The sequence below is a fragment of the Calonectris borealis genome, chromosome Z, assembly GCF_964195595.1.
Source record: "Calonectris borealis chromosome Z, bCalBor7.hap1.2, whole genome shotgun sequence".
Taxonomy (NCBI): domain Eukaryota; kingdom Metazoa; phylum Chordata; class Aves; order Procellariiformes; family Procellariidae; genus Calonectris; species Calonectris borealis.
In genome coordinates this window covers 61,330,274-61,558,757 of record NC_134352.1, presented here as the reverse complement: position 1 = coordinate 61,558,757, position 228,484 = coordinate 61,330,274, and the positions used below count along the sequence as shown (strand labels likewise).

At 39.3% G+C, this 228,484-nt stretch overlaps 3 protein-coding genes across 3 annotated transcripts; 2 read left to right on the top strand and 1 right to left on the bottom strand.

Annotated features, from left to right (window-relative positions):
* Positions 1-1,142: 1,142 nt before the first annotated feature.
* LOC142076083 (betaine--homocysteine S-methyltransferase 1-like) lies at positions 1,143-18,395 on the bottom strand. Its single transcript, XM_075138468.1, has 8 exons — positions 18,297-18,395; positions 14,197-14,329; positions 9,913-10,031; positions 7,733-7,924; positions 6,994-7,141; positions 5,945-6,127; positions 2,625-2,853; positions 1,143-2,132 (listed from the first exon to the last, which is right to left on the bottom strand). The coding sequence occupies exons 1-8, from the start codon at positions 18,333-18,335 to the stop codon at positions 1,958-1,960; spliced, it is 1,218 nt and encodes a 405-aa protein (XP_074994569.1). The 5' UTR covers positions 18,336-18,395; the 3' UTR covers positions 1,143-1,957.
* Positions 18,396-18,737: 342 nt separating this feature from the next.
* Positions 18,738-70,097, top strand: DMGDH (dimethylglycine dehydrogenase). Its single transcript, XM_075138467.1, has 16 exons — positions 18,738-18,859; positions 20,655-20,820; positions 28,355-28,453; positions 29,716-29,880; positions 30,331-30,535; positions 40,121-40,369; positions 41,578-41,776; positions 46,444-46,613; positions 46,781-46,934; positions 47,835-48,000; positions 50,526-50,656; positions 52,112-52,329; positions 53,251-53,408; positions 54,482-54,541; positions 68,051-68,185; positions 68,872-70,097. The coding sequence occupies exons 1-16, from the start codon at positions 18,738-18,740 to the stop codon at positions 69,085-69,087; spliced, it is 2,613 nt and encodes an 870-aa protein (XP_074994568.1). The 3' UTR covers positions 69,088-70,097.
* A 4,453-nt stretch (positions 70,098-74,550) lies between these two features.
* On the top strand, positions 74,551-142,238 carry ARSB (arylsulfatase B). Its single transcript, XM_075136328.1, has 8 exons — positions 74,551-74,833; positions 77,665-77,851; positions 80,952-81,142; positions 81,706-81,913; positions 111,265-111,508; positions 117,991-118,061; positions 140,925-141,053; positions 141,596-142,238. The coding sequence occupies exons 1-8, from the start codon at positions 74,561-74,563 to the stop codon at positions 141,859-141,861; spliced, it is 1,569 nt and encodes a 522-aa protein (XP_074992429.1). The 5' UTR covers positions 74,551-74,560; the 3' UTR covers positions 141,862-142,238.
* Positions 142,239-228,484: the final 86,246 nt, after the last annotated feature.

Genomic DNA, 228,484 nt, shown 5'->3' with positions numbered 1-228,484 from the left:
TAAAAGTCATCCTTATTAAATTGGGTATCTAAAAATAAATGCTTAAAATCATACTTGATCATCTTCTTAAATACCATGGTTCTTCAATATTCTGTGTTGTGAAGTGAACTCATTCACTTCAGTACAAATTTTTGCACATTTGGACAGTTTCAAAATTATCAGTCCAGCTGCTTATATCAAGTATGATGGTCAAGCTGCATGCTTTGCCACAGGAAGTCCCTAAACTGATAGTGATTGTTCAAAACATTTCTTTATCAATTGTAGCTTGTATTTTAAGCCACTTTGCCATGCATAACTCTAATGCTGTGTGCATTTTGGTGGTGATCAAAGATCTGGCCTTTTTGTTTTACAGATTTTGCATTATTCCACTTTCTGCAGGGGGAACATCCAGAAGGGGTTACGAAGGAAAGGAATTTAACGTAGTGGATATATACTTACATGGATGCTTTCCAAATAATCTACATTTTAAAATATCCACTTTCTTGATTTGTCTACTTCTGGCTTTCAGGCAAAATTTCCAGCTAGTAACTCTTTCAATCTGTTATAAGCTTGGTGAAGGCAGATGGCTTTTTCTAAAATCTGTCTGCCAAAAACAGTCTGAAAAGGATACCTGAAGTTTCCCATTAAAGTGTTGCATATTTAAATGTTTCCTGAACTGCAGAACATCAACATGGACAGAAATAATTAAATAAGCTTATACATAAAAAGTAGTCCAAAAAAAGCTTTCAACACTAACGTTGAGAATTATATTTTCATAAAGGTAGTGGCTTTAATGTAGAATGAGTGGGAATGAGATTCTGGAAAGAAATCTAAGTTGTGTGGTATTTCACAAAAATAAACTATGGAAATGTGTCCTTTATAGGTTCCAAGTGTAGCGATACCCTTCCTAAGAAAACCCTTTTTAACAAATTCAGTATACAAATGTCCATGGATTTTCTTAACTTAGGTGATCTATTTCCTAACACGATTTTTCATGTCTTCATATAGCTACGATGCTAGAGTGAACCAGTGAGCTTAAAAAAAAATCATGGAATGTTCTACTACTCTTATAAACAGGAGTTACATTTTAGGAAGCTTCAGTTTTTAAGTGCTATTTTGAGATAATCAAGTATTTCCAATGAGATATCCAGAAATCAGCTGGATCATTTGAAAATTAGTTGTTTACTGGAGGTATGCGATGTTGTTTGAACTCTTATGATTTCAGGTGTGAAGATAATACAATACTATTCCATCATATTACTTTTAATTTATTTGATTTTTTTAAAATTTCAGAATAATCTCTTAAACCTTTTAATCTCCAGAGGAGTAATTCTTGTGTATGTGGTACCTTGAGACAAAAACAGTGAGTTATTTACCTTTCCTAAAAGTTCTCTGAACCTTTCTCCTGCATGATCTCATTCTCCTTATCTTTTGATTCCAATTATAAGACATATTTTCCAGTTTACTTTTATTCTCTTGAAGTCAAGAAAGCGACTGTAGATAATGATGTATCTGAAGCACTGGCAGCCTGTGTGTCCCTGAAGTAGCCCTCAACAAATCTTGAGGTCTGAGGAAGCTCCTACATAATCCCAAGCTGAAAACAGACTCAGGAGTGAAAGTCCATTGATACCACATTTATAGATGGCTTTTTCTCTTTTCACAGGTGAGTTGAGCCAATTATTACTTCCTATGTATTTCTGTGTCTATCAAATTAATGGTACCTAGCTAACAGAATCTCAGTTATTATAAGAATCCAACCCTCCTTCTGACTCTGTATTCTCTAAACTATTTGTCCAGAGAAAGATTTTATTATCAAAATTTGACATATTTAATCTGTAATTACATTCTTTCTGCATTTTGTCTCTTTCATTTCATGTTAACTGATAAATCAACAGGGTACTCATCTTCACAGATTTTCTCGTGAAGCATGAAATGGTCTCTAGATAAATCATTCTAACATTTACACAACTGCAGTGGATTAGAACTTCTGTTTCTGGAAGAGCTCCTTCAGTTGTTGTTCACTTGTTGCTTCTTTCTGTTGCATCAGCTCCCTGGCTCCTTTGGTCACTCCCCAGCCATCTGGCTTTGACATTGAAGGACAATATGGCCTGCCTGAAGCAGGCTTCAGATTCTCCCAGTATTCTTTTCTTGCCCTAAAGAAAGACAAGGAAATTTAGGGTTTTTTCCAGCACCTCACAATACTACAGGAAAAGTGCCTTAAATCACTGTTGCAAAGGGTGATCTAACTTGCACAGACTAACTTTATGTTAAGGTACAGAAGTATGAATGAAAGCATGCAATGAAATACTACATGCCATCTTTTCTCCTTGAAAGGAACACTGTAAGCCACCCACCATTAGGAGCTGTTTTACAGCAGTCTGTTAGTTTTTGATCTTAACTTTCATTAATTACTTTCACATTAATTCAAACTAAATCTTCATTTTAAAGAGGAATGAGAATTTCTGGAGCTCTCCTACTGCCCTCTCACCCTTTTCCCTGCTCCTTGCTTCTTCAAAATTATTAATACATAGAATGTTTACAGTGATGTTTAGACCTCCATATCAGTTAAGCCAGTCTGCTGCATGGACCAATGTAAGCCTTTGCAAGGACTATGTTGGTATGCTTTCCTGTTCAGATATACACACCTTGCTCTGACCCAGGGTTTGGTATGCATGCTCAGGCTATCGCCCCAGCTACCATGTTTCTCAGAAGCTTCTGGCAAAAACCCTCTTTCAGGAGCCAGCTCTTCAGCTATTGCTCGGACGTGATACGGCTCAAATCCACAGCAACCTCCAATGAAACGAATTCCTAAGTCATAGGCCTTTCTTGCATATCTTTGAATCTCCCATCTGGTTACAATTCTTGGCTCCAGACCTGCAAAGACATTCATATCTTAAGTTTCCACCATGCTCCATTTCAGCACATTTTTTGGTAAGAAATCACGTTGTTGAGATACTTGCACACTGTTTGCAAAACTGGTTGTAGATGTAGATGTACATGTTTGAACTGTCTGAGCTAGAATTAGTGATGCAAACTTTCAGAAGTCTAGCTTTTAGATTCTGCTATGGTCTGCCAAGCTATGCTTGCTGTAAGCTTTTTTGGCCTTGCAAAACAACACGTAATATCTTTTGAGACTGATCAAGCCCTAAGTCACACGCCTGCCATTCTGCCAGGGTTCTTAACTGGAGTATTGGAGTACTTTCAATGTTATGCCTGCATTTCCAAAGAGTTCCTAGTAAACAATCAATATCTGGGAAATTGCATTACAGTACTCTAATCTGTGAAAGGAGAAGGTATCAGTCTACCTGCAACAGGAATAAGCCTGCTCATTATTACTCAGGAATGCTTACTACGCTTTTTTCCATGATCAGCTAGTGGCAGCCAGTTGTTTCACTTACAGCTGGGATCTGCAGCTATTTCTTAGCCCATCCCTTAGTTAGTTATAATCCCAGCCATAAGCAGCTTGCTGCCTCAAACCACTTCGTTCCTTGTGGAAAGATCTGTGTGTAGATAAGTGAGGATGCAGTTTTTATTCTGAACCCTTCTCCCTGTTGCAGGTTGTGGTGAGCACAGCGAAGGGTTAACACCCTGAGAGAGTTGGGGTTGTTTAGCCTAGAGAAGAGAAGGCTCTGGGGAGACCTTACAGCAGCCTTCTGGTACTTCAAGGGGGCCTACAGGAAATATGGGGAGGGACCCTTTATCAGGAAGTGTAGTAATAGGATGAGGGGTGATGGTTTTAAACTGAAAGAGGGTAGATTTAGATTAGGTATTAGGAAGAAATTCTTTGCTGTGAGGGTGGTGAGACACTGGAACAGGTTGCCAAGTGTTCAAGGCCAGGTTGGATAAGGCTCTGAGCAACCTGATCTAGTGGAAGGTATGCCTGCCCATGGCAGAGGGGTTGGAACTAGATGATCTTTAAGGTACCTTCCAACCCAAACCATTCTATGAATCAGTCCTTTTGCTTCAGGAGTGTAAGGACAGCAACAACCTAAGCCCCCTGAAGAAACACGGATAGACCCCACCGTAAGAACCAGCCACACATGTGGTGAAACATGGTGATTGAAAACAAGCAGTATTCTATGAAAAGAAGCTGCCACATAGATCACATTTTGTGGGATTTTCCCCTTCCCAAAATTGACTAACATTCTATTTTCCATGCCTGTCAATGCATTTCTTTTCTTGGCTTTATTCAGAATTAAATATCTATAGCTTAACAGTTTATGTTAACATTTATAGTAAGAAGAGATTTAAATTTTCATCAATTTTTGATGAGAAGATTGTAACTTGCTCCTAGATTTAGCCCTTCTATATATCTACTCTTGAGATAATTGGGTATGCTTTGACTGACTGGGACATTTCTTTCTAAAACAGTGTCCTTGCTTAACTGGTGACATTTCAGAGCAATTGCAATAACACAGAAGGGAAAACACTGAAAACTGGAAAAAGTTCTACAGATAAATAAACACTGCTGGCATCTAGATGCTGGAGTTTGCCAATGCAACATAGCCAAAGCTTTTCTAGAAACTGAGATCTTGTTGGCCTGTATAGAGGTTATGTACCTACTTCAAATATCTAAATACCTCTTTGTGCATATTGCCTTCCACAAAAACCAGAGTTAACTGGGTCAGTTTAACAAAGATTTACCAAACTGCTTATCTGCTGTCAAGTGATCAGTTGCTTCTTCTGGGTATTGAAAACATTCACTGAAGCAGCCTTCTCCAATTGACTCATGAAATTTCTGAAAACTGAGATCTCATACAGATTGCTTACAACATACAAGCCAAGAACCATACCAAAACAAATAGTGAATCTTTCAATTCATTTGATTGCATCTGTTCTGTCTTTTGCTTGCAATCAGAGGAGTTATATGAAGGAATGAATATGATAAATGAGTTCCTAACACTTTTAAATATCCCAGAATATTTTCAGAACTCAGACATGTTATTATCATTTAATGAATGTCTCAGGCTCATGCTTTACTCTCTTTCCTTCGTTTATGTAAAGAAAGGAATTTAAAAAAAAAAATTTCCTGAAAATCACATCTATCTCTCAAATTTTTTGCTACAAATTCAAGTTTCAAATGTTTTAATACCTTATTTTATAGTCTGATCTTGAAAAGAAAAGTGTATAATACCTGAAAATTAAAGCATTTTTGTAATCAGTTTTAAAATATTTAGGCTGATTTTGTCCTCTTATCTTAAAGGGATGTGATCTTCTACATCCCAGGTGGAAATAAGCACTAAATACACAAGCCTTAGTACACATAAAGTGGCTGAATCTTTCAGTCTTCGTAGAATTTCTCCTCAGCATACATGTGATGAACCCATCTCCAAACTGCTAATCCATCTGTTAGCAACATCAAAGAACATATTCCCTCTTCTGGTTTCTCTCTAATCTTACTTATATTAGACAGTTACACTTGCAAGACTAAACCATTATGAATGCAGTGATCATGCACCTATATCCAATTCTGCATATGCATTGTACATTAAAACCCTATGCAGGTAAACATTATAGGGCTTGTGGGATAGATGTCACAAGTGAGAACGCTGGGGAGCTGCAATGCAAAAGCTTTTAAGTCTGGGGTTTTTTTTGGTGTATTTGCTCTTGTTTATTTCTTTGGACTCAGGACAGCTGTCCTGAACAAGGTTCTATAGCACAAGGAAGAACTACATTTTTTAAGTGAGTTTAGGTTGTGGCACTTTAACTGTTTTCATCATAATTTCACTTTCAGTTACATGCTGTGATACTACTGAAATACTCTTTCTATGTTGATGATCTTTAATCCAATATTACAGTGCAATCCCTCTATGGAAATCCCTCTATGGAAAATACCAAACAGGATAATTGGGACTGATCCTATTGTATACAAGGACACCTTGCAGCTTCAGCTTTACTAAAAGCTGGGGAAAAAAAGGAACAGACAATTAACAAAAAAAAAAAAAAAAAGATACCCTTGTCTTACCAAAGGGAAATTCTGGAAGATCAATAAAACCCTGCTTTCCACAATCGGGTGTATGGAAAGCAAGTGGTTGGGACATCAGGTGGGCTTTCAGTTTAGCAGCCTGCAAGCCCTCTTTCATCAGTTTCATGGTTTCCAGGGAAGTATCTGGATCAAAGTGGCAGTTGACTCCAACAATAGAAGCACCTAGGAGGAGAAAAATAACTTCAAGTCACATCTCCCGAGGAAGCGGGAGGTGAAAGTTCTTAGCCACACCATTCCAGAAGCAAAACAGTCCATTTTTACACCAGCATTATGAAAACAAGGCAGTTGGGTTAGAGCCAGCCTCAACTGTCCTGAGGTTGATCCTTCCATTTACATCTCAGTTGCACTCCTCTTTACGTCCCTAATGATGACTCACATCTCCCACGCTCATATAGTTGCTTTTCTTACCAGTGCTTAATCAATGAAGACTGATTATGTACAGCCACATATGCAAATAGCTAGCAGCTTCCTAACACAGGTTCTGCCTTTGGATTTCAACTCTAACTCTAAAGGAAAAGAGTAGTTCAAAACAGCTATAATAAACCCCTGTACCATCATTCATCATGCCCCTGGTGAATTTCTTCTGCCCTTCCCCTTGTCCTGCAGAAAACAGAGCCTGTGATAATTTTTTCATCCTCTTATTCTCTCATCCTGGATTTGAACTCTACTCCATATGTTTCTAAAAACATAAGCAGAGAACCAAAGGTGCTTTGGATTCTGCTTATGTTTCATAATTGTGAGCCCAAAATTTGAATAGGTTTAGGATTCTGCTCTATTCCTTATCAGCTGCCTGTGGCTATTGCTTCCAATATCACCCTGGTTAACGAGGATTTCATTGCTGCATTTTCGTATGTTTTTTTACACGTCTGCTCTAGTAAAGTACACATAAAAACATTTCTACAGGGTCAAAACTTTTATCAGATATAATTGGGAAGCTACCTTCTTGAGATACGCATCCATTTAGCTCAATACTTAAGGACTTGACTTTGTTCCATGCTTTTAAAGGGCATATTAAACCAGATTCTTACCAGCCTTTACCAGTTGGACAGCACATTGTCCAGGGGGCACGCCATGCATGTCTCCTTCTGGACCAATGCACATCGTAGCTGCAACTGGCTTTCCAGATTCTTTTAGAACTTCAACTGCCCAGACAGCCTCTTCAACATGTTCAAAATACTGAAAGAAATTAAAATTGGCCTTCTTTAGTTTCTTGGAGATGAAGCATAAACACATTAATCCAGACCCCAAATTCACCAACAATACAATGACTTGATTCTTTTCCGATTTACACTGACAGAATTCAATTGAGTTCACCGACCACACAGTTAAAAAAGGATTTTAAAAAGTCAGTAAGTAAAACTAAATAAAAAATAATGATACTCTTGTTTCAGGATAAGAATGCCCATACGGGAGGTTAATCAGGGATTTATCCCCAAAAACTATTTCCATCTAGAAAAGTCACCTTAAGTTGATTGCTTACGGTGTATGGGATGAAATAGAAACTAATAAAGATCTCATTAATCTATCCTCTTTGTACCAATACAGAATTTGACTTGACTGAGGAAGAAAGTTAAGTTTCATGGTCCTATTCTAGGACGCTTGCAGATGCTGCTGTGCATTTAGAAAAATACCTGATACTACTGGAATAAAAGCGTAAAAGAAAATTTTGAAGGAGGAAGCAATATATACTTGTACTCCCTAAAGTAGACTAGACATCTCAAAGCTAACACTGTGCCAGTTGAAGGCATGTACTTTTTTTACATTTACCTCTGCAATTAGGAAGTCCACATTCTTCTTCATAAAGACATCTAGTTGCTTTCGAAAGGCTGCTTTAACCTCTGCTTTATCCTTACAGCTTAAGTATGATGGTGTTTGACTGACTCCTCCGGCCACTAAAGCATCGCCTTCATTAGCCACTTCTCTTGCAATGTCACAAGCAGCTTCATTCACTTTCTGGCACTGTATGAATATAGATTATGTCAGTTTTACCTGGTCAGAGATACGCATGTAATTTCAGAACACAAAAAGGACAAAAAGAGTCAAAAGCCAAAATGACTTCTTCATATTCTTTTATAATTTAAATGGATTTTTTAATAATATTGATTAGGAAGATCAGCATCTTTCAAAAAAATAACAAACATTAGGAAACAAATTTCTTGCCACCTCTAAGTTATCATACTATCAAATATTACAAGAACATATTACCTTTAATACATCTTACACAAATAGTCTATAAAAAGCAAATATTTAGTGTGAATTTTACACTTAAGTGTAAGTTAGTTACACTTAAGTGTATGCTTTTATTCTGACATATTGTGGGTGGAAAACAAAATATGTAGGAATTTCAATTGATTTTTCTTTTTTAATGTATTTTAGTATTTTGATACTTTCCAAAATTTAAGAGATGGTATTCATATAGAGTTATTTAAGGCATTTAAAAAAAAAATCATTAATTGTCTGATGTTAAAGTTACCAATTAAGAATAGTAAAGGGAAACTTATGACTATATATGATTAATCACCTAGACTGAAAGATACACCCCCTCTAAATCCCTACCTAAATCAGGATGACTAGAACAGCTTGTGAAAAAGAGGTTAAGCTGGGAAAAAAAGATTTTGGGAAAAGAATCATTATTTGGAATAGATAACAAATACTGATTAGAGCAGGTTTCTCTGCAGCCCATGGACTACTTAGAATCTAAATAGTTTTCTTTCAGCTGAAGTTTTCCATGGCTGCCTCAAAAGACCCCGCTGATTTTTATGGCTATTGCTGACAGATTGTCTTCCATTTGCACTTGTGCTCAGGTACATGTTTGGGAACTCCAGGAGGTGGAGCCATAACCCAGTTAAAGCCTGGAGGAACCTGCTTCTAGAACTGGCAGCAAATCAATCTTGAAAACTTTGCTGCAATGCATTCCCAATACCAGGTGCTCTCCCAACCCTTCTTATAATTTTGCGTGGCAGCAAGAGTTGCAGCATGGCTTGTTCTAGAGGCACTGTGTTTCTGGGACTACCACTTCAGACATTCCAATGTTGCCGCTATTGAATGTAGAGGTACAGATTTCAGATAAATTTGGTCACATGGCATTTTGGTACGGCCTCTTAATTAAGCCTCAAGTGTTTTCCTAGTGTCCAGATTGTTCTAATTTCTGACTTAGGATATCTTCACAGATACGAAGATATTCCTTCCTCCCTGCCCCCCTGGAGAATTTTCTCTATTTTGCAGAGGTTGAAATAGACAATAGGACCAAAGGGGAAAGGATCGGAGAAAATACTCAATGGCAAACCTAGTCTCAAAGGAACTATCTAGAAATGTTTGTGCCAGAAGTCCCAGTGGAGCTGGGGCCTGCATCTAGTGAACACACCCAACATCCTGCAACTCCTTTGCGTAGGGGGTAAGAAAACACCAACATGGTACTTCTGTTGCTGTAACAGATTACCCTTACACATGAGAAGGGGAATATTGACCACAGTGTATACCCTGGATTTTTTAGTTGTTTCTTTATTGAAGACATGGTTCTAAAAAACATTCTGTTCTCATTAGCCACTCGTTATTCTCTAGGATTCTTCACCATTTATGGAGTTGATTTGTTTCTCTGGATGTTAAAGCATTTCTTTTTTTCAACTGATTTTGCTCTCTGTGCATTTAGTCCTCCCTATACTCTTTGTATCAAAACTCCAGTAAACTAATCTCCTCAGATGGGAAAAATACGATGTGGTCATCCTCTTTCCTCTCTTCATCCTTGCCCCATTTTGTTATTTTTTTGTCCTTTAACCTTGTCTTTCTTGCTATTCCAAACTCTGAAATGGCATAATCTCATTCTTTGGTCTTCAAATATAGCCAAAACTGTTCTGACAAACTGTGGAAGTACTCAATAATCTCTCTACTAAACCTTTTGAAATGAATCCATTTAATTCATATCTCCATCAAAACAGAGTTTTACTCACACTTAGTTTCTCTGCTACATAATTGCCCCTGTTCTCTAGTTTGTCCTCACTGGCATAAAAGGTGAATGTCTGCAGAACATTGGATCCAGCTCTGAGAAATTCCCGGTGAAGCTGACGAACTGCAAAGAATTAGAAGAGACAAAGAAGAGATGTTTGCTACAGTTATTACTGTTGTTATGCCAAAATTAAATGTTTATTGAAGTAATGTAACTGTAAAACAAGTAAACTGTGTTTACTAGAAGAGCCATTATGAGAGAGTAGAAGCAGTACTCCAGTCTGCGTAGAATTCCTTCTTCTCACTCTCAGAAGATTAGGTAGAAAACTTTCTCCTTAGTTACTCTCTGCTAAGAATGACGGAAGATTTCTATTTAGTTTATCAGTAGATTCAGTTTTGTATACCACCCTTGCCTATCTTCTACTTTCTGCAATCCTTCAGACCTCCAAATTTCACTTTATAGAACTGCATAGTGGTTTAAGAAGGGAAAGCAGACATCTGACAAAAGAACATGAAAGAATAACAAGGAATACCAGACAAAAAGATCATCAAATGAAAAAGCTGTATTTTCTTAGCTTCTAGACTATGAAGAAGAAAACAGAAGAAAGTATCGTGGCAACAAATTAGGTGACAAGACAATATTTGTATGGAAGAATACAGTGTTCCATTACATTCTCTATTTTGTATTTCCTAGTTTTCTCCCTCTACAAAACTCTAGCTGAGTCTCATCAGCCAAAACCAAAGCTCTATTTTGCTACAAACACCCTTAATTAAAAGATTATTTGTTGCTCCAGAAAAGTGACTTGCAACACAGACTTAATTCTTCTCATAAGTCAGCACATGATGATCTTACTACACAGCCAACACTTCTTTTGAAGGAAAGGTTGGCATTACTTTTAATGGGCAAATTTCCTGCATTAGGACTTCAGGAGCAGGCTCTGTAATGGTAGTTACGCCTTCATCGCTGTAAGCAGTACAGTGCAATTGCCACAGCAGGAACAGAACAGGAGCTGTCAATTGATTTTATATGTATACCCACAGAACAGTAATTATAATAATTTCTAGAACACTACTGATCATGTAAAACGGAGTTAAAATGCTCAACAGCTTATAGCAATACAGGAATAATTTATTCCCTAGATACTGTACACAGACACAAGAACACTGCAGTTTCTGTGGCAGATGCTTGGAAAAGTTTTCCTGAAGTCCTGGTTTATCATACCTCATTATCTGCAGACAATCTGTGTCATTAGGGAAATGTGTGAATGTGTCACGAGAATAAAATTACTCCCTTCAGCTGCACCAAACACAGCCTTCTATCCCAGAGAAGCTCAAACAGCAGTTTGAGTTGCTGAAGTCAATCTGCGTACATGCAAGCATGTCTGCTTTCAGTGAAGGAACAGTGTCGTGTCCCTTGCTTTTCTCTACTAGTACAGTATTTCATTTCTAATTACAGCCTTGGGTAACCACAGTGTGATTTAACACAATACTTCTTTTCCCAGCAGTCACAAAGACCTATCCAGGAATATAGATTACAGCAGAGCTACAGTTCAAAAAGTCCCTGGAATCTGCCTGAACTACCAGGATCAAATTTCAGTCTTCCAACCTTTACACAGAGTCAAAACATTCCTAGTGTAGGGAGTATTCTTTTTCCCACAATGTTAAAATAGGCTACTGATCCCAACTGAAAGGGCTGTCTCTGTACATTTCTAATGTTCTGTAGTTTGTTTTTCTGTTTTCCCCCATGAGAAATCATTGATGAAAAATAGTCAAGAAATGGGAAAAGGAAAAAAGAATCTACAAATATTTTCCATAAATGCTCTATGACATTTTCATAATAAACCAGATTTGTTTACCCCCATGGTTAATGCTCTTTAAATATGGTTCTTGCATTCCTAGAAGAATGCTTGGGATTTGTTGTGAGTAAGTATGGCCACATAGGTAGGCAAATGAAACATAATCTAACACATACAAATAAGGAACTTCATATCCCAAACTACCAGATATGTGAACAGGAGACTCTTGAATGGGTCTACATTTTGAGGGAAAGAATAGTGTAAGTATCAGTCTGAATCTCATTCAACCCCAGGCAAATCATTTTTACCGGTAGAATATACAGTTACTATTATCAAGCCCACAGCAATCTGCACTATCAAAAACCCAAACCACTCTAATTTACTTCTTGTGTGACTTCCAGCATGTTACTGAAACTGTGTTTTCCTCCACTAATTAAGAAACGGGGTAACAGCCACATACAAGGCTAAACAATTATTAACAATTTGATGCATTTTAGGAGTCAGATGTATAACACTGAGTTTTCATTTCAATCCACCATGAGTTGGACATTTCACAAAAGACACAGACTTAAGCGAACAGGAGATGGGGGCAGTAAGTGCCTATGCATATTGCTCACTACAGAGCAATACCTGACCTGGCTCAGAAGAAATATTTACATCCCATTTCTGAACTTGTCATTCTGGCAAAACTTCTCCTCTCTTGTAATGGAAATAGTGGCCTTGAACTCACTCTCCCCCCCGCCCTTCTCCATTCCTTGCTGCATTCTCAGAACCTCCCTCCTTTTTCCTCCTTCCTTACAAAGACAAGAAGGTCTGGTAGTTGTATGGTTTTTACACCAGCTGGCTCAGCCAGTTGCTCCTTCTGGTCTTTACACCTGCTTTCAAAGTAACATGACCCTTAAGCACGCAGGAGCAAAAAGCAGTAATGGAGGGGAGGCAGCACACTGCACTAAAAGAAATGAACACATTTCCAGTGAAGGGTATATTTATAAATAGCCTATAAGGGGCTTATAAAAATTGTATAACTATGTTACAGACGTGAGCAATACGTTCTAGCAAATCAGTAGCAATTCTTAGAAGGCTGGATTCTAACCTATCACTACAACCACTTATTTAAAGCAAATCTGTGTGCCAATTTAGCTAATTTAAGCCATCTGCAACTGCCTTTATGTAAGGCGATGTCTTGCATTCCCCATGGACTGAGACCTGCATTTCTTGAAAGGACATGTGGAGAAGGTCAAGGGCTTTTGAGGTGCCAAATAAGTAAACAAAGGGGAAATAAAAAGCATGGAATAAGTGCTATGATTTGTAAGATGTGTAGGTGTGTAGACAAAGATGTGTAGACAAAGGTAGAGGTGGAGAGAAACAGAGAGAGAGGTGATGAGATGTCTTTTGGGGAGATGAGAGTCAGCAGATTAGGTCATCACCCTTTAAACCTTTGCTGGAGCTCTGCATTATCTAAGGCTGTCCGTGACCCTAAGTTAGGCATGCTATACATGAAGTGACACTTGAAGGTTGAGAAGGATTAGGGTGAATAGATAGGTAAGGTGTACAAAGCAATGTAATCGAGAGGGCTAAGATCTCTCTCTTTCTTTTCCCTGTATAGAGGAAAAAAACTAATTTGGAAGGGCAAATCACTTAGAACAAAGAAATCTTTTTTTACCCAGGACATTCTGAATTGGCTTGTGAGATTAACTGCACATCATATTACTAGGGCAAATGCTTTCTTGTAATGAAGCATACATAAATAGAGAATAGCATCTGCTTTTGCACTATTTATGCTGAACACTATAATCTTTATGCTGGAAGGCATAGAATGATGGCTTGTTTTGTCTCCCTTCACTTTAAGAGTCTTGCTCCATTAAATGTTTATTGCAATTCTTAAGTTCTTATAAGGTTTATCATTCCCCATTTCACAGTGGAGCCAGATACATTAAATACTCCTCTTCCATTCCATTGTTTATTAAAAGCTGATATTTTCCTGAAAGTATTAATAAACAAACTATATTAATTTATAACCTTATAAAAGTCCTAGACTGGCTAAAACACAAAAAACCAGAGAGTTAACTGCAGAATTGGTTTTCACAAGATGTTTTAAATTATAAGCTTTATATCAGCTCAAGGACAAACTGGACAAATCCATGAGAGGGAAATCACTGAATGTTATTAAATACAAAGTTACCATATCTGGGTCAAAAAGTCCCTGGGCTGCAAATTATTGAAGACTGGGAGAGCATTCTGGAGAGGTATCACTATATGTTTGCACTACTCATATTCTTAGTCAGCCAACTGCTTTTGGCCAGTGTTAAGAGCAAGAAAAAGGGGTAACGTGAGCATTTGGTCTATAGATTCTTAGGCTATTCTTAACAGTGTAATTCTACAGTGCCAAGGAACACTTCTATTTAAAAACCTACCACAAGTTCCTATATATTTATTATTTATCCAACCATGTTTACATTCACTACAGGATTACCACTTCCCAATAAAACTGACCTGCTTCTGGGTGTTCTACCGTTGATTCAGGAGTCCAAGGCCCAGCTTTTACGTATCCCCTCTTTTCAAGAGCAAAGACAAATCCTCCATCTCCAATCACAATTTCTCCAGCATCTAAGCGCTCTAGAATACCCTGAAGAAAGCAGGAGGAAAGGTTAACAATTACAGTTCTTCAGTTTTATGAGCTTCCTTTGTCTTTGTTGCCATTTCCTGTATTTGCAAAGCAGATATAAATATTTGTGGGCTACCAGAAACATCTTTGCCATAATAATAAAAAGTAATCAATTTCCTTCTTGAAATTCTCTTTAAAAAATTTTTTGCAACATAAGGCTTTAATATGTGCACATATATTACATAAGACTTCTCATTAGTCATTTTAATTGCATTCCAGAGATAGAGTCCCCAGAACTAAAGTCAATGGTCCAATTCCATTCCTATGACAGTAAAACACTGTCTTAAATTCTTCTGTAAAATATAGGAGAAACTTCTTAAAATGAAACACTAGTATCACTGACGTCTTTATAGCTCATTTGCTCTTTAGCTACGAATGCTATCTTGACAGAGCCTTAGCACAAGTAGCTTGTGACACAAGATGGCACAACAGGCATCATAGAAAAGTAAGCTTGTGACATTTTCCTACCAAATAAGACACATCTCAAAATGCTGGCCTCCATTTTACTGGCCTGGGTTTGCTTACCTAGACTTAGAAAATGAAAGAAAATCCTGCTTGTTTTGCACAGCCCTGAAATGTTTTAAGATGCCAAATTCCAAACCTTACAGCACCCTGTAATTAACCTTGCTTCTGCCTCGAACTCCATGCTAATGCAAGGAAAGTGGTAATTATTTTTTTTGTAAAATTGAAAAACATGAGAACAACATATATTGGTTTCATCTAATATATATTATTTTTCGTATTCCTTTCATTGCTTCATTGGCTTGTTCAAATTTTCCAAAAAATACCTTGCTGTTACACTAAATAGTACTAATTTCTGCAATTGGACAACAACTATAATTCTATTTACTTTAAAAAGTGGATGAATGCAGACCCATTACATTAACAAAGGTAGTAGGTACAGGAAAAGAATTAATCAAAGGTGAGACTGAAATTTCCCTCTATACTTATCTTTTCTTGACGGCACACTAGCATTTCAGTAGATGAAATCTGAGGGAGTAGGAAAAAGAAAAGCCTTGTGGTCATAGAGTTGCGTGTGGTTTTCAGCTGAGAGGAAGGACTTTTTAACAACCCCCAGGCTTTAGTAGATTATCTTTCTTGATAACTTCTCCTTCATTAATTCAATTATCTCACACCATACATCCAGGAAAGTCAAACACTTGTGACATCTCAGCACCTTTCGGTGGGATGAGAGCATGCCTTTCCAACAAGAAAGAGCACTGTGCCAACTATGCCAGTTCCAGTACGAAGCATAGCAGTCTAAGACTACTTGGAGGCTACAAAGCCTGGCTCACAGGGTCGGCATTTTTGGCTCAGGCACTGACATGGCAGCAGTGTGGTGGAACTTCTCTGTACAGTGCTGCTGTGCAGATATATGAGCTTGGCCAAGTGTTGGCTTGCAAATCTCTGCATCACATTCCATTGCACATTGTGGACTTGCCAAAATACTGATCTGATTAACTTTAACTTTAATAAAGGGTGCAAGCTTTTATCTTTATTTCAGCAGGACCAGGGCAAAACTCAATCTGCAATACTCACTCTCTAAAACTCAGTAATTTTCAGTGAGTCTACCAGTCATGCCTGTCTACTAGGGCAATTCTGTTCTAAGTGTAAATGTCAGGAGCCTTTGTAAAGACTGTGTTTGCAATTAACTAATTTGCAACTGTAACACAATGCCTCAAATGGGGCCAGAGAAAGGCACCCAAGGGATCACTGGTTGAGTACCTTCTTCCTCTGTCTGCCAAGGAATCTTTTCTAGATGGGGCCTGCTTCAGAAGCTTAATATGCAAAGAACAGGAGTGGGGAGGAAAAAAAATCTTTAACATACGAGCAGTCTCAATAGTTGCTTGTTAACTGAACATTAAGTAATAGATACATGTTGACATAATATATAGATATTATATTTAAATGCACTACAACAAACAAGTTTTTTTTTCTTTAAACAAGTCACTTCTGGGATTTAACAGCAGTTTTCCTTCACAGTTCTAGCTTTTTTAAACTGCATTTTAAAATAATCTTCACTTTTGACACACAGAAGCAACATAAACCATGGCTGAATAGGCCATGGCATCTTAATACATACTATATTGTGATATATTAAACCTAGCATCAGGGCATCTAATAGCAGGTGACATAACTATAAAGCACAAAGTACTTAACACAAACTTATTTTGTCAGTCCAGATTGGCTTAAAAAGGAAATAACTTGTTTTGCAAAGCTTATTATAGGTCTGATATAATCTCTTCACACCATTTTTACTTTATCTATATTGAATAAAAATACCATTGGTTCAACCAGCATAAGCTAGCACAAATTCAGCATCAACATTGTTTTGTTCTGCCCTGGAGACCTACAGCTGTGTGCTCATGCCCAATCCAGATCAAAATTGTACTGTCAGGTGAGCTGGTAGGACACAGATCTGGATTAAATAACAAGAAATAGTATCTGTGAAAAGCTAACCAAGGCTCTTTTGAGCCATCTTTCCACTGCTTTACTTTTGCTACCATGAACAAAGTTGCACCACATAGTCCATACATCTGTCCATGGAAAGAGTGCAAATGTCTGGATGACGATACTCCCTCAAACACTTTTAGGAATGTAACTGAACCATGTAAGAGAAAAGCCTGCTTGGTCTACCTATATCCTACCTTTCCATCAGTGGAGAGAAAAAAGCATCTCAAAACAACTATTCAGATCTTAAGTGAGCCCTCAAGAGAAACTTATCTCTGTCCATTGCCAGTAGGGGGAACCTAGGGCAATTGCCTTCTGCCAGGTGTCTGAAATTAGGTGGCATAAGTATGTGCCAAAAATTAAAAAGCAGAGCAAATACCTCCCCACCTCCTTCCGTTATAACTGATCTACCTGAAAGGCCTAGAGCTCATTGACTTCTTCCCATATCTTTCTGTTCTCTTACTCTAGACTTACATGCTACACACAAAAATGACTAAAACCAGTTCTAAGTAAGAAGTGTCCCATTAATGATAATAGTGTCCTTCTGAACGGAAGAGAGACTACATGATCCCACTGACCTTCCCAAGCAGCAGTGCAGGGTAGCAGTACTGGTATATGTCAGAGAGTTTGATTTAGATATTGCTCATATGTTTGCCTTAATGGCCAGAATGACTGATGCCTGGATAACTTTTTATACTGGCTTATTTCTTTAGCTAAATGAGGGTGCAAAGGGCATGCATATATTGGAGACTGCGCTCATATTACAAACACTGTTGGTGTTCAGTCATATAAATCAAGGGAAGAGCAATTTGGAGCTTTTAAATAGAGTTGGCAGGATGCTGGAGACAGAAATCCCATCCAATGACAGTTTATGCTTAAAATATTTACAATTTTAAGGTGTTGCGAGTACAGCTTAGTTTGCATATCAAATAATACTAAGCAAAACGGTTTTGAACTTCAATGGCTCCAGTCTATGTGTTCAGAGAAATCAAAATTCTACGAGCTGTTACAGCATTAAGTTTAATCTAATCTATATATCTCGTAACCGTGTCCAAATGTCTGTAATGGCTCGATGCTAAATAGGCATAGTTGTTGTTATGGCTTTACTTTAGCTTTCCACAATACGACCTTACCTGCAGAAATACTGAGTACCTTAAGGGGAGGTTAAGAAGCGCGGCACGCGGGTTGTGCCAGCTCAGCAGCAGCTCCCTCGGAGAACCTGCGGGCAGGACCCCGAGGAGGCGGGAGAGGCGGCCGGGCGCAGCGGCCGAGCTCTGCCCTGTGCCGCCGCGAGGCTCCCGCGGCTCCCCGCAGCACCGGCGGGGGCTGCCTCTCCTCTACCGGCAGCGCGCCAGGCGGCGAAGGGACCGCAGCGGGGGCACCTCTCCCAGCGCCCGCCGCCGCCCCCACGCCGGGCAGCGGAGCGGGACGGGCCCACGGGGAGCAGGGGACCGGGGGAGGGAGATGGGGGAATTACCCTTTTGCCCTGTTTCGCGGTCTTCCTGATCGGCAGCATCTTCCTTGCCCAGGGACGCTGGCTGCCCGAGTCTGCCCCGACGGATCGGCGCGAAGCACACGATACCCTGGGCGCTCAGCCCGCGCTTTTATAGTCCGGGGAGGAGGCGGGCCGCGGTGGGCAGCGCTTCGGGAGACACCCCCGGCCAGGCCGGCCCCTGACCCCGCGGGGCGCCCTGGCACGGCCCGGGGCTGCCCCGCGCCCCCCCGCTGCCGCCCCCGCCTGGCTCGAGGTCGGGAGGTGCCCAGTTGCTCCTCCGGACTGTCCCCGCAGCCAAGGGGCGGGCCGGCACCCTCCTCCGTGAGGGCTGGCCTCGGCGGGAGCAGGGACGGGACAGGACGCCGTCGGGAGAGGCGCGGAACCAGCGCTCTCCATCCCTGCTGCCGGCGCGCTGTGTGCGGGATGAGCGCGGTGCTGCGGGGAGCCCTGCGGCGGCTGCGGCCCTTCCGCCGCGGCGGCCGGCCCGACCCCCTCGCCGCGGCTGCCCTGCGGCCCCTCGGCGGCGGTGCAGGCGCGCAGGGGCGGTGAGTGCGGGCCGGGCCGGGCCGGGCCGGGCTGTGCCAGGCGGGCGGGGGGCGGTGGGGAGGCGCGGGCAAAGGAGCCGCTAACGGTCGCGGCTGTAAGCGCGGCCTCCGCGCCGCCTCAAGGCGCGGCCCCCGAGGGTAAAGCTGCCCGGCGGGGGCTGCGAGGGGAAGGTGGTAAGGGGAACGGCTCTTTCTGCCGCCCAGCAATGCTCCACCAGGGTCGGGGTCACCGGGCTGCCAAGGCCTCTGCCTTCGGGCAGGAGGTGCCTCTTGCCCCTGCGCCTCGCATTTCTGCCTCAAAGACCAGACCCAGCCCGGGGTGAGTCGCTGACCGGGTATAGAGAGATCCCTCCTCTTGCCTCCTGGGCCATATCGATGGCCTGGTTTAACTGGCATGAGCAAACATCTGTGTGAACTGTGTAGTTCACAGGGAAGGTACCCCCCGGATTCTTACCAGCCTCCTGGGTTTGAAAGAAACGGTTTGAAAAGAGCTGAAAGTCAGGTGAGGAAGTCTCAAATTCATGGCATGAAAGAAGCATGAGAAAAGCCTCCATGCTTGACCTTGATTACCATGTGCCTTAAAATGCAGGAGGAGCTAGTAAGTATCTCACATCTGGCTGTTAAACAGCTTACTGTTAACTTGCAAAAATTAATCTGTAATCTCAAAAAAGAACACGTGCAAGTGTGTGGTGCACCAAACACAGAAAACCTGTGGTGTCCAGTGCTCCCATTTATTTTACTTTTCATTCATTGCCACATAATGCATGGTGCATATTCCTCCTGCATTTGTGCTTAAAATGCCATATTATTTTATAAGATCTTCACTCATAATACATACAACTAGTAGCTTTGGTTTCTGAGTGGAGCATGAGTGGAAGACTAGTTACACATTAGAAAGCCTTTTGCCACAGAAGCTGCAAAAGCACATGTACAAGGAGGGGGACAGATAAAATTGAGTATTGATTAACTGTCCTGAAGGGAGAGATACTGTGGTTTCACAGTAGTCTGTACTGCTACTGTAGGTCCTACCTTGTCTCGGTCTTGGAAAAAAAAGGCTTTTTTAAATTTGGATAGATTTCCTGGTCTGGCTTGCTGCTTCGCTCTCTGTGGATTGGGCAGTAAAGAGGAGGATCAGATGAGATGGAGGAGAACGGGGCTGCCTATCGCAGCAGTTCTGGTTTGTGCTGGCTTAAAGTGGCTGTGAAAATGCAGCGTGGTGTAGTAGCAGGTGGGAGCCATTGATAAAAACCTGTTTCTAGAATGTTTTCATTCTAGAAACTTCAGCAAAGTAGAAGGTGTCAAAATAGACAGAACATGAAAATAAACCTTAAGTTGCATTGTTCATGAACACAAACAGTGATGTAGTCTGCTGAGATTGGCTTTAGAAATTTATTAAGGAGCTTTACTTAGTAGACGTTTTTTAAAGACTTTCTCTTTGTATTGGGTATACTATAGCACTTTTGAAAAGTCAGATTCTGACACTCATTTCGGGGGTGCAGTTTCTCATTGAAAAACAGGGCCTGCATGTAAGGGTATATTGGACAAATAACAAAGATTTAAAATTGTGAGTGGAGGCAAACTTGCTTTGCTTTTTGCATTACTACTGTTTATGTGTATGACCCTTTAAGAGCATTTACTTTGAAAGAAGGTAACATGATCAGGTTAGGTTTTAAATCAGGTGTGTCATTTAGACTCCCAAGCAGGCACCAAGTTATATTGTGATTGGAGCTGTAAACAAGAGGTGGACAGAAGTGCAATTGTCTTTTTGTAACTGTCAGTGATTTTTTTTTCCCAGGAAAGAAACCCAGTCTCCTTCCTTGGGGAAAGATAAAGCAGATACAGTGATCATCGGAGGTGGTTGCGTTGGTGTGAGTCTAGCCTATCACTTGGCTAAGGCTGGCTTGAAGGATGTTGTTCTGCTAGAAAAATCTGAGCTCACTGCAGGATCTACTTGGCATGCAGTAAGAAATGTTTTGTTAATCTCTCAGATTAAAAGCAGTTTGTATATCTGACGGTGGTAGAAGTTTCATTACCTTTATATTCCCTAGCTTTCCAGAGATTAACTATCTTAGTTATTTTATAGATACAAACTTTAGCACTGAGTACTTTATAGATTTGCTGTATGAGTTTTGAAAAGTTGGTTCACCTATCCATAGTACACTTTTCTCATTTGTAAAAATTGGGACAAATACTGTATTTTGAAATTACTGGAAGGTAACTGTTAGTATTATTATACATTTTTGGCAGTTAACTGCCAAAGATTTAGACTTTAAACTTTAGTTTAACTTAGACTTTAAATTCAAGTTTTTATTTCAACGGTAATCTAATTTATACTGCTGACTTTATCATTGGAAGTGGTTGCACTGTCATGCATAAACCAGAAATGTGAAATTTGGCATTATTTTATGTGTAATTATTTTTTATATATGTGCCATCTTTGAAAAGAACTATTCAAGGAGCAACATCAGTGTCCAGTTCTCAAAGAATATCACTGTCCCAGAAACCGAATCTTGTTAGAGACAAGAGCATTCTTTCCTGCCAGTGCTGACATTACACAAAACCTTGGAGGATCAAAGCCAACAACTGTACACTGTGGGTTTTTTTAAGGCTTAATGTTTGTCTGTACTCTAAGAAAAGAATTAAGAATCAGAATCATAGAATCACTAAGGTTGGAAAAGACCTCTAAGATCATCGAGTCCACCTGTCCACCCAACACCACCATGCCCACTAAACCATGTCCCTAAGCGCCTCATCTACATGTCTTTTAAATACTTCCAGGGATGGTGACTCAACCACTTCCCTGGGTAGCCTGTTCCAAGGCCTGACCACTCTTTCAGTAACGAAATTTCTCCTAATGTCCAATCTAAACCTCCCTTGGTGCAACTTGAGGCCATTTCCTCTCGTCCTATCGCCAGTTACTTGGGAGAAGAGACCAACACCCACCTCACTACAACCTCCTTTCAGGTAGTTGTAGAGCGCGATGAGGTCTCCCCTCAGCCTCTTCTTCTCCAGACTAAACAACCCCAGTTCCCTCAGCCGCTCCTCATAAGACTTGTGCTCCAGGCCCTTCACCAGCTTCGTTGCCCTCCTCTGGACACGCTCCAGCACCTCCATGTCCTTCTTGTAGTGAGGGGCCCCAAACTGAACACAGTATTCAAAGACATACATGTAATAATGACAGGGTGGGGACACCTCCTGTAATAATGCTAATCACATGGACATGCTGGTGCACAACATGTATGTACGTAATTACATATTTTCTATGTCAATGTCTGGAGTAGGTAGTGTAACAAAATGAAATAAAGGTTGCCACAATAATAGATGCTTTTTCCATTCATTTCCAGCTACGCTCAGCTGAAACTGGGAGAATGTTATCTCTGTGTGTAAGGGAGTAAAAACCCAACAGTTTGTTGTCTCAAGAACTACTCTATTAATACAATAGAGCATTTATATAATACTTACAACTATAGTATTTGAGTGCCTTTCAGGAACAAATTGAGGAGCATGACTCGGATTATATTTGATTTGTATTCTCATACTTCTCACAGGGGTGGAAGTCTGAAGTTTGAAATACTTCATCTTAGTGCAGATGTTTTGTTTGTATAGGGCCTTAGGAGGGAACAATAGTAAAGAATTAATTAAAAAAAATCACTGCCTGAAATGTATGAGTAGGTTTATATTTCATTTTACTTGCTTTTCAACAAAAAAAGCAAAAGAAAACACACTGTATGAAGTTAGGAAAAACAAAATTCAGTAATTACGTCTCTTTTAGAAAGAATGATACCACAGGTGATGCAGTTCAGTTAACAGAGCAACACCACGTATAGTGTCAGATCATGCATCTTGTGTGTTGAATCGTAATCATGAAATGCTCAAAGAAATACTGTGGCTTAAGTATATGAGTGAGGCACAGACTGAATTCTGTTTATCCAATGCATATACAGAACAGTAAGTGTGTAAAAAAAAATAAAAATCCCCTCATTGAAGAAGAAACCAAAATCACTAGTGGGAGGTTGTTACTAAATGTTTCCTTTGTTCTTATTGTTATACTCGCTCACTTCTAGCTTATTACTCATAACTATGTAAAAGCAACCTCTCCTTCAGTATTTTTGCCCCCACTTCTTGGTGAATACAGCGATGGAGCACTGAATGAGGAACTGTTTCAAAAGTAGGGAAAGACCTGGAGCGCAGCACAGAAAATGCCTGCACTGGGCTGTTGAGAGGGCTGCTTTGTGGCACCTGCTGCGACAGAATTTGATGTGATTAACACAGCAAGACACCAAGTTATGGAACAGGTTAAAAATGGATAACTAGTAGGTAAACTACATGTATACTGTCTCTGTATTAGGCTGCTGTGTCTGGAGATTAAAAAGTTGATGTTGTTTCAGATGATGAGAAATATCAAAACTGTGGCTGTGAGTTCTTTGTTATGCTATGGACCGTCCATTTATCAGTGGTTTCCTCACAGTGATACAATACTACATACAGATGAAAATTACACATATAGTTAGCATGTGAAATGGCACATAGTATATTGCCTGCAGCCCCAAATGTTGAAAGTCTGATTCAGATTCCCTCTTCAACAGTCCATTAGGTCCTGCCAGAGCTCAGGATCATTTCATGTAGATCATATTCCTCCTAGTGTTGCTGCCAAAACTTTCTTCCACTTCTCAGGTCTGAGATAAATTTGGCTGGCTTTCATTTCATTTAAATTAAAACAGCACAGAAAGTGTGCACATATTTATATTATCAATAATAAGAAGATACAAATAATAGAGCAAGTGCTGCTCATTTTTATACCTATCTAATCATGACAAAGTAGTCATTATTATGTGTGTGTAAATTAGGCCAGGACTTGGGCTTTAAGAACTCTTGAAGTTGTACTGTTCTGCAGGTCAGATCTTTTGCAATCTCACTGAAGCCCTAGGGAGTGAACAAGGAATATATAACTCACTCAGCAAATAAGTTTTTTGTATTATTACTTTTTTAAAAGGTGTTTTCTAAGAAAATGTTTAACATATCATTCTGTTATGTGATACTCTTTTCTGCAACATGCAATTGATTTTGCTGCTGATAGTTAATAAAGCACAGCACAAGACAAATAAAAACTTGTAACAACTTGTTCAAACTTGCAAGAAGAGAGAGTATGGATGATAACAGTGTTAATGCCATTTTCCTCCAGAATGCTAATTTAATAAATGGAGTTAGTATAAAATCTGAAACAGACTGGAATAGAACAAAACTGATACATGAACATTTCAGCAAAGAAAAACTTCAACTATAAAAATGCCTTAAAATTGCTGTGTCAATTCTCATAGCAAAGTGGCCATTCTTAAAATTATTTTCCCAGATCATGTTCACCTACAGTAACAGAATCTCTGTTTTAGAAAAATAGAGCAAAACCTAGAGCAAATCTCTTTCAAATACAAGAAACATGTATTGGGAGGCCGGCTGGACCAGGCAGGGAGCTCGTGACTGAGTTCAGGAGAAAAACCGTGGTATATAGCAGGTGGAAGCAGGAGAAGGCTATGAAGGGGTAATTTAGAAAAATTGCCTGGGCATGTAAAGGGGATGTTAGGAACGCCGAAGCTCAACTAGAGTTAAGACTTGTAAGGAACATTAAAGGCAACAAGAAGAGCTTCTACTGCTGCATTAGTAGTAAAAGGCTGAACAAGGAAAATGTGGGACCGTTGCTGAATGAGGTGGGTAATTTAGTCACAGTGTACACTGATAAGGCTGAAGTACTCATTGCCTTCTTTGCCTGAGTTTTCACTGACAAGATTTCTCAGACCTCTGTGCTGTGAGCAGGGTTCAAGGAGAAGAGGAACTACCACCAGTGGATGAGGGTCATGACAAGGATTACTGGGAGAACTTGACTCATGCACATATATTGGACCAGATGGGCTGAATGCAAGAATGCTGCTGATGGCATTGCAAGGCTGGGGATGTATCGCCGCCTTTGAAAGACTGTGGAGATCAGGGGAGGTGCCCAACATTTGGAGAAGGGCATATGTATGCATCTTTAAAAAAAGCCAAAGGGACGAGCAAGGGAGCTAAAGGTCAGCTTGCCATACTTTGGTTCATGAGAAAATCATGGAGCGAGTCTCAGATCATATTGCTGGGCCCATAAAGGAGAAAAAAGGTGATTGGGAACAGTTGGCATAGATTTGCCAAGCATAAATCATGTCTGACCAAACCTGATTGCCTTCTATGATAAAATGACTGAATCTGTAGACAAGGAGAGAGCAGTTGGTGTCACCTGGATTTTAGCAAGACTTTAGACACTGTCTCCCATGATATTAATGTATTCAACCAAAGGTGTTATGTTCTGTATGGGTGGACAACTAGATAGTTAAAAGACTGTTTGGATATTTGGGCTCCAAGGGTAGTGATTAATTGGTCATTCTCTACCCAAAGGCTGGAAACAAGTGGAGCGTCGATTGTCCTGGGACCCATCCTGTTTAACCTCTTTATCAATGATGTGGAGTAGGTGACCAAGTACATGCTTGTCAAGTTTGCAGTTAACACCAAATTGGGGGGATCAGTCAATGCACTCAGGTCCATGGCTGCCGTGCTGAGGGACCTATACAGGCTGGAGGGATGCAATGACAGGAACTTTATCAACAAGGACAAATGCAAAGTCCTGTACTTGGCCAGAGAAGAAGTGCAGTCTCTGTCCTTGGACATTTTCAATACCAGGCTGGAGAAAATCTTGGGCAACCTGGACTGATCTCATAGCTGACCCTGCTTTGAGTGTGAGGTTGGATAGAGACCTCCTGAGGTCCCATTCAATCTGTTCATTTTATTATCATTGTTTTATGATTCTAAGATCTTGATTTTTATATAGTCCAGTCAGGTTATAGTTGTCTCCCAATTGCACTCCTGAAATCAGAAACATATGTTATATGAAGCCAAAAGGCATCAAATATGTTTAAAATTCTTTTATTCACTTAAAAAGGTCAGGGAGAGAAGTTTTGAGTTAATTCCTGCAATTAAATGCTCTTGAATGTATATGGGTTTATAGCTAACTTGCAAGTGATTTGTGGTTCATTTGATTCAAAATTACTTTACTGACAGTGACTGACAATTTCCCTACATCCAGAAAATATATTACTACATTTGGAAAAATAACAAAAGACCAGAAAATGTTTACAAAAATAAAAGAAGACAGTAAAAATAATATAAGGTGACACAATTTGCAGGTACAAGTAAATTAATTATCGTAGGTTATTGTAAATGTAAACATTTCAATGCCTAATTTATTTCTTTATTCTGTATACACAGAAAAAAGGCCCTTGTTTTGGACTTATTTTTTAAGAAACAAGCAAATTTTAATTACAAATTCTGCAGTGAAACAGCCCGGGGTTTTAGTCTGAGGTAATTAAAATAAATGTGTTCACAACAAGTAAAACCGCACGTATCAAATGAGATCAAAAACGCATTTAGTCAAATATGTAGTTTCCAGCAGTGTCCAGTATGATGGTGATCTGATATGATCACCAGAAGAAAAGGACAAGTAGTATTTTTCCAGATCATTAATCTAGCCCAGGGACCTCCTGAATTCGGCATGCTGCTTTGTGCTTAATGTGGCCCTTAGTAGATTTTTCTTCTTCCTACAGGTCTGTGTGATCACTTTTTAAACTCAGATTGTTGAGGTAATGAACAATACCAAACATACTTTGGGAACTAGAGCCAAATTTATGAACAAAATACAGGTGCAGCTGAAAAATACAATACTGGTAGATGATTAATTTTGCACATTTTTCCATGGGTTGATTTTGGCATTTCACTCGTAGTACACTATGATACCATATATAAACTTCAAGGTATCAGAAAGAGAAAATCATCACAAAGAAAGGTGATGAAGGGAAAAGCTTTTAACACCATGGCTAGCATAAAGACATATATTCAGTAATGCCAGACACTTGTCATACTCTTGCTCTGAAGATACTGAGTACCTGTCATCTCAGGCAGTGAATATGATTTATGTTTTTTGAGGGACATGGTACCTGAGTGTAAGCCATTTGCTAAAAGCAATTTGAAGCTAATTGTTTCTGAAGAAAAAGATCAGGTCTTAAATGTGAAGCTGCACCAAGAAAGATGGGTCAGAAGAGGCCATGGTTTCAAAAAATGAGGATGTGTCATCTAATTCATGCAATATATGTCAATGTTAATTATAGAGAAGTGTAACATTTAGGAGGTTCTTAGCATAATTAAATTAATTTGAATTAAAATATATCTTTAAAGACCACTAAATCTTGCTTTTGTTATTCATATGTATACAGTTATTCCACTAGCTTTAAAAGTTAAAGCCTTACAATATGTAGCACAGAACAGAGTTGACAGGCTAAAATCAAGAATAGTTAATGTATGTGCATAGTAGGCAACTTAGAAGGAAACTATCAAAACTCTACTATATGTGCTACTTTTACCTTTAGATTTCCTCTGTTTTTTTTTCTCAGAATGGCAGTGAACTCAAAGGTGGACTCTGGTGTCTGGCTCACTTAATTGAAGCAACCTTCATCTATGAATAAGCTCTAGTTAGCAAAATATGCACTATGTATATATATAAAGTATTTAAATCAATGTAGTTACTTAGCTTGAAAACCTAAGGTAATTTTGCATTTCTGTTGCCTCACTTGGAAGAAGGGCTTTAGTGAGATTAGTCAAATTCAAGAGATACAAAGACATATGCTTAACTTCAGTAACACTTTAACTCTGCTTTTTTTAAGTGCTAAATGTCTGCAGTTACGAATGTCATTAGATTGATGCAGCTGTCTCTTGTAGGCGTGTGGCCAGTTTCCTTAGATACAGAAGAGGCTGTAGTAACTTCTTGATTTTACCTTTGCATGAACCCAAGAGGGCTTGACAGCTTCCTAAAGTCAGACCTAGTAAAATGATGTGCAAAATACATATAGCAATTTCTTAAGCTACTTCTGAAATGCAGCAGTTGCTCTTCAACTGCCCCATGAGACAACTGTTGAGAATAGAAGAATATTGACTTCCACAGCCCCGCTGTTCACACCCCAGGAAAATAATAACTTCTGTTAAGATCTGGTCTTTGTGACAGTTTGGTTTCTCTCCCATCTCCATTTGCAAGAAGGAAAAGATCTTACTACAGGACATTTAGTAGGACAATCCGTTGATTTAGTTGATCAGGAACGGAGTTGTGTGTCTCTTCCAGAAGATTTGAAACTGACTACTGAATAATTTAAGGAAGAAAGGAAACCATAGGAGAGAACAACTGCAACAGTATTGTGGGTTGACAAAGTTGATCAGACAAGACAGGTGGAAAAACATGTGTGCAGAGAAAAAGAATGCCATAAGTAGGGAAAGGATTTTATTTTTATTTTTGTAGCAGTTGGCTCTATCCATGTGTTGCTTTTCTTTACAGTATCTTGACAGTTTCTTTTTGAATGACAGTTGGAAGGAGGGAAAGAAAACACTGCATTTCTAATCATATCTTTATGTTGTTGTTCCTATTTCTTATTTGAGGCTGGTTTAACTACTTATTTTCATCCTGGAATAAACCTGAAGAAAATCCATTCTTACAGCATCAAACTCTATGAAAAGCTGGAAGAAGAGACTGGACAGGTAATCTCCTTAACCTTTTAATTACTAATTCAGATCAATGTTAACCTTATGAAGAGTCTTACAAAAAAGTTTGGAGTTGACACTTTGATTATGTGTTCATGACTATCATAAAGCTCCCATTTTATTGAAATATATTCTCCTGCTTGCATATAGTCCGGTGCTTAGTCACTAAATATTTTAGATGTTTCCCAGGTCCCTCTAAAGTTTAAGAAAACGGTTTTCATCAAACATCTCAAAAGCTCAGCAGATTGAGAGTCTGCAACTTTAGCTTGGTATATAGTTAAAATAGCATCAAAGATCTGGAATGAACGGATTGATCATGATACATTCCTGCTTTAAACACGTCTACTTAAAAATTCATATGATATGATGCTGTCTGTACTTGAGAAGATTGCTGCAATTCTTCCCATGTCTTTCAGAGATGTGTTTTTATTTAGTGACTTAAGGAACGGGTATGCAGAGAAACACAGGGATTGTCTTTTTTATCTGGCATCATTCAGCCATATAAATTTCATTTACAAAACTCATGCTTGCTTCAGACAGCAGCAGAAATTTCATGATCCTCACTGTACTCGTCTACAAACTTGGTAATTGTAATAAAATGCTTTTTTCTTCATTCTACTGCTCAGCTAGATAAGATACTACAGCAGATTATAGTTGTGAGTTCTACTAAAAGACTTATTCAGCCATATTAATGTCCTGTGAGGTAACACAGAAAAGGTGAAGTAAATGGTGTATACCAGAAAGTAAGCATTCAGTGTCCAGCTATGTAAGGATTTCTACAGACAAAAAAAGGCAAGTGGTTATTCATTGTGTCAATAAAGATGCTTAGGCAGTTAAATTTGTTCTGCAGCATCTCAACAGAAAATTATGCAGGTGATAGACTTTAATATAAACTATTATATATTTATTTTTGAGGTGTATCTGATTCTATTTTTGAAAGATACTGTATGAGTGCATAAATTCAAATATTTAGCAAATCGTAATAAAAATATCATAACATTCAATAAAAGCTTTTTACAACTGTTTTGACGATAGTATATATTAACCTAAGAAATTAATTTGATAACTTTTTTTTGAATTTTATTTTCTGTAGGAGTTTACATCTAAGTCCTGTTCCTTCAAGGGCACCTAACTTATTTGAGTCTCTTTTCAGTGTTGTTAATGGCAAAATTCCTGTAGACTTCCCGTAGTATAAGAACAGGCATTTGTGGAGATAAGTAAAGGTTCTTTCAGTAATTCACTTTTGCTCTTTATTTTAGGCTGTGGGGTTTCATCAGCCTGGCAGCATCAGAATTGCTTCAACCCCCACTAGGGTGGATGAATTCAAATACCAAATGACTCGTGCTGGTTGGCACCCAACAGAGCAGTACCTAATCACGCCTGAGAAAGTACAAGAGCTATTTCCCTTATTGAACATGGATACGGTAAAGAACCTAATTTCATGAAAAATAACTTCCATTGCAATTAAATATTGGTTTATCAGATATGTAGACATAAGGTCTGTTTATACAAATTGTACAATAAATTCTTGTTTTTCAGTGAAAAAAAGATACATTATAAACTAAAATCAGACTCACATGCATTTTAGTGCATACTGTACGCCAGTATGCATACTATCAATTATAATATATATAATATTATAATACCAAAGCATTGCAGCCTTTGATTGCATGGGACAACTGAGCAATTTTTTTCCTTGCACCATTCTTAAGTTGGCTAGCTGAAGGCCTGATATTATTCTATATTTCGAAAATTTGTTTTGATTTGACTTCTTAAGGTTTACTACATTCAAAAAATAAAGTGGTTTTTAAAAAATTAGTTAAATTTGATGAGTTTTAATTTCTTTCATTTTGTGGGATTTTACCTCCACTCAGGTTTTAGCTGGCCTGTATAACCCTGGAGATGGTCATATTGATCCCTACTCTCTCACTATGGCCTTGGCTGCAGGAGCCAGAAAATACGGTGCCGAATTAAATTACCCTGTCCAAGTGACTAATCTTAACTCCCGATCAGATGGGACATGGGAAGTTGAAACTCCACTTGGAATGATTCGAGCAAGGAGAATTGTGAATACTGCAGGTAACATAAGCATTTGTATACTCTTCAGATTTACAAACTAGCTGACACGGAGCGTCCGTACTGAATTGTGTGGTTTACAGGGATAAGTAATATATGTTTTTGACTATTCACTTTGTTTGTGGTAAAACATACTTTGCGCATATTACTTCAAAGTATTGTGAAAATTTAGCTCTTACGTTAATTTTCCTTGACTAGGCATTAATAATATTTCTTTCTGGTTTGTCTCCAGCAGTTACTAGTCAGACTGTCTTGTTAGATTTTAGCAGCAGAAGAGACCTTTACTGCTCTACAGTAAGGTGTGTAGAAGAGACAGGCTACTGTCTATGCCTGTTGTCCTCTAAAATCTTATGAGAGCTACTTAGGAAGGGAAAAGGGATGTATAAATGAAGTAGAAATGTGTTCACTGTTTTTTCAAAGAGACTGGAGATTTGCATCAGGTAAGATAACCCTGCCTATTTCAATACTATCTCTAAGATTTAGCTCTATCCACATATCCTTGAAACAGAAGATTTTTGTTGCCCTTTGAGTAGTATTTTAAACATGCACTTGGCTTAACAATACATTTTTTCATGTAATAAAAATTTCCTAACTCAAAGGAGCTTGTATTTACATATGGAATTTTTATTCCTTATTGTGTTAAAGAAGCCAAACTGATGTTTCTGCTTCAAAGAGCTTTTGGGTAAGAGTCCTTTGGATTTGTGTTTGTTTTCCTAAACAAGTTGATAGGCCTAAAAACCTATATTCAATCTAAACTTCACATTTTTATGATGCTTTATACAAGTTATAGAAGAATATATTATTGGTGAAACTGTTGGCACCTCCTACGTGAAGCGTGCTTTCTACTTCCTAGTGGAAGTTTGAAAACATGCTGAATATTTACCATTTTTGCAGACTCTGTCTGTCTCAAACTGAATCATATCTGCATCCGATCTCAGTGAATAATCAGACTTCAGTAGGAAGCTGTGATGGCTCAGGAGGACTTTCTCTTCTTGCTCAGATGGGACAAGTGAACTGGGAGCAAGGATATGTCTTTATAATTCTTTTTTACATCCGTGCAGTGGAAAAGAAAAAAAGCATCTATTTCTAGTGCAAAGCAGATGAAATGAAGAAGTGAGACAGGGACTCTTCTTGCTGGTGGGTAGAATAACCATGGCTGACAATTGGAATTATGAGTGAGTTGTACTGGAAGGGAAATAGACTGGGAGAGTGAAATGCTTGGGAAAGGTTCCTGGAGGTGGTTTGAGCACTGGCAGCAAGTGGAACCCTTATCTGCTAGAGGACTTGCAGAATAAGGAAGCTCAAACTGGGAGGGACTGTGGGGATGGCAACAGTGAGGATGACACCATAGAGAGGGATAGAGGAAAAGGATCTGACATGTTTCATTACGGGAACTGGAGCTGGAGCTTTTCGGACAAAAAGATTAGGAAGGATACTTGAGGATTGGTTGTGTGTGAAACTGAGACTGGAAAACTGAGGCTACCTGAGCTGTCTGAGCATGAAAGACTCTGGAGTAGCAAGGGAGATGTAGGTGGGATTACATTGGAAGGAAGAGAAGGCGGGTGGGACCGGATATGACAAATGAGGGAGTCTGACTTGCACACGGAGACAAAATAGCTGAAGAAGGATGTAAGGACTGGAGTAAGAGCAGAGTATGAGACTGAGCAGAAAGGAAGAGCAGGTATGGGACAAGCAGGGATGGGGAAGAGAGAAGATTGGAAAAGAGGGAAATTTGGAGGGAATGGAACAAAAGGGCAGAAGTCTGAGAGGATGAGCTTTAGTGGGATGTAGACAGTGTCTGGGATGTGGACAGCCCCTTGTTAGATCATTCCAGGCTTTCAGTAAAGACTAACTGGGAAACCCATTGAAAAGTGGGCTTTCTCATCATATGCTTCCCATACATAGGTCATCACCTGCTATTGCTATAAGCCTAGCTAAAATAGCAGGGATCTGGAAAAGTTCACCTTGAGGTTCTAAGCATGCTCATGAACTGTCATGATGTTCATACAGTGCCACATAATGACATTTTGGAGAGAAAGAGGACTAGAAGAGTTCATATGCTTTTTAGAAAGCAAGGAACCACAGAAACAGGGAAACCAAATTGAAAGAATTATATTTAGACTGCAAAGTCAAGCACTTAGAAGATGAGAGGCATCAATATTTGATTGCCTTTGGGCTGTCAGTTCATGGCTTTCAGGCATGAATTATGGAACAGCATTCAGTTACAAAATCACAAGCTCTCTTACTAATAGGATCCTTATGTCATTTGTTACACAGTATGGATATATTGGTCTGGGAATGGTCCAAGATTATGGAATGGAAAGACAGCTCTTTTGGCAATCAGACTTCTTATTTAGGCCACAAACTTCTAGGCACTCATTATTCCTAACCATTGGCTCTGCATCGTAGGGATGAAGTATCACAGATGTAGTAATTTCATTATATTTTTGTGGTGTAGTTATCTTTTTTTAGCTTACGTATCAAGTTGACATTAGGCAGAGTTTTCTAGTAAATGCTTTTCAAAGTTTATTTGCAAAAATTAGAATGTACCCTTGTGAAATTTTCGTAGTCTTTTTTTTTTTTTGTTTAATAAGTTATTAAGCCAAGGATATATTTAGTTAATTCTCTTGTATAGTTAACTGTTCAGCCAAAATGAACATTTGAAGCACATATTGCTTAACATTCTGGCTAAGGATGTGAAATCAATACTGTATAACACATATCTCTTATAAATGTTATCTCAGCTAACATTCATTCTTCTTCTCAGCCTTGCCTCATTCCACTACAGATCATGACGGGTGTAATTCAGAGCTCATACTTTAAGCTCATGTTGCAATACGAGCAGAGAAAAATATATCAAGGCTCTCTATATTCTTTCTCCCCCCTCACCCCCCAACTGACATCTGCTGTGGAACTGGAACAAACTAGTTTCAACCGATCTTTAGTTGTTCCTTATGTGAGATTTCCATTTTGGAAGAAAGCAGATGCCTATTAAATAATCCCTGACATGAACTAATTGGTATTGAGCCTGCTGAAGTGATTTGCAGCCTATTTATAATGGAATGTTTGATTAAAGTCTGCAGAAACAGTGAATTTAGTTTATATATACAGTATGTGCGTGTGTATATAAGCACACATTTGCAGACGTGTACAGACTGTATATACAACCATTTATACATACGAAGTGATGGAAGAGTTTTTTAAAGACAAGAGATAGTCAGATTACATAGTGCAACAGAGATGCTAAGTACAACTACCACTAAATATTTCAGCATCAGATGTTTGCGATCTCTACAATTTAATCTTTACAAATGTCCTAGAGATATAATTTATGCCTTTGTTTATCTCTACTATGTGTGATAGGACTTGACATCTGCTTCCAATTGGAATTTTGTTTCCGAGAACATATTCTCCCTTTTGCCATTTTTGAGTTTGTAATAGCTTTTGCACATGGTTCAAAAACTTTAAATAAAGAAACTGTAATATTTTTCATTTAGTAAATGTCAGCTGTTGCTATTCTAAGGAATTAAATAAGCACTTATCATAAGTGTGACTTTTTTTAGAAGTACAATTTAAAATCTGATTTTGAGCAAACCTAAACTATTTGCCTTTAATTCAAAAGCAATTTAAAATCAGATGTGTTTGTAATGTACTTCTGCAAACTTAAGAAATTTAATATTGTTTTGAAAGAAACAAAGTTAAGTTTCAAAGACCTAAAATTAAGTCTACCATTTTTATTTTCTTTGAGGAGCTTGAATATGCCTGCTCTCTGTGTTTTCCCACTCATTATGTTTTAATGAGTAAGCAAAATAGTGAATTTATTAGAAGCACAGTCCCAGAGCATTATTTCTTTTCCAAATATCTCTTTAAGTCCAAGCAATTTTGGCAGGAAAACAGTGCATGACACTAGAGATGGAATTTTCTGCTCCTTCACCTTTCTTTCTCCTTTATGGATCATTAGCTGACCTTACCTTAAGTTTTCTTTGTAGATGACATGGAAATGCCCAAATCAAAATAAGTTCCCTAAAGATTGTTAGCCTCTACTTAGATTCACATTTGTGTTTGTCATGTGTACTGGAGGAAACCCTTGCAGATGTGCTAGAAATTCAAGTTGATTAGAATTTTTTTGGTTGTTTTTTTGTATAAGGGAGCATAAATCAGGTTTCAGTAGCCTTAAAGGATATTTTGAATCACTGTATGACTATGGCATGATCTTCCCTGAGCTAATTTATCTGACTTAACAAGTGTTCTGTCAGCAAGTCTCCTCCAAGTGGTGAGGATGCCATTAGGAAACAAAACTCTTACACATGATAAATGCAGAACAACAGATACTGGTTTTTAGTATTTACTGGGCAGGGGCTTTTAATTGAAGAGATCTTTCTATCATGATCCTGGATTTTCTGCTCCCTTGCTTTATCTGGCTGTCAGCAATTGTCAAGTGAGTCACCACAGAAAACGTTTTCCTTAGAAACTTTGCATTTTTAAAAACTGTGGGTGTTAGACCCTGAGGCTGGTTTGTAATATTAAATAAGAGATTGACAGCCTCCTGGCATGGGGGAATGGCACAAGGCCAGCACAGCCCAACTTAACTTTCCTAATTGCCCTGGCTTTAGGCCATGCCAGAGATGGGAGGATGTATTCCCAAATTAACGTCAGCAAGCAGCGCGGGCCGGCTGCTCCCCGCGGGGCAGGCAGCCAAGCGTGGTAACAAGGCTGGCAGGGCAGGGGCCGAGCCAGCAAGGGCTCCATCCTACAGGGCACGAGGGAAGGAGCAGGGCAGACCCAGGACCAGCAGCTGGGGTCAGCCCACAGTCCAAATATCCAGACAAGTTTGTGGAGATGAGGGACAGGCAGATCCATAGTGATGAAACAGACTGAGGCCAAGCCCAGAAGTCGATCCACAGGTCAGGAACAGGTCTGGTGATGTAACCAGGGTCAGATACTGCCCAGTGATCAACAGGCAGGACCATAGAGACGAGACTGGGCTAAGGTCAAGCTGGAAAGCAGTCCACGGATCAGGGTCTGGATCAATGAGGTCCATGGCCAGGCACGGGCATGGTTGTGACAGAGCTGTAAACAGGCACACCTGCAATCAATCCAGCTCAGACAGGTTCTCAAGGCCCTCAGCTGACCTGAAACGGGGCTCCTGCACCCATGAGTAGGAGTGTGGGTAGAAGTCCCGGGTGAGGCTGCTCAGGATCATTAATGACTGTTATTGCCCTCAGGGCCCTGAAAGCTAAATTTTGACCAGATCTTGCAGAGTGTGGAATTGAAGAGAGAGGTAGGATCATCTGCGTAAGACAAGTAAGCAGAAAAAAGGAAGAAAAGTTGTATGTTAAGCTGGGCATCATGAGTGTGAGTCCCAGGAGAAGAGGCAGCTGTGTTAGGTAGCGAATCTTGCTGGAGGTAGTTTTTCATAAACAGTTTGGAGTCAGCTGGTTACACAGGAACCAGGCTGACATGCCTTCTTTTCCTGGGTGCCATATAGCACACACCCTTTATTTGGAAGGCCCTGCTACCTCTTCCTCCTCTTCCATTTCGCCTTCCCCCAACCCGCACTCCTAGACTTCCCTGGAACTCCTACTTCATTGGATTTTCCCCCTTCATTCCCACTTCTGAGACCTCCACTCGTTGATCCAAAGAGTCAGGAGAGTGGGGCTGAAGGATATTCCAAGCTTCTTAGAGCAGCTGCCATCCCAGTCAATTGTATCTGTCTGATTCCTGGGTCTGTGTGAGCCATGATGCAGAGCCCAGACTAGTAAGTTTGGCAGTTAAGTGGCTCGACTCCTTGACTTTGACACAGGTGCCTCACTAAGTGAATGTGTCTTACCAGTTGGAAACAGCTAGTCTGGAGGGACCCTAACAGAATTAGGTCTTCTTTAACTTATGCTTAGTGGTATACATGAAGGGCCTTTATAGGCTTCAGGGGCAGGTAAATTGTTGCTTGCTTTTTCTGGTCATAGTCTGTATCAGAACTTTGAATTGTCAACTATGAAGAGCTGATGACTCACCAGTATGAACTCCATAATGAATTGATTGCTATGTAGGAGACATAATTAATAGGAGTCACATGATGCATGTGAAAGAGAAGAGAAGCTTAAATTTTGAGGTTAGCTGGCTGAATCATAGAATAATAGAATAGTTTGGGTTGGAAGGAACCTTTAAAGGTCACCTAATCCAACCCCCCTGCAATAAGCAGGGACATCTTCAACTAGGTCAGGTTGCTCAGAGCCCGTCCAACCTGACTTTGAATGTTTCCAGGGTTGGGGCATCTACCACCTCTCTGGGCAACCTGTTCCAGTGTTTCACCACCCTCATTGTAAAAAATTTCTTTCTTACATCTAGTCTAAATCTACCCTCTTTTAGTTTAAAACCATTCCCCCTTGTTCTGTTGCAACAGGCCCTGCTAAAAAGTTTGCCGCCATCTTTTTTATAAGCCCCCTTTAAGTACTGATAGGCCGCAATAAGGTCTTCCTGAAGCCTTCACTTCTCCACGCTGAATAACCCCAACTCTCTCAGCCTTTCTTCATAGGAGAGACGTTCCATCCCCCGATCATTTTTGTGGCCCTCCTTTGGACCCACTCCAACAGGTCCATGTCCTCCTTGTGCTGCGGGCTCCAGAGCTGGATGCAGTACTCCAGGTGGGGTCTCACCAGAGCAGAGTAGAGGGGTAGAATCACCTCCCTCGACCTGCTGGCCACACTTCTTTTGATACAGCCCAGGATATGGTTGGCCTTCTGGGCTGCGAGCGCACATTGCTAGTTCATGACTAGCTTTTCATCCACCAGTACCCCCAAGTCCTTCTCGGCAGGGCTGCTCTCAATCCCTTCATCCCCCAGCCTGTATCGATACTGAGGATTGCCCCAACCCAGATGCAGGACCTTGCGCTTGACCTTGTTGAACCTCATGAGGTTCACACAGGCCCACTTCTCGTGCTTGTCCAGGTCCCTCTGGATGGCATCCTGTCCCTCAGGTGTGTCAACCGCACCACTCAGCTTAGTGTCATCTGCAAACTTGTTGAGGGTGCACTCAATCCCACTATGTCGTTGATGAAGATATTAAACAGTACCGGTCCCAATATGGACCCCTGAGGGACACCACTCATCACCGACCTCCATCTGGACATTGAGCCATTGACCACGACCCTCTGGATATGTCCATCCAACCAATTTCTCACCCACCGGACAGTCCAGCATCAAATCCATACCTCTCCAGTTTAGAGAAAAGGATGTTGTGGAGGACCGTGTCATAGGCCTTGCAGAGGTCCAGAGAGACGACATCGGTAGCCCTTGCCATGTCCACTGATGTAGTCACTCCATCATAGAAGGCCATTAGGTTGGTCAGGCAGGACTTGCCCTTGGTGAAGCCATGCTGGCTGTCTCGAATCACCTCCCTGTCCTCCATGTGCCTTAGCATAGCTTCTAGGAGGATCTGTTCCATGATCTTCCCAGACACAGAGGTGAGACGGACTGGCCTGTAGTTCCTGGGTCTTCCTTATTTCCCATTTTAAAAATGGGGGTTATGTTTCCCCTTTTCCAGTCAGTGGGAACTTCACTGGACTGCCACGACTTCTCAAATACGATGAATAGTGGCTTAGCAGCTTCATCCGCCAGTTCCTTCAGGACCCGTGGATGGATCTCATCAGCTCCCATAGACTTGTGCACCTTCAGGTTCCTTAGATGGTCTTGAACCTGATCTTCTCCTACAGTGGGTGGCTCTTCATTCTCCCAGACCCCACCTTTGCCTTCTGTGGCTTGGGCAGTGAGGCTCGAGCACTTGCTGGTGAAGACCGAGGCAAAAAAGTCATTGACTACTTCCACCTTCTCCATATCCTGGGTAACCAGGTCTCCCATTGTGTTCTGGAGAGGGCCCACATTTTCCCTACACTTCCTTTTATCCCCGACGTACCTATAGAAGCTTTTCTGTTGCCCTTGATGACCCTGGCCAGATTTAATTCTATCAGGGCTTTAGCTTTCCTAACCTGATCCCTGGCCACTCGGACAATTTCTCTGTATTCCTCCCAGGCTACCTGTCCTTGCTTCCACCCTCTGTAGGCTTCCTTTTTGTGTTTGAGTGTGTTCAGGAGCTCTTTGTTCATCCATGCAGGCCTCCTGGCGTTTTTGCCTGACTTCCTCTTTGTTGGGATGCATCGCTCCTGAGCTTGGAGAAGATGATCGCTGAATATTAACCAGCTTTCTTGGGCCCCTCTTCCCTCCAAGGCTTTGTCCCATGGCACTCTACCAAGCAGATCCCTGAAGTCTGCTCTCCTGAAGTCCAGGGTAGTGAGCTTGCTGTGCTCCCTCCTTGGTGCCCTAAGGATCTTGAACTCCACCATTTCATGGTCAAGGCTGCCCTTGAGCTTCACATTCCCCACCAGTTCCTCCTTGTTGGTGAGAACAAGGTCCAACATAGCACCTCTCCTTGTTGGCTCCTCTACCACTTGGAGAAGGAAGTTATCATTGACGCATTCCAGAAACCTCCTGGATTGCTTACGCCCTGCTTTGTTGTCCCTCCAACGGATATTGAGGTGGTTGAAGTCCTTCATGAGGACCAGGGCTTGTGAATATGAGGCTGCTCCTATCTGTCTATAGAAAGCCTCATCCACTCGGTCTTCCTCATCAGGTGGCCTGTAGCAGGCCCCTGCATAATGTCATCTGTCCCTGCCCTCCCTTTAATCCTGACCCGCAAGCTCTCGGTCAGCTCCTCATCCATCCCCAGGCAGACTCCATGCACTCCAGCTGGTCATTGACATAGTGGGTGACACCCCTCCTCATCTCCCCTGCCTGTCCTTCCTAAAGGGTCTGTATCCCTCCATCCCAACACTCCAGTCATAGGAGCCATCCCACCACGTCTCCGTGATGCCAATAAGTTTGTAGCCCTGCAGGCGTGCGCATGTCTTTATCTCCTCTTGTTTCTTCCCCATGCTACGTGCATTTGCATAGGGACATTTAAGTTGGGCCCCCGATGAAGCTGTCTTACTGGCTGGGGTTCCTTTGTGCCGCTCTTCAGGTGCTCTCCTGCTGACCTGTGATCCTTCAGGCTCTGGGCATCTATTGCTGGCACTGGCATCAAACTGGTAGGAGTGGGATGGATTGAAAGTACTGTCTTGCTCTATCCAGGTGTTAGGACTTGACTACTGTCTTGGGAAAACATACTAGCTCGTTTGGTTGATAGTAAGAGGCTAGGTTAACACCTATGGTGTGAGCTAATTTATTCTGATTTTTAAGTGTCTCTGACTTTGCCATGACTGCATTGCAGACCTACTTTACAGAAATAAACCATGGGGTTTGTGGCACTGTTAATTAAACTCTCTTCTGAACTTTTAGAAGCCTAATTTATATTTTTCCAATTATATTTTTTTAATATCTGTATACTAGAATAATATATGGTACTATAATTAGGAACAAGGACATAGAATTATAGAGGGAAAATTATGCTGGATAATATGAAAAATAATTTGAAAATTAAAAGTATGGAAAAAAATGTCTTTGTCACATTCCATGTGCTTCCTGCAAATGTTTTACTGTTATTTTCTATTCATTGAAATTGGTCTTTGAATATTTCTATTTTGTTTTTTGTCTTCTCTAGGCTTCTGGGCCCGTGAAATAGGTAAGATGATTGGCCTGCAGCACCCTCTCATACCCGTTCATCATCAGTATGTTGTGACATCAACTATCCCTGAAGTGAAAGCCCTAAAAACAGAATTGCCTGTGATTCGTGACTTAGAAGGATCATATTATCTAAGGCAAGAAAGGGATGGTCTTTTATTTGGTCCATACGAAAGCGAGGAGAAGATGAAGCTGCAGGACTCATGGGTAACAAATGGAGTCCCACCAGGTAATTAAGAACATTAAATCTTTAAACTTGATACGCATTAGCACATGTTTTAATGCGTATAAATCCCAGCCTGTCATGCTGCCTTATGTTATGGAAAATAGAAAATATTTGCAATGCGCGATTGTAATGCAGAAACTTTTTTTCAAAGAATAGAACTCTAATGATAGGAGTGAATAGAAATAAAAATGTAACATAAAAAAAGCCTATTTGAAATAGGCACAAAATACACATCTACAACATAGTCTTACCCTACTCTCTGAACAGGTGCCTGTGTGTTGTGATTAGATGCAGTCACCAAATCTGTGTTATGTAGCCTTTTGCAACTGAATAGGGATTTTTCTAAGCTACACTTCTCTCCAGCATACTGACAGGGGCTTTGGATTTTTGCTATTCCCACAGAGATAATGTGGTTGTCAAATAGGAACACAGGTATAGCAAAGGAATGTCTTAGACAAAAGGCTGTGCTCGGATATAAGTGCAAGAGAGCTGTAGTTTTGTACAGAATTTTTGTACAAAAAATCCCAACAATGTCATACTGTTGCTTATTAAAAAAAAAAATTAAAATTACTGGCTTGTATCTAGGCTCCAGCTTTCTATTCACTTCTGGGCAGAAAGTTATATTAAGTCAATAGTGTTGCTGTTTTAAAAAAACCACGTGTTTCCTAAGAAAGAGCAATCAACGTTGTTGGGCTTTGGATTGCACTGTCATAGCTTCCTGAACTTACTGTCTCCAGTAGTGTCAGGTCCCTCTACAAAGTGATGTTCAATGATGCTTAGAGCCCAGACTGAAGGCTGAAATACATCCGGGAATTCACTAAATACCATGGAAATCATAAGCTGACACAGGCAGTATCTTTCTTCCCCTCCTCAAATTGTTGGCATATTGAGAAAAATAAGTGGGTCTTGTTAACATAGAAGGAAGTTTCTGTGTTTCTCTGCTTCTTTTCTATGTCATTGTTGAATTTGCGTGATCTTAGGGTTAAACAAATATGTATAAAGGACAGTGTAACTGCAGTAACAATAAACTTGATCCTGCAGGTAGCTAGGGATTCATGCGCACCGATTTCTCGTGTAGAATGGCAAAGGCTTGAACATACTCACCAATGAATTCCATATAACTTTTATATATGTAGATTGCATAACTGTATTTAAAATGTAAGTATTTTCAGTGTAATTAAGTATATAATAAGAGTCAAATATTTGTGCAGGTTTTGGAAAAGAACTTTTTGAGTCTGATTTAGACAGAATAATGGAGCATATTGAGGCTGCTATGGAAATGGTCCCAGTTCTGAAAAATGCAGACATCGTAAACACAATTGCGGGTCCTATCACCTATTCTCCCGACATTCTTCCTATGGTGGGACCACATCAGGGTGTCAGAAATTACTGGGTAGCTATTGGTTTCGGGTGAGTAAATTCTTCATGACAACTTCTGTCTGTCATATTGTTAAAATGGCAGTCAGCTCAAGCTTTGCGAATTTTTATGGGTTTGGGGATTGTTTTGCACGTATTTTATGTAAAATGTAATTGGAAATAGTCGTAATTACCACTACCTACGTAATCTCTCACTTCTTCTTCATAATTCTCACTATTTTTTCAATTTGTTTCCTCCTTTTATTCTGGAGGCCAATACCTGTGACACTTTATGAAGCAGCAAGAAATGGGTAGTACTTGGTACTGTCTGTGCAGCAAATTAAAGTCAGAAAAGTGCTGGGCTTTACAACACACTGCCCAGTTCATTTCATGTATTGCTTTGAATTACATTGTGGTCAACCATTGTTTGGCATATGCAGAAACTGGTGTCACTGAAGTTGTGGCAAGAATGATTGGTACAGGGAGAACTTCTAATATGAGGTATTAACTTTCGGGTGAAGAGTGGAAGGCATACCAAGCAGAAGGCACTGCCAGCGTACTGGCTACTCTAGGGGTAAGAACAGAGTAACGGTTCTGACTGTTGAAGGGTGACCTGAGAAATGATGTTGCTAGATGTTGGAGGAAAGCAAATGAGCGCAGTGTGACAACAGGAATGGGTGTTTTATTGGTGTCATTATTCTCTCCTGCCCATTACAATATTTTCTTTGAATGTGACTTACATCTTACATACTCTGGCCCCACTGAAGTCAGTGGTAAAACTCCTACTGACTTCTCTTTAATTGTCTTAGTTTGACCATTGATTCAAGATGGATAGAATGAACTGAATACAATTCCAGGCACATGTAATTGAACACATTCTGTTTACATTGTTTTTTGAATTGCCTAACTTGCTGTTCAAAATCCAACTCAGGTTTTTCCAGTTTTCTTTCAGTCCAAACCAAACAAACGCTCAGATCATAAGATAAAGCAGTACCACTAAACGTGCTTTCCGAGGTCCTCAAAATAAAAAGGTTTGGTAATTTTGCAATGATTCATTGTGAAAGGTATTCACCTTTGCTGCTTGGATTTAAAAAAAAAAATATTGTTATCTTTTAGTAACATTCGCAGAACTTATAGTTACAAAAGTGGTTTGCCTAGTCCTCGTTCACCAAACTGTTTAACTTCATTACTGTGCTGCCAGACTTTGGAGCCTGTTTTCCTTCATTGGTGTCAATGGGAGCAGAATCAAAGTTCCATATACGAATAACTGAAGACCAGTGTTACATGTTGAAGTTTCTTTAAACAACTTATTTCAGGAATTTGATTAATCTCTAAATGTTTAGACACAAGTCGCAATTATGTTGCTGTCATTGGATTGCTTTGTCTGCTTTTCAGGGACTTTTGACTCTCTGTTCTACGCTTCTGGGTCACAGCGGTGTTTCTACCAATGTTGTAATTTTTTGTGTGCATTAGCAAATCCTTATCTCATAGTCAACTAGCAGGGACATTGTGACAGAGGACTTAGTGCTGCTAGTTTAGAGGATTTTTATTATCTAAAATTAGCAGCTTGCTAGGCATTTTAATGTGCAAAGAAGTTAATAAGTATAGTTAGCAGAGCTTGTAGCACTGTTTATTATTAAGGTTGCTCAACACTTCCCCTTTAAGACTGTTTTCAGTTACTTATAGCTTTGAAAATATTTACAAGAGTAGGCTAGAATTTTAGTGAAAAAAGTTTAAGTCAAAGCAGTGTAACCATGCTGAAGAACGAGATTTTTGGAAGTTATGTTGTTTTGCTGTGTTAAGGTTTTTGGGGTGAAGTGTTTCTTTTGAAAAGCTCTGATTTCCCCTTTTTCTGAGAATGAACTTCACATTTGGCAGAACTGACCTTTCTCCTAAAGATACGCCTTTCTGCTGTTCTTCACAAAATCTATCTATGAGGCCCATTCACAAGCCTTTATAAATGTTACAGCTCAGCAACGCTTAATAGAGACTCACTAAACCTTGCACTAAGATTCCTGCATTCTATCTACCATAGCCAGAGACTGAACAGGAGTTTTCCTGCAGAAATGGGATAGAAAAATGGCTAAACCTGGGTCAAAGACACTAGAAAAGGGACCATGGTATGCAAGGAGTCAGATTTCCTAGGAGAAAGGAGCGGAATGAGATGAAAATTGGTGGGAAGCAAGGACTCATAAACAAGTAAGACACAAGAATAGGACAGGAACAATGGGGAAGACAATCTGGCAGGGATTGGAAGGAGAGAAGAAAAACGGAGAAGGGCAGTTCGTGTTCATTAAGGAAATTTTCTTTACATCCTCATGTGAAGACTGAGATTCCTAAACTGTACCACTCTTTACAGCTACTTGTAACATCCCATCCCGGCAAAGCAGGTGTTTCATTCTTGTGTAGCAGAACTGCAGTGGTATATTAATACAATCAGCTCCCCATTATCTGACGTAATGATGGATTTGGGCACCCTGCATAATTTAAAATCTCTGATAATGTAGGCCCAGCTAGGAGCACCAAAATCAACTGATTGCACAGAGTCAGTGCTGCAAAGTTCTGCAGGGTGCAGAGACCTGTCAGCCCACGTGCAGTGCTGTACCTGTAGTAGCAACTCCACATTGCAGGGCTGTCTTGCCCCCAGGGTTACCCTGCCATCAGCTCAGCAGTCTTCAGCTAAAGCTAAAAAACTTCATTGTATTTGGTCTGTTGCCACCCAGAGTCATGCAGTGGTCTCTGTGCTGTGTTCCCCTGTGCTTTTGGCTGCAGTGAATGGTGCAGAGAGACTTAAGCTGTCTAAAACTTCTTCTGGAGCCGATCTTGAAGGCATCATAGCCATGGTCACAAAACTTATATCCACGAATAACTGAGAGTTGCCTAATTAAACTAACTCCAGCAATGGCTAGCCGTTCTGTAGTACTTACAGAGTAAGTACTCATCCTTATTTACAAGCACTCATCCTTATTGCATCAACTGTGGTGACACAAGCTTGTGCTGAGAATCTGAATATTTATGCTGAACAGCCTAAAGGAGTGTGTTTGGCAGAATTACTTCATGTACTCAACTGTTTGATATTTCTGTTTTATTTAAATCAATAAATAAATTACAGATAAAACCCCACTATATCAAAGTAATCTCATTAATATTATGAAGTCAGGCATCCTACAGTTAGGAAGTGCCAGAACTAAGTTATCTGTGTAATCTAAATTCATTCTCCTTATGCATATGCATTAGAATTAAATGATTACATCCTTTTTTTTTCCCCATAAGATCCTTGCCTGTTTAATTGAGGACGTAGAATTCAGAATGCAAAGTTGATGAACAGCAATTCAATTTTGTTTTAGCTTCACTATTCAGTGTGAGTGTCTGTGATTTAATTGCTGCATGCTAATCTAAATGTGGTTTTGGACAGACTTACTATTTCTTCAAGGATTTTTCTGTTGTGCTCATTGGAGCACTTCACAAATAACTAAGAATTTATTTTCACATCTTCCCTAGACAGGAGGCTATTCTGACACTTTTTTTTTTTAGATGTGGCAAACAAATTCACAGAGGTACTAAAATAAAAAGTTTTAAATAATTTAGTATTAAAAATTATTTGTCATTAAATGTTTTGGTGTCAAATCTGAGGTGCCTCTAATGCAGCATTAGATAGCACTGTTTGGTCATATGTAGACTGAGTAGCAACATACACGTATTGCAGCACAACAAAGATCCTTGTCCCCAGTTGTCCACTTCAGGTACCTCACAGGAGCACATTTCATACACAGCTTTTTCCTTATGGATGTGAAGATGTCAAGCATTTTGAAAGTTAGAATTATGTAAAAAATGTTTAAGTAAGGAATCCTTTCACCTATCACTTCATAACTTTTGAGCATCTACCTTTGCTGTCTGGTGTGGTTCCTTTAATGCAGGTTTCTAACAAGAGATCTCCTCTACAGTCTGATCCTTCACACACTCATTGTGTAGAAACAGGACAGGCTTTTGCTACAGGCTGGTAGCAGAAAATTTTACATGTTTATTTTGTTAGCATAAGCTTTCTGGAAACAGTTCTCTTTGTAGTTATAGTGAAGAACAGTGAAGGTAAATCAGGTGAGAAAAAGCAGCTTTCAACTCTTGCACCACTGCAAACAAGTCTTCTAGTTTTATCTGCAGTTCCTCTAAATTCCCTGATTCATTAAAGCTGTCTCAGTAGTGTTGTCTTCTGACTTTTGCTGCTGTTGCTCTTGTCACTGTAATGTAAATATTCATTGTAGCTGCTAGAATGTCTGATTTTCAAATCTGAGTCTGGTTTAATCAAATCTGGTTAAAAAAGAATAGGTATTCTATGACTAAATACACTAGAAAGTGTATTTAATGGATATCAGAAGTTTGAGTACTTTCTTTAGTATTAATTGTTGAAGAGTTCTAATGTCCCTGGAAAAGATTGTTAAATTCTGAACTTTAGAGAAAGCAAGCGCTTGCTGCAATCTCAAGCACTGCAAACGCTGTACATCAGCAATGGAGTTTTGCTGCTGACATTGGGGCAGTAGAAATATCTGTCAATAAACCATGTAATCTTGGAAAACAAGACAAAATAGAACAAACCAAAAAAAGAAAAAAACAGAGGGAAAAATTTAGAATACTTTAGGAGTTGTATTAGTAGTATATGCTAGTACTGATTTTTAAAAACAAACAAAAAAAGATTTGGCACTACAGGACTTTTTCCTGTTTTTAAGGTATGGCATTATACATGCTGGTGGCATAGGAAAGTACCTCAGTGACTGGATCCTTCAGGGGGAACCTACATTTGACCTGATAGAGTTGGATCCCAATCGGTATGGAAAGTGGACCACCACAGAATACACAGCAGCCAAAGCAAGAGAATCTTATGGTTTTAATAACATTGGTAAGAAGGTATTTTAAAAAATATATTTATATTCTGAAAACGGATTCCAACAAAGCCTGCCTCTAGATTTCTCTGTTTATATATATGTATTAATATATATTCTATCTTGGTGATTTACAGTATTTAGTATGCCATGGTTTTTGGTTTGGTTTTTTTTTTCCCTCTAGTTGGTTACCCTAAAGAAGAAAGATTTGCTGGGAGACCAACCGAGAGAACCAGTGGGCTGTATGATTTGCTGAAATCAAAATGTTCAATGGGTTTTCATGCAGGATGGGAGCAACCTCATTGGTTCTACAAACCTGGAGATGAGACTGGATACAAGTAAATAAAAGATCACCTCCTCCCCCACCCCGCTTCCCCACTGATAAATTGTCATGAGAACAAGGGCCATCTGAGTTAAATTTAATAAGCAGCATATATTTATCATTCATTTCAGCTAAGCGTATCTATTAGGTAGATCTTCCATTATTGTTTTTTCTATAGTTTAGAATCCATTTCATTCTGATAATACAGACATTTCAAAATACACATTGAGGTATCCTGTAACTCTTCTAGCTATGGGGTATCAGGGAGCAGCCTAGCTCAAGGAAAAGATTAGAAAACAACTTGTTTGTTATAAATGTGTATTTCTCTCCCTTTCTTATTATTTGATCAGCAGCACAGTATAATGTTTTAATGAAAAAGCTGATTCCTCTCTGTATAATTCTCAGGAAAGGAGAAGCCCAATCCTCTTTTGTTTTGGTTTTTTTTTCTGTGCCTGCTTACCTCGTTACCTGCTTGCATCAGGGAGCATCCAGCAAATAAATGTTTTCCACAGAGAACTGGAGTCCCAATCTAAATGAGGCTCTTAAAGGAATAAAGAGACACACTCTGCTGTTCAGAAATAAAGCCTTTGACACCTTAAACTCAAATAAATGATTCAGCAACAAAGTATGCTGTAAATTTACACGTGACAGACTACTACTTCTAACATTTGAACAGTTCACAATTTAGTGTACAAAATGGTTGATAAAATATCAACCCATATCTTTCTCTGTTGTTAAAAGATTTTAATAATTAAGCTATGTTAGACCAAGGAAAATATTGGGTAAGCTACCTACAATTAGGAAAGTCTCTCTCTTTTGAATGATTATTGAACTGAAGAAACTGAAGACTACGTTTTGCTGAAAAGAGCACAAAATTTCCAAGTTGTGTTTTATGTGTGTAAATGCTCTGTTTCAGACCCAGTTTTCGGCGCACAAATTGGTTTGACCCTGTGGGTCGTGAGTATAAACAGGTTATGGAAAAAGTTGGTGTGATTGACCTGTCACCATTTGGCAAGTTTAAAGTAAAAGGCACAGATTCTGTTAAGCTGCTGGATCATCTATTTGCAAATGTTGTTCCAAAGGTAAATGGGACAGTGATAACTGTTTTAATGTAAGATTTAAACAAACAAGATCTGTTTCAGAAATGGAAAATGAAGTATAATATTATTGCCATATCTTTCAGATACCACTCGAATCCTTTGGAGAAATTGCTGTGTCAGGGAATGTATTTCACTCAGTTAAGGGCATGGACAGTGGAGTTTATACTAGAGTAGCCCCATGTAGAAGCATCTTTTGGCACAAATCATTGAATCATAGAATGGTTGATGTTGAAAGTGACCTCTGGATGTCAGCTTGTCCAACCCTGTGTTCAAGCAGGTCATCTGGAGTTCATTGCCCAGGACTATGTCCAGATGGCTTTTAAACATCTCCAGGGATGGAGACTCCACCAGCTCTCTGGGCAACCTGTTCCTGTGCTCAGTCACCTTTACAGTAAAAAGGTGTTTCCTTCTGTTTCAAATCTTTGTCTAAAGAAGTCCAAGTGAATCTCACCTGGAATTCTTTTATAGTAGTACCAGAATAGCTTGGCAGCTGTCCGCCTAAAACTGCACTGTACTGTGGCAGCTTCAGGCAGCAGAGGAGAGCAGTGGAAGGTGCTCTTGCCTGACCATAGCTGGATGTTTTATTCTTCCTGGATGCCCAAGGGAACAGTTTTGGTTTTTTTTAATGTGACCTATGCTTATTTTCCACCCCCCTCATACTGACTCTATTTTACAGCTGGCTGCCTGATGCAGGCAGCGTTGCAAATATTCGGGATATTCAGCTTTCAGGTCAGACCTGTCCTTTCTCCACAAGTGTGGCTGCTCACAGATTCTCAGAATATGATCCTGTTTTCAAAAATGGCACACTGTGACAAACTACCCCAAGTTTCTTATTCTTGATCCTCAGTTTATGGTAGTGCTCCATGAGTCCCTTTATCTTCCTGCTTTGTCAACCACTTTCATCTCGTGTTTTTAAATTCAGAGATACACTTCCAGCAAGCAGATTGTTCCTTTCCAAAGTGCTACAGCCATGGGGTTTGCTCCTTCCAGCGCAGAATTTCATTAAGTTTTTGCTGTGGGTGATGGTTTTAGCTTCTTCAGACACCAGAGGGAGGAAGCATAAGGCAACAGGAGGTATACCGAGACTGTAGTTATGAAGGTAGATAACTTCTTCTCAGAGGTCAGAGCCAACTGGATGGGAAGGCTGTACACAAGAATGGTGTCCTGTAGGTTTAGGAGAAAGAAGAACCTGAATTGACATGTAATCATATTTTTTATTGTATTAATTTTGTGATAGCAATATAGATTAAAAGTTTGTCTTCTTTCTAGCCTGGGGTAGAGGTGGGGTAACTGTCATCAGTAGGCATGGGTAACACTTGCTGAATATATGGGGTGGGGAGAAAGTAAGATTAAACAGGAAATTATGAGAACAAGGTGAGTGCTTTCTGTGGAGCTTTTGTTCTGTTGCTAAGAGGAAAAAGAAGGATAGAAGGCAAAACAGAACGATCTGTTTATGAGTCCACTTAATACTCCAGCATTCACAACAGTTGATTATTTAGGCTGTCTAATTTTTGGTACCATTCATGCTTGTCTGCATCATAAAATAATTCACTGAAGGTAATGGAGATACACTTATATCACAACCAGACTGAGTGTGACTACCATCAGATCCTGAAAATTCAATTATGTGCCTGTAATGTGTCAGTAACTGTATTAATGTAATATGTGCTTGCAGAAGAATGTTAATATCTGCAATATTTTTCCTTTTTCCATTCATTGTCTGGAATCTGGGCACTGACTGGGTGATTGACAAGGTTCTAATGAAAGCAGAATGAAATAAGAGGGATTAAAGGCTGCTCTGGAACCAGACCAGCATAACAGCTATGGCACACTCATATTTCTGTTTGTATGGGTGATATCTGTATGAACATGTGAACGTTTTACAGTCACAGCTAAGTAACTGTTATCTGAAATTTTGCCTCTAGAGATCACATTTCTACACGAACCTGATTCAAATGTACAGAGATGTAGATTCATAGTCAGCAACTACATAAAATATAGAAGGACACATAAGTCAGGGCCACAAAAGCATAAGCCAGCTCAGTATTTCTTTCATTAAAGTAAAGGGCAAAGTAATGTTATCCTTTTGGGATCTGAAAGCTTTATTCACATGATTGAAAAAGAATATTTATGTCAATAACACATAGAATTTTTTATTCTGATAATCAGAGAACAAACTTTGATTGATTGAATTTGCATTGAAAGTACATTCTTAAATCAAATGTAGCTTAAGAACACCTTGTGTAATACACAATTAACAAATATTTATAAAGGTCTTGATTTATCTCATTTCAAAAATCTCAATTTTTTTGTATGAAGAAAAACATGAAATTTCTACTGTAAAGCTTAAGCTTGGCCAATTGTGTATCTGTCTGCTCCCATTATGGCATAGCAGAACAGACATAAAAACGTCGTTCTTTCAAGTAAAGACATATCTCTATGTATTTCATAATAAGAATTCAAAGGTTTATTTTGCATTCTTAATAATTGCAAATTTTACTCTGTAGGTGGGTTCCACAAATATTAGCCATATGTTAACACCGAGAGGAAAAGTATATGCTGAGCTAACAGTCTCTCAACTGTATCCTGAAGAATTTATGCTTGTAACTGGCTCGGGGTCAGAACTCCATGATCTGAGGTGAGTTTATTTTTGATACAGTAAGTACACAGTGCCATATAGTCACATTAATATAGAAACCTTTTTACTAAGTGCCAAATTTGTAATTATTACTCAACAAATCTTTTGCTAGGTTCAAGTGAATTCTACTTATTTATTGATTTTGATTTCTTAGAAACTTGGTGGAGTTGAATTCTGAAGTATAAGCAGTTGCATATTGAATTATTGTTGGTGTAAAAAGATGGAGAATTTACTGATAGTTATGTAATATACTTTAATGGAGGTAGTTCTTGTTTTGTTGAATCTGTTTGTGTTTGGCATTGCATAATGGAACACAGCACGGTTGTTCCTTTCTACTGTTTTCTCTTACGCAAAAAAGAAAATTGGCTTTAAACATGGATGACCCCACAGGCTTGTAAACACAAGTTGACCTGGCCAATCCAGAAGGGTGATGCAGTCTTCCTGATACTGTGATAATGTCTTATGCTGTGGGCTCTGGGGCCACAAAGTGAAACAACAGAAAGAAAGGAGGTAGAAGCAGGTGCAGGGTGACTTCATTAAAATACTTTTCATTGATGAGCATTGGCAGTGGTATTTCTAGGGCTATAAGAGGCTGTACATGCATATTAAGAAAAAGAATTTTTCTTACTGGAGATTGCTGACAAATCTGTTATTCAGAATGAATCAACACATAAAAGACTGAAATATGCTACCCAAACGATGAATAATATTCTGTTTCCTAATAGTCTCATGGGAAACAGTAGAACCATTGGCACGTTCAGGAACCAAATGGCAGAACCAGACCTAATGCATTTACTGCTACAGAATTTCAGCAGTCCTGTTTGGTACTCCCCTGTGCCTGAGATCTTTTAGCACTGCTTAACAAAGTAGTACTTTGTAAGATTTTTAAATGTACTCCTTTCATTTATTTTGTGAGCTTCCTGAAAGACAATACCCAGCTGATGTTTTTGATGAAATCAAAATTCAAAAGTGAACTTTCTGCCAATACTTTAAGTACTGTGTTCAGGAAGGAACAATCCTGGTTGTACATTTCTGTTGACAGGGAATTTATTTTGAGATTTCTTACATTCATTGTGTTTATTGCTTACTCTTTTTGTATGTGGACTTTTTATTAAAACATTCTGGATCCAAAGGCAAATCTGTGTTCAGTTCTATGAGATCACTTCTTTCTCTTATCTTGAAAATACTGTTCCACCCATTTAAATTGTCTCCTTTCCTGGCTGTATCCCAGATCCCTGTGTTCCTACACCAGTATCTCACCAGAAAACACTGTTTAACATCCATGACAGATTTGACTATCTGGTGTAGCACATACTTCCATTGGTTTTGAGAAGGTGTGGGACTGGGAGCTGCTGGCAAGATGAACACTAACAAAAAATTATTCCTTTTTAATCTTTGTCTAAATCAGTTATTTTTCATTAAAAAATCAACATCACTGTTGTGTTTTACATGCAGATGGATAGAAGAGGAAGTAATGAGAGGTGGATATAAAGTTGAAATAGAAAATGTAACAGATGAGATGGGAGTACTTGGTGTAGCAGGTCCATATGCCCGACAGATCCTCCAGAAGTTGACAAGTGAGGATCTGAGTGATGGTTCATTTAAGTTTCTCCAGTCTAGACATTTGAAACTTTCTGATATTGCTGTTACTGCCATTAGGATATCGTACACAGGTAAGCAATAGAGAAAACAGACTCTTAAGAAAAGAGGCGATAAATAAAATAATAAGTGTAACTAAAATTATGTTGAAAAATAAATCTCTTCGTGTATTCATAAGCAATAGGTTCTTCACAGTTTATATATAAATGTGTGAGAAAATGCAGTACATTGATATTCAAATGTGATCTGGTCAGGGTCTGTGCTTAGTTTTCCAAGACCTTTTTCTCTAGAATACTCAGTGTAAATATTTATTTTACATAACAAAAGGCCAGTTCTGATAACCTCTGTGGTATTTGCTCCAAAACCAATGTCAAGAATTGTTTGTGGATTACCGTATATTAGTGTTTGTCAAGTGCCTAGAAAATGTAACATTGTAATGCTGAGTATTTGTTTTTCTCAGTTACTTTTTATTTTTATTTATTTTTATGTCTATCTCTACTGCAATGGACTGACTTCAGACCATTCTGAAGCAGCTGAAGTCCTTCTCTTTGTATTGTACTAAATATGATACAATATACTTGTTTTATGCTTATTTATACTCAGTTACATTTGGTGTTCACTTGCCAAGTCATCATCTGTTTATAATGCCCTTAAGCTTCATCTCTCATTGTGACTTTGCTACATGACCTTTTCTTATCAGTTATTCTGATTTCCTACCCCTCCCCTGCCCCTCCCCCACCCCCCCCACCCCCCCCCCGATTTCAGTTAACAGTTTAAATTAGAATAATAGTACCACTGCTTAAGCAGTGGATCTAGGACATAAATCATCTGGTGGTTCTTGCAGGGAATTAGACTTGATATACGATAGCAGAATTGACCCTAGAATGTGAATTAACACAGCATTGATCCCCACTTTTTACCAAGAACAGGACTGTATTTTTTAGGATTGTTTCATTGTTGAGCTGATGAAACCGTTAATCTTGTTTGTATAACAGGTGAATTGGGCTGGGAGCTCTATCATAGAAAAGAAGATTCTGTAGCTCTTTACAGTGCAATCATGGAAGCTGGCCAAAAAGAGGGAATTGACAACTTTGGAACATATGCTCTGAATGCTTTAAGGCTGGAAAAGGGTTTCCGAGCCTGGGGGGCAGAGGTCAGGAAATATAACTTCTTTATTATTCTTTCTGTTTATTTTCTTTATTTCATTATGACTATACAGCTTTTAGTCAGAGTTAGCTCAGATAGTATTTGTTCCAGTTTCTCAATTTTGCATGAAAAGAAAATTTACCTTGAGCAGGAAAAGCTGCTATAATTCTGAACAGTGTCTTTTCTAAATAAGAGTAACTAGTATACTCCATTGCACTGCTGGCAAAGAGACACTTACTTTGATTCACTGATGTTTTTCCCTCTTGTGTATAACAAAATTATGAGGGTTTTGCTGAGCATTAGTGTTTTGAAATCAAAAGTTTGGCTGATAGATTCTGAAAATGCTTTATTTCTGTAATAACTGTGTCATGAGAGGCCAATTATTCTTGCTTCATAATGTATTTGGAACTTTTTCATTTCCCATTAGCTTGTTTCTGCTGAATTTGCTCACTCACAATATAGAACTACTCAGGGGGCCTAGAGAACTTGGGGAAAATCAGTATAATTTCTGCTTACCTGAAATTTTTCTCAATTCCTTTTGAAAACAAAGAACTCAGGAAGGTGAAATGGTGGGTGTTTAGGGGTCCTTTTCGTTTGCCCAGTGATAATTATTTTCATTCTTGCTTCAAGTGATGCCTAACAAATCATTCCCCCTACACCTGATGGGAAGGTGATAAATAAAATTGGCTTTGTGTTTTCTTTTCCTCTCCAACTAAGGCATTCTGCTGTATTGCAATTAATGTCCATACCTCAGTTATTCAGTCTTCTGCAGGTTCCATTCTGCTTTGATGAAAAGTCTTGTTTCTTACTGAAATGTGTGTTTACTTTGCATATTGAAACCTAGGTGAATGATTTACATATCTACACTTTGTATTAGGCATAACAGTAGATATTCTGTTGAAATCACATATAGGAAACATACAGTGTATTGAAATGGAAGTTGCACATATGCAACGTGGAAGACATTGACCGAGGAGTAAATAGAAGGCTGCATGGAATAACTATATATCCCCCACCCCCTAACCCAAAAGCTATAATAGTCCATCGTGTATGGTTGGTGAATTTTTTTTTTTTTAACAGATGAACTGCGACACTAATCCATTGGAAGCTGGACTGGAGTACTTTGTAAAGCTAAACAAGGTATGTCTTATCATTTTCAAAGTGTTCTATTATGACCGAGGTTATTCTTTAAGTGTTTGAAAAGAAAAAGGTAATTATCTGTAAAATAAAATAGGTTTATAAAATGAACCGAGCAGCTTTTTTTCACTGTAGATAAAATAATTACCTTATTAAGTAGCGATTTGTTTAAAAAAAGAAAGTTTCATATTTTTCCATGTTTCTTGCTAATAAAATTATACATTAGGTCAGGAAGTTGCAAATACTCAATATTGTCTACATGAAAAATAACTCTTTGTGATTTCCTTTTGTAGAGAAATTTGAGTCGTGTTTTTGTACACATATAGTATCTGTATACAAGCTGAACAAGCCTGTTCATATTGTGGAAACATTTTACCTGCTTATTCTTGTTAAAAGAGTTGTCTGTAGGATCATTTTCCCTGGCTACCACTCTGGTACAGCAATAACTGAAAAAAACAATAGATTTTTCAGAACAACTGCTGGCTGACAACTTGGATATCAGTCAAATATAAGTTAAATTAATATCTTGGTTAAAAAAATAGTAACAATTAGTTGTTCATAGAATTTCTGAAGAGGTCCTCTGCTCATAACTTGTTCCTGCCTGGTTTGAAGTTTAGAGAATGGGACTAGTTGAATTTAAATATGCAGTAAAAATTAAAAGATATTATTCTATCTCCTTTTATCAGCATCCCCATTTTCTTATATTCATATTTTAGCAAATCAAACTCTGTTATAGTCTAATAGATGCAGAAATTTCTTGTAATTCTCTTTTCTGGTCCAAATGAAACCCAAACGAAGTGTCCTAACTCTGTCAAATAGAGGACCTTTCCATGAAACCCAGTGAAATAATTTCCTGTGCAGCTCTAATCTCATCTGTTGCTGCCAGTTAGCCCATCAACTCAAACAGCTGCTGCCTGCACAATGGATGTGAAGTTTCTAATGTAGAAAATCAGGTCCTATACATTTCAAGTTAGGTGCCCTAAATGAGGGGTATTTCTGACTTAATCTTTTGCCTCAGTTTTTCACCTGTATAATAGAGAAAGTGCCAACATTATTAAATACGGGAGATCAAGAAGAAAAAGTAATGTTTGTGAGACATTTCATCTTTACAATGATGTCATGTGATACAGGGACAAATTCTTTTTTTATTTATATTCCCTTTATACCTGAAAGGGTAATAAATCAGATAATAAATGACCCTTGATATTTTTTGCCATGTTATGTGGAGACACTGTGAAACTGATAAAAGGAATCCCAAACTTTAAGTTACAGCTCCAAAAATCTTAAACTTTGGGTAGCAAGAATTATGGAGGCATGTTAAACCTGTAAAGGTGCTTTTATCTTTATGAGACAATTTCACTGACAGTAACAGGGATGAACCCAGGAAGATGCTTTTCCTCTCCAACTGTTGAACCTGTCTGTAGATGTTAAAGTTCTTCAACCTGTGCAGGATTGATAAAACATTCTTTTTTGTCCTAATCTAACGTCAGTGTGTGCTCTAGCATGAAACACACATTCTAAACTTGTTCTTGCCCACTCGCCCACTGGAGGGCAAGGTGCTCCCAGGGATGTCAATGGCAGTTCCTACATGTAGTGGAGTTACAGCTGTCTCCATTTGGGTACTGTCATTTTGCCCTAATCAGAGAAAATGACACATGCAAGGGAAATACAGAATCTTACGGAACAGGATTATGTTGCATTTACTCATCAAGGACTTTCCCATCTTGAGGAGAGCATTAGCAGGATTATGGGAGAATGCAATGAAAAATGTTACTCTTACTAGTTTTTCTTTCCACTTCGATTTGATACATCTGTTTGTTTTGTTTTGTTTTGTTTTGTTTTTTTTTCGTATAAGCAGGAAAGCAGCCATAAGCAGGGAAAGCTGTTGCTTGCCCATGCAGAACATGTAAAAGCACTAATGCGGATGAAGCACTTGATTCTTTATTGCTCTGCACACTTCTCTGCAAGGTTGAAATGCAGGGTTGGAACAGCACTCTGGAGCAGATATTCACCTTGTAGATGAATGGGCATGGAATGAATCTCCGGCATAGATGCAGGATGTCAGCCTAAAACATTTGCCAGTTTTGCTGAACTAATGTGAAAAAGGAAATAATCGATGTTTATTTATTGACTCAAATGAGGGCAGTTGTGACTGTATGTTGACACTGCAGAGGTACCTGAGCAAACTCAGATGTTGGAAGTGGTCTAAACAATGTAGCACGAAGCACAATATAAGATTATTTACTCTGCTTCTTGGCAGCTTGGGGCTGTGAGTACCAATTCCATGCCTCTGGTTTTGGTGTCCATTTGGCATGGCATGGACTTCAGCATGCCTTAGAGGCCACCGTGATTGAAGACAAGCAAAATACTCTGTTATCATCTGCTCCTATTATTAAGGAGACTTTCCACAAAAAAGGGCAAACGGGATACAAACTACAAGCAACAGATGCTTAAATCTGTTTGACATCTTGGTCTGTAGGGTTACTGACAGGGATTGTTCCTTTAAGCATGCGCCCCCAACTGGGGAAAGTGCTGATTTCTGTGTAAATTAAAACCCAAATGCACTGTTCAGTATCACTAGGATGCTTCTTACCGTGCAACAAGCAGCTGAAATAGCTCACAAAATGGGCAAAAACACTTCAGCATTAGTGAATTTCGAATGGTATGTCATGGAAAATGTAAACAGTTTCTAAACAGATTAAAGTGAATGAACAACCAAATGCCAGTGAAAGTATACTACAATCAAAAAATATTTTAATTTCCGTGAGAGAGCATTCAAATATCTGGGGAATAAATATGAAGAGATGTAAATTCCCAATAAAATCCCGATACTTCTCTGTGTTTATGAAGTTTAGCGTATGTATCATCTTCAGGTACATATGGACTAGTTAATTTTTTGCGATGAGTAACAGGAGAAACTCTTAAAAGGTTAAGATGACAACTGTTTTTTTTTTCCACAGTCTATTAAATTATAGCATGACAATAAGTAAACCTGTTTCCTCAGGATTTCTGTGGCAACTTTCATTTTATCAGAAAGGCTGAAGAGATGACATTGTTCTAGGTGGTTTCCTTTAGACTCTGCTTGATACTCCTTTTTTCTCTAATGTTGGTGTTAGTTGCTTCCTTGCACAGACGAGCAGGATGGGCTGTGATTAAACTGAAGTGGAGGGACAGTAACAGAATTAATTTCTAATTTAGAGTATACATTGTCTTCATAACTTCACAACAAAATCTGTCTGGTTTAGGGGTGGGATTTTTTTTTAATACCTGTTGTCTTTCGTTTGTTCAATTGGTCTTCCATTTAGTAAGTTAGATAAGTTGTTAGATAGCCTCATTCACTAATACTTTCATCTCATGAATAAGCACTCTGCTACTAAATATTCAATAGAGTCCTAATAGTCTTTGTGGCAGGAAATTCACAGAATATCTTTAAAGAAGAAAAAGTTGCAATTCTTTTTTCTCCACATCCCAGAATATTGTTTTAGTTCTGCTGCACATTTGAACTTTCTCAGGTTCAAGTGGTCAAAGATACAGTATATCACCTCTGAATGCTTTCTATTTTTCAAAACCCTGGTTTAAATTTAATGGCTTTTTCAAATATTATCATAGAAAAAGATAAGCAATCACCAGATATTTACTCCAGACCTTTGTTCTATGGCAGAATCAACTACAGCTGTGTTTACCTTGCCATATGTGTAAAAATTTCTTGTGTGAAATTACGAAGACCTCTTACACTTTAAACGTGTCACTGATTTAAGTGTAAGTTTAAACCTTACACTTTAAACTTATCACTGATTATTATGTTCACTATTGACATACAGAAAAAAATATTTCCTTATTTCAGAAGCTGCTTGCATCTTCAAAACCTGCTAGCATGTGCCTTTTCGGTGTTCTGAAGTGGTTGATTATTTTTAGCTGATTCAATATTCTTAAAGCAGCCGATTTTTCTCCTGAGCATAATGGACCGTAAATCCCAATAAAACTTGATGTTAGAGTGAAACATCTCCATGTCAATTTGGGTAGCTCATAGAAATGAACTCTTTCAGAAGTGTTTTCCATGTGAACTCAATAGTGCCAGCAGTCATCAAGAGCGTACAGCTACAAAATTCTGTAGTTAACTGTTTGTAGGTTTGTGACATGTTTGCTGTATCCAAGACTGCCATCTCCTGGGCACTCCCTCTGCAGCAACAGCTCACTGCTATTTGGGAAGAGAATGCGGTAGATGACAGGAACCCTTTGGGACTCTGCTCCAGTGTGCTCTTCCAGGCCGGGATCTGAGTGCTTAGCTAAGATTTCGTGTTTGTTTCCACCAGGAGGAAATACCGTTATCAGAGACAGTGTTTCTTTGTGGCAGCCCTGTTTATTTACTGGGGCAGTTTCTTTGTTCTCCATTTCAAGCTTTTTTCCAGATTATACAATACCCAGAATCTCTCTCCTTTTGCTTTTCCTTAGATCTACTCTACCAGCACTTTTTTTTACCTTCTTCATTTTCTGCTCCTTTCCCTGTCTGCTTCTCACGATTTATGTCTTATGTTCACCAACCCTCCTCAGTGACTGCCTGCATTTCCATGTCAAAAAATGCCTTTTAGACTACAAGCTCTACCTCATCTTCTGAATTTGGCACTGGATTTCTGAGGTGTCTTTTACTATTGCACCTATTAGACACATGAGCATTTAATTGCTTCCTCATTCGTTATGAATAGAAGTTGTGTCATGCCCAGCAACTTCACACAGGTGGGTGCATGACTGTAAATCAAAGATACAGTCCTTGTATATTGACCTAACCTCCAGCATAACTACACATAAGTTATCTCATGGGAAACTAGGGTGAGCAGTTGTAAAACTGTGCCTCCATCCTTTTATTCCTTTGGTAGCAGTTTAACCTTATAAGTTCATGCCCTCCTCTGTCCAGTCATTTGTTTCCCTCCTGTTCACTCTGCCAGAACTGCCCCTCAGTTGTGTCAGTCCAACGCATTGTGTTACCATGGTCTAAAGTGATATGTCCTGATTTATTTAAGCACAAAATGTTAAATCTTTTTAGGAAAAAGGCTTTTTTTCATCATTTCACAGATGCAGTTTGGAGAAAGAACACCAAAAAAGGTTGAACTGGCATGTTTAATATCTTTATCAATGATCTGAATGAGGGGGTCGAGTGCTCCCTCAGTAAGTTTGCAGACGACACCAAGCTGGGAGGGAATGTTGATCTGCTCAAGGGTAGGAAGGCTCTGCAGAGGGACCTGGACAGGCTGGTTTGATGGGCTGAGGCCAACTGTATGAGGTTCAACAAGGCCAAGGGCCGGGTCCTCCACTTTGGCCACAACAACCCCAAGCAACGCTACAGGCTTGGGGAAGAGTGGCTGGAAAGCTGCCCAGAGGAAAAGGACCTGGGGGTGCTGGTTGACAGCCGGCTGAACATGAGCTGACAGTGTGCCCAGGTGGCCAAGAAGGCCAACGGCATCCTGGCTTGTATCAGAAATAGTGTGGCCAGCAGGAGCAGGGAGGTGATCGTGCCCCTGTACTCGGCACTGGTGAGGCCGCACCTTGAATCCTGTGTTCAGTTTTGGGCCCCTCACTACAAGAAGGACATGGAGGTGCTGGAGCATGTCCAGAGAAGGGCAACGAAGCTGGTGAAGGGCCTGGAGAACAAATCTTATGAGGAGCGGCTGAGGGAACTGGGACTGTTTAGTCTGGAGAAGAGGAGGCTGAGGGGAGACCTCATCGCGTTCTACAATTACCTGAAAGGAAGTTGGAGCGAGGTGGGTGTTGGGTGTTGGTCTCCTCTCCCAAGTAACTAGTGATGAGACGAGATGAAATGGCCTCAAGTTGTGCCAGGGGAGGTTTAGATTGGGTATTAGGAAAAATTTCTTCACTGAAAGGGTTATCAAAGACTGGAACAGGCTGCCCAGGGAAGTGGTGGAGTCACCATCCCTGGGTGCATTTAAAAGACATGGCACTTAGGGACATGGTTTAGTGGTGGACTTGGCAGGATTAGGTTTACGGTTGGACTCGATGATCTTAGAGGTCTTTTCCAACCTAAATGATTCTGTGATTCTAATTGCAGACACACGCCCTCCAAAAGGGAGCACTAGCAGAATTATCAGTCCTAGCAAGAGCCTCCAGGGCTCTGGCCACAACCACCACTGAGCGCTAGGTGAAGATGGTGGGGAAAGTGGCAGAAAGGAAGATGTACATGCTGGCTCTGGGTCTCTGCAGCATTGGAGCATATGTAATCATTTATATCATCATCTGTGTAAAATGCTACTGTTCTGATCTGGTAACTACGCTTTGATGATGTGGTCTGTAGTGCTGATAAGCAGCAGCATGAAATCAAAACCTTTCACCCGCAGGACAGTCATGGTGAGTAGGGGTAACCAGGAAAGCAACCACTTGTAACCATTTGCTTATGTTTTCCACTTGTTTTTTGTTTTGTTTTGTTTTGTTTTCCTAAGCAGTCACTGACTTTAAAATGGGAGCTGTGTTTGCAGTATCATAGCAAATGATTCATTTTTATCTTCTCACTTCTAAAATCTAAAATTTAGGGTGTATAGGGCAGGCGTAGTGGGTGGAATGCCTGGCACTTGCTATCCAGGTCTGCTGGGAGCACTGCTCCAACTTGATGTTGGACAGGCCGACCCACAAGAGTTTCTGTCACCCCCCCTTATTGCCATTGTTTGCCCTTCCTTCACTTTCTCCAACTTGCATCCCTCCTGATCTGAGAGGAATGACCACAGTAGTGATCACTGACCCCACTCCACAAACAGGTATAAGGTTGTGTTTTGTGCCATCTCTACTCCATGCAAGAAAGGGAGGAGGAGGGAGAAGAAAGGGCACAGGCTTTACTGAAGAAGGGATAAGGAGCCTGCGGGAAAGCAGAGGGATCTGAAAAAAGATAGAGTGATGGAAAGGTACTTTGAAAGGGGGGAAGGGTACTCTTTTTTTTCCCCTCTTTCTTTCATTCCCCATTTATTATGCCTATAACATATTTATTCAGTGTACTTTTCCACCTAAATCTTGTTCCCATTCAAATTAAAATTTAGGAGTGGAACCATATTCTATGGTTACTTCATCTGATGTCCAGAGGGTCATAAAACAGAGGATTTATTCCATAAATTTATATAGAGTATGAAACACATTAGAAAGAACCTGCTACGATTTTGTTATCTGTATAAAATGCACACTTAGGTCACTCCCAGTGTGTTTGTTAGGCCATGTAAAGGAATAAGCACCCATTGAGCTAGGAATTTTGAGCCTAAATAATTCAATAATTCATCAGTTTTTTGTATCATATCAATTTCTTATTGCTGGCTGTTTGCATGCAAGAAGGGCTTAGGCAGATTGAATGAAAGGTGCAGTGATGGAGGTGCTATGCATACTGACTGGCCACATCTCCCACATCTCCCAAAACAACTGTTTTGTGTGGTGTAAACCGTAGCTTTGGTTTGCTGCAGAAAAAGAAACTTGTCAAATATTTGCTACCTGTGGAGGAAAATGACTCCAGTTATTGCCCTGGTGAGGGGGGTATCATTTGGAGTGTTACCATGAAATTTTTGAAGACCATCCAACTAAGAATAATTAATTTCAAAATATTGCATTGATGCTGTCTCCACTGTGTTGTAACACGATGGTTATAGCAGATCGCAGCAGCTGTTGGTGCTGCCTTAGTTGGGTAGCTTTGTGTACATAATTTGGCTGTATACTCGCAGTCATAAGTAGCATACCAAATAAATTACAGCACTTCTTTATTGAAAGACTTGCATATCTTTGCTGCCAGTTATTGTTGAATGGATATGACATTTTTCTTCTTAGATACCTAGACTTTATTCTGCTAAACTGCACGATAAAAAATTTTTTTTGAAAGTTTTATAGATAATTTCTATTCCTTTGCTTCCCTTAAGCCACAAAAGATTTTTACAGAAGATTAGAATTAGAATCTGTATGCCATTGAAAGCCAAACACACTTGAAACACAGTAAGTTAAACTTTTCAGGGTACATCACTGTGCCTAAAAAAATCACCTTGTTGGTTAATGTCTCCTGAACTCTTTTAAAAAGAAAAAAAAAGTGTTTTTATCTTGTTCTAGCAAACAGATGGTAACTTATACAAGGTAAAAGCCTGATGAGGACAAGGGCAAGGCAAATATGTGTGTCTGATATGTTAATAGATGAGATAATCAGTGGGCTCCCTTTAGCTACATGCTATTGGAAAATCTTAATTGATTTTTTTTGTGATATGATTTTCCATTGTAATCTGTATGCTAGGTAACACAAGTAAAATGCACAACCCACCTTTTTTGGTTTTATCTGGTGAACTGCACTCAAATTAAAGAATATGAAGCTAAGCAGTAGATACTTTCTTTATCTTGTATCTAAGAAGTGTTTTTATTTTATGTGAAAAACAGTACATCTGCCAAAGCTTAATGCTTTGGGAGCTCATGCCAAGATAATGGAGTGTCTTCTGTATTTTAGGTTTAACTTATTAGGACTGTCCTTAATCTAAGTAGTAAAGGTTTTACATTGGTACTACATGTCAAATGATTATTTTGTTTAAACTAAGAGACAGTAAGAGCAGCTTTAAATTTGATATTTGTTTGAGGTTGGAATTGTTTATGGTTTTCCTTTGTTTCTGTTCTTCTGGGTTTTTTAAATATTCTTTTACTGAATTATACTGTTTTGAGTCAGATTTTTTCCTAGCATTATATTTAGTGTGACAAGCTAAAGTAAATAGAAGCAATAGCCAAACTATCTATTTTTCTCCTAGAAACAGGAAGCAGTTGTTACCAAGAATAGCCAAACTGAGTTTGAATGAATCAGTTTCCAAAAGGCTGTTTTGGTTGTAATGAACGACCTCATGCACACAAACTCATAAATCAAAAATGAATAGTGGTGGAAATCTGCTTAGTGTACAATTGACATGGATACCCAAGAACTGTAAAATAAGAAAACTGATCTAGTCAGATTCATATGGTTAGAATTTCTTAAGAAGTTGTTTTACATGTTTATAGTTTTAAAAATGCATATATACACATATTTTTTGCAGTTGTACATCATATATACACATATATTTTCATACATACATTTTTATCCACGTTCATTTAGTGTTAATATATGTATGTGCATGTTTATATATGTCCACACACATATATATACACACATTTTTGCAGAGAAAGAGAGTGTATATTTTGCAGAGTTTGAATTCTAGGTTACCTCTTGGTTATTTTTCCAGGCCATAATTCTAAAAAGACAAGAATATTCTTAACCTTCAAAGAACATAAAATAACAAAGAACAAACCCATTACATGAAATCCCCCAAATCCATCTCCAGTTAGCATAAGAACTGTGTAGTGATTTATTCCAGGTGGCCAAAAGCCTGGCCCAGTCAAAATTAATTGGGTAAAAATTTAATTCTGTATCTGTAACCAACAGACAAAGAATGATCCAGAGATACATAGATTCTAAAGCCTGCTAGCTCCTTGTCTAATAGTTTCCATATCTAAAAGGTAATTAAGAAGTGGAAGTCAAAATTATTTTTGCTGTCAACCTCAAGGTTCCAGTAATTACTATATTAACAGGAGTTAACTGTCATCTATACAGTTAATCTGGAAGTGACCCATAAAAGCAGTACATATTTGTTACCAGGTCATACTCAAGGCTCTGATTATGATTGCTGCATTAACCTTATGGAAACTGTTTTTCCATTTCTAAATGAGGAATTCATAGAGGTGTAAATTAACCAGAAATCTTGAATTTAAAAAAACCCACAACAACCCCAAATAGGAAAATGATAAAAGTGTTTTATAAGACTTTCATTTTTCTCTATGTCTATGCACTTAGAAGTATCTGAATACTCCAGAAAAAAAGGAGCTGTGGTCTCAGTACAGCAGTAGCTACATCAGTGCTGTGTGATATGGCATTCCCAAAGGCATCGATTACAGTCTTTCTTCTAGAAGACTTGATGGTGACTCGCCCGAGGAGAAGGGCACAGTGGAAGAATGCTGTCAGAAGCTGATGCTGAAAGAGTCCTGTCTGTTGCCGCTCTTATATGACTAAGAGACCTAAAAATGGGAACTCACAGACATTCATACCACTGTTTTAGATGCCTTAGTGTATCAATAACATCCACATTGGGTTGGCAAATAAGACACAGGACTGAAGGGAGAAACTAACCTCTTCCAGAGCAGCAGCTGAAGACAGAAGCCCCAGGGTGTATGAGATTGTATTTGAATACTTGTGTTGAGTTCCACAGTTCCTTTCCTGGAGACTGAATACCAGATGCTACATTAGCATGTATAGGAAGGAGTTGATTAAGTGCTAAGCATACCTGTGGAATATTTACTTCCTTGGTATTTCTGTGTGTCATGCAAAGCATTTTAGTCTGTGTGTTGTGCTGTGGTATAGAGTCTTATTTGTCCATCAGTGGACAAGGGAAGAGCCACTGATGTCACCTATCTGGACTTCTGTAAGGCCTGTGACACGAATGCCACAGCATCCTTCTCTCTAAATTGGAAAGAGATGGATTTAATGGATGGACTATTCGGTGGATAAGGAATTCGCCGGATGGTTGCATCCAGAGAGTTGTGGTCAATGGCTCGATGTTCAGATGGAGATTGGTGACAAGTGGTGTCCCTCAGGGGTCCGTATTGGGATATATATCTATATCTTCATCAACAACATAAACAGTGGGATCAAGTGCTCCCTCAGCAAGTTTGCAGATGATACCAAGCTGAATGGTGTGGTTGACACACCTGAGGGACAGGATGCCATCCAGAGGGATCTGGACAAGCTCAAGAAGTGGGCCCATGTGAACCTCATGAGGTTCAACAAGGCCAAGTGCAAGGTCCTGCACCTGGGTCAGGGCAATCCCCAGTATCAATACAGGCTGGGGGATGAAGGGATTGAGAGCAGCCCTGCCGAGAAGGACTTGGGGGTACGGGTGGATGAAAAACTGGATGTGAGCTGGCAGTGTACGCTCACAGCCCATATCCTGGGCTGCATCAAAAGAAGTGTGGCCAGCAGGTCAAGGGAGGTGATTCTGCCTCTCTGCTCCGCTCTGGTGAGATCCCACCTGGAGTACAGCCTCCAGCTCTGGAGTCCTCAGCACAAGAAAGACATAGACCTGTTGGAACAGGTCCAGAGGAGGGCCACAAAAATGATCAGGGGCGTGGAACATCTCTCCTATGAGGAAAGGCTGAGAGAGTTGGGGTTGTTCAGCCTGGAGAAGAGAAGGCTCCAGGGAGACCTTATTGCAGCCTTTCAATACTTAAAGGCAGCTTATAAGAAAGGTGGGGAAACACTTTTTAGCAGGCCCTGTAGCGACAGGACAAGATGAATGGTTTTAAACTAAAAGAGGGTAGATTCAGACTAGATATAAGGAAGACATTTTTTACGATGAGGGTGGTGAAACACTGGAACAGGTTGCCCAGAGAGGTGGTAGATGCCCCATCTGTGGAAACATTCAAGGTCAGGCTGGACGGGGCTCTGAGCAACCTGACCTAGTTGAAGATGTCCCTGCTTATTGCAGGGGGGTTGGACCAGATGACCTTTAAAGTCCCTTCCAACCCAAACCATTATATGATTCTGCGATTTGCGTTTCTAGTTGCAGGTGTTTCGTTTCATGTATGTTTCTGTGTAGCAGAAATGTAATTCTATGAAAAGTGAGAGGGAACTACCAGTAGCTGGTTGTTATCTGGTCTGAGATCTTTGCTTTATCTTTTCCAGTAGCATCTTGAAAGTTATATTCCAAAATGAATCCTCACAGTCCCTTCTTTTTCTGATCTGGGCTATATTTCATGCTGTCTTTTCCCAAAGGGGGCCATCTATGATCCTTATGTGCAATATCTGCCTTATCCTCAATTGGTCCACCTTGATTTTCAGACTAACTGCTCCGTAACTGGTTCATAAGCTGTTTTCCACAACTGCTTACCGAGTCTAATCTTTCAAAGTTCAAAAACCCCTCATCGCTTTAATAATTTGAGCCTACACATAGACATATGTGAATCTGAACAGGAACTACAGAAACAACAACTCATGAACTACCTGCATAGTAATCTATTCCAAGTACATGTATAATGTGTTGCTTGTAATTCTGACAGTGCAGTAATTCTCTATAGAAATTACATTACCAGAAATAGTATTTTTGATGTCTTCAACAATATTTTCTTCTTTTCTCTTAAACACTCATCAAATGAATATAATTCCTGCTTCAGACCTACTAGAGCTGTAACAGTGTCCTAAGATCAAGTGTCTTAAAAGAGCTTTCACTGCTATTCATCTTCTCAGCAAAGGCTGGAAAGCTAGAGGACCTTGTAACTTCTTGCCCATGGGGGCAGGCTGGTGTGGATCTGCCAAATCAGTTCAATACAAATCTTTTGTTCTGCCTGATCTATACTTTTAAAGAATAAATGAATAGACAGAATTTGTAAGCCACTGTTCCTAATATTTACTGCACAGTTATTAGCAATAATGATATCCAGCCTGATTACTATTTTATCCTCTGTCCAAACTGTCAGCATCTTTGAAAGAGGCTTTCTCTTGGTTCTTGAGGCATTCTGTCTAGGACCACAAAGTTTATAGCAACTCTTCTTTCTATGGTTTCTTTTTCCAATTTATTCTCTACCCAGCCAACTAAATAAGGAAGTTGTCTGTGTTACATTTAAGACTTAGGAGATAACAGCGAGACAAGTCAGGTTCACAGCTACTGGTAGGCAAAAGAAGCTTATATCTGTGAACCTGGCTGTGGAATCAGGCTAGCTTAGTGGAAACATCTCAACATTATCACATACAATAAATACTGTCTTATATACCCTTTAAGATTCAGAGACTTACTTGTGGCTCCCCCTGTACTTGTCACACATTTATGCACTCTGCTTCTAGAAATATGAGAATCTGCTTGTACCTTTTTAGGCAAAAAGGGAACTCCAAATGATAGTGTTATTCTTTAACTAACATGCTGCATTATCCCATAAAATGGTAGGTATGAAAAAACCCCACACATACCATAAAACAAGAATATGGAGCAAACTGCCAGCTCTGCAGCCTGGCAAAGACACCAAAATGGAATAGTAAGAAGTTACTAAAATGGTTGCTGATGGCATCAAAAAGGATGTGTGTCCACATAGGGGAGCCAGGGCTTTAGGATTTGAGTGTTGGTATTCCAGATTTTTTATAGAAACTGAAACTAAACACAGTCTTCTGGCTCACAACCTTAACTGAGCAGACAGTTTTGTAACACGTCTCACTACATATGTATTTCTACCACACTTGGAATTACGGATATTAAGGGACTGTGATCTAGAAAAACTAATATATTCAATAAAGTTACCAACATATACTGTACCAATATAAAAACATCAAGATATAAGATATAATATCTGTCAAAGATTTTATTTCATCTATATTTCATACTGAATACTTAAGTGATAGGAAAACAAATGAAGACAAATTTAAACGCTTGTATCTCTAAACTTTTTGCAGAACCTGAATAACCATATATCATCATTATCTTCTATTTTTTTCAGCCAGCAGACTTTACAGGAAAGCAAGCACTGAAGCAAATTAAAGAAAAGGGGCTCAAACGACGACTGGTATATCTCACCCTGGAAACAGACAACGTCGATCCAGAGGGAAATGAAAGTGTGTGGCATAATGGCAAGGTAAGGATTATAGATTGTGTTACAAAAAACTAATGTTAATACTGCATGAACAGAATCTAACTTTGTGTTTCAAGTGTGAATGCATTATTTTTGTTTTACTGGCACAGAACAATCTGAAGCTATGATAACCATTTTCTAATCTTCAAGGAGGAAGTAAAGACTAACTAAATATCTGCAAAGAAAATGTGAAATACCATTGATTCACAGAAACCAGAGTTGGAACAGACTAAAGCATTAACTCATCCATTCTCTTCTCCTGCAAGTTCACTATTGCCCTAAACAACAAATAGCTTTTGCTATTCACGTAAAAGAAACAAAACAACAGCAAAATTTAGGCCTCCACACTTCAGCACAGATTATGTGTTGAAATGCTCACTAGCAGTTACATTATTATATGTAACAAACATATGCATGCGTATAGTGTTTGTTCCCATGAAAACTTAATTGAACACAATAGCAATACACTGTTTTTTCAAGGAGCAAAAGCTTCCCAGTTTAAGGTGGTGTCACCCACAGTAGAGAATATTACGAACTGCATGACACACTTGAAACTTGCTTGATGTCTGAAGCGTATATACCGAAACTAGTATATGAGATGTATAGTTGTTTGATTTGTTTGTTGTTTTTTTTTAAGAAAACCTCACTGCATCTTGAAAATAAACATAAATGTTTGTGGTCTTTTTCAGGTTATTGGCAACACCACATCTGGAACTTTCAGTTACAGTGCTCAGCAGAGTCTGGCTTTTGCATATGTTCCCACAGAACTCAGCAAAGTTGGACAGAAATTGGAAGTTGAACTTTTAGGAAAAAATTATCCAGCAACCATTATACAAGAGCCACTGGTGCTGACTGAATCAACGAGAATGCGCCTTCAGAGAAAGGGTGAAAGTCCTAAAATATAAACACAGATGAGAATACAGCAAATTGTGCAGTAGGAAATAGTTCCATTAATATGCATGAAATTAAGAGAAACAAACTACTCAGATTTGCTAATTACTAAACACAAGATCCTCATTGCCATATATCAGTAAGAAATTCGATGGTGTTACCCTCTTGCTTCCTTTTATGGGCTATTCACATTAGAAAGCTGAGCACAGTTCATGAACCAATATGTGTTCCCCCTTCTCAGTAGCACTTGTAAGCAGAAAGTGGCAGAGAATGAGTAGATCCTTGATTCAGCTTGCTCCCACATTGGCTGGCAGATCTGAATTAATGCAGAGGAGAAAGTTGCTCTCGGTACTGGCCAATAGCAAATTCTTCCTCCTCCTTGACACTCTCAGTTTCTCCTTTGCCTGTACTCACCATAAAGTAGCTTATCCTGGCTCCTTACAACACGACATTGCAAACTTATCATTAAAATAATATCACTAGTTCTGCACAGAAATGCTTCCTAAGGAATTGAAATACATCCTAGCAATCATTAAAAATAATAAAGGCAATATTAAAGGTAAACTGAACTGTTAACATTTTTTCCCAGTGTGTCACTCTGGCAGAAATTCTCACAGAAGATTAAAATCTAGTTCTTCTTAATGAAACAGTTATGGGAAGCCCATTTGTCACTTTAGATGAATCATCTGGTAGATTACATGTAATACTCTACAACACACAGGATGTTATTGCTCAATTTTGAACAGAACCTTTAGTGTGTCATGGATTTACTGTTCTAAATCTGAAGAGCTAGACTGACACCAGAGAACTTCTGTTCTTCCTTTTCCTGTTAATTATAGACTGAACAGCAGTAAGAGCCATATGTTGTTAAACAGAAATATTAACAATAAAAAAAAGTAATTAAAACCACAGCAGAGGAGCTTTATTCAGTGTTAAATATTCGATAACCCGAATAAGCAGGACTGGGATAATGTAAATGATGGGAACACACTAAATTATTAAAACACTCTCTTGAATTCCATAATATGCTCAACAATTCTTTTGAATAAGAACAATGTCACAATTTCTAACTTACAAAGAATAACACTCCCCTTTATGCTATAGATAAACCTTTCCGAAGTACATATGAATATGAATAATGTCCAAAATGTACTTTCTCCAAAGGAGTTGGTGCCTCTAAATCTTCAGCAACGAAGCAAACATATAAATAGGATATACCAGGAGAAACACAATTTGAATAACGAACACTTACTCTTGCTAAAGTAAGCTGACATTGCATTGTGCTGTCCTGAATATCTTTTACAAAGCAGGTAAAAATAAAATATACAAGCTCTGGCAGATTTGCACGTAGTACTATCTTGAGTGAAGAATCCATTCAGAAATTTTCCTCTGTTACGCTTTCATAAGTGATTTAGTTCTACTTTGCTGAACCAATCAGAGATGTTACTTTTCTAAAGGTGACATTATTTGTAATGAGGCAGTTAGCCACTATGTTTCCTTGAGAATTTAAGAAATATAAAATACCACACAACGCAATGTTCGTTTGTTTAGGAACATAGCTTTGAATTTCAGTACTTCCCAAGAACATGCAAATTCACTAGACACCACGTCCTGGAGCGTACAGTAACAGTTATCCTGAGACAGGCTCTCGCATATACTTTCCTAATAAGCTTTGCTATGCCAAAACTCTGTTTCAACAATACCTTCCACATCCCAAGCCGTAAGTTAGAATCAGGTTTGTAACGGCTTTTCCAACTTGGGAGAAAGAAGTGTTGTTCATTAACATGTCAACCAGATCAGTCTAACTGTGCAGAAGGGGCAGGCTTTCTGCAGCCTGAGCAAAAGATAATGAATCACAGATGTAATTCCTACAGTCAAGTAAGCTCAGAAACTGTACCCTCCATGGGCTTGTACCTCCCAACCACTAATTTCTCCTCTTAGTTGATGCAGACAGCTACCTGTCTTATTTTACAGTGTAGTGTTCTAGGGGCCCAAACACGGATTTCCTTGTGGGCTTCTCAGGGATGGCTGTTGTCACCCAAGTCTCACGAAGATTGAGCCTTGGCCAGTTAATTTTCATTTAGTTTCAAGATTTAGGGAAGCAGACAAAAACCGTCGCATGCTGCTTCTGGGACAAGGCAATGCAAAGTGAAGTTTCTTTTCTGCAGCCAACTTGTAAGACCAAAAGAACTCCTTGTTCATCACTGACCACAAATGAGAAAAATGGAGTATCTGAGAGCTTGTTGCACTCTCTTACCTCTTAAGAAAGACAGTGCTTTCTGTTTAACAATGCATTCAGGCGCAGAAATACCTGAAGTAGTTTTAAGCAAGCATGGCTGAGTATTGGAAGCACTCTAGCTATGATAGCCATATGTCTGACAGGGCTCCCTAGTTGACGTAGCTTCTTTTTTACGGCTCAGTAAAAAAGCTGCCTTACCTAAGTCAGCTTACTGAGTATTTATTAGGATAGCTCAACATTGCAGCACTTTGCGTAGCGTGGATAAACTAAACTGTAAGGGGATGAAGCTTTACAAATCATGCCCACTGAGAGGTTCACACACTTAAGTCAATCTTTCATAGTTACAAAATGAAAATTATAAACCTGAAGAAATGGGGCGGTCGGGGGGTGGGGGGTGGGGGTGGGGTAGGGTGTTGAACAGCTTTCATGGCTTCCTGTCACTGCTTCTTTCCATTATATGTTGTGATATGGTGTTGCATAAACTTGTGGTGTCAGGATACAGCAAGAGGAAATGAATAGGAGCAAGAATGTTTAAGTACTACATCCATGTTTTAAGAGGATGTTTGATTCTAACCAATCAAACAGAAATACCAGGGTAGAAAGACTATGAGGGACATCTTTTGAGTCTTCTGCAACCCGATTAGCTAACAGAGGAGACACCTCTGTAATGAGGTGAAAAAATGACAGTTGGTCATCTAGGAAGTTTTCTGAAATATTCAAATTTCTGTGTGTGGAGACTTCAGGACATGTCAAAAGGCAGCTTTCTCAGACACATTTTTTTGTCATTTTCCTTTATTCTATTTCCATCTCCAGAGAGTTTTGGTACACCAGAGTAGATGTTACTACTACCAGTTGAAGTTTTGTTTCAAATTCCCACGTGCTATGGCAAGATGTGCCATGTTCATACTTTGTGTGGAATGATAAATCGACATGGATAACATAATTTTGTGTGTCACTCTAATGACTTCATTAATCATTGACCTCAAAGCAGCATTCAAATGATTCAACCCCAAATTCAGAAAAGGTACATGGAAACCTGACTGAACATAAACCATTTCCAGGATTTATTCTTTTGATTCAAGAGAATACTCTCTGCTATAAATAGTATTTTCTGATTAGGATTCCAAATCCCTCAAGTAGTAATAAAAAAAAACCACCACACTAAGAATGAATGACAGGCAGCAACATCCAGCCTGTGACTGTGCAGCATCTGCTGTGTATGTTTTAGATGGTACAACTTAATGTTTTAACTCTGGCAGCTCAGGCAAACAGGTTATCCAATTCTGGTGGAGCAGGATAACCAGCAAGTAACTCTTGACACTCCTCTACACGGGAATATGAATTCAGCTGCACTTGAACACCGTGATACTTTTGGAAACATGTCAGGTGAATAGCTATTATGAATTTTATTCCAAAATTTGTATCCAACATTTCCAATTTCACCAGCACTGAGTGGATTTTCAGAGTAATTATTTTGAATGAACAGGAATGGTTTCCACGGGAATGGAAACATTTGAATGGAACTTCACCTATAATAAGGACATGGAAGAAGTTAATAAAATACACAATTCAGTGAGACAACTGTGACTGGTGATGGGTTCTGAACTAAACCCGAGATAAATCGGAACTTTCCAGCCTTTTGAACAGCATGAATCACATCTCGACAAAGAAAATGTAACTCATAGTCACATACCTGCTTGTCAGCAATCCCGGAATTTACTTCAGGGAAAACTGACTTCAGGACAGTATTGTTGCTTGTTACTCCAATATCAGCTGTGGACACACACATTCTTATTGTAGAAAAAAATGTGGCATCACTCATCATGGCTGTGGTTTTCAAACCAGCAGGGAATTCTTTGGGATTTGTGAAAAAAATCTGGTAAATTCCTAGACTTATCCACTCGACTTCATTCATAGGAGCAGGAACTTTCTTTCTACAGAGACTTGTCAATCAAAAAGAAAGTAGACAGGAGTCCAGCATACTCAGTATTTGTCTTTCTTACCGAGAAATACTATTTTTAATGTGGATTGTTCTTACACCTGTTAGCAAATGGCTATATAAATTTGGAAATGCATGTGTGTACCATTCCAGCTAACTGTGAAACACATGGTTATTTCATCTTTAACTGGACACTGAAATTTATAGATATTCCATGGATGAACAAAATTGATCAGAGCTGACAGCTATTTCTGTTCTTTCACATTCTTAGATATTTCATCAAGATTATAACTAAGGTAGTGGTCGTTTACAGTATTGCTTCAGAAGATTACACGGCTTGAAGAAACAGCCCTGTTGACATAGCTGTTATTTCTGCTTCTGGGTTGCTTCACTTCCTTCCTACTCAGTAACAGTCACAAGCACCTTCTTACAGCCAGACCTAGATCAAGACTTCTCATCCGTATGAACAAAACGAAGAGAAACAAGCACTGAGTCGCTCATGATTTTGCAGAAGGGGCGGGCAGGGGAGGGGATGAGAGCAGCAGCTGATGACGGCAGGAGAGCGGCCATGCACTTTTCTCCTACAGGAATGATCGCCATCTTGCACAGCTCAGCTGCTTCTTCAGTGGCGGTGGCAATCTGTCTTTCCCAGGCTATGGCACAGGTTGGCAGGCAGCAAGGCCATGGCTGTTTTGCAGCTGCCCCACTTTGCTTATGCACAGAATAAACTCTGTTGGCAGTATTAAATCTGGATGAGCTGCCATGGTGTCGCATATGAAGACAGAAACAACAGTCCAGTTACTTGCACCAGAATGCGCTGTGCCCTCTACCCCAGCTGTTGTATTGACTTGCTTGGAAACTCGGCTGACTTGAAACACAAGCTTGAAAATAGTTCCCTGGTTCCCTTAGGAAAGGCTCCATGGCCTAAAACGGGTGTTTCGTGTAGGAACTGAAGGAAAATGAACTCCAGTGTCAGTGAGTTGGATGCTCTGCTAACACCGGCAGCAGCTTTACCATCTTTTTTTTTGACTCATTTCACAAACTAATCGGCCTGCAGCCCCACCGCTTTCACCCACAACAGGTACTCCGGCGCACCGCTACTCTTACCGCTACACAAGCTCGGACCGAGCTCCAGCACAGGGGGCCGGGAGGCCCGGGCCCCGGCCCCGGCGGCTCGCTGCGCGAGGACGGGCGCGCCCCACGCCACCGCCCCCGCAGCCCCGGCCCGCCCGGCAGGAGGAGCCGGGCGCGGCCGCCGCCGTGGCCCGTCCCCGGGGCGGTCCCCGCGGCCCAGTTCCTGGTGGCGGGGATGGCGCGGCGGGCGGGCGTCGCGCCGCCGCTCTGCCTGCTCCTCTGCCTGCCGTTCTGCCTGCCGCGGCTGGCGGCGGCGCGGCCGCCCGCCCCGCACCTGGTGCTGGTGCTGGCTGACGACCTGGGCTGGGGCGACGTGGGCTGGCACGGCTCGGCCATCCGCACGCCGCGGCTGGACGCGCTGGGGGCGGGCGGCGTGCGGCTGGAGCGGTACTACACCCAGCCGCTCTGCACCCCCTCCCGCAGCCAGCTCCTCAGCGGCCGCTACCAGGTAGGCGCGGGCCGAGGGGGACACCCGGGGAAACTCGTCCCGGAGCTGTTGCCCCAGCGCGGCGATGCCCGCGGGAGAGCCGCCGGCCTCCCTCCAGCCCTCCCCGGCGCCGGCGGCGCCCCCCCAGCCCCTTCGCGCCGCCCCTGGCGGGGCGGCAGCAGGTGGCGGGCGGGGCGGGGCGCTGCGCTCCTCCGGGCTTCCCGCAGCGCTGGGTGTCGTCCGGCCTTCGCTGCCTCCTGCGGAGGTGTGCTTGGGAGCAGGCTGCTGTGCGAAAACCAGTTGCGTTTGTATGCAGGGAAACTTACTTCCCTTGCTTTGGGCTTGCTAGCTCGGCAGTAAACCAAGCGTGAGTTTAGCGCAAGTTGTTCTGCTTCAGAAAAGCTGAGGTGCTCTCTGCGCTTCAGTTGTGTTAACAGGCATGGCAGCATACCGCGAAAAATATTCCTGTTGTAGTCATCTTCTCTTACGTAGTTCTGAGCTGGACAGGCACGCAGTCAAGATGCGGCTGGAAGCGGATAAGCGCTACGTGCTGAGTTTATGCAGCTTGTTTTCCAATGCAGCGTTTAAGTGCATCCTAACCTGTACATTCTCCTTCATGTGTAACATAGGTATAGACATTTATGCACCCTCTGATGGCGTGCACACTGATCCTTAGTCAGGGTGTCCAGCTGCCTCGTAGTCCTAGTCATGAGTTTTCCCATTTTTTTCAGTTGCACAGGTTTACGAATTGGACTTTATCATACTGCTGTACTCCCCTCTCCCCCTACTTTTTATTGCAAGTTTGGCAAAAATGAGGCGGGGCGGAGGGGAGAAGAAGAATACAGCACAGACAGAAAGGAAAAACTCACAAAGGGTTAAGTGTATTTGAGAAACATCCCCTCTCTTTCTCAAAAAGTCCTGCAGATACATGTTAACCATAGTGATTATCAAAGAAACTGTTCAGGATGAAAATAAATGTCATCCTGTTACTAGAGAATGTTATCTCTTCTTGTCGCAGGAAGGTTGTTCTAGGTGATACTTACTCTTTCCAAGCAACATTTGTTCCATTCCTAGAAACTCCAAGAGTCAATAACAAAGAATAGGAAGATGTAATTGACTTTTTTAAAAAAACTCTTTAAATTGTTCTGTGTAAATAACCTAGAACATTTTTTTCATTTTGACTATTTCTAGAATACAGTTCATACTCTGAACGTGCTTATCTAGAAATGGCTCAGGGTTAAGTGGACAGTGCTGCATCTGACCTCTAAAGTGGAAATTGGAAAAGGTCATCGTTCAGTCCTGATTTAAATTCATCATATGCGTCTGACTTGATAATTTAATAATCTTCCTGTTGACCTTGTTACAAATGAGTAAAATAATATTAGAAAATGGAATTAATTTTTCTATAAAATTGAGGAAACATTGTGTGCAGGAAATAATTATGTAGCAAGTATGTGGGATTTTGTTTTGTTTTACCCGTTGTTTTGATGAACAATTGCTCAGAGATTTGAAGAAGTAACCTAAATCTGGTCCTATCTGGAGCCGGAATTTTGATAGTCATCTTGCAGTTCATAAAGAAAGAAGAGCAAAAGTACTGGTTTATTAAAGCTATAGATTTTTTTTTTTAATTATTATTATTTTCCTCTCCTTTTTCTTGCTTTCTAGAGACAGTGGAAGAAATTGCAGTGCTTTGCTAGCTTGTTTCTTTCACTATATTAATAATCTTTTTTGTAATACTGCATTTAAAGAAAAAAAGTTTTTTCCAGCTCCTGTTTCAAAGAAAATTAGTAAATAGTAGGCCCTTTGTGAAAGTCTACTTACCCACTTGCCTAAGATCAGGGCTTATTTGGTTTAAAAGTGAGTTCAAAGTGTTGTTAAAGTGATGCTTTAAAAATTAATCATGCAGTTTGCTACACTGGAGTGCTCAGTGGAGTTATAAAATCTGATGTCTTTTGCCGGAGGGGGTCTTGGAGATTTTGTGCTTTGACAGAGGCAGATTACTAGAAATATTTAGTAAATAAACAAGATGTTTATGCTCATATGTGTGTGTTTGCTGGCCTAAGTTTAGGGTAGTGCCTTTTTTTTCTGGAGGAGATAGGGGAGTTGACAAAAGTCAGCTTATAGTACACAGTAACTGAACAGGTTTCTTGCATCAAGCGAAGTGTAGTGCTCGGAGTATCATTATCAATCATGGTTTTGTAAAGAGATGAAAAGTTCACCACTTGTTAAGATGGGAAACTTAGGCGCAACTATTAGAGGTCAGATCTAGGCAGTGTCTAAAACTTGTGTTATCCCCAGTATCCAAATGCTTTTTTCCTAAAGGTGCTCACACTCACTTTGAGTATGTAAATAAATATATAAACATGTGTATATAATGTACATTTAGAAAAGTAATGTAAAGGCTCTTTTAGCCTTTATCACCCTTTCCTCTGGTGACTGTTCTCTGGTACAGGCAAAAGCTCGGTAGCTTCACCTGCCGTGTGCCTGTTTGCCCATCTCCATCCCATTTAAAATCTCTCATTCCATGTTGAGATGTTGTCCCTAGCCTTCAAAGAGACCGTAATGGTAGTTGTTACCTGTTAGATTTTTAGACGAAATTGCAAAAGGCTTTGCTCTTTTTTTATTGCACTCAATTTATGCCTGGGAAGATCTTGTCTTCCTCCATATTCCCCCTGCCATCCCCCTGCGGCTTCCTCATCTTCCTCAGTGCCACACTGGTGAGGACAGGAGGCCCTAAAACTAGTGCTAGCCTCTGGTGGAGCTTTGTTTCTTTTTGCACTTGCTTATAAAGCAGCCTACGGGAACACGTTGCTGTGTTGTAACTAATCTCGCATCCTTCTTTTCTCTGCTAGATCCACACAGGTTTACAACACCAGATAATTTGGCCATGCCAGCCCAGCTGTGTGCCACTGGATGAGAAACTCCTCCCAGAGCTACTTCAAGAGGCGGGATACGTTACTCACATGGTGGGGAAGTGGCATTTAGGGATGTACAGAAAAGAATGCCTTCCAACCCGCAGAGGATTTGATACTTACTTTGGTAATGGTTAGATTTAACATGGGCAATAAATGCGGCGTTAAAGATGATGAGAAACTGCCCGATTCTTCTAAGAACAGCAGATTTACTGTTAGTGTATAAGTAAATCAATATCTGGGCATGCATGTTTCCAAAGTGTAACTGCTTAAAATAAGATAGTGCCTTAAATGCATGCCCAAGCCTTACAACTTACTGGAGAAAATATCACAATTATTGAGTGGCTCCAAAGAAAGTATTTCTCTCTTATGATCTGGATTTAATTTGGTTCCATGATGGTTAGAAGATTTAAGGTGTAGTGATTGGTTTGTTTTTATAAGTGTCTTTAATCTGAACGCTTTGTGTTAGACAGTAGACATGGCTTGCTCTGCAAATAATGCTGCACTTCTAAAAGCTGATATTTTTAAGAGAAAAATAGACATCATACCACATTCATGCTTTGCCATTAGAGTAGCATTGGTTTTCCAGAGCCTGTGGCAAGGAAGATGGTGTGAGAGCCTCTATAAAACAGTATCCAAAAGGTCCGTTGCAGGAACTCGCGTGTTATGAAGTCAAACCCTCAGATTAAAAAAATAATGCCAGAATCAGATTGTCCAAGTGTGAGTGTGTTACAAAGCAACTTGTAGCTACATGTTGTTTATTCTTCCTCTCGCAAAGGCTCGTATCCCGATATTGATTAGATGTTTATTAGTTTTGCACAAGAGCTGCAGATGTTATGTGAATCAGGCTGTCTGCAATACATCTCATTCCGCATAGTACTGAATACAAAATTGTCCATCTCCACTTGGTTGTTTTTGAGACACTTCCATTGAATGGAGAATTTCAAAACAGTTCACCATCTTAAAAATAACTTTGCAAGGTGTTGATAGTACTGCTGCCCACCTCTACAGCTGAGAAAGTAAGATGCAGGGAAACTTAAGCTGAAGTCCGCGTTCCTCTTGTCTAACTTTAGGTGCATAAATGAAGAGCCTGGCTGTGCTACGTGCCCGTTACAGACAGTGGCGACGTCGTGGTTTAACCCGGCAGGCAGCTAAACACCACACAACCGCTCGCTTACCCCCCCCTTCCCCGATGGGGGAGGGGTTTGGGGGGGGGGAAAGTAAGATTCGTGGGTTGAGATAAAGGCAGTTTAATAGGACAGAAAAGGAAGGGAAAATAGTAATAATAATAGCGATAATGATAAAAGAATATACAAAATAAGTGATGCACAATGCTATTGCTCACCATCCAGTGACTGATGCCCAGCCAGTTCCCAAGCAGCGGCCCCCCAGCTTTCCCCTAGTTTATATGCTGAGCATGCCATCATATGTATGGAATATCCCGTTGGCCAGTTTGGGTCATGTGTCCTGGCTGTGCCCCCTCCCAGCTTCTTGTGCACCTCCAGCCTTCTCAGTCAGTAGAGCATGAGAAGCTGAGAAGGCCTTGACTCTGTGTAAGCACTACTTAGCAACAACTAAAACATCAGTGTCAACCTTATTCTCATACTAAATCCAGAACACAGCACTATACCAGTACTAGGAAGAAAATTAACTCTATCCCAGCCGAAAGCAGGACAAGCGATCCAAACTTTAGGTGGGAAGAACTCTTCCCTTACATTGTCTTTTTTCACTCTTCAGGGACCTAGGGGCCGTGGTTTCACAACTGAATTAAGCTAATATATATGGATTGTAATATATATATCGTTGCTTAAACATATATGCCTCCTCCCATCCCTTTGCAGTAGCTTGGGATCTTTTTGTCGGCATAGGTGTAGATAGGTTGGTACTCGTGAAATCTGGCCCTGGGACTGAGCAGGCTCTTCATGCAGGGGCCGTAATACAGGCTGGCTCTGGGCATGGTCACTGGGTGCCCAGCGTGACATTATTTTTCAGAGAATGTAGCCATTGATTAATATCCTATAATGTTCATGTAATTCCAGTAGGTGTTGAGTGCAATGAAGGGGCATTTGATTCTTTGGCAAACTTGACGCAGTGTCTTTCCCACTCCCCGGATATATCTGTTTATATGACATTACATTGGCCTGCTTGTTTGACATCTTTTCCCGTTCTAGGCTGTCTTCTGGGGAGTGAGGATTATTATTCTCATTTTTCCATTTTCAAAATGGAAAAATGCAACTTTTGGCTCTGAGTACATTGATGTAGGCAGTCTGCCCACAAAATCTCTGCTTATGCTTTAAACAAAAGCCATTTTTTCCTCCTAAAAATGTATTAGAAGTTTATATTGTATTTAAAACAGAACTTAATTCTTTCTGTACATACTTTTTCGCACAAGTAACTATACTTGAAGCTGCTGAATAAAAATTCAAGTGAAGTTCCTCCATTTTGGGTTTTTGTCCCCAGTTTTAGTTTGGTTTTGTAGAACTTAAGACTTATTTTTGCAGGTTCGCCTGTTTTTTCAGGGTATTGGTGAATAAATCTGAAATCTAATTTCCAAAGTAATAATTGCTGAGACTCAAAAAAGTTTGAAGAGGTTTGTTTCTCGTTGATAAAAACCAAAGGCACTCAATGCTTAACAGGATAGGCCTTCATAGGAGCAAATCTATATAGCTAGAATTTTTGCATAGTTTCTTTTGGCTATCTTTAAATAATAATGTCTTTTTTTCACCACTTGGTGTCAGCAGTGGATCAGAAGTTGCTTTACAGCTGACGTAAAAAATGCTTCATACTGGGATGGGTTTAAGTAAAAAAAAAATCTGAACTTTCTAAGAGAGAGAGAAGTCTTATGTGAAAATACAAATATACAAAATCATACCAGCTAAAAATCATAGTAGTACACGGCTAGGTCACTGCCTTTGCTATCAGTGCATTAGTTTAATGCTAATGTATTTGATATCAAGTTATGAATATAAAGTCATTGAACTGCTTTCAAAATGTTTTGTGTTTTGAAATTACTACTTGCATTAGCAATAAAAAGTTTATGAAGTATTAAATGTTGAGCTACTTAGACCTGTCAAGGGAGGTCACTACAGATGGTCAAATGTTGGATGACTGTTTCAGCTCAAAAGCACTAAAGTTTTGACATTTATTTTTTACTTCTTTTTCCCCTGATGTGTCTGTTTATGTGACATTACGTTGGCCTGCTTATTTGATATCTTTTCCTGTTCTAGGCTATCTTCTGGGGAGTGAGGATTATTATTCTCATGACCGTTGTGTCCTCATCAAAGCAAAGAACGTAACGCGCTGCGCTCTGGACTTTCGAGATGGAGAAGAAGTTGCAACTGGGTTTAAAAACACATACTCTACTAATTTATTCACAGAAAGAGCTATAGATCTTATAGCCAATCATAAAACTGAGAAGGTACAGTCAGCAGCTGTTACTTTGGTAACTTTAGCACTAAAGAATGTTTAAAAAAACGTTAATGAAATATTAATGGAGAGACCTGCACTTGAGCTGTAATTTGGGGCTTTTCGGCAGGGTGCGTAGAGCTAAATGTCAGAAGCAGCGCTGGTAAAACTTGCCTTGTCTGCTGTCAGAATCAGCTTTGGCTGCACAGCCCTGGCCTGCTACCCTTCTCCATTTCTTTTTTAATAATACAAATAATGAATTTATAGAAATGATTTAGCATGTAGTTTGCTCTTCTAAAAAGAGAATGGACAATTTAATGGGAGAAGTTTCATAGAAGGAAAATGTTAACCACTGTGTTATGAAGAAAAGATACACCTGATGTTTTTCCACAGCTTCGCAAAAGTCCTTTATCAAAGTTTTATTAGTTTATGTTTAGGATTAGAAGACAGAAATGTAAAAGAAATCAAAATCCAGTGCCTGCAGCTGTTGATGAATCAGGGCTGCTTTTGCTGCAGTAACTTTTGCATTTTGTACTTTATGTTCAACTAATTTCCGTTCTGTCCCTTCCACCCCAGCCCCTCTTTCTCTACCTCGCTTTTCAGTCTGTCCACGAACCTCTTGAGGTCCCTGAAGAATACATGAAGCCATATTCTTCCATTAAAGATGTAAAGAGGCGCCATTATGCAGGGATGGTGACTCTTATGGATGAAGCTGTAGGAAATCTTACTGATGCTCTGAAAAGATACGGTCTTTGGGACAACACAGTTCTTGTGTTCTCTACTGGTAAGTCCATTTAAATATTCTTTCAGTAATAACTTTGATACAGTGTCTAACAAGCTGACTGCAGAGACTTCTGGCCCCTCTGTCCTGCCTCCATGTATTTTCTAACTACAGAAGAGCAATGAAAGTGAAACAGGACTTTATACCAGAAGGAGCAGATTCTGTCCCCACTCTTACGGCTTTCTCAAGCATGACGAAAACAACTCTGAAGAAGTTGTGCAAATGGGGGATACTCCTATTGGAGTAAAAACAACATTGTAAAAACTGAGGAGTGCGGTGAAGTTGGAGGCATCTTACTTGCCACTGCAGTTACTGAGTATCTGTCAGAATTGAATCCTTACTGAGAGTGATCTACCAAATTCATTTGTCCTGAGCTATAGGTAGCTGTCTGATCGGTCTATAAATTGCCACGTGTTGCATGAAGCACAAACTGCCAGCCGTTTGAAGCCAAAACTCTTTCCCTTACTTTCATGTAACATGTAACTTTTGTCTTGCTTGAAATATTTCACTCTTACCTTACTGCCATGAAGCAAAGGTCTGTTAATAAAAAAGCTTAATATGTGATGATACAGTCTAGGCTGCCAAATTACAGGCTAAGTTTTTGTGTACTAGCATATGATCTGGTTTCTAGATTATTAGGGTAATGCAAATAATACATTACAAAGCAGTCTCCTTTGTTTCCAAATTAGGAATGAATCAGAACCTTTTTGAAATACAGCTGCTTGGCTGGCTTTCAGGAACATAGCTGTTCTTGTTTGATTGGGAGTGGGAAGTAGCCTTTCAATGCTTGCAGTTGCTCTTTTGCCCAGGCTTTACATATTAGGGCTGTCAAAATGGCAAATTAGTTTTCTGTGGACACTTTAAGAAAACAACAACAACAAAAACCCAAACCCGAAGGTTTGATGAAAATGCAGTGATATGTTTTGAGTTTAGCAGCTGCTTGCTATAGCACTTGGAATCTTGGAATTTAATTTTGAGTCCAAACCTGTTTGCCTTATGGTGTTACATTTGTGTCCAGGTTTTGGCTCTAACAGGATTCGATAACTCTTCTATGCCTGTTTCTGTTTGCGATGTTTTCATATTTAGAACTGAAAGTAAGCAAAGCCATATGGAAAATGATATTTATTCCATATGGAAAAAATCCAGTCTTTTGCTGATGGGGTTCTGGTAGAGTTATTTCAGTAATGTTTGTTCAGTATGTTGTGGAATAAAACTAAACAAATCTGAGTTGGAATTACAGGGCATGACTGAATTTTTTTGTTTATAAAACATTTTTTTCCGAACAATGACAGTATACCCTGCTTTTAACAGTAGTTATCTTGCAATCAATTACAGGTACATTTCAACAGTAGTCAAACAGCCAGGAGAATCCAGTGTCTGCCCTATCTAACTGGACTTATCTTGAGTTAATTGACATTTTAAACTGCGGAGAATGGAATTTAATATGATTGAAATGCAGGGAAATTGGGCCTAGATCAAGCAGGGATAGTGATTCAGGTTTTTTCAGTGTTCTCTCTTCACTTCAAACAACTATTCTTTACAAGCATAAAGCACTGCATGCATTAAAGACCCAGTTTCCAAAAAACAAATGTTGAAACCATTAAACATTTTTAAAAAAAAGCAAAAAAAGGCAAAAAAAAAAAAGCGTGAAATCTATTCAGCTTTTCTATAGTGTATTTATCGTTTTTGCAGATGGTGTGGTTTAAAATGGGCATTAGAACGTGGTTGAAAAGAAACACGAGAGGGTCTGTAATTGAGCATCCTGTGCAGAGCGTTGTGCTATGTGAGATCTCTCTGCACAGCTTTCAAGTCCTTTGTAATTGGAAGCCTTGGTGTGCACTGGTAGCTATAATATGGGTGTATACTTAACAGCATATTACCTTCAGCTCTTGAGGGCATGCCTGCTTGAGGAAGCTGTGCCTCCTCGCCCTGCCCCAAGTGCTCTCCAGGGGCTGGGAGACCCTCCTCGTGCTCAGTGTGGCAAAAGAGATGCATTTTCCTCTACAATCAGGAATTCCCGCCGCAAAAGTTCTTCCCATGTTGTGGGGTTAAGAATCAATTTAAGGATTTAAATGAAGACTGAGAGGGAGAATCTAGGGAAGGGTAATTTTAATGAGCGGTATCTATGTGTCTTCTCAGCATAGTTGTTAAAGACACAGGATCATAAAAGCACTCTCTGTTTTGTTATAAACCTGTGTGGTTTGGTAACTGTAGTGTTGGAAACCTGGAGAGGAAAAAGAAGCGAAGACCCTACTTCTGCAGTAGATTTTACTAGATTCATTACTATTCCCTGTTTAGTTGCAGCCAAAATTCACACTTGGATGTTTGCATTTCTCACTGCTTCAAAATTCCCCCCCAAAAAAATAATTTACAAGTGATCATTTGCTATTGTGTGCTATAGCAAGTAGCATTCCAACAAACATACAGTCTTCCAGTTGATTCCTTCACTGTGAAATGTCGACCCCAAAATTAGAGATCTCTTTTTAGTGGGTGCTCATTGAAATACTCTAGAACATGATATAATCTTTGCTCTCATGGTAGATTTCTTTTTATTAAACTCTTTCGTGTTTCCTCCTATTTGTATATGTTACGGCTTAACCAGGATTGCCTTGAAAATTTGCCAGTTGGCAAATGGGAATGCTGCACATTTTAAAAGGGCCTTGTAAAATGTGTAGAAGAACTCCAGTTCCTCTTTAAAGTGGCCTGATGGAGACACCGGGCCAAAAATGAAGTAATCTAGTCATTAGCAAAGTCTGACGCCATCAGTATATCATATAAATCAACATCTCTGGCATCTTTTTGAACAGATAAACAAGCTATTTCTACAGGTAAATAAGAAAAAGATGAGCTAGTTCAATGGTATGTGGTGTTACCTTTGTGTATCAAGTAGTAGCTTGAAAAGTCTTGACTGGTGTGATACAAAATAGAATTTGCTTTTATGGAGCACCTTTTATACTGTAGATACAAGTAAGTCTATGCTAATGAGATCAGTGGTGAAAATGAAGTAATTGCCTGTTCAAGCAAAACAGATGAAAATGGATGCCGCACTGTCTTGGGTACCCATGGCCTTCTATCCAGTTGAAATCAAGAAGAATGAGATGTAGGGTTTATTTTTCTTTTTAGGAAACATAAGAGACTATAACTACCAACTTTCCTGAAGAGGGCCTTGATTTAACATAAATAAAGGTCATAAAAAGCATTCAAGTGGTACAAATTTACCTCAGCACTATTAACACTGGCTTAGAGTCCAAATTTTGCTTCAAATACAGACCTATGATTTGAGTTAAGAGTGGGGATTTGCTGTAAATACCGTGTGTTTATAGTTTATGCAACATATTACAAGTAATTTTGGTGGAAGCTTGCCAACATTAGAGCAAAGGAATCCAACCTGAAATTTCAGTTCTGTATTAAAGCTACTATCCTTTGCTTTATTTAACTTTCAGCTTTTTAATATACTAAATAATTTTGGAGCAAAACTCCTTACCTCTCTTTCTTCCAGTATGTCTGTTAATTCTTAAACGGGGATTAGCACTGTAGTGTCTCGTAGTTGCCGTAAGAGGGCTTTGAACAGTAAAATATGGTTTGGTTTACATTGCTAAGAGGAAACCACATAAATCCTTTCCATAATGGAGCATGTGACAGTGATGACTGTTTTCACTCCAAAAGAGGGTCTTTTTATCATTTTAGAATTATGATTAATAAGAGCACAGATTGTTTTGGACATACTTACTGATGTTTATACAGTCTCTCTCTATCTCACCCCTCTAAATTCCCCCCCTCCAAATTTCATGTTACCCTAATAAAGACTTTTTCTCAGTCTCTTTTTTTTTTTTTTTTTTTTTTTAAATTCCAGCCAGCATATGGTGGCTTTTGCCTAATAAAATGTTGGGATTTTTTTTGCTTATTTCCAGCTCCTACTTTGATAGAAACCAGGGATCTGACTTTCATTGGTTCCCTAAGGGCAGTTTTTTATCTTCTCCCTGATGTCTTTGTTCCTGAGTGAAGTCCTGCTCCTTCTCTTTTGTTGGTAAGGGATTTCAGAGAGACTTTTAATTGCAGATTGCCCAAGCCATCTGAAGGACAGGTTGGTTAGAGCAGTTATTCTCTGGCTGTGGTGTCAGAGGTGCCAATTTTGAAGGTTGTGTTGTCAGATTTTTGTAGTAAACCTGCTCAATTACAGATCTGAAGACCTGCCTTAATTGGTCTTGTCAGGAGGTTCTGAGAGGTTTGGTGCCTTGCCAGCAAGTAAGACACCTGGGCACCTACTGCCTGAGCATCTGCTGCTTCCTAAGAGGAAATAAGCACAGGTGCCTTACCTGCAAGCACCTTCAATCAGACCAGTTATTTGAGTCCATGTATTCCCAAATACCACTTTTCTATTTCTTGATTATTTAAACTTGTTATTTTACAGGCAAAAGTTGCGGCTGATCACTGTACTTGCATTGGTCAGAGTTGTTGCACGTCAGTGATAAATAGTGAAAGGTGCGTGTGGTTGGTGTTTTATACTCCAGTGTTGGCTTTTATTCTTTTTTTAGGCTTTTTCCACATTAAAGTATGGGTGGTAAGAATAAATTTTTTAGAAATAAAAAGAGTATCTTCTCTGGCGTACGATGCAAATAATAGTAATGAGACGTCTAGACTGATTTGTAAGAATAGATTATCAAAGGCGGAAATGTAATCTTACGATGGAAATTAATTTCAAAATGAAAACTGAGAAGATGTTGATAGTCAATATATTATATTTTTTCCCCTGTTTTAAAATCCTGTGAAACCCCAAAATGTTTTGTGGGAAACATTTATTTATCTTTCCTTCCTTCTAGCATTAACCCCTCCCCATCCACCCTGCTTTTTCCGTGCAAAACCTAACACTCCAAAACTGAGTTCCTGAACAGAGGGTGACCTTGTGCCAGAGACACTTGCTTCTTTTTTCCCTTTGTGTTTAAAAATTCCAACATAAGTGGAATCTTGAATTTTTCTTCCTGTTTTTAACAAATGCCAGTGCTTAAAGTGAAGTTCACTTGTAAATGAAACCCAGAAGTTAATTTTGCCCAGGGTCGCAAGCTGGCCATTTTTGTATAAAGCTTTGACTTAAGCATCCTAATAGTTATCCTAGCAAATTTTTTCTCAGACTGAGGGGAATGCTGAAAACAACTCATTTTGTATGTTAACAACATTTAAGAGTTTCCCACAGCTCTCAAAAGGTTGTCTTAAACTATGATAAGACTGTGATTAAACTATACTAGCTTGTTCTCCATAATAGTGTTTAAGAAGCCATTATTCTTTGAGTCAGAATCATCTACACCCAAATCAGTGGTCAGGTTCAGTGCTCTGTCACTGGGACAAGTCCAAAGTTTTCTCAGCTATGTCTCATTTAACTTGCTTACTACAGACATATGAACAATTTGTCAGGTTATTCCAGTTGGTTTTAGGTTAAAATTGCCCTCTGTGTTTCTCTTGTGTTTAGTGATGGTGAATGCTAGTGTAGACCTGACACAGCAGGGTCTGTAACTACTGAGACCTGTTTAATTGCTGAGACTGCTTACAATGAAAGCAGTCGCCTGACACTGTCTGCCCTAGGATTGCTCTTGTCATGAAAGCTGTAGTGGGAGGAAAAAAAAAAAGAAAAAGAATTCAACAAGATGAAAAACGACATTGTTCACACAGCTTTCATAGGGATAAATTTGTGACTATTGGAATCTTGTGTACATCAAATGCATTTTTTTTCCATGAGATCAATTCTCCTTCCCCCCTCCCTCCCCCCCCGCCACTTTAGAAAAGTCAGAAGAATAAACAGACAGTTCTGGTGAGTTACAAAAAAACGTAGAGGTTGATTTAGCTGAGCACAACTCAGTAAAAGTTGCTCTGTAAGTGCTCGGTAAAGTTGCTCAGCAAATGGTGCTCAGATGCGGGAGAGGTACTATGTTCCCTTGATGGAACATAAAAGCCCTATGGGTGTATTTAAAGCATAAAAAGAATTACATTAGCAGAATTTTATAGTAGAAGGTGTAGTTTTCTGTTTCTATTGTCCCTCTAATGGAAAGGCTTTCAGTAGTTCTTCCATTACACACACAAAAAACCCTGTGTTAAGCACTGAAAATATAACAATGCGTCAGCACTCTGAAGACACTTTTTTGAGTGGCTTTTCTGCTGCTTATATTGGACCTTCAAGGTTACTCTTTCCACTGAGAGTGTACAGCATCAGACTGAAGTATACAACAGATGTTTTTTCATCAACTGATCTTGACCAAATGATTTTGGTTCATTTCATTGGAAATACATGTTTCGTGTTACCCATCAGAGGGAGTGTGCTTGCATTTCTGTCACACTTGCAGCATGATTGAAAAACGCAGCAACAAATGGATCTTTCAGATGCAATATGGGGAACCAGGGAAGAACTTGAGTTCAAATTAAGGGCAAAGTTATTCTCTTAATTCATGCTGCGAGTTTCTTATCCACAGTGTAGATCTCTGCTGTGTAAGCTGTACTTTTTTTTTTTTTTAATAAAACCTCAATGGGAGTTCTGCGCTTGGAACATGTACAGAATAAGCATTATTCATGCTGTGAAGATCAGAGGGGAGAAATTTTCCCCAAATGTGATCCTTTACCGCTATTATCGACAGCCTCTCTGTTTAACTGTGAGTCACAACCATGAGCTTAAATCACACAAAGGAAGGGCTCTGAAGTCCTGTTCTATGACCTAGACTTTCAGCAAGAATGTTGGAGGTCAAAAATGAGATGCATTTACAGAGCTGTGCATTGAAGCTGTCTGGTGCTTGCTTGTATTGTGTCTGGCACTAGTAAGTGCTATTTAATTCCCTTTAATATATATGAAACTCACACAGAAAATTAAAAAACATTTAAAAAAAAAAAGCAGCAGCTGACTGCCTGCTTGTTTTGTTGATGTTGGCAACTGATTGTAATGTTACATCCAAACTTTTGTGTATGAGAGTTATGTATGTCTCCTGCTTATATCTGTCACTTCATTTTTAAATAAGTACATATTAAATGGTACATAGTAGTATCATGTCCACTGTGGGGGTTTTAAACTATTCTATCAGTGTTGCTTGTAGTTCCCCTTCTTTGCTTTTTATTACTATGAACTATTGACTACCTCCATAATTTCAATAGTATTTATAACAAAATCATACAAAGCCCAGTTTTGCATTATGGAAAAGAGATGTTGGCACTTCATGTAAATAAAACTGCTAGGGTTTGGCTTTTCTGTAGTCTTCCCGTCAGAAATAGGCAACAGCAAGAAAGGTATAGGGATATGTGTTTTGTCTCATCTTCTATCTTTTGTTTATCTTGGTCTGAGGTTGTTTGCATGTTGCATGTTACTCATTTATTTTTAGTTGCAAACTTCAGAAATCTGCTTTGTAGAAATGTTGTAGGTAGCATGAGTCACTTCATTCACATGCGCTGTTTTTAACAATACTGAGACACTAACGTTGTTAAATTGGCTTCTTAAACTCTGTAAGTTACATATGAAATAATTCCACAGTTAACTTTTAATATACTTTCCAGTTCTGCTTCAGTTGGATGGACCCTCACACTTACCTCCATATGGTTCTGATTAAGTATAAAGCATTATTGCTCATAAAGCCCCAGCCCTTCAAAGGAGCACTAGATATATAACATATAACAAATGTTCACAGAATTAAATTGTGGATGAATTGGATATGCCATCTAATTTCTGCCATCTTTTTCTACACTCATTACGCCCATTATTGTTTAGTTGTTGTGGATTAAAGGAACCTGCATGGTCCCTAGTATTCAAGGTTGAATTGCATTTGATTTTTAAAATGCAATATTACAATATCAGAGAGAAAAATAAAAAACTCAGTATTGGAAAACAAAGCCAGAATTACACAAAGGAGAGAAAGAAGCAACATCTTTCGTCATCTAGTTTAGTGGTTCATACTGTTTTAGTGAGACAAAGGTGCTTGAAAACCTGTCCTCAATCTGTCATCCCCTGTAATTCATCCTCTGTTAAGGGATTGTGCTGCCTGGCTGACAGTGGCACAGTGGTAGGATCACTTTAGGTGTGGTGAGATTCAGGATTGGAAGTGTGTTTCTGTTGTTGCTGTTTGCAACCCGTAAAATCTCCTAATGCAGTAGCACAACAAGAAAAGGGGGAAAAAAGGCCCAAAACCATCTGAGTTTGAGTTTCTTTTTAAGCTTTCATCGTTCTGAGCTCAGGTGTTGCACAGTGGAAATATATCAGAAATTTGAGGAGAGGGAAAGAATTTGCTCCTTCCTTATTTTACTGGGACCCAGTGGGTATGGGTTTCTGTCCGTTGCCCTGATTGCCCATTTAAGGTATTCAAATGGTGAAGCGTTTTTCTGTGGGAGACTGTCTTCTAATGTAATACAGCAGGTGATTTCAAAAAAGTGTAGGAAACCTTTGAGTAAATAAGCTTTCTCTGTTTTTCCTCACAACTCTTCCTTACACAACTTCCAATATTTCTTCCTTGTCCTGTATGTTGTTTCAGACTACTGCCATGAATTTACATATATGTTGATACTATTAAATTACCAAATGCTTTTAAAGGTGCTAAATATTAAGATACAGCCAAATATATGCCATTTACTGATCAACTAGTTTCTTAACCAACATTAGCAAAGGAGATAGCTACATCATCTCTTTTGTATATTGACGCTATTCTTTTAGAACCTAAATGTCTTCTATAGCCAACTTTTGAACTTTGAATATGCAAGGAAGGAGGAAAACTGCTTTTAGTATCACTAGGCATCACTCAGCAGAGCGGATATATACTAAATCTGTCATGTAGAGCACTACTATTTTTTAATATCTGCTATTATCTGGCTGGAACCCAGGAAAAAAGGAGAGTTTATGACCTTTGGAAGAAGGGGCAGGCAACTCAAGAGGACTACAGAGATGCCATGAGGTTATGCAAGGAAAAAATTAGAAGGGCCAAAACCCAACTAGAACTTAACCTGGCTACTGCCATAAAAGACAATAAAAATGTTTCTGTAAATACATTATCAACAAAAGGAGGGCTAAGGAGAATCTCCATCCTTTACTGCATGCGGGGGGAAACATAGTGACAAAGGATGAGGAAAAGGCTGAGGTACTTAATGTCTTCTTTGTCTCAGTCTTTAATAGTAAGACCAGTTGTTCTTGGGGCACCCAACCCCCTCAGCTGGAAGACAGGGACAGGGAGCAGAGTAAAGCCCCCGTAGTCCAAGGGGAAATGGTTAGCAACCTGCTACACCACTTAGTCACACACAAGTCTATGGGGCCAGATGGGATCCACCCAAGGAACTGAGGGAGCTGGTGGAAGTGCTCCCAAGCCACTTCCGATTATTTATCAGCAGTCCTGGCTAACTGGGGAGGTCCCAGCTGACTGGAAGTTAGCAAATGTGACGTCCATTTACAAGAAGGGCTGGAAGGAGGATCCAGGGAACTACAGGTCTGTCAGTCTGACCTCGGTGCTGGGGGAGGTTATGGAGCAGATCATCTTGAGTGCCATCACGCAGCACATACAGGACAACCAGGTGATCAGGCCCAGTCAGCATGGGTTTATGAAAGGCAGGTCCTGCTTGACTAACCTGACCTCTACGACAAGGTGACCTGCTTAGTGGATGAGGGAAAGGCTGTGGATGTGGTCTACCTGGACTTCAGTAAAGCCTTTGACACCGTTTCCCACAGCATTCCGCTGGAGAAACTGGCTGCTCATGGCTTGGACGGGCGGACTCTTGGCTGGGTAAAAAACTGGCAGGATGGCCGGGCCCCAAGAGTTGTGGTGAATGGAGTTAAATCCAGTTGGCGGCCGGTCACAAGGGGTGTTCCCCAGGGCTCAGTTTTGGGCCAGTTCTGTTTAATATCTTTATCAATGATCTGGATGAGGGGGTCGAGTGCTCCCTCAGTAACTTTGCAGATGACACCAAGCTGGGCAGGAGTGTTGATCTGCTGGAGGGTAGGAAGGCTCTGCAGAGGGACCTGGACAGGCTGGATCGATGGGCTGAGGCCAACTGTATGAGGTTCAACAAGGCCAAGTGCCGGGTCCTCCACTTGGGTCACAACAACCCCAAGCAACGCTACAGGCTTGGAGAAGAGTGGCTGGAAAGCTGCCCAGAGGAAAAGGACCTGGGGGTGCTGGCTGACAGCCGGCTGAACATGAGCCGGCAGTGTGCCCAGGTGGCCAAGAAGGCCAATGGCATCCTGGCCTGTATCAGATAGTGTGGCCAGCAGGACTAGGGAGGTGATTGTGCCCCTGTACTCGGCACTGGTGAGGTCGCATCTGGAATACTGTGTTCAGTTTTGGGCCCCTCACTACAAGAAGGGGGCTGGAGCGTGTCCAGAGAAGGGCAGCAAAGCTGGTGAAGGGTCTGGAGCACAAGTCTTATGAGGAGCGGCTGAGGGAACTGGGACTGTTTAGTCTGGAGAAGAGGAGGCTGAAGGGAGACCTCATTGCGCTCTACAACTACCTGAAAGGAGGTTGTAGCGAGGTGGGTGTTGGTCTCTTCTCCCAAGTAACAAATCGATAGGACGAGATGAAATGGCCTCAAGTTGTGCCAGGGGAGGTTTAGATTGAATATTAGGAAAAATTTCTTCACCAAAAGGGTTGTCAAGCTTTGGAACAGGCTGCCCAGGGAAGTGGTGGGATCACCATCCCTGGAAATATTTAAAAGACGTGTAGATGAGGTGCTTAGGGACATGGTTTAGTGGTGGGCTTGGCAGTGTTAGGTTAACAGTTGGACTTGATGATCTTAAAGGTCTTTTCCAACCTAAACAATTCTATGATCCTATGATTCTATTATGTTTTCTTACAATAGCTTGATTTTATTGAATCATGGAATGGTTTGGGTTGGAAGGGACCTTTAAGGTCATCTAGTCCAAGCCCCCTGCTGTGAGGAGGAACATCTTCAACTAGGTCAGGTTGCTCAGAGCCCCGTCAAACCTGACCTTGAATGTTTCCAGGGATGGGGCACCTACCACCTCTCTGGGCAACCTCTTCCAGTGTTTCACCACTCTCGTTGTGAAAAATTTCTGGGTTAAGAATTCTGAAGAAGCTGCAGGTTTGTAAGATGTCCTTAGTCAAATAAGTAGTATCTGGAAAAGATTACTTGAATCCCTGCTGAGATTTTCTCGATCTGTTTTCCTTCTCTTCTTTTTCATTTTTTTTCATACCTATGTGTTCATATAAGCTATGGTTTGGTTAGTACATCTGTTTTGTATATTTATGAATATTCCAGATTAAAATATACTCCAAATAAACATGTGAGTAAAGGCTCAACTCTACAGAAGAAATGGAGAACTTCCAAATAAAAGCTATGCAGAACTGTCCTTCGTATTCTTTTCTCTCTCTCATTTTCTATTATTCCATGTTATTCTTACGCATAGAATATAATAGGTCTATTTATGGAGGATTTCACTTTAGCATGCGTTAAAGGAGTAAGATTTTCCCTCTCTGTCTTAATTCACGGGAGAGTAAAACCAGCAGAATTTACTTAGAGTGTCAGAATATAGATGTGCTGAATGCCAAGGAAGCCATAAATTTTACAGATTTTTTAGTTAAAAAAACCCAAACACTAAAATCCATAAATGCATGTTAGTTATTCCAGATTACAATTGATTTATAGTAAGATTTTGTATCAGTTAAGATTTGGTTGACTTTAAACGTGGAAGGAAAGTTTTGTATCATAGTTTTGTGCTCTTGCCTGTAGATTTTCTTGATCATCTGTTTCTCTAAGATTCAGAAGAGATTTAACTTAGATGGGCCTAGTGTTGCCCATCTCCTGTGCATGCAGAAAAGAAGGATTTTTTTGGTGAAACAAGGTTGGGAACTATAATGGAAGGTTTTAGTATTGGAAAGAAATCTGTAAAATAGCTGAGGCAAAAAGATGGAAAGTGTCCGTCTTCAGAGCTCGTGAAGTTGAACAGGGTGAGTTTTAAAGTAACTGTATACATTAGTTGTGGATGTTAAGATTTGGCCTGTGAGTGTATCAGATCATTTAAACGTCTGATGTGAAACTGGCTTGGAGAGCTCTTACTGCAGTGTCTGTTGTGGGTTTTTTAGCTCTTTGCACTAACGCTGGAACTAACAAGCTAATTTCCCCTCCTTTTGTAAGGATCCTTGTTTGTATTTTTCAGTTCCTTACAGCTCAGTCTTAATCTTTTCTCTGCTTTCTCTATACGTTCCTACTAAATGTCTTTATGCCCTTTGCAAATCTCTGTGTCTCTGGATACCTTAATGTGCCTCCTATGACTGGAATATCTGTCTCTTACTATACAGCATCTATCTTTACATTTCTCTGTAAGCAAGAAGAAACAGCCCCACTTTTTATCTGAACTTTGAGCACTGCTGCTGTGTGGAATGCTGCCTGTGCCTGCTTTTAGGTTTGACCTCTAATTGCATTTTTTCAAGTTAAAATATAGCCAGAGCTTTGTGTACATTGAAGTGAGCTGACCCTGAATTCTGTATTAGGATTCCAGAGTTGCTTGAACTTGGTTGGGAAGAACCAGAAGTCTGCAGCAGTAATTTCACTTATATTTTAGAGTAAATGGCTTTAACCAACAACATATCAAAACAAATAATGCAGCAACTGTAGTGCATGTTTTTCATTGTTAACTTCTTGTGTTATATACGATCTACATGTTTAGGCTATGCAAAAGATTATTACTGATCACTGCAGAGAACTGCATGTATTGCAGCACTGCACTGCTTCTGATATCTTGCAAGAAGGTATTTTATCAAATTAACAATGAAATAGTTAGAATATGTTGATGTCTGATATGCAAAATTTAATGACAGTTTTAATAGTTACATCTCTTTAAGTCTGCTTTCTGTTTGCACTACAGCATTTTAACACATTTTGCAATCAAATAAGCATTTGTAACAAGTGGATCTTAAGAATGACATCCTATGCATGCTTTTCTGTCAAGTCCAAATTTTTTCAATAGTATTCTTCCATTACTGTTCTCATGGAGGTAAAAAAAAAAAAGGCTCCCATTCCTTTTCTCATGAAAGTTTTACGTAGTTGCAGTTGTGACTGCAAATGATATGAATTTGTATCTGCCTACTTGAATCTATCACACATTACACTGCCATCAAGCTGTATTCCAGTGATTTCAATGGATTGAAAAAGCAACGCCTTTGTTTAAAACAGTTTAATACTTACATTTTACTGACCACAAATGGTTCACATTGACTAGGAGATATAAACTGCTGCTGGCCAACAGTTACAGTTCATTGGAAAGTCAAAGGTAGCAGAAAGAATGCAAATGCAAAAAAATTAAAAGGAAAAATGCATGCCTTAGGAGGAAGAATAGCTGTGTAGACAGTGATGGTGATGAGTGGGACTAAGGTTCAGGGCTTTTTCTGCCCACAGGTGCCTCCCTTCACAGGCGATTGCCCCTGAGGTCTCTCAGCTGCGTTCAGGGACTGCATGTGGCTTCCTGTGATTCTCTTCAAGTGACCTTGGGTAGCTTGAGCATTTTTAATAGTTACGGTGGTTTTAGTTTATTAATCCAGATAATTTTGACAGAACTGTGTTAAGAGTAAGCACACATGCAATTATACCAGCCTTTTTTAGGGACTGTTGACCTCTTGTGTGATCTGAGAACTTTTAATTAGCTTAACTCTTTAAATTAGTTTAGTCAGAGCCAAAAGAGCACATCTTGCTGCAGCCTAAGGCAAGTGAGGAGAGAGTCTTTGGGAAAACATGGACCTGAAGACCTTGAGTAATTTAATGGGTCACTTATTCCGTAATCCTGAGAGAGACTTGAAGTTGGATTTTTGAAGAATTAGTAACTCCTTTGCTAAAGTGGGAGTAGGGGGAGGACGGGACTTCTGGACTCACATATACGGGTCAGGTAGTGGTTACTCAGGAGAGCAGAAAAGATAAAACTGCAACTGTAATTGTGGAGATTGGGGGAGCTCACCACACAGGGTGCCACCATCCCCTCTTGCCTCACCCTTGTTTACAGTGACCCTGCCCATTTGACTGAAACAGCAGATCTTTGCTAACGCAAGTTTGGACTGAGCTGGCTGAGGAAGGATCATGTGAGTGGTTTGGTCAATAACATGAAAGAGATGATAAATTCTGACTGTTGTTGGCATCAGGGATGACAAGCAGTAGAGGACAGTTTCCTTTTGCAGCACAGGTTGAACCATAAAGTGGATGCTCTTTATGGCTTTAATATCACTACATTAGATAAGGAATTTGCAGAGAAAAGAGGGCAAGACGTCTTCTGAAAATGAACGGATTAATTTATTTCTGAAACATGGGTGTACTGGGAAACACTTGGCCATCCAGGGCTAAAGCTCAGTTTATAGTGAAATACTGTCTTTGGGCAGAGGAATCTGTTAGTGCATTATGGCTTTTTCTGCCTCTTTCCCAGTATCAGGAAATCCGGTAACCTGTAAAGGATAGAGTTTCCAGGATAAACTTTCTAAGGAATGATCATTAGGCACAAAAACATCAGAACCAAAATGCCCACCAGGAGCAAAATATGCAATTTGACTATTCCTTTGAAGTCTACAGTTGTTTTCATTGTGCATATGAACAGCTCCCTTTCGAAACTACTGGGAGTTATATGTGTATATTTGAGGACTGAATGTGGTCTGTAAAGCTAGATAGTTGCCAAGAGGAGAGATTTCACAACTTCAGGATTCAGGAAATATGATCAAAAGTGGCAGAAAGTTCAAGGATGATGATGCTGGAGAAAGGTTGCATCTTGCCAAGAGGAAATTGCTGGTGACCTTAGTGAACTACCATGGTGTCTTGCAGGCGTATTGCAGAGATTCCAACATGGGAGCAATTAGAAGAGGGTATGTTTTGGCATGTAGCTGGGAAAAAAATAAATCACAAAGTTGGAATAAAATAATCGTTATTAAATTAAAAATTTTGAGTTTAATTGCTCCTTCTTGTCACTCACTTGGATGTAGCATTGATGTGGCAAAATTAAGAAGGAGGAGGAGAATTTTAGGCACGCTGTAAACGCTAGGGTTTTTTCTGTTTATTTGGAGAAAATAGGTTCATTTTTAGCCAGCTTAACATCCTTTTTCTTAGGTTCAGCAATGTGTTATTCAGGCATTATTACCTGTCACCCAGCAAAGATGTTAAAGAAATAAATAACAAGTAAAAAATTACCCTGAAATATTCATTCAGCAAGATGCCATTTCCCCATCCTGAAAACATAATCCATTGCTGAAAAACAGATTTATGAAAACTGGTTAAAAATGCCACTTAGATCATTAAAAGGAAAGAAGATTGTTTATGTAAACATCCATTTCTCTTCATTACTTGTGTTTCTATGTTACCTTGTCAAATAATCCCTTTCCTCCCCTGTAAGCTTGATTGCATTTAGCAAAAGCTGAGGTAGCTGTTGGGAGAGGCTTGGACATTGCTGAATGTACCTATACAAGACTGATGCATTTTCCACCTTGTCCATACATGCTGAATAAACTTACGTGTTTCATTTCATTGTCATTCTAGGAGAATGAAACAGCCTACAGGAGATGGAATAGTTACAACAGATCACAAAGTTACTAACCTTCTCCCCCATTCCCCCATAAGTTTAAGACTACTGTTACAAAAAGTATTATTTTCTTTACTCTTTTATTGATGTATTTGGTTTAGAGAATTGTTGGGTGGAATTTCAGTTTTGTGGTTTATGTGCTTGGTGTGAGAGTTAGCGTAGGGACAGATACTTCTTACTAAGGTGCGTGCTGCCCTGTTTTCAAATGTCCGGTGTAGTAAGTAATAACTAAAGAGTTTTGTTTCATTTTTGTGTCTTTATGCCAGTAGACATGTGTTTCTTTCTGCTCGTGAATTGAGCCAATATATTCTGGGTATAGCTAGGGCCCCAAGTGATTAAAAACTAGAGTCACTCCTCTCAAGCAAAAGTGATGTGAAAACCAGATGTAAATCTGTCCAATTGCCGGAATCAAGTCATAGTTTGCACTGTGTAAATCCAATGCATGTGCCTACACTTAATATTAAGAAAAAAAGACATTTCGCTCATAGTGGATGAAATATAAAAGTCATAGACACACAGGAGGAGTTGGGCTACTGCTGGATGAGCAAGGATCACCTGAAATGTTCCTGACACTGGGTGGCGGCCCTGCCGCTCCTGCTGCTAGGAGCAGACTTCTTAATTCCCTGCATTGAGGTTTCTGCTGTTCCTGGCCTGGTTGGAGTGTTTCGACACAGGGCAGTTTTCCCTGGCTGCAGGCGGTGTTGTTGGAAGGTGCCCATCTGCATGGCCTTCCTGTGCGCAGGCTCGGCTGGACCGCACAGAGCCCTCTTCTTCCTCCCCAGCTTTTCTCCCAAAACCTTTCCCAGCTGTATCCTGATGTGCTAAACTGCTTAAATTAGCTCCAGATTGCTCTGTTTATAGTGTGCCAGAGAAGTGACAGAAAGCAACCGGAGCAGTCCCCCCTCAAGTAAACACCGAGGAAGAGGGGGTACAGGATATTAGGATGGAAAATATGGGTTCTGGGCACAACCCTGAGGCTTTAATGCCTATATATTAAATAATTTGCCTCTACTGTTTGCATGTAATTCTAAGTTTTGGCAGTTCATATGCCTGGGAGTGTTGGGTTTTGTTTTTTTTTTTCTTTTTAAAGAAAAAAAAAAAGGTGTTGGGTCAAAGTAGTCATTTCTTCCCTCACCCTCAAGAGACGAAACTGGAGAAAGGTGAAATAATGGTCCCCTAAGGCTGGCAGCCTTCCCTGCAGGCCATGCACACCTTAAACTTCTGCTGCGTCTGAAGTCAGGGACATCTTTTCTTGTACATGACTCTGATCAGCAATAGATGTAAAATTAGTTTTCTGCCAGCTCCTGTCCTCACGTGTTGGAATTGGATCCTCTTCTTACCTTACAGCTGCAGCCTAACGTACAAAACCAGCAAGCCTGAGGTCAGATATTTTCCATACATCTGAAAGTATGGATGCGTTAGTTTTGGCTGATTGCTGCTTACACAGGGTGTCCATAAGCACGGTAACAGTGGCCTGACTTCCTGCTTTTTTTTTTCCAAAAGCTGCTATAAATATGCCTCCTAATTAGATCCATAACGTTTGGATTACAGCACTAGGTTTGTACTAAGAGAGTCACGCTGCTTCCAGAAGCAGAGGAAGAAACCCGAATGTATTCAAAATAAACTTCCAAATGCTTTTACTGAATAAAAACACCTACATGTTGCCAGCTATTGGACAGTCTCTGCACTTAGAAAATGTAATGCTTGAAATTCAGTGCTTCCCAGCATACTTGTGATCATTTGTCAGTCCTATCCAGTCCTCCTTTTATTCAGTGTCTGTCTACCATATGGACATATCTCTTCTGGCTGATAGGGAGAGAGGGGGGATGCACTTGGAAATGAAACATTCTTCTGAGTTACATTTACAACGCTTATTTATTTTAAAGGGAAGGAGGGAACATATGGGAGGGATTCCGTTGTTCCTCTTAGCAAAGGGAAACTACCTTACTTCTCATCTTCACAAAGGAATTAATCTATTAATCAGAAGCAAGAAACTGCAACAAGTACGAGGAATTATTATTGACCGTATTTCCCTTTCAAACATTTTGTGCACATATTTTGTGCTAGATTACATGCAGTTGATGGCTTTAGTATGTTGGCAGCCTTTAGTTTCAGGAGTAGCAGGATCTTAAAAGGTTCCTTTTCCTCATTATTTTGAAGATGCTTTAATTTGATAACATATTGAAATGCGCAAATCTGCATTATAAAATACAACAGTTTTTTTTTTTTCTGGTCTGTACTCACTTTTAAAACACCGTGTGGCTTTAGACAAGTCTTTCAAACAGAGCTTGGCATGGTTTATGTATCAGACAGATGTGCGCTAGATCAGCTTACTGCAGGGGCCCATGAGGAGAAATTACAGGGTATGGGAGTTTTCTCTTGCAGCTTCGGAAAAATTCATCAATTCAAAAAAGTAGGAGCTTAAGCACAGGTGAAAAACAGAAAAAAATCTGGCGCATGCCAATGTTGGATTTGAAAAGTGCTGAACATACAGTAAGAGTATTTGGCAAGTATTTTGTAACTGTTTTCAGGAAAGAAGGAGATCTAGGTGTTTGTAGCCAGGAGCCAGAGATGTTAGACTACATCTTTACAGACTCCAATGGTTGGTTAAAGTTATTAAGCACCAGTACATGACAAATGATTAGTGAATTGAGTTGTGATATCTAATTGTATTTATATGCTCCTAGATGATTCACGTTACGTTTTCTTCTTTCTTTGCTCTTGCAGATGTATTACTTCAAATGCTTTTTTGGTGCTGTGTTCTGAATAGGATAAAAAAGTGGTTGCATAGTCAAAAGACTTTCTTGGCACACAGCACTTGATTTTTCTCTTTTTTTTTCAATTGACTGATTCCTAATTGTATACTTCCTTTAAATGTTGGTTGGTTATTTCTTGCTCTGTGGATATATGAGTTATATACATGTAGATCTGTTAAACTTTTGGGTGGCTATTTTTAAAAATGAACCTAGGTATCTAAGAGAAGTTATGTATTTAAATTTATTAACCTCATTATCATAAAATATTTTGCATGTTGATTTTTTTTGTGATATCAAGCAGTTTTAGTCTTTTGTTACTTATTGCTGAAATTTATTTGTGCTGAATTTGCTGTGAGACGTACAATGCAAAACAGTCCAGAAATGCTTGTGCTATTGGATTGCTGTGCTGAAAGAGTTTTTTTTAATTTTCTGTTAAGACTGTTATTTTTCTTATAGGAAATAATTAATTACGGCTGTATTTTCCAGAGTTATTGTTGTAAATATTTTCTGTATTCTTGGATCACTCCTTGTTCTACAAATGCTAAAAACAATTGTTAAACTTACCGTGATAATTAGGATTACTAGGACACATATTTAGGATTACAGTTCTGCTGTTGTAACTGAGGTTGTATAATACGTATCACAAACTTAAACTCTCTGGAGAACGAGAATGGAAGGTTTAGAATAAATAGAAGTTAAGGACAGTTTATGTAAACTCTGCATATTTTTATGAGATATTCTTACTGTCTAAACCAATTTGCACACTAAACGTAGTCAGCAAGGGTGATCTTTCTTTTTCTTTTTCTTTTTTTTTGTAAGGAGACTTATGAGTAGCTCCTTATTTGGACTAGGAAAACTCAAAGACTGAAAAGAAATACTGGAATTAAAACTGCTTAATAATAACACCAACTACAGTCCTGGGTGAATCTGTGGAGAAATTCCAGGAAGCCCTCTCCGAGGAGCTTGTCCAGAACAATTTGCCAGGCACGTCAACAGGACTGCGGGGTGTAGCTCAGCTGTGGTCGTAAGAATGCAGCAACCTGAGTGGTCACAAGGGAGGTGAAAAAAGGATGCTCTGTTTAAAAAAAAACTTACTTTGCTGTAGTATAATTGAAACAAGATCTAGTCTATTAGAAGAAAATAAGTAGCTACACAACAAGCTTTTGAATAATATACAAAAATTGCAAAATTATTTTCTCTATTATTTATGATTTTTAATTTACCCACTTAAGTCCTACGTAAGAGCTAGTGAAAAAGCGGTGAGGGAAATCTTTAAAGTGAAGTCCAGTTTCTGGCCTATTTGCAGAGAAAATAGCACCTCCATTCTAGAGCATTAATGTGAGGCTATATCATGAGCAGAACTTGCTAAGATAGTGTGTGCAGGTAGTAGAAGTCGCAGAAAGGAAGTCGCTTGGGCCACTTGTCCAAATGGTGAAGAAAGTTAGTGTGTTGGTCATACTGTACTTAAGTGTTCTTTGGAAACGCTTCTCATAGTGTTTTTCCCACCATTCAAAAAATAAAACACAAAGGTCTCTTTATAGCTTTTAAAATAAGTTTTTCATTCCACTACATAGGCAGTAATGATTTTTGTGTGTACAACTGGGGGAGATTAAGCTTACTTTCTTAGAAAACTGGCTTTATACAGTATTACAGGACTTGTTTCCATTTAATTTCTTCTCCCAACAATAACTTTTGAGCCCGTTGACCAATTTAAACTGAATTTGTCAGAGGCGTGAGCTCTGACGCGTGAAGTTTTGACAAATCTATTAATGCTATTAATATTGCCCCTGAGTTCAGTCTGTGGAATTGTCTTAGCAAGGAATGCGCATGGGTGATACATATTTATGATCCTGGGAAGGACATTTATCAGGGTTCATTCCTGAGTCAACACTTTTGCCTTTTTTGGCTTTCTATTGTCTAATGAGGTATAAATCCCAAATGAAGCTTTTCCCGAAGTTGTGAGTATCTATTGCCGATGTGGGTTATCTTCGCAGTATGAAGCAAACTGTTACTTCAGTTCTGGGGTAATTCAATAAAAAAGTGAGTCCATCTGAAGACTTGAATCCATACATGCTTCATTAGTTACTGCTCTCAGAATTGTTTTATTGCTGTTTTTTGTTGTCCAATTGCTCTTCATAGAGGTTTTAGTCATTAAACTGTTTACTAGTTACATGCATCCCACATCACTGCATATATACGCTGCCCTAGTCAAAATGTTTGGCAGCTGGCTACTCTTCAGAGAAGTGTTTGGGAGAAACAGAAGGGCCTCGCTGTTTAGTTTTGTTTATTGGTTCGTTTAAGAACTCCTGCAAAAAACATCTTTGACAGTTTACAAATTAGAGATTTCACAAATTAAACTCTTTCTTGTGTATATGACAATGAATATTAATTACAAAAGCAGATGTTTGTGAGAAGAAAACATTGGCCTTTTTTTTAAAGGTATATTCAAGATGCACAAACTTTACCTTGCTTTTATTTTGCTTATGTTGAAAGATTTTTATTAAACTAAATTCCTCTTCATTACCTTTAACAAAAAACCCACAGCAGCTTGAAAGACAGTCACCCGCTATTGTACAAAGATTTTTTGAAAACAGATTATATTCTCTGATCTTCTATGTGGGAAATGTGAACTATTTTCACCCAAAACCTTTTGGGAGGGAGGTACTATGGATTTTTGTTGTTTCAAATGACTCCATTAAAGTATCTTAATGTGAACTGCATTTATGGACCTTAAGATGGGTGAGAAAGTGATTAGATGTAAGTAGGTGTATGAGAGTGAAAGAATGTAGAAATAGTCCTATAAGAAATGATTTTTTTCTTGAAAGCATATTTGGGTAATTCCTAGAGTTAGAAGAAAAATATTTTTTTTTTTTGCAGATATTTTAATCAAAACAGAAGACAGAAGTTCTCACTTCAAAATTTTATTTTTGCTATAGCAATGCATGGTATTTACTAAGGATCAGCTTTGCCAGTACTTTAGAAGTGTTCAAGGGGTTAGGGTTCTGTGCATGACGATTTTGAAGACAAAAGTTATTTCATCTGGAGAGCTTTATATCAATCTATTTTATCAGGATGCATGTCCCACAGGTACATTCATAAGGAGAAACTAACATAAAATGTGGTGGTGTTTTGGGTTTGGAAGCACTGCCTTGGTTTTGGGGTGGTGGTGGTTAGGCCTACTAATTTTGTTAGTATCAGTTCCAATGAAGTTATTCAGTGTAGCAATTTTTTTTTTTTAAGATACGTTCAAATCCTATCAGATTTCTACTCCTTGGATACTAAAGGACAACACAAAATTAAAAGAGAATTGTGCTACTCACATGAGTCGTGTAAATTGGCAGAGAATGGTAATACTAGAGATGAGCCTGGCTTTTGTACCTAGGGTCTATTTTGACTAATTCCTGACCCTCAGAAATATTTATTGCCCTTAAGAAACTGTTCTGTCTGTGACTATGTGGTTCCCTCAGATACAACCTTTTCAGGTTCCCTCCCCAATGCTTACAACTGTCAATGTGCTTCCTTTGCTCCTTAGGATTTTCGCTTTCTCTTCTGTAGCAGGAATGACACCTCTTCCCAAATCAATGCGGTATATCATTGGTGTTTATGGTACAATTACTGCATTATACAGATTTCTCCGTAGTCAACAAGGCTGATGTTAATTCAAGGGTGCACGACTTTGAATGAAACTACCTTTTAAGGTAGCCAGGTGTCCTGGTTTTGGCTGGGATAGGGTTAAATTTATATAAGAGATGATGAATTTATTTACCCAAGAGCATATTGGGGATAGAGAGGATCCGAGGCCCGCTACACTCCAACTGAGAAGGAGGTATTGGCAGCATATGAAGGGGTTCGAGCTGCTTCGGAAGTGGTTGGCACTGAAGCACAGCTCCTCCTGGCACCCCGACTGCCGGTGCTGGGCTGGATGTTCAAAGGGAGCGTCCCCTCTACACATCATGCAACTGATGCTACGTGGAGTAAGTGGGTCGCACTGATCACACAACGGGCCCGAATAGGAAACCCCAGTCGCCCAGGAATCTTGGAACTGGCCAGAAGGCAAAGATTTTGGAATATCCCCAGAGGAGGAGATAACACATGCTGAAGAGGCCCCACTGTATAACAAACTACCAGAAAATGAGAAGCAATATGCCCTGTTCACGGATGGGTCCTGTCGCCTGGCGGGAAAGCATCGGAGGTGGAAAGCTGCTGTATGGAGTCCTATACGCCAAGTTGCAGAAACTGCTGAAGGAGAAGGTGAATCGAGCCAGTTTGCAGAGGTGAAGCCATCCAGCTGGCCTTGGGCATTGCTGAACGAGAAAAATGGCCAGTGCTTTATCTCTATACTGACTCATGGATGGTGGCAAATGCCCCGTGGGGGTGGTTGCAGCAGTGGAAGCAGAACAACTGGCAGCGCAGAGGTAAACCCATCTGGGCTGCCGCATTGTGGCAAGATATTGCTGCCCGGGTCGAGAACCTGGTTGTAAAAGTACGTCACGTAGATGCTCACGTACCCAAGAGTCGGGCCACTGAAGAACATCAAAACAACCAGCAGGTGGACCAGGCTGCTAAGATGGAAGTGGCTCAGGTGGATCTGGATTGGCAACATAAGGGTGAATTATTTATAGCTCGGTGGGCCCATGACGCCTCAGGCCATCAAGGAAGAGATGCAACATATAGATGGGCTCGTGATCGAGGGGTGGACTTGACCATGGACGCTATTGCACAGGTTATCCATGAATGTGAAACATGTGCTGCAATCAAGCAAGCCAAGCGAGTAAAGCCTCTTTGGTATGGAGAATGATGGTTGAAATACAAATATGGGGAGGCCTGGCAGATTGATTATATCACACTCCCACAAACCCGCCACAGTAAGCGCTATGTGCTCACCATAGCAACCACCAGATGGCTGGAAACATACCCTGTGCCCCATGCCACCGCCCGGAACACCATCCTGGGCCTTGAAAAGCAAGTCCTATGGCGACATGGCACCCCAGAAAGAATTGAGTCAGACAACGGGACTCATTTCCGAAACACCCTCCTAGACACCTGGGCCAAAGAGCATGGCATTGAGTGGGTCTATCACATCCCCTACCATGCACCAGCCTCCGGGAAAATGGAACGATACAATGGACTGCTAAAGACTACGCTGGGGGCAATGGGTGGTGGGACATTCAAGCATTGGGATACACATTCAGCAAAAGCCACCTGGTTAGTCAACACTAGGGGATCTGTTAATCGAGCTGGCCCTGCCCAATCAAGACTCTTACGTACTGTAGATGGAGATAAAGTCCCTGTCGTGCACATAAGAAATATGCTGGGGAAGACAGTCTGGGTTACTCCTGCCTCTGGCAAGGGAAAACCTATCCGTGGGATTGCTTTTGCTCAAGGACCTGGGTGCACTTGGTGGGTGATGCGAAAAGATGGGAAGGTCCAGTGTGTACCTCAAGGGGATTTGATTTTGGGTGAAAATAGCCAATGATGTCAATTGTTATATGATATTGTATATCATTATTTCCATGGTTGCTATCAATGGTATAGCAGTGAAAATCACCCAGATGATTAATGAAGAATGAACTAACTCCGATGAAACCGAGCTAAGTGCAACGATGATAGAACTGGATGAGCGCAGCAATACCGAAATGAGAACTGGCTTCAGGACGCAACAGCCCAACACCACACACCATCTCTCCGGCCGTGAAAGACTGTTATGACAGATGGAGCCCAAAGTCGTGGACTTAATGAACTCAATGGACATTTTAAAGGGATAGTCCATAGACTAAGGGAATGATATCTGTATGTGCATATATATATATATGTATATATAAAAAGAAAGATAGTGGTGATTAATTGAAATGTATCGAAAAATGTGAGACCTAAGCATAATGTAAATCGTATGGAATAAGGGGTAGATACTGTCCTGGTTTCGGCTGGGATAAGGTTAAATTTCTTCCTAATGCTGTGTTTTGGATTTAGTATGAGGAGAATGTTGATAACACACTGATGTTTTCAGTTGTTGCTAAGTGCCCTCCTAGTCCAAGGACAGCTCCCGTGCCTACTGACTGAGCTAGGTACACAAGGTGGGAGGGAACATAATCAGGACAGCCAGCCCAGCTGGCTAATGGCATATTCCATACCATGTGACGTCATGCTCAGTATATGAAGGGTAGGCGTGATCCAGGAAGTACCGATCGCTACTTGGTTATGGGTCAGCGTGGGTGGTGAGCAATTGCATTATGCATCACTCATTTTGTATATTTTATCATTATTATCATTATTATTTTCCCTTTTCTGTTCTATTAAACTGTCTTTATCTCAACCCAGAAGTTTTTCTCACTCCTACTCTTCCGATTCTCTCCCTGTCCCGTTGGGGGTGGGGAGGGGAGTGAGTGAGCGGCTGCGTGGTATTTGGCTGCCTGCCAGATTAAACCACGACACCAGGGTGCTTCTGTTTCTCTTCTTTATTCTGTCATTTTGCCATTTACCCTGCATATGTCTTCTGTGCATTTTTTTGTTGGTGGTGGTAATGCCTGCTACAAACTCTGTTTTAGTCCATTCTTGTATCAGCAGGAATGTCTCTCCCCAATGTTCTCTTTCATTGTCACAAATTTCAGCTTGTAAAAGAAAATTCCGTCAGAATGGGAAAAAAGTGTCCCGGTACCACCCTCCTTAAAATAACACAGAATGATGGGAGTGGTAAAAATACTGTGAGAAAATAAAGGTAGCTGAACACCTATCAAAGCAAGCCAAACCAAGCAAACTACAAAGCTCTTTAAAAATGTGTGATGCTTCCATTTAAGAAAACAAACAAAACTGAATAAATTAGCTAGATAATGCTTGTGCCAAGTACCGTAATTTCTAACTATAGCCTTATTCTCTTCCCTTTCATCCTTTCTTTAGAGACAAGAGCTGGTTTGTTTTATGATTTTTCTAATGCACATAATATGTTGTAGGTACTAATGAAGTCTGAATTATATAGATGTAATTACAAAAATTATTCTTACAGATAGGGAAAACATGCTCAATACATTTTCCAGACTACTTCACTATTATTTTTAATGAAAATCATATTTGATGTTTGTCTCCAGGAAAGAGATAATTGAAGTATCATTCTTGGGGGAGGCTTGTATTTTCAGCTGAAGTAGCAAGGCTGAAGCTTTCATGATAAGAAATGTTATAAATCAGGGCCTCTAGTTGTAGGTACCTTGATTCCAAAAGCTTTGCTCTGGAGACTGTCTGCTGAGAATAGGTATTAGGATGAGTCATGGAGAGAAACAGTTGCAAAAATGGATGATAAATCATTCAGGAAATACTGTTTTGAAGTGGATTTAGAATTGGATATGAAGCCAGTGCAGAACACGAAGCAAGAATGATCCTATTTGTCTCTTACCTAAGTGGATATTAAGTGTGTGTTTTAAACTACCGGGAGTTTCCATATGGACTTTGGATTTTGTTCCATATTCAAGATACTTTGCTAAAATAGCATGAGGAGTTAGTAAGGAATAGTTAATTTGGGAGAACATGAGAATGGCTGTACTTCCACAGGCAAATGATCCATCTAGCCAAGCATCCCCTCGCTACAGCAATGTCTGGTAGCACGTGACTAGGAAAGAGTATTGGGACTCATTGTTGTGCCTTTCACCAAAAATTTTGTGAAAACTTTCAAATCTTCAGCAGTTTGTGGATGAAGAAAATTCCTGAGACAGAGGTGATGTCTTTTCGTGTAAAAGCTATCAATTATTTTTTCATCTTTAACTTCTCCAGTGGCTTTGTGAACCCATGCAAGCTTTTAGCATCAATGTATACATCTACTGCTGTATCTTATGGGAGAGGTATCTGAAAACACACACAGCAGGTACCCATTTTGTCTCCTGCTGTCTAGGCATACCCTTGTAGGTAAGGCCGACTAGAACTCCAGTTACAGTCCTATCGTGGTTGTTCATGCCTTTCTTTCTGCCACATCTATACCTCATGCAATCAGTGGGTTCTTATTTATTCCCTTCCCCCACCTTTGTTATTTAGTGGTTAGCTTAATATTTCATCAGTACAGACTCCATTATTATCTTTCATTATAATGTAACTTGCTCTTTTACAAATTGTTGACATTTGAAGTCCTAGATAATACTTCAGGCCGTACGGAAGTAGTTATAGATGGTATCACTTATGTATAAACTGCCACTGACACATCAGCTCTGTTCTGCCTACCTAGAAAGGAAACAAACTTCCGTAATCAAACCAGAAACCATCTTTTTCCCTTTTTCAACACTTTCTTGATAACTCAGTCAAGAAATGAAGCAGAAAGGATCACTTGAACGTGAATTCCGAGGGAGATGGAAACAGTAATGTTCTAGCAATGTGAAAATGAGAAGTCAAAATGAGTGGGATGAAGCTTGTTTCATATGTCGGGTTTTTTCATTTATGTATCAGATAAGCTATCAAAACAAGAAATTTTTTTTTTTTCCTTTTTTTAACTTAGTGTACTATGTCTGAACGCTGATATCACACACGAGTTTTTACAGGATGTATGTTAGATAGACTCCTTGTCTCAGGGAATTTATTGTATAATGAAACTGGCACAACGTGAATGTCTTCAACTCAACTACAGAAAATAAAAAAAAATAAGTGTAATAAAGACTATAACCCAGGTGCAAGGAAGTGCACACTTTTCTCTATTCTTCAGAAAGACAGTCTACTTCTATAATTTCCTTGCTACTTTGGTGCTGATATTCAGGACTAAAAAAAACCCGCTTGTGCTGCTATTAAACTGATATGGACAGTAGCTTGTGATACAAAGAAGATATTTAACATACTTAAGATTTGATCCCACTGTACGTCCAAACTATGCTCTAATATAGTGTAGATAAGATACCTTATTCTAAGGCCACCGAAGGTTAAATGCTGCTGAAAGCTCTGTCCCATGAGTATCCCTGACAGGAATTCCTGTTTACACTACGAGTAGAAGGAATTGTCGAAACTGATTTTTTTGTTGTTGTTGTTGTAACTGGCAACTGCTTAAATTCTCAGATCTTAGCGCTCAACATTGTTGTGTGAGAAATACTGGTAGCTATATTTGGTTGCCTGCATTTCATATTGAAAACAATGAAGCTCTTTATTTATTTATTTTTAACCCCAGAGTGCTGGACACACAAACAGACCTACTAGAAGCTAGTTAGGCCACAGAATACTTTACACTTTTCAAATCATGCTGTTTTTTTCCAAGTATTTCATTTAGCTTAGGCTTCCACCTTTTAAAGTCTTCACAGAGACATGCACTAGTTTATTCCCTAGTAGAACAAAAAGGGTTTTCTGTGTGCAGTAAAAAGATGTTCACAGTGGGGGTTTACATTGGTCCCTAATTAATGAAACAGAAGAGAGATCATTTTGTTGTGTTGTGGTTCCAGTAAAGTTCTTCTGTAAGTTGTTGGACATGTACTTCTTGTTTCTTCCCTCAAATTCATGTTTTTTAATCAGAAAATACAATATAAACATGTCAAATTACACTGAATGTCAGTTCAACAACTACTGTTTGAAATAATTTTAACCTCATGTCGTGGTTTAACCCCAGCCAGCAAATAAACCCCATGCAGCCGCTTGCTCACACCCCCACCCCCCACCCCCCACCACCCCGGTGGGATGGGGGAGAGAATCAGGAGGGCACAAGTAGGAAAGCTCCTGCGTTGAGATAAAAACAGTTTAATAGTTGAGATAAAACAAAGTAGAACAGTAACAATACCAATGAGAACAACAACAATAACAGAATACGCAAAGCAGGCAATGCACAACGCGACTGCTCACTGACCACCGACCGCGCGTCACGAACGGGGAGTGAGCCCCCCCCTCCCCGCCTGGTTTTTATACTGAGCATGATGTCACATGGTATAGAATACCCCATTGGCCAGCTGGGTCCACCACCCCGGCTGTGCTCCCCCCTCCCGGTGCAACCCCCCTCGTGGTGCAAGCACCACCCAGCAACAGCCAAAGCATCAATGGGCCATCAACGCTCCTTTCACACCAAACCCAGAACACAGCACACCCCCCAAGCTACTGGGAAGAAAGTTAACCCTGTCCCAGCTGGAACTAGGACACCTCATTAAAATACAGAAAAATTATGCTTAAAAGAATTGCCATCAATGACTCTTCCGAGATCATTACAATAGGTTTGAACAAGAACAACTGTACAGCAGTATTAAAAGTACTTCAGAGAATCATTAATTCTGTTAACTTCAGGAATCTGGATTTTACTCGAAGTGTGGAAGCTTGGTCAGAGAGAGTTGAAAAAGAGTTACATGAGCTGTCTCTAATTCATGTAGGTATTTCTGAGTTACGGTAGTCACAGGTCAACTTTTTCTGTAACCATCTTATATGTTGTTCTCACCAAGCGCAAAAAATTCAATATATTTCCGAATTGCTTCAACTATTTAAACTAGTTTCAACTCATTTTGTTAGGGCTTTTTTCTTCTGCCTTAGAAACTGTCTGTTTTGTGTGACACTACAAATCAATGTGGCTGCCTAAAAATCTAGGAAAAAAATGGTTCTAAACTAGGAATACAGGTATTGATCTGACAATGGAATAACAGTTTTCCGTTCTAAGTATAACTTACCGCTTTGGAAAACAGTGTATTCTGAGTACTAATGATGACATTGATAGCAACTCTTCTTATGGTCTGTAAAGTAGTTGGAACTAAATTTTTAAAATCTTTGATTCTGGAAGCTTTGGATATCTAATGATATTTAGAATCAATGTCAGAGGTTGCTCTTAATGAGGTCTTTCTAAATCATTAGCTTGTAATATGGTATCATTTCTGCTTAGCAATAACTTTTCATTGTAGTAATTTGTAAGACTCTGGCAAGGATTAACTTATGTTTGTGACATGCTCTGAACATGCGACATATTGTATGAACACTTAAAGCACTATGCAAGTACTTGCGTGACATGCCTGTATTGCGAAGGTTGGACTCGATAATCTTGGAGGTCTTTTCCAACCTTAATGATTCTATGATTCTAATATTTTTTCAAATGGATGAATAAATGTTGTGGGGAGGATTGTTCTGTTTTCTTTCTTACCAATAATTCCTTTTAATTACTTGTTTTCCAGATAACGGAGGACAGACTTTGGCAGGTGGGAATAACTGGCCACTGAGAGGAAGAAAATGGACCCTCTGGGAAGGAGGAGTGAGAGGAGTAGGCTTTGTTGCAAGTCCTTTACTGAAACAAAAAGGTGTAGAAAGTCATGAACTCATCCATATCTCTGACTGGCTGCCAACGCTGGTGCACCTTGCTGGAGGACATACCAACGGCACTAAGCCTTTGGATGGCTTTGATGTTTGGAAAGCTATCAGGTAACTTGCATGTCAAATCACTGAGTCAGCATTCTGGTATGAGAAGAATTTAATCAGCCTAGAGAACAGAGCTGGAACTAGGCGGGGGAATATTACGTGTTCCTTTCCCTAAATAAAGGGAAGGTATAAGTGCAGTTAACTTTGCTACCCATGAGAGAATTATCCAGGTTGCAAATTAATCCTGTTCACAGATGCAAAACCTTCATACAGCTTTAACTTGGTATGTTGAATTTATCAATGTGGACACAGCAATGCACAAACATGAAATACTTTTTCAAGAACACTCTGTGATCCAGAAGTATGTTAACTGATTTTGCACAGGACGGAGTACAAGTTAGTAAATTTTATGGATCCAGTCCTGTTCTCTACAGAGCCCAGTTGGGTGTTTCTGCAGGATGCATCTGGAATTGAACATGTGGGAAATCTATGCAGGCATTAAACTCACTGAGCATGGATTCCACTTTGATGGTTTGTTAGCTCAGAACAGGACCTGTCAGGTGGGCTTGAAGTGTAACCATTTGAACAAGTCCGTATCATGCTGTCCGGTGTCTCAGAAATCCTGTGAGGTTGAGTACAAAAGTACACCTGACTTGGTTCCAGAGAGGTCCTGATACTGTGCCTGGTTTAAGCAAGCTGGAGCACTCAGGAGTGCAGTGCAGACATGCTTAGATGGAAAAAAGAGGCAGCTTAGCTCCAGTTGGGTTGGCGCTGAGACCAAAGCTAATGACTTTTACTCTGGGCTCTCTCTGACTCTGTGCACCTCTCATGCTGTCTGGATTAACTGGGATATCCCAAACCCCATTAGTTCAGATAATGGAGAGTCTCTGTACATTAAAAGAAAAATGAGTTAAATCCCATATATTTTTCCTCTGGAAAAGAGTAATAAAAATGGTATCACAAATGCTGGATACTGGGGGCTCTGGGCACATCTGAATACGTGCGTATTACTGCTGCATTGGGCTCAGCAGAGTAAGTAGAACAGAATGTAAAAGAATAAATGAAATAGGCATTGACTGGTAAAGGTGATTTTTTAACTGAAACAAGCAAAAGAAACGCTGGCGTTGCCCCTTTGTGATATCTTCAATCAAGACTTAGTCAGTCCTTCATCCTTCAAAGTTTTTCTTTTATTCTGATATTCTTTTATTCTACTAAAATGGATTACAAAGTCCTTAAGACCTGAGTTTCTGCAGAATTTTAAACATCTGTGACCAACCCTTAGTTTTGTAAAAATTGCATGGTGACATTGGTTTAAATTCCTTTGTTTTTCCCTCTTCTGTGCTGCATGTAATGTATTCATTGTTGAGGCTAACTCCTATTGTCTATGTTCTTAGAAGTTATATTTATTTTAGCTGGTCTTTGAATATAGTTTTAATTTGCATAAAAATCATTTAGGATGGAAAGTTTAATACTGCTAAAGCAGAATAAAAGGGCTAGCAATTCTATTTCCTACATGCCGTTCATCTGAGAATTAGTGTTTTGTTTCTTTTGATAATATTTGTTCTGTTTTTATACCACATATTATATTATGTGTATTATAACCTTTTGTCCCCTTCTCAGAGTTCCCACCCTAGCTTGCAGGAGAAATGTAGCTATTTTCTGCAATTTTCTACATAGTGCATTACGATAAACACTGATTTTTGTGTGTCCTAGACTGTGAATTACAGGAGTTAGCTTCTAAACAAGCATGAGCAGCGAGTGTTTGAGTTAGGGATTGAGATGAGAAATTGAGAGTTAGAGCAGGCAGAGTTGAACCCATCTACCTGTCCCTGGTTAGCCCTATATAGACCTTGAAATAAAAAAAAAAAAAAAACAAAAAGAAAACCAAAAAACCAAACACAAACCCAAAATAACAAAAAACCCCTGTATCTTGAGTTCAGAATTGTTTTGTTTGTACCTTTATAGGATTACCTGTTTTGAAACTGCTAAGCTTGATTTCTTTCTTAGCGCTGCCTCTGTTTCTGAGGAGTTGTGGGGTAGTTTTCTGTACTAGCTGGAGTTTGCAGAGAGCTCGTGGCCTTGTGCCCAGGTGTACTGTATGGCTCTCTTCCAAGTGGAAGAAGATAAGGATGTGTATAATCGAGGCCAGGGACCATTAACTGCCAGGAAGGAATGGAGACTCCTCTCCAGCCAGAGACAGTAAAATGTTTTACATGCCAATGTTACTGTGGGAAAACTTAGCATCCGCAAGATCCTAAACCATAGACTTTTCTTCCAGCTACCAGCAGAATTCCTGCCTAATCAGGTTCAATTTCAACCAGGTGTTCTTTGTCATGGACTTCAGTGGGAAAATTATACGTGGAGAAGGATAGGTACTGCTGTGCATCCCCTGCATGCTCCTGGCACTTGAATCTTCATGGAGGAACTGAATGCAATGTTTACTGGCGCTACTAGGGAATAGGTGACCTCCAATATTTTCACCGGAGGGCCTGTGTCCAGAGCGGAGAAAAAAGTCAGGTTTTGTGAACTGTTAGGGCTGCTCTTTGGCTGACCTTGCAGCCGAAATGTCAAATTTCACATGATTTTCCCATGTAATCAGGAGAAATGAGTGTATTAAATTTAATGATCATAACTCAAAAGGTCACTTGAATATTGGACAGCAAACAATGAAGGCACAGTGCCCTTTTGGTGACGTGTGATGGAAAGTTCAAATATTTTGCTCATAATAAGTGAAATTAAATTTTGCTAAGATCCTACCTCATTTGAAAAAAGTAAATTAATAGCCAATCACTGTGTTACATCTGTATTTTTTTCAGCCCAGTATAATACAAGTAGCTGCATATGGTTTTGTGGGTTTGGTTTGTTATTTTTTTTGGTGGACTTCAATCCTAAATCTGCTGTTCCATATGTGTGTAACCAGAGAGGAAAAGGTTATAAATTTGGAACCTTGATTTAGATATTCGAAAGAACTACGAGACAATGCAGATACTCTCAGAAGTCACAAAAATATTGGATCCATTCCAGTATCTGTCTGATCTCTGTCTAAAAATGATCAGTTTTCAAAGGATGTGTTCTTAATATGATATTTATATAATAAATAGAAATAATGTAATTCTGAAAATAACTACATATAAATATATAAATTTTTAATATAGATCATTATATAAGTAATATAGAAATTAGATATAAATTTTGAAATCCTAAATATAAATTCTGAAATCCTAGCCCGAAATGAATTTTTTGTAATGATTTTAAGATGATTTGTAATCCAAATTAGGAATTGCATTAACATGACACTGACTAATAGTAAGTTCTTGTAGGAAATAGAAGTGCTACTACACATGTATACATTGTTCGTTTCATGCCTCCTCTAGTTAATTTTGACTTGAAGAACCAGAAGAAAGTTAATGGTTAGGAGGTCCAGGGACGGCAGCTATGAAGTCTAACATCTTCTGTGTTCTTGTTACGTTGGTGACCATGCACATATTCTGGTTGTCTTTTCATACCCTTTTGGTGCTGCTTCTCTGTCCTGTCCCACCTCTGTGAGTCACCAGGTGCCATCGCTGTTTTGTCTCCCCATGTCCCTGTCCTGTCAAACTGGCCTAGAAGTGTTGGGGTCTTGCTGACCTGCTCACCTGGGTGTCGTTAGCACAGGCCGTTATGAGAGCCCTTTCCCTGCTGTGTGTTCGTGCTGTTGTCTCTGCAGGCAGATCTTCGCAGTCGTTCTCTGTTCATACCAATCTTGGCCTTTCTGCTACAGTTTTATACAGTAAAATATAGTAGGCCACCAAAAAAATTTTCTCATCCAAAATTTTATTGCAGTGTATCTTTAGACCAGTAGTTCCTAAACTTCATTTTCCTCCAGGTACCTTTGGAATTAGATTTAACTTTCCCTTTAATGTCCCCAATGTCTTTTCAAAGGTAACTTCGGACAGTATCACTGTACGAACCCATTTTTGGGTATCCATCAGACCATTCCAATTTCAGGTGTAAACCTTCTACATAAATCATAGTATATTGCACTTTTCTAATACCTTAGATTACCATGGGTAACACTACAATATAGCTGGAGTGTCTAAAACCACGTACATATTAGAAATAATATCTAAAAATACAGGATGATATCACTAATATATTTTACAAAAATAGTAACTGACAATACCAAGAAAAATTAATGGAAAACAACACTAAAATGCAACTAGTCAAGGAATCTAAACCGTACTGCATGTTTCCAAGCAAGTATCTCAAAAGGCACTTGCATTTCTAAGAAACATCTGTTCTCCAGACGCTTGCTACTCTATTGAAGTAGAGACACTTCTATTTTACCTATGTAGAAATTCGCCCTGATTGATACATTGTTTTGATATATTTTGGTTTTCAGTACTGAATATCTAGTATGTCTGTGGTCAGAAAAAAGATTTTATTTTGCATTAGCAGGAAAATGGAAAACCAAATGGTAGAGCACATGAAGCAGTACGATAGGCACTGAGAGATTTCAGTTTATCACTGAGTGGATAAAATGCAGTCAAAATACTAATATTTGTTCAAAGCTTGTTAGCAAGCATAGGTTTTCAAGGTTTACTCATACATTTTGCAGGGCAAGTTTCAGTTTTATATTTTTGTAATGTTGGAAATATCAGAATTGACTAGATGAAGTAAATGAAGCAAGATCAACTTGAATTCTTGTGTACCAAATTGTTACATTCATTTTAGGAGTTAAATACCTGTTTGAAAAAAAAATTCATTGTTGTGGTATAACTTAATGCTGAAGAAAGAGCAATGTAAAGCTGAGAGTAATGTTTATTTCCAGCATATCTGAAATATAATTATTTTAGGAAAGCATGTACAGATATGACCCAGAGAAATACAATATATGGCAAGGTTTTAAAGGCTTAGATTTTACTGAGTGACACTGAGGATGTTTTTGTGCAAGATAAACATATTTACCCTGAAAAACCTTGGATTCCTTCCCAAGGACACTTTCTGCCTGTATAACAACAACAAAAGTGAAAGATCGCATGTAGAGTTTGTTCACGTTACTAAAGAGTAATAGATCTTTCTGTATGTTTTAAAAAATTTGCAAAGCAGAAGATAGAGCGATGTTCTCAGCATAAACTAGCTGATTCTTATGCCAACTCTGAAGTTAGTCCATGTGTTTTCATCAAGATGTTCTTACACAGGGGACTTTTTTGGAAAACAATACCTTTTAACTGCTTAATTAAATAGTCGGTCAGACATGGTAGAATAATAACCAGACAAAAGAAAAAGTTCCTTACTTTTAGGGAGAGAAGCAATATATTAGAATATTGGAGTCTAAAAATAAATACTCTAAAATTAGAGCATTGTAAGATATGGTTACGTTAGAAGCTACTAAAATACAAAGGCAGGATTCTGTAGAGAATCTTATTGCTTTCTTATTCCAGCTCTGTTGGCTAGACTATATTCCTAATGCAAAATATCCTTGGCAGAACATCTGCAAAGGTGAATCTGTTGTTGAGGCTGTGTCTTTTGAGGGGACTAAGGTCAGCATGGAGCTCCATAAATGGGAAGGGGGACAGAGTTTAGGCACAGGGAAAGGGAACTCTGCTACAAATATAAATTCTCTACTTCTTGTCTCCAGGACGTTGCTTCTGTCTTCCTGATGTCCATTCCTGGCAGCCAGCCACTTTCTTCAACATACAAAGCCATCTTCTTTTCTCTGGCTATTGTTTTGTGAATAGTATATGCTGGTTATAAACCTCCATTTTGTGTGCAACAGAATTACCAGAATAACACCCAAACTGTAAGGAGCTTACAATGAAGCTCCTTAATAAAAAGAAAACAATTTAAGTTATTTGGAAGTTTCTAAAAAGATGTGTTTTGGTTCACTGTCAAATAATACAGTGTCGTGATGTAGCCAAGGTTCTTTCTAATTATGTCTTCCTACTTAGCCTTTATAAAGAGTAAATTTCTTTTACTCAGTTTTTTAGGACTGGGATTTACTTAACTCAGAAAATTTATGGTAAGTTCGGAGGCTCATTCCACACTATTCCTATATAGTCAATGGCTAGAAAAAGAGGGATTTTTTTTTTTTTTTCACAAGAAGGTTCAGAGTATCTAAATAATCCTTGCGACCTCAATTACAAATTGAAGGTAGGATTTTTGAGGGGTAGCCAATGCCTCTACCGTTTTTTGAGGCACCCAGCCAAAACACTTTCAGCACTTGTTCAGGTATGCAGAGAGCATAGCAAGTGCCATGCCAGCTTACGCTGCAAAATCTGATTTTTAAAGTTGATTATTGTAAAACCCTGCTTTGGTAGGGCCAATTCTGTACTCTGTAAACTTGTGAAAAATCCCAGTGAACACCAGTGAAGTCAGGGAAGGCTGATAGAGGCAAAAGCTGTTGCTATTAAGCTGGAAGAGCATTCAAATTAAAGTTGATAGCAATTAGTTTATGGTTATGAGCTCATTCTGTATTAGGATGACAAAAAGCTTTAAAATAAAACGTGCAGAATCCTAATGAGCTGTAGAAGGAAATTAACATTTCCTCTTGAAATCTCTCCTAGTGAAGGAAGACCTTCCCCCAGAGTGGAACTGCTGCATAACATAGACCCCATGTTTGTGGATGACTTCCCATGTAAGTATGCTATTGATTGTTCGAGAGATATTAAACATACAGTTTAACTTCTGAACACTCCTTGTTTTTCTTAAATGAAGTATTTCCTGCTAGGTGAAACAAAATAGAGTAGGATGTGTTCTGCTTTTAAGTAAATAGCTTTAAAATACAGAGACATCATCCCCCGGGTGCTGTAAGTACTTACTGGATCACGCCAACGCGTGCTTCCTATTTCAGAGAGCTCTGAAGCACTGGTGAGTAATGAATAAAATCCTTTGGGACATGGAAATGTTGAGGAGCAGCCATATGCCTGAGGTGCACAGGGAGGCACACTGCCAAAAAACCCTACCAAACTCTGTCTTCGGTGCTCCAGGTTGGCAGGTAGCTCCCAATGAACTGCTCGCCCTAGCACATCTTGATATGTCTGTATAATATGACATTGCAAATGGAAAACTTGAGTTTGTGAGAAGCTGAGAAGTTCCAAGCCTTGTGATTGCTTTTGTTCCATAATCACATGGGTTGAATCTTAATGCCATAATCACATGAGTTGGAGCTTAAGTTTGCCAATTCTATAGCTCTTTAAGCACCATCTGTTTTATGATTCAACTTTATTAGTTTACTAAGGACTACAAACTTTTCAAGCGGTGATTTTTTTCATGCAGAACATTGGAACAGGTCCTTTCCAGTGTTTTTATAGCATTTCTATATTTCATTAAATAAAGAAGTAAATCCAGGCAGAGGAAAAGTAGTGCAGTGGGGACAATGATCTGTTGCCTGCAAGGTAGATACACGTTGTGCTGTAGTAACTGGATGGAAAGGGGTAAGGTGGCCTTCTGCAATACACATCTGGTTCTGTGATGTTTTTCTCAGAAGGAGCAACACTGTGCCTATCTAGCGCTGGCTGGACAGCACTGCCTGCAGATAATTCCTACATACTGCTGGAATTAAGGTGTAGCTACTCCAATTTCCCTCCAATGCGCAGTGAGTTGTAGCACTCCTGTGCTATGTTATGCCCTGAACGTGGTATTCTCAAGCATACTTCAGAGACCATCTTTTCCTTATGGGAACTGCCGTGATTGAGCTCAGTGGAGGTGTTTGAGCAGACAAGTTCATGGTGTAAATAGAAGGCGGACAAGCAGAGGAGGTTTTCGGGAGCCTAAGCTCAGGAAATACTTCCCCGTATTGTTTCCATGATGCCATACTCTGATGATACTTCACTGTTTGCTACATACAGCGTGTCCTTACTTTTTGTGTGCATTGCGTGAGATGTGGGCAGGGAGCGGGGCAGGTGGGCAGAAGCTGTAGTAAGTGGAACTTTTATGCTGGATGAGATGTGACTTTTAAGCATCACTTGACAAGTTACTTTGTGCCACCTGTTTTACTTTTTCCCTTAATAGCACATTTGGTCAGGAACAGGTAGAGTTGACCTCCAAATTAGTATACCTTACATTTTTCCTAGTTTTGATTTTATTATACCATTCTTAAAGGATTTGAGAGTATGTAATTGTGTTTCTGATAGGTTTGACAAGATGTATCACTGTTATACATGACAAAATATACCTTAAACTGTACTTTTTAGATGACTGTTCTTTTAATTAACGTATTGTTTCTAATGCAACAGAGCATGTTAATTTATAGTCCACTATTGGGGACAAGGAATCCAACTTTCTTTGTACTTCACCTATTGTCATAATGTGCTCAATTTCTTATAAGTTAACTGGAAGTTGGAATGGTTTTGTGCTTTGCAGGATGAGTCATTGTATTATTTATGATTCTGTTTTTGACCCACCTAGTGAAATTATGCTTTGTCATATAAGGATTAAAATTTCTATTTAGAAATCTGAGTTACTAAGAGTAACTGTGTATGTATATAATTCACCTGGTTTCTACTTAGTGTCTGTTTTTCATTTGTGCAAACTGAGAAATAAGTTCAGAATTAAGATCCAGATAAATGAGATTGGTGTCTCCATTATGGATAGATTTGGGAGACACAAAGCTTGGAATATATAAGTACTTCCATATTTTCAACAATCATGGCTCTCTTTGTGTTTTAAAGAAAGAAGTATCTTAAAATAAACTGCCCATACAATCTTCCTATCACCAAGGTGATAAACTGTGTGTCACTCTGGAGTCTTGCTCTTTCCTTGACTGTTTATTGCTTCCTTGTCCTTACGGTTTTGAGATCAGAGTACTCTTTTGCCTACGGTGCGAAAATATATGCATGTATGTTTTGCGGGGTTCTTTCTCACCTCCTGTGTAGTCTTTGGCCTTCTTTATGCCCACCTTGCTCTTGTCCTAGTCCACTTAAAAAATCACATCACCTAAATCATCTTGTGTCAGATGAAGTACTCATATTATACTAATACTTCCTTTTTTGTAGAACTTGAATTAGGAAGTAAAATAATGACTGGAAGATACAGATTAGACAAATCTTTGGTTTGCAGAGTACTGTGGAAGAGCAAAGAGGAAATTAAATCTCAAGACACTATTAAACACAACCAAAAAAATCTTTCAGGATGTTGTGGATAATCAGGCGAGTTCTCATCATGGTATTGTTAAGGAAGTCACTGTACTGTTGTAGTTGTGCACACATAGGGCATTAAGTTATTGTTGTACTTGCACTCAGTGCAGGTTCAGTGCTCCTGAACTCTTGAGTGCTTTTGCATATAATGTATACATTCTTTCAGCATAATATTTTTATTTAATGGATGCATTTATCTTCATCTCTGTCTGAATAAACTGATACTATTTTTAGTAGCATGAATGATGGGATGTCTCATGTAATTCATTGATTTTTTTTGACTGAAATAGGAAAACTGAGCTTTGTTCTGTTCAGGTTTTTTACACCAAAGTAAGCATTCCTTCAGGGAAGAATTTGTGCAAAAGATGTAATTAATTTAGTGTCAACCCAACTGTTACAGCCAAGCATTCAACAGAATGTTAAGTTAAAGGTAGGACAAGCTATCTTGATCACGGAGCTAACGACATCTTTGCTGCTGTGGTCTGTTAGAACTGACCTTGACCTGTGTGTTTACCACTTGTGGGGTAACATCATACAACTTTTCAAGTTCTCAGACTGAGCAGTGGTTTCTAACCTCTGGGCATCAGCCAGGGTTACTCCAGCAGATCTGATGAATCTACTGATCAGCATCTACCTACCTTTTTTCAGGAGCTCATGTCCAGTGGTAAATACTATAGCCCTACAGTATTGTATCAAAGTATTGTAGTTCTCTCCTATTGTTAATAGTAAACAGTCTAAGAGGGAAAACACTATAAACTAGTTTGTCTGCAGTTCCATTTTACAAAAAAATGCTGACAGGTCTTATTTCACTGACTCTTTCAAGTAATCGTCTTCTCTCTCAGAGGGCAGACATTCTTCATTCAAGTATAAACCTTTCCAGTGATCTGAAACATATTGCAATGTTTTAGACTGTAATTCCTCATTTGTCGTCTTCAGTGCTAATAAAGAGGTTCCTGTCCCTGACCACAGACCTCGCCCGCAGGCTCCCTCTGACCTGTGGCAGCCCAGTGGAGAGGTTGGGGTTAAAAACAATCTTTTCTTTCAATGAACTGATTTGATGTGCAATTCAGGCCTACAACAATTGTGGTGGTGTAACGGAGGAGGCAGTGGAGTGAAAAATTAGGGTGGGATCTCTGAAAACTAGGATGAGGAGGGGGTGGGTTGTGGTCTTTGTAGCAAAGCCAGTCTGGTGGTGAGCTATTGCCAAGATGGCCAGCCTGTCCTCTCCCTTTCTCCCATCCTTTCCTTCTTCCCTTGAGTTGGATCTGGAAATCACATGGCGACATGATGAGTCTTCTGCCAGATCAGCCTTCAGACTATCCTGGGTGGCGGGGGGAAAGAGGAGGAAAGGTTTCTACCACATCAGCCAGCTGAATCAACTTGCCCTGTAGCTGTATGACTGGGAGCCCGGGGGAGTGTGTGGTTGGTGGCAGATGGAGGGACTAGCCACAGGAACGGCAGCTAGATCATCTTAGGCCACCAGGGAACCTCAGCGGCTGAGTTAAAGCTAGTGTAGGTCACTGATGCTACCAAAGAGGAAATCTTGCCTCCCACAGTGCCCCACCATCGCTCCCCTCTCTCGCGGGTCACCAAAACCACTCACAGAGCCGGGCTATGTACCAGATCAGGATATTGGTTCAGATTTTAATAAACCTTTTGGTTTTTTCTTCGGATGTATCTTGGATATGCAGCCATTTTGGCACAAAGGGTGGGACTGGAAGGAATTTCAGGGGACAGGTGAGACTGATTCTGTTGGCTCTGAAATTAAACCCTGAGGTTTCTGTTTCATAAAACATGATGAAGTGATCCAGCAGGTTTCTGCTGGGGATGTGCTTGGCTTCTTCCCCTCCCCATTCCCAGCCGCATGCTCCCGATGCTTATTTTGCATCCACTCCAGCGCTCCTCGGATACCTCCATGGACTGATCCAACTTGCTAACCTGGTTTTCCTTTGTCAGGTAGGTTGAATCTGCTCATTGAAGGGGCTGACGGCTGCCAGAGGCAGCTCAAGGCGGGGGTGAGGAGGGCTGTGTGGCTGGAAGTGGGGAGGCAGAGGGAGAGCCAACCCTCCTAGCACTGTCTGGCTGCTCCTGGAGCCAGAGCCCCAGGGCGAAGGAGTGGGGAACCACACCTGCTGGTGGGACCTCGCTGCGCTAAACCTGCCTGGTGAGCTCTGCAGATGGAGCTGGACCCAGGCACCTCAGAGATGGTTGCTCCTCTCCCTCCTTCTAAAAGCCACCACTTTTGTCTTTCTGGTTGTTTCTTCATCACCCTGTTGATTATTTTCAGAAGTGATGAATATATGTCTCAATTGCTGGGTCTCAGTGTAGATTTGTAATTTATTAGAGAGTTTGCAATTATGTAAAAGCAGGACATTGGTATGAAAGATCTACTGTCTTCCAGGTTTGGGTCTGAAACATTCACATTTTCTGTTAGTTTTAAGAGTTTGGTAGTAAAATAAGAAAACTAAAAACAGAACGTAAAAATTATGTTGAAACAGAGTATCCTTTTCTCTCTAATGTATAGGTTAAGAAAGCACAAATAAAATGCATAAAGTAACTTTGAAGTTGCATAAATCAAAAATCTTATTTGCATGTGTTGGAAGGGAAAAACACTGAAGTTGTTTTGCCCCGTTTTTGTGACTTTGTCTTTAAAAAAAAAAAAAAGCCAAGTTGTTGATGGTTTGGCAGCTGTGCGGATGACGTCAGCTCTTCCATTGTGAAAGATCTGCTTTCTTTTAGACAGCCTTATGGCATTTCATCAAGTTCTGGTGATTCAGCTGAATTAAAACCAACTCGATTTAAGTCTAAATTCCCCTAACTGCTAAACCAAACATATTTCTGACCACACAGTCATTGCTAGATGGCCTGTCTTGAAGCAGTATTGAAACTTTATATCCCACAGAAGGCAATTTTATTTTGAGAATCAGGACTAAATGACATGGTGAAAGGAAATGTACCTTTTAATTCAGAGTTGTTAATCAGAATCTGTCAGTACACGCTGTATTATTTTTTAATCTGACTTGCTAAACTTATTAATGAATTTTGTGAATTTCACAAAATCTTGTAGACTACACGTGTAGTTTCTCTTCAAAAAGAATTTGAATTTCTTTAAATTAGAACAATGTATTCAAAGTAAATATGTTGGGTGGGGCTGTTTTAGGTTGAAAAAACTTTCACCTTCATTTAAAATTCCAGAGTTAACCATAAACTAAAACTTCAAAGGCATAATAAAATTGTAGGCCACTAATTGTAGTCAATTTATTTTGAAGATATCTATTCATAGAGGCAGAAATCCAAGACAGAGAGCTTATAAAAACATTTTGTGATTTTTCTCCAAACTTTTATTTGCCTTGAGCAAAATTAATCAACCTCTACATTGCTCTCCTTGACATTTGAAAAAAGGCATTACCTCATATATTGTGCTATTAATTGCCAAAATAAATGATTGCTTATAAGGGGCTAGATCTGCTATATGCAGAATGAACATATAATGTATTACAATAGAGAAACTATTTCAGTTCTGGGACTGATGTATCATTCATGGGCATTAAAATTGCATTATAATGGCTCTAGCATTATATATTATATCCATACATATACCAAAATGATTAATCTTGGTTAAGGAACAGACAGTCTAGGCTCCTTTAGGCCCCATTTATTACTTATTTTGCCCAGGTGAAAGATGATTCCTGAGACTTTGCAGGCCAGAAGTGATTTCTTCCCCAGTTTTATTACTGATGATCTAGCTGGTTTAGAATTATTTAAAAAAAAAAAAAAAAAAAAGTAAAAAACCAATCCCAATCCCTGATAATGGAGTTATTCAGTAGCAGCAGAAGATGTAGGTATGCATGGATGAGTGTGCTGTGTGGGCTTCGAATGGGATAAATACACTCCACGTCTGTGCCGGGATAAGACCTGGAATCCACTCTTGGAGTCAAAATGTGGGGAAAAGGGACCAGTATGGTTAGCTGACTGAGCTTACATAGTGACAGCTGGAATGGCAAAATGGTCAAGAATGGGGAAAAAGACAGATACGTTCTTTGCTGATCCAAATTTCCATTTCTCTGCAAAATTATACATACGCATGCTGACCATCTGGACTCTGTCATCTTTTCATTACAAGAAAATCATAAATTGCAGTGACGCCCTGTGAGTTTGTAAGGCACGAGTTGCCAACATGTGACCCTGGAGCCGTGCGTGGCTCTCAGCCACTTCACGCAGTGCTTTTCATGCTGGTCTGGCAGTTCTGGGCAGAGCTCAGCTCCGCTCCCTAATGCGAGGCCGCCGCTCCAGCCAGCTCTGCTGCCATTCACATCAGAAATAAGTCGTGTTTCTCCTTCGGTTGTCGGCTATATGAAGTTTCTGGGGTGTAGCTCTTGCTGTTGGGAAGTTTGGCTGTGGTGATATGTTGCCTTGGCTCTTAGCCCACCTGCATCTCAGTGTGAACCATCCATCACTGCAGTATTCAATACTAAGCGTGTGGGGATTGCACGTTTGGTAAGTCTCGTAAATACTAATCCCCATGTTTCCTTTGGGATGTGGATATTTTAGAATTTAGAATTTTAGAATGTTTTTAGATATTTTAGAATTTAGAAATGTTGTCACTTGATAAAGTGTCTAATGCCAGTATGTTGACTGGAATTCAGAAATCCCTCAGTACTGCTTCTTTTTTATGCTTCATTGTATCCTATCCTTGAACATAATGCCAACATTTTATATTTTTATGCAGGTCTTGACATAAACATTAGATTACATTTTTCAAATGAAATATCTCTGAGCTGGAAACCTGTAAAATTTTAATTGTGCACGGGATGTTAGAGTCAGGTTATATGCTGCTTAGTTCTCATTACCTTGAACACTGCTACCTTACAGTGATGCAAGTGGGGTTTGTGTGTTTCATATATAAGGCCTTCTCAACATGACCTTCGATGTCTTCAATAATTTATAAATACTATTCCATTCAGTTCAAATCTGTTTCCTGGAAAAAATAAGATTTTGAATTTTTCTTTCCTTATTTTTCTGTTAAAAGTGAAAGTCGAGCATTTCCTTTTACTACTTCTCATTTTGTGATGTTTGACCTTGTAGGCTGTATTAATAAGTTGGCTCTCATTTAGAAGAACTTTAATTTTTTAATTCTGTAATTGTATAAGAATGTAATAATCTGGATAAATGCTTTGCGCTGTTGATGTTCACAGGGATTTTTTGCTGCCATGAGTAATTCTGGATTTTACTTAATAGTTTGTGTGGTGTCTTTTTATGTAAAGATATAATCTATTGTAAAAATCAAGGTGAATACTTTGAAACAAGAATGAGAGTATTTTCATATGCTTACTCTTGTTGAAATTAAGTTAAGAAGAGTATGCATTTTGAAAGGTAAGAGACTGAGCATGATATTCTAGTATAAATCTTTCCTTTGGAATCAAACATTACTATGAGAAAACTGAAATTAGAAGGGATAATAGTGGATCTATATGTTCACAGCATTCAACTAAGTGAATTAAGATAGGTGGGTGAGTTTGTCTACGGTACAGCCCTATTCCTTGTCAACACGATGGTAGGAAGTTACAGTGTCTCAGGGCTCATCTGTTTCTTCAAGATCAGTATTCTATTCATTCTTCCAAGGTTAAGGTCATGGCTATTCCTCAAACGTTTTTATTTTAATAAAGTAACAGAAAGACTCAGAGTTTTGTAGAAAACTCATTATTGCCATAAAGCAGCAAAAGGTCACAAAATGTCTTTCCTCAGTGAAGTAGCAAACCCCCTTATTTCTCCAGTAATTCATTGTCACAGTATAGGCTGGAAGAGCTCTTGACATTTCCAGAGTTTCCTTGTTGAGGTGAAATAATTCTCTATACATCACAGTTCAAAAAAAGAGAAATCGGTTAAAAGTACATATATGCAAAGGCTTGTTAGCCCACAGAGCCATCCGCATTTCAAAGTGACTATAGCAAGCTTGTCCTGCTTTCTGGCACATTTTCATGGACTCATGTTAATTAAGGCATCAGACCTACAAACACATGTGCTACTTCAAAAATGTACCTTATGAGTGAGGATGAGTGAAGACAAAGGTTATACAGCTGTAACTGAAATGGAAAAATCTTCACTTTCGAAGGGCTACTACTGACTATTGAACTATCATTTAGTAACACTGTAGAATATTTTATTATTTGTTATAAGCATGAAGGAAAAGCTGTTGGCTTTAAAAGACTGAGAAGAAAAGCAAAAATTAATTGACTTTATCTGTGTGAGGAGGTAGAAGTGTAGGTGGAAGAAGGTGCGTTGTGTGACTTTGAGCCTTTTCAGAAAATATGCATCATTTTCTCTCCTGTAGGGAGAAGAGTTGTCTGTCTTTCATAGTACAGACCATCAGTAACAACAGCAGTCCATAGCACTGCAGTAGGCCTAGAAATAACCATGAAGAACTTGTTTGACTCGCATATTGATGGTGTTTGTTTGTTATTGTGAAGAGGGAAAATGCTACTTAATTATTCAGTGCTATTCAAAGCTACCTTGTACTTTTAGCTTTGATTTCTATGAGATTTTTTTTCTTTGGCGCTTCATAAGAAGGCAAAAGTCTAAGAAGCACTAAATAACCTACTGATTATAGGTTTGTTAATGTACAAGAAGCAATGTTTATGCAAAAACAGTCTGTTCACAAACAAGATACTCTTAGATATATACTTTCCTTAAAACAGTCAAAATAATCTGCTTGGGCTCAGGGTGTTGTTCATCTATTAAAGACAGACACTGAAACTTTGTTATTTAACTTTTCCCATAGTAGAATAATTTTTTTTCTATATTTCCCTGTAGATTTTCCTTCAGAAAAACTAAATTTGCAATCAATGTAAAACAGCTACAAAGAGAGCTAATAGAGCAAGTATTGAACAAGACTTGAAAATATATGCCTTTTCTGAGACATGCAGTAAGCTCTAAATTTTGGCTTTATTGTGGATGATGGTGATGGTGAGTGTTGTGATAAGTATCTGTAACATTTTCTCCTGCCTGTTTCTCCATCTCTTCCCATTTCTCCATCTCTTCCCAAAATTCCAGTGATGGAAGTAAGAGTTAATTCAGAGAAAATGCAATGAAGTTGCTTTAAATCATATATCCCAAGAAAGAATAGGCTAGACATTTATAGCATTATCTATTATAATCAGGAAGCTTTAAAAATTTCCTGCATTTTGTGGAAGATATCTCTAATTTCATTCTGACAGTTCTTTGACTGAGATTTGCTGAAGTTCAGCAGTTGTCAATAAAGACCTTGAGACAATTTGCAGAGGATCAAACCGATCCATCCTGGTGAGATTGGCATTTTTAGCCAGAACTGATTATACCCCAGTTGACTGTCTTGTGTGCAGTGGATCCCAGAGCTGAATCAGTTGCAGGAGGAACATGAGTTGCATTCATGCCAAGATAACAATATGCACTTTGCCAGAGCAATAGGGAGAATTTCTTAAAACTCCTCCTGCAGTTTGCTTTGTCTTGTGCATTTCTCGATGAAAACTAAGCAACAGGCTGCTTCACAGAATCAAGTCTAGCAAAAGGTAATTTTTGTCATGAAGTTTCCATTGTATAAAATGCTAAAAATAAATTTCTAGTACAGCACCATCTACAAAGTTTCTAATGTATCTATGTGAAACACCGTGCAAAATTTTCTGTTTATGGGCAAGAGCCTGGGGACTCTTCATCTACTTGTATCTAAGACTTTTTATGCTTCTGTAGCTTTAGGGGAGAGAAATACTCCCTTTTCGCCTCCAATTCTGTTCGTAAATGTATGGAGAACAGCCATGTGTTTCCATACTGTTGACAAACAAATGAGGCATTTAAAAAGACCTTATGTTTATAAATAGAAGATACATAAGGTCTACGTATGTCTCCTAATTGTAAAAATATTAACTATGCCTTTTGTTCTTTTGCTTTTTTATTTCTCAATAAAATTTTCTTTGAAGATGTAGTCTTATCTTGCAGGTGAGTAGTTGATTCATCTGATTGGTTTAAGATTTTAGGGACTGTATAGCTTATATTACTACATTAGAGAGAGACACGATTTTCAGAGTGTTTGGAAAAAGCTTGATTTAATATTCATCAGTGGAAATGAAAAATGTAGCACTTTCACTGCTCTCAATGCTATAACCACTGGGGTGTAGTGTATATATTAAAAACTTGAACCATGTTCAATATATTACTTCCTGATATTTAGGAGGAAAAAAATCTCTTGTTAAAGTAAAGCATGTTGGTGCTTCATCCAAAAACATAAAGCAAAGAAATTCAAATAGAATGGAAATTCAGTGTCATTTCTGACCCAGTCTGTAGATTCATACTACTTCTACTATGTGTGCAGCTGAACAGCTTTCCAATTGCTAAAATGGCCTTCACTAGAAATGGTGTATGCTGAAAGGTCTGTTCTCCCCAGATCCAGGTACTTCCAAACTGGGAAATACCAAAGGAAATCTGGATTTTTTTTTCACATACCATTCTGTTTTTTATGGTGTAATGTAGAGTCCCTAATTTGGATGTATTTGTAGACTGCCTGCAAATCAAACCATAGACCAGACTGCTTGCAAATGAAAACCACTCTATGCCTACAGAATATTTTGCATCTATATCCATAGATAGAAAAACACATAGATCATTGAATTAAAATTTAGAAGATAGTAAAAAGTTAAAAATCTGTTCCAAATGGTGTACCCACTAAATGTGCTTACGTTCTTATATAAATTCAAAGTTTTATGTACAAATTTGGTATGAGTGGAAATCGAAATTACCCAAGCCCATCCAAATATCCCATCACCACGTTAAAGGCTTATTTTCTGTGTTGTCAAAATATTTGCATGTATTACATGATTTGAACGGGAAAATATGGAGAAAACCTCCATCCTAGAGTTTCATACAGTCTGTTGGGGAGAAATCTCTCCTGAAAGATGGGAGATTATGGTTCAAAACCCTTTGTAACAATCAGGGTAACTCAGGGCATGAATTTGGGTCCCCAAAGCCCAGAAAGGTACCCCAGTGTTGGGCTAGATTTTTTGGAAGGGGTCGAAAACCTCTCATATTGTCAGGTACATCCTCAAGTGAATTTAACTCTTAGTTATCAGTTTAATTTTCTTTTTATTAAAAATGTGTGGAAGTTAAACATTTAATTGATCTGAGCCTTTTCTTTATTTCCAGTTTACTGAAAATTAAATAAGTTCAGCATTGAATTGGCATCTGTTTGTAATTGCTTTAGTGGACAAACAATAATTTATATAGCCTGCAGTTGGCTAGGGCTTTTGGTGTGACCTGAGAATTTCCTCCTTTAGGGAGGAAACTATTGGACAGTTGGAAAAATGCCGTTGGAGGAAAGTTCAGAAGATGTGATTGTGGGAAGCAGCGCTGACCACAAAGAAAAGTTACAGGGTGGCTTCCTGAGTTTTACTGCAGTGAAGTTATGGTTCATTTCTCGACTTTGTGTTTCCCTTTCCGGCTGCATGCTCCTGTAAAGAATCAAGTGTTTGGGTGCCTGTTACCTGAAGTCTGCCTTCATTCTGCTGTTTCAGGGCTGCAGGGAAGATCAAGCGATAGGTTTAAGTAAACAGTTTCTAGATATTAACTTCTGAGCTTAGTGACACAGATTTTGCAGCAGGGAAAATGACTCCGGAATTCGGTTTTCTCTGCTCATCCATAAGCCTCAATTTTTGGTAACATTCATGGGATTGTTTGCTGTTACTGACTTTTTTTTTTGTTTTCTTAAGCTTTTTCTTCTAAGAATTGGTAAATCGTGTATTGGCACTTTTGTTTCATTTTGATTTCGGAATCACTTTAATTCGGGGATAATTTGGCGGGGTGGTTAAAACGCATGTGTTGTTGCCAGAAATGATTGTTGTGAATACAAATGGGGAAACCTTTCATATAAAGGTTTCAAGGAAAACACACTGTGTCTACTGAACTGTATGGATAAAGGGGAATTTAGCTTCATTTGGTTGATTAAGAGAAGTTGGTAGGGTGTAAATAGGGTGTAAATACCTTTTTTATTACTACCGATGCTTAACCAGTCTGAACCAGAGCCCACTGGAATTAATGGAAAGGTTCCCATTCCTTTCAGTTAGGGTTTTTCAAGCCCTAACAGACCTCCCGCTGTTCCACAGTTGAGCATTAATAAGGGACAGTGAGTCTGCCAATCATGCAGGTTTTGTGTGTATGCATGTGGTGAGGTTTCTAGGAGGTTGAAGACTGCTTTCATGAAGGTAATTTTTATGTGGAGTTCCATAATGTTTAATAAAGTCTGTGATTTTTTACCTATCGCTTCAGCTATTGTAGCACAAAAACAGACTAAAGTGATTCGAAGGAGTCTGCAGTGTCTATTGATACAAAAGCAATCACCTGTGATTTTTCAACTGCTTGGGTTTTCTTTCTTTTCTATTTAATGGGCATCATGTAAGTTAAGTGTTTTAAATCCTGATAATAGAGTCAAATGATTTACATTAGAACAGAAGCTGTGATGTGCAAAACCTTTGATTTATTTTAGTGGAAGCAGTAGGAGAATGATACCATTACCATTTTTCTGACAATATATAGAAGCTGATGAATACAATAGGGATTAAAATAGTATGTTGATTTTAAAGACGATAATGAACATACATACTAGAAAATACTCTCTTTCCGTTCAGGTTCCATTTATAAGTGGTTTTTGGTTTGCCAGTCCTAGACTTTTGTCTGGGGATCTCCTCTGTGGTTTTTATATTCTACTAATCAGATCACAAGAGGCAGGGAGGCATGTGCATTGCCTTACTATGAAAATAATACCAGTTATTGTTTGTTACTTTTAAGTTCTAGCAGAAGTAGCCTGAGTGTTTTTTTCCCGGTGTTTGGTTCAATTATGAAGCAGAATTCTACTTTGCGACATACAGACTTGTTCACTCCTCTCTAGTAAAAACATTTTTACGAAGTAAAGAAACATTTTTACAAAGTAAAGAAACTTTTTTTTGAGCACTCATAATGTTTTAGAGTATAGTCTCAGCAGAATTAAAAAAAAAAAAACAACTGAACATCTAATTTATCCCCTTGAGACTTGTCATTGCCAGGTGACACTGCCTTTTGAAAGCCTGTCTTCCTGGAGTGGCAGTCTTCAGTGAGTTGACAATCTGTATGCACAAGATTGAATTATTTTAAATGCAGTATCTTTTTTTGGACATATGCGTAAGCGCCACTTTGTTCCCTAAAGCTGCCTTACTGCAAGCACTAGTTTCTGCGGTTCAGTAGTTTCTTGCCTTCTGGCTATGTGATGCAACCTTGTTACGGCTGTGTTCCCTTGCTCTGAGGGCATAACTGACGGAATCCTGTGATGGGTGCTTCTTGTCACACCTGTAGCTCTGTATGTGTCTCTCCAGCCTCCGTTAGCAAGAGATATGTCTGAAAACATGAGCACTCCCCGTGATCTTCCCAAGAGTCTTTGCAAACAAGCAGGACTTTATTGCTACGCTGTCTTAGTGATAATTGTGGCTTATGTGGTGCCTACTGACAAAATGAAATATCTTTTATCACAGGGGGTAAGGACGGCCGGGGACCAGCAGCTCAGAGAGGTGTTCTAGCTGTTCTGATAGCAACAAGCTGAGATGCTATGAAAAGAAGATTAGAAGCGATAGAATAATATGGAGGTTTTCCATGAAACATCTTCAGTGATTGAAAAAAAATGGCATGTAATTGAATTTGAGGATGTAGCCAAGATTATATTTGTTCAGAGAATGTAGTCTAGTCCAGCTGAAACATGACTGTTATGTGCAAAAGCAGATGATGAATTTCCTGAGTAAAGAATTTATGTCTCATCCAGTGTTTCAGCATGTTTGAGTTTTTCTCACTGTGGGTACATGCTGTGTAGTAGTGCCATAGTGCCGTTCTGCATTATAGATGATGTCTAGTCAGGTTAGGTAGAGACCGTAGTCACACTGAATATATAATAACTACCAAGATGATGTGGTTTCACTCAAGATACTTCATGAGGCCTGAGTCATAAGCACTCAAACTATGTGACCTGTGTGTTCCATTGATATGTCCCCTGCCAATTAAAACAATAAGGTTTTGATTATTTGATTGCATTTGGCTCAACATCACACAAGATGGGAAGAACCTTCCCATGCAGGGGATGGAGTTTCTTGGCCTAGATGGCTATGGTACGAGAAGTAAACTTTTGTTCTATATGGGTCCTGTTATGTATTATTTAAATATTTGAGTGGAGTAACCAAATAATTGATAGGCGGTGGTGCATAGCCAGACAAAATTTATACTGAAATAGAAGTCTTGAGAACTACAGAGATAATTTTTAGTTACTAAGAGAATATCTAGGGAAACCTTTTGTGCAGTATACATTCTACACTGCAAGGTATCAACTATTTAGACATCCAGGTAGTGTAATATGCACACACACTTGTGTTACAGGAAATGTTGGTGATACTCCTGCTTTGGCTGAAAGCTCTTGAATGTACTTTACACCTGCAAAGCAATGGCACCTGTTTATTATTTGTTTCAGATGTGTTTCTAATTTGCACTGGAAAGAGTGTGAGCCATCTAAAATCTTAATTCATCCTTGGTTTTGTGGCTTTTCTTAATGCATGCTTTTCAGTCTTTTCCATCAAGCAGGTTGCAATTAAGCTTGGAGCTTTTTGTGACTGTATTTTCCCTGTCATATGGCTGAATCTGTGGCTACATTATATTATCATAAATAGAAGTTTAACTATAGAGAATGCTGACGTTTTTCACTTTTTCCTTTGGGAAATATACTGCAAAAGGTAAATAACTTTTAACATCCTTGTTTTGCAGGTGAAGAAACAAAGGTAGAAGCTTCATTTGCTTCTGTTGTCCATAAAGGGCACTGATTAGCTGTAGCTGCTTACAAGAGAATGTTTTTGTTACTGTGTAGGATATTGGAAAATTGTAGAGGCAGAGTCAATGTGACACTCACTTAGGCTGTTTAGATTAACTCTTTGGGCAGGGCTCTGTCTCCCAAATAAATAATAAATTAACGTTCTTTTGTCTTTCTCCAAAATTGCTCTCCAGTACCCAACATTGCCTCCCTGCACACTAGTATTGTAGACCACAGTGCACAGAAATATAGCATGCTTCAAGCAATATTGTTTTGGACCCTTTAAATTTTGTGGTTGGGACCTCGCTAAATGGTATGTTAGAGAGAACTGTGTGCTTTTTGATCTCTTACCAACCAAGAAAACTTCTTCTCAACATAGATCATTTTCATCATCTTAATCATAGACTGAAGGCAGAATGTTTTATTTTTAGATGTATTGTCTATTTATATCTCCACATTTTAGGTTTCTACCAATTACTTGAGTTGGTCTCATTGAAAGAAAGAAGAAGGAAAACTAGAGGAATGAGAAGAGTAATTGAACTATGCATATTAGATCTGTGCAAATATCATATATATATAGATATAGAATATGCATTCCCCTATATATCTCCTTTTTTAAATCTCAGCTCATTTAATAAAATGTTTCCACAAATTTGTATTTTAGACTGACCTAAAGAACGAGCCTTTCTTAAAAAAAAAAAAAAGGTTCAGATTGTATCTTTTTATTTTTTTAACCTTGCAAATTTACACAATATGTGTGTTGACTATCCTTAAATCTTTTTTTACAAATCATGGTTATGTGGTACTTGAAATACTTGCTTTGCAAAATAGAAAGCAAACGATTGAAACAAATCATAGGAAATATTTACACAGATGCTGACAGATCTGAATTTTACAGCCTACCTACCAAGTACTGTATTGCAGTGGCTTTTTGTTCTGTCTTTGCTATTTTTTTATTTTGCTTGCATTAGGAAAACTTTTTTTTTTTTTAGTATTTGCTCTTGATTAAATATTAAATATTTCAGAGAATATCAGTGAAACCTGTCAGGAACATCATAAGACTTAGAAAAATAAACAAGTTAGATTTATAGGCCCCATACAGGAAGAGGAGTAGAGAGCTTCTGATAAGACATCTAAAGCTGTAAAATGTAGTAAAACTGGATCAGCCCTTCTTTTTTTTATTACCATGTAGCATTGCAGGCATCAGAGGGTCACAAAGATATTTTGGTGTACAGCAGTAGTAGAAGAATTTAAAAGGTTTTGAGTTACACAGAAAATAAATGGATTTTCAGACATTTTGTCTTTTTCATGGTGGTCAGACAATTTAGTATTTTTTTTATTTCAGGTAAGTTTTTGATAGGTAACTGGGATTGTATAAGCCAAGGAATAGATGATCGATTCTCAAGCATACATTGATCACCTGGGAAGAAATGTGAAGAAATGTTTCTTCCTATTTTCCACCCCCAGAAATCATTGCCCAGTTGGATAGGTGAACTAATGAGTTAAGCAGAAGGCTATTGTAAGTGTATGCAAAAATACATAGGAAGACAGTTTTTTTCTCTGAAAGAGCTACACACCTAACCTAAATGATGTATTAAGTCAGGAATACACATGGGATACTGAATTAAGTCAAAAGAGCTTTTTTGAAAGGCTAGGACGAAAAAAACAGGGCTAAGCACTGGTCTGCATCATTTTTTATGATCTTCCCTATGCTTAGAAAGTGAAGTGAAAGAACAGATTGCTGGGCAAAGTAAGCAGTTTTGGTTCATCTTTTCTGTTTTACTTTGAATCATCAGTTATTAATTACTTCTTAGGACACCCTGCTGGATTGAATGTACCAAATAACTTCTTCGGTATGGCAAAACCTGTCATCTTACAACATTTCTGTAAATTGTAGGGGCTTTTTTTAAATTTAAAATTGTATGACCAAAGCAGGAAATAATGTAGGTATCAGATTCTGATCTCAATCACAGTAGTATAAATCGGATATGAATCCATTATTTCAATTACTTTACTCTTACATTCTGGTATAAGTGAAAAACAAGCCTTAAGCCTCAAGTTGTCTGCAGTGACACGGACTGATCTGTGCATTGGAAGCCATTTCTAATACAAATTAATACTCTCATTTCTTTATGCTATCCCTCCTTTTAAGAATAGCAATGAAAGTAAACTAGAGGGTATGCTAGAACTGACTCATGGTGTTCATGTATTTGTAAACCTACAGTTAAACCAGAATCTGAATAATACTTATAGAGGAGGGTGACCAAGATGGTGAAAGGCCTCACGGGCCAGACTTAGGAGGAGCGGCTGAGGTCACTTGCTTTGCTCAGCTTGGAGAAGAGAAGGCTGAGGGGTGACCTCATCGCAGCCTGCAACTTCCTCAAGGGGGGCAGCAGAGGGGGAGGTGCTCATCTCCTCTCTCTGCTGACCAGGAATAGGACACGAGGAGATGGAATGAAGCTGCATCAGGGGAAGTTCAGGTTGGGCATTAGGAAAAGGTTCTTCTCTGAGAGGGTGGTCGGTCACTGGAACAGGCTCCCCAGGGAAGTGGTCATGGCACCAAGCCTGTCAGAGTTCAAGGAGCGTCTGGACGATGCTTTTAGTCGTATGGTTTAGTTTTAGCTACTCCTGTGAGGAGCAGGGAGTTGGGACTCAATGATCATTATGGGTCCATTCCAACTTGAGATATTCTATGATTCTTGATTCTATACTTACCTTTCATGAAAGTTTTGACCCTTTCAGTTCAATACATACAGAGATTAATATAATAAAAGGGGTTGCATAAAACTACTTCAACATAGCGCTTTCTTTTGTAAAAAAAATATTTGGCTTGTCCTGAACTGAAAGTAATTTGGTAACACGTCTTGTGTATGATCAGGCCAAAAAACTGTCTAGCTCATTATTCTGTTTCCAAGAGTAGCAGTTGTGTAGGAAGGAGCGTATGAGGGCAAGCACATAAATATACTCTCTTGTGTGTCTCCCACAACGTGCAGCTAATGGATCTTTACTCTGTGATTTTGGATATAAGAATCCCTGATGGATTTTTCTTCCACTTTGTGAACCCTTTTTATCACTCAACCTGCATAAACTTCTGGCATCTACAGCATCCTATGGAAAGGAATTCCACGCTTGAGTTGGGTTTGTGATAAGGAAGTATGTACTATCATTTATTTTGAATATGCGACTTCATAATTTATTTGATGCCCCTATTAGGAAAGACCAGTTGTTCCTTATTCAGCTTGTCATGGACACACAATTTCATAGACCTCTGTCCTGTCCCTCATCAGTTGTCCATCTTTGAGAATGGCGAGTCTTATTTATTTAGTCATTCTTCACACAGAAGCTGTTCCATAGCTTTAATCTTCCTTGTCACATCTCTTTGAATCTCGTACGGTTTTTCTGTGTCCGTTTTGTAACATGGGGACCAAACCGCACAGTATCCTGTGTGAGGCACAACAAGGACATAGGTGGTAGCATAGTGTCTTATTCTTTGCCACTTCTAATATTGGTTTTGCCTTTTGTGACTGCCGCTGGACATGACCTGTTCATGACAACTTCGCAAACTCTTCCCTAAATAGCCATAGCTTGTTCAGAGCACATTCTTTTGTGTGTGCAGAGTGAGGATTGGCTTTTTTTCCGCACGTTCATTACTTTTGTGGTACTTATGTTTGTGCATTAGCAAGGCTTAATGCATTGAAAGATTGTTCACTTTTTAGAAAAGTCCCATGTATTCTCTGGTCATCATTCAACATATTTATGGGTCCAGTTATTTATTTATTTATCCAGTAAATTTTTCAATGTCCTGCCTGAAGAGTATGCTATGGAATATTCAAATTATCAAAATAGCAATAATTTTTGCAAATGCAGCTAACATTTTTGACAGATACTTTCTGATCATCTTGCATAAATTTTTCAGAGTTGATGACATTGGCATTCTGAAAAATCAGATACAAATTATTGAAAATTATTTAGGCTTTCACATCCTAATTTGGAATATATATCTGTTTATAGAGACACTGCATAGTAATGGAAATAAAAGAACTAAGCTGAAGTTTTCAGAAGGGGCAAAGGGCCAGGCTTTTATATTATTTACATAATAAACTGCTTTTGCAGATAGTGGGAGTTGGCCACCTCAATTCCTTTTAAAATCTGATCTTGAAACCGTTTTTCAGGCTGTTAAGGCTAAGGATGGTCTTGAAATATGATATAAACTCCGAAGCCACTTACCAAGGGCAACATTTTCTGAAGGACTTTTCTGTTTTTTTCTATAGAGATGTAAAAGCTATTTGAATACTTTTTGGTGACCTACAACTCCAACCAAAACACTAAAATATTTAGATCAATTCATTGTAGCATTAAATATTTGGCAATAAATATCTGAATGAAATTTCACTGCTTTCTTAAGCAGTGAAATAATACAATTAATAAAAGTTGCATTATTTCCCAAGAGGCTACTTCAAAGGAAATATAGGAGCTGGTGAGGCTCCGAAGTTGGGCATCAGGAAACAGTTGCTTCTGTTCGAAAATAAGAAAATTCGTGGTAAAGCCTGTGGCATTTTTCTTTTAAGGTAAAAACAAACCTTTAGTATTTCATTAGCCACTGATACTGGTGATCAAATGGCAGAAAAATAAAATGTCTAGCCTCTTTGCACAAGCAAAAGCATCACATTTTTTATATATAAGTCTACAAGGAGAGTATACGGGCATGTGAAGGCAGACTTGATTGATTACACAGATCACTAAAAGGCATCTGTCCTCTGACTGCTGTATTAGTGCATGGGGCTGTTGTCACTGCCTGGTAAACCATAATGGAAAAAAAGAAGAAAAAAACCCCAGCAATCTAGAACAGATGCAGAGAAAAACTGCTTAGATGCTATGGGAATGAATGTTTTATCTTGCAAAGGAAACAAAAAGGATGTGACTTATTTAGTCTGCCAAATTGGAAAAGGGATCCCTGTAAAATTCATATGGCAAGGGAGAAGACTGCCCGGGCATTTTGTGTTTCACCTGCACTAGCAGAAGCTGAAGAATGGAGACAGAGGTAGAAACTTAAGAGCTGGGCTGAAGAGAAGGAGAAAGTCAGGTAGATGCAGAGGGAGAAATATCTGAGCTTATTGTGAAAGTCATATGATGGGAAGAAGAGAACTCATATCAAGTAATATTTTTATTTATCTCAGTTCTGTATCTGGTGCTTATGTAATGTAATGAACTGGCAGTCCTATAAAATATCCTGTGTAGAGAGCATTCAAATAAGCATCAGTCTGTTTTCCATGGCTGATATGTCTGATAAAAGTTGGCCTGTACTGCCTGGGAAGCAATGCACTTGTCTGAAGAATAGACACTACATTTCTTTGGCACAAGACAAGTGCTTGCAATGGGTGAGTTCACATGACTGACAGAGTTCTGTTTGTAATAGCATGTAATAACATGAGGGAATTTATCTTTTTCTCTTCAAGAAATTTTGCTGAAAGATAATCTTCCACTAAACAACTTTGACTACAAGCTCTGGTAAAAGCATCTCTTAATTTAGGAGTTTGGTTTTGTTATCTGCACCAAATAAGGGGTTTTAAAAAATATTTTATCTTCTTGAATCTTATTTTAAGTCTCATGCATGGCATTCTAAGGATATTTTGCAAAGCATATCTAGAAGTACAATCTTTCATACTGTTTATTTGAAGTATTTTAAATAATTTATCTTGTGTAATACTATGGCTTCATATACCATAGCTCAGCAGACAGAAGCATATTCTCCATGCTAAACCTTAAAATCAGAAAGGCAGACTCACATAATTCTTCCTTTAGACCAAGCCTTAATATTGTAATTTTGAGCCATAATGTTAAAAAACCATGGTTGTGTTTTTTGATCCGCTGAATGTCTTTCATTGTACTCTTTATGAAAGTAGATGGCAAAGATGAGTATTCTCAGTAGCAAACAGTATGACAGAATAATACATAACATAATGATGTTGAAAAGTAAGCAATATTAATCTTTAAACTGTTCCGTATCTGCTACGGACATCACATGGCTGTGTGGGGATTTGTCTTCCAGAAGAGATTCTTCTGGGGTATTTATGAATTTTTCCTTGTTTTTATAGGGGTTTAGGTTTTTTTACCATCAGCTTCAGCGCTTCATGATCTAAGATGAGCTGAGTCCTCCCCAATCTGTGTATGTGTACTCTAAACAAGTATTCCCCTTTTATAGCATTATTTATCTGGGAACATTATACAAGTCTGATGTAAGCAAGGAACTTGGGTATGCACAGAAAGTGCTTATTAAAGAAAAACTGATTCAAAGTATTGAAGCCCAGTAATAAAATAGAAACTTAGCAGGACCTTCATAAAAAATAGAGAAATTTCGTCCCAGCATTTTATTTCCAAACTTTCTGTTGCTCTCTTCTATTAGATGTATATTTGCCCCACTGTGATGTACAGAATTTACTCTTTTTGGAAACCTCTTGTTCTGCTTCTAATATTGGATCTCACATGATCGTTGTACATCTCATGGATTCTCTTTCATTTCAGTGGCAAAAATCTGTCAGCTGAGTCCTTCCAATTCCCTAAACTGATTGAAAGTCATGTCTTGAAAGATGCTAGAAAATCAACAGTGGTTTCTCTCCATCTCCTGATGTCTTGTTTCTAGTCTGATTATAGAGTTGCCTTCTAGTAGTCTTTTGGTAAATAGCTATCAACTGATACAGTTAATATAAAACTCTTATTAGATTTTATGTCTTAAACTCCTGTCTTGTTTATGAAAGCTGATATGCAAGATGGTTTGGATGCTCCTGGAGTATCTGAGTCCCTCCTGGTTTCAGTAAAGAACTGGTCTCCTGAACATCCCTGGTGTATACATATTAATTTTTTTCTGAACTCTCTCCTATAAGGAGCTTCAGGTTTCCTTTTGAAAAGGAATTTGCACCTAGTTGACACTTTAGAGTTTTCTGCAGTATGTGGATATGGGGCCACATCATGTGCAACTCTACCCAAGACAGCATGAAGACATGCTTCACACTGTGTCATGCCATAGAAGTACCTCGCTGGGCAGCTGTGGATCTGTGTGAATGTAGCCAACTCAGTCCAGAGAGACAGCTCTTCGCGTGTGGTTACAAGTCAGGACCTGGGACTTGGTCCCTGGAATGATCTAAGAGAATTAACAGTAGTAACATTGATTCAGGAGATCTTTCAATACTATGTTCCTAACTGGCAAAAGATAGAGGTTCTTGTATGAGCAAATTTGGCAATTCCAGTTGTGAGCATTCTTAATATAGGTATATGAGATATACATATAACATCTGTATACAAAATGAGTCCAGTTACCCAGACTCAGGTGTGACATTTTCCACTAATAACTTTTTGGGGTGCAGTTCAAGTTCTGAGTTAAATACATCCAGTGCATCATAGGACAGATCTTTGCATGTATATGCAACAAATTCTTTATCCAACGTAAAAATAAATTCTGTTTTCTGTCAGAATTCTAAAAATTACTTCATGCATATGCAATGTACCTTACTTAGTTTATTGTTTCATTAAGGTCTTGGCATTGACAACAAGACATCTTTACCACAGAGCAATTCTGCTCCATGGGATGATACACTTTTCAATATATCCATGCATGCAGCAATCCGACGTGGAAAATGGAAGTTACTAACTGGATATCCAGGTAATGAAGTAACTTCTTTTTGTACAGTGTGTCATGTCTCCCATTTACCCCAAACACAGTTTAATTCTGTTTAATGTATTTTCATTTCTTTTAGTTATTCTGCTGACTTCTCAGGTTTTTGATCATGTGCAAAAACCTAGAAGGGGCACTTCTAAAATACAAACAACATATTCTTTCATTTTGGAAGTATTTTGCCATCAAATGACTTTACCACTATCATAGAATCATAGAATATCTCAAGTGGGAAGGAACCCATAAGGATCATCGAGTCCAAGAAGAAAGTCCATGAAATCAATTGACATGAAATTGATAAGGAAGTTTGAATCCCAATGGTGTAGCTTTTTTGTATAAATACGACTCCTGTATAGGTAGACCTGGACTAGACTCTGGTGCTGGGCTAGAGCTAAGGAATGCAGCAACAGTCACTGACCAGTGGCTTGTCGAGGGACGTAGTGAATTCATCGATTACAGTATAACTCTACGTCTCCACACTGCTGCTCCCTATCTGAGAATTAACCCTTGGTCTGTTCCTGTTTCTGCAGGCTGCAGTCATTGGTTCCCTCCACCATCTTTGTTCAATGAGTCAAAGATTCAATCATCTGATCCACCAACAAAGAGACTTTGGCTATTTGATATTGTTCATGATCCTGAAGAAAAAAATGATGTGTCTGAAAAATATCCTCATGTGGTGGAAAAACTGCTCTCACGGCTTCAGTATTATTATAAACGTTCAGTGCCCGTGTTCTACCCTGATGAGGATCCCCACTGTGATCCAGCAAAAACTGGGGCTTGGGGTCCTTGGGCATAGTGCACAGCACTACATTCTGCAAAACAATCCTATAGCAGTCTGATTTATGGACTCAGGGTCCTAGTCACATATTTCTTACCTTGTTTATTAAACTATTGCTAACTGTGATCTCATTCTTTGAGTAATTCAGTATTTCCTACTCATAAAATATGTTGGGAATCTCATTTCAGTCTTTTCCCACTCTTTCCCTCCCAACAATTGTGTGTGAAATGTTGGTAGAACTATAAATCTATTGTTCGAATATTCTTTGTCCAGAATATGCTTTTAATGCAGAAGGTAAAACGTTGCCTCCCTCCTTGAAAGAGATTACTTTTCTTAAAAAGCTGCAAAGACATCCAGAATGCAACCATCTTGTGGAATAAACTGATTCTTGGTTCCATATTCGTCCAGAAGACAAATTCTGTTGGAAGCTGATACATATCTGTAAAGAACAGAAAAACATTATAACAGTTGACATAATAATTTTTGCCTTTAATATGTACCTCGTCCAGAAATCTCCACAGTAAAAAACTGAAAATCTCCCAAAATACAGCAAAATCCCTAATCCTTGTTCACAGTTAATGTATCAGACTGGAGTAGAGAACGGTGGTCAACTGGAGTGTCAGGCAGAGGGATCCGAACAGGCTGAAGAAATGGGTGAACAAAGACTTCATGAAGTTCAACAAAGGCAGAGTCCTGCACTTACAAAATCATGGAATCATAGAATCATTAAGGTTGCAAAAGATCTCTAAGATCATCGAGTCCAACTGTCAACCCAACACCACCATGCCCACTAAACCATGTCCCTAAGCGCCACTTCTAGGAATGGTGACTCAACCACTTCCCTGGGCAGCCTGTTCCAAGGCTTGAATACCCTTTCGGTGAAGAAATTTTTCCTAATATCCAGTCTAAACCTCCCCTGGCACAACTTGAGGCCATTTCCTCTCGTCCTATCAATTTGTTACTTGGGAGAAGAGACCAACACCCACCTCGCTACAACCTCCTTTCAGGTAGGTCTCCCCTCAGCCTCCTCTTCTCCAGACTAAACAGTCCCAGTTCCCTCAGCCGCTCCTCATAAGACTTGTTCTCCAGACCCTTCACCAGCTTCGTTGCCCTTCTCTGGACATGTTTCAGCACCTCAAGGTCTTTCTTGTAGTGGGGGGCCCAAAACTGAACACAGGATTCGAGGTGCGGCCTCACCAGTGCCGAGTACAGGGGCACAATCACTTTCCTACTCCTGCTGGCCACACTATTTCGGATACAGGCCAGGATGCCGTTGGGCTTCTTGGCCACCTGAGCACACTGCTGGCTCATGTTCAGCCGGCTGTCAACCAGCACCCCCAGGTCCTTTTCCTCTGGGCAGCTTTCCAGCCACTCTTCCCCAAGCCTGTAGCATTGCCTGGGGTTGTTGTGACCCAAGTGCAGGACCCGGCACTTGGCCTTGTTGAACCTCATACAGTTGGCCTCAGCCCATCGATCCAGCCTGTCCAGGTCCCTCTGCAGAGCCTTCCTACCCTCCAGCAGATCAACACTCCCGCCCAGCTTGGTGTCATCTGCAAAGTTACTGAGGGAGCACTCGATCCCCTCGTCCAGATTGTTGATAAAGATATTGAAAAAGACTGGCCCCAAAACTGGGCCCTGGGGAACACCGCTCGTGACCGGCCGCCAACTGGATTTCACTCCGTTGACCACAACTCTCTCGGCTCGGCCGTCCAGCCAGTTTTTTACCCAGCCAAGAGTGCACCTGTCTAAGCTGTGAGCCGCCAGCTTCTCCAGGAGAATGCTGTGGGAGACAGTGTCAAAGGCTTTACTGAAGTCCAGGCAGACCACATCCACAGCCTTTCCCTCATCCACCAGGCGGGTCACCTGGTCATAGAAGGAGATCAGGTTGGTCAAGCAGGACCTGCCTTTCATCAACCCACTTGGGATGAAATAGCCCCATGCAGGAGTACATGCTGGGCTATGACCAGATGAAAAGCATTTTTGTGGGGAAAAAAATCTAGGCATCCTGCTGGACAATAGATAGAACAAGAGTTGCCATGTGCTCTCTTGGCGAAGAAGGCCAACCACATGTTGGTCCATATAGGTGAGAATATAGCCAGCACATTAGGGGAAATGTGTATTCCCCTCTATTCAGCACTGGAGCATAGCATCACATTTCGGGCTTCCCTGTACAAGAAAAGTATTGACAAATTGGAGTGAGTCCAGTGGAGCACCATGAAGACGATCATAGGCAGAAGAGCAAATGAGGGGACGCTAAAGAAATGGGTTAGTTTATGCTGGAGAAGAAAGAGAAAGGGGAAATTGCTATCTTCAGCTACCTAATGTGAGGGCATAGAGAAGATGAAGCCAGACTCTTCTCAGAGGTGCATAAAGATGAGAAGCGCACAGATGAGAAGCACAAGGATGAGAAGCACGCAGGGAAGATGAGAAGCACACTCCACACATGTGGAGTTCCAATTCAGTATAAGAAAAGAAAAGAAAAATCACACCATGAGGTTAGTCAAATATGGGAACTGCAAGGCTATGGCATCCCTATACTTGGAGATTTTCAGTCCTTGATTGGAGAAGGGCAATATGATCTATCTCTGAAGTTGGATCGAATTTGAAGTTGGCCCTGCATTGGTGGTAGTGGTGAGGAACAACCAGGTGACCTCCAAAGGGCCCTTTCTGCATGAATTATTCAATGATTCTATGATGAACACAGCCTTACTTTTATTGCCTGCCTGGTGAGTACCCTTTCTTCTCAGATTTTGTTTCTTTATTACCATGGTAGAGACTGTTTTCATCCTGAAGTGGGCTCTGAGCCATGAAGAAACCAGGCCAAGCAACATTTCTTGGTTACTCATCAAATTGATGCAAGATCAACCCACCAGCTGTCTTAATGTCTCAAACCTCTGGAGTCTGGCCAGAGTTCTGGTACTGCTTCTCAGTGTCCTTAGCCAAGTTCTCAGGCTGCAGAGCTCTAGCTGTCATCCTCCCCAGAAAGTAGGGATCTAATTGCCTATTTTTTTGGCTCCAGGACCAACTCCTATAAATTGCACTAAAATTTTGCACACCTTTTCCCAGTGTCAGGAGACTTGTGCTAATTAACAAGGATTCATGAGAGACAGACTTGAGAGAATTTATGTATTTTTTTTAATAGAAAGATAAAGCATGGAAAAGATGAAACTTAAGAAAACTGAAAATGAACAGAAATTCCTGCTTTCTGATACAGCTGACTCTCCATTACACTGTCTTAAATCTAGCTTGCCTTTTCCAGCTTTGATGTTTTCTTACAAGTAGAAGTGAAGCCAAAGCTTTCCAGAAGCCTGTTCGGCTGTTTGTCTTTTTCTCAAAGAGCCTCATGTTTCTCTCTCTCCTTTGTCACTTCTGCTCCTTTATTTCAGTATTTTTTCTATTCTATTTCATTCACTGTCTTCAACCTTGAAGATGGGGAAAGAAGAAAAATAGTTCGGAAGGAATTAATTCTCCTATAGTGGGCAAACATATATTCTTTGTGGTTTGATTGGATATGTTTTGGAACCCTGTTTCAGGCCAAGGTTCAGTATCCTTGTCCATTCATCTGTCAGTGGCTGAAAGCAGATGGTTGCAGCAGGACATGACCAGGGCAAGCATATGTAATAAGCTCTTCAGATTGTCCCTCACCTTCTAAACGATCACTCAGAGCCTCAGAGATTTAACTTCTATGTATTTACTTGCCTTCAGTGATTTTTTTTCTCTTCCGTGAGGTTGCTCAACCGTTCCATTGGGGTCCTTGGGCATAGTGCACAGCCTTACAATACCTTGTAAACTGTTGGTGTTCACAACATCGCACGTTTCCACAGCTTAACTAGACACTGCGTGAAGAATCATCTGTTTGTTTGTGACCTGCTTCCAGGTAATTTGAATTTTCACTTGTAAAATACATATGCTGTGACAGAAGCTCTTACTATACTACATTTAGCAACTTTCATATTAACCAATATCTCTAAAATATCAAAGAGAATTTATATGTTCTGCAAAGATAGTCTCCAGACTGATACCTGATCATATCTCCTTCCATTTCACGAAACATTTAAGCTTTTCTTTCTATCATGTGTGACTGTTCACTCAACTCCTGCTCAGATTTTAGCTAACACGCAGCTCATGCAAAGGCCTGGTGTGTGCTGGGAGCACCGCCATTCACTCAAAGTGAGCGGCAGCCCACAGGAAGGGCTACAGGTCATTACGCAGCCCTTATCACCTGCAGCTTGCAGTCTCCTGCAGCCATAATCCTTGCTATCGATTGTCTGGCAGTTCCTTCAGAATCCACTAACTTAAGGAAATAGTATAGATCAAACTTCCAAGCTGGAAGGTATACATACGTCAGCCGACTCGAAAGGCTTGTGAAGCATATCCAACAGCAGCCAGACTGATGAGGCTTTCATGCTTCCCAGTGTGACACCGGGGAGGCCTGCTCCGTGACAGAGGAGGAGGGATGAGCACTCTCATCATCAGCTAGGTAAGTATTTTGCTTATAGGTGCATGAGTTACGAGTTATGAATTAGACAACTCATGAATAAACGGATGAATTAATGAATTCCATGTTAGACTAGTCTGTATGAAGGGATTGAGCCCTTGTTTGATGTGTGTCTTTGTTTTCTTTCCTAATGAGCTCATAAGATAATTTACAGAGTATGTTGTCCTGCAAATTTGAGAGATCCAAACGGACCATGACAATCTTGGCTTCAGAGCACAGCAGCGTTTCACTTTTGAGCTTTTGAAGATTCCTTACGATAACTGAGGCTCAGGCTCAGCTATTTGCTGACCACAGCAAGGGATGGAAAATGTAAGCCACAAAACCTTTTTATAAGCTATTGCATCACCTTGACAAAGCTCACATCTTCCTTCAGTAGCTCTAGAAAAACCTTCATTGCAGTTCCCTTTCCTAACTATTGCAGTTTGTTTATTTTATACCAATATAATGACTTACGCTATTTATAACTTACCTGTTTAGTACTGCAACTTTAAGTTTCACATCCTAATTTCCTGTAGCATACAGTTTGGAATATGGGATTCTGAAAGAATAAGGTGTCAAATCCCCTTGTGCAACTTTTAGAGTTACCATTTCTGTATGTTATACATTAATGATACAGGTTGGCCTTCAAATGCGTTTTTGAAATAAATCATCCAAATATCAGAGGTTCCATCTGTTTAGTACTCCATTCCTCATTTGTTCAGAATGTGTTGGTTAATTTATTCTTGTAATCAAAATGCAGATGGAGAAGTTGACGACCATTCCCCAGTATATAAGGCAAGTAGATCCAAGGAATTTATGTTATTCTCACTCTTGAAAGAGTTGGCTATTTTTTTCATAGTGCTCTGTCTACACAAGCAGACATGTAAGACTAGAAAGCTAACTGTTCTCTGTCAATACCCCCATATAATATTTTAGTTTATAGTAGCAATTACAGGATGTGGTTGCCACAATAACAAGGGACTGGACTCAGGGGTGGGGGGAATTTCTGCCCTACATTCCTGTATGTCATTCAGCATTCGGCACTCATATTACATGAGGAAAGATGTTGGCTTACCCACAAAAGTGGGAACTTTTGTTAATGATATTTTTAATACAGGTACTGTTCTTTTTATGCTGATATCCAATTTCATGGAAAAGAAAGAAACCAGCTAACTTGTAAAAGCTCAAATAATTAATGTGTTTGAGTCTCCCATCAATGTCAACTCCTTGGCTAAAGTTAGAAAAGATTAAAGAACGTCTAATTTTCATTTCAGAGGTAAGCAGAGCTTTTATATGTTCTTTTTTCTGTTTCCTACAAGCTGCATTTTAATATCTTGCTGATATTCTAGTTTCTACTAGGAAGAGACTGTGGCATGTTGCTGTCTTCTGTAGGTATCAAATTCACCCTCTATTTCCTCTTGTTATATTTTAAAAACCAAGGATTCATTATTTTCTTAGCTACAGTACACATAATTATTTATTTTATTTCCTAATTATTTTCCATGGGTGGTCCTTCATAAAATATTTTAATTGAACTGGGTTAGGGAAAAAAACCATCTGGCTGACACGTTTAGGTTGGCATCTGCAAAGAGTTGTATACTATTCAGTTGTTTCAGATTGGGAAATAAAGAATTCTTTATATGTTTTGTGGTTACTTGAGTAACATTCAAAAATGCAAGTATTTTGAACTCTCTAAATAAAACTCCATTTCATCCCTTTCCAAGTTAAGATTCATTCTTAATCTAGCAAACATCTGAGCATTTTGAATTCAGAAGTCTTCATTTTTATTTTGTAGAAATTATTTAAGCTTCAGAAAAGTAACCAAGTTTAGGAAGAATGCTCACTACTCATTTTGCATTGCTTACTTACAAAAAGATGCACACAAACAAGCAAAACAGAAGATCTGGACCTGTTCTTGAGTCAAAGGCCCTATATTCAGCCTGAAAATAATTTGTCCAACTTTCCTAAAGTTGATAAATGGGTCTTGGATGAAACTCTCAAGTTTAATCCTCTTCAGAATCTCTGAACAGAAGAACCCAGAGTTTAAACTCTTGTGGTCTGTGTGGATTTGAAGCTCCATTAGCAGTTCCTGTTAGCCTCTGCGAATTTGCCTCTCATCTTACTTTCTGAGAAAGTGATTTAATGGTAGTAAAGCTACTAGGGATATTCCCAAAGCTCTTCCATGTTTTCTTTAAGAAGCTTGAGGTTACACAGAGAATCCTATTAGACCTGTGCCACCCTATTGCAGACTTACCAGAGTCCTGATGGAAGGGGTGATAGTGGCAGAGCCACTGATATGGTGTGTGTGATGGAGTCTGGCACAGAAGGACACGCAGTCTGTACGTGTAGCCATGTTTGTAATCCTAGGGCCAGGGAAACCCAAATGAGAAATAGGCAAGTGAATCACAAAACACAGAAGTCAAACAGTCTAAATGAAAGAAAACTTGACAAGGGAAAAATATGTAATGTCAAGCAATACATGGTCATCCAGAATCTAACCATAGGTGTGGGCTGTGCTTAGCCTGAGAACACCAAACCACTTCTTAGACGTAGCAGTTGTCAAGGGAGAATTCGTTTTCCGGCCTACCTGCTCCTTTGGCAGCCCACCACAGGCCCCCTTCCAGCTGGACCCCGAGGCTGTGTCTCTCTCATAACGTTAACTTTAGCTCTGATGTGATGGAGGGGTCAGAGGACCCTTTCTACAGCCCAGCCCTTCCCTTGGCAGCCCCTTGGCAGCCCCACCCTAAGTGGACCCATAAGTTTCGTCTATCTCTAGCTATAAATAAGCTGAGGTTTGTAATGGGAAAGTAGTGCTTTTGCTAAGAGAAGGGGAAAAACCCCACCAATTCTAAGTTTGAGGAGGTTTTCAAGCAATTTTTTTGACAGCAGTTTCCAGCTGAGTGTTTTAACTCTTTCAGCTTACTGCCTTTGTCAGCTGCAGGCAGTGGACTTGATTCGGTTTCAAGTTGGGTTGTTATATGGGAAAATCCTGGCTAAATAAGATGTAGAGGCTTCCCTGGGGTCCCAACCTGCTTTTTCTGATTCCACTGCTCTCAGATTTCTTCCGGTGCCATACAAGGCGTGTATGAGCTCATCTACATTGAGCAGAACTGCTGCAAGGAACAGTAAAAACGTTTTGGCACAGAGCAGGGAGAGTGAGTCAGCCACCCAACCATGGACGGGTTCAGTGACGGCCCTTGTGATAATTGCATACCGTGGTTAGCAGAGGCAAAGAGGATGATGCATGAAGTTCTTGTTGCGTTAGTGTTCCCTCCTGAAAGTGTTGTTTTTGCGGGGTGGAGTACAGAGATATTGGAAAGGTTGGCGATATATCTGCTGCCAAGTTTCAAAAAAGTGACTACCGGCTGCCATCATCAAAGCAGCTACCGGATGTTGATCCCCTAATTCTGGCTAAACTCAATAGCAACAAAGGCAGCTATATTTTGTCTGCAGGACTATAGTTAGAAAAAAGTACAGTCAGAATCGCTAGATTTGGATCTAAGGAATGCAGTGCTTATTTGGACGAGTCTTCAAAAGCCACAACAAGGTACTACACCAAAGCCACAGTTCTGGGCTGCCAGATTCTGGCATTCAGGACAGTGATAAAAATAAAAGAGCTCTGTCTTGCTTTGTGCCATGCATTCTTGTGATTTCTTCAAGCAAACAAGGAGTTGGAACTCAGTGAATACACGTACAAACAAAGTAAGCTGTGTTCGGTATTCAGCAATGCTCGTTGAATAGTTTTGGGCATAGAGCCCACGGTAATGAATGGAAAACTTTGATCAGGACATCTGTGGCCTGCCCAGATAATTTCATGGGATCTACAATTCTGCCGGGAACATCTCTCGATGGCCCTGTTAACCAGGGATGTTGGAGCCTTTCTTCATTGTGTACATTCTCCCAGCACACTCGTGAAGTAGGAGTCATCAATTTTTATTGGATAGAAAGCTCTGAAATGGCTTATTCAAGGACATCTGAACCCTTAAGTTACCCTTACATTTATCCTGCCTCACTGGGAAAAAAAGTTTAACAGCTCTCTCTGGACGATGAGAAGATAAATGTTGAGAGCATTAAGTCAGAGGCTTGACTTCACTTCTAGCACACATAAGTCTCAGTTCCAGCTTGACTTTACATAACTCGCTGTAACAAACATCTTTTTTTTCTCTAGATTACAGTCATGGCAGTTCTGTGACTCCAAACTGTTCTCTCGATGTTGCTCACGAGGGTGGGTTTATCCATGAAAACTGTTGGTTTCTGGAGGATCATCATTTTTTCCCCTCTGTGTATTAGTGGTAAGAGGAGCCTTTTAAAAAGGCTGTGAAAATCATAATAACTGCCATCCCAAGAACCATGAAAACACTGCTGCACTGTAGGTGGCCCTTATAGATGTACTGAATTTTCACTTTAATTCCTGGCCCTTTTGCTTTGTTTTCAAATATTCTGTTTTACAAGTCATACTTGATTGATAAAGCACTGTCTGAAATAATCCCAAGGTGGCTGTTAGTTCTGGTCTGGTCACACACCCCCACCCCAGCAGTGACGTGTCGTAGAAACAAAGTCAGTCTCCTGCCTTTTCAGTAATGTTTTGGATTTCCTCTATAATGAAGAGAGCATGGTCATGGTATATTAAACAACTGGATAAGAGCAACATATACATTACCATTATTCTGCTTCTAGCTAAAGCTCCGAGACTAATATAGTGGAGAAGCCTCGCTAAGAATTTACTGATAGTTTTCTTTTGCCATAAATTCAGCCTAAAAAAAACCCCAGAACAGCTGAAATGGCACAGCCTTTGGCTGAGGAAAAAATAGGCACATTTATAATATCAAAGAAGATTTATGAAAATGCCCCAGCTGGATTTTGAAAAATGTAGGAGGGAATAGAGTAGAACAATTGCATTTCTGTTTATATTTGCCCAAGAAAGTAGCCCACTCTAAAGAAATGTTTACAGAAGTGAATGACTGAGAGAGTGTCTCTTAGAGGCAGCAGGTGTAAGGTGTCTGAAATTCCTTTGAGTTATAATTGCTTGTTAACAACAGGATTTTTTGGTAATTATTTCTGCTCACAATACACAGAAATTTAATGTACATTGTTTTACATGGAGAAGGTTTTAGAATACACCCTTTTTCTGCATTTACTTTATAATAAAGAAAAGGCCATGGTATAGTAAAAAAATGGGTAATAGCAAAATTTTCTTTAATTATTATTCCGCCACTAGAAAATGGAGAGCATTTTCTTACAAAACGGAAGACTTTTTATGCAAATGTTTATTCTATTTATAGCATTAAATAAAATTGCAAGAAGCCATCTTTCTGGCTGTAAAGACTGAGTGTAATGTTAAGAGGCAAGTCTAATTATTAACCCACAAATATTATTGAGGATTTTTGTACTGTTTAATAAATTATGCATTTTATGTTTAACTTGTGATATAAAATATGCATGAATCTAAAATCCACATCCAAACAAAGCAAGCTTCTACTTTACCTAAGTTTGTTGTACTTCTAAATTTTATGTTTTGAGTCTTTGGTTCTAAATACCAAGATGAAATTACTCAGAGCGTTAGCATCTATTTTTTCAGAGGCAGTCATGATGCTGAGACCCTGCTATAACAACATCGTTTAACAGCCATTCTTCTCATGTCCTGTAGAAATGTATTTGTAAGCGTCATGAGCTGCTAGCAAAAGCTGACTTTTTAATAGCAGCCACTATCCATCCTTTTATTGAATGTGATTTAATGACATTTGTTTGATGGCGCGTTCAAATAAAGTAATGGCCTCTTTTTATATGTAAGTGCTGGTTTTATCCGTAGTTTATTTTCATTGTGCTTTGCATAAATGTACTGCTGATGTGCATTACAATAAAATGAAATGTTTTAGGAACACTTGGTTTCATCCTAAACATTAGCCAGGCCATAATGCACTGATAATCATCAAAACTCTAGATGTAGTAGAGATCTAGCATTGTGTAGCTCCATAATTCTCAGCCCAAAATGCACACACAACTGCAGCACCCTCGAAGCATTGTTTCTTTCCACGGCTGTCTTAGGAGCCGATTGCTGCACAGATCCCTCTGTATCGTCAGCGTGAAAGTCACAGTAATTCCACTCAAAACCACAGCTTCAAGTAAATGCAGTGTTCGTGAAAGATCTTTGCCCACAAGCTGCACTCAGAAGATTCTGAATTAATTAATGATTAATTAACATCTGTGTGTCGTAGTTGCCCATATGCCAAGAGGGAGAGGAGAGGATACTGTGAGAAATAGAGACAGGGCTGTGCCAAGAACAGTGCCTTTTCGAAAAACTTTGTTCAGGATACTGGTCACTCAACCTGAGCGCAGTCATGGTTCCAGCTTGTTTTATGAACCGGCCCAGTCCAGCTGTAGAGCGGAGTTAAAGATTCCCTTTTATAATATAAACTGGAATCATGTTCTCAGTTCAGGGAAAATTCTTTGATTCTTGTTTGCTGATAAAGTTATATTTGTTGTGGAATCATGGGCTTATTTTGAACAGTAATCTGAAGATGTGATGTGCCAACAACTGTTATCCTATGTCACTGTTGGAAGAAGAGAAACTTACTCTCTCAGTTAATAACTCTCTCAGTTTTTAAATCTTATGCATATTACAAACACCCTATTCTTGTTTAATGTTATTTTAGTTTTTTTGTTGTGTGTTTATCTTTAAAATAAATGTTAGTTAGATATGACTCCAGAGAAAGGTATCAAACATACATTTATGCATTGAACTTCAGTTTCAGAACAGACCTGCTAATATTAGGAACTGTCATAGATAAAATTTACTGCCTTGAAAATGTTATAATTTTCATTTCCTCATCCTTTTGCTCAAAAACCTGGAAATGAAAGAAGTTTTTTCATAAAGATCTAATGATAGCTATAAACCCTAGAAACAAAAAATATGTTTAAGATGATAGAATTTTCTTTTGGTAGACCCATAATAAAGCCCATACAGAGAGACAGCCCAGTGTATCTGGTAGATTTCTATAGTTCTAAAATGGGCCCATATTTAGCTTTACGTTACTGCTTAGAAGCCAAGTTCCAAAAAGCCATAACAGTGGCTACTGTTCTTTCCCTTAGGGTCCGAACAAGGAAATCCAATGTTTTCTGGTCAGCAGTAGGCATTCCACTTTGTAATCGGACACTCTTCATTCCCCTCCTCTCCAAGACAGTAAACCAAAAAATTAAAGGCAAAATAGATTTTCAAATCGTGTAGCATTTGCAAATCCTCACACACCTTTAATGATTTGTTGGCACGTACAAACCAAAAGCTTCATGACCTGGCCTTTCTCTTGTCAGTTCCTGCTCTCATCACGTCATCTAGTCGTGCACATTTCACTGAGAATTCATACTTTCACGTTTCTCTGATTTCAGCCCTATTGTTCCAAACTCTTGAGGAATAGTAAGAGTCATAGAAGAGCCAAGATCTTCATGTTAGGAGGCTGATATAGCTTTACTGTAGCCAACTGAGCTATGCTAATTTATACCAGTAAGTACTATGCAGTTATTAGAAAGATATTAGTCCCTTTTTTCTATTTTTTTATTTCTGGTCTCTAGCAAGCATGTAACGGTGGCATGCTTCTGTGTATTTATGTAGCGGTAACAATTGGATCTTTTCATGCTTGGAGTGAGTAACTCAACTCTAGTCAGTCTGTAATTTCTTTCTGACAGACTCGTTATTTCTCTGCCGATGATGTGGTGATGGTTAAGGCCAGCTATACAATTTAAAAACAGGCAATTTTTTTGTGAGCACAGTATGTCTATCCAAGCACACTTCTGTCCTAACAGCGCATAAGCCTGCTCATCTGATGACCACTGGCTGCATCCATTGTAGAATGTGGTTGTAACACACTGGGTAGAGCAAGCATGTTGCCATAGTTTACTTGCTGCTATCATTGCTGTTTATTCATCTTTCTGTGATGCTATAAATGTTGGATATATATTTTTACAATGGTCATTGCAAAGTCTGTGGACTCTGGACTAAGCAAATTATCCAGTTGCTTTGGCTGCTTGTTGTCATTTAGGATTTGTTCAAGTTCACGCTGGTGTCAGCATGCCCTCTGACTTCATTGGAAGACCTCAGTGCTATTTGAAAAAAATCAGATTATTGGCAATGAAAAACTTATCAAGCATGACATGAGCTGCAAACTCAGTTGGAACTGTGTCAACTTCTGTAAGACTTGTTTGTAGTAGGAACAAATGTAGTAAGGAGAACAGTATTAGGAAATCTCTGGTTGCTCTTCTCTGTGCTTTCAATGTATGTGCTGCACTTTATCCACATACATTGAATTTATGCATCCTTAGTCACTTCTGTGACTAATCTGTTAGAGATGCTTTTGAAGAGAGATTGATTTTTGGAACATTTCTTAAAACTGTGATATTTGCTGGACTTGCATAGGAAGTTCTGAGAAGTTCACTCCTGCAGCTAGTGCAAATTTCTTGGGAAATCATAGCAAGGTTTTGGTGAATTCTTACACCTTGAGTTTGAGTACATCCCTGTAGTTGACACCTTTGCTGTATGACATTTAGCTTGCATCCATACCGGAACAGTTTCAGAAACTATTCATGTAAGTTAGCAAAATAAAAGCCTGCACATTACTGTATGTTTACTGTAAGGAGATTGCAACAGTAAATTCCAGCACAATGACTTTATGCCCATAGGAAATGATGTGGGTATTGTTTGTTATCACTCTTATCAGTGAATGTTATACAGCTGAAATTTATGCATTGCCTACAAAGCAGAGACGGATTTAGAAGAGAATGCATTGGCAATTACTACACCCCATTCTTAACAGGTCCACTACCTTAGACTCTCTGCACCACTTTCTGAAATCAGCTGCTGGGAAGAAGGAACACTGGCAGTAGCGTAGGGAGGTGCAGTCTCAGGCTCTGCACTCTGTTAATTAGGAGCCTGAGACTCATGGTTAATGGTGATTAATGTTTTTTGCTAGTTTCTTCCTTGTGGGAAAAGATCACATAAAGCTGAAGTACTTTCAAATAACTATTGATATTAATTAATGATTTTTTTTTAAAAAAAGTTATTTCTAAATTTGTTACCGACAAATTAAGAGTAAAACTCTCATCAGAGAGTGTGTCATTTAATTAAATCAGATGAACATAACTGCACCTAACTGTTGTAACTGCTTCTTTTTCTCACACTGTTGTTTTATTTTTTTAAACTTCAAAGTCTCCAAATTCCTCCTGATTGATGCACTGATATTTTAACAATGTCTTTGTTGTGTACTGCAATCAGACAAGTGCTAATCCCCTTGAGGAATCTGGCAGGGCTGTGGGAATCTTCCAGCCATAATTGTATCTCTATCGCAAATGTGATGATATTGGCAACTACAGCTGAGTTGACAGAATGTGCTGTTGTTGTTGAGGTGGATTATATCAACTTTTTCTATTGACTCACGAGTCTAAGGGTCGCTCATTTATGCATTCTTCACTGTCTCTGGTAGGGGTTTTTTTGGTACTGTTCTGGAAGATGTTAGAGATACAAACGCCTGCTATATTTAAACAAAGAAAGACTGTAATCAGAAAAACTAAAAGGAAAAGCCAACAGGAAATCCTAATTATATAGTTAAAATTAAATTACTAGAGAAAAAAAAGGATGGTGAATTCTAATCAGTGAAACTGAATTTTAATGGTGTACTAATGGGGTAAAAAAGACATCTTTCATTTTTACTAGTTTGAACATTAAGAGAAAAATAAAGCAATATAAAGATGCTGAATGTAGTTCCACTTACTGTACAACCATGTTACCTCAAGTCTTTTATTTACTTATTCAATTGTTTACAAGTTATTTTAGCTGAACACTTTAATATGTTTGTTTTTCTTTAACAGTTTCTAAGTGCAGAATAATTCCATTGTAAACTAATTTTTGGGGCAAAGGATGTTGCAGATGATTCATTAAATGCCTAAATGTGTAACCTCCTCATATTTATTCAGTTTTTGGATCTCTGTCTCAAACCATGATCATAATTTCTTCAAATTCTGGCACGGAACATCCATTTCTCTGGTAATAAACAGGGTTCCCCCAAATACAGGGAAAAAAATTCTGATTTTTATTCTTGTGAGTTACTCTACAGTTCTTCTTTCTCTGTATTTATATAAGAAAAATGGAAGATACCTGTCATTCAAATGATCTAGTAGACCTATAAGTTGCAAAATATTTATTCACAGGATTTTATATTCTATGACCAGACTATGAAGAAATAAATTCTGTTTGCTGTTTTGTTGTTGTTTTGTTTTTTTTTTTAAAGAGGGAGTGGTTAATTTATTCTGATTATAATAGCACTAATGGCGGTTCAGGGCCATTACAGTTCTTTAATTAAATTGAAAGACGAGAGGAAAAAAGGACCCTTATTTGTTTTACTGCGTATACTCTAACAGGGCTCCCTGAAGTCCACTTGGCCTACAATCAGTTTCAGAAAGACATGATTTGGCTCAGAGTCAGATGTTTCAATTGAAATCAGATAGCCAAAACCACAAGAATCTAACTTGTTAGAAATGGTGACTGTTCCAAAAATTTGAATCCACAAGACTGGCATACACACAGTAAGTAGAGGACATACATAAAAGCTTCTGCTCTACCCTTAGCTTAGGGTTTTTTTAGTTTTGCTGCTGTTACATCATTGGGAAACCATGTGCACTTTGCCATACGAGGCTGGTCTTTGTTGTTTGCTGTTCCAAAGCCAGAATATATATTGTGTATATTAATAGTGGCTTTAATCCTAATTTTCACTGTGTAGTACTTGGTCTGAAACTGCTGCATGGAACCATTTCTTAATGACCTTGTACCATCTCCTGTCCTCCCACAGCGCTCAGAATGACCAGGCATACTAAGCGTGTCCCTGCTGCACTGTGAATTCCCAGACAAAACATGCCTTTATCGGAGCAAAGAGGGCTAATTCTTCTTAGTTTCCTGAATTATACTTGGAATTTTCTTCTTTAGGAGTTTCTCCAAGTGCTGTCTCAACGATTTGTAACCAAATGTGACTCCCAGGAAAGACCATCAACTGAATTAGTTTTGATGTTAAGATACGACTTCTGCTTACTTGTCATGCAGTGACTTTGCAAATGTGCCTACCACTTTCCTGTGTAACCGTCCCCCAACTACCAAATAAGAAAAGGCTGGAAAAAAACTCTTTAAGAGAAAGCTGAAATTTGCCATTTTGTTAAAATTACCTCACCTAGCAAAAAACACATATTTTAAAGGTTTCAGTGGGATAGTTAGCCGGGATATTACTGTGTGGTGGCCAGCACAGTATTATTTTGTGAACTACAGCTGATGTACTATATAATTATTGAATTTGGCTATGATGCCAAGCCCTAAGGTGTAGGTAATAGCTAAGTATGATCATTATACAATGAAACTACAATTTCTGTTATTTTGGCTTTGCATGTCAGAATTTTCGTTATTCACTACAGCTCTTTACGGATGTTTTGATACTGCAGGAAAAACATGGACTAATGACTATGCAAGCTACTTTTGGTCAATATGTACCTTATTTTTCTCTGTAATTAGTTTCTTCCTCTCTCTTTCCTCTTGAGTTTATTAGCCCTATAATTATCGTCATTAACAACGTTTACTTTTAATCAGTTGTGGTATTCTAATTCTCATTTCTTATTTCTTTTTCCTTATTATTCTCAATAATTACAGTGTCCTTGCAGTATCAGTACCATCTGCAGCTAAATGGAAATACTGGGTTTCCAAGCTATTATTTTGATTCCATCTTATCTGTTCAAATAATGAAAGCACGAATTCCTAGGACTAATCACTGTGGTGTTTCATTAATGTTATCTCCAGCTAAGCATTTTCATTTGTGTTTTAATGTAGATCATTCATCACTTCTTGAAAAGCTAATTTAATTCTTATAGAGATGAAAAACATAAAAATGCAATTTAAAGTTTTCTACTTACTCACAAAATAGTTAAAGATGCAGCGTGACTTGCCAACACTCATTTAGCACGTGAGAGAATCTTTGAGAAATAAAAGGCTGGTTTAGTGCTTGTAAGTGTGTGATCCAAGAGATCATGAATTAACTGTCTTTAACAAGGATAGCTATTGCGGAAACAAGTTTTATGCTGCAGTCAGAACTGACCATAAGACGGGAATAAGATTATTTGATTATTTCACAGAGACAAGGCAATTGACTCATCAGAAGACAGGGTTACCCCTGAACATACACAGATTCAAACGAATGGCCTAGAAGAGAAATTTATATCCCTTGTAGGGAGATGGTGCAGTAGTAGTGTAGTGCAGTGTCGATAATTTTAAGGGCTGCGAAAAAAATGACCTTTTTCCATGAGAGCCATCAACCTATTTTAAGACAAGGATTCAAATACTGAGTTTTTATAATGTGGCAAGGAAAAGCCTGAGTTAAAGATTCCAACAGATCTCCATGCTAACATACACAGATACGCACCTGAAGGGTAAATAAGCAATAAGGTGAAAGAAAGTGTTACGAAAATACCAGTCTCTTTATTTTAAAGGAAAGTCAAGGGTAATGAAAAATACGGATTTTAGAATAGGGATGCATCCCTAAAAAAGTTTAGTAGCCTGTGGTCCAGAATCCTCAACCTCTAGACCAGCAAAAGCTCCTATTTAGGTCTCATCTATTTATATTGAGGCTGATTTTCACATTCTTTTAAAGTTGATACAGAGATACCATATCAAACAAAGTGATGGATTCAGCTTCCAGTGAATAAATGGAGAAAGACAATGCTCTCTACAGGGAAATGCCATAAATCCTAATTATCAAGCTCCTTCAGCAGGATTTTCTCAGTCATTAAACTGGTTTTTGCAGTTTGTTTTAGCCAGCATTCTGGTCAGCACAACACTTTATTGCTATAAACCAGTAAGCTCAATTACATGGAATTTAAAACCAAAACACTCAATGTTTTGTGGCTTAATAATAAATACAAGCTATTATTAAGTTGAAATACAAAGTTAGAGTATTACTTTACAGAAATACCATTTTGTAATGAAAAGGCACAATATTTTTGAAGAAGCTTCATGCAGCACTATGCTCTATGTGAAGACAACCACTTTAATGTGTTATATAAAAAAAAAAGTTTATTGCATTCATTTGGCTTTACGTTATTATAAAAAAAAAAAGAATTCTATTACTTTGTCATTAACAGCTTCAGGTACCAGAACAATTGTAAACGTGCTAACACAAATTTTGGGTTTTTTTCTAGACTCCTGTTTGAGCTTTCTGAACAACTTCTGAGGTTATACGTTTTCTTCAAAATAATGCAAAATTAGCAAGTTTGTTTGCTAGTTTTAAGCAAATGTTTGCTCACTCTTCCGAGTTTATTCAGTATATGCTCTTCAAAGTGTCTAATGTTTCACTGACTGTCTTAAATTTAGTGTTGTATGCTGCACTGCACAATGAAATCTCATTTCAAAAGCTTTTGAATTTTTAAAGTATCAAGCATAAACCTCTTTGTACATCTTACATAAATTTTTTCTGTTAAAATTCAAAACACATGGCCATGTCCCAAGGAAGCTAATACTATAATACTCTGTAGTTTGCCCAGTTACAAGGAAATTGCCACATTGTAACTGTTAGTACTTAATTGTGATGAGTGATTGACAGAGAAAAGCCTCCTGGTGTGAGTTGGTGCTGGTGTCAGTAAACAGGCCATATCAAAAATACAGGGTTCAAGTTTAAAAGGTATTTTCCTGATTAGTTTACAAATCTTTTCTTTTAGCAATAGCCAGGTTCTTCCAAGTCATATAGACTGTATTTGATCCTCCACATTAAAAGATCGTTCCCAAATTAATGTCAATATATACTATGCATATCTTCCGTTCTTTGGAAGAGACATGCTGTTGTGTGCCCCCAGGCTGCTTAGGACATCTGAATCTCTTTAATCTGACACATGTCAGATTAGTACTCTAGTGAGGCCATAAACATGAACGTGATGTAGCCCCACAGGATGTGAAGGATGCGTTAATGCTATTGCCGGGGTTTTTTTGAGAGAGTTGCTCTAACCTGTAACTTTATTATTTTCAATTAATATTTAATGGGTGTTGCAGGTATTTTACAGCTAAAACTGTCTCAAGGTTATTTTTAAATTATGTATTACGTGCTCACTGCCTTCTGGAAACATGAAATCTTAATGAAGATGTCCTCCAAAGGTTAATTTTTTGAATCTTGAGTGTATTGGAATAGTTTGTGGACAGGTCCAAACAGATGGAGAAAGAGTTACTTCTCAGGAAGCTCAAATTTAAACACAGAACAACTCTTCCTGCGTTTTTTTTGTTTATTTTCAGATTTCTGGTTTAACCGAAATATATAGTGTTGGCAAAAGCACTAGACTGCATGCTTTCCAATTTGGCTTTACAGTCAATAAGCTTCAAAACAGAAAGTAAATGCTTCTGAGGGAGAAAGAAGGATCAAGCTGAAAGTGTGATTCAAGACAGTATAGCTAAACGTATACATGTAAATGAGAATTCCATCCTTCTTTTACACAGTCTGGAAATAAAAAGCTGATAGATTGAGCCTGTTATGGAATTTCATTTTGGAGATGGATGTGATCATTTCATATTATCCATATTGAGAAGTCGGGAGGGTTCCAATACATTTGTGATAAGAGCAGGAAAGGAAAATAGTGTGAAACTACAGCCACATGAGACAAGAAAGAGAAAGGATTTCAAAAACATCCTAAAGTACTGTATTACAGATGGCTGACAAGTAAAGAAGATGAGGATAGACCACTATTTTGGACTTCTGGACTGGAAGGCATCATTATATCTTCTGTAAGAACAGTTTTATTAGAGTGCAAGGTGTGGAAATGCAGTAGTCTACAGGACAAAGAAAACAATGAAGGGAAACCCAACAAAACCCAGTCTGCATCATCATTTTTTCCTCCTTTTCCATCCTGGCAATGCCATGGTCAGTGTGTACAATCCTGAGCATCCAGATAAGCATAAAATATGCTAGGAATCAACTTCCCATCCTTGAATGTGGGGAATGTGTGGAAATTAGCTCAAAAGCAGCACAAACTGCCAGTGGGAGTAGTCGGTGTCTGTAACTGCTCTGATTTGTGCTGCTCTGGGTCTCACTGACACCCCGCATGGAGCTTAGGAAGCCTTAGTGTAATTATGGCTGAGTTATTCCCTAGGCAGGATTGCTCATTGGGATGCCCATTTTAATTCTGAAAAATGTTTCAAGCAGTTATTCTAGAACAGGGGTTATGGACTAGAACCCTGTTTCACTGAATTTTTTTGGATAGTTGGGTGAATCTTCCTAATTCTTAAGCAATTTCTTCAAGTTTTAAATTGCTTAGAAAAACTTGGCAGTTTCCTATCTCTAATGATGTTAGCACTGATGAATGAAAAATATTAAATAATTTTGAGATACATAATTCCTAGAAATAGCACTAGACTATTTCCTTTTATAATTTGTAACACAGCCAGTAGAACTGTAGGATATTTTGGACAAAGTCCTAGAAAATGCCTCATTTGTGATGAATAAGCTAGTAGTTGAAGAACGTATCGCAGTTGCTTTTTTCAAATGGATATATGAGCTGATAGAGTAATTCAAATATTATATGCATTGTGTCCTGCTCAAGGTCATTAAATCATTTGACTGTATATGTTTTCTCTTAGCACTTCTTAGGACATGAAAAGAGATTTTAAGACATTAGAAGAGAAATAAATTAGCATAGCTGGGTATTAACGTGGGAATTTCAATAGATGAATGTCATATTTAAAACCTGGCCTCTTTAATTATTTATTCCTAATGGATGTCTCGGTTTGTTCAGTAGAAAGGATACTGCTAATTTAAGTTCCCATGAATCACTGCCTCAAAGTGCACTTAAAAATATTCTGTGTCGTAGAGCCCCAAATTATGGGAAAGGAGATAAACCAGCTGTTACTGCTGTTGTATCAGGCAACATTTATTTGGCTAGACAGCTTTTTTTCATACTACTTACAATAATATGTGTTTCAAAAATACAGATTAGACACAGTGATAAATCTGGATCCCTTCAGTAAGCCTGAGTGTCTGCATTTAATTAGAGCCTTCTTAAAATACAGTGGTGGATTCCTGCTTGTACCACACTGGCTGAGTCCCAAATTAGTTTAACAATTACTGTCCCCAAAACACCCAGCTTGGTTCAGAGCTGGAATATGAGACCTCAGAATACTCTACCAGGGTCAACAGATATCTCCTGACACCCACTAAAGGCCTTCGTCTCTTCTCATGTTGCCTTTTTTTTAAAGGTCTCAGTCTATGAGACACTCTGTTTTAACTGTCCTTATTTCTTCCATTTGTTTTTATTTTGATGAATGCATGCTGCTGCCTTGCATTGGTCTGCATGTCTGGAAGAGTGTTTTCTTCATCACTTTCCCATGGAAGATCTAAGCAGCTCTGTCCTTTGTCCGCTTTACTTGTTCCTAGTATCAAAATAATCTGCATGCTATTAAACTAACTTTCCTGAGTCACCCTAGACTTCTTTCTCCAGTAGAAACAAAAATCTCAAGATATCTCTCTGGATATTTTGGAATTAAGCCATCAATTCAAATTCAGTTTGGTTAAAGACAGCTCCCAGCCTTTCCTTCCAAACCTTCCTCCCATTTCCTTTCTCTCTGCAGACAACATCTCCATGCTTTCTGCCACACAGCACTGATCTCTCCCTATGTCCTCACATGCAGATAGTCTAGATATTGTACATTGATTCTGTACGTAATAACTTTGAGATAGTATGTTTTCTGTCTATCCATGGCTAAAACTCTCACATAAACTTTATTTTGCATCTGAACTACAAAATTCCTTTTCTCTGAACTTGATAGATTCAATATGATACTGCTGTTATCCACTCAGGATGCTGTTGCATCCTTTTTTTATTACCTACAACATAAGGTACTAATTTTGAATGTCTTTTTCAGCTTAACCACAGCCTCTTCTCATCTCTCATTTGTTACCAAAGTGTCCATTATATTACAAACAATCCGTGATGATTGATTTGGGCTTTTTTTTTTTTTTGACAAAATGATACTTTTGTCAAAAATGCTGATCAGTAGTTGATATTGTTACTTAGTTCTCAGCATCCTTCTGCTTGTCTGTGCCTAGGCATTGGGGTTTTTGTCTGATCTGCTTAGAGTGTAAGATGGTTCTCATTTTACTGTGTGTTTATAGTACAGTGTGAGTATTATCCATGACCAAGGTTCCTACAAGCCATGGTAAAACAAGTTGTAACAGATGGGTTTCCCCATTTTTCAGATGTCCTTTTTTTTTTTTTTTTTTTTTGGTCCGTACTGTCCCTGGCTATAGAGTAGAGGGATCAGATTCTTTTCTGTAACACCATATGCTGGTTGTCACTAGAGGAATGAACTACTAAAAAATTAAATGTCATAACTAAGCACTTACAGGAACTGAGATTTCTGAAGCTGTAAACAAAAACAAGCATTACAAGAGAAAGATACATTTTCTTGGAGATCTATCTCAGCTGATGTTTTACATCTTACTTTCCTTTGGGGTAGAAGAACAAACAAACCGCAATAAAATAACACCCATGCCCTCACTCATGGGTTCCCTCCGACTCTTCCACAGTTGAGTCCTCTCTTTTGTATATTTCCCACCATTTTCTGTCTCCTTAACTCCTCTCTTTCCATTTTCATTGGAGTTCTTAGGACGAGTTCCAATTTTAGCATTGTTCTTCCAACATTATTTTTCTCCAGTAAAATTCTTCCCTGTGTGTTTCTGTAGTCAGACCATTCATTTCAATAGAATATTGAAATTTATTCCAGTCTTCCATGGTGAGAAGGTTTTGGAACAGCAGCCACTTAAAAAAAAAACCAGGAAAGTAAATACAACCAGGGAACAAATCTAATATGAATATATCTGAAACTTATAAAGTTGAGATTGATTTGCTGTTTAGTCTAACTACTTCTTCTAATTGCAGTATGTGTACATGATATTCCCTTTGTTCATTTTTAGCTTTTTGTAGGCACCATATAGACATTTTTGTATCTTCTCCAATATTTTTAATAGTTTCCAGTGACTATTCACAGACTAAGCGAGAGCTTCATTTTGAGCCAAAATGTTCTGCTTTCCAACCTATATGTTATTTGCTAGTTATTTGGATGTCATAGCCTCTTTGGTTGTACTTTCTGCTATCCTGTTTTGTCTGCCCTGTCTATATTCTATTCTTGTAACCTTCAGAGAATGTTTTTTGGGCCACGTCCAAGGCTGTATTTGTTCAGGTGAACTTCAGGAAATTTCAGGGTAAAATAATCCTTCATTCTAACAGTCCGTGGAGAATTTAAATAGATGAACCAAAATGACGTCAGGTATTACTATCTGGGGTTATAAGTAAAGCAATGTTTAGGGAGGAAAACTGTCTAAACAAATGCCTACGAAGTTAATACTTGGGAAGGTCTGTGAGCAAGAGGAAAACCATTATATCATCTTTTCCATCTCATATATTACTTAATCCAAAGTGTGCTTGTTTGACGTCTCCGTTTCCTGTTTGGATAATGCATATGTGCTAAGTTCTGGTGATGAGTTATTTGTTTGTGCAGTTGGTTTTCAGATAATCAAAATACAAATGTTTAGAGCTGCACATCAAAGCCAATATCGTAATTAATTAGCATTAAAACCTCACTACTTTGATAGAAGGAAACACCAAGTTCCTCACACCAATTCTAAATAAATAAGCATTTCAAATTAAGAAAATTATATGCTCTGCTTAGATCTGTCTGGGTCCCAATCGTTGGCTTTCAGGGCCAAATCAGGGGATTTCAGAGTGCTGCTTCCTACCTCCTAGTAAAAACTGCCTGCTTGTGACTGTTTTCTAAACCATCATTCAGCCCCACAACCTGACACACTGAGCTTGCCACACAAGTTTCTGCATCTAGGGTAGTATGGTAAAAAGTATCTGTAACGATCTGTGCTGAGGACTAGGCAGCACCCGATGGGGTCGGACTATCCGAGAGCCCAAATTAAAATGTTCTAAGCCATTTTGTGCCCTCACATGCAATACTATGAGTCTGTCATCAGTTTCTTAAAAACTTTATCAGTGTTCTGTGGGTTATCATTTTCTTATTGTCTGTGTCATCATTCCCATTAGTAATTACTTTATCCAACGGCTAAGCCTGCACACAGGCCCTAACTGATAACAGGACTGTGTAAGTGTTCCTGTGTAACTGTTCCTGCTGTGTATTTTTAAATAGCAAACAACTTTTAAACAATTAATGGAGGAGGAAGAAGAGGCTGTTGCTGCCACTGGATCCACTGCCACATCAACCATCACAACATCGCTCCTTATCCCATCTGTTAATTGCAGTGAGACTTATATGTGATTTGAACATATATGGGTGTCTCTGTTTAGAAGCAAACTTCATAAATCAATACAGCAGGGATGCATTAATAATTATTTCATTTCATTCTAAGTAAGCTTTATTAAATCAATAGGCACTTCACTTTATCTTTTTAGGAATTAATAGATGATTGGTGAGAAAACTGATCTTTGCTACAAGAATATTTGCAGTGCAGGTTTTATATTTTTTGGTTTCACATTATTGATGGACTATCGTGTTTCTAACACATCCATTTGAAATGGCATGGGTCATTTATCTGCTTCGGAAAACACTGATCCGAAAGTAGTAGAGCAATCTATTACAGACACTAGCTCAAAGTGCACTCAAAAACTGCTATGCAAAAGGTCTCATAGCTTTTTGAAAATGAATACATTAATTTTGTATTATCAAGTAACATTGTGACTGCCCTATTTGTGCGAAGTCTCTAGGGTTAAAATATTCTTTAAAGAGATGTTTATTTTTGGACAGGCCTATTGAGTTGTCTCCTATTGTATGTTAAAGTAGCTGCTCTTGGAGGTCACAGAGAGTTCAGCTTTACAAAGACACCCTTATTTTGTAGAAAATGAATTTTCAGAGTCTTTAGTGGGAACAAACAAAAATGTCTCTAATAAAACTCTTTTAGAATGTTTCATTTGATGACTTGTCCAGAAAGAAAGGGGAAAAGTAATATAAGGATACAAGTTTGGACAACAATCAGACATGAAAGTATACACTTTATTTTCAGTAAGTGTAGCTAGCTGAGTGTGTTTTTAATGTTTCTGCCACAGGCAGATAATTCTTGGGTTTTTGTGCTTGTTTCTTCCTCCTAAACCTACATACTTAGGAAAACATTAACTGACTTTTGCTTTTCTGAGCAGCAGACACTAATTAAAAAGGCACAGATCCAGCAACTGGACCCCGTCGGATGGAGCGTGCCCTTGGACAGTTGAAGACTTTGGAGTCCCAAGCAATCAGCAGGGCCAGCCTGCGTTGATCCCTCTGTATCATCAGAGTGAAAGAGTAATTCAGCCCAAAACCATAGCTTCAAGTAAGTGCAGTGTTCGTGAAAGATATCATTCTGATAGCTGTGAAAAGAGAACTCCTTACTTTTTCCCAGGAGAAGGACAGCTTTAGCTGTGGCAAATCAAGTTTTGCACCGGTATAGCACTTCATTTATGTCTCTGAGATACCCAGAGTGATTTACTCTATTGACCCACTTAGCGGCTAGTTTTATCTATTGCAACAGCCAGTTCCAATCTAGCAAGTGAAGCTGACGTTGAGAAGAGCTGTATGAAGGTAGACACCTGTCATCCACTTGCAGCTATCAGTGTATTACACGAGGGCACAACAGCAGGGAATAGCAGAGGCATGCGGAGACCTGTCCGAGCCTAAGCCATAATTTTCTCTGCAGATGCTTTAAATGAGTATCGCTGCTAGTAGACACGTATGTGCTTAGCTTTAGACATCTCAAGACACTTTAAAAATTACAAAGTTCTTGAAAAGCCTGTGTCATCAGAGTGCTGCTTTGAAACGGGAAGAGTGTTAACTGGGATTTTAAAGGGAGACTGGTTGGAAATTATTTGTTCTGAGGGGAAAAGGTTCGAAAACAGAAGTTTTGCAGATAATTTTTGAGACATTTTCTTGCAATGTAAATTGTGTAAGTATTAACCGCAATTTTTCAGAAGGTCTAGACTAAGAGAAATGTTTGGGAACGGGGGGAGTTGGTGTTTACCATTCCTGCTTTCCATTCAATGCATCCTCCACCACTAGGTCCAATGGGGCAGATCAACTGTGATGAGAAGTGCGAGCATTAATACTGGGCCTGATGCTGCCAGTCGTGCAGGCCAGTCCCAGCTCTCAGCCGGGTCCGTTGCAGATGAAGGGCCGTTGGGTATTTAAACCGCCAGGACGGCGGGTCAGCGTTTATTTGGACTGTTTCCAGACGCTCTCCCCTTTCGCCAGCCCGCCGGGACAGCTGTGACACTGACCGGGGGGCACACCAGGCCGCCCCCGGGCCGAGATGCCGGGTGCCCGCTCCGCCGCGGCGGCTGCCGGCGGGGCCCACAGCGGGCCCCTCTCCCCGCGCCGGGCACGGACACGGGCATGTGCATCCCGCCGCGGCCAGCGCTGTGAGAGCGGGGGACGTCAGTGTGAGGGGGCCGGTCCTGGGCAGGGCAGGGCGGCCGCGTCCCGTCCCTCCCCGCCCCTCGCCGCGGCTCCCTCCCTCCGGCTGGAGGCGGCCGGGTCGGCGCTCGCCGGGATCCCATTCCTCCTCCCTCGGTGCATGGTCGCGGCGGGAGCGGGGGAGGGCGAGCCCGGCGGGGCGCGGGCCGGAGGCGGCGGCGGGAGCGGAGACCCAGCGCGGAGGAGCCGTCAATGCCCGGCGGAGGTGAGGCCGAGGCGGCGGCGCCGCCGCCGAAGTTGTGAGGGGGAAGGGAGGGAGGGAGGGAGGACGGGGACTGCTGGGCGCGTTTCCATTCATTGCCCGTGCGGCGGCTGGGCTGCAGCCCCCCTCGGGCCGGGACTGTAGCCGCAGGACGGGCCAGGAAACCGCCGCGGGGGGGACGGGGCACGGCACAGAGGTAACGGCGGGGGACGGGGCTGTGGCGCCGGCGAGAGCCGCCCTGCGTCCGTCGGGGAAGCAGCGGGGTGGGAGGGCACCCTCTCGCCCTTTCTCCGCGGGGCGGCGGGGAACCAGGGCGCGACCCGGCGGGCGGCGGGGCGCCCGGAGCCGCCGGGCTGCCTCCCTCCCTCCTCCCCTCCCTCCAGCGTGGAGTTGCCGCCGAGCAGCAAGCCCCGGCAGGACGCGGCTCCCGCCGCCCGGCACCGGGCGGGAGTCGGCGGCGGTAGGAGGAGGTGCCCCGCGCACACGTACGCAGCACGGAGCGGTCGCGGTTGCCGCGAGGGCTGCCACGCTCCCTCCTGTCGCCTTTCTGCGGGTAAGGAGCGGAGCGGGGCGGGGCGGGGCCGAGGGGGCCCGGGAAGGGCGGAACGGCGGGGACGCCGCCCGTCGGGGAGGGTCTCCTGGCGGCTTCGTGCGGGAAAGGGAGCGTGGTGAGGGGTGGGAGCGGGAGCGGGAGCCGGGCTGCCCCCCGCCAGGCCTGCACCCACCGGCCGCGGCACCTGCGGCCTCGCCCGGGCGGGGACGGGCGGGGGCCGCTCGTCTCCTCAGCGAGCTGCCGGGGGGAGAGCGGGTTCAAAGCTCACCTCGGCGCCTTCCCACCTCCGACGTGTTCTTCCTTCCCCTCGGCTTTCTGGGCTCAGTTTTTGAGGGGGGATGAGGGTGTTTTGTTTCTTAGGGCCGTTCAGCAAAGGGCAAGAAGTAAATGGTGCAAGTTACCAGTGAAGGTTTGTTGGTAGTTTAGGCATCGCTCCAAAGCAACTCGGTAACACACCGCTGAGGTTGGATCCCATAATTCAGAAGTTGCGGGTGCGTTTGGAGCAACGTCAAGTAAAACAACATGGGCTGGCAGTGCTGTGTCCGGACAAGCGTGCATGCTGCCGGTACCTGGTGGCAGAGCAGCTGGGTTGCTCCATCGCAGTAAGTTTAAACTGAGCCAGAAGTAAGCAGACGAGATGCTGCGAGTGTGTGCATCCTGATGAGAGATGTGTTATTAGAAATAACTGAAAACAATTAAAAAGCTCTAGCTGTCCTCATCTAGAAGAAAGTATTATATATGTTAATTAAAAGGTTTGGCTTTCTTAGGGAAACATTCCTAGGCACCATTACAGATACTTTAACGAAAATGTCTGCTCGGTCCCAGTCCTGCAGTGGGTTCTGGCTGCGCAAGCTCACACCTGCAAGGAACCCTGTTGTTTTCAAAGGGTTTGCTTTGGTCACAGAAACCTTATAGAGCTGTAACTCCTCGAGGGCTAACTATATGCTGTGCACAAAGAGTGGCTTATTAGAAAGTGTAAGTGACACTAAAATCAATGTTCCAATTTATTTTTTCTGAATAAAACATGCTACAGAAATATAATCCAAATTAATGTCTGGCACTTCCTTGAGTATTTTCTCCATGTCCACCCATTGTTAGATGCAGGATATAGACAGACCGTCAGTCTGCTCTATTAGGACAGTTGTTAATGAGAGGGTTTTATCTCGGACACAGTTTCATGGGACCATTCCTTGATTTTCATTGCATATGCTAGTTGCAGCCACTCCAGCTTTAATCACATCGCTGCTTTCTTCACAAGTTTTCTCTGCCTGGGCCATGAAGTGGGTTTAATCAGTCCACTTTATTTTAGTTAATCATCTGTTTTTATTAAGCGTTCTGGAAATGCTTCCATGATGATGTACCCACATGTCAGGCAAGTAACAGCACTGTGTCATTTGCTTTTAAGAGTATAAAACACTGGGATTGGATGCAGCATGTCTGTATAAGATTGTTATAGTCCTTTTTTTAATCTATTTAATCAAAGCATATTCCTCCACGTCTTCTAAGTCACTCTTGGTTGTACTGGGCTGGTAACTTTGGATAAGGAATACTGCCGGCAAAGACTGAAAGTAAGCCAGTAATTGCGGTGGTCCTTTTTCATGTTCTAGCTTGTAGCTGTGAAAATTGCTTATGGTGTTCTGTAATACAGTAGGACAATGACATATTAAGTGCTATATGCTATTGCATCAGCAGAACCTGGCTGGGCTGCAGGTGACCGTATAGCTGGCACCAGGCAAAAAACCCGATGTTTTGTTTTGCATATGGTGTAGACATTACTGTTTAAATAATAATTACATGAAAAGGAGGATTCATTGTTTTTCTGAGTGATGTGAAGAATGCCATTATTATTCATCAAAATTTGTATTTCCAGAAGCTTCTCCTTTGTTAGTCATTCAGTACCAGCTGGAGGGCTCCCCGGTAGAAGAGAAGCAGTGGTTGCGACAAGGGGATGTGTTGAACACGGGATGGCAGCTCCTAGCTGATGTAAGATTCCTGGTTATCCACTGTAGGCCACGACCAGTTTCTAGGAATTTCACCCTCAGCATCTTAAAGCCAACTCGTTACGAGAGGAAAAGGAAAAGTCTCTTCACGTAGGAGTAGCCCCCACCGAAGTGGCTGGGCTTCCCCCTCACCATGCAACAGTCCCAGAGCTGTTTGGTGAAGCTTGGAGGGGGGGTGAGGATGGCTGCTCCGCTGTCCCTAACTGTCCTCACTTCCTACGCACACGTGTGCGTTTGTGCACAGGCACAAGCACACTTGGCTTATCTTATTGACTGACCCTTGGCACCATCCAGCCTGCAGGGAGGAGAGCAAAGATCAACTTCTGAACTGCTGGTGGCTTTTGGCAATGAGAGGAACCCTTTTGTGTCCCCATTCCTTCCTTCCCCATGAACAGGGGCTTTCTCTGTCTTCCCATTTGCTGCTTTCCTCTCTGTTTTCCATGGCTCCCTTCCCCCACAACAGTTCCCATTTCTCTGCTTTCTGCCTAGGGGATAAATCATTTGGGGTGTCAACATTTTGAACTCACTTGGGAACAAGGGCAGAGGAGGTAAGCAGCTGGAAGGTGTTACTGGCTCTCAGAGCCCTTTCTTTGACGCAGAGACAATCGCTGATGTGATTATAGCTGACAAGTCTGTTAAAATGATGCCGAAGACTTTTGCTTAGATTATTTCTCCCTTCTGGTTTTCCAGCTTTCACAAAAATTGACAGGATTCTCCTGGGTCGTGGTGCCTAAAATCATCGTCCTACATACAGATGAACTGGAATTAAGCTGAATGTAGGGCCTTTGTAAAGCCCAGATAAAAAACTAGTGTTGTTATCACTTGTCTTTTAAAATTGCTGGGGAGGTATGGTCAGATACTCTGAAAGCTGTGTAAACAACCCTTCTATTATTTTATTTTTAAATAGTCTTCTAAGTAAAGCAAATAGTTCTGGTCATTTTCATGTTATATTATTGAAAGTAATTAATGCATTTTGGAAAATATTTTACTGCTAATCTGAGATCTTAAATTTTTTTAATTGCTTTTGTTTCTTCCTCTGTTTAGACTTTAGGAGGCCAGACATAAACCACAGATAAGCATTTCAACACCAGTTAATCAGAGAATAATCAATTTTCCTAGAAGTATTTCCTAGAAGATAATTTTGTGGAAGGTAATTCCAAAGAAATCAAAATCCACAATAAAAAAACAATTAAAATATAAATTTGCTGCAAAAGCAAGCAAATGACTGCAAATGTGCCCGATCTATGTGAGTGGATCAGGAATATATCTGAAATTCTGAACTCAAGGAATACATGTAGCAATTGGGCAATTATCTTTTCCATGACCGAGCACAAATAAATCACAGCAGAAGATATTTAGAGACTGTTGCGCTGTTCACACAATCAATAGGATCCAGTTTCTGATTCAGTATATGTAAAAAAATTTAAAAAAAAAATCACAGTCTGTTCCTAAAGATTAATTTTTCCAGATTTCCTTGTCTTCTGGTCCTCATAATCATACTATCTTTCTCAGCTTGGAGCTGTATAGTTAAGTTCGATGTGAGCTCTTCAAAGGAGAATCCAGGATGTTTAAGACATAGCTGCATGAGCAGAGTGCTGCAGCGATATTTGTTCCTTAAAACGTTTCTTATTTATATTGGTTTGAATGTTGTTGGTTGGGGTTTTCTTTGAAGGTTTCTTTGAGGCCCATGGTGAGAGCATGGAAACTAAATGATAAACCATGAAAACGAAATACTACAAAAAGGAGGGAAAAAATGTCTTGGAGAAAGTGTCATATTGTGATGCAGCAAGTGAGAGGACTATAATAAACAAACCCAGATACAGAAGGAAGCCTTACTTTAAGCTGATTTTCAGATCTTTTCATTTTCACCTTTATACAGCTTCTAGTGCTCAGAAAGGATTAATGAAGCAATGTTGCTGAAGCAGCTGTACAGCTTCCTTTGTTATTGGTGTTAATGCTCCATTTCAAATGACTTTGTCTTAATACTGTCTTATTATCTTAAAGACTATGGAGGTATTCTTAGATTCATGTTTTATACGTGGTATCTAACATCTTACTGGTGAAAATGTCTTGGGTTTGAATTAGCTGTAGAGTTCGCTAATTGACCTTCATGTTTGCTAACACCTGACATTGCATACGTTGTATGTATTCTCATGCATCATTTATGACATTCACCAAGAACAGCATTAATGCTGTCACTCTGTTCCAGATGAGTAACAGTAAGTTATGTAGGTAAAATCGTATAATAGACTTTAATAGTACAATTGATACTTATTTTAAAGTTTGATTGTAGGTTGTTGGCCTTTTCATTTTGCAGGACTCTTTTGATCCCAAGTAGGTTCTTCTGTTACGGTGCTTTAGAAAAAAATCGTGTAAGTTTACTGCTAGTAGAAATGGTCAACATGATAATTGTAGCAATTATAATCTGGGCCTGATCTGAACTGAATGTTGCATTGGTTTATTAAAAGCCGTACAGTTTTTAAAGCAGCTTCATTCAAGCAGTGTGGCTTCTCAGGGTGGCTGAGATTTTGGGTAGCTGTGACAGAACTTTCTTGGTTTGGCTTCCAGGCATAATCCCTTAAACCTGTTTGGAAAGAATCACCTGTTACGTGGGAGGATAATTCCAGTCTCTGTATTTGATCTTCTGTTGAGATTGCAGATAGCGTGCCAGTTGGTGCCATCTGTGTTTACAGATTTTGCAATAGTATTCACCTGGAGATCACCTGAAAGCCAAATCAGTTTACATAGGTCAGTGAATTGCAGCTTGCAAGGCTTGTGTCTGGGATCATTGTAAACAGGTTTTTCAGAGTTTTCATTGAACTTTCATTTGTCAAAACATGACCTCCTCACTAAAGTGCGTGGTGGTGCTACTGTGCCGGTTTTACATGCTGGCAAATGCATTTGAGAGAAGCTTTATTTTAATGGTTACGTACTCTTATTTTGTCTCTTAGTGTGTGCGTATTGCTTTGATATGTCCTGTGCAAACAGTAATTTCATGGAGGGAGAGTTGTAACAAAAAATATTTGCATATATAGGGTTGGTGGTTTTCTTTTCCTGAAATGTTAAATAAGTGATATATATGCAGTGCTGTAAATATAGTTACTGTTCCTGCAGTAAAGTACCTGTAAAAGAGAAGGTGCTGCAGATAAGAGTATAGTTTGTCAGATGTCTGGAGTTTACTAAAGCAGGATTTGTACAGAATTTCTCAAGAGATTTCTTTGTGTGCAAAGAATGGCAGCATCTTACTGCACAACTATTTAGTACTGATGAATAGCACATATTGAATTGTGCTTGTAATATAAACAGTGGAGAGTATCTTGTGCAAATACTGTAGCTGTCCCAGCCTTCTATGGAACTCACTTATTTCTCAAAATAAGGCAGTAAGTATACATTGTCATCGTGACAATTTTAGCAATTGTAACTATTTCAGAACAGACACCTGATAAAACCTGAGCATCATTCTGCACAGGCCAGCCTGAATAATTTAAAGTTTACAAGAAAATTTCAAATGTAAGTTCTAGTCTAAATATAGTAATGTATTCTTTTATAGTTTTTACATGTTGAGATTAATTGCACATATGTTAATTTTAAATTCAGTCATATTTGTGGATTTGTTTCTGTGCTTTTAGAAAATTGTTTTAACTTATGAATTCAACATTAAGTGGTGGGCCAAGTTGAGCATGATAACAAAATTATAGTTTTATGCTCAATAGAAAGTTTCATGCAATATTATGTCTCCTCTCTCTCTCTGCATTGATTTTTCTCAGGACGGTGTTGCTATGGTGTGGTTTACCTTTCAAGACTTAACAAAGATCTCATTTTTCTCTCTGTTTTAGGTTTTCTTTAAGCTACTAATAGACATAGTACATGACAGCTGGCATGCAAGATTTTCCACAGACTGCCCAGCTGATTGCTCTGCTGAGATGCTAGATAATTTAGCAGAGGTATCCAGTTTGCAGAAATGTGCATGAGGTTTGTGTTGTGCATACATGTTTATTCAGTCATTAGTCATGATCATGACTGCATAAAATCAGTGTAATTACCTTCAACCAATCTTTATATTTAAGTGACCCAGACCGCATTCCATGACAGCCCTGACAGCTTGAATTAGAGCTTGCCTTTCATCGCAGCCAAATGTGGAGTACAGAAATATCCAGCCTTTCTTGAGCTTGCTCAGTGCAAGAATGGGACATGTTAATGTGTAAGAGTGAAAGTCCAGTCTAAAACAGAGCCTTAGGAATGTTCTAATTCATTGGCGCTTGAACAGCCCATATCAGCAGAGTTTACCTAGTTTTTCTGTTGCACATTGCATGCATTGCACAGTAGATGTATAATCTGTTGCTTTCAGGGTGCATCAGGAGTGTCACAGGTGCACGTATGCACTGTAGTTTGCATAGTATCTGCCTGTGCATCTGCTTCCAAGACATTTAAAGAATGTCTGGGGAAGGTCAGGGAATAGAAGTCCACGCTTTCAGCACCATTTCTCCAGCGCTTGGCTGCTAGTATTCCTTTCTTTCCACAGACTTCTTGAAGTTGGGCCGGGGAAGGTTCTGAAGGAATAGTTTATGTGTGAGCAGGTTGTTTGTAACCTCATTTTTTCCAAGGCAGCCCTGTAACCCTCCCTTTTTTTTTTTTTTGCTAAATCACTGAAAAGAAAAGATTCTGTCTCAGGTCCCAAGGAAAAGGTCACAAAAAGACAGGAATGGAAGACGCCTTGTGAAGCATCTAGTCCATTCATCTGTCTCAGATTAGGATCATCCATACCTGTCATCTATGACTTGTTCTATGGAACTCCACAATCTTGCTTACATCCTCATGCCATGAGAAAATTCTCTTTTCATGTTATCCAATTCACACCTTTCTTGTTGCAGTTTAACACCTGAATTGCTCATCCTGCATCTGTCTTGGACAAAGCAAATAATTGTTTTTCTTCTTACAATGTGCTTTATTATGTTTCTTCTTAAGTATCATAGCCTGTTGTTTCTTTAAACTAAACTCTTTGACCTTACAGGTGCTGTTTTCTGTACACCAGTTATTTTTGTTGCTTTTCTTTGGGTTATCTTCCATTACTTCACATCTATTTTGTTCTGTCCAAGTTAAGACTGTATTCCACTTGAGGTTTTAATGATGTTGAATAAAATGGGATGGGAATCTTCTTCATACTTACTGACATGATGCGTGTCTTTTTTGCAGCACTGTGACTCTTTTTCATGGTCAGGCAATGATCCACCAGATCCTCATCCAAGGACACACGTTCTATGACATTTTTCTCACTGATCATTTTATAACTGATTACTTCTGCCTCACTGTAGCATCTTGCACATGTTGACAAGATGACATTGTTTTTTCAGGTCATTCCTCCAGTTCGTCATTTTGAATTCTCTTTTTTTCCTCCAATAAACATGCTATCTTTTCTAAATTAATGTTGTCTGGTAATAGAATAGCTTACTTTATCACATCATACAAATCTTGAAAATACTGAAACAAATATTCTTTTAAATCTTACCTAAAAAAAGGGAAGAAATTTTAAACTAAGTCTCTTTTTTCTGCTTGTAATGATCCTTTTCAGGGAAGGAAACATAGAGAAAAGAGAAAATTTTAGGACAAAGTATTTTCCTTGTAGTGCAAGTGATTGAAATTAGCCATGTGTATTGAAGATCTGTGGAAAGAAAAAATTAACCAGACTCCTGGTAGTCCTGTGGACTGGGGAAAGCAATTCATGCCAATGCTAATTCATGACTTTCTCCTCAAGTCTTTCCATTAACTTACAGGTGATAGAGGTAAATATTTTCACAAGAAGCTGTTGGCCTCCATCCTTGTCTATTTTTGTAATATTAATACTAGTTCATTGTATAATCAAAGCCCATTGAAAAACGCACTCTCAGGGGTAGTACCCTTAGTTAAAAAAGTACAAATTGTGTGTGAAAGAAGAAAACAAAAAGGTCAAACTGTGGCAGAATTAAATGTCCTTAAGAAGGCAGGTTAGTTCTGAGTTTGAGGAACAAGTGGAGGAGCAGGAAGTCTGCTACAGAGAGTCTGTAGGGCCAACAGATTATTGGGGAATAAAAAGAACATTCAGGGAATGTTCAGGCCATAGTACAAAGACTAAGTGCGTATTTTGCTTTTTCTGTTCTGCAAGGACAATCAGAGATGCATAACACCTTCCATACTAAGAACAGTTAAGTTTGTGAGGGGAAGAGACAACTGGCGATGTAATGGTAGTTTTATAAAAACATGAGTGGCATGGTGAGGTTGATAGGGTTCAGTTGTTCGTTGTCTCTCCCAGTATAAGAACTAATGAGCATGGAAATGAAACTAGCAGGTGTTGCGTTCGGAACAGCAGAAAGGAGGTTTGTTTCATGCACATATCATTAAGTTGTGTAAGTCCACAGGATGTGGTGGATACTGAAAATTTATACCGATTCAAAGGGAGACTGGACAAAATGAATGGAAGAAAAAGTCTGTAGGGGATTATTAAATACATAAGCATGACCTCTGGCTTTGAAAGTCCCTGAGCTGCAAATTATTGGAGACTGGAGAGTATTTGGGGAAAGTATGACTAAACCCTTGCGCTATTTTTACCCTCTTCCCCAGACATCTCCTTTGGCTGCTGTTGGAAACAGGGGTACTGGGTAGAAGATTTGAGCTGGCATAATTTTAGATTTGTCTTTTTAAATTGTAAAAACTCAAGACACATTTTTCTGTGAGTTAGCAGCTCAGGGTAGCATCTGCAAATCTTGTACTTTGTAGACCGAAAGCCTCCTGTGCATCTTCCTTACAATTTAAGACAGAAGTACATTTTTAACAAAACACAAAAATTACCATGAACATTTGTCTGTCTCCTGCCAGTTGGCGTCAGCTACAAATTATGTTTCATTTCAGTCATGCTAAACTGCTAGATGAGATAATACATGTTGTCTTGTTTAGGCAATCTAAGCAGCTATGTCTGTAATCCTAACTTGGTTTCTCTGATTTATTTTCTCTTACATGTGTGTGAAATTGTATTTAATATGAAGGTTTTTCGTTTCTCTGCCCTTCTCCCTTTTACTGTAGATACATTTTAACTGCGGACATGAACACAAAATATGTGAGATTCCCTGCAGAGTTAGAGAAAAGACTGAAAGCTCTTACATCTCTGATGGGGACAGAGCGGTATAGAGGGGGGAGGATGCTGTGTTACTTATTATTCTACAGACACTGGTTTACTGAATTGGTTTAGAATGTTGACTTAATTGTACATCTTTAGGGCACTTGCCAACAGATCAAAAACCCATAAGGACACGATGCAAACATCTCGCTTAACATACCTCATCAGCCCAAATTTTAATGTTAACCTTGTACTAGTAGGTTTTCTGTTCTGTCAGATATTGTTCATCTCTCTATGACTCTTGACAATGCCAGACCAGGTATTGTTCATCCTCCTTCAGCTGGTGTGCAGTCAGCATGAATGGAGCATCCTGCACTCTGGCAAACTTGACAGAAATTTGATTGTGCCCGCACCTGCTCAGGGGTAAATTTGTATTGCATGGTGATCATACCAGATGGTAATGTACCAGATGGTAATTTGGCATTAATGAAGACACAGCCATGTGTTGCACATGCATTCTTTACTTTTCTGTCATGTATTAATATATTTAACACTTTTGCTGGGTTTTTCAAAGTGGCTATGGGCGTTAAATTAACAATGCCTTTCACTTCAGACTGTATCTGAAGGTGTCTTCATGTCTTGCCACCTAAATGTTTCCTCAATTCTTGTAATATCAAATATCCAATTTTTTCTCTGTGGTCTGAGGCATGGGGGAAAGTAACTTTGCCTGGAGGTGGAAAGCGTGTGCAGTGATTATGCTGCTATAGATGGGGTTTTTTATACCAGGTACTAGACCGTTCCATGTTACAATGGTTGAGTTCCCAGGTTATCCTGTGCTGCTGCAGTGGAGGCTGGGTTAAAGAGGCAAGAATCATGCAGGTAGTAGGAGGTTCTCTCCTGAGTTTTTGTAGTCTGTTCCCACATCTGCTGCTGAAGTAGATTGATCATACTGAAACTCCGTACAGTTTACTTCACATACTGAAGTGGGCTTTATTGAAGTGTGTGGCTTTGGAGGTGGGGAAGAAAAGGCAACATTTGGGTTTGTGTAGGTGAAACTATTGAAGTTCATTGTAAATAACTGTAAGTGCTGTTTTGTTATTGTTGGGATGTTTGTATATAGTACCTACTTTGATCTCTGCACACTGAGTGAACGTTAATTAATGTTACTGCGGCAGAGTTGTTTTGTGACTACCTTAAGAATAAACTGTAGGAAAACCCAGAAGTATTCTCATGTTCACATATCATCATCTGATACCTGCAAATATTTGAACTAATGATATATTTGCATATAGCAAATACAGTTCTCTTCTCTGAAGGTTTATTAAAGCTGTGCCAAATGCAATTAGTCATAGTCAACAGCATCACAGCTGGGTATTTCGGAATTGATAAAGGAAGATAAGTTTTCTGTTTAGACAGGAAAGTCGTCCAGCTCTTCTGTTGGACTAAAACACCTCTCCTGTATAGACAGGGAAACGTTCGGCCATGTCGTTAACTGATTATACTGAGAAGTATGTCAGGTAACATGAAGCTACTGTTTAGATATGTAACGGTCTGCCTTTTAGTTGAAAGATAGTGCAAGGTTCTTTGCCAGAGAATCAGAGAATACATCCAAGGGGCTCATACTTTAGATACAATCTGTGAAAACAGTCTGAAGAAAATATTTTTAATGTTTTTTCTCCATTTAGCCTTTTGCTATTGAGTTATACTGCAAAAGGAAGAAAAGAAAAATGGCCTTTATCTAGCTATCAATTGATCGATTGATCATGGACCTCAGACATACTACCTATGATAGTGATTCTTCTTCTAAGTTTTTGTGTAACCAGACCATACTTTTTACGAGAAAACTGTTAAACACTCTTTTTGGAGATTAGATTATGAAAGGAGATCAATAATTAAATGATAATCCAAAGAATTCTTTACTACTGTCCTTTCCTCCTACAATAATCATGGTTAAAATTTTGAGCATGGTAGTAATAATAATAATAATAGTAAGACATATCTGTCAAAGTTGTCAGACACTATTTTATTCTTCATTCTATATTATACGATTTTTAAAGATGTCAGAAATTGTCTCAAATGCACAAGAAGTTCTGACATTGTCACAAAAAGTAATTTAATAACCAATTAACAAACCTTCCATTTGAAGTTTTTACATTCTGAATCCTTATCTATGGCCATAGAGTTCTCTGCCAAGGGACAATCTATGTTTGCAGGCATTGATGTTTATTGCTTCACTTTCCATTCATGCTTGCTTTTGTGACTAAGTAGAATATATTATTTTATTAAATACAAATTTTTTTTTTGTTCAGTGAGGATAAAGAGTTCAGATTTGCATCAAACCAGCCAGATAATTTGGAAAACAAGTATCTCTTTCCAATGCACTTTTCTCTACTGGAAAGACTGAACAAAGACTGATCAGAATCAATGCTGTCATTACTCGCTTGTGTTTTTCTGTACCTGATAATGTGAAAGGTTATTTATAAGCACTGGTTAATTAAAATCCAGTTCATCAGACCTGTGTCTGTCTGTCTGGGCTGAGGCATCATTCATCAGCTGAGGGGAGCAGTATATTTGTAGCCATCTTTGCAAACGTAATATACTCCACATTATCTCTAAAATCTTCTCTCTAAAATCCTCAGACGTTACAGCCCATTTCAGGACGATGTTGGTCTGATAAATGAAGAATGGGCAATTCCAGTCCCATTGAGTAGCATGGTGAAGCAGTTTGCAATCTAGGGGGAAACAAAATTACCTGATACTTATTTTTTGTGGGCTGACTTAGACCATTAAGTGCCCCTCCTCAGTCAAATTCTCAAAAATATAAAGCTTAGTTCCCATTTCTTTTTTAGAAAGCAGTGTTTTGTTTTTTAATGTTAGTTTCTCATGGTTTCCTGCAAAGACTCAGAAGCTCAAAAGGTCATTATGTATCTCTTTATTCAGAGAAGAAGCAGGTATGGTCAAGCGTTTGTTTTTTCTAAAGGAACTGTAATTGTTAAGAATAGCTAAAAACATTACATGAAATAGTGACAAATAAGCACTGGCTTCATATTCAGAGATGTCCAGAAGATCCTGTGCACAGGGTATTCTTGTAAAGAAAGGAGCAGGCAGAATGTCTAAGTGATGGTGCAAGGGTGGACACAGGGGCTCAACAGACAGATTCCGAACTCTGGGCTCCTCCGGGCAAAATCCACAGCCCAACAGCTTTCTGTGGGCTTCCTTGTTCAGGGCAGGGAGCACTCTGTTGTCTCTGGATCGCCAGGGACATCCTGAATTTGCTTGTGAGAAGCAAGCAGCGTACCTCTTAATCTGTGTTTATCTCATTACCAGATGATAGAAATAGTCTGTCTTCTGGTCTTGCAGTGACCTGTTCAAAAATAATAAATATGTCCACCTACCGCCTGCTGTTTGCAACTGGCAACTTCCTAAAGTCTCTTTGCTGTAAACTACCATTCTGTTTTTGCATATGACTCTGAATTATTTGATCTTGGATGAGTTATATGTCCTAGTAACTCTGGATTTAACTAGTTCAAATTAAATGTTTCTTTTGTTTTAACATGCACATGCTGTTACTCCATTAATGGTTGAGTAATGTAGTAATAGTCTTTGTTTATGAACCAAGAGAGGAATGAAAATTGCTGCTCAGCATTGTCCTTAGTGAGTAGAGGCTGATCCACATTTTGAGCTTTGAATCTTAATTTTTCCATGCATACTTTATTTTAGGTTTGTTTTGTGTGTGTGTGTATGTGTCTTCATTTGACTGGGATAAAGATTTAAATGGGAAAATTACTATATATGGCTGTAGTCAGCCTGAACCTGTCTATGCAGCAGAAGCTTGTTCTTTTTTTTTCTTTTTTTTTTCTTTTTTCTTCCTTTTTTCTATGTAGTTTGCATGCTCTCACACAGAATAAATGATTCAGTAATTGGGCCCTGTCCCTGGATTATGGCTCTGCTGACAGCCAAGTTTTTGAATGGCTCCTATTTGGTTTTTAAAAAGGGCAGAAATTCTTTACCTGTCAGCCAGTTGGAAGAGAAGCAACGATTGATTGAAAAATTTCATATTCCTTCTCTTGTAATTTAACATGATTGGGAAGTAGTTGGTTTTCCCTTTCCTCTTACATGGAGGTTTGGATGTTTGTAACTTGTAGGCTGGCACAAGATGATTCGTACTCTGACTGTGGCTCAGAGAGCTCTGCAGTTCTGAAAGCTTTTGCATCTTTAAAAAATAAATGAAGTGGTCAATGGAAGACTTTGCCTAAAAATGAATTTGGTTCTCCTGTCACATTGGAATTTTTTGGAGGTGCAAGCCTGTGCAGAGGCCTGTAGCTATTCCTACATCCTCAAATGCCACTGGGGTAGCCGGTTTTGAGTCTGGCAATGGTAGTAGTTCTTGAGGTGCTATAACAGTTTGGTGAATGTCTCTCTCTACTTTTCTAGCCATATGTAAGTGATCTGAGCATTGCCCTGAGTGGGTTAGTTGCTTCATCATTAATACGTATGACTTTCTGTAGGGAGTGTGTGGTCCAAGAGACCTCACAGATTTCCTGGACATGGCCCACACTGTAGTTGTGTCTGTTATTTATTATATCCTTTCAGAAACAGAAGATAAACTAGTTTCCCTAATGATGATGTGTTTTTCATATGCTTAAATGAGTTTCTGCCTTTAGAGGGAAGTTATTTTGGCTCCCTTTCACTTATTTGTCTGTGTACTAATGTTTTTGCTCAGCTCAGCTGGAAGATTCACCACCTACGCATTGGTTTGTTCCAGCACAAGGTAGATAGTTATTTAAATATGTGAACAGTTAAATTTTTAAACCCATGTACTGTCTGGAAAATATTATAAAAGCCAGTGGCTGTCCGTTGCAGTTTTTATGATATTTAGTATTTATAGTAATGTGATTGCTTGTTACATAGTTAACTTTTGAAATGTATTTTGAGTCTTACGTACACACACAGAATTGTAATTTTGTTTGACTGAACATGTGAAAAAAGTATTATTTGAATTATTTGACCATACTTGACATGATTTCATAAATAATTTTTTAGAACTCCTTGTGCAGAAATAATATGTAATTTCTCAGGACAGGAATCTGTTAAGAAAATACCAGCAAAGATAGACATCATAGTATCATCCCTCATTCAGCATCAAGCCTCCCAAATTAAATATCAGCTGAAAAAACACTATATTGAGTTTTATCTTGAAAAATGTTATTTAATACTATGCAGCTATGCAGTTTAAACTAAAAAGCAAATGGGTCTGAGAAACTTAAAAACTGTTAATATTTAAAGAAATGGGAAAATACAGGAGATCTGAGTTTGAGATAGTAAGGAAAAAAGATCAGTTCCAGCTGTCTGCAAAAATATTCTATGAACCAAGAAAGCAGGGAAAGAAAAAGGGTTTCTTCCCTGTTTTATAACACGCCTCTCTCTCTTGGAGTACATTTACATTTGGTTGAATTGCAGGCAGCTTAAGATACCTATTATGAAAAGATGTTGACAGAATCAAAGGAATTAAGAAGAAGATGTCAAAAGGATCAAAGGGTTGGTGGGATGATTTATGAGGAAAACAAAACTACTTTTAATGGCTTTGTTAAAACAGTGGTGAAATGAGGTCAAAGAAGCAAGGTGATAATAGGATGAAATGTAGAAAATGTGGGCTGTGTGTCAGTGTTACTTTTTGTATTGAAATAATTTTCTCTGGAACTGTTTCCTGTCAAATACCAAAAATTGCGTTAGTCAGTTATGGTAAAATTAAATAGCATGCTTTGTTCAGAAAGCAACACTGTAACGAGCAGTCTTGCATTGATCTAGACTGACCAGACTGTCTGTTCCCTATCTCCCGTTTCTAAGAACAGTTTGTGGGTTTTTGTTTTGTTTTTAAACGAACTTTAGCTTCAGTAGTGCTAAAGTTCACTTTAGTTCTTGAAGTTGTGTTAGAAATTGTGATTGAAATATTCTTTGAATATTGACCTTAATATACAGAACCTGGAGGGTCACCTCAATACTTAGATGTGTAGGTTTGTAGTTAACCCTTTCGCTCTCCATCTCTGGGAAGCTTTTCCATTTCATGCATTTAAACTGGCATGTTTTCCATTATTTTTCCCCTTTTATGATTTTCTTTTTTGTTTTCTGTAATAATGTGGTTGTGCCTGTCATTCCCATCTCCCCTCTTTCTTGAGACCCATCAGTCATAAGCTGAGATGGAGCACTGAGCTGGATTAATTGCAAACTGTATCCTGCCCCCATCTCCCTAACTCGTGAGGACTCCACAGCCCCACCAGGCAGCAGGACCGGGTACTTGTCTGCTGCGGATGCATGGCTATGTGGCCGGAGAACACGTGCCAATCATGAAGCCAGAGATCACGCCGTGCCTGTTACATTAACTGGGATTTATACATTTTGATTGTGTGAGTGTATATACATACAGTTAGTTATGACCGAGTATTTGAGAAGCTATATGTCGTGCAGTAACCAAAAGGGTGGACGCTCCATTTCATCGAACGTCCACCAGACATAGCCATGCAATTCCTCTTTCATCAAAAGTCACTATTATCTTAAAAGCATCGACAAATACTGGGGACTTGTGTATTTTGGATAGGGATGGTACAGCTGGTAGAAAAGTTCCTAGTCTTTCACGTATGATGATGTGAAGAGGCGGTTTATAAAACCTTTCATTGGAAACTTGAAATGTAACCCAACAGACAATGAACTACATTGAGCAAAACAAGCAAATATGACCTCTGCTTTAAAAAATGGGGAAATGTTAATGCAGATTTTTTTAACAGGAGAAACAGCTGAGCTATTTCCATTCCCTCTCCAAAACCTCATAACTAACTCCCCTCTTATGTATTAATAAGTACTGCTCACAATGTACTTTTCAGATAACTCAGGGACCAACCACGTCGTAGTCGTACATTCTTGTGGTGTTTCCTGAAGATGTGGGTTGTAGCACACTGCCAGGAAGTGTGGTTTATTAAATTAATTATCTATGGTAAATGCAAATTTTGAAGTTATGAGGCACTTGCATACTTCACAATTTTAGACAGCTTTCTGTGATTTTGTCTGCTTTTATTTTTAGTTTGTGCATTTACAGCTGATACTTTAAAAAGATGAATGTTACCAAAAAATGAACAAAATTGGTTCCTAAAGGCAAAGTTAGCTTATCTCTTTTTACAGTTATTTTTTCATCGTATTGTTGACTTACTATGCTTTTTAAATGCATGAATGGTTTAAGTCGGTTGACTTTTAAAGTAGCAACCAAATCCTCAACCGTCTGTATTCTGGCATAGCTGCCATTGAGAAAAAGTGCTTCTGAGAAATCTCAGTCTTCTGAAACATAACGGAGGGATATTGTTGTGTGATTAGTAAAACATGTACAGTATCAGTTGGTCTTTCTTTTAAGCTAGGGAATTTTTTTTTGACATGATCATTTAAAACAATTTCTGTAGATTTGTAACACCAGGTTTGGTTTTATTCTAAAACAGGCTTCAATAGTATCTTTGTTTTCCTCCTATAAACAGGTGAAGATGCAAAATTAGATTTGAAATTGAAGTTTCCTTTGGTTTGACAGGAACAAGGCAGCAGAAATTTGAGCCATCTTGGCTGGGTGGTGTCAGTTTCTAGATAAAATTTCACGTATTGATTTTTGTCTTGAAAACATGCCTGTTAAAGGGAGCCTGTCTCTCTTGTTTCAGCTGAAATGAAGATACTTGCTTTAGAAGAGTGCATGTTCACTTCAGTACTTTGAATTATTTTATCTCCTGCCCCTGACAGTTCCTCAGAGCCTGTATTTATTGTTCCTTTAGTCAATTAATAAAGCTTATATTGAGCATTTGAGAAAGAAATTACTGCAGATAATAGTGAAAGGAGAGAGATGTTATTTACTTAAGAGATCATTGCTGTTACCAAGGAAACACACACTGACCTATGTGCTGCGTACGCTAATGTATTTTCCATGTGCTCTTCATGTGTGTGGTGTACATTCATGTACTCTAGGCATATGATCCCATTTTGTGGCACTTTTGGTTAGCTTTTGACATCCAGATTTCATTAGTCTCCCATACCTGATATTGAACTCTTGAAATTTTATTCTTTTTCCATCCTGAAATACAAATACGTTCCTTTAGGAATGTGATCAGTGAGCAAGAAATTGTTGTGCTTACATTGGTACTTCTTGTGGATACATCAGAGTGTTGTTATCCTTTTTTTTATGGTTGTTCTGACTTTGATAGAAGAAGAAAGTTCTGAGACTGCATATCAGCATCTTTGGAGAGGGGCTCCAGTACAGGGAGGTGGCCTAGTGGTACCAAATGAACAGGGCACAAAAGCCTCCAAACATTTAACGGCCGCTTCCATACTGAAGCTGGGAGTTGTGTTGTATATGTTGTATCAGCTTTTAATCTCAAATGGCCAAGGAAAAAACTAATGCTCATTTTCTGTCTGTTGCTTTAAACCATTTTCGCAGAGCTGCCCTGCCTTTCAACTTCAGAGGTTGTGAAGGAAACTGCTAGACGCAGCTTGGGAAATGTTTGATTTTGCTCAGAAGAGGCTGGAATTGATCGTACTGACCTAGCTGAGGTCAGGCTTTCTGAGTACTTGGTGAATAGGAATTTTTCTCTGTAAAACTGGGCTGGAAAATAAATTTTCAATCACTTACAGAAGCCTAATTCTACCTATTTATTTATTTAATATAACAATGAAGACACAAATTTCAGTTCTTAAAACATGGTAAGCCTAGATAACAGTTGCACCATGAATTGTCTGTGATGTACTTTCAGGTGCTTTCAGGAGAACTGTAGTTGTTAGTGTGACAGGACACAGTTTCCATTTGGGGGTTTAAAAAACAAAAAAAGGAACCAGACTTCGTTAAATAATGCTCTGACCATTGTATCTACTTCTCTTCAGGAGTGATTACTGATTAATGTTGTCTGGAGCTTCTCTTTTTAAGGCCATTATGCAGTGTTGAGTTCATATTGATGAGAGTTTGGGGTCTTTTTAAAGTTGTCTCAGAAGCTGACTGGTGTTTAAGAGATGTAATCTTCCATTCCTTTATAAAACTCTGCTTACTAACTTTATGGGAAAATACCAGCATCAATTATAACAGGAACTCCCATCGCCTAGTTATTATTCCTTAATAACTAGGAATAGCTATAGACAGCCTTTAGGAGTATATTTGTATTTTAAGTTTATATGAATCTGTTGATTTAAAATGAAAGAAAATAACTTTTCTTAAAAGTGTTGAAAGACTACTCTTTTGGCAGTGATAGTGTTGCAGTGCCAGTACAGATCTGACTTGAATTTATAGAGATATTCTGAAGGGTAAGAGAAAATGAATTGAAATGTATGGTTTCCACCCATGAAGATTATACATGATATATATACTGAGGATCACATAGATAAAAAGAAATTTTGCATGTTCAGAAATGCAAAACGTAAGCTGGAAATTTAATTAAAAACCCCAATCCAGCACAGCTGATGTAGTCACCGTTAAAGCCTTTTTTCAGCAGCAACTGCCCCATGCCCAGTTTTCAGTTGTCATAAATTCTGGAGGAACATCCAGGCACTTTGTGGATTGTTTGAGAGCACAGAATTGCCAGAGGGCCTCTGCGTCCCAAAGTCTGGTCTCCAGCTGTTGTATGCGGCTATACAGTAGATTTCTAGTTTTAAGATACTCACAGAGTATCTCTTTGCCCACCATGACACGCAACTCAGAATACTTCCCAGTGCCACCTATTAAACTGTAGACTTCTGTTAATTTCTAGGACACACAGTATATCTGTATTAGGTTCCAAATATACAAAAATAACAGATGGTTTTTTATGCTAATCCTTTGTGATTTAATTTATTAGGGTTGGGTAATAATCAGTGTTCTCAGAACTTAGTCTCCTCCTGTTTCACCTCACAGGTGACTTAAATCTTTGGACACTGAAGAGGAGCCAGCTACAAATCTTGTTTAAGAGAAGCCAAGACTCTGCCCTGTGAGTGTGATTGTCTTGATCACCATGTTCAGGCTGTTGAGTTTGTTCTTTGAGGAGCAAATTGAACTGCAGCATTATAGTTCTCGATAGGAATCATGTAACTGTAAACAAGAGTGCAAAACCAGCAAGGATTTATTAGATAGTGTTGTTCAGTATTTGGAAGAGACACTGTAGCTCTTTTCATAGGTTTATGACAAAACAGATTCCAGTCCAGTAACGCCAGCCATTAAACAGCAACATTTAAAATCACCAGGGCCAGAGAAAGTACATACAGAAAATTTGGAAAAAGCTGAGCAGTGAGTTCTCTGCTCTGGTAATGCTATTTACATCCCCATCCTCACCACCTCTCCCTGCAATTTTTTTTTTTTTTTACTTCTGGAGAAGTTTCAGAGACTAGAATATGACATAAGTGTTTTGTCTCTAGTTTATTAGATTACATGTGATGACTTAATGTTGTACAACACAGACTTGTGAGCTGGATCTGGGTTTTGTTATGGGCTGCTGGAGATGAGACGTTAGGAAGACAGCTGGATGTACACATGGGCGGGTGGACTGCGCTGTCAGCCCCGAACAGTCAGATTGCTGCTTGAAGAGGTAAGAGCAGGCTGATGGTGGTGGGCAGTAGCACACCAGAAACGGTCACTGCCTCCCATCGCCAGCAGCTTCAGCCTGACCCTCTGCATCAGGTTGCGGTAGGCAGCAATATTTTGCTCCTCAGGCAGTGGGTGCTACCTGAAAACTGCACGCTGTCTTTTCCAGGGAAAAGGTGCTCAGTGGGCTGGATGGAAATGCTGGAAAAGCCATGCTTTAGGGTAGGACATTGTGCTGTCTATGATGGGATTGAATTAATAGGCGCTGGAAGAAGTGTATAAAATTAATATCAACTGGTACGGGTTTGTGGAAAATTTATCTGATAAAATTAACTTGATAATGTTTTTACACGAAGTGACAAGTTCAATTGATGGATAAAGATGTAACAGGCTTAGGTCAAGTACTTAACCTTTCAATACCCATTTTTGTTCACAAAGTAGAACAAAGCAAAATCAAAGGATCACCTTTGACCTGGCTAAATGACAGGTGCCTAATGTAACTGTAAATATGGAGTTGTCATTGTTTAACTGGTTTGCAGATAAGCTGCTGGCTCTTCACTGATCTTTTTATTGGTGACATAAAACAAAAATCACATTATCCCTGCCAACCTCTGAAAAGTTATAAATCCAGAGCTTGCAAGGCCTGAAAGGATCCCTGCCGTCAGGCAGCCTGACTTCCTGGGCAATGGAGGCATTAGGACACTTCTGAATTAATTCTTGTTTGAGCTGCAACATAAAAAGAGCATTCCATGAACTTAAAAATCACCAGTGATGGAAAAATCATTCATTTCCCTGCCAATGACATACAGCAATTAGTGGAATGACAAATAACAGAGAGACAGTGATGTGGATAGGTTGGTAAGCCGAGTTTGGTTAATGGCAATTCTGAAGTCAAAGTCCTGATAGGAAACATGAATAATTCCCACGGGCATGTCCTGTGGCAACTCTGAATAGAGGGTTGCAGAAGATAGTCAGCTCAACACGAGTTCTCAACATAGCAGTATGCCTGGAAAGGACTAGTGTGATTCCTGGGTATTAAAAATGAGGTGCTCTGCCTAGGAGTAGAAGTTATATCACGTGTTTGGCACTGGTACAGCTGCTACTGGAATACCCTGCTAAAGCCCATGAATCAAAGATGATGTTGACTGTGACCAGAGAAGAGCCACAGAAATCTATAGTGGACTGAGAACTATGCCCTGTAGTGGATTTATTTGGTTTAGGGTGTCACTAAGAAAGTTATGGGCAATTCTGGAATCAAGATTACACTTTTTTCCCCCTGAAAAATAAACTGTAATTCAACACTGAATTATTTCAGGGAAGACATATGGCTTGAGTGACATAGCAGTCCTTCCTTTCTAGCTCCATAAGGTATGAATCTGTTTCATAGAATCATAGAACAGTTTGTGTTGGAAGGGACCTTTAAAGGTCATCTACTCCAACCCCTCTGCAACAAGCAGGGACATCTTCCACTACATCAAGAGCCCCGTCCAACCTGACCTTGAATGTTTCCACAGATGGGGCATCTACCACCTCTCTGGGCAACCTGTTCCAATGTTTCACCACCCTCATTGTAAAAAATGTCTTCCTTATATCTAGTCTAAATCTACCCTCTTTTAGTTCAAAACCATTCACCCTTATCCTATTGCTACAGGCCCTATTACAAAGTCTGTCCCCATCTTTCTTATAAGACCCCTTCAAGTATTGAAAGGCCGCAATAAGGTCTCCCTGGAGCCTTCTCTTCTCCAGGCTGAACAACCCCAACTCTCACAGTCTTTACTCATAGGAGAGATGTTCCACCCCTCTGATCATTTTTGTGGCCCTCCTCTGGACCCGTTCCAACAGGTCTATGCCTTTCTTGTGCTGAGGGCTCCAGAGCTGGACGCAGTTCTCCAGGTGGGGTCTCACCAGAGCAGAGTAGAGAGGCAGAATCATGTCCCTTGACCTCCTGGCCACACTTCTTTTGATACAGCTCAGGATACGGTTGGCTTTCTTGGTTGTGAGCGCACATTGCTGGCTCACATCCAGCTTTTCATCCACCCGTACCCCGAAGTCCTTCTCGGCAGGGCTGCTCTCAATCCCTTCATCCCCCAGCCTGTATTGATACTGGGGGTTGCCCTGACCCAGGTGCAGGACCCATTTCACTTGCTCGTCAGAAGGTTAGCTATATTTCTAGCTGTGTGTATTTGCATAGAGGCCATCTGACAAAATCGTGGCTTTCGTATGTCAGATTCTGGGCTAATCTGTGCACCATGCAGTACTTGTGAACATTGAAGTCCCTTAAAGTATTGCACTTTGAGAACTCTAGAAAAAGTCCTGACAAAAACAAAAAAAAAGTTAGTGGTGATTGAAATTGGCTGAGCTGCAGCACTGCTTTCATGTCAGTTGGGATCACCAGTGCATCTCTGGGTGTGCTTTCTACCCTGGTGAGCTTGTTTTGGGATAGTCCTTCCTGCAGCGCAGTCACCTACGCATCAGTGCAGTATTGCCACGTTTAGCTGGCCAGATGGACCCCACTAGTGCTTACCTTGGCAGCAACCTGTGGCTTAAAATTTTTCCCCTTCACAAGCTTGAACGCTTTTTTGGAGACTTCTCTTGTATGAAATGATACATTATTGAAGACCTGAATGTAACTGAGAATGTCTGTAAATCCAAATAATTTCTCTAGATATATTACTCTTCAATAATAAACCATGGCAGCTGGCGGACTGCTTTATTTATACCTGCCATGTCTTATTTCCAGGCTGAAACACCAACATGTGTATTTGATTTCTTTAAAAAAAGGTGTCTACCCAGCTGCAATACACAACTCCTTCAGGCCAGAAGGAAAGATACCTTTTTTTGAGCTTTTGTCATTGTCATTCCATTGTATGCTTATTATAGGTGCTGGTTTTGGCATGATCTCATTAGCTGAGCACTTGCCATGTCACCAAGGCTCTATTTGATTTTTAAGTCTTTTCTTTTCAGCTTGACTTCTGCTGTTTCACAAAAAAAAAACAAAACAAAACACCCAGCCCAAAAAAGCAATTAAAATTCTTGTCTTTTTTGCCTTTCCCTGCCACATTATCTTTGTTTGAGATCCCTTATGGCATAGTAAAATAAAAACAAACCTTGATCTGATGTAGTGCTTTGAAGAAAATCCTACGTAATGAGTTATGCTGTGAAATAAAGCCTTCATAATATATTGATTTACATATAAACTTCTAGAGACACATCTGGATACTTAGCTTAAAAAATAGATAGTACAATGCTTTATTAGCTGATGTAACCGATTTCAGATGTTAAAAAAGCAAATGAAAAACATGCCTGAGCAATGTAGACTTACCATTATTTTGCAAAAATAATGGTTTGAAAATAGAGCAAAAATACAAAATAAAGTAAAAATGCTACAAGTATCAAGGTCATGTTTTTAGTTCATGTTATGATTTTTCACTGAGTGTGCAATGACTTCTACCTAATGAGAAAAGGAGTGAATAATCAGTTGTTTCTAGCAATTAACTGATCTGCCTGCAGGATGATAATTAAAATGAGTCATGCATGTAAAAGGAAACTGAATCTTTCTCTCCCTTGACTCATTTTTCTTCCATAAATTTGTTTTCAGAATGGCTTGCTTTAAAATTCTGCCAGAAATTGATATACCAGTATATTAAGTCATAAAAATGTTGGGTACAACTTCAAAGCAACTCAATGTACAAATCCCGTGTAGAGCCGAAGAATTCAGCACCTGATTCACATTACCTGAGCTTAGAGCCTGCAATGTTTGTAGAGTCAGTAGAAAGAATCGAAGATCTCAAAGGGAATGGTGAGGCTTGCAGAATTAGCCCATGGAAAGTGTTGCTCATGTCCTGCCTACCTTTGGGGTGGAGGTACCTGGCTGGTGAGTGCTCGTCATCTCTACCAACATGGGATCCTCTCCTCAGGACATGTAGGTAAAAGATCTGTGCCCTGCCCTGTACTCCCACAGCATATTGGTTAAAGAGGTCGTGCCGTCATCTCCCTTTGCCTGCCAGTTGGGGTTCTTGCACTGAAAATGGATGATCTGTATTTACATCTCTCTGCAGGCTGGGGGACGCATGTGCAGTCACCACCTCTGAGTGGTGTGTCCTCACCACCAGGATACAGAATTGTCTGAGGGAGAGGAGTTGCAGGATTTTCCCCTCTTATTGAAGCTGACCCACTCATGTTGAGAGTAAGAGAGCCAGGAGGAAGGAGAAAATGGTTGAGAAACGTGATTCTGTGCGTCTTCTTAGCTGGTGCCTGCCGTCGGGAATGGTGCCTGCAGTCACGAGTGGGCAGTTATCACTTCTGGTCCCTATGCATAGGAGCATGACTGGTTTTAGGTGACTTCTTAAATGTATGAACAACAGAAAATGTCCGAAAGTCTGGGGAGTGTAAAGCATCACATCCATCTCACGATTTAATCAGAATTTCGGGTTGTTATCTGCGACTGGTGATGAAGGCAGGTGTTGGGCTTCTGGTACAATTCTGTGTGTGAAGCGTGCCCATGTTTTGGCACCAGTGAAAGAAACTCTCCAGCCCAACAAGGAGCCGGCTGCTGAGCTGTCAGTGCCGTGGGGTGGGTGGGTGGGCTGGCTGCTGCCCTGTTGTCTTGTTAGACTTGGATTTCAGAAGCTAACTTCGTACCAATCCTAATTTTAGGTGTCAGCATAAGCAACTTGATGTTAACTTTACATACCTAATTACCAGCTGTGTTTGAAAATTTCACTCACACTATCACCAGAAAAAGGGAATTACATGGTATTTGCTAGTATATTTTGGAAGTATGTGATGTGATGTATGCTTTGTTTATCCCCGTGAGATATTCCACGTATTCAAGGCTTGATTATTTCCAAGGAACTGAAAACCAATGGCTCCAGTAAAAATCAGTGGAAGATGTGCTGCTCGGTATCCCTGACTGCTTTTTATCATAGATCAAAGGGAAGTAATCTTGTTTTTTTTAAACATCCTAGATTAAAGGTAAAATTCATGTATTCTCTAGCGTATCTTTTGCTTTTGGTGCTTGCTTAAGAATGTTTACTTGGAGCTGTGCCTATATATGTTAGTTTTTCCAAAGAGATTGTCAGAAATGGATCTTTTTTAAAAAAAAGGGTTTGTTTTGTAAAGTTGCTAATTGTGTCCTGAAGAAACATAAGAAAAAACTCTGCTCACTGCTAGCTGAGAAAATGAGATTTATCCAGCAATTGATTTCAAATGTTTCACCAGGTACATTTTTCAGAGATTTTTTTTTTTTTTTTTTTTGTTGCTAGGTAGGACTGTAAAGACTTTGAGAAAATTGGTTTAAATTAGTTTCTCGGACCATAAAGAATCAGAAATAGCATTCAGACCACCAGGTTCCTAGTTAAAATTAAAGTAATCCTTAAAAAAAGTTACTTCATGTGTAAATGTTGCCATTTGCTAGTGGCTATTGTGTGTATTTCCACATCAAAGGAAATGGGCTGCAAATAGTTTTTTTAAGGCTAACTGGCTTATGCTTTCTGCAGACTGAAAATGTTAATGTTTAAACACATGGAATCAAGGGGTTAATTTATTCAGACTGGTTAAATATTTTGCCAATTAAGAAGCAATAGATTTTATCTGCTCCTCTAGAGTGGTGTGTGGATTGTTAGAGCTTGATCATTCATAAGCTACACTTGATATAAGGGACTAATGTTTATTGACTGAACTCTTGGGTTTAAGAGAACTTTTTCTGAAATACACTGGGATCTAATTTTATTTCATGTTGTTGCTAGAGAAGGCAACACTTTAAGTTACTGATGCAGTTAACGAAAGGCCCATGGAGTTTTGCTTGGTAGCGATGCAGATGGCAGATGCACAGACACAGGAATACATATGTATTGGAAGTGATTTAATTTGATTTAAAACCAGCTCTTTTGTGGATGGGTTTAAAATCTGGAATATCTTGGAGACTGTTTTGGATTTATCCTGCATTTACGGAGAACTGAGCTTCACTGTATTTAGTGTATAAGTAGTATACTGGCCACATGAGGATTAATTAAAACTATGGCCCTGTCAGATTTTCTCTGAAACACCTGTAATAGGAGTTTGACTATGGAGAGGAGAGCTAGAAAGAAAGGGATCAGGTTAATTTGGCATCTGATCAGGAAAAGGAGCAGGTGGTGTGGTTTTTTTTTTTCTTTCCTAAGGAGGCTGGTTGTATCCAGGAAAAAGAAACATTTTTCTGGGAAGGTAAGTCTTCCTGTGGTTGGGTAGGAGCAAAGAAGTGGGGCTCTGCTAAAGGCATACCGAATGGCCTTTTCTTGAGTATTTTTTCCCTGATCTTTGGGATATTGATCATCTTGAAGGAACATAACTGAAGAATGCCTTCTAACACAGTGAACTAAAATATCCCACCATTTCCAACAGGATCCAGTGCAGGCAGGTTTCAGGAAGTTGGATGTAGTCAACAGAATGCCACTGAGCTGCTCCTTGATGAGTTGAGGCCAGTGGTTTGCTCATGGCATGTGCATTGCTGGACTGAATGCTGTTATCCTACTTAAGCTGTTTTTGTTAATATGCCTATTTTTCTGTGCAGTATGACTTCATACATTTCTGTTATTCCCAGAATTAGAGGAATCTTTGTGTCTTTATCTCATCTGTTACAAGAAGTATTGTATTTATATTACTAACTTTCAGTAAATTTGTGATAACTAGGTGCTGTTCTTGAAAGCTTGGAAATTCTTTACAAAAGGGTGGGTTGTTTTTTTTGTTGTGTGGGTTGGGTTTTTTTGGTGGTTTTGTTTTGTTTTGTTTCTTTTTGTAAAATCTCCACTCTCTTAAGAGACAAGTTTGCCAATTCTCTTGCTTGCAAAGAAGGATGCAAAAGAAATGTTGTCTGAAAAAACATTTCTTTATCTAGATTGGGACAGGAGGTTCTTCCAGTGTCACAATTTTCTTTGTTATCACTTACAAGGATGAAGGTCTGTTTTCCATGATGGCCAGCTCTTGATGTTTCTTATCAGGAGAGAATTTAGCTTCAGAGCGTATCCACCCTTGCAGTAGTGAAGCTTGGGTATCAAGTTTACCCTGACATAATTTTGGCACTCTCCTTTAAGTAGGAGTATTCAGATGGTATGAGGCAAATAATTTTTTGTTTTTGCACAACAGAAGTGCTTTATCACTTGGGGCATACTTCAAGTGATCAGATACGTGTTCAGATATGGTCAGATAAACTAGTTTGTTAACTGGTGGATAAGTTTAGGCCATTTAAATTCGTGTTCTTTAATTAAGCTTGTAATTCTAAACCACTATTTAAAATACATGTGGTATTCTAGGAGATCCTGGATGCTTGCATAGTGGAAGTCAAAGATGCAGGTTTGTGTTTTGTTGTAACATTAAGTATCCTAAAAAAGGTAGGTCAGTAAATCATTAGCAGTTATTAACATATACTTCAAACTTAGTTTTCACAAACAAATGAAGATAAGTGGCAGGCACTAGGTATAATATTCCATGGAGGCATCGTGGTTTTTAACTACATATTTTCTAACGAAAATGTGCATTTGTCCCTGAAATGGGATAATTTTATGCACACATTTATAAACTATATCCATTTGTTGGTTACTGCACAAAATATTGTGAATATGCCCATGTTAAAATATTTAGGACACATAACGCTAGCATGCCCTCGTTACTTAATTTACAGATGTTTTATTTTAATGAAATAGTGTGCTACAAACTTATCCGTGTTTGTGTAACTCAGTAAGAAAATGGTTTTGTTTATGTTAAACTGTCATACCCTTCAGTTAGTTAAAACAAACAAGCAAGCTAATAACATTTTTAGGTAGGTCTCTCCTAAATCTGAAAAAGTTTCTGTTTGTCTTGTGCCAAGCCTGCAGAGAGCCTTAGCACGAGCAATTACCAAGGCCAAGTATTTGTTCACTACTGCAGTCCTAATAGAAAGCAGAGATGTCTGGAGTCATCAGAAAAAATTAATATGTGGGTCTGACTCCTGTCAAATGGTACAAGAAAAAATATTACAGATGGGGCAAATTAGAGATGTTTTAAAATCCTATAGAGGAAGCAACCTTTTCTAATGGTACCTGATGAGGGCAGTCTTGAGAGCGGCCCACTGTCTAGCCCCCCAGAACTGAGCGAGGGCATACCCTGGCTCTGCTCCTGACCAGCCCTCTTCTTCCACTCTCCCAAACTAGCCCCAGAGAAAAAATATCCAGGCTTTTAAATGTAGTGTCTTGTTAGGAGGGTCTGTCACGAGCTGGTGTAAGGGAGGGAAAGAGATGGAACTGAGTGGCCGGGCGGAGGGCAGTGGGAAGGAAGGGCAGGAGGGGGAATGCCTCTGTTGTGTTCCTCTTCAGATGGCAAGGAACCTTCAAACTGGTTCAGCTGCTCCTGAAACCACAGCCTTGGGGTTACATGCAGGCTTCTTTCTTCTACCACATGCTTTCCTTTTGGGTGCAAAAGGGGCTACTCATAATTTTGATCAAAGGAGGTCAGTGGATACAGGAGACTGTAAGATGTATGAGAGTTTTAGGAACAGATCTCAGCCTTGGCTGCTTGTAAAGGCCGTGACATGACTGATACGAAACCAGCCTTGCTCCACTTCAGATCAAAGCTTTGCAATCTGCTCCCCATCTTATTTCTACTTCCAGATAATTGGGGACAAGCACAGCAGGACACTGTCTGTCTGACACATCTAAATAAATTCTTAATGCGGAGATTCCTCTTCAAAGCATTCCCCCTTTACCCTCCCCAGCGGTTATGTTTCGCAGATGGAAGGAAGCCATTTTGTTTTCACAACTTCTGTTGTTACCGTTTGATTCTCCCCTGGGTATCTCTTTTTCCAGGATTACAGTAGCAGTAATGCTAGTTTTGGAAAGAGGAAAATAAGCTGGTCTGTTCCTGGAAATCAAAGTAGTGCTTTATGCAACAAGGAGAGCTGTGGTGCCGTGGCCCCTGTACATAGTACTCTGGATTGAGGAGTGACTGGGAGACGTGGCACTGGCCATGCTAAGATGAGCGTTTCCAGGTACAAGGCTATGCCCTAGAAAAACATTAATGGAAGACACAGTTGTCGGCAGCAAGGAATAAGTGATATCACAGAAACAAAGCCTAGCTCCTCCGGAGCTATCAAATATTTGCTGTCTTGCAGAGACATACTCAGTGGTTGAGTTACTTGTCTGGTGACTGTGGATGTCTCCCTTCCGCGTCCTCATCTGCTGTGGGGATGGTCCACTTCTGCATCTGTTGGTGGTAGAGAACAACTTCTGTTTGAAGGGATCTTCCTGATTCTGTTCAGGCTAAGGGCATTCGAGGGTCTGCTCCATTTATGTGCCACTCACTGAGGTGTCACACTGCTCCTGCCCACACGAATAGCAGGGGTAGTGAGTACGTCAATACTTGTTATGAAAGCCGCAGTTATTCCTGACCTGCAGAACAATTCCCCTCTGCCAGGGGAATCAAAGTTTCCCATTGCTTTGTGAACTGTCCACACATTTCTTGCATTTACATGAAGGAAGATGGAGTGGCGCTTGTCTGATGGTGCCAGCGGGCAGAGCAGCTCTCGCAGCCGGGTGGAAGTATGTAGTGCATCATGAGTCTTGCCACTGAGTTTGTGATCAGTCTCTTTGCATCTGGAAACTGCTAATGATAATCCCGTTCTGCCAGCCAGTGTCTGAGGACACAGTGGGAACTGGTGGGGTTTTTTTGCTTGTTTGTTTTGTTGGTTTTTTTTTTTTTTTTAAGGCTGTATTTGGATAAGATCTTTTAAATTTTACTCTTCATTTCAGTGGTGACCTGTAATAGAACAGAAGGTAAGACTGAGAGAGTGGCCCTGACACTGTTTTTACCCATTTCTGGCTGGAGAACTTGTTGCTTTTTGGTTTGTTTAACAAAACACGGAGGCTTTGCAAATGCACCTTGACAGAGGGAGTTACCTGGTGAATAGCAGGTTTCCATCTGGGTTCGTGTGGATTTAAAAGGCGTGTTTGGATGATGTGGTACATTGCTGAGCTAGGCTCCAGAAAGACAAACCAGAAGTGTTCTACTAGTTTATGTAAAGTCCAGCAGTTAAATACCATGTTAAACATGTGAAGCATAACCTTAATGACTTTTTATGAGAGTTTTGGGCAAAAGTGTGATGATACTATACTGATGATATTAACACATGCAAGAAAAGTATTCTTTGCAAGGACCCTAGCATTAAATGATTCTTTAAGGTACAAATTTTATTCCAGCCCTGCAGTTTATAGATTGTGACTTCATTTCTCCCAACACTATATTAAAATGTCTTGCTGTATCTTGAGATCTACTGAATCTCCACTGGGAGATTTTATTTGAATTTGAGAACTTTCCTAAGAAAAATAAATGTTTTGAAATCATGAAACCATTCCTTGTAACTGTCATGGCCATTCATTCTCTTGTATTAATTTGAAAATTGTTCCTCCTTCATTTTAATATCAATATTGATTCCTTTAGGAACTTTCTGCCCTGAACAGCTGTACAACTTGAATAAGGAATTAGTTGTCTGTCGAGTGCTAGTTCAGTATTGTGCACTTTTCTTTTTCAATCTTGGTCCTTATTTACTGCAGATGTTATCAGTATATCTAATTTCTGGCAGGAGAGGGAGAAAAGCGGAGGGGAAAAGAACAGACGAAGGAGAGGGATGCTCATTTACAGTATGTCCACACCAGAAGACTATTTCTCTGCTCTGCTTCCTGGAGACATAGGTCCCATTCTAATGGATCTGTGGACCTTGATGTAAGGGAAAAAGGAGAACTGTATCGTTTACCTGAAACTTCATTTTCTTTAAAAGATAAGTTTGCATCAACTAAGTCAGCTTACTTAATCTTGCTAAAAACTGGAAATTGACTTTTTAGAGTTTGAATTTGTTACTAGGTAGAACATAGCCTGTTTTGCAGAATGAGAAATTAATTGAAGTATGCTTAAAATAATCTGCTATTTAGGAAAGCACCTCTTACTGGAAATACAGGGCTTATGTAGTATGACATGGCCTCACAAAAAGCGGTGATGTACAAGGAAACTGACCAACCGTATTAACAGATTTGGATACAAGTGAAAAGCAAGTATTTCAGATTTGATTTTCCTTTGTGGCAGGTTTAACTCTTACTCTGTGAGGAATTTGATTCGCTGTTACCTTTTGACTTTTCCAGCTGCACTCTGACTCCTGCTGAATCTGTGCTATCCATGGCTTCAGGCTATTCCAGGCTTCAACACAGATGCGAAAGCAAACAACCCCTGCCATCCAAAACCAAACTAAAACAAAGCCCCTCTAAAAGAGTTTTCCTTGCCTTTTTTTCCCCCCGCTGTGACATACATACTCTGTCTTTGGATTTGAGATATTTTTTATTCAAGTTTTATATACTGTTCCTACCCAGCAAACTTTAAAGGACTAAGAATTATCGTGCGATTAATTGCCTTTGCTAGTTAGGTGGGACTGAACCACATCTTTGTGGGATGTCAAAAGAAAATGAGTTTGCTTTATAGTTTAAAAAATGGGAATGATTTTGGTAACTTTACATGTAGTGCCTGGAAAATTTCCAGAAACATTTGAGAGGCACAGATAAATTTTTGAAGCGAGACCTCGGAATTCAAATATTGTATAAAGTATACTTTCTATCAGTGATATGCATATACTTCCATTCTATCTTTTGTCTTTTGAGCATTATATTCTTGCTCCTTCCCAAGCTTCTTTATTTTCTTTCCTTTCCTGGACCATCACCATTCTCTGTGGTCCTTGAAAAGAGGAAATGCAGATAATAGCGTTCTTGAACAAAAACTGGTGAGGTTTTTACAGGGTAATGTGTCAGCCTTCATCTTGTAGATTTATTCCATGTTTAAGATTCTTTTGCTTAATTTGGGGTTTGCTTAGTTTTAAATACCAACATTGACTTCTGAAGGTACTCCAAGGTGTACGTTTTCAGTGTGCCCTCAGTTATGAGCAGTCAAACTTGTTTTAAAAACTTCCTCTCAATGAGGCAAACTTTACAGTAGGGTACAGGACACTGTCACTATCCTGTTGTTTAAAAGGAAGGAGCCAGTGTTGCGAATTTGCTGTAATCAAAACCCAATGAGATTCATTGTCAGGAGAAAAAAAACATATACTACTGAAACAAAAGTGTTACAGATGGGCCTGGTGAGATTATTTTTAGATGTGTAAATTGGTTGGGTTTCATCAGTAACACTTTCTTTTACTTGAACTGCAACCAGTGCTTTGCCAATTTTTCTATTTAGCCAACTTAAAGATTACATTAGGGTGTTTTACAAATAATTCTTTTTTCTGTCTAGAACTTTTGTTTTCAAGATCTACAGATATGAAATAAATGATTTAAAAAATCAAAGTGTTTTTTTTTGCAGCAGTAGAGAAGCAATGCAATATGCTGTCTGTTAAACAGAGTTATGGAAAAGATCATTGGAGGCTGCTGAGCATAGCTCTATAAAATTATTATGCGAATACAAGCACTGTCTTTATGTATGACCTACTTTTAAAATAGGCCCCAAGAGTAGAAAAATTGCAGGTTAAAGAATAGTGTACTCTGTGCTTCTATGTCTTGAGTTCTGTTGCTTCGGAAATCTGATTTTTCCAAAGCTCTGTAGAGATTACAAGCAGTAAACTGACTATATTTTGGTTGCTATGAACAAATGAGGAATTTGAAGATACAGAAACAAGAAAGCAGCAATTGATCCTGGTGTTACACAGGAACATCTGTCTGGAGTTTCAAAGGCATCTAGCTATCAGCTAAGGCAGATTTTCTGTCTGGCTGTGTAAGGATTGTGTGAGCTTGTTGTGTCTATATTGAAGCTGCTATTGTTCTCCTGCTGTGAAATGACAGATTGACGTGTCTATCCTGAGAGATCTGTGACTTTTGGCTGACTTGTACTTTCCAAATCCATGCATAATAGAGCTTGCTCTAGTCCGTCAGGAGGGAAGAAAAACAAAAATAGAAAAAATACCCAACACAAATGAAACATATGGTGCCAGGCTGTATTGTGAAATTATCCAAAGTATATTTGTTTCTTCTTTTTGAAAACAGATAGGTTATTTTTCTAAAGGGCAGCTATCAGCTTTTGGTTTATTTTTGTAAGGATGTAACATATCCACTGCATATGTATGTATATTGTTTCCTTTGCTTTAGATAAAACAAGTGCTATTCTAGAGTACTCACACAGGCAACCAGTACTAAAACTTGGGATCCTGAAAAAAATAATGATGAAGGAGACCGAGTTTATTGAGAGGTTGGGCAGGGAAGGTGTATAATTCAGAAATACATGTTTTGTTTTCTAAATTACATGAATTAACATGTCATTAGAAACATGTTAATTAGTTTTCTAATGACGTGAGTTTGCTTTACTTTGTATGTAGCATAAATTTATATTAATTGGGGTAATAAATATATTTTATGTATCTGAAAACAGGGATTGTGAGGCAAAAATCTTATTAAAAACATTAATCTCTATTCAGCTCAGATAAATGTGTTTTTGTCTTGAACGAAATGATCCTAGCATTAAAAAAGGAGAAGGAATTAACATTGGTTTTGGAACATCTTTAGGAAAAGTACTACTGAATTCTTTGGGAACACTGTTATGAAGCAGAACTAGATGCCGATGCTTACTCTGCAGTTTGCCGTTGTTTAGTTCAGACACTGGCATTTTTGCTTGTATGATGTTTCCTCTGCAAGTTTGTGAATTGTTAAGGTCTGCTAAGGCAATCTGTTGGTCAAGCATGCACCACTATAATTGTTTAAACTGGGAGCTATAAACTATCCTTCTAGACTGAAGGATCTGTTTAAACAAAGTGTTTCTTTAAGTCCTGTACAAACAAATACCTAATGAAGAGCTCTATATTGTAGAAGGGGAAAACATGGAATGGGCTGTGGGTCAAGGCACCATTTTTCTTTTCCGGGATGTTTTGTTGTCATGTGAATACTAGGTGCATATTTTTAAATTACTAGAAAGATGGCTGTTAATTTATTTAAATATTTGGCTGCCTTTCCTCATGCTGTGCTTTAGACAGGTGTGTTACAGCTCATCCCTGTGTTACTTTTAGTTCTGTACGGAATAGTTGAAGGAACCAGATGAGGCAATGTGATGTGTATTTATTACATGGACACCCCTGGACACACGGTGACGTATCAGTGGGACATGCTGACTGGCTGACTCTGACTGATCCTTTGTTCGGGAGTGACGTGCTTCGTTTTCTAAAACATCTGAACTGTTTGGCTGAAACTTGTGCATACATAACTTCGAACAAATTCTTTTTGTTTGTAATTCAGTGCAGTGTATTTGAAGTCCAGTATAGGTATTATAACCTTGATACTGTTCAGTAAAATTTTGATCCAAATCCCAATGGAAGGATTCCTGCTTACCTAAATTGATGTTTGCCACTATGGATCAAGAATCCTTGCCAGCTGTGTTTCTGAATGACTCTAAGATGTCATGGTAAAGGCATGGCTGATTTCAGCCAAGTCTTCATTGAATGATAAGTCACTGCTGGCAAAAAACATTTCAGATTCTGAATTTAATTAATGAAACGTGGACATTTGTCAGGAATAAGGGATAAATGTGCTGATGTAGTCTTCCTTCATCCGTGTGTATTATTGTGGTTCTCTCTAGTATGCCAGTATTCAGTCCAATTCTTCTAACTGGGTTTTGGGTACATCTTTTAACTGCCCTAGTGCTCTACTGTCTGATGAGATACATCACTGTATTGGCAGCATACAGAAGATGTGAGGCCCATATATGCATTGAACACTGCAAACTGAAATTGTTGCAGTGACTCTGCACAAGTAATATCACAGGCCCCAAGCTGATTAAGCTAGAAGAATAACTATGGATATTTTACTGATGAATGGGTACTGGTAAAAGGAGTGACTCTACTATTATACTTCCTGGGCTACAGGTAGGTTTGAAGCTACAGTGTATGTGTTAACCTAACTCAGCATCTGTGGTGGCAGCTGGCATTGATGGAGAATGGAACCAGAGTGCATAAATGCTGTAAGTTATCTGTGTTGAGTGATGTTTTTGATTGCTGTCTCTTGCTCTTGGTTGTCTTTCTCTTTAAAAACTTCCTTTTCTTTAATTTTTCTTCTAATAAAAAAAAAAACAAAGAGAAGCACATTTTGATGTGCCTTGACAGCTAAATAAGTTAGTGTGACCAATATTTAAATTAGTGCACAATGATAGGGTTGTTTCTGGCAGTACCGGCAGGCTGCTTTAACTGCTTAGTGCATAACAACACATATTAGTGGAGTAATGTCTTCATGTGCTGAATCCAGTGTTCAGCCTACCTTCTAGGTAACCTGACATTTCCATTTACTTCGAGGCGGGTACAGAAAAAAAGATTGCCTTCTTGCTATTCCTGCTGTGTTCTCTGTGTCCTGACGGGCTGTTAGAATGGCTTGTGTCTCTCCTGTCCCTGCCAGGGTGAGCTGCCTCCCAGTCTCATGGAGAATTTCTTAACTACAGGCCTTTTGGGGGACTCATGTTTTGGGAAAACTTGGCAGGAAAGAGACAGTGCCGACTGCAATGGAGAGCTAACAGGGGATTTCCATTAGCACAATAGCCTCCTGCTATAGCAATAAGGAGTACCTCAGACCAGAACGATAGAGACACCGGCTTCCTGCACTTTCCCAGCAGTGCAGCTGAAGGCAATACCTGAGCAGGCCCCCGCGTACCAAATCTAGCCAGAGGGGTTTACTACGTTGTTCAGAAGTGCGTTGTTAAACATCTGTTGAACCAGTCTGTTTTATTGCCCCTCAACAGGCTTTTGAAGGTAAGCAATATGGTTAGTGGCTTAGGCTGTTGTTTTTCCTACTATCTTTTTTTTTTTTAAAAAACATTTGAACCACTGATATCCCCTCAGGCAGCAAACTAGTGAATTTTTTTTATCTAGATGGTCAGGAGTCACCCTTAGTAAAGTCCACGTCTCATCATATTCCTCTCTGTCCTCTCCAGAGACCTCAGCGTACTATTTAAGCACCTGTGTGATTAACGTATCTTTTACGTACTCATTTTAGTAGCTTAGTGTGCTTAGGTAAGAACTGGGAGGTTGCTAAACCGAAAAGTTGGCATTATCCTTCTCCTTTTTGTCAGGGACTCTTTAGTCCGACTCTTCAGAGAGTCTTTGGGAGGACAGGAGGAGCTTTTTTAGAGGACTGGGGAAGGGCAAATGTGAAACTACATTCCCTACTTCCTTCTTTCTTTCTATATGTATGTGGTTTTTTTTTAAAGGTGCTGGGGAAAATGAAGGGAATTGTAAGCCAGTCAATAAAACCTTAAAGAGGAAAGGAATTATAAGCCGGTCAATGAAACCTTAATCCCCACACATTTTTTTAACAAGTTATTAAACAGTTGCTTTATAAGTACCTCTGGGATAATAAAATTGATAAGCAACCAGTATAGATTTATCAAGATCAAACTGTGTCAGCCACTTTTAGTTTCCTTCCTTGGCAGTATAGCTAGCCTAGTAAATAGAAGATGAGCAGTAGATGGATGAGGTATCTTGACTTCATTATCTTTTTCATGCAGTGACTGCATGTGATATTCTTGACTCTGTCTCACACATCATTCAAAGAAAGTGGCTGGGGAACTCTACGTGAAATCATTGTAAAGTGAACACACAAGTGGTTGAGAAAAGGTCTCCAAGTGTCATTAATGGCTCACTGACAACTGAGAGGGCATTTCAGATAGGTCCAGTGTATCTTCTGTTTGGTTTTGTTCTGAATTGTTATTAGGCATTTGGCTAGTAGAATACAGAGAATGTATTTGTGGACAGCAGCAAGCTGGGATATTGCATTAGCATGTTGAAATTCAAGATGAGTTCAGAGTGATGATGGTAAATGACTTTCAAGTGGTCTGCAGACCCTGTGAATCCACTGGTTGCTTATAAGGAGTCATGAAAGATAACTCACAAAAGCGAGCCTATTATCATAGGCCTAAATTCACTACACAGGGTCCTATGCCTCCACTGGAAAATTTGAAGAGCTTCCCATGTGGGAAAAAGGTTGGTTGAAAAGCAGTTGTTTTGACAATTTGGAGAGACAGTCCAAACACAATGAGTTGAAATTCCAAAAGGTGAGCACAACTTCCTATGTTTTGCATATGTGTTGAAAGAGGAATAAAAAGCTAAAGAGTCTAGCCAACGAAAACCTGGGGGTTATAGTTGAATTACAAATATCGTCTGAGATGTATGAACAAGGAATGTCACATGTGAGGAGAAATAGCTGTTATTCCCTACGTAGCACTAATGAGGTCTCAGGTAGAGGACTGTATACAGCAGCTCTAAAAATTGGTTTGATAATATGACCCTCAAGAAAATTTTGAAGGAAGTGGCTTTGTTTTGTCTCATGGGGAAAAAAACAAGGGTTGTGGGAGAGACATCTCATGGGAAGTGAAAAGCTTTATAGGAGATACTGTCTTCCATTAGAGGAGGGCAGAAAAATGGTATGATTTGGGACGGATAATGGAAAAATAACAACTGTCTTAGGTATGCAAGTTTCTGTAGCAGCTGCCTAATACCCTGCAGCTATTATGTGATATAGTCCTCTACATATTCTCAATAACTCATTTGTGTGCATAGTTAGGCACTGAAATAGATGATTAAAGATGTTGTGGAATAGCTTTTGAGATTAGAGGTTTCCAGGAACAGGTTAGACGCAAAAAAGTCTCAAGGAGGATCTAACTATACTAGCTTGTATCTCACAGAAGGAATTAGATAAGATGATCTTTTGAAATCTTTTCTAGCTCCTCCTATAGTTTTACTAGTATAGGAACAACTTGAGTTAAGGGAAACTAAGGGGCTCTTGAAACAAAGTGTAGCTCACAGGAATGAGCATTCATGTGGAAAATCTTACGCCAGAGAGCAATAAGGTGGTGTATTTTTTCAGTGGACTTGCTTGTGACGAGAACCAACAGGAAGATATTAGTAATCATGGGAGTAGAGTTAACTCTGTCTAAAGAAGACAGAGGCATTCTCAGCCATTTGGACCAATCTGTAAGTTTTGTTTCCCCTTCACTGTCCTTAATAACTAAAGTAGTTGTGCCAGAACTGTTGTCCTCTTGATTTCATTTTGGTTACTAGAAGGAACAGGTTCTTATCTATTACTTAACTGGGGATCAGGGAATCTCAGTTGCTACAGGTATCCGAATCACGCTGGTTTTCCAGGCTGAAGTGTTATTGTCATTCCTGATGGCTATTGAGCATAGCAAGAAAATAGAATTTGGGCAGCAAATTCTGTCCAAAAGAACCAAACCCTATTGCATGCCAAACAGGTAATGACAAAATTCAGTCTTGGTTGGTTTGTTGTTTTCCCCATAGAAGGGATATCAGATTTAATATCGCCCTCATTTTTAGAAAAAGTTGTGAAAAATTCCTCTGTACCTAATTCTTCTTGCATTATCACTTATGCAAAAAGTACCATGCCACTAAAAAACAAACAAACAAACCCCCAAAACACCCCCCAAACCACCTTATTCCTGTGTAGCTGGATTTGGTTGGCCAGTTTACAGACTTCCAGATAAATCTGAAGAGACTGTAGATCTTGATGGAAAGTTTTTAGAAAAGCGTTCTAAAAATGGACCAACATTTAACCTCTTTGTAGAATACAGCCTCAGCTTTTAAATCTGGTTGTACCTAATTTGTTTTCCTGTTTTGAGAGTTGGCCTTGGATCATGGCTTGTTTCCCAGTGGTGAATGAAATCACACATGAGAGAGGTAAAATGATTTTTCTCATTTGTAATTTTTGTATTATGACAATAATTATACATTACTCTGTCCAAATCTGTTGTGTCTTATGTTATATCATGCTGTTTGCAGAAATGGTGATTAATGCTGTTTGTGACCTGAGAGGGGAATAAGAGTCTAATGTCTGCGTAGGTTTTGTGCCCGTCGGTTTATCTGCCTTCATCTGGTATTTGGCAATGTCTTCCAGTAATTCATGAGAACAGAAGAATAGCCATGTTCTGGTCAGGCCAAGTGTCCATTTAGTTCCATACTCTCTCCAAAGGCAGCTACTAAAAATGCTTGGGGAGAAAAGTGTAAGAAATGCATGAAGTATATATAGTGATTCTTTCCCATGGTTAGGTCCCTTAATTAGTGGTTTAGGGACCTCCTTAGCTAAAGGTTGCACCCAAGCATTTGTGTTTTAAATAACTATCAGTGGCTCTGTCATTCAAGAATTTAATTCTTTTTTGAGTCCGTTTATGTTTTATGTGTGTCCAATGTCTTGCTGCAGTGATTCCATAACTCAAGCATACATTGCGAAGAAAAAGCATTTCCTCAGTTATTACAGATCTACAATTTAGTGAGCTGACCACTATTTTTTTTTGTGAGAAGTGGTTCCTTGTTCACTTTTCCACACATCAATCATTCTGCCAGCCTCTGTGCTCTTCTCCTTTTCTTCTTTGCTGAAGACTTCCGGTCATTTTGGTCTTGGAAGGTTTGACAGTGCTCTGATGGAAGAGTCAATCTCACAACACTGTGAAAGCACCGCCATCCACTTGGTGGCCAATGCATTGTATTTTTTTACTTCGCTACCAGTAAAACTGAGTTAGGATTTCTTCAATTAACCAAGGTTCTGTGAAGACTGGTTAATGCCTATGTTGATATATTATGGGTTAGATGACAAGTATAAATTAAGGAGGAATCAGATTGTAGTTCCGAAAATGATAACTTCCACAAGTCGTATGTTACTGAAGTTCCTCCCTTTGTATCCTGTACATAGTCATTAATGGTGGCTACTGTTATTTGAGGAAAGATACTTCCACAGGCATTTTTTGTTGCTAGAAGCGCTTCTAATAGCTCTATTTTTATGGTTTCTCCTTTTATTTTGATATGAAGATTTGAGAATAATGAAGGCAATCTTATTATAGCATCTTACTTTGAGAAACAGCTGATGAGCAGCTGGTGATGCTGAGAAGCAAGATGTTATGTAAAATTTTAGTTAAATAGGAACAAAATTACTTTCGAATTTAAAATAACAAATACTTGGTTTTGGTTCCAAAGAAAATCATTCAATTACCTGATCATGAATTGGATCTGAACTGCGACCCAATCTGTTCAGCCTGTAAGCGGATTCTCTCCAAGTGCCCTGGCAGTCCAGGTATGTGTCTCTTTTTGCCCATCAGGGAACCGTATGTGCCTGTCTATGGTTTATCAAACGCTTTGTTACTCCACTTTTGGCTATGCTGCACCTTTATGGCTTTGCAAAAAGGAGTGAGGGTATATTTGGCATATGGTAGTGAAAAGAACAGTATGGGTATGGCATTGTGGCAGGTTTGGGACGTATAGTAGTGCTATGCAGTGCGGAGGATTAGGGAGTAGTGAGTAGTGGGAAGGGCGGGACATCGCAGTCCTGCTAAACGTGAGCATGTTGAGCATGAGGTGGTGCTAGGAAGTTCAGCAGAGAGGCTGGTGGGACATGGTCTGTGTGGCCTGGCAAAGAAAATGTCTGGGTTCTGTTCAGTTGTTCACTCCTGTATTAGGAGGAAACCGCATCATTCTGTGATATTAGAGGGTTAAGACTTTGCATAGCACATAGCCCTCCCGGCCAGCAAGTGCCTTTTGTGCAGTCTTGTAGCAGGGTGTTTTTGTTCAGTTGATTGATTTCAGCCATCAACAGAAAGGCAGACTTCTCAAAGCTAACAAGGTACTTCTATTTTAGAAAAATAGGTGGTCAGTTGGAGGAGGGACTGTAAAACATGCTGTCAGAAGTCTTGATCAACTGTGAAGCACAAATCTGACAAAAATAAGCTTCATTAGTAGCAGAGCTCATGGAACTACTTGCTTTAATTAGTTTTCCATAGCTGAGGAATTCTTTACCATATAAGGGTTTATTTCAGATGCAAGTTTTCCATTAGCAGACAAACATTATAAATTTTAATTAAAATAATTCAGACTTTACTCCTCCAAAAGTCGATGAAATATTTCTGTTTTGTGTGATTTCTTCACCTTAGCGGTGAGAAGAATCGAATGGATGAGTAGTCTGTTCTTACTGCTTGCTAGGTTGCAGGGAGGATACTATGTATGCGCAGTTTGCAACGCTACGCTAGAAGTTGCACATTTGCGCTAGACCATGTCATCGTCTACTACGTGTTATTTGGAGTTGCATACCTAGAAGAACTTGAACTGGGGAAAGGAAAGACTCTGCTGGAGAGCAGAATAAAGACCAGGTTGGCAGGCGAAAGGTGGGGCCAATATGTGGCCTGCTCTGAAACCAAACTTAAAATTAAGGGAAAATTTTTTATGGGTCTTTCCTCTGCGCATTTGTCAATGTTGTTTTGAGTTACAGAAGTCAAAAGCAAACAACAGGTTTTGGCAGGTAGGCTAATGCTTTCTAACCCAGTGATCATAAATGATGACTTAAAACATGTTTTTTAAAATAAATTGCTTGTACTGTTATCTGATAACTCACACTGTGTTTAAGTTAGATTACTACAATCCCTTGGCTCTTCTCTATTTTAAATTGTAAAATGTCCCTTTTCTTTAGAAACAGAGGATTCTGACTGGCAAGGTTTATAAGCCCAATAGATCAAATTTAGTGTAGTATTAAAACTGTATTTAAGTATTTTTAGTGTTTCAAAATTAAATTGTTCTATGGTAGCCAGTAATAGGTTGAAGTTATTCCCTCTGACACAAGCAGGAGCAGTTGAATTAAACCAGTGTTTAGCACTTTTTAAAAATTTACTTAGAATAAATAACATTTTTGTTGTTGCTTTAGTGATTTTTTTTTTCTTTTGTAGCCAAGTGATTTCATATTATAATTTTATATTTGCTTTGCTGTTGATAAATACCAGTCAAAGAACAGTGGTTTGGGAGGCGGGTTCTTTGTAGCCTTGTTTCTAGGCATTGTTCCAAAGTACTCAGCTAAAATGCTTTATAGGTTTTGTTTAGAGCAGGGCTTTTAATGCAAAGATCACCACCAAGTCTTTGTGATGCAATTTAGCAAATATTTGATTCTTGTTCTTTCCTTCAAACTCAACATTACATTTCAGTGGTGGAGTGTGGCTGTTAAAAATACATGTGATTGACCTGCATACTGTGCTTTAAAGAGGATCAGAGAACTTGATTTTTTCTGAACATGTGATGCTTTTGGCGAAGTCTGGTAATGAGGGAAGAGGAGAGGACACGAGAATTAATTGTGTAGAAGGCTCAAGAGATCACCTTGCTGCAATGAATGTGAAGCACAGAGCTTCCTTTGGATTATTTCCGTAAGGTTGTACCCTGATCTGCTCCTCAGTGCCCATGACTGAAGTTTATGATGCATGGTAGATGCCTTTAGGCAGAGAATGAGCAGCCAACTTTTCATTAATTTGTAACAGAGAGACTGGTGGGAACATTGTTCCATGCCGTGGAGAGCTTGTAGTGAATTCCTTCAGCGTTAAGCAAGCTAAAAATAATACTCTAGAAAATGTATGCGTTAGCTAAACCCTTTGTTTTCTGATCATCCATTTGAACAAGGGTTAAAACTATGCTATGAAAGTAAAAAGAGCAAGAAGTACCCTCCCTCTTTTTATTGTAATCTTAAAACTATTAAGCTGTTGAATACATTTAAAATTGGTCAGTAATGCTTATATAGGGATGATTTGGGGAATTTGTCTATGTGCAATTTAAATATTCTGTTAGCAAACTTGTCTGGTTTTGTAAGTTCTTCGTATCCTTGTAACTGTTTTTACGTCCCTTTCCTGCATGTTGATTCTGAGCGGTTCTGGGGTGGATGAGCTAGCCCATCTGTCTGTGAATAGATGAATTGCTGAATCCAGTGGCTCCCAGTAGGCAGAGCTAAGGAAGAATTGCATACTAGATAAAACCAGTTTCCTTAGCTGCTGTTCGGAAGCATAAAGTTTCAAGAAATTTTAATTTCCACAGGCGAGGGTAGAATTAGAGCACTTGGCTGTGAAGGTGCATTTCTGTCCTCGCTGCAAGGTGGTTCAAATTGTCCCACCTCTCCTGGCCAGAGGGGCCGGAGCTGGCGGGTCACCAGCATGGGGCCACCCTCGCTGGTCCCACCGAAGCTGAGTCACTGCACAGCTGGGAACACTGTCCTTTTTGTGTGGTGGGGAGAAGGAGGTTGGCCCTGACTTCATTATTTAGCTGATAGCACTCAAGGAGGAGAGTGTAGAGATCTCATCTCTGTTCCAGAGACTATTCTTATGGCCTTAAGCAGTGAACAGTTGCAAACCTCTCTGTGGATCTCATCTTGATTTAACCATTTTGGTTTTGTATTTTTATTGGCGGGGGGGACAGGGCACGGGAAATAGCTGCAAGCTGACCTAGTATCACTAATTTAACCTGGTATGTGTAGGTTCCTGAAAGCATATGCATTAGCTGCTAGTATTCTGTTTTTAAACCACTTTTAGTTTGCTAGCATAGTTCCTTAGGGCAAAGCGTACTTTTGAAATCGCTGTGGTGGCTGGTTGTGATTGGTTTTGGTGGCTGCAGTATAGTTTATATGTCTGTGAATTCATGAAGAAAGAAAATTAAAATACTAGGTGTGAGGTTAAACTGCGTAACCCATAAAATGAACTATATGCACATCAGAACATCTCAGCCAGATGGATTTTTGTGGTGTGGAGATCTATCAATAGAACTGCTGTCACTCACGTGGATGAGGGTCTGGAAAACATAACTCCTTAATGTTTTTTTGGGTAATACTCAGAAATAACAAAGATGCATTTATCAGAAAAACTCCTCCTTAAAATTCAAACAGGAAACAAATGGAAATCCCATTAACATTGTGTTGAACCAGGAAAATACTCTTAATTTACAGATATCCTTTTGACTGAATACAGGAATGTGTTTGTTTTGTAAGAGGGGGTAGAATTATTGAACTTAAAAGCTGTTTGGAACAATGTAAACATATTACTTACCCAAAACACTTAAGCAAAGAAAGTGTGCCCTTCATGCTTTCCCTTAGGAATTAATGCTTTGCTTTGAGTTGTAGTAATTTACACAACCTATAAATACAATAAGTAATGTAAACTATAAGGGACTAAAGGTATTTTTTTTTCTTCCTTCCTCTCTTAAGGAGTGTCTTTCATCTCTTTACTGCTGATAGCCTCATTAGTAGAGAGAGCTGTATTCTACTATATTCAAAAGCACTAGTAGGAATTTCATGTTTTCTTACAGTTAGGCAATAGCCTTAAATATCAGTTCCGACTGTTTATTATTTATGTTAATGGTGTCTTTAAAGTCATACTTGATTGCTGCATAAATACGGCATAGAAAGTTGCCATGAAAGCTTTTTCGTTTGTTTGGTTGGTTTGTTTTTGTTTTGTAGGACGACTGAAAATGTATTTTGGCCTCATGGTTGGCCTCACAGCTTCCTTGCACAAATCTCAAAGTTGTTTTGTTTTTCTGCTGAAAGCATTAAGCATAATTATCATCTTGTGCTGAGTTTTATAAAAAGGACTTTTGTTTTATAATCTAGACAAAAGCATTCAATTTATTTTATACAGGCATTCACAAAATGGGGAGTTAAAGAGAAGGATTGTTGCTCCTCTTTACCTTTATGAGTAATTAAAGCATCTTCTCTCACCTCCACTGTTTTTTTTCCTTCCCATTTTAGTTTTTTTAATAATATGTCTAAATACTAACTTAGGTTTCCACTTTAGATCATCTGTGCCACAAACTGAAAAATATTAGTCCAAAGTTAATATTTAAAAGAAATTTTGAACAAAATTGTCCTTCCATACAGGCTGAAAAATCGGAGTTGCATCCCTGCCAGGCTAAGGCAAGATTCCTGAAGAAATGGAGGTTTTTTGTAAAGCTGAAAGGAAAAAAAAAAAAAAAATCACTGTCTGTGAGGTGAGGAGGTGAGGAGTTGTTTGGCCACAGGCTCTTTAGTACTGCAGCTTAGATTTTACCTGGCTGAAGGGCATTTTTGCCTTCTCATCCAGCCTGTTCATTGCTATTGAGGAGCTCTTTGGCTCGTCCATGTAGTGTTAGATCACTGTGCAGGTGTGAAGATCCAGAATAGCTTCCAGGTTAAATGTGTTGTTCTGTGATTACAGAGGATGCACTTTACCTTCACCTTCAAATAGTGCCTATTGGGCTGTTCATTTTTTTCACTCTTCAGCAGTTTCTTGTCTTGGTATTCAGTTCTTTGAATGTAAGCAGGCATTAAACAAAACTCTAAAAAGTTCTCAATAACCAGGACTTTGCTCTTCAGCCAGTAAGACCCTGGTGCTGGAATAAAGTCTTTGACCAAAAAAGGCAGACCCAGAGTAGTAGGGTTCTTCAGTGTTAATCATTTAATTGTTCAGTGGATGGTAGTTAATAAGATTAGATAAGTTAAAGCTTTAAATGAACTAAAAGAAATTCACTACTAAGAATTTTGACTGCAATGCTATGATAAACCTGAAAGTCATAAATACTTATTTTAATGAAGAACCTACTTTTTGTAGCCTAGCATTCAACTTTGGTTTTAAATAAATGTAAACTTTCCAAAGACTCTACAGAGCTTCCGGTTTTGAAGATGCAGAAAGAGGAGGTTTCTATTTTCCTTGTTTGATAGCAGCAGCTGCTTCTGAATTTCATTCCTGAGAGCCGATAATTGTAGGCAACACATTTTAACAAGCCAAATGTGATAGGCATCTTAATACTACTCAGTAAAAACATGAAAAAAAAAAAAACCAAGTGTGACTAAAGGCTATGTGAAACTAAGTACCTGGCCTCACAGGTTCCTGATTGCTAGTCCACATAATGCTTAGTATTGTCAAAAGGAACAATTAAGGCAACCAAACTGACCAGGAAGGAGCTTCCCTGATCAGGTTTTTAAAACCACATATAAATATTTTCGGAGCTTGGTTGTAGTGTGATCATGGAAACATTATATATTATTTAGGAAGAAAATAATGTTGATGATTAGGGAAAATGAAGTAGCATTTACTTAATTGATCTTTGATTCTAGTCATTAAAAAAATACTTGTTTTGGGAGCAAGATGCTTTTGATTGACTCTGCAGGAAGCCATTATGTTAGGCTCTCAGAGGTTTGAGAGCCAAGCTTAATAGCGATGTATGCTGTCATCCAAACCTGTTTGTCTTTCATTAAAAGCAAACTGTTTAGGAATAATAAAAAAAAAAAAGAACTTTTGTTATAGACATACAGGTTTTAGAAGTATTTTTAAACTTGAGAACGTGCTTTACAGATAACTATAAATGTACTACGACATATAACCTGATATAAGAGATACTAATTCACATTAATATCTGAGAGGAATGTTACAAATGCCTGGAATATACACTCAGAAATTAACAGTATTTAATATTAGTTTCTGTGGCTTTTTTTTCGTGCAGTTAGATTTTGCATTAATCATTAGGAATCCTTCATCAGTGTACTTACAAGTATACTCTCCCTAAAACCACTGTTAGCATGTGAAATATTTTTAACAAGAATATACAGTATTCAGAAGACAAAGAAAGGACAGGTACTGTTAATTGACAAATTTTTTAAAGTAGCATTTCCTCAAGATGACTTGCCATATGTGGAAACTGGAACACTGTACCTGGATGCACAATCCTGAACAGCCTTTGCTGGATGAACTTTGTTTCCAGAAAACCGGAAAAAGTTGCAGAGACTTTAGTGTTTATTCTAGTGTATTGGTATCCTTGCTGGGCATTTGCTGATTGTGAAATAATCTATCCTGCCTATGACTTGTGAAAATACATACTTTCTGTTACTGATAGCAAAAACTGTCTTCCTGTTACATGCAGGTTACGTTTCTGATGTCCATCCTCAATACATGATTATATAAGCCAAGGGTTTTGTTGTATGATGAATTTTTTTTTTGCTGTGCTTCTGGATTACTCTCTATAACCTGTTTCTTGCTTACATCAAATATTTCTGATGAATCGAAGACTGAAATTTATAAATCCCAACTCTCTGGGATATGTTTTTGACCTTGATTCAGAATTTGAAAGATGAAACAGATTTTGGGATCTTAACAGTGGGTGCCCTGGGAATTAAAAGGATGATTAAGATTATTTAAGACCTGGTATTATTTAAGACTCTGTATAGAAGAATATCAGTTCTGTCTGATTTCTGGTGGACAAAAAAAGCACTAGGGAAGTAAAAGAAATGCCTTTATTTAATCTTCTTTTTTTTACTCTTCTGTTGCATCTTTTCATCTTTGAGAGCTATCTTTTTCTCTCACTTTGAACAGTTATATAACTGGAAGAAAACCCATTATAAACTTCCGATCTGTTTCAGAAAGGCTGGGATAAGGCTTTTTAATTTGAATAAAATTCATGTTTTGCACACTTGGATGCTTGGCTGGTGTGTTAATGGAGGACATTTTGAGTTTCAAAGAAACCGAAGATGCCATTTTGCACAAGCAAGCAATTTTACAAAGTCAGAGCAATACGCACGAAGTAGTTCATTTTCAAAAAGACAAACTTAGAATAACTAGCCTTGCTGATGCTTATTTTATTGGATGGTATAATAAAAGTGGAAGTGGTGTTGAGCGTTTGACAAATTCCTCAGTATATGTGGTAGAATAGGATTTCCTTCTGCGTCAAGTACCTGTCTTCTTGTTTAGTTATGAAAAGGGGGCTCAGTTCAGCTTTGTGCGTGAATGCTCCTTTGATCTGAATCCTCTGATTTTTTTTCGTCGTTATCTAGGGTATTGATATAGAGTAAGATTAAGTTCCAAGCCACTGTCCTCCCTCCTGTAAAGAACAAAACAATCTCTTCTTTTTCCTTGGTTCCTGTTTTATTTTATTTCCTTAATTTGCTGTCTGTTGCTTGGTGTTCATCTGTCCTTATTTCATAGGAGGCATTAAAGAGCTGCTGTGATATTTTAAGAAGGTATGAAGAGACTCTTAACAGGGATTTCTTTTCTGTCTCAGTATGTTAAAATCAATTTGGTGGCTGCATGTTATGGTGCTCTTCCTCCCTTCCCCAATGCTGGAAACGTGAGTGGATTCATCTAGCCCCAAATTGCTGTACAGAAACCCTTTGCTTTTAAATCAAAAAAGTCAGTGCAAGTCTGTGAATCGTTTTATGAAAATACTGGATTGAGTTTCAGGCTTCGAGTCCCTGCTGATGCATTAAATTCTTCATGGTATTGGCAGGGAAGAAGCATGGGACCTTTCTTTAGCTGGATAAATAGGAGAAGTGTCAACTCCAAAAGCCTTAAGAGAGAGACTCCAGACAAGCTTTTAGTACAATTACGGAAGGACAAAGTGGAAGAGACCCGTGGGACTCCTATGTGTATTGAATTTCATTTAGCCTTTTGGTCACACTAGCAGAAAAAAATCCTATAGGAGTCTTTAAAGTATATAAGTTTGTAGTCTTTTGGGTATAAATATGGCGGTGTTGCCTTTTTCCCTCCCCCCCCAATATGTATATATATGTATATGCTTGCTGTAGTATTTTAGGAAATGGTATTGGCAGAGGGTACTCAAGCTAAAAAAATGTGCCCATAGCACATGGAAGAAAAGTCAAGACTCTTCCTTGGGACCTTTCCCAACATTTGAAGTAAGCGGACGCGGGTGGGACTGGCGCATAACTCGGTAGCAAGGACGCTCAGCTTCAGTACTGTCCTGGCATCAGCAGGGTTGGATGTGCGGGAGGGAATTTTTTTGTTCACCTGATCTTTCTCTGCAGATAGTTAATACTTGTCTAATCTTCCCTTGCCCCGCAGGGAGCCTTCAGTGATTCTTTACATGGAATAATTTAAAATGAAATAATAAAACTCAAAGTTGTTATTGTTTACTGTTTGTTGATGGGTATGGTAATCAAGTCTGCATAACCTGCCTACTTTTTATGTATAAATAAGAATATTTATTGTATTTTAATCCTTAGCCAAGCAATATTGCTTAGCCTTTTAATGTTTCAGTGGCTTTAATTCAGAGTTGATAGGAACATTTCTTCCAAAGCACAACGCTGTCTGATCACATGCTCTGCATTATAAAACTTCCCTTTGTGATGTTCTTTAAGTTACATAATGAAATTGAAAATATATAATTATCATATGCAGCAGGTCTTTGTGCCTTCTGACTTACGGTTATCCTATGCATTTTAAATGGAAGTCCTAATTAAGTAATGTCAGATAGCAATTTTGCTGAGCAGAATACTTTTAGAACCCAACAGAGTCCTTTGCTGTAGAAGGCAGATTTTTTTTTTCCTTGTAGTTTCTTTTTACATAAATTATAAGCATTCTGTTATTTGAACTTGATTTCTTCTGTACCTTTTCTCCTTTTTCACTATAGGAAGTCTCTCTGGTTCTCATTCATGTTCTTCATCTGTTTCATCCGGAGTGATGCAGTGTTTCAGCACTAGCCACGTATGGGACTACCCAGGTTTAATCTGGTTTCCACTGTTGCCAGTACCAGCATGGGGAGGAAACAGAACCAAAAATAATGACTCTTCCTATATTACAGATGAAGTGGTTTGGTTTGGTGTGTGGGTTTTTTGGTGTTTTTTTTGTTGGTTGTTTTTTTTTTTTTTTCCTTGTTGAGCTTCTGTTATCGTTCATGTTTCTAGTCCTAATGACTGTGGAGAAGAGTTTGAAAACACCTCTTATAATGTGAGGTAATCGCATATCTCTGGCATCTGCATTTTTAAGAAAACACCAAGTACTGGGAAGTTCACAGTAACATTGTAGGAGTTGGCAGCAGTACTGGTTTCTTTGACTGAGTCAGTTTGGTGTGACTGAACTGAAATTTTGGCCGCTCTTTGACATGTCCTCATACATGACTAATTGTTACTTTAAGCTCAGAATTAAGTAAAATAAGATTAAAAAAAAAAAGTGTCTTTCATCTAACCTGAGTCCTCCCTGTGAATTTCTTTCTCAGTCATTGTAGATAATGTCACTCTCGCACTTGTTATATGTATAGGTCAAACGGAAGTCCAAGGTAACGTCATAAGGCCATAAATAAAATAGTTAACCAGAGGTTCATTTAACCCAGTATCTGATAATAGCCAGTGGCCTAAAGTACAGAGCAAATTTACATTGATGCTTTCATAGTCTCCACTGTTCTGCATCTTGAAGACTTACTGGGTCAAAAGAGGCAGTTGTTGTATTTAATGGCTGTCAGCGGATCTTTCCTTCCTTAAGTTGTCCCGTTATTTCTTGAGCAAATGTGGAATTTAGCATCCACAGCAAACTGGCAGATTTCCTCAGCATAACTGCATCTTGCATGGAAAAAGTGCTTTCTTGAACTTTACGTTCCTCAATATGCTTTGATGCTGTCAGCACTTGCATTAGCAAATAGAGTGAAGAGTTTTTATCTATTCTTCCTTTCTGTACTTATCAGCATTTTATAGCGATCGAAAGAAAATACATCCTTAGCATTTAAATGTGTGATCTATTCAAAAGATGCTGACTCTTATACTGTAAGAGCCTGGAACATTCTCTCACAACTGCAGAGCTCCATGATGAGACCATGTATTTTCTGTGTTGTAGTTCTGTGGGATTTTGCCACTTCTGCATAATTTTTAAAAGTTACCTGACAGGCCATAAAACCGATTTTGGCTCTCTGGGTAAACTGCTGGGACATGAAATGATGACCTTTAGGAAGAAAAGCTAGATTTTGCTCTGGCTTTTTAGTTACAGTTGCTGACTTCTCAAGCATTTATTGATTATTTCCATCTGAGAGCATCTTATTTTTTTATCTTACTTAGAAAAGAAACAAAAATATTCAGCAAAAAAAGCTTCTTAGACTCATGGTGTTTTCCCCTTGCACTTTGGGATACTATTACACATGCCTGTGATTATCCACTCTGCAAACAATTGTCAGAAAAATTCTTCTGTTTTCCAAGTCCCACAGAAGAACAGATGTGGAATTAAGTTTCAAACAATGTACTCTTAATCACTTACATGTGGACGCGAAATGAAGTGGAGCTCAGTGGGAACTGATTGGATGCTTTGTTAGTCGAGCGTGGAGTGGAGAATTTGCATTTTTCTTAGGCTTCATTCTCTGAACAGTCCTTTGAAAAGAGTACTAATAAATGAACAAGAAAAGGGTCTGTTTCAGATATTTAACTCTCTCTAGAGAGCCAAAACCTCAGGGGACCACCTGAACCGAGCTGGGATATATTATGTGCATGAGTATGAAAGAGAGATTGTGTATATACGTATGATTTTCTTCCTTTATTTGAGAGCTCTTTCAATGCTGTAAAGGATATTGGGATGTAAAGTAGCTGCATATCATCTGTTTTCAAAAGCAGTGATTTAAACCAGCCAGCTCTGCCTGTAAGAGATTTCAAGTCAATGTTCAATTGCTGGAATACCATAAGAAAGCAATTATGACAAAAAACTTACTCATGTTGTGTTCTAAACCTCAGCCTTCATTGGGAAAATCACTTAAAAAGATAGTCCATACAACTACTTCACAAAGCTAGTTTTGGGGGAGAAAAGGTTAGTATTTAGGGACTCTGGAACTTACAGTTTCAAACTTTACAGAATTATGATTTTGAATCAGTGCATTGGACAGACACTGAGACTTAAGGAATTGTCGGATTCTTGTATTTGGAATGAATTTCTTCATAATTGGTAAGAAAGCTCATGGAAACAGCGCTATTGATAATTGTTGCTGGTGTGATTGCCCTTTCTCATATATGTATAGGTCTTGAAAAATAGTGCCTAGTAGTAGGAATCTGCATTTTCACTTGATGCAGAATTGAAACTGTTGTTAAAATGTGTAGCTTATACATATAAGATTATTTTTGGTTATTTGATCCAATGTAGCCTGGAAATAATTTGCATTCCTAAACCTGCAAAAAAAGCGCGGGGGGCGGGGAAACTTAACAAATTTGTTGCTTCTTAAATTTTGACAAACTTGATTAAACAGACAAGATCATGTCTTGTGTCAGGGTTTGTAGTGGTTCCTTGGAAGCTTTTAAGTCCCCTTGGAAGTTTTAAAATCAGGCTTATCGTATTATATTAAAGCATTAAGAGGGCTGTGAACTCAGCTGCAGATAGTTTTTCTCTGGAAAATAATAGTGTCACCCCCCAAACTTGAAGTGAGGCCTGAGGAGATTAGTAGTGATGCATTTTCCTGCCTTCCAAGGACTAGGAATGGGAGTCCTCCATCTCACTGCCTTGTTGGCTGTTCCTTAACTTCTCACCTTGCACGTTCATCATTGTGTTTATTCTGGTAGCAAGCAAATGGCAAATGCCAATTAAAATGTTCATTGCTAATAAAATAGTAAAATACAATGTTTTGAGAGATGGAGAGAGGAGAAGGAACTTCCAGAAATGTTTGTTATGTTCCAGAGAGGTGTTGTCTCTTAGCTTCACTGCTGGGGAGATCTGTGAAGGTTATAGCAGAGTTTATGTATTCTTTAAAAAATCTTTCATATGGATTTCCTGAGACTGTTTTGCTTGTGCTCTTGAAGTGACCAATTTCTTCCTTTTCTTTGTTTTTGGGGAGGTCTGCTTGACCTTAGTTTCTCATGTTTTGTTTCAAAATAACTTTCTTTCGTGGATATTACTTTGTTTATATACTTTGCAAAAGAAAAAAAAAGAGATAATAACATTCAAAATAAACATCTTTATACCCCCATGTCTTGTTTTTTAGCCTTTGTCTAGAATTACATAAATGGCTAAGTATTTCATGAACTTTAAACATGACTTTGTGAATGTAGTCGATGTAGATATCTTGTTTGTGATCAAGACTTTTAATAAATGCAGTTGTCTGCTGCCTTTAATAATCAAAAGCATGGAATACAGCCAGTAGTTCTGTATGGGGCTGGTAAAGCTCAAATGAGAAACTGTATTTTTGATGTTTAATACTTTGAGAGTATTTTAAATGGACTTAGAATGCGTGTCTTGGTTTTAACAGTGGGGCCTGGGGTGGCTTTAAGCTACTAAATACATACTTTCCGAGAGGTGATTGGAAGGTATGCTAACGTACTCTAAAAAATGTACAGATCTTTGGATGAGAAGGGTCTTGTAAGGGAGTTTGTTCCCCTGTTATTATAGAATCATAGAATCATTAAGGTTGGAAAAGATCTCTAAGATCATCGAGTCCAACCGTCAACCCAACACCACCATGCCCACTACACCATGTCCCTAAGCGCTTCATCTACACGTCTTCTAAATACTTCCAGGGATGGTGACTCAACCACTTCCCTGGGCAGCCTGTTCCAAGGCCTGACCACTCTTTCAGTAAAGAAATTTTTCCTAATGTCCAATCTAAACCGCCCTTGACGCAACTTGAGGCCATTTCCTCTCGTCCTATCACCAGTTACTTGGGAGAAGAGACCAACACCCACCTCGCTACAACCTCCTTTCAAGTAGATGTAGAGCGCGATGAGGTCTCCCCTCAGCCTCCTCTTCTCCAGACTAAACAGTCCCCGTTCCCTTAGCTGCTTCTCATAAGACTTGTTCTCCAGACCCTTCACGAGCTTCGTTGCCCTCCTCTGGACACGCTCCAGCACCTCCATGTCCTTCTTGTTGTGAGGGGCCCAAAACTGAACACGGTATTCGAGGTGCGGTCTCACCAGTGCTGAGTACAGGGGCACAATCACCTCCCTACCCCTGCTGGCCACACTATTTCTGATACAGGCCAGGATGCCGTTGGCCTTCTTGGCCACCTGGGCACACTGCCGGTTCACGTTCAGCCGGCTGTCAGCCAGCACCCCCAGGTCCTTTTCCTCTGGGCAGCTTTCCAGCCACTCTTCCCCAAGCCTGTAGTGTTGCTTGGGGTTGTTGTGGTTGAAGTGCAGGACCTGGGACTTGGCCTTGTTGAACCTCATGCAGTTGGCCTCAGTCCGTTGATCCAGCCTGTCCAGGTCCCTCTGCAGAGCCTTCCTACCCTCCAGCAGATCAACACTCCTGCCCAACTTGGTGTCATCTGCAGACTTACTGAGGGAGCACTCAATCCCTTCGTCCAGATCACTGATAAAGATATTGAACAAGACTAGCCCCAAAACTGAGCCCTGGGGAACACCCCTTGTGACCGGCCGCCAACTGGATTTAACTCCGTTGACCACAACTCTCTGGGCTCGGCCGTCCAGCCAGTTTTTACCCAGCGAAGAGTGCACCTGTCTAAGCCATGAGCAGCCAGCTGCTCTAGGAGAATGCTGTGGGAGGCAGTATCAAAGGCCTTACTGAGGTCCAGGCAACTGATTGCAGGCAATCAGGTTGTATGCAATTCCTTGCATCGTGTCATCAGCCTCTGACTTAAAATAGGAAGGTTTCTTGCCTCCACTTTTGTTGTTGAAAGGCTGATGCAGAATCTTGCTCTTTCAGATGGTTTAGAAATCATTTCTTAACCTGCATCTGAAGTGTATTCACAGTCAGTTTACAGTTACTTTGTTCCTGCTGCAATGTTGGCTTTTAATTTAAATATCTCTTCTTTCTCTTTGCTAATCAACTGCCTACGATAACTATAGGAGACAATTATCCTTCATTTTTGTCACCATTTTGTTAGGTTAAAGAAGGCAAGACCTCATCTATTTTCTTAGCTCTCTTCCCTTGATCAGTACAGTATTCCTTCCGTATTCCTAATCCAACTTAGATGTCTTCCCTTGCCCCTTGCTTATCGGTAAGAATTCTTTGTAGTGTACAAAGTGAGACCTCACCGGAGTCTTCAGCAATAGGTTATACTGTCCTCTGGCCTGATGATAACTTCTTTGATATATTCTAAGATTATACTAGCATTCATCACCCCCATATCTTGTTAGGCTTAAGATCAATTATGAGATGCTTCTGAAGGTCTTCCTCTTCTCAAAACAGTATATGCATATTAGATAACCATTCTCTAGGAATTCAAGCTACCGGTAAGCTTTAAAACTCTGTGAATTTGGTGGAGAATGCCACCTGAACTGTAAGTAAGTAAGTATTTTTTTTTTCTGATTCATTGCTTTAATTTAGAAAATAATTGTTTAATGAGAAAGTACAGTGTTTTTTTTAAAAGTTGTAAAATGAGCCCAAGTTAAGTGAACTGATTTATATAACCATCTCAGTTTCTCAATTGGAGACATGAGGAAAGCAAGGAATCTTCCTTCATTCCTGCAGTTGTTGATAAAAGTTAAAGGAAAAGCCATCAAAGAATTTTAAAAGTTTTTGCATCAAACTTAAAAGTTTGGATCAGGTAAACACCCTCTCATGAGTTTCAGTAAAGAATTTAGGGGGTCATCTTATGATTACCATAAACTTTCTTGCACATTGAATACCTACCTTTGGAAACGTAAAGGTTAATCAGTGATAGAAGATAACCAAGCAGGAAGCCCAAGAATGCATATTCAAGGGAAACATGTCTGACTAAAATTTATATTCGGTTATTTGTAGTTAGAATCATACATGTTGGAAGGGACTACTGAAGCCAACGGTCAGTTTTACCCTCAGCTGGGAAAGAGGGGTAAAAAATAGTCAGGTAGCTGCCTTCTCCTCCCCAGCCATTCCTATTTGAATTGAATCCTTCATGGATTATTCTGCAAGCCCATTATTTGAGTCTGAAATTGGCCTATGACACTCCAGTTCAGCCTTGCAAGTGCCTTTGTATAGGAAATGGTAAAGGTAACAATCGGTATGTCTTTTTGAAGAATTAACTTATAATAAACTTGCAAGGGAAAAGAAAAGCAGAAACTGAGATCTCTTTTTGCCCTCTGATTCGGGAGACCTTTTTAGATGTGATTTTCCTCTTTGAGTGCACATCTGTATGTGGAGACAATCTTTCACAATCTTTTTTTAAGTAGTAAAAAGAATAGTAGAAATTTAGGGAGCTCATAACTTGTCAAGAAGTTATATCTCAGTTTTACTGAGAAATGTATTTTAAAGAATTTTTAGAGGAATTTAAGGAGTAATTAGAACTTCTTACAACGTGTGTGCTGTGACAGTCTTTAAAGAGGATATTATCAGCTTCAGGAAAAGTTAAACCCAGATGTACCACGATATTTTCTGAAAAGAAGATTGTCTCTCTAGCAGTGTTTGAGCAAATTGGCTCCAGAGAAAGCTTAGAATGACAAACATTAAAAAGGCAAAGGAAAGCTGCTTTGTGGTAAACAAAACCACAGTTAACATATTTCTTAGTTGCTGTTCAATTCCCACCATCCCTGGGGCTAGTTATTTCTTCCATCTGCAAACTGAGTATAATTTTTAACTCTTACCAAGCAGTGGCTAGCTCATTTCCCCTTCCTTGGGTTAGCATCAAAGGAGTGCCTCTTTGTGAACTTGTAAGCTCCCGTTGGAAAAACAGGCTGGATGGAGATGGCTCAGGACTTTCAGAGATCTGTAGAAACTGCAGGATGTTCTGCAGAGCCGGAAAACTGGGCAGGTAAGACTTGAGGATTTTCATTTCCATAACATGATTTTACTGAAACACTCAAGAAAGGCACATGGAATGTTGCTCAGGGTCTCATCTTTATTTAATTTTTCTTTATGATGGGTTTGGGTTTTGGTTTTTCTTTTTTACAAGACTGAAAATTAGTTCTGAGACACAAGCTGGAGAAGACTGAAAATAAACAAGTTGATGTGCTCTAAGCAGTATTTTTAGCTTTGAATGAAGGACTTGAGTGCATGATAGGCCTATTGGTTGGATAATGTTCAGATAGACTATTTTTGGTAGAAGGAACTTTGCTTTGAGGTCAAACTGAATGGCCTAAGCTCTGATTTTGTCACTTAGCAAAATCATTACATGAATCACTGAAGCGTTTCATGATTAAAAAGCCGCTTTTCACTGGTGGAAGGTCACAGGTAGTGGGTGCTTTAATTTGATAAGCTACTTCTTATGTGTGTTTTTTATTGCATCTATGAAGATAAAAGCTGTGAAAAAGGCATCAAAATTAGTCCAATATAGAATATATGCTTAAGGTAAACAATGTTGTTTTCCTGACGCCATAGAGGAGTTTGAAATTATATTTTGAGAACTCTTAACAGCTTGTTTCTGTCTTAGTGAGTCAGTCCCTAGTTCTGTGTTTGGTTGCTTTGTTAAATGTAAAGGAAATAGAATGTTAAAACAAGTCTGCTTTGCTTTGGGGGGGAGGGGAGGATTGTGCTTAAGGCATTTTTTTATTTAGGTTGAAACCACAAAACAAACAGGTTCCTAATTCAATCGTAGTGCAGGAGTACTAGAAAACGTGGGAATTTTACAAGGCAATTTGGACATTTTAATGATTGTTTCATTAATTCATAATAGTCGCAGCTTGCGTCCCTAGGATGATACTCTGATTATAACTTTGGCCTGAGAAGGAGGTGTTGGACTGAAAACAAAACAAACCGCGCAGCTGCTGGTTTAAGGAGCGTGTGTTGTGTGTGAGAGAACATGTCTTTTTTCTCCAGGCTATCACGATGGGATAGTTCTGTAGCCTTCTGCAACAGGCTAAGGCTGCCTACCAATTAAATAAAACAGTGCGTTAATTGCTTACGCCTTAACAAAACTCCACAGTTGCCATCTCCAGGCCTTCAGGAAAAGATAACTGAGCTGTCTCCCTTGGAGTCATTCTGTTCCACTTCTGCCAGCAGACGGCTTTATTTGTAAACTTAGCGTTTTGCAGGCCACAGTGTGTGGTAATCTGGTGGCAATAATTCGGATGCTAATAATACTCATCAGAAGTTGTTATTTATTAAGCCAGCTGACATTTAGGAAGAAGAATAGCCTGAGCTTGCCAAGTGATTCTAGCTTATTGCTGAGGAACATGCTACTGGTTAGAGCATTTAATTAGCAACCCAACATCGGGGCCCCTGGGGCACTAACAGGCCTCAGCCTCCCCTGGGTCCTGCCTGCGCTCCTGCCTGGGGGCCCAGGAGCCTGTTTCAGCCCAGCCTGGGGCCATCAGTCCATGTGGGAGCTGTTACCAGTGTGCCTGTTCCAGTCCCAGCTGCTGCGGGGTTGACCTGGAGCCTGCCTTTGTCCGGTGACCACTGGGCTGTCCATGGGACCTGATTCTCTCACCAGCCGCGCGCAGGCAGCAGGTAGCTGAGCAGTGCTGGCCCCGGGTTGAAGGTGCTTTCTGAATCACTTCTTGTCTGGTTCCTCTCAGTGGTGGACGAGCTGCAGCCACCTAGAGCAGTTTTATGGCCAAATCGGAGCCAAGGAACATTTTTAGTGACTGTGGATGTTCTCGCTGGAGATACTGCTGCAAAGCTGCTGGGTTTGGCTGCCTTGGGCTGGCAGAGGTGATGAGTTGTATGCAGCAAGACCAAAGCGCTGGCTGTGGTGTAACTTGCGGTGCTGCCGTGGGAGGGTGACTCACCTTTTTGATTTACCGTCCCTGTAACACAGAGATGTCACTCAAGAAGCATGTTGTAAAGTGAGCTTGTTAAGTGCTTTTACTCCGCCTTTAAGGTAAACAATTTATGTCCTTTTATCCCCATGGTAGCACTAATGATAAAAGCTCCCACTGATTTTAGTGAATTTGGTTTTGGGCTCCTGGCTGATGTTCTGCATTACTAACTTCAAATAAAGTTTTATGCTTAGGTAAGATAAATCCGAGAAGACAAAACTCATTTTAGAGAATAACTTTACTAAAAATAAATTTGCATACCTTTTGCTTCAGTTAGTAATGGCTGACTTGTTAAAGAAATGTGGTAATTTGATTCACGTATCACTCAGGTGCTTATTATATTAGGTAATTAGAGGGATCTTTCATTCCCAGTGCAGGTCTCTTAATATTTCTGTATTCTGTTTAGTTTTGTGGGAATTGCTAGGATTATAAAAATGTAATATTCGGTTTAAACATTTTAATGGTGTGTAAAACTATGCTGTACTGCTTTCTTGGTTAAGGTGGTGCAGTGGGAAAACAGACATTAAGAGCAGGGATCAGTAGTGTATTAGAAGTACCTCTGGCTTTTATTAGGTGTAAACTGCAGGGCAGGTGCATTTGGCTGTAATATTTTTTGAAGTGGAAAAAAGTGAGAATTCTTTTGTTCTCATTGAGATAGCTTGCAAATTATGTTTCTCTATATGGTATGCTTTTTTGAACTTGCTTTAAATTACACTCATATAGATATGTAGCACGATCTTCTAGATTAAACAAATCGGATAGATAATGCAAAAAGCAAAACTGGGTTTTTTTTTCTTTTGTAGGTTTGTGTGAAACAGAATAATGAGCCTGAGAAGAAATGTTAAAAAATCTATTGTATATCTCAAGCTGTTAGTTTCCTATGGTGTTTAGCATTGTAATTCATTTAGAGTTGTTTGGGTTTTTTTTAACCTGCTGGCAGTGTAGCCCTAAAGAAAATACTTTCCCCTTCTTGTTTTGCTGTTATTTCTGAAGGTAGCCTTAATGACGCCTATGAAATAGTATGGTTTTTTTTATTTTATACTGTTCGGCATTGATAGCAAAAGACAAAGAACCCATTGAATGCATTATTTCTATTCATAGTGACATAATTGGTCATACAAACCTTCCTGAAGTAACTAACTATTTCTTTGATTTGTATATTTGCTGTAATATAATACATGGAAGTATCGCACAGTAGTGTATCTGAAGAAAAAGCTGCTTGAAAAGGATGTTTTAAGATACGGCGGATATATCTGTATTCTTTTTTTTATTTTATTTTTGCTGGGGAGCCTAAGTATACCCAATTCCTGTTGTGTACAAAGCCGGGGTATGTGACACAGGGATGTTATCAAACCAACTGTGTTCTCTTAACAGGGTCCAGCCTATTTGCCTCTCCTGTTGACTAAATAAAAAACTTTAAATCAATGGCTCTTCTTGGTATAGAGACTCTTTCTCCCTGAATTATACTAAAACATTTCTCCATTGCAAATGAGAAAGCAGCTAAAAATGAAGAATGTAATGTTTTCTTCTTTGGGGGGGGGGGGGGAGGGGGGTTGATGCAGCCAAATCTATGGCTAGTTGAGTAGAAAGGAAGAAATGGATTTTATGTATTTTTGCCAACTGTTGTAGAAATCCACCTGAGCAAAATTTGTAAGAAAGAGCTCCTGAGAGAAAGAGTGAGGGCATACATGTGTTTTTCTCCTTCTGATTTGTTTGGGAGGATTTGGGTTTCATTTTGGCCATCTGTGGCATAAAAGTGCACACTGCCTGTGTGGTGATGGGGCAGTGGAAGGCATATGGAGTTTCTTCTTCTTACCTTTGTCGCAAATGTGGTGGCAAAAAAGAGCCTTTTTTTTTAATATAATACTTGCTCTCCTCCTTTTTTTTTTTTTTTTTCAGTATTTCCTGTGTGTGGGTGAGGAAGATCATTGCTGTGCTTTTGGCAGGTGGATGGATCTGTGAGAGACGGCTCTTCTACAGCCTCCTTGATGGGCTGATCCTGTCTTACCCTGCCCGTACCACTTTTCTTTCTTAGGGGGGGCTCAGACCCCAGGCAAGGAAATTTTCCTTAAAAGCACCACTTAATTC

Coding starts and splice junctions, on each gene's coding strand:
- LOC142076083 (XM_075138468.1), bottom strand. CDS start 18,335: ATGCTGCCGATCAGGAAGACCGCGAAACAGGGCAAAAGG. Junction 7,925..9,912: donor ATGTAGCAGAGAAACTAAGT/GTGAGTAAAACT, acceptor ATATTCATACAG/TGCCAGAAAGTGAATGAAGC. Junction 6,128..6,993: donor TGTCCAACTGGTAAAGGCTG/GTAAGAATCTGG, acceptor TTCTCCTCCTAG/GTGCTTCTATTGTTGGAGTC.
- DMGDH (XM_075138467.1), top strand. CDS start 18,738: ATGAGCGCGGTGCTGCGGGGAGCCCTGCGGCGGCTGCGGCCCTTCCGC. Junction 50,657..52,111: donor TCAGAACTCCATGATCTGAG/GTGAGTTTATTT, acceptor TTTTACATGCAG/ATGGATAGAAGAGGAAGTAA. Junction 68,186..68,871: donor GTGTGTGGCATAATGGCAAG/GTAAGGATTATA, acceptor GGTCTTTTTCAG/GTTATTGGCAACACCACATC.
- ARSB (XM_075136328.1), top strand. CDS start 74,561: ATGGCGCGGCGGGCGGGCGTCGCGCCGCCGCTCTGCCTGCTCCTCTGC. Junction 74,834..77,664: donor TCCTCAGCGGCCGCTACCAG/GTAGGCGCGGGC, acceptor TTTCTCTGCTAG/ATCCACACAGGTTTACAACA. Junction 77,852..80,951: donor AGGATTTGATACTTACTTTG/GTAATGGTTAGA, acceptor TTCCTGTTCTAG/GCTATCTTCTGGGGAGTGAG.